Source organism: Condylostylus longicornis, unplaced genomic scaffold, assembly GCF_029603195.1.
Source record: "Condylostylus longicornis isolate FDR11 unplaced genomic scaffold, ASM2960319v2 ptg000004l, whole genome shotgun sequence".
NCBI classification, from domain to species: Eukaryota; Metazoa; Arthropoda; class Insecta; order Diptera; family Dolichopodidae; genus Condylostylus; species Condylostylus longicornis.
Window position 1 is genome coordinate 24,938,379 of NW_026577973.1, and position 288,358 is coordinate 25,226,736.

Here is a 288,358-nt window from a genome sequence, read left to right on the forward strand (position 1 = left end):
ATGTGTCCAATTATATTCTACATATGCTCTGACAATTTTAATGGGATAGCTGCATCGGTTCGTGTGGCTGCAAATTTTTTATATTCGGCAAAATAACAAAGACAGATTCATGAAACTTGGCAATCATGTGTCCAATTATAGGTCAGATATATTTCTGAAGTTTTAGTGGAATTGCTTGGCAGGTTTGGGTGCCTGCCATATAACTCCAGAAGCTAATTTTAAATATTTGGAAAAATAATAAAGTCAAATTCATGAAACTTGCCAGTCGTGTGTCCAATTATAGGTCAGAGATATTTCTTAAGTTTTGGTGGAAATGCTTGACAGGTTCGAGTAGCTCCCATACAAGTCCAAAAGCTTATTTTAAATATTTTGAAAAATAATAAAGTCAAATTCATGAAACTTGGCAGTTGTGTGTCCAGTTATAGGTCAGACTTATCCGTGAAGTTTCTATAGAATGGTTTCACAGGTTTGAGTAATTGCTATACAACAACGAAAGGTGCAGGGTATAATTCAATCGGTTTATACCGACTGAAACGTTTTTTCTTGTTTTAAGTAAACTTTATTTTTTTTTCCCTTATTTTCTTTTCGCAAAAAAAAAAAAAACAAAATCATATAACAAAACCGGCTTGTGTACTAAAGTTTTCATTAATATTTAAAAGACTGCAATATTTTTATAGTAATTTTTAGTGAAATATTCTTATAGTATTGTTATAGCAATCTTAATTGTTAATTTAATTCAAACGAAACGAGAAATAAAAAAATAGGATTATATCAGTTATAAGATAAAAACTTAACCTACTTAGCCCAGTTAGAATGGCGTATTTAGTGCCTTAAGCCTATTAATGAGCATTTTCTAATAAGCGTCTTACCCGGGTCATAGTCCACAATTTTGCATCTAGTGATGTAATATGGTGATTGATCTTGGTTTTGTATATAACCATTATAATCCAAAATATAAAATTCAGGTGCTATTAAACCCATGAGTAAAGTTGGATTAATTTACTACTCATTATGGTAAAATAAATGTGATATTAAACCATTTTCAGGAGTCTTTTGTGCTCTATTATAGTCGTTTCGAATTAATTTAATTAGAAAATTATCGATCCTTATGACTTTATATAAATATTTTTAATAATAATGTTTGTAGTTCGTCTCAGGCTTTCGGTATACGTTCCTACAAACCCTGTGGCACTTCCTCCCAAACTTGCGCGATTTCTCCACATCAAACTTGACCATACGTTGTACCACATTGGCTCACCTAGTAAGAAATTTTTTATTAATGTTACACAAATGTAGCTGTTGTCATGGAATTGCTTTATAATTATTGATATAAATTGTTATAAGAAATAGAAGATAGCGCAATTTAAATTAATAATACAATTTTATTGGAATAATTGAAGCACAGGAAAGTAATTATGTATGGGAATTTAAGTTTATTATTCAGATAACTAATAATGAACTAAAATATGCAAAGTATAGAACTGTAGTAATCTGACATTTACGAAGTCATTTAATATGATTCTTACACATTAGTGAGATTTATTCGAGCTTTATCAAATCTCAATTATTTATAAACAGTAACTGTTCATTTATAATGCACTGATATTCCTAAAACTTGTTTAAGCACTCTCAAGTAAGCTCTCATACTACATAAACTCTTTAATTATTAAATAAAGACTTTATACATAAAAAACAATTTCCTTCATTGTTTCACAATTATTTAAAAAGTGTAGCAATTACACTAATAATTTCACAGAAACCTTAAAAATTACTAAATTTATATATTAAAAAGTTCTTAATGATTTTATAGAATTAAAAGTCTACTAATTAATTTAAATTTATTATATAATAGAATTAGAATAAAGAAAATGCCAAATAATTAGAAAAAGTAATTAATTTAGAAAGGTACTTGGAAATCGTGGTGTCAATAATTGTACAGATACTTCAGTACTAATGGTTGTACCCGTTACGCTATACAAAAAATATCAAAATTATTTTGGTAAATGATTGTACTATTACGCTAATTATTTTGTTTAGTCAGAACAATTCATGAAAGGAAACGTTCTTCTATTTAATTTTTTTTCGTTTTAAGAGGAAAATATGCAATTATAAAAATTTGATAGTATGAACTTACTTATTTGCATATAGATTTATAATCTGCTTCTTAAATAAAATGTTCCACATTTATAACAAAATTACAAAAATTTCCACATGCAGAACAAAATAAAAATTTTTTTGGATTTGAACTTATTATATTTTCACCGACGGCATTGCATACAATAAGGTAGGTTATGTGATGGCGCCAAATTTTGAATGTCGAGTTTCCGATGGAAACGCATTTCTCCATAGTAGGGAAGCGTAAATCAACTACTTTTGGAGACATGTCAGTCTGTTGGTCTGTCGGCCTGTGTGTGCAATCGTTTATCTCAAATTCGGTTGAACCAATTTTGATGATATTTTTTATGTGAGTATTTGGAATATACCAGACCTCGGAAACGTTTTCTGGGCCAAATTTAAATTTTTGCGTATATAAAGAGAAATTATCAACCAATTTTCTTGAAATTTAATTTTTAAATTTTTGGGGGTGTTAAAACAATGAATCTAAAAATTTTTTGGAAAGATCAAGGGTCGGAAACAGAACTGGGGGTCAATTTTAGATTTTTTTACCATATCGTGAAAAATTTATGGAATTTCTTGAAATTTGATATTTGAGTTCTGGTTGTTACCGAAACTAACTGGTGAATTTTTCAGGGAATTTGGGTGGCGCAAAGCGAAATTCTACTGAGAGAGAAATTTACATTTTTCTAGGTATGTTAGCTAAAAGCTTGCTAACTTCCTTAAAATTGAAAGGAAGTGTTCAAAATACATTTTTACAATCCTCTGTAACACTTTCACTAAAATAGTCAACACTCATTGCGGTCGGTTATGTGCTGATCTTGATGAATAACGCTGATTTATAAAAATAATTTTTATTTTTTTAAATGTAAAGCAAGCATAAAATAGTTTAATTAAAAAATCTATCGACAAATCAAAATAATTTAAGATCTTATATCCACAGTGTTGCCGCGAAATTACATTATTTCTAAATTTTTGCCATTCTATTTTTAATTATTGAATATTTATTTCCGTGTTCAAAATCTACCAAAAAAGGTCATTTTCTATAGATTTAAATTTACTTCTATGATTTCAATACGCAATTTGGCTTTTTTTGTCTTTCATGAATGTTTTTTTCACTTTCTATGCACCAATTATAAACAAAAGCGTAAAATTAGAAAATAAAAATACTTTGTGCAAAATTATATTAGAGATAAAGGGGTGAAAAATAATAACAATGAAGTATAAAACAATTAAGTAGGAGATTTTGCATTGTTTAGAGGTGTATAATTACATCAACAATGTAAAAACAAATTGTCATATGCAATATTATTTATTTAGAACCTTCCTTTTCAAATTTATGAGGTTCTTTCATAACATAAAATGACAATTGAAATTTCTTTTCTTTTATATCGTTTCTTCCTATAAAGAAAACTGTGATATATCATGGTTCACTTTTCTTGTTTGGTTTGTAATTTTGTCTTTCAAAAAATCTTTGTTTTTTATGTTCTTCTTTTCTATAGTTATACACCAAAAATATACTAAAATAATGTTCCAATTAGAATATTTTTCCCTCATTTATTATTTATACGAAGTTCGTATAATCATTAACACATGTTACCCAAAAAGCAAAAAAAAATAATGAAACAGGGGAAAATTAATAAATTTGCAGTTTACAATGCAGCTTTAGCATTGAATTTATACCGACCGCATTGTGTATAAAATTTTCGATATCGAGTTTTCGGTGGGAATGCACTGCTCCATCGTAAGGAATTGCAAATAAACTATTTTTTGCAACATGTCGGTCTGTGTATGCACGTGTGTATCTCAAGTTCGGTTAAACCGATATTTTATATGTGAGTTTATTTTGTTTATGGCACGGATTGATCAACTTTTGGGATATATCACCTCTCGGAAACTGGACCATTTAACGGACCTGTTTTACATTTTTGATCATTTTGAAAAAAATAATCAACAAATTTGCTTGAAATTTTGTATATAAGCTTCATTCGACCGTTACGCGAGACCTCTTAATTTTTAGAAGAAATCAGGTGTCAACAACTGGACGTTTTATTTAAAGAGAAATGATCACTCCAGTTCGTTGAAATTTTATATTTATTTTATATATATTCGGGGTGTTAAAACAATGAATGTATAAATTTGCTGGAAAGGTCACGACTCAGAAACTTATCTGAGGGCCGATTTTACATTTTTTATCATATCTACGGAACGAGTTTATGAAATTTGTTGAAATTTGATATTTGAGTTCTGGTTGCTACCGGAAGTTACTGATGAACTTTTCGTATAATTCGGACGGCACAAAATGAAATTACTAAGAGCCAAATTCACATTTTTTTTGGTATGTTAAATAAAAGCTTTAAGTAGTGTCCTTAAAATTGTAAAAAAGTTTTTAAAACGCATTTTCATAATCTTCTGGAATACTTTTATTAATCTAGAAAATACACATTGCGGTGGTTATTTGCTGACTATATCAAACTTTTTTATATGCCTTCATGTGAATTTGTTAACGTTATTGATTTGTGCATTTTATTTAATGTTTTCGTTACAGATACTTTGTATGTTATGAACATGTAATATGGAACTAAAAAGTGGTAACCTATAGTATTAGATATACATAGTTTAACATTTTATGGCATGCGTACATATTTCGAATATTTCTATATATGGACAATAAAAAACTTATTTATCAAGGACTATTCTATATACACGCAAACATGCATATATATGTGTGTATATATATACATATGCACTTGATAATATCATAAAGTACGACATATTGTGTAAGTTGCTGAACGTACCTAAACTATAACTTTTCTTTTTTGAGGCTCAAATTTTGGTCTATATTGTTTCACTAACAAAGTTTAAGAAAAGTAAGAAAACAAGCAAACGGATTTATTTTGTGATGGGAAAAGACACCTTTTTTTTAACACTCTTTTTCTTGACACTCAATTGGCTGTAGGTCTCTTGTAGATAATATTTTGTATAGTCACATGATGTAACTAGTATATTTTTGAAATCGCTGAAGGCCTCAAGATCAACCACATATTCAAATCAGAAGATTCGATTGTCCGGGTCTGACACCCAAAAATTAATCGGTTCATTATATCCTCAAACTACATTAACTTATAAATTTTCGCTAAAATCTAGTTGGAGACAAAATAATAATAAAAAGAAAAGTATTTGTTAAATTGCTACACTCATTTATACACTTGTATTTAACACTGATTCCCTCAATTTTCAAATGCAAAAATGTTCAGGTATAATACTTAATTGAAAAACCTAAATTTTTCTAACCAAAATTTTTCTTATACTCGTACATATACATTTCAACATAAAAAGAATCAAATTTCTGTCGTTAGAAACCCTTATAAAATATGGAAGTATATAAAAATTTGTAGTATACATATATAAAAGTTCTACCTGCATCTTAAAAACCACAGGTATAAACTGAATTCTTTTTCCGTATTACAAAAACAAATCTTTTTTTGTTTTCTTTTTCAACTTTTTTAGAAATATTTGCCGGAGACAAGTTTTATTGGGACTCATAAAATAAACTTGCTTAACATAAAAATTCAAAATAATGTAGTGCGGCAGAAACCTTCATAATGAAGTTTTCCAAGATTCAAGCTATTTAAATTAATCATATATTCATAAAATTTTCAACTGTTTCAAATCAAAATGTACCAATTGAAATAAATAGTATATACCTAAGTTTGCTCCAATTACTAGACATTTTTGTATTTTATAAAAATTCCAAAAAATTTTGTTTGGAATTTTGATTTTTCCTAAAAAATTTTGTTTAGAATTTTGATTTTTTTTTTTCCTGTTTTTGTTTTAATTTTGATTTTTCCTAAAATCCTATATACACTAGTTAAATTTGAATGAAACTTTAAATGAACCTATATATGTACATATTTACTTTTTGTGTTTATATCATAAAATATCATAAGAAATTTTCTTTTGAATTTCGAAATCGAAATTTTTTGCAATCGCGGATATTTTTATAGATTTTAATGTAGACACATATCTACATAAACTAAATATAAGATATAGATTTGTTTTTAAAAGTACTATATATACATTTTTAAATAATTTGGAATACTTAGAAGTTAATAGAATAAAAACCCTACCACACTTTTTTACTCTCTCTAACTAACATAAACCGTAGATTAGAGAACAATATCCTTTCATCTATACACAAAAACCCTATTGGTATTTCCTCTCCTAACGTCATATGTCAAAAACATTCTGTGTTTATGTTGTAATGCAAAAATTCAAAAATTACTGAAGGAAGGTATGTAGTTTAAACAGTTGGGTTATTTAACTAAAAAATGTTGTTGAATTCAGTGAAGGGGAAAATATGTGTGTATCTATCTCAAAAATAGAAAACCCCTATGAGTATAACACAATGAATTAAAATTTTACAGATTTACTGTTGAAATACATATATTATAAATTTACTATTCTATTTATAATGGTGAAAATTAGTTAGAGTCGTGAAAATATTTAGAAGTAAATTAAGAGTAAACTCCGTACAATTCGTGTATTGGTATACATATGTATCTATGTAGATATGACTTAAGATATTTTTTCCATGAGATAATGTGACGGAAACCAAGGAGTTTATTTTTATGGTTATTATCCGTGAAACTTTTTTTAAACTTGTTGTTAGTTTTTGAATTAGAAATTTAGCGTTATAAAATTTTTTTTAATTAAAAAATTTTTGAAGATTTGCAGATGATCCGTTACGTAATACATATATATGTATATATATTAACTTTCTGTTACAACTTGTAACTTACATAGCTTTCCAAGAGTTAATTGAATCAAGCTTATTTTTTTTTTGATTTCAAATTTAAAATTGTAATAAACACAATTAAGAAATATGTAAGAGCTGATACTCGTATTTAGTTACTTTGGGTGTACTGCAAGTCGGGCTAATGAACAATATGTTTTTAATAAATGTGCAAATATATTTATGCCCCCATACCAAATTCTAATGATCATTGTCCGTATGCATTCAAATACACGCTTATGAAGGGTATTTTATGAGATTCACAAATTATATAAACATTTTTATATTTTACAACAGTATATATGATGTTATCGTATTATTGTATTTATAGTTTTATATTATATAATTTAATAATATGTATATATGTATATTATAAAATTATAAATCGATTTATAATCCAATTAATAATTCCTTCGTTCACGTCATTTGTTTACTAATCATTTATTCTACTTAAAGGAGTAATGTTTTGTGTAATTACGACAAATGAGGCATGAAAGCAAGCTTAAAATCTATATCCTTATTTTTATTTTTTTTTATATACATATCAAATTAATATAAAATACTTACTATTTCTGTAAAATATGCAATGCGAAAGAAGTAACAAATTGAAAAACTTTTTATTTCAAGTTTTATAAGTAAAAGAATTTTTAAACTTGAAATTAATAAAAATTATTCAACTTTCGTACTGTAAGAATACATATTTACAAGCATTCCCTTATTTATAATTTAATTAATGAAATTAAGAGACCGATGAAGAAAATAAAATACCCTTATAAAGTCATTATTAAATTACTAAGGGTATGTGATTGTGCATGTTTCTCGTGAATTTAAAAAAAATTGACTATTAATTCCTGTTATTTAATTTTGTAAAGGTGTAACTAAACGTTTTTCCACCCTATTTTTTTACTTTTAATTTTTTTTTCATTTTTAACTGTCATCATCAGCAGGAACTGCAAAATTAATGTGTACCTACATATGGATGTGTGTGCTTTAGTTAGATATTGTTGTATGCGAGTTCAATAATATTGAAAAATTCTGTTGCGTTAGTTTATTTTTGTTTTTCTTCTTTTCCATTTTTTGTGTTTATTTATTTGAGAATGTTAACAAAATTACTATAATAAATACGATTGCCTGTGAACGGTAATTGTTAATTACAAAGGTATCACGAAACCTTAAAATAAAATTTAATTTTATAATGTTTAATGTTCCTTTCGAATATTTTTTTTGTAAACGAGTAGCAAATAAAATTAAAAATTTTTTGATTTAACATTGTAAGTAAATGTTTAGTGTAATTTAACACCTTAAATGGAATCGGAAAGAAATAATTATTTTAGTTATTTTTGTTTTTTTTTCGTTTTTAAATCATTGGCATTAGGTTGCAGAAAATTATTATTATTTTAATTTTTTGTTATTATAATATTATAAAATACGAACAGGGAATTGTTTATTTTCATAAAAATGAAATTAAAACGTTTACGAGTACTACACTAAAAATTTGTGTTTTGTTAGTAGTAATTGAAAAGAGAATATGAAATGACCTATGCGTAGTGAAATTTATAATAAATTTCTGTTGTTATTTCAAAATAAATTTCTTTTTGTAGTAGTTTTAATTACTAGTTAATTAAGTAAAAATTAAACATTTTTTTTATTAATACTGCACATCTTAAAAATATTGTTAAAAAAAATTAAAAGATATAGACTTTTCCATAAATTAGATATTATAGGACAAATTCATAAACAAGTCATTACATAAAAGTTGTAGAATTTCCCTAGAACATTTCTGTGATGTGCCGGATATTATATTAAGTTATTGGGAATTTTTTGAAGAATTTTGCAGTATTGATTTTCAGAAAAACTCATCGACCGAATTTCGTAGGAAATACCCATTGCAGTAGATCGATCATTTGCAATACTGATCTTATAATTATGTTTTATAATTATGTCATATTTATGGTAGTTTCTATTTAGCCCCATAAATTTAGTTTTATCTGTGTTTAGTTTTAGCTTGTTCCTACGCAAAATAAAAAAATCACGTTCTAGTTTTTTCTGCAGCTTTTTTCTTCGCTATCGCTCATATCATCAGTAAATAAATTAATTTCCGAAAAAATTGGGATGCATTTCACATCATTTATGTAAATTAAGAATAGCAATGTCCTCAAAATTAATCCTTGAGGTATTCCAATACCAATTTCACGAGATGAAGATTTCTAAAATCAATTTAACCATTAATTTTAGTTTTTTTAAATGCTTTATGAAAATGAATATAGATAAATATAAAATATAAAAATACATTTTTTTAGTAATATTAGTGTTAAAATTTTTAATTAATAGAATGTTTATTGCCAATACAATAGTGTATTTATTTAATGTAATAAACAAATAATTTTCTATTTTCAGGTATGTATGTAAATTATGTACATATATTGCAAAATACATTTTTTGGAACCATCTAAGGGATTCATGAAATTGAAAAATTTTGTAAGTAAAAAAAATATATACATAAATGTATGTACATATGTACCTAAATATGCAGCATCATGTGCTCATAATTTTGATAAAATTTAAAATATCGAACAAGTCCTCATTATTTATTTTAAATATAATTAGATTTAAAAAAAATGTATTAAATTTGTTCAACAAATTCATTATTAACTTAAAATATTCATTTCCGAATATTTTTGCAAGGGTTTTTAAACTTAAAACATGCTTTTAATTTATTTAAAATATTTTCGTAAATTATTTTGAAATATTTTTTTACTTAATTTTTATTTGTTTATAATTTTTAAAGTGAATACATTTGCAAAGTGAAAATATATTAAGAAAATTAAAAACGATGATGTTTTAATTTTAAGAAACTATGCAGCGTATGTATATAAAAGCAATAGTAAGACTTATCCATTTACAAAATTAACAAAATAACCCTCGTCGTTAATATTGCCTGTTTAATGAATATTTTGAAATCCTTATTGTTCTTATTATTATTATCATTCTTTGAATATGAGAACCAAAACGAAAACCAAAGAAATTAAAAAAAAAAATCCTTTAACTTTGAAACTTCTTAAAATTGGGGGAAAAATTTAAAAGATTTTTTTTATTTTTTATAAATGTTTTTTACAATAATAAACGAATTTCATAAAAACAATGCAATGTAACGTAGCTGTATAGTATTTAAAAAAAATTAAGAACAAGTAAAAACGTTTCAGTCGGTATGAACCGATTGAATTATACCCTGCACCTTTCATTGTTGTATACCAATTACTCAAACCTGTGAAACCATTCTATAGAAACTGCACGGATATGTCTGACATATAACTGAACACACAACTACCAAGTTTCATGAATCTGACTTTATTTTTTTTCCAAATATTTAAAATTTGCTTTTGGAGTTGTATGGCAGGTACCCAAACCTGCCAAGCAATTCCACTAAAACTTCGCTAATATATCTGATCTACAATTGGACACACAACTGCCAAGTTTCATGAATCTAACTTTATTACTTTTCCAAATATTTAAAATAAGCTTTTGGACTTGTATGGGAGCCACTCGAACCTGTCAAGCAATTTCACCAAAACTTCAGAAATATCTTTGACCTATAATTGGACACACAACTGCCAAGTTTTATGAATCTGGCTTTATTATTTTTCCAAATATTTAAAATTAGCTTTTGGAGTTGTATGGCAGGTACCCGAACCTGTCAAGCAATTCCACTAAAACTTCGCAGGTATATCTGATCTATAATTGGACACACAACTGTCAAGTTTCATGAATCTAACTTCGTTATTTTTCCAAATATTTAAAGTAAGCTTTTGGACTTGTATGGGAGCTACTCGAACCTGTCAAGCAATTCAACAAAAACTTCAGAAATATCTTTGACCTATAATTGGACACACGACTGCCAAGTTTCATGAATCTGACTTTATTATTTTGCCGATTATAAAAAATTTGCTTTTGGAGTTGTATGGCAGCCACCCGAATCGGTGCAGCTATCTCATTAGAATTTTTAGAGCATATGTAGAATATAATTGGACATCTGTATACAAAATTTTATATTTGTACCTTTATTAGTTTTTGAAATAATTAAAATAAACTCTTTGAGTTGTATGGCAGCTACCCGAACCCGTTGTCCGAATTGGTCCAATAACAATAGGGTTCGTCCTTGGTACAAAAGAAGCAACTTGTGAAAGTTTGGTGTCGATTGCATTATTCGTTTTTGAGTTATCGTGCGATCGGACGGACGGACGGACGGACGGACGGACATGTCTAAATCAACGCAGAATTTTACGCTGAGCAAGAATATATATACATGTCCATACCGCAGGTGACTCCTTCAAGTAGTTACAAACTCCATACCAAAGTTAATATACCCTTCACGAAGTGCAGGGTATAAAAACATAGAAATTGGTGCACGAAAGATGAAAAGTAAAAGGGGGAAAATATAGTCAATTGCACATTTGGGTGTTAAAATTCTACAGCACAGTTACTGAATATGAAAAGTTTAAGAAGAACCTTGCCAACCAAAAAAGTTACAAAAAAAATCATAATTTTTACTTCTTAAAATAAATTCGAATAGTCCAAATATATGTTTTGGAAACATCTGCCCGTGTGTCTGCTTGCAAAACTTCTGTTCCTCCCCAAGAAGTTATTTCTAAAAATGCCTTAAATTTCTAAAAATGCCGTTTTTCGCTATTGAAACTAGAAATCATAAACATATTTCAAATTTTTTAAACGCAGAAAGCTAGCGACACTTTATGCGACCATGGGAAAGTATAGCTAAACATTGAAAAGACAAATATCCTGAAGCTAGAAATGAAGTGACATTGTTGAACATTTAAATGACACGCCTGTTATTTAAAACACGTTTTTTCCAAATTTTTTATTTTACTTTTTTTTCTAGACGGTAAATTCTAAAAGTCTGAAAATTTAGCAGTTTAAATGTAAATTTGAGATTTCGCCAGCATGCATTTCCAAAACTGTAAGTTTTTCCAAATTTATTTAATCAGTTGAATTATTTAATTTTTTGGTTTGATTCAAATTTATTTTTAAGTGCACGTTGTTCAAAATGTTTCATTAGTAATTTATTTAAATTTTATTTTTTTTAAATTTAAAAAACAAAAACTAAACTTTTTTGCTTTTGGAAATTGAAATTAGCCCTCGGCTACCATCAATAAGAGCAATACATAGTTAAAGAATAAACTTCATCGGTTAACAGATGAATACTTTAATAAACACTTTAATTTTGAAATTTCTTCCTTAATTTGGAAAATATTTCAACAAATTTCAGATAATGATTACCGAAATATGTGGAAAAGAAGAACCTCCGAAAATAAAATAAACCCAATCTTAAAGGAATTGGACAGGATTAAAGAGTTTTTTAAATTTCAACAAATAATTTTTAGCACACATAGTTCATAATACGTTATTCCTCTGAGCATACGATTTTGTATAATCTGAAAGTCAGATAAAAAAAAAACAAAGAATAAAAAAGTAAAAAAAGTTGGGTCAAACCAATGGCTTGTAAATGTAGCACTTTTCCTGCAATAAATGGAAAAACTGTTTTTAAAACCAATGTACTTTATTTAAAATTACATAATGTAAGTACGTTATTAAAATTACTTTCATTCATGTACGAATATACTTCAAAGATTTCATAACTAAAAGAACTAATTAACAATCATATTTAATTATTAACAAATTAATAACACTATCAAATTAAAATAACTAATGCATGCAATCTTTGAAATAAAACAAAAAAAAATTGAAGGAGGCGTTAACAATATGTTCGAATTTTGTTAATTTAAGAATTGTGAATTGTAAATAAGTTAATTGTGGCAACGGAACGGAATTAAGCGCTAGCTTTCTGAATTTATAGAAATTTGTAAAATTTGCAGTTTAGGAAATATGAGGATTCAACAATTTAAATTTTACAAATTTCGATAACATAAGAAAAGATGAAGGTGGAAAAAAATTTTCTTTTCACGAAATGAACTATTTATTACTGTATAAAAGTTGCTGAAATTTAAGACTCCTACAAGATGAGGTCTAAAAGAAAAACATTAAAAAAAAACAAAAAAAGGATTTTAGGTAACGGTAAATTTAAGCTGTGATTTTGTTTTTTCAAAGTTCAATTATGCTTTGCCGCGGTAGATGAAACTAACCTTTCTGCGTTTGCAAAATTCAAAAAATGTTTGAGGTCTCGTTGCCATAAATAGTCAAAAAATGGAAATTTTAGGGTTTCGAGGGTGTATAGCTTTTAGAGACGGGAAGACAGGTAAAAATTTCCTCTTAAGGCAATAGCTTTCTAGTAAAGATCTATTACGTATGAAATTTCATGTTCAGGGACGGACGGACAGAATGAAACTAATGAGCATCTTTTTTTTCAAAATTTTTTTTGGAAAAGTGCTAAAACGAATAACATAATTGCACAAATGTAGTATTTCTATTACAAATACACATATAAAAGAGTAAAAAAAATGGGAATTATTACTTTCCCGCAAAGTTATTATTGCAAAACGAAGCATTATGGTTTAAAACAATTTGTTAGATTTATAGGAAATGCAACAAATAGCAAATATAGAACATTGCTATGTGCTGATCATCATTAAAATTAGCGAGTGCTCTTTGAAAGGAATGCAGTAACTGTAACTGAGGCTGAACAACTCAAAATATTTTTCTTATTATTTTAGCTTTTCAAAATGGCTATTGGATTTAACTTTTGAAAAGAAATAAGATATGTGCTTATATTCCAGAGGAAGTTGAATTATTTTTGTTTATTTTTTTAACAAAGAAGTTTAAGCACATTTATTTAGACTAAATCATTTTCCAGGTAATTTTTGTATACATTTCCAAACGGAAATACAAAAAGAATTTATAGGATATTCGTATCGATAAAATTACAAAATAATCAAAGAAATACCAAAGTGCCGCTTAATTTTTGTCGAAATTGCATAATTGTCTAATTCTAAATTAACATTTTTTGTTTAATAGCATTTATTTTTTATGCTTTTATGAAATCCATCCCATCCCATTGAGAAGAAAAAATAATTTCGTTAAGCATTTTACTTACATTTAGATCAGAGGTTCCAAAACGTTTTTCCTTCGTGACGTGTTTTTGAATTTTTGATAGACCCCCTTAATACTTATTTAATTAAATTCATTTTTTTTGTAGACCCCTAGCAGGTCTTTATGGACCCCTGGAAGTCTATATAGACAACTTTGGGAATCACTGATTTAGATGTTTCTAAACTAAAATAATTCTAGCGTTAATAATCTATTCATATTAATATCACGACAGAAATGATCCGAAAGCTTGAAGTAATTTAATATATGCCTATGTAACTGTTATAAATATTTTTTCATATTAGAATCTTGTAATACAACCGAATAAGTTGTTTATATATGTTTTTTATAAAATATTAAATGTGTTCACATAAATATATGTCATATATATTTCGTGAATATTTAAGTTACTTTCTTATATAAACATTTAAACATTATCAGTAAAAACGTCATATCTTTGAGTGAGTAACTCTCCACCGACTTTTCTTAAAAATTCCTGTTAAATAATTAACAAGATAAAATACATAATTCCATAGCTATGTAAGGTTCACATTCTTGTATGTCACATTTTGATTGATGGCAAAAGGTGTTTTCGATTGACAAATTGTTTTTTAATAAAAGAAAAGGAACCATAAACCCTATAATTTTTTGCCATTATTTTTAATACTACAAACTAAAGGCATTTATTTTCCCTTATATTTAATTCTTTAAAAAAAATTGTTTTAATTTTTTTTTTATTATTTCATCTTAAGTTATCGTTTTGACAATGTAATATTGTCAAAACGATGCACGAAAAAAAAGCAGTAAAAAAACAATAAATTTTTTTTGTTCCCATTCTAAAATTTATTCTTTCGTTCTTCAATTTTTAATGTGAAACAATGTTTAAAGACTCAAAAAATTGTCTGTATAACATCCATTAATTGTATTATTTAGTATATATTTAAAATTTGTATAATATTTATATATGTTACTTAGGTGCAATCATTATATAAACTTATTTTAAAAGTCTGAAAAAAAACAATGTTTGCTATAGTTTTCGATTCGCGCTACTCTTATTTTATTGGCTATATTGAGAATTATTTGAATCAAAGCTGATATTTCATTTCTTGATACAAAATCAAAATTCATTTTCAAAAAAAATTGAATTTGCATGCATGTACATATTATGAAAGTTTGACGAATAAGAAGTTTTTTAATTTAATAATCTGAAATAAACTGTTATGTTCTCAAAGCATAACAGTTTATTTCAGATTACATAACAGTTTATTTCAGATCTTAAATCAGAGCTCAAATCTTTGTGATATGAATATCAGTTACCAATTTGATTAATATTGCGCAAAATACGTGTTTTAATAAAAACTATGCATTTCTTAAAAAAATAAGAGAAATACTTATACAATTTATTTTAAGTTAAAATAAATTTAAAATATTAAATAGCTGTGAATATTTCAAGAATTTCTTTAATATTTATAAAGGGGTTATTATGATATATATGTAAATTTTCATAAAAAACATACATACATATCAAAATTTATTAAGTTTAATTATCAAAATTTAAGTTTGATTATTTGAAGCAAAACAGCTTTTTTTTTTTCTTGTCAAATTGGCACCGTACAATGAATCTTTTTATGTTGTTTATAATGGAAATTCAAAACAAAATAATAGAAACTTTTATTAGAGTATAGCTTTTAATGAGAAAGATTTAAAATTATATGTAATTCATAGATTCATTAAATTTCAAAAAAACCATAAAAATGAAAAAAAATTCTTTAAAATTGAATTGAGATTTTTTCCAAAGGTTTGTTTTATTGACGTTTTATCTATGTATAAACATTTAAGAAGTTTTAATTAAAATTTTGAGAACTTTATTACAATTAAAAATTCTCTTTATAGATAATGCTAAACGTAACTTTTAAAATCTAAAAATCTAAAATTTGAAAATGACACATTGCATGATAAAAATAAATTTAAATTGGTTCACGATGTTACAATATAATTTTTGTAATTGAGTGTTTGTTTATGTTGAAATAAAGAACATAAATTATTAAACGTAAGATTTAATGATTTTTAAGAATTTTTCTAGCACCTTAGTTTAGGTTCCTACATTACTTTTTAAATTTGCTATACAAATTAAATTTGTAGAAGAATAAAGTACATTTTCACTCACGAAGGGTCGAGTATACTAAATTAGCCGAACCGTTAATTAAACTAAGAAATAATGTTTTTGACAAGTGTCGAATTCTAAGTTGAGTTAGCTTTGTCTTTCGCCCGTCCGCCCGTTCGTCCCAACGATAACTTAAAAACTTATTGAGCAAAGTTCACTAAATTTCACAAATGATTTATTATACATAGTAAATACCAGAACCCTATTTAAATTGGATTTGATCGGGGTACTGATCCGGATAGATGCCATACAACTTCAAAATTTATTTGACTATATCTTAGAAACTATGATTATCTTATTTATTATATTAGGACTATATCTTAGGAGCTGTGGTATTGAAATTTCGCAAAGGTAAATATATAAGTAGGGCCAACGTGTTTGATAAAAATAGTTGAAATTGCTTTGCTCCTTCTGGTAGCTGCCATACAACTTCAAAAGTTATTTGGCTATATCTCAAAAACTATAAAAGCAGTGATATTGAAATTTCACACACGCGAATAAATGAGTGGGGCCAATGTGTTTGATAAAAGTCGTTGAACAACTTCAATATCTTAGGAAATATTGAAAACAGAGTACTGAAATTTTGCATAAATTAATAAAGTAATACGACAACTTAAAATCTTAGTCTAAAATTATTGTAATGCCATCACTGATGTATAAAACAAATCATAATAAGACTTGAACTTGCTGAACTTGGATTGATTTGTTTAAAAACTAACATATTTGTTAATAATATTTAAAAAATTTTCTAGTATTGCACTTTTTGTATGACTATACTTAAATCATAATTTATGTAAATAAACATAGATGTATCATTTCTCGGTTAGAAAAGCAAAATATTAAGCAAATTCTTTTCGGTCATTGATTGTTAAAATCAGATTTTTTTATTATTTATATAACTATATAAATTGTAATTAAAGATGTGATAAAAATGTATCAGTACCATATTTTGATATTTCTGTAAAATTTCAACATTGGAATTACTAGCAGAGCCCCACAATTCTATTTCAAAGGTCCAAATTGGTTTAAGTATCTTATTGTATACAAGAAGTTTATTATTTAGCGATAAAACTGAACGTCTCTCGACCAGCCAGTATAAGGATTTCCATTGTAGAGAACATTCTTTCTTTTTTCGTTTAATATTAGTGGCCTATCCAACATTTTTGCAAAAATTAGTTATTATGTTCAATAGAGCTGTAATGGTCTGAAGAATTGTTTTATATTTCCAAAATACTTAGTTTACTCCTCTTTTCACTCTATTTTGACATAAGTTCGTTTTTGTCTTTGAAAAAATTTCTTAAAAATTCAATATTTTAATATTTCTATCTGACCGTTGATGCCGGGGTTATGGCACCGATCCTTTAACCGAAGGGTCTCAGGTTCAAACCCGGTCAGGTCATTATAAAAATTATATTTAATATTATAACTTAATATACAATACTTATAAATGTTATACAAGTAATTTTCATATATTCATATGTTCGTTATCAAAAACTAAGAATAATAAACTGTAAGATATTAATAACTTAATAATAAAATTAAATTAAGATTAATAAAAAAAAACTACGGCAGGCTAGTCACCTACCTAGTTAAAACTTTATGACGCAACGTAACTGGGGCATGATATCATGCACTAGCCCTATGCTCCCCACTAGGAGTGAAAAAGGGGGAAAATATTTCAATCGCAATTTACTCAGAAAGTCATTTTTGAGAGTAGGCCACAAGTGTTCTGAGCGCCTCATATCATATTTACATTTTTTTGACACACAAATATTGGTGGGTAGTTCTAAAGAATGTGTACGTTTTCGTATATTTTTTTTGTATTTTATAGAATACACAATATTGTTTAAGTACTTAAACGAATAAAATTTGCAGCACATTACAAGCACAATTTGAAGGAAATTAAAGGTCCCTTTTCTTATTTTTCATAAATGTTTTGAATGAATAGTCCTTGAAATTTTTCTCCATACCAAAATAAAAATGTTAAAAAAGGAGTATATTTTACTCATATGAAAAAATGGAAACCAATATATTGCTTTTGTCTCTTCTCTATTTTTTGTTTTGTTTTAATCTTCGACAAATAAGCTTTTCTATTTTCGATATCATTTCATTCGCCCCATATTATTACATAATTGCATATATCAGTTTTGAAATAAAAGGATTCTAAGGTTTGTTGGATGATCCATACCTTTGTTAAAGAAATATCCTGGTTTATTATTATTTTACTTTTTATTACAGTCCAAGTCTAGATAAAAAAAAAAACCATTATATTTTGCTTTAATGCTGTGTTTACTATAATGGTGTGCTGTTTTTATTCACTTTTACTTTTATATTTCATAATTTTGCAATACCGTCTCAGTACGTATACTTGTTTATTTTGCAAACACAGTATTTTCTTTCAACCATCATGAATTTAATCATTATCAATGTTTTGGGAAATAATTATCATTATTTTATTATTTGAATACATAATATTGTCTTCATCACATGTCCATCCCTTACTTTGGTCTTTTTGAATATTTGTTTTGAATAGATGTATATCTCTTAAAGAGAAATCATATGTTAAACTATACGTTTTTAAGGAAATTCAAATTTAAGAACTAAATTTTTTATCCAGCAAAAGATAGATATACTTATAAACCAGTATCCTGAAAAATCAAAGTAATTATACTTTTTAATATAAAAGTATAGATTATTGTCAAAAGTTTGTATCAGTTTTTAGATAAATAAATATTGGAGATTTTAAAATATAATATTGTTTGTAATTATAGAGTATTTCATTTTAATGCAAATTATCAATGCATACTTATTTACATAGGTATGTACGTGCAGAGAGTTTAGAAAAATCTTGATTTATTTAAACTAAAAAAAAATACAATTTTGTAGTATATTTTTCTATTATCTTAGAGAAATTTTCAGTAATCAGTGAGATCATAAATTTATTATGTTCATATTGCGCTAATATTGATTGCTTTGCGATATTCAATGTAACATTCATTAAAATATATTAAATTATTTTTAAATTATTTTTAATATATTTTAATGAATGTTACATTGAAGATTATAGATGAAGAAGAACACATGTTTTGACAGCTTAAAGTTTAAAAAAAAAAAATTTAAACATTGAGAAAAGGATAATGTCATTATTTTCGCTAATTTTTTTGAAAAAGTATTACATTAGACCACAAGGTTTGCATACTAAAGCTTTATAAAGTTTTTTCAAGTTCTATAAAGTTCTTAAAAACTTTCTTATAACAGACCTAATTTATTATGTATGTATATGTCATAAAAATAACATTGGCTATTCATACGGCAGCATCAAATTGAGGGATTTTACACATCTGTTTTGAATAGGTACTCGTACTACATTTTTTTTCACTTATTTATAGCATTTTTAGATTAAATTAACCCTTTTGCGAATCGAATTAAACCATTTGCGAATTGAATTAATCCTTTTGCGAAATAAATTAAACTTTTTTTTTTAAATTAAACATTTTTCAAATAAAATTAAACCTGAAAAAAGATGTGAAAATCATGAAAGTGAAAATCAATTTAATTTATATTTATATATATTTATATATGGGGACCTATGTATGTATGTAATCAAATTACATTAATTTAAATTTTACATTTATTTTTGCAAGAAATAAAATATAATTAATATCCATAATTTTGCATTGTGATTAAAATGCATTAATGTAAAGTTTACTTATTTAAAAGCTTTCATTATATGAATTTCTGATTTGAAAAGTTGAAAATAGACACGAATAATCTACTCTAACCTCTCTAAAATAAGATAATCGTAAAACCTTTTTAATTTTGATGTGAAAAGAGATCATATTAACTAAAGTACTTATTGGAAAAGTTATTTTATAAATTCTGAGAAATTCATTATATAAATTCTGATTTTTCCAATAAGTACTTTAGTTAATATGATCTCTTTTCATATCAAAATTAAAAAGGTTTTACGATTATCTTATTTTAGAGAGGTTAGAGTAGATTATTCGTGTCCATTTCCAACTTTTCAAATCAGAAATTCATATAATGAAAGCTTTGAAATATAAACTTTACATTAATGCATTTTAATCACAATGTAAAATTATGGATATTAATTATTTTTTATTTTTTGCAAAAATAAATGTAAAATTTAAATTACATACATACATAATTTAATTACATACATACCTATGTCCCCATATATATATATATACACATAATCGTATGATATTACGTGTAAAAATATGAAAAACATGATTTTTTTAATAAGTCGTTTAAATTTTATTGATTTTCATTTTCATGATTTTCACATCTTTTTTTAGGTTTAATTTTATTTGAAAAAGGTTTAATTTAAAAAGAAAAAAGTTTAATTTATTTCGTAAAACGATTAATTCAATTCGCAAATGGTTTAATTCAATTCGCAAAAGGGTTAATTCCACTCGCAAAAAGGTTAATTTAATTCGCAAAGAGGTTAATTTAATCTGAAAATGCTATATTCTTCTATCGCAGACTGTTAAAAAAATTAATAAATTGAAAAATTTTCAGCTCTGTCATGAATTCCACTCGTAGAATTCTACGAATTACCAACTTAGCTACGACGTAGACTTTTAAATGATGACAAATTCTTTTTGTAGAGATTATGAATCAGCAATGGCACACAATTTTTCGGAGGGTCAAAATCATTTCAACCGCCATTTATTTCAACCGTCAAATGTTTATTTATGTTTTTTGTTGCTATTTGAGCACACAATTTTCGTAAAAAAGGATATTTTTAGTTTTTTTTAGTTTTTGACTGTTTTTGAAAAGTGAAAAAAATTTTTTGTAGCAAGTATGAATTCATTTCTTTTCATAGTAGCCTTGTTAGAAGAACTCAAATCTAAACAAAAAATTTGAAAACTTTGAAATTTAAAACAAACATTCTCATTAAATTGCTTGTTACGAGGATTATTTCTTTCGTAGGGTTATTTTTACTACAAACCTGATTTATGATTACTCTATTACTAATATTCGTAGTAGAATTTTAGTACTTAATTCGGAATTTAGAATATGAATTTCGTAATTTTCCGAATTTCGGGATTTCGAACGAAATTCATGAGGGGCTGTTTATATTATTTAAAACATAATAAAATCAGACATGTATACTTACGTATTACATATATAGATATTATATGAGATAAACGAGAAGTTTAGCTTTAGGTTATAATAAGATGTAAAATTTTCACTTTAATGCACAGCCATCAGGTAAACTATAAGGCAAATTTAATTAGCTTAAGTGAAAATGGAATCAAGTGGAAAAGAAAGATAAACACTTGATGTTTAATGAAAAAGTTAAAGAAAAACATCTGAGAAAATTTGATTGTATAAAGAGATTTGTACATGCATAGGTTGACAAATAAATCTCTTTACAATAAAATTAGTAAAATATTTTAAAGATATTTGTTGAACGTCAATTAATTTTATTTATTGCATATTTTCAATATGGTAAAATTAAAATTTGCTGTGTATATACATACATATGTATGCTTTAAAAAATAGCTGTGCATACATAAGGTAAGTGTCCCTATTACTGACATACTTCGCAACAAATTCAACTTTGGCGTGAGATATTTTATATGTGGGATACAATAAATGATCGTGTTTCCGATTTTTTGAATAATTTGGATAATTGAGAATAATGTTTTTTATAAAATTATTTAATCAAAATATTTTTTAATTCATAATTTTTCCATTAAAAATGAAGAGCAAAAATGTTCCTAATATTGACATAACCGCAAATGTTTGTGTCTATTACTGACAGTTTGTGTTCCTAATACTGACAATGTAATTTTATATGCTGTAATCCATATTCTATATACTTATGAATAATAGTTTAAAATGGTTAAAATGATAATATTCAATAAAAATGGAATAATAATTTGGATTTCTACGGATATTTCATTTTATTTAAAAAAAAAATTAAAAATTTATCATATTATAATTCAAACAAAAATAAAAAACATATTTTTTATTGAATTAAAGGTAAAAATATGTGAAATTCAGCTGATTTGAATTTATTATTACTGTAGAATGTACTTTTGCTAGTAGTCTTAATATGCAACAATGAATAAATAAAAATTTTTAAAAGATATTTATAAAAATCTAATTCGAAATTACATAATGTTTTATAAAGTATTATAAGTAATATTTGCTACAAATGTATTCTTATATGTAAATAATACCTAAAATATGATGTACCATATCACACGAAATTATAAGAAATCAGATCAATATATTCTAAAGCTGCTAATAAGCCTATTCTAAAGCTGCTTTTTGCTTTAACAAAGACTATTTATGTATTAAGTACGTAACGAAAGCAACCCATTCTCAATTTTTAGAACAACATTTTGGGTTATTAAAAAGGACTACTTTTCTTATTTAAAGAGAACCATTTCCGTTGTGATATTTGTTATAACGTTAACGTTTACAGTAATTTTAAAGCATTTTCTTAGAAACCGAATTGTACTGTTTTATTGACAGTATTGTATACAATATTGATACACAATTTATTAGACGAATATCACTATTAAAAAGGTAAAAAGGTCGTAGTCAGATATAGGTTTTCACAAATGTAATCGATTTTCATTTGACTGAAATAGTTTAAACAATTTTAAAGTATAAAGAAATTATTTTAATTAATTAAAATGAATATAAAAATTAAAACTTTATACTGACATAATTTTGTACATAATATTGACCCTCTTTAGATCGTATTACTGACACCAGTTTTTAAAGGTAAAATACTCCGAACCTGTAGTAAATTCTTAGTGTCAGAATTCGGACATTAGAAAGAAAATTCAAATTCGATTTTAATTAAATAAGTACGAAAATAAAAATTTAAATATTTTAAAAATGACGTAATTTATAAAAATACGGATTTTTGACGTATTACTGACACATATGTCAGTAATAGAAGCATGGTCGAATTTTAGATGTTTCTAATACTGACAGAAATTATTTGTTAAAATTCTTATTTATTTAATGTTTTTACTCCGAATTACTTATAAAATAAGATAAAAAATAATCAAAATATTTAATTTAATATAAATACATATATTTTTAACCCTCAAATAAGTCAAAAAGCAATAAAAACAAAATCGGAAAAATTAAGCAAAAAGTATAAGAAATTCTCCAATTCAACCCACCATTGCTATGTCTATGGAAACAAAACTGATTTATGTTCAATATTTTGGAGTTATTTCAAAACTAAATAAAAGGAAGTATTGCGATAATTTGAATTAATCTAGAAATAAAAATATATATATATGTTGTATAGAGAAAATCTCTTAATAATTATAAAAAACCTCATATATGTCAGTATTACCGCCACTGTCAGTATTAGCTACACTTACCTTACATATGTTTGCTTTAAAAAATAGAAAGCATTCCTTAAAAGATAGGAAAGTATTTATAGTTTTAGCAAAATAAGAATTAATTTTTGTTTTAGTTTTCATATTTTTGTGATATTGGTTTTTAAAAAAACATGATTTTTTAACACATTTCATGGTGAGCGTTTTTCAAATTTTCGTGTGGCTACCTTACATTTGTCTAGAATAATTTTTGGGTTAAAATTTATATATCGATATTTAAATTTTAACAATAATACCGAAAGTGGAAATGTAGTATAAGGATTATGCGCTGTGAAAACTCAGTTTTGTTTTAATGCTACAGATTGATTACATATCATGCTCGTAGTAAAAAATTATTACTTTTTATTTAAACGTTTTATTCACTGATTTACCTTAACAGTATCAGGAACTTTAAATCTTGTACAAGTTTCTTTATAATATTTGTAACATGTTCGTTTTTATATAAGGGACAACTTGAAACGACGCATTTTTTATAATGATTATTAAACTACAAAAGCATTATAAAAATAATTAAAATATTTTAAATTTAAAATCTAATGATTACAAATTTAAAATCTAATAAAATTTTTATTAACTTTGTTTTATGTCATGTTTTTTCTTAGAATGTTGCCTGAATCAAAACTATACGGAAAAAACTTGAACATGAATTTAATCAAAATTATAGTTGAAATTTGAATTTTTGATATGTTGCTTAGAAAACTTCAAATTTCATTTTAATATAAAAATTGTTATGTTTTAGCCAAAATATGAAAAAATCATCAGCTTTTTAACTTATGTATGTCAAGCATAACAAAAAATCGAAAGCTGTACCCTTCTTATTTTATAAATGTAATGTTAATACTGCGAATAAATTTATGGCAAAATGACATTTCTGAATCTTTTTTTTTTTTTTGTGTGTACACTTATATTTCCACATCAATATCAAATTTTAAATTCCAATGAAAGATGAAAAAAATGATTTCGCATGACCCCATATCAAATAACTTAATTACAGCATTTAAATTTTATTAATTCAAATGTACATTCAAAATTTTGGAACTGAATATAATTTTTAATTATAAAAATAGCTGAGAGAAAATCAATTGTACATATGTTTTTGCTTTATTGTAATGTAATGTAACCTTGTCTCTTGCTTTGTTTTTTCAAATTTAACGAAAGTTTTTTATTTAACGAAAAAATTGTCTTTATTCGTGTCTGCTATGTTGGCTAAACTGTTTTTGGTTAGAAGTAAAGTCAAAAGAAAAGTCATTTTCATACGTCAGTTTTGCTGGAATTATTAGAGTAGCAACATAAGAATTTTTTGATTTTATTTTCGGATTTAAGATTAATCTTTTTTGTATTTTAATTGTTCGACTAAATTAGATTTTTTCGAGTGTCAATAAATAAATAAATTTTATGAATAAAATGGTTGGTTTAATGGATGATCAATATAAATTTCCAATTGGTAGTAGAATAAAAGTAAATGATGATTTTGGAACTGTAAAATATGTTGGAAACGTTCAAGGTTACAATGGTATATGGCTTGGTATTGAGTGGGATAATTTTAGTAGAGGAAAACATGATGGTACTATTAATGGTATTTATTACTTTAGTACAAAATATCCTACATCAGGGTCAATGATACGAATACATAAAATTGAAAAATTTGAATCTCTCCAAGAAGCTGTTAGAAAAAAATATTTATGTGATGAAAAAAACCCTTTGGATAAGAAGCTAATACGAGAAGCCCAAAAACAATTGCATGCAAATGTATTTGAAATTGTTGGTATGGAAAAAATTGCACAAAAACAAAGCAAAGTTGAAGAACTAAATGAAATCAGTGTTTCTAATTCACCAATCAATTGTGCAGGCGATTTACATAATTTTAAAAGATTGTCAGGATTGAATATAAGCTCAACTTTAATATGGAATTGGAATATTGTATCAGATATTGCAAAACAAGTACCAAGTTTAGAAGATATAAATTTGAGTTCAAATCGTTTCACTTTGCCGAAGGAAGATGAAATCAATCGCTTAGAACCAAGTTTTAGAAATATAAAACAAATTGTATTGGGTAAATTTGGTATTAAAAATTGGGATGACTTAATCACAATAGCACACCTCTGGCCAAATATAGAATCGTTAGGTTTACAAGAAAATTATTTTTCTAATATTTCTACTATAGATAATAATGTAATATTTAGAAATTTAAAAAAATTAGACTTAAATCAAACAAATCTATCGGATTTTAATGAAATCTTAAAACTTGGAAATATAAACTCATTGGAAGTTCTATTATTAATGGAAAATAATATAGAATTTATAAAATTACCAGAGTGTGATCCAGAAAAGAAGATAAACATTTTCGAAAATTTAAAAGAAATAAACCTTTTACATAACCCTATAAAAGATGAAGCTTCCACATTCAATGAATTGGATAAATTAAAATCTTTGTCGAGTGTTTGTAAAACGTCAGATAAGAAATCTGGCTTTGATGAAATGTTTTCAATGGCTGTTGGTTTAATATCGAATTTGCAATTCTTGAATAGAACTTTTATTGAAAGAGAAAGCCGAAAAGGTGCTGAATATGACATATGGAAAAAATATGGAGAAGAATGGCAGCAATGTGAAGGCGACGAGAAAAAAAAGCTGGACTTTACAAAAAAATATAGAAATTATGGTAACTTATTAAAAAAGTATGGTTCTCCGGCAGAATTTTTAATAAAACCACAGAAAAAGCTGTCTAATTTAATTAAAATTAAAATTCAATATAAACCAAGTGGAGAACTTTGGGAAAAAAAACTTTTAAGAAAATTATCATTGAATACATTACAAGGTTTAATAATGAAACAATTTAAATTGAAATCAACACCCAAAATGACATATATTGATATAGATCACAAAAACTTGGTAGTTGAACTCAATAATATGTCGAAAACATTAGATTTTTATTCAATTAAAGACAATGATTTAATAATCGTTGAATAAAAAACTTAAAGAATTTAAAGTATAAGGTAGACGCACTTGTATCCGAACAATTTAAACATTAAGATTTTTCTCAAATTGGCAATTACATATTTTCAAGGTTACATACATATGTATTTGCCCCCAAAAATTTACGAAATGCCCTTATTGTACATAAAATTTTGAGAAATTACGATTTATGCCACTATCTCAGCACTAAAATTTGGTCGCAAACTCTTTAATTCTAGTATCCGAACATAGACATTCTCTTGAAATTTTAGTTTTTTTTTTCGTCACTAAAACATGTTGAAATGAAAATAAAAGCAATGTTTATCCGATATCGTAACAGTAAATGCTTATCGCAAAATAAGCATTTACTGTTATTGTTAAAAGTGAATCTATAAATAAAAGTCAAATACATTTTTATGGTCTTTTGTAGATACATGTAGAGCAGACATGTCAAACTCATCATTTTGGGTTTTCGCACATTGCTTCAGCCCGAACAATAAAAAAAAACTTAAACTACTAACTATACTCAAATTTTCACTCATATTTTGTCAGTTACATCACTCGAAGAAAATTCTTATTAATAAAAAATTTCATTATTATTGAAAAGTATTTTGGTTTTCAGTGTGAAATTTCAATTTTTGGAAATGATTTTATGCCGGAAAACTCAAAACGTTTGAATAACAACATGAGTGTTTGATTTCTATTGTCAACTTAAAAAAATATAAAACGTACAATACAGTCATACAAAAAAATATAAAATAATTTTTTCAAAGAAATTTGGCAACGTTTTTCTATTATTTCAATCTTCGAAATTTGGTTGAATTTAATTTGTAATTGTAATTTTTAATATTGATTGAACATGTTGTTCTGTTAATTATGATCTTTCAGCCATTTTATTATTTCTAAATATGGGAAACAATTGTTCATACACAAATATGTGTTTCCGAACTTTGCTAAAACACGCTTAATTGATTTATGGGTAAATAATTATAAAATTTAGTAATTTCCACATTTCTAACCCTTGTTTCAATACAGGTTAATGTTTGTTGTAAATTTGAATCAAGTGTTTCAATGTCAGCAGAAAATGGAAAAGTAAATGGTTAAATTCATTTTGACACCCATTAAAATCTAAAAATCTTCTTTCCGATTCGGTTGTTAATAATTTATTCTAATTATAATATTCGGAAAATTTCTAATTTACTTAAAGACAGTAGATCATACTGTTTACAAATATAAGAAAATCAAACTGGTTCAAATAAATAAATATTTGATTTATAAAATAGTCGCTTTCCACTTCTCGAAACTGTGTATTTCTCGCATATGCATATGTTTGGTCTTTGGATGTGTGGCAAACCCTCCGCTGAACCTTCACTTTGGTTTAACACTTTTTAACAAAATTATAGGAATTAATATCACAATTTTCAAAAATCGTAGCGGGCTGCAGAATCAAGAGTTGTGGGCCGCGTGTTTGACATGCCTGCTGTAGAAAATTAGCCGTAGTTTGCACACTACTACGCCTATATAAATTTAGATAAATAATTATATTCCTGAGAGCATAGAATATAAAACTGAGTTATGTCTAAAAACATTAGTGCAATACATTAAAAATTTTTTTAGGGTTTCATTTTTGGAAAGGTTTAATGACGAATTTCTTATAATAAAAAGAATATAGTGTTCGGCCACTAGTGCCTCTACCCTACTGCGTTTATTTTGCCGATACTGCAAAATTAGATTAATATCAAGTATTTAATAAATTAAAAATATTTAATTATTTCGCAAAAATGCATTTAAATTATTTACCACACTGTTTTTTTTTATACAATGAAATGAACTTCAAGATTATAATAAAATTGTACGTTAAATTAAAACTATAATAAATTGTATGTTTTTGTTAAAACTCCAATATCAAGTATCGTTTTGAAATTTTTAATTCGTTCTAATATTATACTTTGTAACTTTTTTTGATGATTTTTTTAAGAAAGCCTACCTAATTTTTGATAACCAGCGCTAAAAATTTTTTTTCCCTATTCCTTAATGTCATTGAATATTTATTGTTATCTGAATATATATTTACATTTGACATTAATAAACAATATTTATTAAAAACTTGCAGTAATTTTAATTACATTTTCAATACGATACTTTCAAATACATAATTATTCAAATAATAATCTTATTCAAAACATTTCAACAATTTATTTTCATTAAAATCGAAGTAAAAATTAATTGCTTACTTCCATTACATCCTTTTATTTAAATATGTTGGCGACTCTCTAATGGTCAGAGAAAATTGGAATGCACAAATATATTTCGCGAAATGCGTTCATTAATTATGTTATGTGTCCGCTTTCGTTTTTATTTATTTTAGAAACACTATATTATGCCGCCAGTATTCAAATTGAGCGATATGAAAAAATATCGTTCGCGAAGTTTACAATGGCATAGAGTAATATAAATTAAAACAATCGACAATATATAAACAAACAAAAAAATAATTTATGGTAAATTAATAGTCCCCCAAAATAACAAAGAACACACACTTTTTTGTATAAATAGGTATAAATATGTATATATTCATGGATTTATGGTAAAAATATTCTTCGAAAGTTAAAAAATGCTATTACCTTTAATAGATAGAAAATAACTGGTGATAGTTTTAGAAGAAACAAAATTAACTGGTTTCATTGAAAAGTTCGTCCGACTTCTTTTTCGATATAAGTAACGTATAAGGTGTAAGATATTTCTTTTAATATAAGTATACGACAAACAACATTACATATTTTGCTATTTTTATATTTTGTTTTATACGTATAATTTGTACAGTAAAAATCAGTTTTACTAAAATTGATTACTTTTAAATCTAATAATATAAATTCTAATAAAATATATTACTTTTTAACATCTTGAGAAAAATTGAGTGACTATCATTTATTATATACGATGCAATTTCCAAGTGAGAAGAGTTTTTTAGTATTTTGTATCAGATTTTTTAAAAATGTAAAAATTTAGTCACTTTGTTTTGGAAACTGATTAGTTTTTGTTGATGTTTTAAAAATTTTATTGATAAAAATGAAAGTTAGTAACATTAATAAATAAAATTTACAAACTTATGTTTAAAGACATGTTTAAAGTTATGCACAATTAGAATTAAATTGTATTTGTATGTACTTTGAATTATAGCAGTTTGTTTCGTTATAAAAATTTTTACATAATATTGAATTGCTTCGTCTACATACATATATATTTTATTTTTGTTTTTTTATATTTCATGTTTGAATTTTGGAAAATCGCGTTTAATTATTTTTTATTTATTGTTTGTATCATCAGCATTCTTTATATGCATGAGTTTTCAAATGATATTCGAATTTTTTTAACTGCCATATCGCAGGTAATTTATAAATTTAATGGGTTTGTTTTATTACATTTTTTTTTTCAAATTTAAACTAATCAAGTCTATGAAGTAAATGACTCTTAACGGACTTAACTTATATGAACATAACGCTTTAATTTATTTTTTTATTAGATTAATGTTTAAAAAAACATGTGTACATTTTTTTTTAGTAATGGATCATTGATTATTTTTTGCCTATCAATTTGGTATGTTTAAAAATATCTACAATTAGTCATTTGTTGTGCATACACAGAATATTAAATTATTAAATTGTTCGGTGTCAGAATTTTGATTCTCTTTAAGATAATTTCAGCATGTACGTAAATTTTTGATAAATTTACAAAATAAAAATTTCAATAAAAACAGCATTATTTGAATATTTCATGCTAATGTATGTCCCTCATAAGAATTTTTATTTTACTAATGGTACTCAAAAATTCATCATTATTAAAATGTTTTATCGAGTTCATTTTAGCATATTTTATTACTTTATTGTTTTAACAATAAGATGTAAAATTTTCAAGACATTAAAAATGAAAATTGATTTTTCGTAACGTGCATGCAAGTACATATGTATATATAAAAGTTTTTGAAAAAAATTATAAAACGGTTTGTATTATTTGTTAAGGCTAAAATTTCATAGTAAGTTTTTAATATTCTAAAAGACTTTACATAGTAATTAAGTAAATAAACTGATTATTTTAAAAATGTCATTTACATTAAAATTTTAAGTAGAGAGTTTCAATGAGTGAAGTGGTTTTGAAAAATCCCACAATTTATAAGTGTGACAGGAAGTATAGGATCTCATACAACTTTTTTTTTAATATTAATTGAGGTAGAGTATTATTTGGTTATGAGATTTAATTAGCATATTTGAAAATGAACAATAATTCATTCCATGTGTATTATAAGACATATTTATGATACTACATACATATTTACTTTACTGAATTCGTTGTCTTCCTAATAGTTTATTTTATTTTATCGAAGTACTTGTGAAATTATTTTTTTTCTAAAGTGATATTGTTAAATATTGAATGTACATATGTATATGAACAAAAAAATTCATTGAATCAATTTTAATCCGTCCATTATGTATTTAATATATGTGCATTTATTAGGTTACAAAGATGTGTATTTAAAAAAACTTGTAATATGCGTGATAATGCTTCTTCTGTATTAAACACGCAATAAACTACAAAGGAGAGAACTGTGAAATTTTAATTATTTCGTATAATTAAAAATGTCCAGTTATTTTCGTTACGTTAAAAAATTCTGACAAATTTGTTCTGTCAATAAAAAGAGAAATATAAAACTGCAAACAATTATGACACTGACACAAATATATATGAACGAAATTTGAATGTAAGATTTGTATGAAAAACTAATTAACCGATAGAGATTTTTTTTAGATTTACAGCACCCTAGATCTTTTTTCATTTCTTCAACGCTGAGAAACGCATTTCGTTTAAATGCTCAGTATGTGTATCGTATTGCAATGCGACCGGTTAAAATAGTTTAAAAGCAACCATTCAGAAAACTGCTCGATTGTTTTATTTCGTGCTTAATGCCACAAGTTGAGGCTAACACAAATATGTTTATAATATTACATATATAAATATCTGCGGTTTTTTTAAAGAACGACATAGCTGCAAAATTATTTAAATTACTTAAAATTTTTCGCCCTTTAAAATGGAAAAACTATTTAAAAATTTTATTTAAATTGTAAAATATTACGTTTTTTTAATATAACAGAAGTGTACAACTGCATTTATTTTGTTATTTCAAAAACTTTTTGTAACAAACATAACAACTTATCATGGAAGAATCAAAGAAAAGGTACAAAATCTTTTGAATCTTTTTGGTTAAAAAATTTATTGGAAAACAAAAAAAAAAGCAAAAATACTTATTTTTGAACATTTTTCAAAATGCAGTTATGTTGTTCCTATAAACACGACAGATATGTAAATGGTGAAATTGATTATACCCGTACGAACGTATATTCGAAGGGTATAGTTAATTTTCCTTCCCATTTGCAAAGATAAGAATGGTCTGAAGCATGGACATAAGTGTATGTTTTTGATCAGCGACGAATTCTGAGTTGATTTAACTATGTCTGTCGCTTTAACCATGTACTGCCATACAACTTCTAAATTTATTTGACTATATTTCAGAAATTATAGCAGCTATGGTATTGAAATTTCACTCAGGCGAATGTATTAGTGGGACCAAGGTGATTGATAAAAGTCGTTGAAATTGCTTGGTCCATTCTTGGTCAGGACCCATAAAACTTGGAAAGTTATTTGGCCTTATCTCAGAAATTATTGTAGCTAGATATAATATCGAAATTTTGCATAAGCAAATATATTAGTAGGACTGTAAAGTGTGATAAAAATTATTGAAATTTCTTAAATCCTTGTGGTAGATGACATACAACTTCAATAGTTATTTGGCTATTACTCAGGAAGTACTTAAGGTACAATATTGAAATATACAAAATAAACAAAAAAGGTAGTATGCCTACTATTTTGTGTAAAAGCTGTTGAGATATCATGAATGCTAGTCACGAACGGTAGCTGTTATACAACTTCGAGAGCTATTTAGCATTACCTCGGGAATTATTATAGGGCTTTAATATAGAAATTTAAACTAATTGGGATGTTATGTATGATATCATTAAAATTTCTTGATTCCTTGTAGTAGTTGCCAAAAAATTCAATAGTTGTTATAGTCATATCTTAGAAACTATTAAAATAACAGTACTGAAATTTTAAATAAATAAATAAATACGGTAATATGGCAATATCTTCGAATAAAGCTTTTACTTTGTTTAATTAACTTAATAGTTTTAATCCAAGTTTTATATCATAATATTTTTGAATATTAATCTGTTAATTTCAATTTCTCAAATACATACATAATACGTTTTTATTTTTCTCTACTTTCTTGTTAATTAGGTTATACAGTTTTATTTTAGAATTCGAAACTATTGTAGGTGCAAACTTTAATTAAATATAATTGTTCCAAATACATTCTAATTTATTGTAATTTTTTACATTTAGAAAAATTTTGTTTTACTAGAAAAAGAAAAATTAACTGAAACTAGCGAACATCGGCCTTTTTATTTCACTAAAGGTTAAATATTGCATTGAAGTCAATCATTTTTCAAGTATTTCCTCGGATAAAAATACAAATCTTAATTTTTAAATCTTTCAAATTAAAGAAATACATTATTTTCGTGTAATTCATAGATAGTAATTTTATTTTTTTCTATTTAATCTCAAAATGCGAAAACAGCAGTTTTTTTTTGTATATCTTTCAATGAAATATTTAATTTAGTATTCATATAACGTAATTGTCGCTGTATAATTAAATTACAATTAAATTGAAGTGGAAGAGTCTAGAACAATTATTGTTTTTAGCATTTTTCCAAAAATTTTTTTAAAAAAAAGTGCTTATTAGTTTCACTCTGTCCGTCCGTCCGTCCGCCCGTCAGTCCGTCCGTCCGTGGACACTTTTTTTGTTTACAAAACTTCTACACTTGAAGATAGAAAGCTGAAATTTAATGCGTATATAGATCTAGAAACTTATTTCCGTAGAACAAAATTTTTACCTATCTCCCCACCTCTAGAAGTTATACCTCCCCAAAACCCTAAAAACCTGGTCTTTTTTAACTATTCGTTGCAATGAAACCATAAGCATTTTTGAAATTTCGCAAACGCATAAATGCAGCGGCTTGCTTCCCCTAGCGTGGTATACTATATTTAAATTTTAGAAAAACAAAATTGCCGTTCAAATTTACCGTTATCTAAAGTCCTTTTTTTCCAAATTTTTGATTTCGTTTTTCTTCTAGACCACAGACTGTAGAAGCTTGAAATTAATCAATACTAATAATAGGGTTTTTGACATTAATCAATAGTTCATTTCTTTAGAAGAAAATTTTTTTCCATCTCCACCCCCTCTCAAGTTATCGCCTCTTGAAATTTGTAAAATTTGAATTTTTGACACCTTATATTTCCGAAACCGCAAGCTTTTTCAAATTTCTATAAACGTAAAAAGCTAACGGTGAATTCCATGACATTAAAAAATATAATTATTTTTCTTAACTCACGCAATTAAACCTTAAAATCGAGCATTATGTTAACCCCGCTTTACACGAGTATTAATTTTTGCTTTATTTCAAAGACTGCGTAAATCGCTGATCCTAAATATATGCAATCCTAGAAATAGTTTTGTATATGAATGAAAATAATTTTAATAGTGCGATAGGTATACATAGACTGTAATTAAATGCAGAATTTTTACTTGTTGAAGGGAAAAGTGCTACAATACAAACCATTGGTTTGACCCAACTTTATTTTGTTGATCATGTAAATTACATACGTCAAACGGACAATAAATTAGTATTTTGTATAATACCTGCTATCGTCCAATTTTTTCTACATGTGTACTTTTGTATTCGTATTGAACTGGGCGAGAGCTCGAATACTTAAAATTAGCTTTTTGAGTTGTGTGGCAATTATCTGAACCTGTGCAACAAAACTTCAGGGATATATATGACCTATAACTGGACACACGGCTGCCAAGTTTCATGAATCTGATTTCATTTATTTTTCAAATATTTAAAACAAGCTTGGAATTGTAATGCGGCTTCTCGAACATGTTAAGCTATTCCACTAAAACTTCAAGAGTATAATAATGTGACCTATAAATAGACACACAACTATTAAGTCTTATAAATCTGGCATTTTATTTTAACAAATAAAAATTTAGAATTTAGAATGAAATTGAAAAGCAAGAAAATAATTATCAAAATCTAGATCACTTTTAAAAACATACACAATAAAATGAGAATCGCAAAAAGCACTCAAAAATTTCGCAAAAACAAAAAAAAATAAAAAATATTTTGATTGGAGTACTTCAAAAACATAAAACATTAAAAATTGTTTTTGTAACTGCCTCGGTTCGCAATATTTCGGAAAATAACTTCAGCTTGGTGGCTTGGATAGATATGCGCATACAACATAAGAGGTAGCCTTTACTTTCCATCCTTAAAAAATTTTCGTTTTTAACAGTGTCAGGGAAATTACTGACTACTATTTAAAAGAAAAAGTACGAAAACTTTCGGTTGAGTTGCTTGGCCACTTAAAAACTTCTGTTTCCTGGACTTGATCGCAACCGTCTTTGAACGGTATACGATATGTTTAAGTATATTTGCTAAAAACGGAGTTGCTTTCTAATTTTTCTGTTTATTCTTTTGTTTTTACAAATAATCGAAAAGCATTTACAAAAGTTTGTAAATATTTTTTTATGTCAGTTTATAAAAGAAACCTACATACATTGAACTATTCTCTTTATACTACGTTTAAAATACATAAAATTACCTAATTTTATGAAAAATACATAAAATTACTTAATGTAATGGAAAATTACATTACATACATGTATTTTTTATTTTATTTTTGAATGAATTGTGAGTTTAAGAGTTGAAAAGTGTTAAAACAGATTTATGGAGATTAATTTTAAATTTTTTTTTTCATTTTCGGTTATTTAATTACTATTCTAAATTTCTTTAAAAAAAATAGAATAGTATTGAGGCTAGTATTTCGAATAGTAAAATAATGGTTTTCTTATGATCTTGTAGTTTTTTTTGTTATATATTTTATTACTACAAAAGTAGAATCGAAACCCATACATTTGCAGATTAATAAATTTTGAGTAAAGTAGAAAAAACGTTTTGTGAGTAATTCAGCACTCGTATTTCAAATTATATTATTTATACTCTTTAAAAAGTAGCTTAAGCCTTTCTGTAAAGAAATATTAAAGATAAACTAGAAATTTTGAACAAAAAACGTAATTTAAAAAAGCAAATGTGGGCTTTTGTTGCGATTATATACAAGTATTGGGTTTTGTTGCAAGTAAAGTTGCAAATAATGGTTTTTATTGCCATGATTTTGATCTGAAACAAAAGCCAAAATGTTTTTAATGTCAATTTTCTTCAATTTTATTTAAATTAAACAATAATATAAATTAAATTTTGGTTATGGTATGTAAAAGAATGTAAAAAATTGTAACTTTTTCTAATGTTGTAAGGGATCATAAATTTGTTCTGAATTTGTTTGATAAGAAAGAAAGTTAAGTACACGTAGTTTGTTTTCATTGCCAGTATAACTTTTTTGGTATTCAGAATTATAAATGAGTTTTCTGTTGTAAAATGAATTTAATATTTAGTTCAGTTTACAACATAATCTACAACTTTAATTTTGTAAGTGTTTTTAAGTTTACAGTGCTTTGGCAACAGGATCATTGAGTAATTAGTAATTTTAGAGAATTCAAGGAAAATGTTCAATAAAAAATTTCAAACTCTATACATAGTACTCTACTTCGTAATTTAGATACTTTTATAAAATTTTTAGATATTTTTCGTAAACAAATCAAAATACTTCGAAAAACTGAATACGAAACTGAACTTGGCCGATTTAACATTTTTTCGCATCTAAGAAACTACTCTTAATTGAACATAAATAGATGTAAATAGAACAACGTTGATTCTAATTCCATTTCGATTCAAAATTTATTCAAGATTTTACGGTTAGTTAAAGGGACTTCTCAAATATTAAACGCATTCTTATATGACGCGTGTTTTTAGTTTTTTTCATGCTAAGATTCTAAAATAATCTTAATTTTATAATAGGGAAGAATCATTTGCAAATTCATTGCTAAAGCATCGTTATTTGAATGGCTGAATAAAATTCAAATTTTTTCCCTGAGTTTGCCTTAGCTGCCTTTCTATATCGTTTTTTATCAGATAAAAAACGATATAGAAAGGCAGCTAAATGCCTTTTAAAATTAAGCATTTAGTTTTCAATTTCATAATTGTTGTGAGTTAATTTTAATGTTGCACAATTCATACAAATATTCCCATTTACTTTTCTATATATATAAAACTATCGAGCTTTTCTTAATTATTAAAAATTTTAAGTTTAATCACAATCAATCGATTAATCAGAAATTCTTTCCAAAATATTAATTTATCTTGCAGACTTTGCAAATAATTGCTAAATTTTCTGACTGCCAATAATTACTTAATTGTTTTAGCTGTTTAAAAACTAGAAATAGCATAAACATTTGAAAGTTATGCACAAGTCATTTTATTAACTTGCTAAAGCCATAAAATGACTTGGGAATAAATTACATACTCTCAAAAGTTTTACCGATCTTTGATATCTGTCAATTAACATCATGTTTCATGAACAAATATTATGTCAAGTTTTAAATTTACAAATAATGTATTTTAAACAACATTTTACGGCTATTAAATCTACAATCCAAACAAACATGGGATTTTGTTAAAAAAATTTTTTGTGTCGCAAATTAATGTTTTTGTTACATTTAATTACAAACAAATGTAGAGTTCTTAATCTGTTTTTGTAGTGAAATAGCAAGGCTTAGCAACATGTTTATGTTAGCAAAATTTTTATTTTCACAGGAGGAATAAACCTTATTCTTAGTTTAATTTTTTAAAATTTCGCAAAAATATATGGATTTTGATTCTACTATCATCAATTAACGTAGTTTGTACGTAGCGTGGAAAAATTACGTTACGGGGATATATGCTACAAGTTTGTACGTAAATCCTTTTTACGTTCCTTGACTTTTCGGCCTATTTATTTACGTTTAACTTTTTACATAATATAATTAGGTAGGCATAGGTTTAGGTTAACGCGGATATGCAACGATAAACTTAGGCCTATTACGCCCGCTGTGATACCGCTGGATGTCCATACCATCCGTACATGAACCAGTCTAAATTCTTTATAAACAGGTTAAGATCTCTATCATTTACATTCGCCAGGTCCGTAACTCGCAAAAAGAAATGCGACCCAAGCAATTTCCGTCTTCTCCATGCAAAAGTTGAACACAAAAAATAAGCTACCGTCTCCTCCTCTTCTTTGTTGCAGCAGCTCGTGCAGAGATCATTGGCGAAGCTCCTGACGCGTTCGCATATCCGTCGGTGTCTAGTTATAGATTCTATGACATCTCCGATATCACGCCGAGGTAGAGACATCAGATCCACCCACGCAGATCTATCTTAGGCCAAAGTTGTTTGGTTCACCTGGGTGAGCACCCGGCATGTCGTTCCATTTTCCCACCTGTTTGGCTTGCTCTAATATCTCATTGCGTAACAACAGTTTACACGCCTTCAGAGGCATGTCGCAATCCTCCTTTTAAGGTAGGATCCCAAGAGTCTTCCCAAGCCTCGCGAGATTATCCGCCCTGCAGTTTCCTTGGATTCCGCGGAACCTAAATCTCGTTGATTTGGAAATATCGCGCCATCTCGTTGAAAAATGATGTTACATCGTTATGATGTTACCTTCATGTTATTACATCGCGCGCCAGCCATTCTAAGCCCTCGTTATTGCAACTACCTCGTCTGAAAGAAGCTTCAGTGGTCTGGAAGACGAAGGGGGATCTCCATCCCAAGTTCTCTGGAGCAGACTCCTCTCACGACCCTATCGTTCAGCTTGGATTTACAGAAGTGAATAGAACAGTCCAAAATATTGCCTTCGTTCCGCCATGTTTGCCTTGATGGGGCGGAAGCGCCAAAATTTTTCGCGAATGAAAGCACAGGAGAGACAACCTTCAGCGTAACATGTCCACTAGTTTCCAGTATAGCCGTGTGCCCCACAAGCCCGCCGAAACAATGTGATACAGCCTTCATGTGCTTAGCCGATCCTGTCGCAATTTGCTTTCTCAGAGTGTCAATTGGAAGAAGGTGGAAAGGCATCTCAAGGATCTGTGTAGGAGTTTAGCCTAACGTTTCTCCAAAAAACATAAATTTTAAATTTTGACACTATGTAAATCGAATATTGCAAATTTGCGTATGTGAAAGTGGTAAATGTAGTACTACTCTAATGCTACTTTCGCGTACTTTTAATTCATTTACCATTTTGTTTACGAATCTTATTACGAAATTCTAAGTTTTTGAAAAAATAAAACTAAACAACGTAATTATAACATTTATTTTGCTTTATTAAATTAAAAAAAACCTTTCATTTCAAATTTAATTTCCAATTTTTTTTATGAGACTTAACTTTTTATATATAGCCTTACAAACTTCGGTTATAATAAGTGAAATGGTTTGCTGAGCAAGAGTAATATTTAAATCTTAACTGGCTTAAAAGTTTTTTGCTATCCATATTTTTAAAAAAAAATTGACAATAATCGCCTCTTTAATATATGTACATAAATTTAAATGTATGAATATTGTAAAATAATACAAATGTTAACTTGGAAAAACTATCAGAAATGTCAAAAACAAAAAATTTTAGAAAATGCTGCCAGTTTAAATTTTTTGCGATGCGATTTTGTTACTTAGTAGCAAACCACTTGCGAATCGCAAATTAACTTATGCATATTTACGACTTTCGCATTTTTACATAGAGGGCCACCTGTTCAGCGCAGGCTACCACACCAGAATACGGCACATCAGCACAGGTCTCACAACTGCAGTGTACCTCCAGTGAGTCGTGCGTGGCTCGGAGCTCCATTTCTATCCAATGCTCTCTTCACACGCTGCGTGACGTTGGAACCTATAGTTTAGGTTAGAGTACAAGATAAGTTCCAAGAATTTAGTCTCAAAGAAGAAAGAAATCCTTGTTTTATTTAGTTTTGGGGAACCATACCTGATATTTTGTATATCCTTCTCTAGATAACCAGTTCCGTTTAACGGGGGTTATCTAGAAAAGGAAATACCAGTTCCGTTTAACGAGGGTTATTTGCGGGGGTCCAACCCGCAGTCAGCGGCCCAGTGGGAGACAAGATGAAGGGCTCTTTTAACTTATCTTAAATAATCGTAATTATATTTTACATATTCAGCTAAAACAAAAAGAATACAAAACAGAAAAATAAATATAAAAAATTAAACAAAACAAATAACATAATTGGTGTTTGAAAAAAATTAGAACATAAAATGATTGTATATTACGAAAATCAAGAAGCTAGGAAAAAGGTTGGTTTTATTTTAATCTATAAATAAATTTATCTTTTTTTTAAAAAATGAAGAATTTGCGGTATGAATTCATGATGGTGTGTGTTGAACTCACACATTGCTTTTTAATCGTCCTTAAGTTTAAAGCGTGTCTAGTGTCGTGACTTTGTGTTAGAGTTTCTTGTAGAAAATTTGTGTTTGAAATTAGCAAACCATTTCGAACTTTATATGTGTGATCAGCTCGCGCTATTTTAAGCTGACGTCGAATTGTATTTATACTATATTCTGTGTAAAGTTAAGTAGTTTTAGGCGTATTGTCAAATTTATAAAGTAAGCCAATTATTTTATTTTTTAACTTTGAATGTTAATATATGAAATTTTGGACGAGGTCCTATTAGAAAAAGATACTTCATTTAAAAATTAAACTTTATTGCTATTAGGGTAAAATAGCAGCGTGAAATTGTCTACATTATCATTGAATGCCGTCATTAAGTGAATCGATATCATAAGTTTTGACAACCCCAGAGTTAAAAATGTTGTCATCCTTTACTCATCCGTATTTAAGTTTTTGTCCCTTTTTAGATCCTTAGGTTTTTTTATGTAAATAATTTAAGTTTTGTATTAGCTTTTCATTGGTGTAAATATATTTATTATCATTACCGTTGCCCCTAATTATTGTAGAACAATTTAATTATTTAAATTTTATTGTTAAAATTTTATTTTCTTTAGCTAATGTAGATTGCTTACTATTTTCGAAAAATATTTCTGTTATTTGTCTTTGTTCAACATTTGTATTTATAGAATATTATGTTGAACAAGGACAAGATGAATAGAAATCCATTTTAAAAATGAATTTGTTTACCTCCATAATGTTTTCAACATTTTCTGGCATTCCATGAATCTCTATAGTATTATTGAATTTCTTTTGTTTCGTAAGTTCAATTTCATTAGAATTTATTTTTTACTTTCTTGTTCAAAATTTCGTTCTAGTTCCTCAAATTTATATTTTCCTCCACTATAGTAATCACAATATCACTGACTCTATTTAACCTCTCCGACATTTCACTAAAGTATTTACCAAAACTGTCTATTCTTTATAGGATTGGATTTATTTTTGCTTTCAATGAATTATTGACTGGGTTTTTTAACTCAGGAACAGTAAATTGAAGATAGAAATTTGAAGATAGAAACGAGCGACGTTGTTTGCGTTGATTTTTACATTTTGTACAGAACCAGAGAATACTATCTAGTTCCAAATACTTTTTGTAATCTTCAATTCCCATAGAAGAAAACGACAAATGGAACATATTTTCGCATGTTCCATCACATTGTATTCATTTAAATGAATTTTTGCAGGAGCTACAGTTTTTCCTTTTATTTTGTTTGTCGCGCCATTTAGGGCGTGTAAGTGTTTTCCTGACACAGTTACCACTAGGCGTAGCAAAAATTGATTCACCGCAAAATTTTAAAGAAGATGGGAAAGCTGACTCTCTGAGGAGTGCCCTTTGTAACAGACCCCTCGATACATAACCCGCCAAAACGCACCCTAATAGTTCTGCTTAATACAATATGTTCTATCAGAGACTCGATGTTCGATACGTCTGTTATTGTTATACCGATTGCCCACGAGATGGTGTATTCCCGTCTATCCTGGGATCGCTCTATGATGGAGAATGCAAGGCCGTCTTCGTCGACATGCCCTTGCAGTGTGCTTATTATCCCGGGGCAATAAATTTGAATCTAAATTGTTCACTCCGCTTGCGTCCGGAAGCTTCTTCCACTTCTTTAATAGAAATGATGTAAGACTGATCGCTCTATGGTGCTTCGAGCACCTATGAGAGCTTATCCTAGTCTTAGGAATAAAGACCACAATAGCTACATTTCAGATTCTCGGAATATAAGTTAAGTCTATACAGCGCTCATAAATCATTTTCAGCCAGGGAAGGATAACTCCTATTGCATTTTACAGTTCTACCGGCACTTATCATCTGGACCTGCCGTTTTAAATGACTGAAAGCGGCGAATGGCCCAGATGATTTCTCTTTTCGAGACCGCACCTCTCGAACATCATTGGGCAGCAAAACTGGCTTATGTTTTCTTAGTGGTAAGTAGTAGCTTCAGAGATTCAGCAGCTGAATTTGTTCATGGTCTTCCATGTAGGTGTCAAGATTTCTTCGCAGAAAGCCTTCCAATAGAGCTTTTGCGCTTTTTTCAGCTAACTTTCGTACATATATTTTTATTGTTATTTTTATATGCGTCCCAGTTGTTTAGATTTCTTCTTCGTCTTGTTCTGTAGAATTGGGTCATACAGCGTTTTCGTGAGGCATCAAACTCCATCTTTCAATCGCGTTTTTTGTTCTTCTGTTCTTTTGTTCCCGCTTTTTGTTTTCTCTTACTCGAGTTAAAGGCATTCTAATCTAGAAGCCAATAATTCAGAGAATTTGCTTAGAGAGTTTCATAAGAAAAAAGCAAAGCAAAGGTTATATCCTCTTAACCTCTTGCCGATTTTTAGTAATAAAAGTGGGCTCTGAGCCCCTATTGCATATGCTAAGATTAGTACTATCTTACTTAGAAAAATTCTTAAGGTAACTCACTCCTAACGTTTGTGTCTGAGCTTCCCCAGAGATGTGATGTGCGTTAGTGTCACTCCCAATGTTAACCCCGGCTCCAACGGACACGCGCTCTATCAAATCTCCCAAATTGGAAGGTGGACATTCTTTCCGAGAGTCGTACGGTAGTTATACCAATGCCCACCTGGACCTCTTATCTTCATTCTCCAGACTGACTACCGTCAAGTCCTTGTTACTTTAAGGAGTATACAAAACCTTATCTTTCCGCCGCTCTTGCTATAGAACATCTTGTAATCTTGCGTCTCTAGTTCACAGACTTTCCTTCCGCAACCCAATTCTCCTGAATCAGGACTTCGTGTTCTCTCTCCCCTGTAGACGGAAAAGAATCACGTTAGACATTGCTTTAGAGTGGTGTAGGTTAATTTGAAGTATTTGCTGCATGACTGCGTTAATCTTCCTCATCGCTGCGGTACACATCACGGAGCGCCCTTCAAAATCGAAGTGCATCATGTTGCCATCTGTTGCCTCCGCTTTATCTAGCAATTCTGTTTCAGACAATAGCGGACTCGGTCAGCTCTATTTTTTACTACTTAGTTTTCTACTCGTATTTTCAATATTACTTAGCTGTTGTTAATTTTGTTAATGAAATTTGTCAAATGAATTATTTCGTTAAAAGTTTTTGGTAAAAAGTAAATTTTATTTTTTTTTTAATGTTTTTTACGTTAAATTGAATTTAATGTTTAATATTTAGAATTTTGGTTTTAATAAGATATTTAGAAAAATTTGTAAAAATAAATAATGCATTTCTTAAAGTTTCTCTGAAACTAAATTATACTACACTAAATTTTGCAGAAATTTTAGGTATATTAAGCATTCTAATGTCTACATTGCTTATAAAGAAGAAAAACCAAAAAGAATGAAATACGCAAAATATTTTTATTTAGAAAATAAAAATAATAATCATTTAGCAAAAGTTACTCACCAAAATTGGAGACTACCGTGAGTTAAATTTAGAAAATAAACATTTAAATATAGTACATATGTATGTATATTACTAATGTACCTGATCATAAGCATATCGAACCTGCATAATGTCATTTATGTGCATATTTTGAAAGCACACATAAATTTTGAAAAATTCCTTAGGTAGCTCATTCAATTTTTAATGAAAGTCAATAAGAAAGTTCGAGTTGAGCATAGAATAATTTGGTGAGACAACCTATTTTCTGAATAACTTTGGTAGACAACCTATTTTCTATTTTTCTATATTTTTAAAATTACTCATATTAAGCTATGATTATTTAAATTGTTACCTTTAAATATTAATTTTATAATTTTAGGAAAAAAATTAAACATATATATAATCTAATAATACAAATAAAATAGACTTTAACGAATTCATAATAAGTTTTTAGTATTCTAAAATTTTTTGCATTCAATTTACCTTTTTTTGGTACTTTGAAGTCAAAAATAATATTAAAAAGAAAAAATAATACAACACTCACATCTGAAGGCCTGTAATTGGAATGAGTAAATAAATAAATAAAATTAAAAAAATAATATTAATACATTCCACAGAAAGAAAATGAATTCATATTTAATTGTTTTTTTTTAATATTAGACATATTAGACATACGAGTATAATATCCTCATTGTATAGAGCGAGTTCTTTCCGTCCTCATACAATTTATGAAATAAATAATTCGTACAAATACACAGATATAATTGGATCAAATTCATGTTATATCTATTTTGGTTTTAAATAATCTACAAAAGACTAATATATGTGTTTGCACATATTGCGCACATGAATTTATTTTTAATAGTAAATTAGAATTTTAACTTTTAATTAAAAAAATATAAGAGAAATGTTATTTAAAAATAGTGTTATATATGTATATTTAATTTTATATACGTAAGTCTTTTTAGCATTTCCCGAAAATATTTTAGAGCGCTCTATTTATCGCTCTTTAGTATTTTTCGGATTACAAATTTGTAACAGTTAATAAATCTTTCGTAATAGATTAAATATTACATCCGCAAGTGCACTTTGCATATCAGCATTTATAGCATTTATATTAATTTAACATTTATAGGATTCATATTTCACTATGTGATACTCAAATTTTCTTTTTACAAAATAAACAAATTAATATATAATTGTTTTTTGTTTTAATAAACAAATAAAAAGCCAAATGAGCGGAGAAAAATTAAATGGAAGTAAAAATAAGATATTCATAATTAATCTGCTTTTAATTTGTAATATTTTGAATTTTCTTATTATATTATGATTTATTGAATTACTCATTTGGTTTTTTTTAAATATTCACCTTTTTCTTAAAATATTTCTTTGACTACCTTATTTACTTCGAACTGTTTAATTATTTAAACTTAGTGTGAGGTGCCACCATCTAGTGTGGGTTTAACAACACTTAATTTATGACAAATAATCTAGTACGAATTGCGATGAGGTCTCAACACATTAAATACTATTCACAGTGTTTCGAAAAGGAAAACAGTGCGTAAACTAGATTTGAGAGTGAGGAGCGATACCTTCGGAAACTGCCTAAGACTTAGTTTTACTACATGAATAATATCAGTTCATGAAAAAGTTCATTATAATATTTTTTTTACAATGAATATGTTCACAATTTGATAAACTTTTTCTTCTCGTGAAAATGTGGACTCAATTTTAAAATCATTCGGGAGGTTGTTCGTATGTTCAACTCAAAAATAAAAAAAACGGTAATAAGTTGCTGCAGATGTTTTCAAAAAAATTTTTTTTTTGTTTGCATATATTTTTGAAAATCGGTTTCCAAAGAAATATTTTGGAAATCATACTAAATTATACATTACATATATTGTGGTTTCATAATTTTATAAAATTAATCGCACATATAGAGTAATGTAATCAGAAAAACATAATACTTATATACATTTGTTAACGCAACGATAATCAAAAAAAAATATTACTTTTCAAAAAAAAAATTTTGAAAAAAATGCTTATTAGTTTCACTCTGTCGTTCCGTGAACATGTTTACAAAACTTTTACACCCTTCAAGATACACCCAGAAATTTTATATGTACATAGATCTTTGCTAGAAACTGATTTCAGTAGAAGAAAATTTTTACCTGACATTTCACAAACTTGATTAAACCGACACATAACCAAAGAAAACTCAAATATAAATTTCATGAAAATTTAGATAAACATTTAGCTGAAATTTAGATAAGCATCTGCAAAAACAAACTGACAGACAAACTAACAGACATCTCGCTAAAGATAGTTTATTTACACTTTCCTATCACATAGAAGTGCATTTCCGCCGAAAAGTCGATATGCAAAATTTAGTGCTATCACATAACATTCATTTTTATACCCGTACGAACGTATGTTCGAAGGGTATACTAAATTTGCCTTACCGTTTGTAACGCTAAGAAATAACGGTCTTAGATATAGACTCAAGTGTATGTTTTTGATCAGCGTCGAATTCTGAGTTGATTTAGCTTTGTCTGTCCGTTCGTCCGTCCGTCCGTCCGTTCCAACGATAACTCAAAAACTAATTGAGCTAAGTTCACCAAATTTTCACAAATGATTTATTGAACTAAGTGCCAGAACCCTATCTAAATTGGACAAGATCGGGGTACAGGTTCGGGTAGCTGCCATACAACTTCAAAAGTTATTTGGCTATATCTCAGGAACTACAAAAACTGTAATATAGATATTGCACACAAGCGAATATATTAATAGCGCCGATGTACTTGATAAAATTCGTTAAAATTTCTTGGCTCTTTCCGATAGCTGCCATACAACTTCAATAGTAGTTTGGCACAACCAGTATTTTGAAAAACACATAGTACTGAAATTTTGCATAAATTAATATGGTAATACGGCAACTTAAAGTCATAGTCTGCCCATAGTTAGTTATGGCATCTTTATTCGCACATAGGATAACAAATTCGTACGGGTATCACAGAGTTGACAAGGTCAACTCTATTTTTTTTCTCGTTGTATGTAATTTTGAATAAGAACGTATTATCACTATTATAATATATGGTTGTACTAGACCATAAACTCCTATAATATACAAGAAATGTTAATTTGTATATGTTCTCCTATAATTTTGCATTTGTGTCTTTAGAATAAGGTTTTACTGACTTATGTTCAAAGTCAGGTTTTATGTTAAAGGTTTTACTGACTTTTAGTCCATATATAAATTCCGTACGGGAAGGTTGTGTCGCTGAGTGGTAAAATAATTTATTTGCTGCTTAAAATTTAATTTTAATTTAAATTTAGTTAATAATTATATTAAATTTTTGTGCTATTAAATAAAATGAAGATTTATAGTTTATATAAATAAATGTTTTCTTTTGTTCGTAATATTTGGTATGAAACAAAGGTGGATTTTGAAAAAATAGTACTAAAGTTTATTTAGAAAGAAAAAATGGCTAGTACTCGTATTAGCAAGATTTATAGATTAGTAAGATTTGATTTTTTTTTTAAAGTTTTTATTGTAATCATATTTAAATAAAATATTTGATTACCTACATATAAATACAAATGCCCCGAAAGTGTTGCGTCGAAGGATGCAGAAGCAATAGTCTACGAGAAAGGAAAAACGTAAATGCTATACCTACATATACTTTGCCAAAGAACGAGGTCATCAAGGATAAATGGATACAAGTATTAGGAAAAAGGGATTCGACACAAACGGAGTATTTTTAATTTGTAAGAGCTTTAAATTTTATTCTGTTGCCTGTAGCAAATATAATTTAATCAATTATCTACTAATGTTAAGATTTTAAAAATTTAAATAAGTAAATAATTTAATCTTTAATAAAAGAGAATTAAATAATTTTGTGTAATTTAGGTGAATACAGAGGTATATTTGTGTGATAAAACTTATAGATTTTCTTATTAAATATTACTAGTTTTAACAAAAGTGAAAGAAAAATTTTATTTTTTTATATAAATATGTTATGTATGTAATAAAAAAAAGTGGATTTAAATTTTTTTTTTAAACATTTGTTTTATGTATTTACTATTTTTGTTTTACCTAAAAAATGTTTTGTTACTTGTAATTTATTATTCTAGTTTGTAATAACATGAAATTTAATTTTGTTATTATTTAAATGAAATAAAATAAATTCTGTATATATTTTCAAACATCCCAAATCACCTAAACATTTCTAATTTGTTCGAAAATATCTAATATAAAATGTATTTTTTAAGAAAAAGTACGATGATCAAATCCCAATAAATCGTATGTATGTATTAGTAAATCGTATATTGCGAAGTCTTATGTAAAGATGTCTGTGACCAGATGATTATACAAATGTGTGTATGCATGTAGTTTGTAGTCATAAATAATATTTATAAGGGGTGCTTAAGTTATATCAAATTTCTTATTTTCACAAGTCCCACAATTCGATTCTTGTATGCACTTTATATATATTGTAAGTACATATATGCTCGCTAATATATCTCGTTAAATCTTACTCCGATTAACATACATATATGCTTAAACCTCTTGTTTTGATAAAATGTCAAGCAATTTGAAATATCATGCTTGAAATCATGCTTTTCTGATATATAAAAATGACATACGATGACAAGTGATCCAAACATGTCATCACAATGAGAAAAAATAAAGATAGTCTCTTTTCTTTAATAAAATATATCATATTATATCTGCATATTGTGTACTTACCAATACATATGTGAATTTACATACATATGCTGCATGATGGAAGTATATTTTGTTAGTGTTGCTGCTTCACTTCCTCTTCATATACATACATATTTTTCTTAATAAATGTTTTTATATTGGCGACGTATTTTTCAAAGGGGGATAAAATGAGGTGCTGTAACTGGATTTTCAAATAGTGGTATTTATATTAATTTGTAGAGTGTTTATATTTAATTCCTAAACCATAACCCTTAAATTATCTCGCGTTTTTGTTTTTCTCTGGTTACATAAAAACGTATACAAGCTTAAAAATTAACTACTAAAGAGAGATGAGAGATGAGCGCCTGAAAAAGTATCTGCCTGCGACTAAAATGTATCATATTATTGTTATAGGTGTCAGCAAATGCACTTACTTTGAATTATAATTACATATTGTACACAATTGTAAATTTGTGTACAATATGTAAATTAATTGTGTTTTAAAAATTAATTGTGTTTAAATAATTAAAATCAACAAATTTTAATTTTCAATACAAAGAATTTTAAACTTACTTAGTTATATTCAAATTGACAGGTTAAAAGATAGCTTTTGTATTCTTTTGCGTTCATATTCTGAGTTTTTTAATTTTTTGGATGTCATTTATGAATACCGTAATTTACCTTTCAGATAGAAAATTAATTCAGAAAAATTCAGATACATATATGGAAGGAACAAGAATAAAAATGGTGCAACGAAAGTTAGAAAGTTCCAGCCATAAAGATCGTAGGCGGATTTTTTGTTAAAATGTAATTACACTACATGTAGTTAGTTTTTTCTTATATTTATTTTTTTGGAATGGCTGAAAATAGAAGGTTTTTTTTTCTTACAAATGAGGATAGTGGCACGCCCTTTTATATTTCATTGTGTGAATCATACATACAAATGTTTATTTTGAGCAAATTTTAAAATACAATTTTTTCATGCATAAGAAACGCATTTCATATTGCTATCCGTAGAAAGTTTAGTTTTAATCATTTTCCGCTTCTAAAAAGAATTTGTATCTAATTTTTAAAAGTTTTATTTTATTTTTTGCTCAATCCCGCATGTTCTTAATATAAGTACTTTAATTGTAATTGGATTAATAAACAATTTAATAAATAGTGATAAAACTTATAAAAGCGCTGAAACTAGGAAATATTGCTATTAGTTACAAAGTCAAAAATTAGAAATATTAGCATTATATCCTCTATAAAGTGTTTACGTGTATACATATATACACACATATGTGCATGTACGTAATTTTGCATATTACATTTACATTTTCGTTTAAGACTCTTAAGGTAATTAACTTGTTTTTCTATAGGTTTTTTACCTATTATAAAGGTTTTATCGACATCACGACTGGTGTTCAATAGAAGAGATATTTCATTACGATCATATCAAATTTCACTTGTCAAATTTTCAGGAGAAAAATGCAAATAAAGTATTTTCTACAATATGCCTCTCAATAAGCCAAAATACAAATATATTTTTAGCGAAACAAGGCCATTTACGAAGTATTAATTTTAAATTTTTTGAGATTTCGTAGATTTTTTGAAATATGAAATAAATTTACAAAAAACATTTTCAAGCTGAACTGCGACTCTTCCACTAGAGCAGCGATGCCCAAACTACGACCCACATTTTTTTTTTCACAAAAATGTTCCGATCAGTTCTTGAGTTTATAATTAAACATGAAAGAAAGACTTTTAGATTTCGACAATATATCAAATGAAATAACACTATTTGAAAATCCTTTTACATTTGATGTCAATGTAGCATTTGCAGATATACAGCTTGAAAAACATTCAATGAAAAAACATTGGTAGAGTTTTATAAAGGACTATTGAAACAAGATTTTCCAAACCTTAGAATTTTTGCATCAAAAATGTCAATTTTTGGCAACTCATACATATGTGAACAAACTTACTCAAAAATGAAAAGTGCAAAAACTTTCATTAAAATTTTCAACGTCAAAAATAGAACCAAACATTACAAAACTGGCATCTACCATGCAAGCACATTCATCGCACCATATTTAATATAAATATATTTTTGATTTAATTTTTTGAATATTTTCATTGATAATAAAATACAATAAATTCCAATTTTTGTATTGTTGGGATTTATACTTTTTAATTTAAAAAAAAATGAATTAAAATAATTATTCAATAAAATACGCTTAATTTATTCCTTTTGTATTATTTTTTTTATATACTTTTTAATTGGATTTTTTTAAAAAAAATATGCCCGCCATATCTTGTAAATTTTATTTTTTGGCCCAAGTAAAAATAAGTTTGGGCATCACTGCACTACAGTAATAATAATACTATATAATATGAAAATTATTAATACAATATTGCAAATATGATTTTCATAATACTCAATGCGCTCTACCATATGCAGATGACGGAAAGTTGTGTGGCATATAAAATAATATTTTAAAAATAAAAGAGTTGATTGGTTTACGATATTTATCTTATTCGAGTTTAACTTGAATATTGAAAATGAACTTTAAAACATTTCAATTTGGTATTATAAATTTTTTCAATACATATATTTATTACTATAAAAGAAAGAGTACGAATCTCCTTTTGAGATAATTAGGGGTATGAATTTGATTCACAATCAAAAAAATTTTTTTTTATTTTATTTCAACAAAAAAAATGTATGCATACAAAATACATAATAAGTAAAAAGAAATGTAAATTTTTTTTTAATTCCGTACTCGAGGATTGATTACAAAATTAGATAAATTTAATTTTATATCAAAGCCGTACCTACAGCTCTTCTTATTTTATTAAAATTGTTTGTATAATAATATTATAAACATATTTAATGTTTTTAATTGTGTCAAAATAATGAAAAAAACAAGAATAGATATAGTTGATCGTATCAATACTCTGAGACACCTATACGAATAAATGATTTTAAATGTCGGAGATAATTGACATACAGTTTCTTACTTCTTGTCTTTTTTATGTTTAGTGATGTTTTACACATATATGGTAGATACCATATAAACCCATGCCATCTAAAAGAGTTTTAAAAAAACTTTTAGAGTTGTATAACAGCTATCACAAGCGCCCATGATATCTCAACAACTTTTAACAAATATAGCTATGACCATATTTGTTTTTACCAAATTTCAGTACTGCAGGTTGAAAAGTTTTTATGATGTAGCCAAATAAATATTGAAGCTATATGGCAGCTACATAAACCAGTAACTCGACCATATCCGTTAGGGTTTTGGCGTTAACTATAATAAATTATTTGTAAAAATTTGTTGAGCTTTACTCAATTAGTCTTTGAGTTATCGTTGCAGCAGTCAGACGAACAGGCATAATTAAATCTCAGAACGCGATGCTGATCGAAAACCTGTATTTGAGTCTATATCTTAGACCATTATTTCGTAGCGTTACATATCGTATGACAAGTTTAGTATACCCTTTGAACATACGTTCGTACGGGTATAAAGAATAAAACAATTTTTTTTGTGATACAATTTACGAAAATGGTATTTAATAACGAGTTTTTAACAAAAAAATAGCTAGGTATGTATTTTTTCTTTCTTTGATGTGGTTATTGTTTTGTTAAAATAACTATTGGCAATTCATAATATGGTTTTAAAATAATAAGATTTGATTTCGAAAAAGGATCGATGAAGATTAATTTAATTTGCTTTTGAAAACGGAAAATGTACATATACCTGTTTAATACTTACATAAACTGAATATCCTTTATTGTTTTCATTATTTTTTAAATATATTAGATTAATAACTAATTTCATTTACTTTATGGTTTTGATATAATTTGAAAGAGACAATCAATTTTTTAAAAGTTTTTAAATGTAATAAGTTTTTAAATCGCATTTACAAATTTAATTTGACTGCAAAATTTTTTTTTGGCATTAGAAGAAAATATTAATTTTTTTAAGAATTTAATTCTTTTAATTTAATTTAAAATATTCTGCGCTCAACTTAAAGTTAATCAAACTGAGTTACTCAGCAAGGTCTAACTTCACAAACTTTAAATTTTAGTCAAAATATGTGACTTTGCTGTTTTGCTACTTCAAGAACGAAAATGTAGATTTTTGGGTTTTGGAAATGCAGAGTAAAAAGCTATTGTTTAACAGAAAAGTAGTGAACAATGAATACATTTTTTTTACTCTAGAACAGGCCTGTCAAACTCAAATGGATGTTGGGGCCAATTTTTAAGTTAGGTAAGAACTATGGGCCGCAAAAAAGTTAAAAAAAAATAAGGTAATAAAATGTCAATAAAAAAGTAATAAAAAGACTTATGTAGAATTTAATTCATTTAAATCATAATTTTATTTTAACTAAATTATCAATATCTGGTTAGATGTTTTGGGCAGTTAAAACTTTTAATACTGAAATCAAATGTTCATCTGTTAAACTGCTTCTTTTTTCATTTTTGTTATTATTCATTATTGAAAATAATTGTTCACATAAATATGTACTACAAAAATGAGTTAAAATTTTATAAACAAACATTTTTAAATTTGTAAATTTTTTAGGTAAAACTTTATACAATTCTGAAATACCTATTTCGTTATATTTTCCTTTAAGAACCATGCTGCATTGCAATTCAATCAATTCCATTTGCAAATTTGGATCAGCTTTTTCAACATTATATGAAAATAGTGCCATGAATAACTCGAAGTCTTCAGCAAATGATTGAAAATCTAAAAATCGGTATTGAAACTCAGTTTTCAATCCTGATATATATTTGGCATTTTTTTTAATCAATATTCTGATGTTTATCTTGGTATTTTTTAGTTCTGCAAAATGTGTAGTGATATTTTCTTTCAACTGCGTTTCAGATAAAATTAGTTTCGATTGAAGACAACGGATATAATCATACATATCAGTAATTATTTGGTTTTTCCTTGCAGCTTTAAATGTAATTCAGCAAGATGTTCCGTAATATCAGTAAGAAAAAATAGATCCATGTGCCACGCCTCTGTTTTAATTATTGAAACATCTTCCATTTTCATTTCTAAAAATAAAACTATTTCCCCCTTTGATTCAACGAATCTTTTTAAAACTTTTTGGCATGACAACCATCTTACTTTCGTGTAATAGGGTAATGTTTGATAATGATAACCTAACTCAGCCAAAAGACTTGAAAAAAGGCGAGTATTCAGTGCTCGAAATCGGATGAAATTAACTATATGTGCCACATTTTTAAGGGCATGGTCCGTTTTAATAATATTTGCACATAGGACTTCTTGGTGAATTATACAATGAAAATATTTTAAAATTGAATGCGATGATTTCTTATTTTGCAAAAGAGTTACAACACCATTTGTTTTTCCAATCATAACAGGTGCACCATCCGTTTTTATTGAAAGAAATTTTTCCAAACTTAAATTATATTTTGCAAAAGTTGCCATATTGCACTCTACAATATCTTTCGCCGTTGTAAAACCTTTCATTAGAACTAAATCCAAAAATTCTTCGGTAACTGTCAAATTGTTATCAACCCCTTCGAATATCTCTGTTCCATTTGACACAAAGAGAAAAAGCAATTATAAAAATTATATTACGAAATGAGATGGTGGAAGAATTTGAAAAATTCGATGCAATGGAAAAAAGGAAAAAACCAGTGGAAAAGAAATATAGTTAGGGCCGTAAACCTTAACCATTTAAAATTGTCGATTGGGCCGTAAATTTTACTTACTAGACCGCATGCGGCCCAGGTTTGACAGGTATGCTCTAGAACATGTGAGTGTTGCGAAAAAGTGAAGTTAGTGTAATTAGCGCAATAGTGAAATAGTGAATTTGACTAAAATGCGCTCTTTCTGAAGTTGGAGAATGCAGTGTAAGAAGGCTCTATAGGGAATCAGATGAATTTTTGATAGTGGCATATGACTGGTAAGTTGATTAATTCATTATTTTATGTACCTTTTGCACGTGTTATTGTGCGCAAGTACGCCTACAAATAAGGATTCCGAAAATTTTTATTCAATAAATAGGGTAGGAAATATTCGCAGTGCCATTAATGAACTAGAGAGTGTAAATAAAATTTACGTCAAAGTATATTTATTTTATAAGTACTTTGAATCTCCGTTTATATCTGACTGAGGCAATCACTCACCAATATTTGATGATATTGTGTGGTGCTAAACCATTTCGAATTTTATTTTATAAGTAGTTTGAATCTCCGTTTATATCTCACTGATGCAATCACTCACCAATATTTGATGATATTGTGTGATGTCAAACCATTTCGAAGGTCATATTTCTACTTTCAAAGTATAAAAATAATTTTTATCTTTATATGACATAAACATACATATATCAGTAATTCTTATAGGCAAACGAGCTGAAGTTAGTTCAGTTATGTGGATAAAATAAATTTAAATGGGATATAATGTATAGCAGTTTCGTGAATAAATTATTTTATTTCGTTTAAATATTAACAAAATTAAATTTTTTGTTCTTACAAACTAGTTACTTGTTACAGGCCAAATTACATTATAATAAATTATAGGCAACAATTTATTTTTAGGTACATATAATTTTTTAATTTTCTTTTATTAGGGATTAAACTACATACTTATTTAAATTTTTAAAATCTTAACAATAGTAGGTAATTGATTAAATTATATTTCCCACTCCAAATTAATAATACTCCGTTGGTGTCGAATCCCTTTTTCTTAATACTTGTATCCATTTATCCCTGATGACCTCGTTCTTTGGCAAAGTATAGATAAGGATAGCATTTTTGTAGCACGTTTTTCCTTTCTCGTACACTATTGCTTCTGCATCCTTCGACGCAACACTTTCGGGGCATTTGTATTTATATGTAGGTAATCAGATATACTTTATATATATACTTTATATATTTTATTTAAGTATGATTACAATTAAAACCTTAAAAAGTTCATCAAATCTTACTAATTTATTAAGTGATTTTTCTTTTGCAAATAAATTTTAGTACTATTTTTTCAAAGTACACCTTTGTTTCATGCCAAATATGACGAACAAAAGAAAATATTTATTTATATATAATTTAAATCTTCATTTTATTTAATAACACAAAAAATTAATATAATTATTCACTAAATTTAAATTAAAATTGAATTTTAAACAGCAAAATAAATTATTTTACCGCTCAGCGACACAGCCTTCCCGTACGAAATTTATATATGGACTAAAGAATGCTATATAGTCTCATTTTTTGTACAACCTTATTCAATAGACACAAATACAAAAATATTAGCGTGACTTGTACAATATAGGAGTTAATGCCTGGACCCTGCTTTTTCATGAATGTATTTGTAAAATTGCATATGTATTTTTGGCCGAATGACGTTTCTGAAGCATAATTTTTTTTTGTTATTTAAAAAAAATTATGATTTTTGCTTATTTTCGTTTCGAGTTTCCTATACGAAAAGTTGACTAAAACCTAAAAATTTTTGAACTAACATGAAATTTGGACTTTTCTGAACAACATATCAAAAATTCAAATTTCAACTCAAAATTTGAACTATAATTTTGATTAAATATATTTTCGAGTTATTTTCGCATTTTTTTGTAAAGCCATGTCAGACTACATATCTGAGAGAATTAAGAGTATAAAATGATAATACAGTGAATAAAAAACAATTTGGTGCTATATTCTTATACCCGTACGAACGTACGTTCGAAGGGTATACTAAATTTGCCTTGCCGTTTGTAACGCTAAGAAATAACGGTCTTAGATATAGATTAAAATGCATGTTTTTGATCAGCATCAAATTCTGAGTTGATTTAGCTTTGTCTGTCCGTCCGTCCCAACGATAACTCAAAAACTAATTGAGCTAAGTTCACCAAATTTTCACAAATGATTTATTGTACTAAGTGCCAGAACCCTATTTAAATTGGACAAGATCGGGGTACCGGTTCGGGTAGCTGCCATACAACTTCAAAAGTTATTTGACTATATCACAGAAACTATAAAAGCTATGGCATTGAAATTTCACACAAACGAATATATTAATAGGGCCCATGTGTCTGATAAAAGTCGTTGAAATTACTTGGCTCTTTCTGGTACCTGCCGCACAACTTCAAAAGTTATTTGGCACATACAACTTCAATAGTAGTTTGGAACACACAGTATTTTGAAAAACACAGTAGTGAAATTTTGCATAAATTAATATGGTAATACGGCCACTTAAAGTCATTTTCTGTCCCATAGTCAGTTATGACTTATTTATTCGCACATAGGATAACAAATTCGTACGGGTATCACAGAGTTGACAAGGTCAACTCTATTTTTTCTCGTTTATTTTAGAATACACGACTTAAAATAAAGTTAACAAAAATTTTATTAGATTTTCATTTAAGTTTGTATTTATTTGATTTTAAGTTTTATAATTATGATAATCCTTTTAAAATTTTATAATCATTATAAACGAGAAAAAATAGAGTTGACCTTTTCAACTTATTTAGACTTATAGAATTTCTTATATTTTCATATAAAGTATAGAGAAAAATATTATGAATTTCAAAAGCGCGAATTTCTTTTCTGTAATTCATTCCATAAAATAAGAAAAATACGTAAATTTCTAGTTATAATTTATATAATATAATGTTAAAAAATAATAAAAATAAGGTATATAAAAACAATAATAATTATAAAACGAGAATGGATACAGTTGAGCGTGTACACTTTGTGGTACTCGTATAAATAAATGACATAAAGTTTCATACAACCTCTTGTCTTTTTTATGTATAATGATGTTTTATACATATATGGTAGGTACCATGTAAACCCATACAATCTAAAAGAGTTTTACTGAGAATAAAGGCCACATCACAAAATTGTTTGTTAAAAATTTTAGCTTAATGGTAGCTAATCTGGCATTTAGGTAAAAGTTCCAGATTTTAAAATTTTGTGGTTGTTTGTGTACTAATACAGGTTTTCCTCGCTTAACGTAACTTCTTTTTATGTAATTTCGCTTATCGTATAGATTTTTTTTGCGACATTATTTCAGTTATCGTAAATTTTTCCCTCGCTTATCGTAATTTTTTTCAACTTTTTTTTTTTTTAATTTATTAGAAGTGGAGAATAGTAATAATGAAAATGAAGAAAATGTATTTTTACCCGAAAAACCAAAGTTCCCAATTGTAAAAATTAAAAAAAGCTTTCGAACTTCTGAATTCTGCTATTTATATTTTTGAAAAATGTAATAATGAAGTTATCGCCGGCATATGGAAAAGTGTGAAGCCTCACAAAATATTGAAGTGCAAAAAAAAATCTTAAAACAAAAATTAATTCATAGTTTTGTAGCAAATTTAGTTGATGTTATTGAAATTGAATAACACAATACAAAAATAAATATAATTACCTATGTATGTTTATGGAATCAAAACATGTTATCATATAATGTAATTTTAATACGTTCCTATTTTTTATTTTTACCGACCGTATTGTATATACAATAGGTAGATGATATGATGGCAACAAATGTTGCATATCGAGTTTTCAGTGGGAATGGACTTCTTCATAGTAGAGAAGCGTAAATAAACTATTTTTAGCAACCTGTCGGGCTGTCGGTCTGTGTGTGCACGCGTGTATCTCAAGTTCTGCTGAACCGATTTTGATGAAATTTTATATGTAAGTTTATTTCCACCATGGCACGGATTGATCAACTTTTGCGATATATCAAGCCTCGGGAACTGCACTTTTTACTGGGCCTATGAAGGGCTTGCTATAATTTTGCAGTTTTATTTATTAGCTTTTCTTCATTAACTTAATATGGTTGTTAATTATAAAAAATATTAAAAAAAATTTTCTATATTTTTATTGAATTTCAAGAGTGAATAAAATAGTATATATGAACGTAATTTTATATAATGGTACGTGATAAAACGCTGTTTGAATTTAAATACCTTTAAATTTTCTATAAATATACATACATTCATAACTGTTTGACATTAAACGTGTTTATACATATTATTTATTTACCATTGTTATCTATAACGATTTTTGGTCTGCGGAAAATATTTTACTAAACTAACGCATATACAGGGTGTTTCGCATGTTTCTTGAATACATTTAAAACCTTTCACTGGAAAAACTTTGAGAGATAGAGAAAAACGTTATATGAATTAACTTTTAGATCTCATCGTAATGCATCGAAACCAATAATTAAAAAGAAAAAATAATAACAAAATTTTTCGAGAAATTTCGAGTTTTGTAAAAAAATTTCAAGAAAAACAAAAATTCTGACTTTGACGAGCTGTATCTCGAAAACTATGGCTCCAATCAAATTAATTGTAAGACAAAAAATAAAGAACAATCAATCGACTGTAAAACAAGCTCAACATAGACATAGAGTAACAAACTATACAACATAGAGTAATGATAACTCTATGTTGTATAGTTTTGTAGTTATAAGCATTTATTTACATGCACGGAAAGTCCGCTACCTTTGTTTTTCAAAAGGCTTCAGCTCGAAAACGAGTAATTCTGAAAAAAACTCTCAAAACATTAATTTTTCAATTGACTTTTTTCTTAATATTTTAAAAAATGTCGCAATTTAGTTAATTTACTTAACTAATAACAAGGTAACCAGTAAACCAATTTCAATTAAATGAAAATATTATTGATAAATTTGATTATAGCAAAACAAATACGCAGATATACTGATCCAAATTGCTAACCTATCAACACTAAACGCTAATAGGTTAAATTGTTGATAGGTTAACAATAATATTATAAGTATGAAATGAATTAATTGCATACTTACTTAGCAACGCAAAACAATCCTTGTCCATTTCTTTATTCTCATGCGTCTCTTTCAGTTTCGAAAAAATTTTGAAAGAAGTACTTATTAGTTTCGCTCTTAGAAGTACTTATTAGTCCGTCCGCCCGTGGACATGTTTACAAAACTTCTGCACCCTTGAAGATAAAAAGCTGAAATTCAATATGTACATAGATCTTTACTAGAAACTTATTTCCGTAGAACAAAATTTTTACTTATCTCCCCCCCTCTAGAAGATATACCCTCCCAAAACCCTAAAAATGCCATTTTTTAACTATTTATTGCAGTGAAACCCTAAGCCTATTTCAAATTTTGCAAACGCAGAAAGGCAGTATCTTGCTTTCCCTAGCGCAGTATACTATAGTTAAACTTTAAAAAAGCAAAATGGTCGTTAAAATTTACCGTTATCTGAAATCGGTTTTTTCCAAATTTTTTATCTCGTTTTTCTTCTAGACCTCAGATTGTGGTAGCCTCAAATTACCAGCTTCTAGACACTAACAAATAGTTCATTTTGTTAGAAGAAAATTTTTTTCGATCTCCAACCCCTCTCAATTTATCGCCTCTTGAAATTTTTAAAATGTGAATTTTTGACGCCTTATATTTCAGGAATCACAAGCTTTTACAAATTTCTAAAAACGCGAAAAGCTAACGGTAAATTCCATAACATTAAAAAATATAATTATTTCTCTTAACTCAATTTTCTTAACTCAAGACAATATTTCTTAAATTAACCCTTAAAATCGAGCATTATGTTAACCCCCTCTTTAAATTAATTTTTGCTTAATTTCAAAGACTGCATAAGTCGTTCATCCTAAATATATGCAATCCTAGAAATAGTGTCTTATATGAATGAAAATAATTTTAATAGTGTAATAGGTATACATAGTTTGTATTTAAAAGCATTATTTTTACTTGTTGAAGGGAAAAGTGCTACAATACAAACCATTGGTTTGACCAAACTTTATTATTTGATTGAATTTGATTGAAAAAAAAATAACATGTTTGGTTATTTAAAAAAAAACGACAAATTTTTTCCAAAGATTTACTTAAATTTAATAAACACCAAATTTATATTTTACTTATATCTATTAACGAATTAATGAGATAAATTGCTTATATTTCAAAAGCTCTTAAGTTCTTTTACAAATGAAACCTTTAAGGAAAATAAAACTCAATTAAGTAAGACAGAGAATCTTTTGCTAAGAATCAAACTCTAATTTTGCAGGTGCAATAGCTTAGAAGTTCAAACTTTTCTTAATCAGTATACATTTATTGGATTTGGATATATGGTTGAAGAAAAAAATTAGATGTAAGATTTGGTTTTTCTAGAATATTGTGATATTTTATATAGAACTTAGCCTGTTTTAAAATTTCGCTGATCAATTGTCATTATGTAGTTTTCATAATGACATATATAACATAGTTCACAGCAAAAAAAAAAATAAAAAAAACTGAGGATTCATCTTTCTGTGAACAAAAAAATTCCATTTTAGGAGTTGAAGGAAAAAATATCATTTTAGGAGTTAAAGTATTCACTACGATCTTTTTGTCGCTATGTTACGAAGCTGAAGAGGCCCTCTATTCATTTTTCAGCACATCTAAGAAGATATTTAACAGCATTGCTTGAATTTGTTTGTTCACGAAACTATTTAATAAACAGCAAAGTCGAAAAAAAGAAAGTGTACTTCTGTTAAGAACAAAATTTATATTTGTGGAGCTATATTTAAAAAATTGAATAATTTTCTAGAAGTTTTGCAACAAAAATTTTCACGATTTTCTTTTTCTTTACAACCAAGAATTGTTTCCCTAAACTATTAAGAATATAATTTACTGTAACTTTAAATTTTTAAATAAAACAACAACAATGCGATCAGGTGTATGTTTAGTCCAAAAGAGACAAGTTTTTATGTGGCTAAAGAGACATTGCTTATATGAGTGTTCTGCTGTACTAAATAAATACGAGTATTGGGATGTTGGTTAGAATATTTATCATGTATTTTTCTAAACAGTCTATTTAGAATACGCGTTTTATTGTCAAATACGGGAATGTATTTTCAAAATTGTTAATAACGATAATGCTTGTTTTTAGTTACATATCAGGAAAAAGTTATCCTTTCATATTGAAGATAATTATAAAGAAGACCTTTATTTCTTTAGGAGAAGTTTACTTAGATATATTAAAAAGCAAAGAATAGTCAGAGAGATTAACAACTAAGCAAAATAAAGTTAAAAAACGAAAAAATTAAACTTAAAAGAAAAAGTAAAATTAGGAAATAAGAAAACATAAGAGGCAAATAAGAGCAAAAAAAAAAAAAAAAGTAAGAATAGTTATTATTTTAATTATAAAATAACAACTATTCTTACTTTTTATTTTATAAGAAATTATAATATTGTAATAAATGCTAAATATGCAATATTTTGCAACAAACTTTCAATGTCATCATGAGAAAATTGAAAAAGCCATGACTTTATACCCCATAAAAATTTATTAAAAATTCTCAGAGATTGTAGATTTTCCTATTGAATAATCTAGCCGACACGACAGAATATAGTTTGTTGCGTGAAAAAAGGGAACAATAACCAATCTGTTGCGTACGCTTCTTAAATTATAGTTATTAGAGATTCTACTAATCAAGTACCCATTTCTTATAAACAACACTCTTAATGCTTTAATATAAAAAAGATGCCTTACCGGCAAAATTCTTAATTCCCTAAATAACTCAAGGGTAGGACACATCTTTAATACATATTTTTTGCAAAACCAGTAAATGTCTTCAGAAAAACTCCAAAGTAAAACGTCTTTAAAACTTTCATCGAGCATATTTTTCCCAAATTATGAAAATTTCTAAGAGTATACCGCATGTATGTCTTCAATTAATTTGCATGCTCCATCCACCCCATATATTAATATACGTACATATATCTTATGTATCCACCCTATAGGTAGACATACGTCAATCACCATTCCAAGATATCTAAAGTTACTAACATAATTAATTGCAAAACCCTTTGAATCACATACAAGAGAATTATCATAAAATGCGTAATCAGAATCATTTAAAAATTTACATTTAACAATTTTAAAGCGCTCGCATCTAGAGGAAAAATAACTTCAGGTTTATCAATTTTTGACGTTTGAGACTGAAACGCATTAATTTAGTCTTAGAGCTAAGCACCAATTTACGTCGACAGAACATCGACATCACAATTAATATCAGCATAGAGGTCCAAAGGACTCATGGATTCATAAGCGAAAGTTAAGTCATCAGCCAAAGCAGTAAGACTACCTGCAAGCCGCTGCTTCAAAAGGGAGTGTATGTACGCCAGAAAAAGGTTTGGTCCTAAAACAGAGCCTGTGGAACACCAGTTTTAATTAAACTAAGTTTACTAAAAGTATTATTTATTTTAACTCTTTGAGACCTAAAATATAAATAAGACTTGAACTACTTATGCATAAAACCTCTAATAGGTATAAGAACCGAATTAGGTGTGACAAGTATCAGCATTGTGAAAGTTCGAAATATCGCCTAATACAACTGTGTTTGCACATGTTTCAACACATAACATAGTTGAAAAATCTTCTAAAAAGGTATCAATATTGTGAGAGTGCAACCTATATATACAAATAAAAATAAATTTTTTGTTATTAATTATAGTACTCAATCGTAATGCATCTACCGATATTATATCATAACAAGAGAATTCGCAACTTATATCACATTTTACAAAAATACCAACACCACTTATAGTAATATAGGAATCATTTGTACAAGCATAAAAGTTATAACTGGGAACCAATCTCAGAAGGAAATATAAAATCCGGATTTTTCGCAAAAATATTCAAGTGCGTAATTAATTCAATAAAATTGGTAAAGGTTCTTATGTCTTGGTGTATAATAAAAAACTTAACATATTACTAGAATTATGATTCAAATTAAAGACACAATCACAATTACTATTAGAGGTAAAGTAGTCGTAATCAAAATAGATATTATCAAAATCAATAGCAATATTTACAATTATTAAAATAAAACTTAATGATTAAGTTTTAATAGATCATCAAAAGATTTAATGACGACTTCTTCACTGTCATCTTGCTTTTTTATCAAAATATGTGTATTAAATCATATTTACTTGTAATTGTTTTCAGCTTCAACCTTCTAAGTAGCCAAGAAAAGTGCCTGAGTATATTTTGTGAAGCTCTCGTTGATATATATGTTTTTATTGGTTCCATCACCAAATAACGGAGTTGTTAAATTTTTCCTCTTACTCCTTTTGTTTTTTAGATCTTGCCATTTAGTGTCATATGAAGTAAATTCAACCTGCAGCACTTAAAAACTAATTCAAATGTTTACTTTTTACGCTTTTGACAAAACACTTTTCAATATGACAGTCATCAATATTTAATTTAGCACCATCACATAAGACTATCTCAGTATAATTTTTCGTATTAGCATTGTCAACTGTAATTTTACTTTCAACTGTAATTTCAATGCATTAGCATTGTCGATTTGTAACTCCAATTATATCAATAAAATTTTGTTTTCGTTTCTGCTTGCACCAATATAATTTACTTTCCATGTTGCCAACTTAGCTTTTAGATATCTATTTTCTTTTTTGAGAGTCTGAATTGTGTCTAAAAACTCAATATTTAATTTTTTAACGTTAAGTAATTTTTCATAAACAAGTTGCAAGCTATGTTGCTGGATTTTAAATTAGACTCTTCAGCTGTATCAACCGCAACAATATTTTCTGTTATTTTTCCGCTAGTAGTTGAATTTTTACTCTCACTTTCACTTTTCTTTTTAGTTTGCAATTTGCTAATGTTCTTATTTTTCTGGTTATCTCTATTTTGAAAACTAGAAGCAGAAGAAATGTTATTACTTGCTATAGATGACTGAAGAGATTTGCAACAAAGAATGGTACACTTGTCGAATCGAAAACTAGTACTACTAGTTTTAAAGTATCATTAATGATGACATGAAATCTATACATAAATGGATGTGTCAACATAAATTATCGGTAAATGTAAAAAAGACTAAATATATGCTATTCAACTCCAAGGAAACTGAAATTAATATAATATACAACGGAAATGTCATAAGTAAAGTAAAGAATTACAAATACTTAGGCGTAACCGTGGATCAAAATTTAAATTGGAATCAGCATGTTTCCGAAACTTTGAGTAAAACTAGGAGAATCGCTGGGTTATTTAAAATACTAGGCAGACGTATACGTGAAAATATCAAAATTTCAGTATACTACAGTCTATTTCATAGTATTCTGACATATGGAATAGGTATATGGAGCAATACATACTCGAAAAACATCAATTCTCTACAAAGAGTTCAAAATAAAGCTATTAAAAATCTTTTTTGCCTACCAACTAGAACTTCAACCAGTGAAATACATAAAAAATACAATATTTTAAAACTAAATGACTACAAAGAAATTATTCAATTATGCCATATCTTCAATATTAAAAACAAGTACATAAAATCGAACACAATTCTAATAACCAATAATGAAATACACAACTATAATACAAGGAGTGCCAATGAATTCAGATACATCACAGGACCTGGTTTGAATGGTATCACACCAATTTCTGCTTCTTCCATAACATTATTTAATAATCTTCCCAACTACTTCAAAGATTCGTCCAAAACTAATTTTAAGAAAAGACTGAAGAAATATTACATGGATAAATATAACACCTAATATCCATAAAACTTACACGAACATTATATGTATATAATTAGTTGAATTTATATCTTATTACGTTGGAAATTTACAAATTCTAGTTACTGTTACTTATATGTATGTAAATTTTGTTTTTATTTTCTTTTGGTTAATGCTTGTTTTGTTAAAATACCTGAAATTAATGATTAGCTTTTTCTTTTATTAATCTTTTAAATTATTGTTCTTTAAGAATTAATTTAGACATTATGTATTCTTTTTTTTTAAAGTTATATACTCTACGCGAGCTAAAACAGCTCATTTGAGATTGAATTAATAAATAAATAAATAAATAAATAAATAAAGTACTCTAAATCAATTTGAGTAATATTAACACATATGCAATGAAAAAAACATTTGCAATCACCATAAGAGATTTTCGAGTCGCTCTGTTGTTCGATTTTCTCCTTATAATTATTGCAATTCATGCTTCAAAATTATATCCAAAAAATTTTTATGTACCTTTCTTCTTTCCAAATTTATTCTGAAGAAATATAAGGAACTTAGGTTGATTTTATCTGCACTATCCGTATTTGTCCAAACTGTGCTCAAAAAATAAAATTTCAATACTCAGATAAAAGTGGGAGAATTTCAAAGTAAATGTGATTTGAAATTTAAAATAATGAGAGTGTGTCTTGAAAAGAGAGTGCACCCTACAACACTCAATTACATACTTTTTTATACCCTGCACTTCGTGAAGGGTATATTAACTTTGGTATGGAGTTTGTAACTACTTGAAGGAGTCATCTGCGGTATGGACATATATATATATTCTTGCTCAGCGTAAAATTCTGCGTTGATTTTGACATGTCCGTCTGTCCGTCCGTCCGTCCGTCCGATCGCACGATAACTCAAAAACGAATAATGCAATCGACACCAAACTTTCACAAGTTGTTTCTTTCGTGCCAAGGACGAACCCTATTGTTATTGGACCAATTCGAACAACGGGTTCGGGGAGCTGCCATACAACTCAAAGAGTTTATTTTAATTATTTCAAAAACTAATAAAGGTACAAATATAGAATTTTGTATACATGTGTCCAATTATATTCTACATATGCTCTAAAAATTTTAATGAGATAGCTGTACCGGTTCGGGTGGCTGCCATACAACTCCAAAAGCAAATTTTTTATATTCGGCAAAATAATAAAGTCAGATTCATAAAACTTGGCAGTCGTGTGTCCAATTATAGGTCAAAGATATTTCTGAAGTTTTGGTGGAATTGCTTGACAGGTTCGAGCAGCTCCCATACAAGTCCAAAAGCTTATTTTAAATATTTGGAAAAATAATAAAGACAGATTCATGAAACTTGGCAGTTGTGTGTCCAATTATAGGTCAAAGATATTTCTGAAGTTTTGGTGGAATTGCTTGACAGGTTCGAGTGGCTCCCATACAAGTCCAAAAGCTTATTTTAAATATTTGGAAAAGTAATAAAGTTAGATTCTTGAAACTTGGCAGTTGTGTGTCCAATTATAGGTCAGATATATTAGCGAAGTTTTAGTGGAATTGCTTGACAGGTTCGGGTACCTGCCATACAACTCCAAAAGCTAATTTTAAATATTTGGAAAAATAATAAAGTCAAATTCATGAAACTTGGCAGTTGTGTGTCCAATTATAGATCAGATATATTTGCGAAGTTTTAGTGGAATTGCTTGGCAGGTTCGGGTACCTGCCATACAACTTCAAAAGCTAATTTTAAATATTTGGAAAAATAATAAAGACAGATTCATGAAACTTGGCAGTTGTGTGTCCAATTATAGGTCAAAGATATTTCTGAAGTTTTGGTGGAATTGCTTGACAGTTTCGAGTGGCTCCCATACAAGTCCAAAAGCTTATTTTAAATATTTGGAAAAGTAATAAAGTTAGATTCATGAAACTTGGCAGTTGTGTGTCCAATTATAGATCAGATATATTAGCGAAGTTTTAGTAGAATTGCTTGACAGGTTCGGGTACCTGCCATACAACTCCAAAAGCTAATTTTAAATATTTGGAAAAATAATAAAGTCAGATTCACGAAACTTGTGTGTTCAGTTATAGATCAGACATATCCGTGAAGTTTCTATAGAATGGTTTCACAGGTTTAAGTAATTGCTATACAACAATGAAAGGTGCAGGGTATAATTCAATCGGTTCATACCGACTGAAACGTTTTTACTTGTTTTATATTATGCTAGTTTTGATTTAAAAGCCTATTATGTGACATAATGTTCTAGGCGATACTAATTTTTTAAATCGAATAAAATTTTTTAAATTGTTACGCCAACTAGAATCGAAACGAACGCTCACTAATTATTTTGATTGTAATTATTATTTTCTTTTTCGCTTATACATTTCCAACTGTCTTAAGCAAATGCTTTTGTTTTTCTCATCGAAGGAAAAGGAAAGCATGAATACTACTAACATGCCATTCACTGGCAACCCATAGTTAGTTATGTGTTTTACCACCAAAAACTCCTCCTTATACTCTGATACTAGTCCGCTTAGACCAACCATCAAATTTTCTGGGAGAATCCCGGATAAGGAGGAGTCTAGAGGCCTCTACATTGACATGTTGCTCCAGACGAGCTCTATTTCTCACCGCCCTTAATTTTGTTAACTATATATGAAATTTTTAGACTTCTGTATATATAGAATTTTTAGACCATACAACCAAACCGGTTTAATAATTTGGTTATAGAGCAGGATCTTATTTTGTATCGGTAACCTAGACTTGCGACCTAGAAGCCAATACATTTCTTTATATTTTAATTCTAATTTTTTTTTTTTCTTCTTTACATGTTCTTTCCATTTTAGCTTGACATCCAGTGTTATTCGTAGATATTTTGTCGCATTTTCCCATTTAAATTAACACGTGGGGGTTTACAAGAACTTTATTTGCAAAATTTACTTGTGCAGACTTTGTTTAATTTACTTTTATTTTCCATTTCTTGTACCATCGTCAATTTTTGATGCTACTGTCATAATTGCAGTATCGTTAGTATATGTAGCCACAATTGTATTTTCTATTTGAGGCTCATCTCTTGTAAAGAGTAGATATAGTATTGGACCCAAAATACTGCCCTAAGACACACTTGCTCTTATTTCTCTAAGTGTGGAATAGTCCCCCTTTTGTTTGACTCTGTCTTTTAAATAATCTGTCGGTTAAATAAGAAGAGAGAATATCCACATATTGCTTTGGTAATATTTTTTCTAACTTGTATATTAATCCTTCGTGCCAAACCTTGTCAAAAGTCTGTGCCACGTTTATAAAAATTGTTGCACAAATTTGTTTTTCCTCTAGTGCTTGCGCAATAATATTTATGATTCTATGTTTTAAGCAAATGCACGAAAATTTATTAAAATTAACAACGCTTGTGGTGCTTCTCTTTAACTCAATATGTCTTTTATAAAAACTCTTATTGCCTTAAATATTTTAATCAAATTTGAAATATGATACTAATTTCTACATGAATATAAAAGAAAAAATAGTAATAATCATTCCAGTGTCCAAATTTTCATGTTAATTATAATTTTAATAGTAATAAATTTTAATGTAAATACTCTTAAATTAAAGAAATAAATAATAACAGAATATTAAAATATTATATAATTGAGACGACACTTTATTTATTTTATTTGCAATCATTGTTAACAAACAAAATTTTTTTTTATTCTATTTTTTTTTTGGAAAAAAATGTTTGTTAAAAGATATTAAAGATGAATAAAATGACAATTTATTACATTGTCGCACTGAAAGTATTTTAAATACACATACATATATGTATTGTGAAATAAATAACACGAGATTTTATAAATAAAATATGAAATGAATGCTATGAAAAAAACGAGGAAATGCTAAATTTGAGCGTAAATTAAATGTATGATATTTTTATTAGCATAACGATGCACGCATGTGAGTATGGCACGCATGTGTAATTCGGTATATAATTTCTGAGAGTATCATTTAATTAAAGCATTTTAATTTAAAACATATAAGTAACAGAAAAACTTTAGCCTGTAACGTTTACAATTCCTGTATAAGTAACAGAAAAGTACTGGGGGAAGGGGAGGCACAAACTTCTAGGAGTAATTTGTCAGGATTAAGGAAAATCTGATTAAAAAATAAAAATTTATATTCTCCTTTATAGGACAATAGCAATAATTGACTCATTTGGCATAGTAGATATTAATCTAACCATATGATATGATTTTGTTTTACTCGTACGGTAATGGTCTGTCTTTTGCAAAGTACCTGCTTTTATTTTAATTCAGGCAAAAGCGAGAATAATAATGCAGCTATTCAAATAAATTCAATCAACCAGTTTTGACATTTTGTTTTGTTTGAAATGTATGAGTCTTTTTACCAAATTTCTTTTTTAAGTATAAGCAGATACACAGCTTATAAGTAATATCTTTAATTTTCTAATAGCATGAAATATGTACAACTTATACAAAATTGTTTTATTTCATATGCACATACATACAAAAGAAAAAAAAATGATTCGAGCATCTGTAGTGAAAACGCGTGGAGAGTTTGCCATAACATATTTTCATGTATGTAATATAGTTGTTTTAAAAATCATTTTTAACGACAAATAATTAAGCTATAAGGTGCCAAAAACTTTTTCCTATTATAATAAATCGTTCCAAACGAATCTAAATTTGTCGAATGAATTTTCGGTTTTCGCTCTTTTTCGAAATAGGATGAAATAGAAATGTTAACATACTTAACTTTTCTATTGTGAAGTACATATTGATATTGATCATTGAATTCTAACATGTATGATTGAACTTTAACATGTATGATGGTATGGCCACAAATTTTTTATTGTTAAAACTAAGGTGAATGATAAAAAGTAAGATGTAAGCAATATATTTATTTAGTTTTGGAAATATTCAAATTATAACCAACCTCAAGTGGTTCGGAGAAAATACAAAAAAAAATTTTAAAATTAATTTTTAATGATTTTCCAGCCTTGAAAAGTGTTCAGTACATGAGTGGCCGCCAAGTGTATGTTCTGGCTTAATGAAAGTGTTGTACAACGTTATGAAAATGTCCTTTTGACACTTCCTTCAAATTTTAACGACGATAGTTTACCTTTAGTTAGGTTACCCAGAGAAATCGAAATCTAGTTCTTAGAGTAGAGATTCACTTTATGCCACGCGAATTCACCAAAAAGTTCGTAAAATATTTTAATTAAGCTCGTAGCAAAAGTTCAATTGCTGAAAGCTGACTTTCTCAAAAATATACGTGGTTTGTCGCATTGTTAGACAGAACTAATATAAAATTTCAAATTAATCTGTTGAAAATACAGAAATTAAAAAATAGCACGTTGCCCGTATCTCAAAAGTTCATCACTTCGTAACATAGTCAAGGTAAACTCTTATGGGAATTTGAGACATGAGAGTACACTCACAGACTGACGGACAGACCGACGGACAAACAGGCCAACAAACATCTCTCTAAAAAGCGTTTATTTATGCTTTTATAACATGGAGAAATACATTTTCGCCGACTATTCGACATCCAAATTTTTTGCCATTACGTAAACTGCCTTTTTATAGTATAGTGCGGTCGATAAAAAAGGTTATAAACTTGAATAAAATGAATCATCGCAGTTATATAAAATCTTTATGCCATATATTTTTGTTTTCCCCTATACATGAATATTTTATGAAGAAATATTTTCCTTATTTTTAAAACATGTATGAGGAGTGATGCTATACAAAGCATTTTTAGATTCCATGGTAGAAGAAATAAAGAAGTTTTTTAATCAAAAAAGTAAATGAAAATAAATTTTAACGCGAAATGTTGTAATAAGTTTTGTATTAATATTTACCCTCTTAAGTACATTGTTTGTTTTTCAATTTAATTTCCCAAAGAAAGATGTTTTTAATTGCATAGGCGAAACACAAATATTATATATTGTATTTGTGTATATAATACATATTACGTCTTGACGTCTCCTCTAAAATTTTAAAGGGTTGTATATGATTTTTTTGTGCGTATACAACACATGCATGTAACGTATATAAAAAAAATCCTTTAAAAGTTACGATCATAGAGAAGCATTTACTCTTTTGTTAATGTCCACAGATGGAGGATTACTTTAATGTTTCCTAACATTTTTGATTATTTTTTTTTTATATAAGTATGTAAGTTTGTTCTTTAATAAAGGGAAAGTTTAAATTTATTACTTTTTTTTGATGTTGTACATTTGTATTTTTACTTATAAAAGCCCTATTTTGTGGGATTTTGTCATTTTGAATTATGTTTACACATGCATCTATTTAATTTTTTTTAAATCATATTTATTTTTGATATTATTATTTTAAAGTGTGGCTATAAAAAAAGAAAACATTCTTTAAAGATAAACTTTCATTGGTTTTTAAAATCTTGTGTATCAAAACTGATTTATTGCATTTTCATCTTTACATTCTTAATAAAATTTAAAAAAAAAACCCGCAATTCTATTATCTAGGATACCCTATTACCAATAATTTTATAAAAACTAAACCTAGTTGAAATTGAAACTTCAATGGTGTAGTTTTGCAATAACAAAAATACTATGATGAATAAATATATAAAAATGTAACAGAAAAAATTAATATTTCTCAAAAATATACCAATAGATAAACTAAAATAACGTTTATAGTGCTACATTACAAACCAATAGTTCGCCATGTAGCACTTTTCCCTTCAACAAGTGAAAATACTGCTATTAAAAACCATGTATGCACTACATTATTAAAATAAGCTTTATTCATATACGAATATGTTTAAAAAAATTCATACATTTAGGATGAGCAATGCATCCAATCTCTGAAATAAAACGAAAAAAAAATTTAAAGAGGCGTTAACATAATGCTCGAATTTACGGATTATTTGCGCCAGTTAAGAAAAACTATGATATTTTATTATAAAAATTTATAAATTATTATAATTTCTGCATTTATAGAAATTTGGAAAAGCTTGCGGTTTCTGAAATGTAAGTCACCAAAAAAAATAAATTTTCAAATTTCGCTAGGCGATAACTTAAGACAGGGTGAAAGTGAATAAAAATTTTCTTCTAGCGAAATTAACTATTTATGAATATTTTAGAACTACTAAAATTGCGGACTCCCACAATCCGAGGTCTAGAAGAAGAGCGATATCAAAATTTTGGAAAAAACGGATTTTAGATATTGGTAGATTATAGCGGCCTTTTTATTTTTGCAAAGTTTAAATATGGTATTCCGCGGTAGAAGACACCAGCCGCTACTTTTCTGCGTTTGTAAAATTTAAAAAATGTTTCTGGTTTTGCTAAAATATTACTTAAAAAATAGCATTTTAGGACTTTGAGAGCTTATGACTTTTAAGGCGGGGGAGATAGATAAAAAAATTTTTCTACGGAAATAAATTTCAAGTAAAGTATATACATACTTTATGTACACACAAAACATTCTATGTTTAACGGTATGTAGAAGTTTTATAAACATGTTCACGGGCGGACAGACGGACAGAGTGAAACTAATAAGCACTTTTTTTCAAAATATTTTGTAAAAGTACTCAAAAGTGGTTTAATCTCTGAGTTTCGGTGCAACCACAGGTTATGCCAGGATCTCAATGCAACTTGTCAAAAAATTTTCGGATTGAATTAGTAATATATTGACAATTTTAATGTGTAAACATAAATGTTCTTTGATAAGTTTTGTTTTCTTCAACTTTTAAAAAAATCAACACTAACTTCTTTAAAAGTTGTAGCAAAAATATCTGTTCTAATTATCGCCATATGGGAGCACCCAAAGCTTTCAAAGATTTTTGAAACCACTTCAAAAAATTGGCTCCTGGATTTTTTCCAAAATATAACGTATTACACGAAGAGCAACATGATTCTGAAAGAAATTTTAATATTACTACTGCATGTTTGAGTTTCTTCAGTTTAATAAGAGGCTCCAGGAAAATCTATCTTGGGTCCGAAATTTATATTAATGATTTGGAAAAATTAAATTATTAAATTAAGAGGGGGTTTATCCAGAAAATAACGAACGCGAAAATAAAAAAGTATAAACAATACTTCGTCAAGAGTATAAGCAATAAAGTATAAACAATAGAATCCGAAAGAGTTTTACTGAAAATTATGGCCACATCACCAAATACGTTTGTTCAACATTTCAGCTTTGTAGCCTTAATAGTTTTTGATCTATGAACAAAAGGCTTGTGAAGTTGCATGTCAGCTACCACAAGTACAACTTTTATCAAAAAAACCTCCCTAATAATATATTTGTTTGTGCAAATTTTCAAAACTATGCACTGTGTTTTTTTGAGATATTGCCAAATAACTTTTGGAGTTGTACCATATTTGTTTTTGCAAAATTTCCGTACTGTAGGTTGAACAGAGTTTAAGCTAAAGCCTTAATTAGTGTTGGAGAACTATCGATGTATTGAACCATGGATATTTTCGATATATCGTCGTAAAATTACCGCGATATATCTATAGTTTCCTAACGTAACTTGCTGTATAGTAACAAAACTTGCTGCTGTATATACATGATAGTGTGATTATAACCAAACATTGAGTAAATAAAACAAGTACATATATAAATAATGTTGTTTGAACAATATTAACTGAAATAAGACGTATCACCGACTTACACAGGCATTGTAATGTGCGTAATATTAACTTTAAATATTTTATTATTTTCTTTCTACGTTTTTCTTTTGTTAACTTTTTATTCTTTATTTTATCGATAAAAAATCGTTTGCTGTTTTGAACTTTTTGAATTTGTCATATGCTTAAGCAAAAAAAAATTATTTATCGGTTGCCAATAAACTGTCAAGCTGAGATATTTTGGAATATTAGTAAAACTATTGTATACATCGAAGCATTTATGCCTATTGGCATACTCGCTTATGTAAACCCTCAGTCAAGTCCAGTATTCAAACATGTTGTGTGTTAAACTTCAACTTTGACAAAGCTAGTAGCAAGTTTTTTCTTTTGTTTATTCCAAAAAATACAATAAAAATAAAGCTTCACTTCATTTCATGTTTTCAAGAAACATTTTCAATTTTCAATTTTCACTAACGTAATAAATTAATGTGTATACGAATGAAAATAAAGTTATGGAACTAAAAAAATTCAAAACGATATTCCGTTCTTGCCTACTTTTAAAAATTTATTAATTGAATTTATTAAAACTATCGATAGTGGCGAGAGTGCCATCGATAGTTCTCCACCTCTAGCCTTAATAATATATTCGCTTGTGCGAAATTTCAGTGCTATAATTTCTTTGCATAATATGCTAGGAAAAAGAGAGAGAAAAGAACGATTTGTGTTTTTTGCTGATTTCAACAAATTTTTTTATAAGTATGCTTGGAAAAAAATATAAAGTTGGGTCAAACCAATGGTTTGTATTGTAGCACTTTTCCCTTCAACAAGTGAAGGAAAAAAACAGTCTATGTATATCCACCACACTATTAAAATTATTTTCATTCATAAACGAAACAATTTTTAGGATTGCATATATTTAGGTTGAACGATTTATGCAGCCTTTGAAATAAAGCGAAAATTAATATAAAGTGGGTTAACATACTGCTCGATTTTAAGGGTTAATTGTATGAGTTAAGAAAAATAATTATATTTTTTAATGCATGGAATTTACCGTTAGCTTTTTGCGTTTATAGAAATTTAAAAAATCTTACGGTTTCGGAAATATAAGATCTCAAAAATTCAAATTTTACAAATTTCAAGAGGCGATAACTTGAGAGGGGGTGGAGATGGAAAAAAATTTTCTTCTAACGAAATGAAGCATTTATTACTATCTAAAAGCCCCTACAATTTGAAGCTTCTACAGGCTGGGGTCTAGAAGAAAAACGACATCAAATATTTGGAGAAAACAGACTTTAGATAACGGTAACTTTGAACGGCCATTTAGGTTTTCTATAGTTTAACTATAGTATATCGCGCTAAGGGAAGCAAGCTTATGGTTGACTCAACGCTTATGGTTTTACTGCAATAAATAGTTAAAATATGGCATTTTTAGGTTTTTGGGCGGGTATAACTTCTAGAGGGGGAGAGATAGGTAAAAACTTTGTTCAACAGAAATAAGTTTCTAGTAAAGATCTATGTACGTATCTAAACATTTCTACGGACGGACGGACAGACGGACGGACGGACAGAGTGAAACTAATAAGCACTTTTTTTCAAAAAATTTTTAGAAAAGTGCTAAAAAAACAAAAAATGCTCTTGTAACAATTTGTTTCAAATTATTTTATGATCATTGAAATAATTGAAGATCAATAGTAATTTATGTTAAGTAAATCAAACAATTATTTTTAAAACATCTGTATTACTCTGTATGTGTTAATCAATATTAATTTCTTTTTTTTTTTTTGCAGGTGTGTGTCTGGTAACAAAGGTTCTAATAGTTTTTTCCGCTTGGGTTTATATCGAAGTAAATATTATTAACTTTATGCAAATTTGATTCAAGAAAAAAAAATTGAAATGATTTCTTTAAGAAACTTGTATCCCTAAACTAACAAATATTAGTACTTAAATAATCGAAAATATCTTCGAAAAATTATTAGGTTGGCGTTTTGATTAGAAATTGAAAGTTTCTGCTAATGTTGATTCCCAAAAAAATGTTGACAAATTGAAAATTTAATAAATGACCTTTATTTGTAACATTTCAGCTTGATTTTAAAAATTCAAACTCGAATAAACTAAACATAAACTTAAACTGAGATTAGTTTTTTCAAAACATTAAAAATTGTTTTTATTAACAAAGCTACAATTAATCAAATTTTAAAATCGAAAATTTTATTAATGCCGATTATAAAAAATTTAAAATATTAAGTTTTATAAGCAATTCGTAAAATAATCTTTGAAATATTGAATTTAATTTTCCTATTGTTAATTTTGATGAAAAAGATGAAATTTTGAACAAATTTGTTTTTTTTTTTGAGAGCTTAAGGCTTTTGCAAATTTTATTTTTGTCTTTCCATTACAATAATGACATATTATTTAGGAATTAATTTCACTCCTTTTTCATAAAAACACACTGAGTATAATTAATGCTACATTAATTCTCACATGCTTCATACCGTATAGAATGGTATAAAAATTATTAAGGTATGTTTTTTGGAACGGTTTCAGAAATATTCTTACAACTTTTTCTGTGTTTTTGCTTGGTTTTTTATTGCAGATTTTTGTGGCGAATGCTAATAGTTTTATTTCTTTTTAGTACTTTTCCAAAAAATTCCGTCCGTCGGTTCGTCCTTGGACATGTTTATAAAACTTCTGCACCCTTGAAGATAGAAAGCTGAAATTTGACATGTACATAGATCTTACTAGAAACTTACCTTTACTAGTAGAAGAAAACTTTTAGCTATCCCCCCCCCTACTAGAAGTTATACTCCCAGCTCTCCAAAAACCCTATGGAATTTTTTAACTATTTATTGCAGCGAAACCATAAGCATTTTTCAAATTTTGCCAACGCAGAAAGTAAAAGTCTTGCTTCTCTTATCGCGGCATACCATAGTAAACTTAAAAAAAAAACAAAATGGTCGTTCAAATTTACCGTTATCTAAAATCCGTTTTTTTTTTTCTCAAATTTTTGATGTTGTTTTTTTTCTAGAGCCCAGGTTAGGGGACCCTGAGATTTTGGGTAGCTTTTAGGCACTAACAAATAGCTCATTTCGCTAAAAGAAAATTTTTTTCCATCTCCACCCCCTCTCAAAATATCGCCTCTTGAAATTTGTAAAATTTGAATTTTTGACGCTTTATATTTCCGAAACCGAAACCTTCTTCAAATTTCTGTAAATGCAAAAAGCTAACGGTAAAATCCATGACATTAAAAAATATAATTATTTTTCTTAACTCAAGCAATTAAAACTTAAAATCGAGCATAATTATGTAACCCCCCTCTTTAAATTAATTTTTTGGTTTACATATTTCAAAGACTGCATAAATCGTTCATCCTAAATATATGCAATCCTAGAAATTGTTTCGTATATGAATGAAAATAATTTTAATAGTGTGATAAGTATACATAGACTGTATTTAAAAACAGTATTTTTACTTGTTGAAGGGAAAAGTGCTACAATACAAACCATTGGTTTGACTCAACTTTATTTCAATTCGTTTGTAGCCCAACCGATACAATATAAGTTGAAAGGTTATTTTATTTATGACTTATTTTGCGTTTTGTTGATTGTGTTATTTTAGTTGATATTTTTAACTTAAAAGCAACAAGAAAAAAATATTTTTTTTCATTCTTTATTAATTTATGGTTTTATTTGACCATGTTTTTCAAAAATGTAAAAAAAGATTTCCACTTTATTCCGTTTGCTTCAGTAAAATTTACGAAAAAATTAAATTCTAATATCAGAACAAAAAGATTGGTGAGAAGAACGTTCCTTCATCCGCTCTATTTATGTGCGCATATAAATCCATATATATCTATACATATAGTTTATTGCTTAACTCTTTTTTGGAAAGAAATATGTTCCTTTATTTATACAAAAGTATATACATATATATTTATATATACACATATACAAATATTTAATATAACATATTATATATACGTACATATGTGTATAAATATATATATATATATATATACATATATACTTAAACTGCAAGATACGTGTACCTCAAGATCGGCTGAACCGATTTTGATGAAATTTCACATTTTTTTTCTTTTTTTTTTTTTTTTCTACTAGGTGAAAAAATCTCGAACGACGAAGAAGGACGGCTCTATCTGCCTTTTTCCTCCGACAGTGGGGGAGCGTGACTCCTACCCTAAAAAATCACCTAAATTCTGAACGGATAAAACTGGTCCTACAGACCAACTATTACCTCCGCGCTAACTTGGTTTTTCCGTGCAGGTATTAAATACCTTCCATAAGGAAATTGGTATTTCGTATTAAATCGAATGGCCTTGTTCGTTTAAGTCTTTCTGTCATAACGCCATTGTCTCGCAGCCGAGCTGCTTCCATATTTACATGCTCTTCTAGACGAGCCCTATGCTTTGTAGCACAACTATTAATTTCATCCACAACCAAAGGAATTCCTAAGTCCCTGCGGACATCACTGTTACGTATATACCATGGCGCATTTACCATGCCCCGTAGAACTTTATTCTGGAAGGTTTGAATTCTGTTAATGTGAGCCTTCTTGGCACAACACCACAGCTGAATGCCATATCGCCATATTGGTTTAATGATTTGGTTATAAATTAAGATCTTATTATCAATTGCCAAATTGGACTTACGACCTAGGAGCCAATAATTTTCTCTATATTTATTTTCTAATTCTATGTGTTTCTTCTTTATATGCTCTTTCCACCTTAGCTTGACATCTAAAGCCATTCCTAAGTATTTTGCTGAGTTATGGATCGCTACGTTCGTTCCATTTACGTTAATTTGTGGTGGATTCACTATTTTCCGATTGGTGAAGTTTATGTGAACCGATTTTGCTTCATTCAACTTCACCCTCCGATCTCTAGTCCACTGGCTTATTTTGTTAATTGCCTCCTGTAATTTTTTTGTCGAATCGTCAATGTTCGCTCCTACTGCAAATATTGCAGTATAGTCAGCAAAAGTGGCTATCGTAGCATTTCTATCAGCTAAATAATCTATCAGCTAAGTAAGATTTCAAAATTTCTACAAATGACGAATGTAACATTTGCCCTAACTTAAGTATAAGGCCCCTGTGCCACACCCTGTCGAATGCCTGTTCTACAACTAGAAACATAGAAGAGCAGATTTCCTTATTTTCCAAGTTTTTTTCTATAATATTAGTCATTCTATGGACCTGGTCTATTATAGAATGGTTTCTTCTAAAACCAAATTGATGGTTCGGTATTAGGCCCCTATTTTCTATTATTGGCTTCAATCTCGTTAATAGCAGCTTTTCAAAAAGCTTAGACATCATTGATAACAGTGAAATGGGCCTGTAAGACTTTGTTTCCCTCAAGGATTTCCCGGGTTTCGGCACCATAATTACCTCCGCGACTTTCCAAGCACAAGGAACATACCTTAAATCCATAGCTGCATTCATGATTTTCATCAGATGTTCCAATGCCTCGTCTGGTAGCTCTCTCAGTACTTCCGCAGTAATAAGATCAAAACCTGGCGATTTTTTCAACTTCAGGGATCTTATTTCTTCCGCAATTTCTAATTGAGTAAGTGGAGCTATGCTGTCTGCTTCATTTGCGATAGATTCTACCAAACCCATATCTGAAGTTATTCCGTTTGGAGTGAATATGTTTTCCAAGTGATCAGCAAACAATTTGGCCTTCTCTCTATTTCTCCTCGCCCAACTGCCATTTGCTTTCATCAGTGGCGGAGCGTGCCTAATCGTTCTCTTTTTACTCCTTGCCGCCTTCCATAAGCAATAATTCTTTTCCCTCGTAGCTGACAAGTTCTTTATATAATTTTCGTATGTTGCCGATTTAAATTCTTGGATTTTTCTTTTAAGCACCTGGGAAAGCCTGTTTAAAACAGTTTTATCATCAGGGTGAGATGCGAACGTTGCCATCTACGTCTGGCCCTTCTCTTTTCACCTACTAAATCAGTTATTTCTCGAGGATAGCTATTTACTGTCGGTTTGTACTTTGACATTTTTGTACTGTTCCATGCAGCTCTTTGTATGATTTTAATAAATCCTTCTAACTCCACATCTAATTGCTCTCTTGATTGTATATTAATATTTACGTCAATATTGTTTATTATTTCGTATCTAAAGCTCACCCAATCTGTAGTGCTATTTGTTAAACTGGGCCTAAATAATGTATTAGTTATTTTTTCACTTAGTTTTAATATAACAGCAAAGTGATCCGAATTAAAATCATAGTTATCTTCAAGGCTTAGAAAGTTTTCTGATATTTTTTTGGTTATAAAAAAGTCAATAACATCAGGAATCTTGTTAGTGTCAGTAGGCCAATAAGTAGGAGTGCCAGTGGAGTGATAGCAACAACCTAGCTCTTGAATAGCTTTTCTTAGCTCTCTTCCTCTAGTTGAGGTGATTCTAGAACCCCAATCTGTATGTTTGGCGTTATAGTCACCTACTATTAGATATCTGTATCCATGCTTGTACAGGAGATCTTTAAAAGTATTTTTCTTAATGCTGCAATTTGGTGGACAGTATACAGCACCAACACTAAAGTCCTGTTTAGTCGCTTTAATTTTTATCGAAATAAGCTGAATTTCAGCCGTTTCTATCTTGAATTCTTCATTGTTCTATACTTTCTTTTATTAGTATTGCACTAATAAATGAAATTTCACATGCAAATTTATTAAGAGTATGTCACGGATTGACCAACTTTTGGGATATATCAGACCTCGGGATCTTTTAGCGGACCTGTTTTACATTTTTGATCATTTTGAAGAAAATATTCAACAGATTTTCTTGAAATTTCATATATAGACTTCATCCGTACGTCCTCGGAACCTCCTAACTTTTGAAAGAAATCAGGTGTCAGAAACTGAACGTTTGCTACGGGCCAAATATATGTACATATCAAGCGATTTTATTAAAATTTAATATTAAATTCGAGGTGTTAAAAAAATGAATCTATAAATTGTTTGGAAAGATCAAGGCTCGAAAACGGATATGGAGTTCGATTTTACTATATCTACGGAACAAATTGATGAAATTTCTTGAAATCTTATACTTGAGTTCTGGTTGTTATTGACAAACTTTTCATATAATTCGGACGGCACAAAATGAAACTCTACTAAGAGCCAATGTCACATTTTTCTAGGTAAGTTAACTAAAAGCACAATGTAAAGAAGTGTTTCAAACGGGTTTTTATAATACACTGAAATGCTTTTACTAATCTAGATAATGTACATTGTGGTCAGTTATGTGCTGACCACATCAGTTTTTTTTTGTCTTCCTGCCATACGAAAAAGGAAAGTTTTTTTTTTGGATTTGAAGGAAATCGATTCTGAAGGAAAGTTTTAAATTAACAATAACGCTTTTGTTATCCTAATTGAGTATGGCATGAATACCACATCATAATAATCCAATTTATATGCGTATTACATAACCAATTGGAATTAATATGTAAACAGGCCAGATAAAAATTTATCTTATTAAGAAAAATAATACAAAAATTAGTTATAAAAACCATGTATGTATGAATCTTATAAAAGTTTTAAAAAATTTTAATAATTTAATATATCCTGGGAAGAATAAATATTTTCTTTTTGTTTTGAGTATAAATCAATGTCGAAAAAGAGTGGCTTTTTCAGAAAATTTTGAATAATATTTTCATTGGAAAACTAGAATTTCCCTTATCTTTTACGGCTCAGGCAGATCTGTAAATTTTTAGCTTTGCTATTACTACTTGATTGTAAAATGTTTGCGCGCACAACTAAGAAACTAAATGTTAGCTAAAAGTTGGAATCAGTTTGTAATAAATTGATTGTTTCATTGCATGCGATCATACAATTGCATGTGTGCGTGATTGAATATAAATCTATGAAATACAAACAAGTAATCAAAGAGTAGCAAAACTAAAAATTGCATGGCTGCCTTAACCCTAAGTTTGTTCTCTAGACCCAATTACACCATTTATTCAAGTGTTATTAGTATATAATTTAAAGATAGTTTCACATCATAATTATGAAATTTTTAATTCAAGTTAGTTTTTATAAAATTACACTAAAACTTATGATTTCTACTTTCATTTCAATTACGTTATTAATTTCGTTGTGCCTAGGGTTTCTTTTTGATAGATTGGTAATTTTCTGAACAATATTTGAAAAGCAAACTATAATTTCGAATCTTGGATATCTATAATTTTCGTAGTTTAATTATAAATTTGAAATTAGAATTTATTTGTTTTTTAATTGATTATATGAATATACGAAAATTTACTATACCTCCATATTCGGATGAAACGTTTGATTTCGAAAGGCTTTAACGTAGTAATTTATATAACATATAATAACGTTTTTATATTCAAACATATTTAATGTAATATTTAACCAAGTAAAAATTACCAATACAGACCAAGAAACAATTACTAAAATTTCCCTTTATTGAAAGTTGTTAGTATGTAAATACGTGAATGTTTACATCAAAGTACATACATTCTACATATTAACTATAAATGTAAAGATATGCGTTGGTAAATAGGAAAGTTTTGAATAAATTGATATAACTAGAACAAAATTATAATGCGTCTGAAATGGGTTTACAAATTATTAAAATCTCTGTGGGGTCATCAGTGAAATTTCTAAAAACAAAATTGAATTTCATTTTGCCTCAGTCCAAATAGTTTAAGTTTAGTGATGAAACTCATGTTTAATCGATCGTTCAGCTGGAAAAAAATTAAAATCAAGAATATCAGATTTTTATTCAATAATTTTAACTTCTTTTTTATTGGGAAACCAAAGGAATTATTTAAATCTTTAAAGAAATTTATTAATGTTTACATGTGAAAAACAGAGAACTTATATGTACGTATGAACTACTACACAGTATTTCCTTTCCAAAATGAAAAAAAACATCATTTTCATTACAGCGCATTGAACAGTAACAAATTTTTCAGATAGTTATGGGAATCAACTATATATATAAGTTTAAGGTTTTCAATTTCGACCCATGTTGGCCATTAGGTCAAGTTACTTTTGTTTATGCATGTGTACTTGCACGAAATTTCTTTCCTTTTTATTTTTTTTTTATTTTTTTATAAAAGCAGAATTAGATCATTGCATACGATCTGTTGAATAATTTTTCTTATTCAACAGATTCAAGGTACGAAAAATTTCCTTTCAAAAAATTTTTATGACGAATTGATTGAAATTATCACTAAATTTAGAAAAGGAATATACCTTATGTTTAGAAGCATATATAAAGTACAGAAGCGAACTTTGTTATACACAAAGTTCGCTTCTGTCCCTTATATATGCTTCATGTATTAAATGTTATATCATGAATATATTTTGTATGTAGATATATATATAAGAAAAACTGCTATTGTACCATTGTAAAGATTTAAGGAACAATATCCATTTTAATTAAAATTTTTTTAAAGCAAATAAATTGAAACCAATGGTGCAGAGCCGTTTATTAATTAAATCTTAAAATAAATCTTAATTGACTATAAAGAAATATTTTACATTTTATTTTTATAAATACATATATATATTTCCTTAAAACAGGTGTTTAAAATCATCGAAAGACAAAGGACCAAAACTGTGATTAAGCCTATCAATGGACTAACCCAGCCTTTTTGTCCAAACCCTTTCCCCTATAAATGGGATTTATTCTTTGTTTCCAATGTAGACCTACGACCTAGGAGCCAAAAGCTTTCTCTATATCTGTTTTCCAATTCTATCCTTTTCTTCTTTACATGTTTTTTTCTATCTGAGCTTGACATCCAAAGTCATACCTAGGTATTTCGCTGCGTTTTCGATTGAGTTTACAAAATTTTTACATGTACAGATTTACCTTCATTTATCTTTTTTTCCATGTATTTTTCCATTTATATTGTTGCTTGCCTCCTGTAATTTTTTTTGCCGATATTGTCGTGTTGTCGACAAATATAGCCTCTAACAGTAATACCCTCTAAATCTGGCAAATCGTTTGTATAAAGCGCGTGCAATATAGACTCAGGATACTGCTTGGAGGCACACCAACCCCAATTTCCTTAAACGTGGAGTACCCCTCGACATTTTTCAGAAATTGATTCAAGTTTGCTAGATATACGTACCCATAGTAGTTAATCTCATTGAAAACGTCAACCCTTTGTAGCATGTCTTGCATCATTTACATTATGCTGCCGTCAATTCCTTTAGGCTTTTGAATTTTATTATTGTCAATTTCTTTAGTTTTCATGCCTTTCTTAGGTCTTTTATCTATTAAATCTTCTGAAATTTTTAAACCTACCTGTGAGTTTCTAACAACTTTTTTTCGTTTAATCCTTTGAGACATGGAATTTTAGAAAATAAAAATACCCATGTTGCACAAAAATTTTATTTCGTTCAAAATTTAACAAAATTGGTGTGTTATTATTAACAACGATATACAATGATATAAAAAATTAAAAATTGAGCGGTATCGAGTATATTTTTAACAATTGCCAATGGTGTTGCCAATTACTTTGAATAATAAAGTTCAGAAAAAAATGTATGAGCGCGCAACTATTCCAATATTTCCAGGTGGGTCGAGAAATGTTCCACCATGCGTTATTACGCATCAAAAAGTAGGGACATTTTTAATACCAGCGTGCCCTAAAGGGTTAAGTCGATTCCTCCTCATTCTTCTTATTTGTAATTCCTTAGCTACTAGCCGGATGTGCCAAGTTGCAGTTTGCACACCTGGCCTGAAAATGTTATGACAGCAAAATTTAAAAAAATTATTGTTTAAACAGTGTCACATTTAACACATTAATCACCTCTTTGGAAAAATTTTTGTGTATGTCCGAACCTCTGGAATCTCTTGGATTGCGGGATGAACCTATTACTTCTAAGATACTCAACTTTTACTCTCATGTAGTGATGATATTCTATTTTATATATTTTATTTATGTTTTCATTATAATCGATGGACAACATGAAAAAGGGCAAGTGCTTAATAGTATGCAGGTTATTTTGTTTTATTTTTTTAATATTACATATGACATCTACGCATTTGAATCCCCTCTGTATAAAGTCAATATCCTGAGGCTCACATGATGGATGTAGGTTTCTGACTGTGTAATAACTAAGTTGCGTGTAATTAGTTATATTGCTCACTCTTACCGTAGGAAGTTTATGTTTTTTAAGTTGATCATTTTTGCTTGGTGGAGATTTCTCAACTTTAGTGCTATTCATTTCTAGTGTCAATTCCATGAACTGATAGCTTTTTTTTTCTTTGAGATTTTTTTAGTTTCTTCTTTTTACTTATGCGCGAGTCGATCATTGGTCCACTTTCCTGATGGTTTTTTCGTTACCTTCAGACGTTCCAATTTGGTTGTCTTCTTCAGACTTTCTTTCTTTATAACCTTCTATTTTCCTTCTAACGTCTCCATTCGAACTTGCAATCCTTAAGCTTTGCCAAACAGATTCATTAATTTCGCTAAATGATCTTTTTTTCCACTGGCGACTTCTCTGAACATTTTGAGCATTCAGCCAAACCCTCACCGTGGTCCTGCCGACACTGTGGATATTCCTAACTCATTTATATTCTTAATATTCGACATTTCATATTTAGCTATGAGACATTTACGTATTAGAGATTTAACTATGGCCATTAACAACCAAGTTTTTTGTACGGTAGTCCCTCTGGGATCAGACGCAGACCAGAATGCTGTTATTATTTCAACTCTCAAACCCACCGGGAATTAAATATGCTCTATCATCTATGTTACTTATAAAAATCTGTTACAAGTTAATTCTCAGTTTTAAACTGTTTCTTGTCCAATAAAGTTTTGTACTTTTATACGAAATTTTTAACATCTTATAATATTTGGAAAAAAATAATCATTATTAGTTGCTTTAAATTAAGCTTGTCTTGCAATTATATAGTCGTTCATAATTTTGGTAGATGGTAAGAAGAATAATATTATATTCAGGCTTAGCCTAGAGAATCAAAAATTGGTAACAGAAGTGGACATTTTTGAAATTTGTTCAGAAGTAGATGTGTTTTCGAGATAATTATTTTAAGAATTGGAAAATATTTTATGACCTTTAGGAGATATAGCAAAATATAATATTTTATGACACGTATAAACACAATCAATTGTCACTATTTTTGCTTTTTATTGATTTAAAGTGCTGTAATTTTCATTTATTATTAATTTTTGCTCTATTTTAAAGTGTATAAAAAGGCTGATACTTTTATAGGAACCGTTAATTTGGAGATTTTTATTGAAATACAATAAATTTCAAAGAAAAATTTTTATAATTCCTTTTTATACCCTGCACTTCGTGAAGGGTATATTAACTTTGGTATGGAGTTTGTAACTACTTGAAGGAGTCATCTGCGGTATGGACATATATATATATTCTTGCTCAGCGTAAAATTCTGCGTTGATTTAGACATGTCCGTCCGTCCGTCCGTCCGTCCGTCCGTCCGCCCGATCGCACGATAACTCAAAAACGAATAATGCAATCGACACCAAACTTTCACAAGTTTTTTCTTTTGTGCCAAGGACGAACCCTATTGTTATTGGACTAAGTCGGAAAACGGGTTCGGGTAGCTGCCATACAACTCCAAGAGTTTATTTTAAATATTTCAAAAAGTAATAAAGCTATAAATATAAAATTTTGTATACGTGTGTCCAATTATATTCTACACATGCTCCAAAAATTATAATGGGATAGCTGCACCGGTTCGGGTGGCTGCCATACAACTCCAACAGCAAATTTTTTATATTCGGCAAAATAATAAAGTCAGATTCATGAAACTTGGCAGTCATGTGTCCAATTATAGGTCAAATATATTTCAGAAGTTTTAGAGGAATTTCTTGACAGGTTCGGGTACCTGCCATACAACTCCAGAAGCTAATTTTAAATATTTGGAAAAATAATAAAGTCAGATTCATGAGACTTGGCAGTCATGTGTCCAATTATGGGTCGAATATATTTCTAAAGTTTTGGTGGTATTGCTTGACAGGTTCGAGTAGCTCCCATACAAATCTAAAAGCTTATTCTTAATATTTGGAAAAATAATAAAGTCAGATTCATGAAACTTGGCAGTTGTGTGTCCGATTATAAATCAGATATATTTGTGAAGTTTTGATGGAATTGCTTGACAGGTTCAGGTACTTGCCATACAACTACAAAAGCTTATTTTACATATTTGGAAAAATAATAAAGTCAGATTGATGAAACTTGGCAGTTGTGTGTCCGATTATAGATCAGATATATTTGTGAAGTTTTAGTGGAATTGCTTGACAGGTTCGGGTACTTGCCATACAAATCCAAAAGCTTATTTTACATATTTGGAAAAATAATAAAGTCAGATTCATGAAACTTGGCAGTTGTATGTCGAGTTATAGGACACATATATTTCTGAAGTTCTGGTGGAATTGCTTAACAGGTTCGAGTAGATTCCACACAAGTCTAAGAGCTTATTCTTAATATTTGGAGAAATAATAAAGTCAGATTCATGAAACTTGGCAGTCGGATGTCCAATTATAGGTCAGACGTGTCCGTGAAGTTTCTATAGAATGATTTCACAGGTTCGAGTAATTGCTACACAATAACGAAAGGTGCAGGGTATAATTCAATCGGTTTATACCGACTGAAACGTTTTTACTTGTTTCCTAACTTTTTGCCACAAATAAAAATGTGCAGAACCACCCAAGTGAGAAAGTGATCCTGCTTATCTTTTAAGATTTTTCAGTCAGAACTATGGACTAGTCAGAACTATGCTGCTCATGAATCTCAAATGACCGATTTGAAGAAATTAATATGCAAGAAAAGCTAAAAAGTAACTCTTTATTAAAAAAAAAAACGGTGCATTTAAGTAAGGCATTTTTTAAAAATTTATTCAGGAAATAAGTCAAAATAAAGTTTGGTCAAACCAATGGTTTGTATTGTAGCGCTTTTCCCTTCAACAAGCGAAAATACTGCTTTTAAATATGGTCTATGTATACCTATTACACTACTAAAATTATTTTCATTCATATACGAAACTATTTCTAGGATTGTATACATTTAGGATGAACGATTTATGCAGTCTTTGAAATAAAGCAAAAATTAATTTAAAGAGGGGCTGACATAACAATGCTCGATTTTAAGGGTTAATTACGTGAGTTAAGAAAAATAATAATATTTTTCAATGTCATAGAATATCCGTTAGCTTTTTGCGTTTATAAAAATTTGAAAAAGCTTGCGGTTTCGGAAATATAAGGCGTTAAAAATTCAAATTTTCCAAATTTCAATAGGCGATAAATTGAGAGGGGGTAGAGACGGAAAAAAATTTTCTTCCAACAAAATGAACTATTTGTTAGTGTGTAAAAGCTGGTAAAATTTCAGGCTCCCAAAACCTGGCGTCTAGAAGAAAAACGAGATAAAAAATTTGGAAAAAACAGATTTTAGATAACGGTAAATTTGAACGGTCATTTTACTTTTTTAAAGTTTAACTATGGTATGCTGCGATAGGAGAAGCAAACCACTGCCTTTCTGCGTTTACAAAATTTGGAAAATGCTTATGGTTTCACTGCAATAAATATTTAAAAAATAGCATTTGTAGTTTTTTGGGGGGGTTTAACTTTTATAAGAGGTGATATAGGTAAAAATTTTCTTCTACAGATATAAGTTTCTAGCAAAAATTTATGTACATAAAAAATTTCAGCTTTCTATCTTCAAGGGCGTAGAAGTTTTATTTTTCACAAAGTTTCACTAGAAAATTTATCCTATTAGATTTTTACAAACCGTATCGTATACAATTGCGTAGGTCATGTGATAGCACCAAATTTTGTATATCGAGTTTTTAGTGGGAGCGCACTTCTTATAGTAGGGAGACGTAAATAAATTACTTTTGAAGAGATGTCTATCTGTCGGTCTGTGTGGGCACGCGTGTATCTCAAGTTCGACTGAACAGATTTTGATATGTAAATTTATTTTGGCTATGGCACGGATTGATCAATCTTTGGGATATATCAGACCTCGGAAACCGGACCTTTTTACATTTTTGCGTATATAAAGATAAATAATTAACCGATTTGCATGAAATTTGCTTGAAATTTAATATTTAAATTCGGGGTGTCATAACAATGAATCAATAATTTTTTTGGAAAGATCAGGCCTCGGAAACCGAACTAGGAGACTATTTTACATTTTTTACTTACAATATCTACGGAACGGATTGATGGAATTTTTTTGAATTTAGAAGGAAGTCTTTAAAATGTATTTTCATAATCTTCTGCAACAAAAGGGAAAGTTCATATCATCCTATAAACATCAGTTTGTGTGTGAGTATAAAGATTAACTGCTCAAAATTGTAAAACGTGGTGTATGTACTTTGTATTTATAAATGCATAAACTACAATTTATACAATAAATAAAATTTAAACGATATTTCTTTAAATTCGTACTAAAATATTATTTACATCCTCTTAAAAAATTTTTTTTTATAAGCTGTCAATATTGATTTAAAATGTAATTGCAATTAAATTCCAAAAAGGAGTATTTTATTCACAAAATTTTTATTTTGTCACTTTATAGAAATAACCACTTACCTCAATTTTCTATTTATAAATGAATAATTTGTGTCGTCAATAAAAAAAATGTCAATAAAATGGGATTAAAAACCTTTTAATAATGTCATTTAATTGGTACATAGAATTCATTTTTTTTCATTTGCCTTCACAAAAATTTGTAAGAAAGAAAAAGTCTTTAGGGTCAAAATGTTTTGCTATTCCTAAGGGATAAGTTTCGGGACATAAGTTTATTTTGGCAAGAATATATTTGACCACAGATTATTTACTTTCAAGCTAGGTACATAATACATTTAAGCACACACAATGAGCATATACTTGTTCAAAGTACTTGAGATAATACAATATATAAAAAATCTGATGTGGTCAGCACATAACCGACCGCATTGTGTATTGTCTAGTTAAATGAAAGTTTTACAGAATATTATAAAATTGTCTGTTAAATACTTCTTTCCAATTTTTAGGACATAGTTAACATACCTAGAAAAATGTAAATTTGGCTTTTAGTAGAGTTTCGCTTTGTGCTACCCGAATTCCCTGAAATGCTCACCAGTTAGTTTCGGTAACAACCAGAACTCAAATGTCAACTTTCAAGAAATTCCATCAATTCGCTCCGTAGATATGGTGAAAAATGTAAAATCGGCCCGCAGATCAGTTTTCGAGCCCTAATCTTTCCAAAAAATTTACGTGTTCATTGTTTTAATACGAGGAATTTAAATACTAAATTTCAATGAAATCGGTTGATTATTTCTCTTTATATACACAAAAGTGTATGTTTGGCCCGTAGTAAACGTCTAGTTGCCGATGTCTGATTTCTTCCAAAAGCTAGGAATTTTCGCGGACGGTCGAGCTGAGCTTAAATATAAAATTTCAGGTAAATCGGTTGAATATTTTCTTCAAAATGTTCCAAAATGTAAAACAGGCCCGCTAAAAAGTGCAGTTCTCGAGGCCTGACATATACCAAAAGTTTATCAATCCGTGTCATGGTGGAAATAAACTTACATATAAAATTTTATCAAAATCGGTTCAGCCTAACTTGAGATACACGCTTGCACACACAGACCGACAGACCGACAGGTTGCTAAAAATAGTTTATTTACACTTCCCTACTATGGAGAAGTACGTTCCCACCGAAAACTCGATATGCAAAATTTGTTGCCATCACATAACCTACTTATTGTTTACACAATACGGTCGGTAATAAAAAGGCAGGAATGATCCCAAACATCTGAAATTGATGATATTTTATTTAGAATATTTATATTGCTTCATAAATTTTTAAAACAATGTAAAAGTTCCTCGAACCAGGTTGACAAACCGACGGGCGAACCGAACCAACGGAGGATCAGAGTGAAATTTAGAGGCATTTTTTTCGAGAAATTTTTTATGCTCATTTTTTTTATTTTCTGCGTTAGGAAACCAGAATAGTGTGTAATGCATTTTAAATTATTGATAAATTATCATTTAACATAGTTAACAAATAATAAGCAAAGAAGTTTTGTTTTGGAACTAGCTTAAAATATTTCTAAACCTAAATTGTAAGAAGTTTCTAAATTTATTATTTAGAACAGGACTTCTTAAACTGTGGGTCGCGAGACTACTGAAAGGGGGTCAAAAAATTGTTACAAAAGTTTATTTTTTCAATTGAATAAATGTATATATAGTTTTATGTCATTCTATTTATTGTGTTTTATTACGACCGATATCCCATCAGCGTTTCCGTACGTATTCTTTAATCCTTATTTTATTTACATTGTAAAATAGTGCGATATTACATCTACATCTACGGTTAATATATATTTTATTATATGGAGGAGGGGGTCGTTTAAAATTTCCTAAGCTTGAAGAGGGTCGCTATATAAAAAAGTTTAAGAAGCCCTGATTTAGAACACAATAACCAGAAAGTACCAGAAAATATTGTCTGGGGTACATAGAATATTTTAACTTATATATATATATTGTATTTATAGCACTTTATCAAAGTTGATTTTCTTCTAATGATTTTTAAGAAGAAAATCAGCTTTGATAAAGTGCGTATGTAGAGCACGAAATATATAATAAATATATAAAGAGGATTTTATCCCGAATAAAAGAAAGTTTTCTTTTCATACCAATAAAAAATTATATCTCGGAAAAATTATCAACCATTGAAAATTTTTTGAACAAAATTAATTTTATGTTTGGTACATTGAATTAAACAAGTGCTAGTCAAAGCTTGAATTTTAATATAATATCTGTTTTTGTTTTTGAATTGAAAAATGAGTTGCTTTCGGAGTATTTTATTCCTGTACAGAAGGATAATTTCTCAAGGCACTTCTAGAAAAACGGGCAGTAACATTGATATTATGTCCAAATAAACACCCAGTATATTTAATTTACAGAACAAGCTAAAGCCCATTAATTTTTTATTTTAAATGAATTTCAATAGGTTTTATAAAAAAGTACGTATAACAACATTTGATAAAAAAACTAAGGTAGCTTTATCGCAGTTAAGTCCACTAACAATGTGATGATTGCCCACGAAACAAGCTGATTTAACAATCGACTCTCTGATATCTGTGTATAACATCAGTGCAGCTTGAATTTAACTTAACTGATTCATCTTTAATGCGCCATTTTAGAACTATCTCGTGCCATCACTTTTTAAATCTAAAAATTCCTGAATCTTATCAAGTGACTTACTTTCTATAGTAGTTAATCTGTCTGTAATTTGTCAATGAATCCAATCACGAATAACAAAAATTAGAGATAATTAGGACAGTAATAAATTCTGAAAAGTTCTAACTCTGTTTGCACTTGCTTACCAATTCTTTGAAAATAAATACGAGAAAGAATAGAGTTGAACTTGCCAACTCCGTGATACCCGTACGAATTTGTTATCCCATGTGCTAATATATATGCCATAGCTGATTATGAGACATACTATGGCAAGATTTCAATACTGTGTTTTTCAAAATAAGAGAGAATACTTCAATGAGCTGCTAAATAAACAAACCTCTGAGCAACCTATTTTGAACACTGGCTTTCAAACTGCTGAGCTATTCACACCGTTGCCCTCCTATGAAGAAGTTACAGAAGCTATTAATAAAATGAAGAACTCAAAAGCACCTGGAGATGACAAATTAACAGCTGAGCTGTTTAAAGCAGGAGGAGAATATTTGTACCAAACAATACATAAGCTAATATGTAGAGTCTGGGAGCAAGAAGAAATGCCTGACAAGTGGAACCTCGGAATAATATGTCCCATACATAAAAAAGGAGACAAGATGATATGTAACAACTACAGAGGAATCATGCTCCTAAATTGTGCCTATAAGATTTTAGCCAATATTTTATATGAGAGGCTTAAACCATTAGCTGAAGAGATAGTAGGTGAATATCAGTGCGGCTTTAGGAGGCAGAGGTCAACAACAGATCAAGTGTTCTTAGTAAAACAATGCATGGAAAAATCGTATGAATATAACACAGACTTGCACATACTATTCATAGACTTCAAACAAGCATTTGACAGTGTCGATAGGAAACAACTGCATTATTCATTGATACAACTAGGAATACCAACTAAATTGGCTCGTTTAGCTATGATGACGTTGAACAATACAAAAGCAAAAGTGCAAATCCAAAATCAAACTTCAAAAATATTCGATATCAAAACAGGTGTTAGGCAAGGTGACGCTCTATCTTCGCTGTTATTTAATTTGTTTTTGGAAAAAGCGATTGGAAACCTAGACCTAGGAGGAAATATTTTCACCAAAAGATATCAAATAATTGCGTATGCAGACGATATCGCAATAGTTGCAAGGAATTTTGGAGAGTTGGTGCAAGCGTTCGTTCATTTAGAAAAGGAAGCAAAGAAAGTAAGCCTATGTGTAAACGAGCAAAAAACGAAATATCTGAAACTATCTCGAGATGAAGGAAGGAGAGCCCCGCAGAACATCACTATAGGAAATTATAATTTTGAAGGTGTCGACAGCTTTTCTTACCTCGGTGCAATAATTAAAAATGATAACAGCATGCAACACTGCATTCAAGAGCGAATTCAAGCTGGTAACCGTTGCCTTTTCGCAAACAATAAACTATTTCGGTCCAGACTACTTTCAAGACAAACGAAACTAGTTATATACAAAACAATTGTGAGACCAGTAGTTACATATGGTTGTGAAGCTTGGACCTTAACGGCAGCGGAAGAAAATTCTTTAAGAGTCTTTGAAAGAAAAGTTATTCGCAAAATTCTTGGTGCTAAAAGGCTTGAAAATGGTGAATATGCTATTAGATCTAATGCTGAGATAAACGATTATTTAAGAGGTGAGGATATTGTACGTTTTTCAAAGGCTCAGAGGCTTCGATGGGCTGGCCACGTGGTAAGGATGAGTGAAAACAGGGCACAATATAAAATCTTCAACACTGTGCCCTATATCAGCAGAGCACGAGGTAGACCTAGAACTAGGTGGGCCGACAACATCGAAAGTGATTGTAGAAAACTTAATATTATGAGCTGGAAATCGACTGCCCAGGATAGAGAAATGTGGAAGAATATAGTGAAGAAGGCCAAGGCTCACCCCGAGCTGTAGTGCCACAAGAAGAAGAAGAAGTTTTTCAAAATACTGTGTGTACCGAACTACCATTGAATTTGTATGGCAGCTACCAGAAAGAGCCAAGCAATTTTAACGAATTTTATCAAACACATTGGCTCTACTAATATATTCGCTTGTGTGAAATATCAATATTACAGCTTTTATAGTTTCTAAGATATAGCCAAATAACTTTTGAAGTTGTGCGGCAGGTACCAGAAAGAGCCAAGTAATTTCAACGACTTTTATCAGACACATTGGCCCTATTAATATATTCGTTTGTGTGAAATTTCAATACCATAGCTTTAATAGTTTCTGAGATATAGCCAAATAAATTTTGAAGTTGTATGGCCCGAACCTGTACCCCGATCTTGTCCAATTTAGATAGGGTTCTGGCACTTAGTTCAATAAATCATTTGTGAAAATTTGGTGAACTTAGCTCAATTAGTTTTTGAGTTATCGTTGGAACGGACGGACGGACGGACGAACGGACAGACAAAGCTAAATCAACTCAGAATTCGACGCTGATCAAAAACATACACTTGAGTCTATATCTAAGACCGTTATTTCTTAGCGTTAAAAACGGTAAGGCAAATTTTGTATACCGTTCGAACATACGTTCGTACGGGTATAAAAAGATCTGTTTGTAGGTCACCTTTTATTTTACAATACATTTCATTTATGAATACGAGTATATAGAAACGGCTTTTTAAAACAAACAGTTGTTATTAAATTCAGTATTAAATTAATGACTAAATTCAACTTTAATGATTTTCGGATTAGAAAATAATAATTTTCAGCGTTTCTTGCCTATTTAATACTGCACATTTTTCTTAAACAAAAAATTATTTTCAATAAAGTTTTCTTTTGACGACTATTTTTTTTTCTTTCTATACCAAACATACATATATATATTTATATAAGTAAATTTTCTTACCTGACCGCCTATTTAGTATGTTTTCTTTTAAATTATGACAAAATACTGCCTTTTAAAATATAAGAATAGCGTGAAAAAGAACAATAATACGTAAACGTTGAGCTCATAAGTCAAAATTGTAATGTATGTGTAACTGGACCATAACGCGTAAGGGAGACTTTTTATATCAGCAAAAAATAATAATGTAAAAATAGTCTTAGAATTAATAAATCATTTCATTTAGAAGGAATTCCAAAAAATGTGATTACACGAAAAAAGTAATTTCCCGCTCCCCATAATGTTTAGATGAGACAATAGAAAAAAATTTACGAGTATGTACGTACATGCGTATCAACTACGCATCTCGCAATACATTATTCGTAAAATATACAACTCCGTAATTTTTGTTTTAGTACAAATACATAGTATTATATACACTTCTTATTTCTCAAAACTGACGTAATTTCATTTTCCTAAAATTAAAATCTTCCCCTTTCCATTTGTGAATATACAAAGTAACTGGGAAAAAAATAAAGCCGTAAATTGCATTCAAATTCTCTTTAATATTTTATTACGATACATGAAATTTGTTATTTAATTTTCACGTTATAAGTACTTTTATAGATACTACTTTTACAAATTTTAACTTTCGAAAAAAAAAATATTTACCGTTCTTATTTTGAGAGCTTGTACAATATACTTTTTCTATTTTGTTTAAATATATTATAATGCTAATAGAATGTTGCACATTCTTTGAGATAAAAGAAATATTCGTCCCAAAATAGAAATTGAAAATTGAACTTTTCAGAAAGTTTTATGGAATTGAAAAAAAAAATTATGTAAAACAAGGGAAACTCAAAAGTTCCTCATTTTAAAATAAGTGACATAAAAATTTTTAACTATGCAAGTAATATTTTTTAACCTCGTGTAGTCCGGGTTTAATAGTTCCATTTCCACTTTGTCATAAATAAGACATATGAATACTTTATGATAGATCCTCATTTAATACCTTCTTCCTTTATAACTTTATTGAAATTTCGGTAATTTTACAAACCTAAGTTCATAATCAGGATTCTCTCGGACCTATTATCCAACAAACTGAAGAGGACCTGAAAAGATCAGGGGTAGAAAACAATATTTCACTGGTAGATTCAAGCGGCGTAGCGCAGCATTTCAAGGTTCAAGAAGCTGAGGGCCTGCGGATCGGATATTGTGCCTAACTATGTTCAGATAAGCCTGAATTTGCTTCGAAAATGGAGGCTAGAGGAACGGAATAACCACAGACCTGCGCGCCAAATATAAACGTTTCGAGTGAGCCAAAAGGTTTCAAGTCCATGGAGGAGCCCGGAACTGTTGCAACATCTTCTGCTGCAGGAATTAGTCCCGCACCTATGCTGATGGCAAAAGAGGCTGTGGAAAAGGTCCCCACCAAAGGAAGGAAGGCCCGTGAAAAGCCTTTCTCTAAAAGGCCCATACCCATAGACAAGAGACATGGGAAGTTGTGTGGCTGCGAGGTGCATCCAAGTAAATCTACATACATCATGCAAGGGTTTCTACGGACATTCTGGTCCGTACATTTATGGATATCCCCTCGACATTGAACTTACCCAAGAATCTTATATAGCTATGGATTATTTTAAAACCAGGTGAGTTATTATATGAAAATTCAATTGTGGACAGGCCTAGGGCCTGGATCTTGTTTAGTAAAAGACTAAAATATCTTGCAATTTTAGACTTCTTCACCGAGTATCTGGCCACTGCAACTGTGTTAGTGAGAACCCCGGGGGATTGAAAAGAGTTTGTTGCATGCTCACTCTATCTTCCGCGAAACTGTGACCGTCCAAACGGGCTAGAAATTATGAATGAGAGAAATAAGCCCACATTTGTAAACGCCGTCAGAGAGAAAGTCCTTGACATCACTCTATGCACCGAATTTATTAGTAATAGGGTCGAAGGGTGACATGTCTCAAATGAGATATCTATGTCCGATCACTGGCAGATCAGATTTAACATTACGATCTCGGGGGGTTTTACGGAGGAGATGTTCCGAGTTCCTCAGTCCACAGACTGAAACCTATACGAAATTTTCCTCATAATAATAATAATAATAATAATAATAATAATAATAATAATAATAATAATAATAATAATAATAATAATAATAATAATAATGTAATAATAAAATGATAATAATTTCTTTATTCTCTATTGCATAAATTTACAATAGTTCAATACATATATTTCATAATATTTCAATTTAATAAGCAAGTGTATGTCCAAAAAATAAATCTTCGTCTGTCAGGACCAGAACGGACGTCGAGTTGGGTAATGGGACAGCGGCTATTATTAATGCCTATCATGGGAGTTGTTGCAGTTCAAGTCAAGACGAAGTAACAGTAAATGCTCATGGTGGAACGGAAAGCCGTTAAAGCTTACACTAAAGACCAGATAGCAGCTCTTTAATAAGGCAAGTGTACCGAATTCGTGGGAAGAGTAAAAACACTCACTGACGGCTTATAATAAAGAAATAGGAGAGCGAAGAGGGGCTCATGCGTGCTCTTCTTGGGTACTTGAAAAAAACAAATGCCTAACTACCGTATTGTGCAGAAGGGCTTTCAGCATATTGCCAAGGTACTGTTGAGAATCTTTCGTGCCAACTATGCGTGGGGTTATATTCCAGTATCGTGAAGGGTAGCCAAAGTGACGTACATTCCGAAGGCAGGGAAGCGACCAAGCAAGCTTGGAAAAATTATTGACAGATATACTCGGGAGGATGCACTGGGGTCAACCTCTTATATGAATCCCAATATGCGTATCAGCCGGGAAAGTCCACTACATTCGTTCTACAAGGTCTGGTGGGGGTCACTGAGAACTCGCCGAATGCAGGGGAGATAAAAGTTGGATGTTTCGTTTGACAACACCCCATATGCTATCATCTGCGACTCACAGCGTCGACGTGGTGTCGACTCTCTATATCTCCGCTGCAGAAAGGTGCCCACAGGGCGGGGTTCTTTCGCCCTTTCTGTGATCTATTGTGGTGGATGACTTGATCGTGGACCTTAGGGTTTCCGGGGTTTGAGTGTAGGGCTACGCTAATGACATAATATTTGTCGTCCGGGAAAAATTTGAGATTACGATTTCTGACCTTTTTACACCAGAATCTAACCGTAAAATATAAATCCCAGCAAGAGCAGCTTGGTTTCTTACGCAAAACGCTGTCAGAGAGCGTTAAATTTTTAATCTTGAAGCTACGCTATTTGTTTGTTAATTTTTTTTAATGATTTTTTTTTAAACAAGTGGCATTTAGTTAAATCATATACGATAAATTTAAGAGCTCTCGTTTTAGAATACACAAATAAATTTATTTATTTGTTTTATGTTGCAAATAAATTTTGTCTTAATATGTTTCGAAATTTTTTCACCAATTTTTTTTCTTTGAATGCCTATATTTTTGATTTAGTTTTTTACTTCGGAAATTTTCACTTTAGTTTTTAAGAAAACTTAGGAATGACGGAATAAGGCACGAAGAAACATTAACTAACCGACTTTTGACTTTATTTTCTCAATTCTTTCCATTCTATAATGATAGATAGAGCTCTCAGACAGACTTAGTTCCTTTTATTTTAAACCATGAAAAACAAAAAAAAATTATAAAATACTTTACTTATCCATTAGCACTGACTGGAAGCAAAAAACTTCATTTCTATGCACAGGGATAATGAATTGATGAATATTTTATAATGAAGAAATATACAAGAATGTTAAGAAGAAATATTGACATGCTGAATAAAAGTTGAACGAAAAAAATACTTAAATTTTTATCCCACTTTATACTGTTTGCTTCTGATATTAAATGTCCTTTTTATTGAAAACTAAAAGAAAGTTTTTTTATGTATCGTTAATTTTTTTACATGAGATTTTACTTTTTAAAGCAACGAAATTTTATAATTTTAATTTGTTCTTGAATTAATTTATTGTTTTATTTTTCTTGGAAATAATGTAACCTAACATTATTATATTAAAATGATTGAAAAATAGTTATTTACAACAAAATATAATACTTTAAATTATTCCAGATTTTCTAAAGACTAAATTACCTGATGTTTCAATTTTTTTATATACATAAGTATAAAATTGAATATCTAATTATATCTGTATATTAATAATATTTGAAGAACAGGTTAAATCTGAGGAACAGGTTTATTAAATCCTTTCCAACCATAATCTTGATTGTATTTCTAGATTTTTTGTTTTATGTAAGAAACCTTAAAGTAAAACTTTATATATTCGAAATTATAAATGCTGCTTCACCAAATAGCTATGTACACAATATAAATTGAGCATTACAATATTTTTAATTCGAGATAGGTTTTCCAATTTTTGCAGACCGCACTATATAAAATAAGAAAGGCCATGTGTTTACACCGAATTTCGCATGTCGAGTTTTCGGTTGAAACGCATTTCTGCGTTAACAAACTAATTTGACCGAGGTGTCGGCTTTTTGGAATTTCTGTGTCTGTGATGGGTCCTGAATGAGCTCGGTCCATCTGATAGTATAAGAAGCCAACCAATTTTTCATAAAATCAGATGTCAGCAACAGGATTTTTCCTGCATGGCAATTTTACATTTTTACGTATATATACATATTAATATTTAAATTCGGGGTACCAGAATTGTAAACTAATTTTCGAAATTTTTTTTTAATTTAATATATGAATTCTGGTTAATGATGAAATTAATTGTGTGGAAATTGGGTCACAGAAAATGAACCCTACTAAGAGCCAAATTTATATTTTTCTAGGTATTTTAATAAAATGCACTAGTTTTCGTATGATGTGTAATTAGTATTTAAACGACTGTTTCATGATCTTATGCAAAACAATGTGGTAGGTCATGTGATGATCACACCAAATTATTGTTGTTGTAAAAATTCATTTTAAATGTTTGTTGTTAAAATTTAATTTCAAAACACACTGAAGCTAAAATTAACATTTGTCGAAACATATAGTTTTTTTTTTGTCTACATTTTCCTCCACACAAAATGTAAGGTAATATACAAAATATTAATTTTTCATTTGCAAATTCCAATATTATTCAACTGTTTTATTGCGACGGTATTTACTATCGTTGCAAATGATTTTCTTTGTAATTACATCATAAGCCTTATATTTGTTTTAAATAAAACTATTTTTTTAAATCTATTCCTTGTTTTTCTTTAAAAGAAACACATTTAAAAAAGTAAAGTAAAGTTAAACAAAAATTAAAGTAAATTAATAATAAATTTTAGTACTATGTATTAAGTGCTTGGAAGTGTAAGGGAGTATATGTTCAGCAATAAACCATTTCCTTTTTTTAGTTTGGGTGTGGAAAATTATAAAATTTAAATTTAATTTTTCTTTTTCTTATTTTTTAGATATGCACGTAGCTAGGCATGTATGTTATATTTGTATTTATATTACAACTACAATCAGGATGAATTGTTATCTTTGTCAAAAATCTAAAATTTTTTACATAAAAATATTTTGTATTTACTACTAACTTTCCAGCCAAAGTTAATTACTTTTTATCAGAACTTAATAATAAGTAGTTTATGCAAGGAATACAAAAATTTTAGGGTACTTCTGTTCAACAAGCTACGGAGGGATAATAAATTTATTGCTGTAATTAAGTTGTTATATATTTTACCTACAGAATATTTCTATTAAAACAAATGCTTCCTATTAAAACAAATTACATGAAAATATATTTTATTGTGTAATCTGAATATTTTTCTAAAACAGACAATATAATAGATATTTAAATATAATATAACTTTTAATTGAAAAGATTTTGATCTTTCCAAATTATTTCTTAATACTTAATTTTAATAATATACGTATGTATTTACCAAAAAAGATGATACGATTAAATAAAAATAGATGGATATGTCATACAAAAAGTTTTCGAAAGAATAATTACAAAAACAAAAAAATATGGAAATCAAGAAATTTTTGTCTGAGATTTCTAATTATGTAAAGACCCAATATTAGGTTTAATTTTTAAATTATTGTTGAAATTCTTTAAACAGTAAGTGTAAATTACAATGTTAGCATATTAATTGACAAGGATAATTTTAATTCGCAAAAAGCTTTTACTAACAGCATAATAAAAACCATTGATTGGTTAAAAGTGTTCAAAATTGCGGATGGATGTTTGCTGATGTGAAGCTGGAATGTTGTAATACAAATAAGTTGTTCTGTTTACATGTTCCTAAGTAAAAATTTTATCCTAAGTAAAAGTTTTGATAATGTGACCGCTTTGTAATTCATTTATGCTCATCGAATAGCTTGCGAGCTGATATTGTTCAATGGTCCCAAGTATAGTGTCAATGGACCTGCAAGTCTTAAAGTCGAGCAATATTTTTCGCAATCTTTGAGCAAAGAAAAGCATCACCAGAAAAGTGTGTTTCCGCTAGTAAACTTTTGATTCATGCATCAAAAATTTGTAAAATTGTTGTTTGGAACTAGTTACCAAATTTCAAAAATTTCCCAGACACAGGAATTTTAACAAATTTCACGAAATTTCTTCTTGCCCAGGCTGTTTTGATTATAGCTTCCTTTACGAAGAAGGTAGAAGGTTCACAAAAACAGGACTAAAAAACGAAACGAGCAAATCCCTGTATTTAAAGGTAAAGGGCTCGAAAACAATATATTACTTGATTATGTATTTCATGTACTTTCGGAATACCAACCATTCTAATTTCAGAAAAAATTTCCCCTTGTTTTTGTTTTTTAGTTTTTAGAATTTTTTTAAATTAAAGGACTATGTTATTTTTAATAAAAGTAATCGTTCTGTCAAGCAGTCCACATTTTTTAAAGCCGCAGTTTTAATAAAAAATTGAATTTTAAAATTTTTATTGAAGTGCAATAAATTTTAAATAATAAATTCCATTGCTGAATTTTTTTGAAACTTTTTTCTGCAAATAACCCTTTATGGTAGTGTTTCGAACAAAATAAGCTTTAGACGCCCCTAAAAATGCGGATCTTGCCGTCAAAAGAGAGATAGAAACTTGGCCGTCAAAAAAGGGAGGGTTTAGAATGGTTTGGTTATTTGACTACTGCGTCGATCTTCAAAGAACCTGTTTTGCTCATAGCTAAAAATTTTTATACGTAAGTTAGTTAACAAAAATAAAATGCATTTAAAAAAAGAGTAGTAATTTTCGATGGACATTGTTTTTGATTTCTACTAAAGGACGTATCAAAACTACGCATGTACAAAAAGCAAAAATTTGAAGTGTATCAAACTTTTTCATTCTGCAATCATAGAATATATTTCGGCGTTAGGTCAAAAATTGGAATAAAATACGCATACTTCCACCGCAAGGTATAGAAATGCAAAATTTTATCTTCGAAACATACCAGAATATATTTCCCATCAGTATTTATTAATCTTACACTTATTTAGATATAATTTAGAGTTGTAAAAAAAAAATTATCGTAGAATAGATCAAACCAAACTAATATTTTTGATTAACATTTAACTCTAGTAGAATTACCAAGTGTAGAATTAACTAAATGCAATTTGAGTGTAGATATCTAATCTGATTTTAATGTCATTAAGCTAAGACACTCCAAATTTCATGCAAAAAACCGAAATATTTTTTCTGATTTATTTTAACTCTATAAATATAAATAAAAGTAATAATATTCATTTTCTAAAGGTAATTAGATTTATGTCAAATGTAGTTTACTAAAATATAATGTGCGTGGTGGAGTATAAAAATATAGATAAATAAAAATTCACGTACCTATTCACGTACCATTTTTGAATAATTTTAAAATTTAAAATTATAAGGGGAAGAATAAAAATATAAGAAATTTTAGAATTTAATCCATTTTGGGTAGTAATGTATAGTCAGATGTACAACAGGTTACATACACTATGTTTATTAAATATACCCACGTATCTATTTACATATAATTTAAAATTAATCCAATAGCATAATTAGCTTTGAATGTACATACATACATATATAGAATGCAAACATAATATACAAAAAATTGTTTTTTAATTCACACTGAATAATTTATCATGCATAAACAAAAATTTAAATGTAACGTGAAAGTAAGAAATCCATTTTATCAAAATCAATATATTTCCAGGTAAATATATATTTATGTATAGTTATTATAGATAACATAAAAAAATCTGATGTGGCCAGCACATAACCGACTGCAATGTACATTGCCTAGTTTATAGTGAAAATGTTACAAAAGATTATAAAAATGCATTTTGAACACTTCCTTTCAATTTTAGCAAGCTAACATTCTTAGAAAAGTGTAAATTTGACTCTTGGAAGAATTTCGCTTTGTGCCGCCCGAATCCCCTGAAAAGTTCATCTGTTAGTTTCGGTAACAACCAACTTAAATATCAAATTTCAAGAAATTCCATCAATCCGTTCCGTAGATATGGTAAAAAATGTAAAATCGATCCCCAATTTAGTTTCCGAGTCTACATCTTTCACAAAACTTACAGATCCATTATTTTAATACCCCAATTTTAAATATTAAATTTCAAGGAAATTGGTTATTCCAATGATATATGTTACGATATATCCCAAAAGTTGATCAATCCGTGCCATAGCCAAAATAAATTGATATCAAAATTTTATAAAAATCGGTTAAGCCGAACTTGAGAAACACGCGGGCACACACGAACCGACAGACCAACATCTCTCTAAAAGTTCCCTACTATGGAGAAGTTCACACCGAAAAATCAACATCCAAAATCTGGTGCCATCACATGACCTACATTATTCTCTACAATGCGGTTGGTAAAAAGAGTTGTCGACTATTGTGTATATTTTAAATTTTGTTTTTTCCACAATTTTTTTTCATTTTTGTTCTTAAAACTGTACTTAGTTTAAAAATTTGAAATCATAACTTTGATTTTACAAATTTCCGCAACTCTTAATTTGTCTATGAATTCGAACTCCGCTTTATTTTCACGCAAATCTTAAGAAAATATTTCTGATATATGCCAAAATTATTTAAACTTATGAAAAAAAAAAATCTAATGTGGCCAGCATTTAACCGACCGCAATGTGTATTGTCTAGTTAAGTGAAAGTGTTACAGAATATTTTAAAAATGTTTGTTAAATACTTATTTCCAATTTTTAGGACATTAGTAAGCTTATAGTTAAGATTCCTAGAAAAATGTAAATTTGGCTCTTAGTGGAGTTTCGCTTTGTGCTACCCGAATTCACTGAAATGCTCGCCAGTTAGTTTCGGTAACAACCAGAACTCGAATATCAAATTCCAAGAAATTCCATCAATTCGTTCCGTAGATATGGTAAAAAATGTAAAATCGGCCCGCAGGTCAGTTTTCTAGCCCTGATCTTTCCAAAAAATTAATATGTTAATTTTTTTAATACGAAGAATTTAAATATTAAATTTCAATGAAATCGGTTGATTATTCCTCTTTATATACGCAAAAATGTATATTTGCCCCTTAGTAAACCTCCAGTTAGGAGGTTTACTTCCAAAAGTTAGGAGGTTTCGCGGACGGTCGAGCTGAGCTTTTGTATGAAATTTCAAGTAAATCGGTTGAATATTTTCTTCAAAATGTTCAAAAATGTAAAACAGATCCCCTAAAAAGTGCAGTTCCCCAGGCCTGATATATCTCAAAAGTTCATCAATCCGTGCCATGGTGGAAATAAACTTACATATAAAATTTCATCAAAATCGGTTCAGCCGAACTTGAGATATACGCGCGCACACACAGACCGACAGGTTGCTAAAAATAGTTTATTTACACTTCTCTACTATGGAAAAGTGCATTTCCTCCGAAAACTCGCTATGCAAAATTTGTTGCCATCACATAACCTACCTATTGTATACACAACACGGTCGGTAAAAATAAACGAAAACTTTAAGGTGTATAAAAAAAATTCAGTTTTAACAAAACTAAAATAAATAAATAATTAAATTGGCAACTCTTATAGCTAGTCAACAGTAGGATGAATAGGAACAGTAATATAATATTATATTTTACTAAATAAATCGATTTATTGGAAATATCCAAATATTTGAATTTATATTATTATAGCAGATGGAAATGTCAAAACCTATATAACGATTCAATAATTTCTCTACGGATTAGTTTGCGCATATTTTTAAAGTCATGTTTAAAATGTACATATTGTAAATATATCGTGGATATTGTTTGTGAATTTATACTGAGGGCTCTATAATGATAGTGATATAAATAATGATTCCATTCTTATTATTTTAACAGTCAAATTAAATTTTTTTTATAATATGTAATGTACAATACATTGGAATTTTCAAATTATTGCTATTTCTATAGGCAAAACAGATTTTGATTTTATAGTAATGATAATAATAAATAGAAGGATTTGTTTGCTTTCGTTTTTGATAATATAAAGAGCTGGATAAAATGGATTTGCGAAGGTAATTTATAAAATAAAGTCAACTTGATTTAAATTGACAATTATTTCAATTTTAAATGTTTGTAATATACAATGAGAACTATATGTATTCAAGATAGTTCCATTAAAACGAAACACGATATTTTTTGGGTATTAAATCAAAACTAAAAATAATTTTACTTGGCATTAAAGTATAGAATCAAACAAAGATATGTCTTGAGTTATTCATATATTAATATAATAATTTTTAAAATTTTAATAAAATTGTATTTTCAAAATGGCTAAAATTGATTGAGAGTGAAGGTGCTCTGATTGATTTTTTCCATGTTTGATGATATCATTAGGATATGCGTTCCTTCTTTTTTACTTAAATTTTTGTTCAAAATTTTAAATCGTATGAAAACTTTTGTTTGAATGTAGAACTTTGAAACTATTTTTCCAGACATAGAGTGTAAAAAAAAAAATTTTATAATTCTATTTGCTACTTCATAAAATTCCAAAAGAATTCTAAAAATATTTAAGGAAAAAAAAACAAAAGTAAAAACTAAAAAGGCATTATATGATTCAATTTTAATTTAAAGCAGCAACAAATGCATATTTTCTTACAGAAATCTAAACAGTTCACTCAATTGGAATTTATTTTTGATGTTGTTTTCTTGAAATAATATTGTGTCAAAATTATTCGAAGGATTTACATTTTTCAAAATAAAAGGAATAAAGTTGGCTCAAACCAATGGTTTGTATTGTAGCACTTTTCCCTTCAACAAGTGAAAATTCTGCTTTTAAATACAGTCTATGTATATTTATCACACTATTAAAATTATTTTCGTTCATATACAAAGCTATTTCTAGGATTGCATATATTTAGGATGATGCATACATGCAGTCTTTGAAATAAAGCAAAAATTAATATAAAGAGGGGTTAACATAATGCTCGATTTTAAGGGTTAATTGTGTGAGTTAAGAAAAATAATTATATTTTTTAATGTCATGGAATTTACTGTTAGCTTTTTGTGTTTATAGAAATTTGAAAAAGCTTGCGGTTTCGGAAATATAAGGTGTCAAAAATTAAAATTTTACAAATTTCAAGAGGCAATAACTTGAGAGGGGGTGGAGATGGAAAAAAATTTTCTTCTAACGAAATGAACTCTTTATTAATGTCTAAAAGATCCTAAAATTTCAAGCTTCTACAGGCTGGGGTCTAGAAGAAAAACGACATCAAAAATTTGGAAAAAAAGGACTTTAGATAACAGTAAATTTGAACGGCCATTTTGTTTTTCTAAAGTTTAACTATGGTATACCGCGCTAAGGGAAGCAAGTCGCTGCGTTTCTGCGTTAGCAAAATTTCAATAGTTAAAAAAGGCCATTTTTAGGGTTTTGGAGGGTATAACTTCTAGAAGGGGGGGGGGGGGGGGAGATAGCTAAAAATTTTGTTCTACGGAAATAAGTTTCTAGTACACACAAAATTTCAGCTTTCTATCTTCAAGGGTGTAGAAGTTTTGTAAACAGACAAACGGACAAACGGACGGACGGACAGAGTGAAACTAATAAGCACTTTTTTTTCAAATTTTTTTTAGAAAAGTGCTAAAAAGGATTAAAACTCCAATGGAATTTTTCAATGTACTTTTAGAAATTTTATTATCCTGAGAATTCGAGTGTATCTTCTTCTTTTTAAAGAGCGTTTTAAAGTATTTGTAAGGAAATTAAATTAAATTGAATAATTTACGTAATTTCTATAATCAATAATAAACACAAAATCTTGATTTAATTGGTATACATTAAGTAATTAAATTAAATAAGCTCTGATCTGAAAATTATAAAAAGGGTAAAATTTAAAAGAAGAAAGTGCTACGAGGGTCACTATTTATATTTCGGGTCTAGCAATAAAAAACAAACATTTATCATTGAAAATGGTTTTATTGTTTTTCAAAATATTCCCCATGAAGATCAATACACTTTTGCATGCGCTGAAACCAATTTTCGTAGCACTTTTTCCACTCCGATTAAGACACCTCCAAAACATGGTTTTTGAACGCATCGACTGCTTCTTCAGGTGTTGAAAATCGTTGTCCACGCATTTTTTTTTTGATGTGAGGGAATAAGAAGAAGTCATTGGGTGCTAAATCAGGACTGTACGGCGGATGACCCATCAATTCGACATTTTGAGTGCTCAAATAGTCCATTGTTTCAGCTGATTTGTGAGAGCTTGCATTGTCATAATGAAGAATGATTCGCCGGCGCTTGTTTGTTTTCCTTATTTCTTCGAAACTTTCGGCAAACAAATGGTGGTGTACCATTCAGAATTGACCGTCCTACGTTCCACTTGTGGCCACATGACCGGTTATACCAAAAAAAAACGCGATCATTTGTTTCGATGTGCTTCTTCCACGAACAACTTTTGTTGGATTTGGCTCGTCTTGGAACACCCATACGGTCGATTGCAGTTTCGTTTCGGGCTCATATGCATAGATCCATGATTCATCACCTGTGACTATCTTATAAACGTCTTTTGACGCACCGCGATTGAATTTTTTCAACATTTCTTTGCTCCAATCGACACGAGCCTTCTTTTGTGCAATCGTCAAATTTTTTGGGATCCATCGACAACACACCTTTTTCACGGCAAGATGTTCATGCAATATCTTATGTACGCTGGTGGAACTAATGCCCAAGGATGCCTCAATCTCACAGTATGTCACATGCCGGTCCATCATTATCATTTCGCGCACAGCATCGATGGTTTCCGGCAAAACGACCGAAATTGGCCGACCTTCACGAAATTCATCCTGGAGCGAACGGCGTCCGAAACCAAACTCTTGGTACCAGCGATTTACAGTGGTTTTTGATGGTGCTTCATCACCAAAAGTCGAAACAAGTTGATCGAGACACTCTTGTCTCGATAATCCGCGCCGAAAATCGTAAAAAATCATCGCACGAAAATTTTCACGGGACAATTCCATTTTTTGACCGAGATGAATTTTTCAAGTCACTGTAAACAAAACAATTCGCGCTCGAATGACAAAACGTTCTGAGTGAAGTTGTCCTAAAAAATGTCAAACTTTCCAATGGAAGGGTCAGATTGCACCTGGCAGCACTAGTATTGCCAGGACCCGAAATATAAATAGTGACCCTCGTATTTCTGAAACTCACAAAAATTTTGTGTATAATTTTGTCTGGCAAAATTAAATCTCATTTATTTAGTTATTGAAAAAAAACTTTTCAAGTTTTGTGTCTCATACATCGATCTTGTTTTTTTATAATTTCTTATTCTAATTTTATCTTTCATCTTAGACATGATTCAAAGAATTCACGCTTTTTGAAAATGAATCAAGACACCAAACGTCTGAACTGCATTTTATTTAATTTTAGTGCGATCATATTAGTTGTGAGTTATAATTGCATTATAACTTCAATTATATTTTCTTTACCTCTCAAAAGCAATTTACACTACCACTAAAGAGTAGTATTAATTGTTTTTGAGTCTGAATTTGGTAGTAGTCTGAATTGTTTTCGAGATATAAAGTCTATGAAGTACTAAAATCTTTGTAAAAAGAAATCAAATTTTTAATACTCCTTGAATTCTGAAATTGGAAGATTATTCTTTATAACTTGATATATATTAAGTATTAACAGTTGTTATTTTAAAGCATTAGTCAACCAATATTTTTCTTTCCGCCTGTATATCCAATGCTCGTCCATAACCATTCAGAAAAATAAAAAAATATATCTTACCTGTTATAACTACAAGCAAAAACCTTTTATAAACACAAGTGAATTTGTCGCATCTACCTCTTTTTTTTCTTGAGGTTGTTTTACAAGCAGGAAAAACTTGTAGCATAAATTTTTTTTTCACCTGTAACCTAATTCTGAAATTACTGCTGTTATAAATTATACTTCAATAACATTATGTTTTCGAAATTTCATTTGTGTATACATATCTCTTTGAATTTTTTGTCAAACTATTATTTTCCTATTAGGTTAGAAACAGATTGATTTCGTATTTGATACAATCATAGCATTTTTGTAATTTTAACTAAAATATAAGGATAAGTATAAAGTCTATTAATTGTTAAGTGACAGCTAAATTTGTGTAAATATGCAATATAAATGAAGTATGGGTTTGTGAGGCGTGTATTAAGTTCATTTGCACAGGTCTTAATTTGTTGTCAGATTTTATTAAAGGACAAGTTAATTCATGGAAGATGCTATTTCTATTCTTAACAAAAAGATTAATTTAATAAATTTGAAATTAACAAACTCTAAGAATTCTAATATCCTTCTTCTAATATCCTTTTAGAATTGCAATGCTATTGGAAAAATACTTTATTTAAAAACTGAATGTAATAATTTAAGGCAGCAAGTAAATTTTTAATTTAATTATTACAAGTTTTTGAAATTACAAGTGTAATTTTCAAAATGACATAAAAATCACTTTTTGTTTTTTAAGATGTCAAATCTAAAATTATTTTATGTTTAAAAATTTCCTTTTTTGCTGATATGGAAGAGAATAACAATTTTAGTTAAATTTTAATTTATTTAGGGATTCATTAAAGTTTTGAAAATAAAATATTTTTAATATTTTACAATTTAATAACTATTTCGATTAAAAAACGAACTCAAATCGATTAATCAAATACACGTTTGGAATTTCTATATTTAGCTACACGTTTTGTTTTTAGTTTCTTAATAATAAAAATTTTTACTAATTGCCTTCATTCATTAACAGTTTCCGATCTTTTATGTAGTATATATGCACACGCAATGATATTTTCTTTGCAAACCTTCTTGTTATTAAAGCTTTCAAAGTTTTATTATTAATGAATTAAAATTTTTACCGTCACGAATTCTAGGAAAAAATGCAAAAGACCGGTGATTTCATGTTTTAACATTTATAAAGATTTCGAAATTATGTTACAAAAATTTGACATAATTAATTTATTTTGCTACACTGGTGGGTATTCAATCATAACACAAAATATCTGATGAAATCAGAACAATACATTTGATGATTTTCGCATATTTAGACATTTAAAATTACAAATTAGTGAAAATCAATTCTTTATTTTGCTTCCAAAAAAGAAAAATTTTTCCAAATTTTATTTTTTTGTTCAATAATACGAGTATCAAACACTTATATCTTGTTCGACTTTTAGCTACAGTAAATTTTCCGAGCCCAGATTTTGCTTAAAAATTTATTAGTTCATTGCTATAATAACTCGATTTAAAATATATAATATTTGTATCTTCAAATACATATACTAATAAATAAAACATAAATTTGGCAAAAACCTCATTGACAAAATTCTGTGAAATCCCATAATTAACCGGAATATAAATTTTTTGGTAATCTGTTCACCTGATTTTGAGATTACTGCATAATTTGTTTTCAATTACACTAAGTCTTGGCTTTTCTGAATATTACATGAGTATACCCGTACGAACGTATGTTCGAAGGATATAATAAATTTGCCTTACCGTTTGTAACGCTAAGAAATAATGGTTTGAGATATAGACTCAAGTGTATGTTTTTGATCAGCATCGAATTCTGAGTCGATTTAGCGTTTTCTGTCCGTCTGTGTGTCCGCTCGTCCGTCTGTCCGTCCCAGCGATAACTCAAAAACTAATTGAACTAAGTTCACCAAATTTTCACAAATGATGTTTTGTAGTAAGTGCCAGGACCTTATTTAAATTGAATATGATCGGGGTACTGGTTCGGGTAGCTGTCATAGAACTTCAAAATTTATTTGACTATATCTTGGAAACTATAAAAGTTGCGGTATTGAAATTTAGCATAAGTAAATATATTAATAGGGCTAATATGCTTGATAAAAGTCGTTGAAATTGTTTGGCTCCTCTTGGTAGCTGCCATACAATTTCAAAAGTTATTCGACTATATCTCAGGAACCGTAAAAGCTGTGATATTGAAATTTCGCAGAAGTAAATATATAAGTAGGGCCAAAGTATTTGATAAATGCCGTTGAAATAGCTTGGCTCTTTCTGGTAGTAGCCGTATAAACCCAAAAGTTATTTGGAATTATCTCAGAAATTATTGGAATTATAATATAAAAATCTCGTGAAAACAAGTGTGTTATTAGGCCTGTTATGTGTGATAAAAATCATTGAAATTTCTTGACTCGTTGTGGTAGCAGCCATACAACTTCAATAGTTTGGCCATGTCTTAGAAAATATCGAAAACACATTACTGAAATTTTGCATAAATTAATATGGAAATACAGTAACTTAAAGTCAAAGTCTGTCCCATAGTCAACTATGGCATATTTATTCGCACATAGGATATCAAATTCGTACGGGTATCACAGAGTTGACAAGGTCAACTCTATTTGTTCTCCTTTTTTTTGAAAATGCTACTTACTTGTATCACATATATTAAAAAACATATACCTGTAATTTTTGAAAAATAAAATTCGTAACTCTCCTGTAAAAGAGTTGGAACAAAATATGTTTGAACTCGCCGAATGTTTCAGAAGTGTATCATGTGTTTTTTATGACAGTTTTAAAAAAGAAATTGACTTCGCAGGCAAATTCAAACCTTTGCCCTACCAAACCTTGCAATTGCTTTTTATTTTAATGAAAAATTCTAAGACACATTGAATAAAAACATGAAAATAAAGAAAATATTAAGCTAATTAAATTTGGAAATGACTGTTTCCTTTAAATATGAGTAGATATGTATAAATTATTCTAGCAAAACTTTGGATAAGACAATCAATTACGTAATCGAACCAATTGGTTAATTTTTTTTACTTTTACTAAATCTGAATCAAAAATTTTCTGATCTTGAAATTTATAAGGGATGTAAAGTATGATATTAACATGTCAGACAAAAGCAAAAACAGAAATGCGTGTTTTAATTCTAGAAGTTAACTATTTTGAAATTAAATTTTTATTTAATTTTTAAGCAGAAATACTTTGCACTTCATATTTAACATTAACTCTAAAATGTCCTCCAAGATTTCATAACATACGTATGTACATATGTATGTTATGAAATCCACATTCATAAATAACTTTATTTTCCTTCTTTGGATTAACTACACATGTTATCTATGTAGATGTATGTAAGAAGTAATAACTAAATATTGAAGTATTTTATAAAATATTATTCTACATTTTGACTCTTATTCATACTATTTTTATGAAGCCGATTTTCATCCACGTGCTACTCACGTAAAAAGTTTTACAATGCATTCTAAATTATCCATTTTAAAATCTTATATTAAGTAATTTTAAGAATCTATTCAAATTTGGTAAAATAAAGTATAGGTCTACTGTTTGCAAATGTCTGCTTTCTTTTGTAATAATTGTATTTTTGTTGGAGCTACAACAATACTTTGTTGGAGCTACAACAATACTTTCTGATACTTTTTGATTGATGTTTTTTTGTGTGTCATAATTAAAATTTTCTATTTATAGTTAGGACTACGAATAAAAACCGTTGCAAGTATAACTACTTTCAGTAATAGTAATGGAGTATGTGTGTTTATTTGTAATCAGTAATATTTGTAAACATTTCAAAAATCTTTATGAAATGCCATAAATAATCTTAAATTACTTAACCGCATAATGTTATAATGTGCTTTGTGGGTTGAAAAACATTGACTAATGCTTATGGTTGTACATTTTCGTTTTTCAAAATAATTTTCCTTAAAAGGATTTTTTTTTAACAATATTCATTAGCAGAATATATCGTGTGCGATAACCCTTTATTTACATTTTATCATTTTGGTTCACACGCTGAAATGTTTTGCACGAGTGCTTCTTGCATTAAATGCGTTTTTTTTTTTCATATATGTATATCGAAATCAAAAAAACAAACAATGAAGGAAAAGGATGGATTAATTTATTAAATTTCCAGCTACTAGATTTTCTGCTTCTTGTCGTTTTTTCTGCCTTCTTATTTAAACAAACATTTGTTCATAAACAAAAACTTATACGAGTATGTATGTATGTATATGATTTTGCAGCTTCTTAAATATTGTTTTTAACTCTTAATGATATAATAATTGCTCCTTTAAACAATTTTTTTTCCTGTTGCTGTTGTGCTGGCGAGTTTTTACTATAATTGAAGATTTGTTAATGGCTTTAATATTTTCTTATAAAAAAAAAAAACAGAAAAATAGAAAATGTAATGAAAAAAGTTTTGTAAATTTTATGCAGGCTTCTTTGTTTTATTTCGTGCATATGACATATAAGTTATGTAAGTTTTTTTTTTTAATCATAATTTTTGGTTACATGTAGCGTAAGTTAATCGTGTTCCTTAAGGAGATAAAAATAATAATTTTACAAAATTCTTTCAAAAGACAAAAATTAACTTTTAAAACTGAGGGTTTTAAATTTTAAAATGACTAATTTTTAAGGAAGCCTTACGCATATTTTCGAAACTTGGGGATGAATTCAGGCGTAATTAATTAATAGCAAAAAATAGAACCAGAATCTTTAAAATGCCTTGTATATTTTGTTATTATCATGTAGCTGCACATAAGTAAATATATATATTATAAGTATATATTATAAGTTAATTATAGTATATATTATAAGTATGTATGTATATACAATTTTGCAATACATACATACGTATGTACATATTTTTCACCCAACTATATAAAAAATATAAATCTAATTCATTTTGAAAGTACAGTATATTAAGACAGCGTTTTTTAACTGGTTAGTTGTATGAGAAGTTTGTCAGTTGATTGCCACAAATACTTTTCACAATAAAAAAAATCTGATGTGGTCAGCACATAACCGACCGCATTGTGTATTGTCTAGTTGATTGAAAGTGTTACAGAATATTAAAAAAATGTCTGTTAAGTACTTCTTTCCAATTTTAAGGACATTTGTAAGCTTATAGTTAACATATCTAGAAAAATGTAAATTTGGCTCTTAGTATAGTTTCGTTTTGTGCTATCCGAATTCCCTGAAATGCCCACCAGTTAGTTTCGGTAACAACCAGAACTCAAATATCAAATTTCATGAAATCCCATCAATTCGTTCCGTAGATATGGTGAAAAATGTAAAATCGGCCCGCAAATCAGTTTTCGATCCTTGATGTTTCCAAAAAATTTATATGTTCATTGTTTTAATACGACGAATTCATATATTAAATTTGAATGAAATCGGTTGATTATTTCTCTTTATATTCACAAAAATTTATATTTGGCCCGTAGTAAACGTCTAGTTGCCGATGCCTGATTTCTTCCAAGACATAGGAATTTTCGCGGACGGTCGAGCAAAGCTTATATATGAAATTTCAAGTAAATCGGTTGAATACTTTCTTCAAAATGTTCAAAAATGTAAAACAGGCCCGCTAAAAAGTGCCAAAAGTTGTATCAAATCCGTGCCATGGTGGAAACAAACTTACATATAAAATTTCATCAAAATCGGTTCAGCCGCACTTGAGATACACGCGTGCACACACAGATCGACAGACCGACAGGTTGCTAAAAATAGTTTATTTACACTTCCCTACTATGGAGAAGTACGTTCCCACCGAAAACTCGATATGCAAAATTTGTTGCCATCACATAACCTACCTATTGTTTACACAATACGGTCGGTAAAAATCTGATGTAGTCTGCACATAACCGAATGTATATTGTCTAGATAAGTAAAAATATTGCAGAAGACTGTAAAGACGTGTTTTAAACACTTCTTTACAATTTTAAGAACACTAATAGCTTTTTGTTACAAAAATGTGAATTTGGCTCTTAGTAGAATTTCATCCGAATTATACGAATTATTCGTCAGCAACTTCTGGTAACAACCACAGCACAAATATTAAATTTCAAGAAATTCCAATCAATTCGTTTCGTATACGAGTATATGGTAAAAATTTAACATCGGTTGCTTAAAATAATTTATTTACACTTCCCTACCATTGAGAAGTGCGTTCCACAGAAAATTCGATATGCAAAATTTGTTGATATCACATCTAGGGTTTTCTATCAGAACATGATAATATCTACATTTAATGCCAGGGAAAAAAATTTAATTTTTCTAGTTGTTTTGAAAAAAATTCTTGAAGAACATTGTAATTAACCAATTGTCAATAAACCAGTTAGAAGTAACATTTCTTAATGAAAAGCTCAGTTAAACACTTTTGAAATGAAAATTTATTCTAGTTTTTTATCGTTCCGTTTCAAGTTGAAAATGAAACGAGTGCACTTATTCTATTCTGATTGATACTAATTGCAATTGAAAATAGTGTACGAGTATATCTTATTTCATATGGAAAAATAAGTTACGATTTTAATTCTACCTAATATTTAGTAGCAACGTTTTAAAATGCTAATTTTTTAACCATTTTCAGTAAACTTTCACTAATTAATGTTTTAGTAAAATAAAAATAACACAAAAAAATTTCAATGGTGTTTTACTCGAAATGGCAAAAATGTAGATATCATTTTCTGACAGGAAGCCCTAGACATAACCTACCTCATTGTATGCAATCTCAGACATCTTTATATAGGAGTCGATACATTATACATTATAGAAGTCTATGATGCAATGCAGTCGGTACTGAAATAGGAAAACTAATTTTCTGGTTGTTACCGACTGCTTCATATATAGTGAGGAGCTGTTTTTTTTTGCTTAAATTGGTACACTAAAATATTAAATATATATTATGTATGTATGTACATATATGTACCTACATGAAATACATAAATGTATATATGCATGCATACCAATATTTCATCGTGTTGGAGTAGTGCAACAAAAATATTTTAACGAGATATCTTTCTGCTTATTGTTGTTTCTTAAATTCGGCATGTCAAGTCTCAGTACCAGGAACTTTACTGCGAACTATTCTACATTTTTGGTTATTGTTCAGAAAATAATCAACCATTTTTCGAAAATTGTATATACACAGGTCTGTCAGTTAATATTAACGAATTTTTTTTTCATTGAAGTACATTATTTTGAATGAATATGATACAGAAAATTTAAAACAAATGTAGTTTTTTTTCATTTTCTTAAAATTTGAAAAACTAAATTTTGTTTTCTTAAAATTTAAATAAATTTTCCTGTTGGAATTTCGAAATATAATGCACAAAGTACTCAAATTTATTTATTTCATAATTCCATTTTTACTTAAGTATATTTTAGATTACATTCTGAATTTTTTACATTTTGAATAAAATTTTGATTAAAGAAATGTTTAAACGCAATAACTTATAGTGAAACTGGTTTTTTTGATTTAATTCATTGCTCTTTTGATAACTCATTGTTAGTTTTCAATAAAAAAAGTTGTTCCAACAGTTTTAATTGTGTTTATATTTTAAAAATTGTGTCATATAAACTTCTTGAGCCGGATTGATTTTTTGTAAAGTGCATATAAATACATTAACACTGCTAATTTATATAGGAATCTTTTAACTAAACTAATAAATCTATTCACTTAATTATTGATATCGCTTTTTTTCTATACGTATTTACAATTTAAAGGTTTTTTAACCTTAAAGTCAAGAAAGCAGAAAAACGTACAACAAGGTTTGGATTTTCTGTTTATTCAATATTGCCTATAACTATTTGCCTTATAAGAACACGTTTCAAAAAATAAAAAGAAAACTCTTCCAATTCCCAAAGGAACGACTTTTACTAAAAAAAATCATTCATTTTTTTTAGTAAAAGAATTCGTTTCTCCTCTACATTTCAAAAAGAATTCGTTTTTCCTCTTTTTTAAAAAGAAATTCCAAATCCATACCACTAAAATTATAAACATGAAAACATGTAGTCAATCAAACTGATTGTTTGTAAAATAGCACATTTCCCTTTTAGAAACAAAGTTGAAAATTTACAATGTTTATATGGCTTCAATGAACAGTGAACAGTTATATTAGCAAAAAGACTCAATGTGATTGCTAATTAGTTTAATTAAGGTATAGGCCAAGGGTATATTTATGTTCTGACGACGATTGTCACATTGTCATTGCTACACCGATCATGCTGCATTGTTACAGTAAATTGAAGAAATACGAAGTAAAGTTGTTCTAGTAAAACAAAATATTTAACAGTTAAAATTTTACAGCGCAAATCGGCCGTTTAAGAGAAAAATCATTCCAAAAATTATAAAACTTAATTTATTAATTAAATTAAACCAGTTAGAAGTAACATTTCTTAATGAAAAGCTCAGTTCAACAACCAGACATTTGCTAGATTTTCCCTACGATAGAAGAAATAAGTTTTCGTTTTTGGATTTGTCGTTTGGATACCGCAAGATATTAGGGCAAACTTGCATTTTGAAAATTTTACAAAGCTGTAATTTGGAGCGGAACAGGAATTCTACAAAAATCTAAGAAATAACTGCTTCAATATAATCAAATCATCCAAAAAAAAATCATTTTTTTTAAGAGGAATACGTTTTACAAACAGACGGCAAAAACTTTCTTTTTAATTTTTTGGAAATGTGCTAAAAGTAGATAATAAACAAGTAAAAACGTTTCAGTTGGTATAAACCGATTGAATTATACCGTGCACCTTTCGTTGTTGTATAGCAATTACTCAAATCTGTGAAACCATTCTATAGAAATTTCACGGATATGTCTGATTTATAACTGGACACACAACTGCCAAGTTTCATGAATCTGACTTTATTTTTCCAAATATTTAAACTTTTGGAGTTGTATGGCAGCCACCCAAACCGGCGCAGCTATCCTATTATAATTTTGAGAGCATGTGTAGAATATAATTGGACACACGTATACAAAATTTTATATTTATAGCTTTATTAGTTTTTGAAATATTGAAAATAAATTCTTTGAGTTGTATGGCAGCTACCCGAACCCCTTGTCCGAATTAGTTTAATAACAAGAGGGCTCGTCCTTGGCACAAAAGGAAAAGCTTGTGAAAGTTTGGTGTCGATTGCATTATTCGTTTTTGAGTTATCGTGCGATCGGACGGACGGACGGACAGGCGGACATGTCTAAATCGACTCAGAATTTTACGCTGAGCAAGAATATACATATATGTCCATACCGCAGATGACTCCTTCAAGTAGTTACAAACTCCATATCAAAGTTAATATACCCTTCACGAAGTGCAGGGTATAAAAAAATTTAAAAAGCTAAGCACCGAAAAAAACTATAAAATGAGTTTGAAGTTTGGTTTATTTTTGCATTCCTTTATGGTTTTGTTCACAAAAAAACATCGTTAATATCTTTTGATGGAAAATTTAAACAGAATTTTTTTTTGATTTTATAACCATTATTAAAGAGCCTTTGTGCAGAAGAACTACTTTAATTTATTTAAGTCAAAACAAACTGGAATAATGTGTATTTTCATAGGACTAATGAGCTATGAAGAAAATTAAGGTTTTGGATACATTTTATTAAAGTTTTATAATTATTTCTTTTAATTGAAAAATTTAACGCGTATTCTTTAAGCATTCAAAAAATGGCTTAAATATTGCACGTGCTTTGAACACATGGAAGTGCCGCGTTTATACGTAGAATATGAATATATGTATGTATATATGGTGATTATGTTCTTTCAAATATGCAATATTACTAGCAATAGACACAAAATTGTTAAACAATTTGTTAGACAATATTGATTTTTTGCTTTATTACCACATTTTTGGAAATTTTTTAAAGTAAACATAAAAAACAATATATATATTGATATGTATATACATAATATCTAAAAATCTTATGTAATACTTGTCCTTTAAGAATTAAAATATTTTTCTACATTTTGGAAATCTTTTCTCAAAATGACTTCTTTAAAACATTTTCTACTGTTAAGGTTTACCAGACAATGGATTTTGATTGCTTTTTTGTAGTTTATCTAAACGAAAGTGTGAGCGTTAATAATTGTAAAATTTGAAAAATAAAAATTGTTGAATATTTATTTTAACACTTTGCCCTATATATTAAGTTTCACAATAAAAACAGCAATAAAAAACATATTTACGAGTGCTTTGCAAAATTTTGAATTTCTAATTATTGCATTTAATAAAATTTAAAGCTTCATTATCCTCATGACTGTTTTGTTAAGCATTCCGCATAAATGTATAGGAAACAAGTAAAAACGTTTCAGTCGGTATAAACCGATTGAATTATACCCTGCACCTTTCGTTATTGTGTAGCAATTACTCGAACCTGTGAAGTCATTCTATAGAAACTTCACGGATATGTCTGACCTATAATTGGACATCCGACTGCCAAGTTTCATGAATCTGACTTTATTATTTTTCCAAATATTTAAAATAAGCTTTTGGAGTTGTATGGCAAGTACCTGAACCTGTCAAACAATTCCATCAAAACTTCACAAATATATCTGATCTATAATCGGACACACAATTGCCAAGTTTCATGAATCTGACTTTATTTTTTTTCCAAATATTAAGAATAAGCTTTAAGACTTGCATGGGAGCTACTCGAACCTGTCAATCAATCCCATTAAAACTTTAGAAATATGTCTGACCTATAATTGGACACACGACTGCCAAGTCTCATGAATCTGACTTTATTATTTTTCCAAATTTTTAAAATAAGCTTTTAGACTTGTATGGGAGCTACTCGAACCTGTCGAGCAATTCCACTAGAACTTCAGAAATATATCTGACCTATAACTCGACACAAAACTGCCAAGTTTCATGAATCTGACTTTATTATTTTTCCAAATATTTAAAATTAGCTTCTGGAGTTGTATGGCAGGTACCCGAACCTGTCAAGTAATTCCTCTAAAACTTCACAAATATATCTGATCTATAATCGGACATCCAACTGCCAAGTTTCATGAATCTAACTTTATTTTTTTTCCAAATTTTTAAAATAAGCTTTCAGACTTGTATGGGACCTACTCGAACTTGTCAAGCAATTCCACTAAAACTTCAGAAATATATCTGACCTATAACTCGACACAAAACTGCCAAGTTTCATGAATCTGACTTTATTATTTTTCCAAATATTTAAAATTAGCTTCTGGAGTTGTATGGCAGGTACCCGAACCTGTCAAGCAATTCCTCTAAAACTTCACAAATATATCTGATCTATAATCGGACATCCAACTGCCAAGTTTCATGAATCTGACTTTATTATTTTCCCAAATATTTAAAATTAGCTTCTGAAGTTGTATGGCAGGTACCCGAACCTGTAAAGCTATTCCTCTAAAACTTCAGAAGTATATTTGACCTATAATTGGACACATGACTGCCAAGTTTCATGAATCTGACTTTATTATTTTGCCGAATATAAAAAATTTGCTGTTGGAGTTGTATGGCAGCCACCCGAACCGGTGCAGCTATCCCATTATAATTTCTAGAGCATGTGTAGAATACAATTGGACACATGTATACAAAATTTTATATTTATAGCTTTATTAGTTTTTGAAATATTTAAAATAAACTCTTTGAGTTGTATGGCAGCTACCCGAACCCGTTGTCCGAATTAGTCCAATAACAATAGGGCTCGTCCTTGGCACAAGAGAAAAAACTTGTGAAAGTTTGGTGTCGATTGCATTATTCGTTTTTGAGTTATCGTGCGATCGGACGGACGGACGGACGGACAGACGGACATGTCTAAATCGACGCAGAATTTTACGCTGAGCAAGAATATATATATATGTCCATACCGCAGATGACTCCTTCAAGTAGTTACAAACTCCATACCAAAGTTAATATACCCTTCACGAAGTGCAGGGTATAAAAATCGAATGTGAATCTACTTTATTTTCTTTATTTATACAATAGTTTACAATATGTCAGACAATGTATTAATACCTACTTGTATTTCATAAATTTAGTAAATTTAAATCACTAAGTAACTACAATTGATTTTCCTCGAACAAAAGTAAAAGTTTGATACAAAATTAGGGCTTTTTTTTACAATTTTGCAGCAAAATTTTTGTAATAATGAATTTTTTTTTATTTTTTTTTTTTAATTTATGAACATAAATTGAATATCGAAATTTCTTTAAGCTTAGGAGAGTTGAATTTCCAACACTTCTTTTCCTTTATTTTAAGTTTAAAATTAAGACTAAAATTAAGAATAAGAGGAATGAATATAAAAAAGTGTCTTTGTATGTCTGAAAACAATTTTATAAACAAAAAAAAATAATTGTCTAAAATTTTTGTATTTAATTTCTTACTTTTGTTACAGAATTGATTTAATAAAGGAATAAATTATATTACATAACAAATAATTACAAAAAAATTATTTTATAAAAAGAGGCTGGTTGCATAAATTGAAAAAATTAATTATTTCATTGTCAAATAATTTAACACATACTTCTTATTCAAAATTTTTTAAAAAGAACGACCATGTATGTTATTGCAAAAAAGTGTGTGGGTGTTTATTTTATTTGGAAGAAAAATGCACTAATTAACAATTTATTAAAAGAAGAGATTTGTTAAAATTTTATAAATCAACTTCCTAAAAAATAATTAAAAGAAATTAAATAAAGTTAAATCTGTAAGGAATAAAGTTGAATAATTTGTAAAGCAGCATTTTTCCCTTGAACAAGTGAAAATACTATTTTTTAAAACTATATCATATATTAAAATATATTCATATATCAAAATATATCAAGTTATTGCGTACATTTAAGATGAGAAAAAATAAATTTAAAGAAGAGTTAACAAAATGGGAAATTCTACGATTAAGTAAGTGAGATATAGTTAATAATTACTTATATCTTCTTATGGCATGACATCCTATTCTTCAAATAAACTTGCAGTTTAGGAAAAATGGGGCGCTGGAAATTTAAATTTTACAATCTTAAGAGACGATCACTTGAAAGGGAATGGAGGTGGAAAAACATTTTTTTTCTAGCGAAGTAGATAGACAAACATTTTTTTTATCGAAATAAAATTCTAGTAAAGATCTATTTATATATAATCTATCTGAAAGTTATAGAAGTTTTGTAAACTGACACGCGAACGAATAAACTTGCAGAGTAAAGCTATTAAGGAATTTTATTTCCAGTTTTTTTGGAATAAACCTAAAAAATTATTCTATAAATAATGCATTATAATTAAAATTTTTATTATATTAGACTCTGTTTTCATTGAAGAATTTGAGGTACATGACTTTACATGACCTTACAGAAATATTGAATTTAATAAACTAAAACAATCCTTGATTATTTACGCTTTTGCAATTTATATTTTAATATTAGTTATTTATGTATTTCAAAATTGAATTATCTGTGTAAATAAAAAAATTTACATTAATATATGTTTTTGTAGTAAAAAGTAAGTGAAAATAAATTTTGAGGGAATGATGGTTACACATATAGTAATGTTTGCGAGATTGCAAGATTCTGTTAAAATGAAATTTGATTAATATACTTTTCTATATCGCTTTTCTTCTTTATAAAAGAAATTTTTTGCAAATTCAATTCAATTCAATTCAATTCATTTATTTCTCATAAGAGCAACTTGCTCGTATAGAGTATATATACATAATTATTACATTTCAAAATAACTTAATACTAAAATTCAACTTTAAAATAAATATGAAAAATAAAAAATTTAAGGAAAGTACTAGAAATAAGAGCCCAAAATAAAAATGGCTTTATGAAAAAAACATTATTTACAAATAAAAATACATGAATTTTTGAATTTTACGTAATTAAATATGTCTATCTGAGCCAAATCATTAGTGAATTTAATATAATATATATAGATAATGCAATTAGAATTATAATAAAACAATTACAACATATCAAAGTAAAAGTTATAGATTTTATTTTTAAAATCATTTATATTTAAATATTTTAAATGCCGCGGGAGCTCATTGTAGTGCTTAATAGCCAAATTATATACTGAATCTTGCCTACAGAATCTGACTGCAGAGGATGTTACTCGTAAATCATTAGCTGTTCTTGTGTTATAATTGTGTGTTTCGTTATTAATAAATAGTTTTGTGTTTGTGTTAATGTTATTAGTTAGCATCATATGTACATGGGTAACTTGTAGCTTTTGTTTCAACACTTCTAATGGAAGAATACGACATTTTTCATGTATACTTTTTGTTGGTGTTCTATTCTCGAACCGAAAGAGATTTTTTATTACTTTATTTTGCACTCCCTGCAACATGCGCATGTTTTTTTCATATGAATTACCCCAAACCAATATTCCATATGTTACTGTGCTGTGAAACAAACTATAATACAAGGGGCGTTTTATCTTCTGTGGTATTCTTGAACTTATCGTCCTAAATATCCCAGCCAACCTGCGACCTTTTTTTATTCGCTCATTTATTTCAATTGTCCAAGTTAAATTCGCATCAACTAACACGCCTAAGTATTTGTAAACATATACCTTACTAATAGATTGGTTATCATAATTTATGTCGATTTTTTCCATTAAATTGGCCTTTATTAGCATGTATTTAGTTTTAGTTATGTTAACAGTGAGCCTATGTTGACTCATCCAATCATGTAATTGCATCATGTCAATATTAATTCAACCATAAATTATTTAAGGAAATTAGATATTATTATAAAACATTGCATAATATTCAAAATAAAGTCATTATATAAATTCGAAATTCTATACTCAAAACCTCAATCCTTTTTAAGTAATAACCCATCACTTTAAGTGATGCGTCAACAGCGGAATGAATGAACATTACATAAACGATTGTTTGCTAAATAAGATCATTAACTTACTTTGAAACAATAAAAATATATACATACTTCACTATCATTAAAAAACATTAATAACACTTTCAAAATGTTGTACGAAATTATACATCGAAAGAAGAATGTAAAGTTAAATTTTAACCCACCATAACTTACCCACAAACTATAGCCTTTTTGTTTTTCAAAATAACCAATATAATAAAAATTTTTGAGCTACATAGAATTCAAAACCCAATAAATATTCTATTAGCTCTTTTATTTTGTATAAGTTTACCAAAAATTTAAACTTAGTACTTTAACTTATTTGTAAAAACTAATTTAAAAAAGTTTTCAGTGTCTCTTTTAAATAAAAATTAACTATATATATTTAAAATATTTACATACTATGTACGAGTATATATAAAAATTAGGTATGTATATGTGAAATTGAGTCTTCAAAGATTTCTGCCCGTTTTAGTTCTAATAAAAACTTTTATTGACATTCACAATAAAAGTGAATTGATTTTATAATTTTGTCAGAGGCATTCTTTGGGTTTTTGTTCCCAATTTTTAATACAATATTTTATAAGGGCCTTTTAGAAAATCATTCTTCCTATACGAAAAAATATGAAAATTTTTATTTCATGTAAATGAGAAGTAAGAAAATTTTTAAAATGATGTCATGCTAAGATCAAAGTATAGTTACCCTGACTTTTCTGCGATTAATCCCTTGAAAAATTATAATTTAAATATAAAAAAATAAATTTTTATTTTGCTTAATCCTGCGTATGTATTTTATTTAAAATTTTACAATTATATATTACATGTATACATACGTATACATATGTAAAATATATTTAAAAAGAATTTTTATTAATTATTATATTCTCATTGTATTCATTTTTGATAGTTATTTCTCATGAATATTTAAAATTGCTTAAAGTCCTTGAGGATAATTTAAAGATTCAATAAATCACTTTAATAAACCTATATAAATATTATAAGATTTTATTGACTGTGTGAGCTTCTTTAAGCTGATAAATTTAACAAATCAGCAATACTTAATTTTATCCTGTATATCTGAATCATATTAAAGCATTTGATTAAAATTTCAACCCGTATATAAATCTAGAAATTGTGATGAAAACATGGTGGCTTTTCAGTAAACATAATTACATATACACATGTAAACCAAATACATATATAAATTTATTTTACAATTTACACCCTTGTTTTGTGTATGTCAAACACATTGAATAAATTAAAAAGTAAAAATTCTTTGAAAATTATTTAAAAGAAAGGCATAGGTAATTTAATAAGTACATATTTTTGCACAAAATTGTTCATGTAAAAATGTTGATGTTCGAATATGTGTACGTAGCTTAAGTTAAAATTATCTGAAAGATTTTTTTTACCGCAAAAGGACTGAAAAGAATTCAAATAAAGCATTAAGATTTTGATTCACTAAAAAGTTTTTGTATAGCATATCATATGGGATCTTATATATGCATTACATGTTGCTTGTTATATCTAAACAATGTATATGCCTAGAAAAAATATAATATGAGTACTTGGTTTCACCCTATATTAAATTTTTAATCAAATAAAGAATGAGATCTTTTGTTGATACATATGTAGATATGTAATTGTGCTTATAAGAGATTTTATTAATAAACCCGGTTCAAATTTTTATATGACTAAAAAAATACCCGTACGGATATTACTAGTTATACAGGGTGTTTCGCATTAGGTCGCAAATACTTTCAGGGATATACTCGTTTTCAAGCTACATTATGTTGAAAAAGAAGCACCAGACTTTTCCTGCATATAAATAAATGCTAATAACTTTGGAATCATTTGGCATAGAGTAGCCATCGGGGACTGGTTTTATAGGCGATTGACTGCTCTTTATTACATAGCAATATATTTAGTTTTTTAGTTTAGTATGTTTAATAAAGAATTTGTATGATTTCGTATCTATTGATATTTGCATTTTTCGTGTATTTTTATAACACATTTAACATGTTTTACTGGCAAAACTATGAAAAATAGAGGAAAGTGTTATATGGGTTAACTTTTAGCTTTCATTGCAGAAGATAGAAAAAAATAATAAAATAATACAACACAAATTTTGAGAAATTTTGAGTTTAAAAAAAAAATAAAAACTCTGACTTTGAGGAGTTTTATCTCGGAGCTATGGTCAAATCAAATTGATTGTACGACCGAAAGAACAATCACTCACCTTCGAAACCTGCCATCGGTAGTTAATTTTTGTCGCATAGTTCCGAAGTTATAAACATTTATTTATACACAGAAAAATCTGGTACCTTTATTCAAATATATTTGCACCTTCTTCCATATAAAGTTTTGCTGGAAATTGATCAAAGAATCATCCCCGAAATTATTTGCCACCTTATGCAAAACACCTGCTATGAAAGTTGACGAAATGAAATCAATAATAATGTTTCTTAGAAAATATATTCTATTGCAGGACTTGTTCGTACAACGTTTAAATATTGTAATTTGAATGAATTTTAAGATATCGAAAGAATATCTAAGATACTGAAAGAATTTTGCAAACTTGAGCAATTTTCATTGTAAACTTGCACAAATTTGTGACTTTAAATATTTTAATCTGAAAATTCTCCATTAATCTTTTGATCGCATTATATTATTATATTGCTATTTTGAATATTTAATATTATAAAATTAAAAGAAATTTAAAACTTAAGGGAAAATCTAGAGAAACAATTTATTTCACCTGTTACAATTTCTTTAAATTTGTATTGTTTAAAAATCATTACAAAATAATTCTACAAAAACAAAAATCAATACTTAACATAATAATAATATATATAGTTTGCTTAACATACTTACATACTTAAAATAAATATGTATGTATAATATTAGACAGATTTTGGCATTCATCATAGAAAAAATAAAACAAGTCAAAAATTTTTATTAAACAGTATTATAAATCTGTCAAAAAGAATAATAAATAACTAAGTACCAAAATTAAAAAAAAAAAACCTTTTTTTAAATAGATTGAAAACAAGCACATAAGAATTTATTTTCATCAAAAATACGAATTGTGATATACATACATATGTACGTATATTGAGAAATAAAATGAGATTATAAAAAATAAAAAAAGGTTAAAAGAGAGAAAAAAAAAGGATCAAGGACCTTCTGACCATTTTCTAACTTATTTTATAAATTTATTTGATTTTTTTGTCATTTTGTCATTTCGTTTTGAAAAATATAATTGTTTTTTTCTCCAAAGAAATGTGTACAAATGTTATGGTCAACGCTTTTGATGTTTTTGTTTCTGAAATATGTTTTTGCTACAGACGCGTAGTGTTTTCGTATTACAAAATCCTCATTTGACAGTTTTGTTTATTTATACATGTGTGCGTTTACATTGTCGTGTTCTGTTATTTATTTAGTTTTTTTCTGGCTAATTTTATGTTTTCAATTTTGTTACAACACACGAAACACTTAAGAACTAAAAAGCCAAAATGCTGCCGATGAAATGTGGTGTGTTTTATTTATTTTGTTTTTGTTTTATTCAATTCTTTGTGTCAAAATAATTAAATAATGGGAAGGAAGGATTTTTATGAATACTACCAACTACGAAACAATAATAAAAATTAGAAAAAAAATTTAATTTGTAATTGTAAGCGCATTTGATAATGGGACATGTGCTTATAATTCGAAAAAAATTTGAATTTAACTTACACGATTTTATATGATGTATTGATGTGGAGTCAAGTAAATGATGTGCACGTGTTTTTTTTTGTCTTTCATAAAAAATTGAAATTTTTTTTTTTGAGATTCTTAAAAAGATACATAAACAAAAAATATTTATATTAATCGAAAATTGAATAATAATAACGAAAAATTGCAGTACATTATTATTAAGTTATAGACTAACATACATAAATGTAAATTTTAATTTAATCTATCAAAAATTTTCTATTCGACTTAATGCGTCAAGAATTACTCTCAGAAGAAAAATGTGTTATTTTTTAAGTTAAATTTTTAATAGTTCAAATTACAATAATGCTTGAATTATGTCGTTTGAATCCATAAGAAGTGTGTTTTTATACTCGTATGCGAACGTTAGTTTACCACTTCGCTTGTAGTGTAAAGAAATTACGGTCTGAGATATAGACGCAACTATATGATTTTCATTAGCAATTTGGATCATTTAACCAATTTGGATCATAAACTGTTTAGTAAACGTCAAATAAAATTTATTTCAGTTTATAATTTGAATCACAAAACTTTGCAAAGTTTGTGTTTTGCCTGCAATTTCAATGTCTTTTATCTGCAATTTGACAAAATGTTTTTTTCTGTCTTTTTTTTATTTTTTTTGTTTTGCTGTATAATAAAAATTAAAATCTTTGTGCAGATCTCATCGAAGCTTAATTGATTGATCTAGATACGAATGGGAAACCCTAATTTTTCATACCTCAAAATTTTACACTGAATCGGTAGTCTAATATTATCTGGTATAGTAGATATATACTATAATAGTAATGTTTGTGTATTGTATATTATTATAGTATATATTATACTCTTACAATACTGTGTAACAGTATACTATAGGCCTAAAAGTATACTATAGTACAATACTGTGTATTGCGTAGTATTATAGTACTATTACATATACTATAATAGTACTATAATAGATTGTGTATTGTCAATTTTTTTTAACTTTCAGGCCTTTTTTAGGTCTTTCGGTCTATTTATAAAATTTGGGAAATTACTTGTGAATACCTTTTACTTGTCATTTAATATAAAAGAATTAATCTTTCAATATCATAATTTTCAGAACCTGTTTAGGCCGGTTCTTGTTCATTCTTTTTTTTAATATTTCTCATTTAGTAATTGCGCATTTGAATATAACAACAACATGCATATCCATAGTTTTATTGTTCACAAAGCATTTTTAGTTAATAACTGTGGCAATTACATTTTTATATATTATAGTGTACCTTGTGAATAGGCAAGGATTTTTGTTCAAACTTAGTTAACTATTAATTATTAATATTTGCGAAATTTTAAAAATTAATGTAAAAAATTAGCAAATTAATTGAAAATTAATTTGCTAATAAACTTTATATTTCCTTTATATTTCCATAAACTTTATATTTGCTTTTTTTGTAGAATTCATTTTTATTTCGATTTTTTAGTGTTTTCGAAATATTAAACCAGACGTTAGATAATACGTTCTTCGATAAAAAAGTTTTGAAAATTTCAATCAAAAAAATTTTTCTTTCTTGAAATGTCTTCACTTAATTCAGACAAATGTAATTTTGATACTTCAATGTACAAACTATGTTTCAAACTTAACAAAAAAATAAAATATTTATTTCTCTGCACAGGTATATTTATGTACATGTATAAAATTTATTTCCTCAGCTGTTGCATATATTAATAAAAATTTCAGATTTTATTAAAGGGTCGAGGTACGTCTAATTTTACAATAAATTTTATTCTTCTTGTTTGATAACGACAGTTTATATCTTATATAAGGAAACCAACTTCTAATATTGTTTATATAAAACATTATTTTAACATTCAATGTTATTTATTAAAAGAAAATAAAATCAAAAAGAGATGAGCTTGATTAATGCAGACTTTGTTTTGGTCAAATGGCTTTTCTTTTGTTATAAGAAATTTTATTAATTTTTCCTTGCATGTATGTATGTATTTATACGCATCAAATGTCCAATATATAGTCAACATTCATTACTTATTTATACTTTCAATACAGTTTAAAAATAATTTATAGGCGGTGTTTCTATAAATTATTTTTAAACTGTACAAAAGTTTTAGTATTCATTGTCATTCGGCGTAATGTGAACATATTTCAGTAGATAGTTCATTTGACATTTATATAAAAGCCAGATTAGATATAGTTGGCCATGTCAACTCTGTGATATCCGTACGAATAAATGATTTAAATGTCGGAGGCTTCATACAACCTCTTATTATCAAAATGTTATACATTACTATACATATACATAAGTATGCACATATACATATACATAAGCATTATAATATGGTAATTACCATACATATTTCAGCTCTGTAGCCTTAAAAGTTTCTGGACTATGAAGAAACAGCTTATGTAGTTTCATGGCAGCTATCAAACAATATATTTAATAATTCCCAAACAATATATTTATTTGTGCAAATTTTCAAAACTGTGCGTTGAATACTCGTAATTTCTATTCTATTTCGAGATACCGCCCAATATCTTTTGGAATTGTGTGGCAGCTTTCACAAGTGCTCACGAGATCTCGACAACTTTTAACAAATATAGCTACCATTTTACCATATTTGTTTTCAGTACTTAGTTTTTAAGATATTGCCAAATAATTTTTTAAGTTGTATTGCAACTGTCACAAGGAGCCAAGCAATTTCACCGACTTTTATCAAACGCAATAACCATAATAATATATTCGCATGTGTGAAATTTCAATATCATAGTTTCTATAATTTTTGAGATATAGCCAAATAGATTTTTACTACTTTTTATCATTGGTAAAAATTTGATGACCTTAGCTCAGTTAGTTTTTCAGTTATCGCTGGCATGGACGGACAGAAGGACAGACATGGTCAAAACGACACAAAATTCGACGTTCATCATAAACACACTTATATCTATATCTGAGATTTATTACTTAGCGTTACAAACGTAAGACAAATTTTGTCTACCCTTTAAACAAACTTTCGTACGAGTAGTACGAAAGATTTTCTTGGTTTTTGCAAAAATTCGAATATTGCTAAAGCTAGTTGTAACTGCCTGGTGTTTGTTAATAGGATTAAAATTTTACCTTTTTGTATACATATTAAGTATTTAAATTAATTATATATTTTTGTTTTTACAATTTTTGTTACAATAAAATACAAAATTGTTTATAGACAATTTATGTGATCTTTTATGGAAAATTAATTACTCACACAAATAAGAGACTTAAATTTAAAACTGCAAATTAAAATTTTTAACACAACAAGGTAGCTTTTATGTTATTTCTATGATTTTCTCATTCCAAACTTCAAATATTTAGTAATACGATATTAATATACAATTCACTTTACGTGTTGTAATTACTGAATTATGATAATAGAATATTACTGTAATTTTGAAGTCATAGCATATTTTGAGTATGGAATGGTATTTAAGATAAACTATTGAAGTACATTTAAGTATTTTAATAAAATTTATATTTAATATTTTTAATTTAAGTTAGTAAGAATCAAAAACATTTAGGTAACTGAGAACGATTAATAATAAATGTAGGATCTCTTTTCTCAGCCCGTCAACAATTTCAGTATATTTCACATTATTTTGACATTTTACTTGAATAGCTTGAACAATGCTTAACTTTTGTAGACTTTTGTAATTGTGAAATTTTAATCAACTCATATGAATTAGTAATTTTCGCCTTTTTGTATCTACTCGTAGAAAAGTATAAAATTAAAATTCAAAGTACAGTTGATAAAAACTTGAACTTTACGAAATTAAATTAACATTGTACTTTAAAGTATTGTGAAAATATTTAATCATAGTGATTAAGTTCAAATTTAAATTCAGTTCTTCTTTTTCTCTTATTTTTGTTAAAAATTTGGAAAATGCCACAAACTCACCTATCAAATGCCACAACAACATGAAAACCCCACATAAATTTAAAATAATGATTTAATTAAAAGAAAAAGCCTTTTGAAGTTATAAATTTGTTTACGTTTTTATAAAATGTTTAAGTTTTATTTATAATATATGTATATAAATTAATTTTTCGTCGATTTAGATTCTAATTACACGACTAATTAAATTAGTCGTGTAATTAGTTAAATAACTAATACTAAATTCATTTTTACCGACCGTATTGTGTAAACAATAGGTAGGTTATGTGATGGCAACAAATTTTGCATATCGAGTTTTCGGTGGGAACGTACTTCTCCATAGTAGGGAAGTGTAAATAAACTATTTTTAGCAACCTGTCGGTCTGTCGGTCTGTCCGTCTGTCGGTCTGTCGGTCTGTCGGTCTGTCGGTCTGTCGGTCTGTCGGTCTGTCGGTCTGTCGGTCTGTCCGTCTGTCGGTCTGTCGGTCTGTCGGTCTGTGTGTGCACGCGTGTATCTCAAGTTCGGCTGAACCGATTTCATTGAAATTTTTTGGAAAGATCAGGCATCGGCAACTAGACGTTTACTACGGGCCAAACATACACTTTTGTGTATATAAAGAGAAATAATCAACCGATTTCATTGAAATTTAATATATGAATTCCTCATATTAAAGCAATGAACATTTAACTTTTTTGGAAAGATCAGGGCTCGAGAACTGATTTGCGGGCCGATTTTACATTTTTCACCATATCCACAGAACAAATTGATGGAATTTCTTGAAATTTGATATTTGAGTTCTGGTTGTTACCGAAACTAACTGGCGAGCATTTCAGGAAATTCGGGTAGCACAAAGCGAAACTCTACTAAGAGCCAAATTTACATTTTTCTAAGTATGTTAACTATAAGCTTACTAATGTCCTAAAAATTGGAAAGAAGTATTTAACAGACATTTTTGTAATATTCTGTAACACTTTCATTTAACTAGACAATACACAATGCGGTCGGTTATGTGCTGACCACATCAGATTTTTTAAATTGTTAAATACAAATTTATGGCTGTGACAACAGGCAATATACTAAATTTAAATTCAATACTTATATATATACATATGTATAATCGCATATAATAACTAAAAATATATTATTTAATACTTTAACACAGTTTAAATCTTTTATTATGAAAGATATCACACAATATCTATGCATGTATGTTATATATAGTTGACTTAAAAGTTGTCTAATTTTTTAGATCATAATCATTGATGTTAACATTTTTAATTAAAATACCACCCATTGTTTTAAAAAGCAGTTAGTAAACGTGACTGAACTGAGTTTTTTTTTATTTTTTGTAAATTCAGACTAATAAAATCAAAGTCCTAATGTTTTTAATAAGCTATAAACTTTAAAAGCTTTAATCAAGATTGTAAAGATTCTCAATTGTTTTTGCATTTTTAACTGGTAACGCACTTCTTCATGTTACTTCTTCACGGGACTTTTTCATGGCAATTCTCTGTCTGTCGGACTGTGTGTGCACTCGTGTATATAAAGTTCGGTTAAACCGATTTGGATGAAATGTTATATGTGAGTTTATTTTGGCTATCTCACGAGTTGATCAACTTTTAGGATATATCAAGGCTCAGGAACTAGACATATTAGCTGGCCGATTTTATATTTTTGCGCATAGAAAGAGAAATAATCAACTAATTTTCTTGAAACTCAATATTTAAATTTGGGTTGTTAATAAATTTTTAAGTTTTTTGGAAAGTTTAGGACTTGGAAACCGAACTGGTTTCCCATTTTACATTTTTAACCACAAATAACCGAAAGTAAATGGAGGAATTCAAAATTTGAGTTCTGATTGTTATCGAAATTAACTGGCGATCTTTTCAGGGCATTGGGATCGTGAAAATCGGAATTATACTAAAATTTACATTTTTCTTGATATGACTAATTAAAAGCTTACTAATCATCTTAACATTTAAAAGAGATGTTTTAAAGGCATTTTCATTATCTTCTGCAACACTTTCGCTTAACTAGACAATACAGATTGCGTTCGGTTACGAAATCTAAAGTGAATACGAAATCTAAGAAATATAAAAATAACTCATAAGTATTTGATTAAAAAAATTTAACAAACAATCGACATTATTTTTGCCTAATATATAATAATCTTAAATTTGGTTAAATTTAAATAAAATTTCTAAAAACAAGTCATTGGGTATTCTTTCAATATATTCAATTACTTTTATATGCTTTTGAATTTTTTATAATTTTAAATACTATTATGATACAATCTTATAACATTATGTTAAACGTAAATAACACAGAGTTACATATTTACATAAACATATTCCGTGACTTCAATTATGTTTTATAAAAAATTTAAGTAAGGTATTAACACGATTGTACTACCGTCTCAGAGCTTTCAATACCTTTGCATTGTAAAAAAAACTACCAAAGCTTTTGATATATTTTCAAATACAATTTTTACAATATTAATACATACTTTAACGTTTGTTTGAAAATTTCAATTTAAAGTTCTGTGCAAATGTACGTTAAATTTTTAACAAACGTTACCACATCATTAAAAACATAGCATTTTTATGCTGCATTTTAGGAAAAAACTTAATAACTAGCACTTTATTGCTGAAAATATATACTAGTTTATTTAATTGGTTATTTTTGGCAATATTTATATGACATGTATAAGAAAAGCGTGCTCGATTTTTTCGATACCCGATTCACTTTTATTTTACGTATTCACTACGTATAGAACGTATTTAGGAAAACTGTACAAGTGGTTTTACTAAGCTTTTTGGAATGTGATATTTTGTACATATTACGTTGAAAGCGCATTATTGAAGTCACGGATTTTATGTTACAAATGCTAAGCAATTTTGAATACTTGCTCAAGTATTGTTATACATCATATACATATGTATTTAATACGTATGAGATATTGTATTGTGCGGAAAAGGATAAAAATAATAATATTTTATACATAATTTACACTAAAAAAAGAAATTTATAAATATTCTGCTTCAATATTATAATAGATTATAGCCTATAGCCTACTAAAAAAACAGTTTTCAACCTATATTTACATATGTACATATATGTTAGTTAGTTTCGGTAACAACTAGAACTCAAATGTCAAATTTCAAGAAATTCCATCAATCCCTTCGATAGATATGGTAAAAAATGTAAAATCGGCCCTCAGATCAGTTTCCGAGCTTATTGTGTATACAATATAGGTAGGTGATGTGATGGCATCAAATTTTTGAATATCGAGTTTTCGGTGGGAACGCACTTCTACATGGCAGAGAAGTGTAAGTAAGCCACGTATTTGTAGAAACCTGCCTTTCCGTCGATCTGTGTGTGCACCCGTCTATCTTAAGTTCGGCTGAATCGATTTTGATGAAAGATTACGTGTAAGTTTGTTTCGACGATGGCACGGATTGATGAACTTTTGGGATATATCAGGCCTCGGGAACTGCACTTTTTAGCAGGCCTGTCTTACATTTTTGATCATTACGAAGAAAATATTCAATAGATTTACTTGAAATTTTATATATAAGCTTCATTCAACCATCCGCGGAATCTTTAACTTTTGGAAGAAATCAGGCGTCAGCAACTGGACGTTTACTACTGGCCAAATATACATTTTTGCGTATATAAAGAGAAATAGTCAACCGATTTCATTGAAATTTAATATTTAAATTATTCGTATTAAAACAATGAACATATAAATTTTTTGAAAAAATCAGGGCTCGAAAACTGATCTGAGGGTCTATTTTACATTGTTACATTATCTACGGAACAGATTGATGGAATTTCGTGAAAGATTTGATATTTGAGTTCTGGTTGTTACCGAAACTAACTGGTGAGCATTTCAGATAATTCAGGTAGCACAAAGGGAAACTCTACTAGAGCCAAATTTACATTTTTCTAGATATGTTAACTATACGCTTACTCATGCCTTAAAAATTGGAAAGAAGTATTTAACAGGCCTTTTTTAATATTCTGTAACACTTTTACTCAACACATTGCGGTCAGTTATGTGCTGATCGCATCAGATTTTTTTTTTAATATATTCATTTCATTTTTATTTTGAGAACAATATTATAACTGACATTTCCTATACAGAAATTTGTCATTTTGCTGAAATTGAAAATTTTATTTTAATTTTTTTTCTTTTTTCTTACTTGCTGATTTTTGAAGTTGTATTCTTTGATTTTATGATGAACTATTGCAAAACTTTATTTGTTTATAAAATCTTAAATATATGGTTAAACAGTAAACACGCGGCTTCTAGATAGTGGTATCTATGCAATACAAAATGTATGTATAAAAATAATATGCAAAAAAATTTAATAAATAAAACCAGAAAAGTGGCAATTGCAAAAGGTATTCCTTGAGGTTTAAGTCAAATAAGTCAGCTCAATGTCTTATAAATATGGAACCATAAAATCGCATAACATAATTTTTATATTATTTTATTTATTTACAGATACATATACATATACAATTATATGCTTAATTAATTTGTGGAATTTTTGTATGTTTACATTTTAGAGTATTAAAAAATCATATTTTTTTAAATAGCTTTGAAAGTTTATTTCTGGATATCTGTTCTTATATCTACATACATACAGGACTTTATATTTTAAACTCTTCTTTATATGACACAATATTCTCCATTATTACCACAGTTAAAAATCACGTTAGCATAACTTTTTCTCATGATTGGGCATTTTTACAAAACTTCTACACCCTTGAAGATAGAAAGCTGAAATTTTATATTTACATAGATCTTTACTAGAAACTTATTTCTGTAGAAGAAAATTTTTACCTATCTCCCTCCTTTAGAAGTTCTACCCCTTCAAAAGTCTAAAAATGCCACTTTTTAACTATTTATTTCAGTGAAACCATCATTTTTCAAATTTTGCAAACGCAGAGAGACAGTGGCTTGCTTCTCCTATAATGGCATACTATAGTCAAACTTTAAAAAAACAAAACAGCGGTTCAAATTTACCGTTATCTGAAATCCGTTTTTTCCAAATTTTTGATGTCGTTTTTCTTCTAGACCACAGGTTGTAGGAGGCTGAAATTTTAGCAAGAAAATTTTTAGAAAATTTTTTCCCATCTCCAACCCCTCTCTAGTTATCGCCATTCGAAATTCGTGAAATTGGAATATTTGGCACCTTATATTTGCGAAACCGCAAGCTTTTTTAAATTTCTATAAACGCAAAAAGTTAACGGTAATAATTACATAATTAACCTTTAAAATCGAGCATTATGCTAAATCCTCTTTATATTCATTTCTGTTTTATTTCAAAGACTACATAAATCGTTCATCCGAAATATATGCAATGCTAGAAATAGTTAAATAAAAATGGTTTTTATTAATATATAAAGTTGGGTCAAACCAATGGTATTGTAGAACTTTTCCCTTCAACAAGTGAAAATACTGCTTTTAAATACAGTCTATGTATATAGCTACCACACGATTAAAATTATTTTCATTCATAAATGAACATATTTCAGAGATTGGATACATTTAGTATGACCAATTTTTGAAAGATTGCATACATTTGGAATGAGTAATGTCTTTCTTATCTTCGAAATGAAACAAAAAAAAATTTAAAGATGCGTTAACATAATGTTCGAATTTAAGGGAACGTGAGTTAAGAAAAATGATGATATTTTTTAATGGCATGACATTTACCGTTAGCTTTCTGCATTTAGAGAAATTTGGGAAATCTAACAAATTTGATAACGATAACTTGAGAGCGGATGGAGGTGGAAAAAAAATTTCTTCTAACGAAATGAACTATTAATAAATTCTAAAGCTGCTAAAATTTTAGATTCCTACAACCTGAGGTCTAGAGGAGAAACTACATCAAATTTGAAAAAAACGGATTTTAAAAAACGTTAAATTTTAATCCAGCTTCAAGGGTGTACAAGTTTTGTAAATATATCTAAGGACGTATGGGCAAAGAAAAACTAATGCTAACAAGTAAAAACGTTTCAGTCGGTATAAACCGATCGAATTATACCCAGCACCTTTCGTTGCTGTGCAGCAATTACTCAAACCTGTGAAACCATTCTATAGAAACTTCACGGATGTGTCTGACTTATAACTGGACACACAACTGCCAAGTTTCATAAATCTGATTTTATTATTTTTCCAAATATTTAAAATTAGCTTTTGGAGTTGTATGGCAGGTACCCGAACCTTTCAAACAATTCCACTAAAACTTCACAAATATATCTGATCTATAATTGGACACACAACTGACAAGTTTCAGGAATCTGACTTTATTATATTTTCCAAATATTTAAAATAAGCTTTTGGACTTATATGGGAGCTACTTGAACCTGTCAAGCAATTCCACCAAAACTTCAGAAATATGTCTGATCTATAACTGGACACACAACTGCCAAGTTTCATGAATCTGACTTTATTATTTTGCCGAATATAAAAACTTTTCTTTTGGAGTTGTATGGCAGCCACCCGAACTGGTGCAGTTATCCCACTAAAATTTTTAGAGCATGGGTAAAATATAATTGGACATATGTATACAAAATTTTATATTTATACATTTATTAGTTTTCGAAATATTTAAAATAAACACTTTGAGTTGTATGGCAGCTACCCGAACCCGTTGCCCGAACTAGTCCAATTACAATAGGGTTCGTCCTTGGCACAAAAGAAACAACTTGTGAAAGTTTGGTGTCGATTGCATTATTCGTTTTTGAGTTATCGTGCGATCAGACGGACATGTCTAAATCAACGCAGAATTTTACGCTGAGCAAGACTATATACCGCAAGACTATATGTCCATACCGCAGATGACTCCTTCAAGTAGTTACAAACTCCATACCAAAGTTAATATACCCTCCACGAAGTGCAGGAAAAAATGCGAATGCCACATGTAAATTTTTAAAATATAACAAGAAATTTACTATATTTTTTTTAAGTATTTATGTCAAGGGAAATATCACAATCTTATGCCAATATTCGGAATAAAAATAATATGCGGTCGGTTATGTGGTGATTATATCACATTTTTTAGTATTTTTTAGCAAATTTCCAACAAAATTTGGTAGTATAACTTTTAATTTCATTCCGTTCTCCCGTCTTAAAATTTTCTTGTGTTTTTTTTTTTACAAAACAATAATTTCTTATTTAGTTTCATGTTTAAATATATTGGAATGTGTTTTAGTTCTTAATATTTATAATCTGACTAAATATAAATTGAAAAAAATAGCGTTTAAAAGAATTATAAACTAACCTATACTGCGGACGTAAATTTTTTTTTTGCTTAAATGGAAGTGCGATATTTTATTCAAGTCGACCAACTCTGTCTTATAAAATTTTCTTTTAAATATTTGCTTTAAAAATTTTTTATAATTATTGCTTCATATAAATGAAGTTAAACTAATTTAAAAACAAAACACCTTAAGAAAGTGTTACTCATACCAAAAGAAGATAAAATATTTTAAGCATGTTTACGTGATAGTTTATTTACAGGTAAAAAGACACATTTATAAGTGTATTTATGCATACCTTTAAATAAAAATAAAAAGAAACATGATTGGAAATAGAAAAAAGAAACTATGTTATCTATTCTATTAAATACATCAATATTTTCTTGCTGTTTTCAGAAAACATATCAGTAAGTACAATTCATGCGAACTTGAGATATTGGTAATTAATGTAATAGCATATTTTTTTTTTAAATATAAAAATAAATAAAGTTCATTTTCTCATACATTAATTACATATACATATGTACATTTTGAATAGTTTTGTGTAAATACGGTCATTGTTAACAATAAATTTATAAGTAATCAATTTAGATAATTAATACGAGTATTTAATTATATTTAATTAATTTCTTAAAGCGGATAATGTTCTTATTTCCTCTAAGTGTTTATTATGTATGCAATATATGTGCATTCCCTATTCCAAAGACAATGTTTTACCGACCGTATTGTGTACACAATATAATATAGGTAACTTATATGATGGCAACAAATTTTACATATCGAATTTTCAGTGGGAATGCACTTCTCCACACTAGGGAAGTGTAAATAAACTATTTTTAGCAACCTGTCGGTCTGTCGGTCTATGTGTGCACGCGTGTATCTCAAGTTCGGCTTAACCGATTTTGATGAAATTTTATATGTAAGTTTATTTCGACCATGGCACGGATGGATCAACTTGTGGGATATATCAGGCCTCGGGAACTGCACTTTTTAGCGGGCCTGTTTTGACCATTTTGAAGAAAATATTCAACCGATTTTCTTGAAATTTCATATGTAAGCTTCGCTCGACCGTCTGCGAAATCTACTAACTTTTGGAAAAAATTGGGCGTCAGCAACTGGACGTTTACTACGGGCCAAATATACATTTTTGCGTATATAAAGAGAATAATCAACCGATTTCATTGAAATTTATTATTTAAATTCTTCGTATTAAAACAATGGACAAATAAATTTTTTGGAAAAATCAGGGTTGAAAACTGATCTGCGGCCCGATTTTACATTTTTCACCATATCTATTTATGGAATTTCTTGAAATTTGATATTTGAGTTCTGGTTGTTACCCAAACTAACTGGTGAGCATTTCAGGGAATTCGGTTAGCACAAAGCGAAACTCTACTAAGAGCCAAATTTACTTTTTCTAGGTTTGTTAACTATAAGCTTATTAACTTCCTAAAAACTGGAAAGAAGTATTTAACAGACATTTTTATAATATTCTATAACACTTTCACTTAACTAGACAATACACATTGCGGTTGGTTATGTGCTGACCACATCAAATTTTTTATTAATTAATCTGATATTTTATACCCTGCACTTCGTGAAGGGTATATTAACTTTGGTATGGAGTTTGTAACTACTTGAAGGAGTCATCTGCGGTATGGACATATATATATATTCTTGCTCAGCGTAAAATTCTGCGTCGATTTAGACATGTCCGTCTGTCCGTCCGTCCGTCTGTCCGTCCGTCCGTCCGTCCGATCGCACGATAACTCAAAAACGAATAATGCAATCGACACCAAACTTTCACAAGTTTTTTCTTTTGTGCCAAGGACGAGCCCTATTGTTATTGGACTAATTCGGACAACGGGTTCGGGTAGCTGCCATACAACTCAAAGAGTTTATTTTAAATATTTCAAAAACTAATAAAGCTATAAATATGAAATTTGGTATACATGTGTCCAATTATATTCTACACATGCTCGGAAAATTATAATGGGATAGCTGCACCGGTTCGGGTGGCTGCCATACAACTCCAACAGCAAATTTTTTATATTCGGAAAAATGATAAAGTCAGATTCATGAAACTTGGCAGTCATGTGTCGAATTATAGGTCAAATATATTTCTGAAGTTTTAGAGGAATTGCTTGACAAGTTCGGGTACCTGCCATACAACTCCAGAAGCTAATTTTAAATATTTGGAAAAATAGTATAATCAGATACATGAAACTTGACAGTTGTGTGTCGAGTTATAGGCCTGATATATTTCTGAAGTTTTGGTGGAATTGCTTGACAGGTTCGAGTAGCTCCCATACAAGTCTAAAAGCTTATTTTAAATATTTGGAAAAAAATAATAAAGTCAGATTCATGAAACTTGGCAGTCATGTGTCCAATTATAGGTCAGACATATTTCTGCAGTTTTGATGGAATTACTTGACAGGTTCGGATACTTGCCATACAACTCCAAAAGCTTATTTTAAATATTTGAAAAAATAATAAAGTCAGATTCATGAAACTTGGCAGTTGTGTGTCGAGTTATAGGTCAGATATATTTCTGAAGTTTTGGTTGAATTGCTCTACAGCTACGAGTAGCTCCCATACAAGTCCAAAAGTTTAAATATTTGGAAAAATAAAGTCAGATTCATGAAACTTGGCAGTTGTGTGTCCAGTTATAAATCAGACATATCCGTGAAATCTCTATAAAATGGTTTCACAGGTTTGAGTAATTGCTATACAACAACGAAAGGTGCAGGGTATAATTCAATCGGTTTATACCGACTGAAACGTTTTTACTTGTTCTTATAAAATATCTGCATATACAAGAGGACCCTTATGCACATACATATACGATATTGTAACAGGTTTACGTAGAAAGCCTAAAAAACTTTTTTTTAATGCATCATATGTATGTACATACATGCTTTATTTCATCTAAACTCTAAATAAGTAATCAAAGCTTCTATTGTTTATCTATTGCTTTAGAAAATGTTTTAAAATTAAAGCGCTTGCTTACAACATTAAAGAATGTAATGTGATCGGAACATAACAGACCGCTATGTATAGAATTTCGTTTAGTGCCAAAATGTAAAATTGGTGCGGAAAAACGTCCAGTTCCAGAGGTGTGATATATTCCAAAAGTTGACCAATCCGTGCCATAGCCAAAATAAACTTAGATATAAAATTTCATCAAAATCGGTTAAGCCGAACTTGAATAGACCGACATATCGACAACTATAAAAAAGTAGTTTATTTATGCTTCACTACTGTGGAGAAGTTCGTTCTCGCCAAAAACTCGATATCCCAAACTTGGTATCATCATATAGCCTATCTCATTGTATACAAGGCGCTCGGTAAAAATGTTACTTGGTTCTTGAAAAATAAATTTACATATTATATTACTTATACGAGTAATAAATTCAATAATGTACAGTAGACGCATTAATCCATTATAGTATGAAAACGGATTTAAATAACCGAATTGTTATGATAAGCGAAGCGAGTTTTAAATAGACTAAAAAGTAATTGAAATTTTAATTTCATTGATTGAAAATATTACATTTGTAGCCATTATATGAATATTTTTTTTTCATTTTTCACATATTTTTTTTAGATTTTATGTGAAAAATTATATTCTTTTTAAGTGGACATTAGTTCATATTTAACAGAGAAGTCAATACAAAAAAATTTTTGTTCACATAAATGATCGTTCATATGTGTGCAATATAACATCGAGTCTGTATACACATTTGAAATAAAGTATAGTGTTCTTTTTGCAGAATTATAAATAATTGCTTAATATATTAAAATCTATTTCAATGCTTTTTCAATGATGCATTTTGACTGTTTGAAGGACCCTTGTTTAATTTTTTTTCAATAGGTAGAACAAAAGTTTTTGTCTTTTCAAAGTATGAAGCCATTATCCGGAAGCACATTTTTGCAGCAAAAGTTAAAATGTCTACTAGAGAAATAAGATTATTGGCAAAATCCATTTTATTGATATTTCTATCTTAAGTGATGTAAGCGTTTTGTGAATGGATGGTAAGCCTTATAAACAAAAAGTTTCCTAATTTTTTTGAATTCTCCAAAACGGTTATTTTTTTCTTAAGATTTTGAGACTGGTTAATTACACTGATTAATTTGCACGTACATAATAATCTAAACTAATATTCTTTTTTTAAATTTTACTTTTATGATTTAAACAGAATGTATCAAATTTAAAGTTTTTAAAATCACTTTTCATTTTTTTTCACATTTTTGTTATAATTCGTTTATATTTTGAACTTCATCCCTTCTTTTCTTGGGCCAAGCTGACATCGTTAAAAAAATACAAACACTAAAAACAAATTTTATAAAATAAAATTCAGAAATTCTAAATTATTTATGTAGCGTTAATAATTGCAATTTGCTGTCTACACAAAAAAAAGGATGACTGAGAATTTAACATTTTTTTTTGTTTTAGTCGAAAACATAATTGGTAACTTAGTGTTGTTGAAAAAGTATTATGAAATTCATTAAGTAATTTTTAGTTCCAGAGGAATTGCTATTTTGTGTGACATCTAATTACAGAGCTATTAGTTAAGAATGTTCAAATGTTCTTTAAAAATGAAATTTCTAAAAATCACGCATCAATGAAATGCTCTTATGAACTTACAACTTGTGATTTTCTTTTAGGTATTATAATAACTAATTTAATATAATTAGAATAGCGCAGTTTGAAGTTATATGTAATTTTAAACTCATAAAACTTATATTTTCCATAACTTTTTGTTAAATTACGTATATAAGTTTATTGACTATTTAGTATTAGGTGCAAAAATATGTTCACACTCTGCATTATGCCATTTGCTTTGATTTCGCCGATAATTATTGTTAAATGTGTCTTTTGGTTTCTGGAATATTTATTTTTCTGTTCTTAAAAAAGTAAAAATAATTTTGATTATATCAAAATAAAAACAAAATTGATTTGAATCTGTCTGATATATCGATATATTATATATGCCGTATTCCATATAATGTATGTTAAGTGTGAAATAGCTTAACAAATCAGACACATAATATAGAGCAGGACTGCGCCAAATATTTATTTTTATAAAGTCGTATACGTGTTTTCCTGAAACAATCAAATATTTTTACAAATTAAATTGGTAATAATTATTTTTGCGCGTAAAACAAACAAAATTTAATTTTAAAGGTCCTAACTTTATTTAGATTTTTCAGCAGCCTACATACAAGTATGTATGTTTTTTTCTGTTATTTATTAGAAATTTATAGCAAAACACAAAAATTTAACTTATTCTAATTTATTTTAGGAAATTTTATTGTTTTAATTTTCAACTCTAAAATAACGCTTGTTAACTTCAATAAAAACTTTATTTGAATAGAAAGATAATTTAATATGTAATCATAATATATACATAAAATAGAGAAAGCATTATTCATATATTAATACAGTAATATTCATTTTTATATAGAAAGAGACAATTGTTATATTTATAATAATTAATATTATGTATATACTGCTTTACTATAAAATAAGTGATATTCTTCGCTTACATGATGTTGATGATAAGTAGGTATCAATCACCCCCTTTAACTTTATGTACCATAGTTGTATAAACTCCAACAGCATTTAAAGATTTTTCTAATTTAGAAGATGTAACACCTTTTGTTAAAATATCTGCTGGCATGTCAGTTGTTGGTTGATATTTTATAATTACATGTCCATTTAAAATCGTATTTCTTATAAAATGGTGACGTATGTCAATATGCTTATTTCTGTTGTTAATTATATTATTTACGGTAATCATTTTAGCGCTTTTGTTATCGTTTAAAATAATTGTAGGTTCAGCGATTTTGTAGTTCATTTCCTTTAACAACTCTCTTAAATAGATCGATTCTTTAGAAGCTTCGGTTAAAGATAAATATTCAGCCTGGGTACTGGATAGTGCCACAGTTTTTTGCTTTTTACTTTCCCAAGAAATAGGGCTACCAGACCATACGAAAATGTATCCCGTATAAGAGCGACGATCATCCAAGTTTGAGCCCCAGTCAGCATCTGTAAAGCCCATTAGTTTGCTATCATTAAAAATATATTTTAAGCCGTAAGAAGCAGTGCCTTTGAGATATCTTAGGACTCTTTTGGCGGCTTGCCAATGAGCTCGCCCATAATTGGAATTAAATTGACTTAAAAAATTAACCACGTATGCAATATCTGGCCTAGATGTTGTTGCAAAATATAACAATGAGCCGATCAATTCCTGATTAGGAGTGTTTTCCATTTCATCCTTTTCCTTTTGATTTTTTGGGCAAATAGACTTTGATAATTTAACATTATAATCCAAATGTATCAGTTGGTATTTCATATGAATTGTTTCTTCGTATAGCCTCAAAAATTAAATGATTTTTAAAATTAAAATTTTTTGCTTTATTACCACAAAATTTTACTGCAATCCGTTGTTAATAATTTTGCTTACCGAAATTAGATTTGTGCGTAATTTTGGTACGTACAAGACATCTTGTAATTTGATTTTTCTGCCATTCAAAAAAATTATAATTGTACCTTTACCTTTGACATCGGTGGTGCTTTCATTTGCCAAGTTCAACCTAAAATTCTCCAAGTTTTTATATTAGTGAAAAGTTTTATATCATTTGACATGTGGGAAGTAGCACCACTGTCCAAAATCCAAAGCAATGATTTATCGTTTTGATTTTTACTATTTAAACATAATTCCTCAACTAATGAACTTTTTTCGTTTTTGCAAAAATTATTTCTACACTCTGACGATTTATGACCATATCTTTTGCAGGTATAACACATGAACAGTCTTCTTAAATCTATTTTGAAAATTATATTTGCTTTTATAGTATGTGTTGTTTTGCTGAGCTATCAAAACTTCTGATGGTTGAGTAGATCATGAATAGTATTCTTCCAGAATTTTTATTTTAGGTGCACCTGGCTTTGGCAACTTGTCCCGAGCTTCGATTGCTATCCAAAAATTTTCAAATTTGTCGGCTAAGCTATAAAGTAATAAAATCGACAACAGTCAACACGTCATCTTCTATATTGATATCTATCGATTTTATTTTATGTACTATATCGAAGAAATCTGAAATATGTTGTTCAGTATTGTCATCATTTGCTTTTGTTAATATTAATTTTTTCAATAGAGCAGCTTTTCTTGTTGGAATTTTTGAATCAAATATTTGTTGTAACCTAACCCATAGCTCATGTGATGTTGCACAATCTTTTACATCTTTCAATATTGGTGGACTTATGGCTAATAATATTTTTGCTTGAGCTTTTGCGTAATTTTTGTTCCATCTAGTTAATGCTGCAAGTTCTTCTGGCTTTTCATTTACATTCCTTACGTATTCCCAAAAATCTTGTTCAATTAAAAGCGATTCCATTTGGATTTTCCACGTGTCATAATTTTCATTGTTAAGCTGGTCGAATCTAAACATGGTGTTTTGTGCCATTTTTTTTTTTTTTTTGAAATATTATTCAAAAAATAATTATTACGAAGAATTTAATTTTAATTTGCAATTTTATAGTTGATTTATTCCAAAATTATCGTTAATCACCAAGATCTCAAACGATTCCTTTTTGTTTTCAAATTAACACGTTACTGATGAATTCCAATAAATTGAAAAGTCTTTAATAAGCAAACATGAAAGCCAAGATTTTATATTCAAATAATACTATATAGTTTCTAATTTATTTTCCTTATAAGTTCATGTTCACACAGACCTTTATTCAAGTGAAAATATATATATTTATTTACTCAATAGTTTACAAGCTATCTAGAAGACCACAGAATTTTTATTCTGGGCCCATAACCCATGTTAACTTCAATAAAAACTTTATTTGAATAGAAAGATAATTTAATATGTAATCATAATATATACATAAAATAGAGAAAGCATTATTCATATATTAATACAGTAATATTCATTTTTATATAGAAAGAGACAATTGTTATATTTATAATAATTAATATTATGTATATACTGCTTTACTATAAAATAAGTGATATTCTTCGTTTACATGATGTTGACGATAAGTAGGTATCAACGCTTTTGTAATGTCCTTTGTCTAATAGTGTCAAAAGAACATAGGCACATTCTTTGAGAAAACCCTAAAATTTTTATTCTCTGTCATTAATTTTAAGTACCTACATATCTAGGGTTCCCTGTCAGAACATGATATCGAAATTTTTGTCATATCGAGTAAAACACCATTGAAATTTTTTGTGTTATTTTTGTTTTACTAAAAACTTTACTGACGAAAATTTGACGAAGATTTGGTGAAAATTGTTTAAAAAGCGAGCATTTTAAAATGTTGCTACTGAATATAACGTAGTAATAAAAAGTTTAACATATTTTTCTATATATGAAATAAGATATACACCTTTTCCAATTACAATTAGTATCAATCAGAACTGAATAAATTCACTCATCTAGTTTGAATGTTTTTAAACCTATGTTTCATTTATATGAAAATAACCAATTTGAACATTCGAATATGAACTGTAGAAATGAATATGTGCAGATGTCTTGTTTTCGACTTGAAACAAGGCAAAAAAAAAATTGGAATACGTTTTCATTTCAAAAGTGCATAACGTGATATACTCTTATATCTATATTTCAACGACTTCTTAGTAAATTTTATGACATCGAGAAGTGAATAACTGTGGATATCTAATTTTGTCAGAAAAATTTTTAGAACAATTGGTTAGTTATAATGTTCTTCAAGGATTTTTTTAAAACTACTGTATAAATTAATTTTTTTTTCTGCGTTCATAACTTTTTTTTTGTCAAAAATTAGATATCATGTTCTGACAGAAAACCCTAGATATATTATATAATTATGTATAGTTCTGAATCCCTTAATGTTTTTAAAATTTCTATAATCTTCTCTTCTATGATTTTTTTTATTCATGAGAAAGTTGTCATATAAATCTGACATGAAAATGGTGTTTTTCGTCTAAAAGAAAAAATATGACCATTATAACTACGAAGAAATAGGAAAAAACAATGAATAAAAACATACATATGTACACATATGTATTTCAAAATTGATTTTATTATGTGTGGAAATCTTGAATTAACGTTATAAATTTCTTTTAATCTTAAAATCTAGTTTTTTTTCATTTAAATTTTTATCAAATTTAAATGAATAAGTCATGTTCAGCATGTTTTAATGATGACATTGTCTTTCAATTTTTAATTTTGTGCATATACATATATTACTTGTTAACCGATTCTTTTTCTTATCCTCTTGATCCTGCGGTTCGTTACGATTTTTAATTTAAATTTCATAATTTAAATTTAATTCTTACATTGATTTAGATTAGTAAGAAAGTGTTGAAACTATAGTGGCGGTTTTTCGGGGGTTTGACATACAAAACCAAACTTATGCATACGCGAAAAATACAGTTTCGAGAAGTGGAAATAAAATTCTTAAATATTTGAATCAGTTTAATTTTCTTATATTTAAACACTAGATTTTCTTATATCAAACAGTAAACAGTGGACCAGTTAAGTAAACTCGAAATTTTCCGAACATTCCAATTAAAATAAATTTTTAAAAATCAAGTTTGAGAGGATTTTAGATTTTAATAGATGTAAAAATGAATTTAACCAATTTACTTTTCCATTTTCTGTTGATATTGAAACACTTGATGCAAATTTGCAATTGAAATCGAAATGCTGTAGTATCGATTCTATATTACAACAAAAATTTAGAGAAGTGAAAATTACCAAAATTTAAAATTATTTACCCATAAATCAATTAAGCGTGTTTTAGCAAACTTCGGAAACACATATTTGTGTATGAACAATTGTTTTCTATATTAAAAAATACTAAAACGGATGTGAGATCGAGATTAACATATTCGAAGATTTAACAGAAAAATGTTGCTAAATTTATTTAAAAAAAATAATTTCATATTTTTTTGTAAGACTGTGTTATTTGTATGTTTTATATTTTTTTTTTTGTTGACAATAAAAATCAAAATTTGAGTATAATTTAGTAATTTAAGTCTTTTTATTGCGGAAACGCTAAAATGGCCCGTGATGATGAATGAGTTTGACATGCCTGCTCTAAAAAAACATTAACGAAATTTGTCATATGCATATACAAATACGTTATGTATATACGAATGTCGATTTAAGTACCTATGTAATCATTATATGCTTAAGCATAAAATGTTTTATTGTTGAAAGAAGGGGAATTTTGTTTTTCAATTATAAAAAGCATTTTATATTATGTATATTCTATACTATGTACATTTATGCATATATATATTAGCAAGACATATAATTGTTATGTCTCATATACTTGCACATATACATATAGGAAGGATAACAAGAAATTACACTTTATGAATAAAATTGTAAAGGAATTAATAAGCGACAAGTAAAAATGTTTCAGTCTGTCTAAATCGACTGAACTCTACCTTACACCTTGACAATCCGAATATAAAGACTATTTTTGAAAAATTTAGAATTAGCGTACGTGTCATAGGATTTCACAAAAACTACACGAACATGTCTGAACTATAATTGGACCGATGACTGCCAAGTTTCATGAATCTAACTTTATTATTTTACCAAGTATTTAAAATTAACTCTTGCAGTTGTATGACAGCTACCCGAACCTTTTTCCTATTATTATTTAAGTAGCTCTCCGACAACTTTTTCATATCGAAACAACTTATCATTAATTAAAAAGAAAAAAAAGAATTTAGAATATTTTAAAATTTTTAAGAAAATGCTTCAAGAAAAGTTTTTAGGAGAGTCATAGCACGCAAATGTGAAACATATTTTTAGAGTCGTTTGGCCACATTTTAAAAATTAATAGAATTTGCAATAGAATAAGCCTATTCTATTGCAAAAGTTTTTTGAACCAAATAAAATACATGGTCAACAAAGTTGCGTAGTAAAGCAATCGGTTTACAGCAACTTTAATTTTTTTATTTCTATCGTATAGTTTAATCGGTAAAAATACGGAATCCATGCCTGGCTGTATTATTGGTTGAATCTTCATCCAAGAATCGAAAAAAGCGGGTTTCAGGTAACGATTTAACGGCCTTCATTTTAGATGTTTGACTATACTGCTTCACTTTAGAAAAAGTTAGTTTCTACCTTTTCTGCGTCTGTAGAACTTGCAATATGTTTGTGGTTATGGAATTTTTGTGCTGTATATAGTTTGAGGGGCTATAACATTTATAGAGGAAATAGGTTTTCTTTTAGAAAAATAAAATTCCAGTAAAGACCTATTTGTATACAAAATTTCAGCTTTCTATCTTAAATTGTGTAGAAGATTTGGAATTTTTTTTGGAAAAATACTAAAGAAGGAATATTCTTTGTGCTCAGAAATGTCACGCCTAGTCACTGATACGTATCTACTTGTAATTTTTAATGAGTGTATCTACTTTTAATTTTTAAAGAATTTTGTTATAGTAAAATTTAATTGATGGTTTTTGTCAACCTTTATAGTTTTATATTTTAATTGTACAATCATATATCACATCGTATCATATCATATATACGTTATGTACATATACTCATATATTTTCACATTTAATTTCGTATTCGTATTTGTAAAACATATATAATCTGATTTCTATGTTTAATTGATAACTCCATGATATTTATGAACACATCCGTATCTACCTCTGCTGTATATTCAAAGCAAGCTCATAACTAGCACAAACAAAATATTACAATTGTCATAAGATGCTTATATTGATAAATATTGCTTTTTCTTCCAGTGAATTTTTTATTAGGTCAGTTATTCTATGAATCTGATCTATGGTTGAGTGGTTTCCGCGAAAACCAAATTGATGATTCGGGATTAACTTTTTACTTTCAACTATAGGCTGAAGTCTTCTCAATAAAAGTTTCTCTAGCAGTTTTGAAATCATCAATGAAATTGATCATAAGAAGTCGAAGTGTGTAGAGGTTTGCCAGGTTTGTGCGGCATAATAATCTTTGCAACCTTCCAATTTCCGGGCACGTAATTAAACCTTATACACCCATTTATTAGGCGCGTGAGCATCGTTATAGCCCTTTTGGATAATTTTTTCAAAATTTCGGCCGTTATTAGGTCAAAGCCCGGAGCTTTTTTAGATTTAAGAGTCCTGATTTCCTCTATAACATCTCTTTCCTTGGCAATTGGAATAGTCACGCAATCCTCAACAAAAGCAGATTCCTCATTTTCATACACGCTCTGACTGTCATGTGGACAGAATATATCGGCCAAATGATCCGCAAACGAATTTGCCTTATCTTTGTCAGTTTTTGCCCACGTACCATCTTTATTTTTAGTACGAGCGAGATGTTTGATAGGTTGCTTCATTCTCTTTGTTGCCCTCCACAGTGAGTTTCCCACAAGCCGTCAAATTTTCAACATAATTAGCAACCAAATCCTCCTTGTATTTTCTAATACAGCGTCTTTGTTGCTGCGATTCACGATTATATTCACGACTGGAGTTATCAGTAGGATCACGCGTTTGCTGTCCCCTCTTTCTCGCCCGTCTGCTTTTTATTACTTTTGCTAGTGTATGTGGACGATAGTTAATGCCACCCCTTCTAATAGCATTAATTTTCGAAGCCGCATTTTGAATAATTTTAGTTAAAAATTTTCGGCCTCCTCATCTATCTGCTGGGTCGTTCTTATTATTTTCCTTAGATCTATCTATCGTTCAATCTCTAAACGAAATCTCGACCAATCTGTAGTTCCATTTGTCAGCGCAGGTTTCGTTCTTTTCATTACAATTTTTTTTTCTAATAAATACAGTTTTTTGTTAACGACTTTTTTTGATAATGAACACAATACTGCAAATTCATAATAGCAAACTGTTCATAATAAATTCATAATAACAACAGTTATTAACTACTATTTTCATTGCTCGGCACAACTTACTTTAAAATGAATTATAGCGTTAGTCCTTTTATATGACAGGATAAATAATTTACATTTTGTATGGTTATTTTCCGAAAGAAATTTTAATTGAAAAACTATTTTTAGAATAAAAAATATTTCTTATATTTAAGTCTAAAATTTTTAAATACATACTAAATTACTAAAATATTAATGTTCTCATTTATTTTTAAATGTTCTCATTAAAATTTTTAAATAATGCTAAATTTTTAAAATATTAAATGTTCTCTCGTAATAAAAATAATATATGTATTTATACTTTTATTTTGTGACAGCTCAAATATTATTAAAAGTTCTATTAATATTTTATACCCCTAACAAACGCAAAATATAACTCAAAAAAGTCTAAAAATTTAAATAAATTTATTTTTGAATTTAACATAAAATACTCTCAAATAAATATTTTAGTGCTCAGTTTAAAGTTTTCAAATTCAAAGTAGTATACCGTAATATAATACATGTGTAAGTTATTTTTGTATTAAAATATTATTATTAAGCCTAACAATAAAAGGCAAAACAGGTGCTCTTCTTATGCAAAAATATTAACGTTTTTTATATTGAAGAGAAGAGCTGGTTCGGTCGGGTTGATAATCAATAAGTCCAAGACCAAGTATGTGTTGACGATGCGCGTCCATAGGCGGGGACATCCCCAAAATGTAAGTATGTCTTGGCAATTATAACTTTTACATTTTCATTTATTTACTGCGTCACAAACCGAAAGAAACGATATGCACATTGCAATTAATGAAAAAATTCGGGCGGCACAAAAATGCTATTACGAATACAAGCTCTTCCAATACAGGCTAACCAGGTCAAAAAAAATTTGAATTTTTAAAACACTAATACTACCTGCTTTAACCTATAGCTGCGGCACCTTTTTCGCCAGACGGGGAAAAACTAAAAATATTCGAAAAAAGTTTTCTTTTAACAATATTTGGTTCAAAATTAAATGAAAGCGACGAATGCGAAATAAGACCAAATCGGGAGCTGGAAGAAGTAATAAAAGTTAGCAACATCATAAAAACCATTATGGCACACCGATTACGATGGGCAGGACCCGTGGCGAGGATGTCAGAGCAAAGAGCGCCGAAAAGAATCCTAAAAGCACGCCCATAATAATTCTAGAGGAAGAGGTAGATCTAGGTGGCTCGACGGCGTAGAAGATGATTGTGAATCGTCACAATTGGAAAGAAAAATAGAACCAGGTCATGGCGACTACGTACTCCTATACTACTTTGAACAGAAATTACAAGTTTCTAGTATATTAAAAATAATTTATTTCTTTTGTTTGTTCGTATTCTTAAAATTAATTTTACATCTTGGTGAAGAATAAACTCACATATAAAATTTCATCAAAATTGGTTCAGCCGAAATTGAGATACACGATTGCACACACAGACCGACATCTTTATAAAAGTAGTTTATTTACGCTTCCCTACAATGGAGAAGTGCGATCCCATCGAAAACTCGACATCCAAAAATTTGGTGCCATCACATGACGTACCTTACCGTATACAATGCGGTCGGTAAAAAAAAAGAAAAGCTTTAAACTAAAAATATCACATAAATGTTTTTTTACAAAACACAAAAGCATAATAAAACATCTTCTGATCGGAGCATAAATCTAGTTTATAAAAGTAATATATATCAGTCTACGATTATTCAAAATATTTAATATAATTTTGTATGTACATACAGAATAATTGTGTTCCATATACGAGGAGATACTATTTTATTCAAATTTCAGAAAAATAAATTTTGTATACTCGTAGCTACTTATTATCAAAAAATCTAAATAATTTTGTGTGCACGCACTTATAGTAACACTTAGTAGCACAAGGATAAATTTAAAAATATTGACTTTTATTGCAATATTCGATATATGTATTTTCACAAGATTTATAAATCTCAATATGTTATTATTGTCGTTGCAATGTGATTGATTAATTTACTTAGGTTGACATAAATTTATAAATGTACACAGACTGTTACACAAATAAGTGACACATACATTTTTTTACTTATAAATTTCCTTTATAAGTACAAGCCTTTACTTATAATTTTCAGTTAAGAAATATGGGAGTTTACATTAAAAAATTTTAACACATTTGAATAATAAAATATCGTATTATTTAACTGTGCGTCGTGTGCATGCGTTCTATAAGAAACTTTATACAGGAACTTGGAAAAAAATCGGTCCCCTTCAATTATTAACCTACAATTTGTCTAGGAAATCTTTTATTTAAAACCCAAAAATTTGAATCCGATAAGACAATTTTTAAAATTAAAGAATTATAATAATTTTAATTTATAAAACACACATAAAATTAATACATAAAGTCTCCCTACCGCTGATTGGGTTAAAGCCCAAATTCAAAACAACGTTCATTATTAATTTATAAAGAGGTAATTGTTTTTACCAACGGTTTCTAGTGGTAATAAATCCACACTTTTCATGTAATAAATGAGTATTTGATGGGTTGTGTAAAAACGTATCGTCTTTGATACCAGATGTTGATTTATTCTTTGCCATTCCGTACTGCTCACAATCCATATACAATGGTATATAGCAGTTCACTTAATATGAGGCACCCAGTATTTATAGATACATACACATGCACATATAACAATTGCATATTAATAACTCAATATTACGACGCATAGATTCGTGCTAGATGTGTGCTTCCAACATATATAAGCGACTGGATCCAACCTAAGTAAACCCTTCCAACATATATAACAATCAGATCTGAGCTAGCTGAGTGCTTCCAACATACATGCAACGGCTGAATTCCCCGAATACATGCAATCACTCGGTCCGAGGTAGGTAGTTCAAGAAGCATCTAATATGTAAAATATGTGCATGCAAATTCGCTGTTATAATATTTTACTTCTTATTTTTTAATGTTCTAATTCGTCTCTAATGGTCCTTACAAAAAACTGTTTGTTGGAAGCCATTAGTGAAAAAATTTAGCCAAGCAGAAGTTTACTAAAATTCTTATACCTCACAAACTGTTGCTATTTAAACCAACTCCGAAGCAAATTGTTTTAGCAATTTTTGATCCTCTAACCAATGGTATAAATTGTTGCACACATTTCCAAATCACCATCGACATATTAAATTTTGTGTTATCCACCATGTATTTCCACTTGGAATAATTTTTGCGTTCAGTGTATACTTACACTCACTTGCCACAATTTACTATTACAGAACTATCATAAATTTTTTATGATAGTTCCATATAAAAGTGTTAAATACAAAATCATCACTTAAAAAATATTTTATTACAACATGATATGAGATTTTTTTAAAGCTTTTAATGCGTTTTGTTTATTTTCGAGTGTAAGCATTTTATTTTTTCTTTTATAAAAAGTAGTTCACGTAATTTAAACGCAGGAAAAAGTATTCTATTAAAATTTTACTACTTTCTCTATATTAATACCGATCTGCAACTCTCGTATACATCAATGGTTTAAACCAGCATCATATAGTGCAAAGATGTTAATACAAACGGAAGCAGTCCTGCGTACTTTTTGTACAGTGAGTCAAGTATCACCCCGAAATATTTAATATTCACTTTTGTTTCAAGATTTGTTCTTGTGAAGGGCTTCACTCTTGCCTTACTCAAATTAAGTTTGTGTCTACCCAGTATATGGTCTCGAACTTGCTCCTATAATTTTTTTTTAATACAGAAATTTCTCAAATAGCTTTCCTTAATTCTCTACTTCTAGTTGAAGTCAATCTACGGCCCCAATCCAAATGTTTGGCATTATAGTCACTACCCAGTAAGAATCTATTCCCCCGCGAATAAATGATCCTTAAAAATATTTTTTTTTATTTTACATCTTGGTGAAGAATATACTGAACCAACATTGAGTTCTGCATAGTAGGCTCAATTTTAACCATAACAAACTGAAACTTCTCCGTCTCTATTTTGAATTCGTTGTTATGCTTTATCGTTTTCTTAATTAGTATAGCACTACCTCTTCTTGAATGGTTACCAGGGTGAGTTGCCCTGTTAATCTATAACTACATCCAAATACTGCTCCAAGTATGTTTCTGACAATAGACATAAATCGATATTTTTAACTCTAAGAAAAACCTCCAATTTGTGGAGATTTTTCTACTTTAGTGCTATTCATTTCTAGAGTCGGTTTCATATCTGGTGAATTCTCAGCTTTTCTCTTCTTTGAATTTATTTTGGTTTTGACAATGTCATGTGCGTGGGGCTGACCGTCAATGCTCTGTCCACACAGTCTGTGCTGGAGGCAACCCACAATTAGGGTTGACATCAAAGAAAGCAATGCATGTTGCGTTGCCAGAAGACATGTATCAGTGTTCCCACGGTTATCAATTTAATTAATTTTTTTTGTTTGCATTCGTTTTTCATATCAATTGAATGAAATGTTGGCATTCGTTTGCATATCAATTAAACTGAAAAAAAATTATTTGTAATAACAATTATTCGTTACACAGAGCATAAAAGCCGTCTCAACAACTTATTTATGTTAATTTATATACATACATATTAAAAACTCATTAATACATTGATTTAACTTAAATACATTCATTTGATACATTTATGCAAAAGGTCTCTGTTTTTATTATAACTGACAAACAGTGTGACAACCAAATGTGTTCCAGTTCTATTAAGTTCCAATTTCCAACTACAACGACTTAATTAAAATTTCATTTAATTTAACTACAATTTGTTTTTGTAATATGTTGTCGGGTCGATATCATTCTCATTGAGCGTCGATAGTCAGATTCGTATTTGAATTATATTTTTTTTCTCTTTGAAAGTGCCAATTTGAAACACAATGTTAACGTCCTATTTATAAAAAAAAAACCTTTGATACTGTTTCTCAAGATATTTTGTTAGAAAAATTGATATAGTAAACAATAAACAGCTGATTTGTGATATTTAATTTTTACCGACCGTATTCAGTATACAATAGCTAAGTTATGTGATGAGAACAAATTTTGCATATCGAGTTTTCTGTGGGAATGCACTTCTTCATAGTAGGGAAGTGTAAATAAACTATTTTTAGCAACCTGTCGGTTTGTGCGTGCACGCGTGTATCTCAAGTTCTGCTGAACCGACTTTGATGAATTTTTATATGTAAGTTTATTTCCACCATGGCACGGATTGATTAACTTTTGGGATATATCAGGCCTCGGGAACTGCACTTTTTAGCGGGCCTGTTTTACATTTTTGAACATTTTGAAGAAAATATTCAACTAATTTACTTGAAATTTCGTATGTAAGCTTTGCTCGACCGTCCGCAAAAATTCCTAACTTTTGGAAGAAATCAGGTATCAGCAACTGAACGTTTACTACGGGCCAAATACACATTTTTGCGTATATAAAGAAAAATAATCGACCGATTTCATTGAAATTTAATATTTAAATTCTTCGTATTGAAACAATGAACATATAAATTTTTTAGAAAGATCAGGACTCGAAAACTGATCTGCGGGCCGATTTTACATTTTTCATCATATCTATGAAACGAATTGATGGAATTTCTTGAAATTTGATATTTGAGTTCTGGTTGTTACCGAAACTAACTGGCGAGCATTTGGAACAGGGAATTCGGGTAGCACAAAGCGAAAGTCTACTAAGAGCCAAATTTGCATATGCATTTGCATGTTAACTATAAGCTTACTAATGTCCTAAAAATTAGAAAGCAGTATTTAACAGAAATTTTTATAATGTTCTGTAACACTCTCACCTAACTAGAATTACACATTGCGGTCGGTTATGTGCTGACCACATCTGATTTTTTTTATTATAGTTTAAATTTTGTAAAAGTCTAGGTTTGTTCCATTCACTATTTTTTTTAATGATTTTTATAGAATTTAACATTACAAAATATAACATTTCATTATATGTACATATAAAAAAAAACAAACAAAAGTCTGCGTAAAGTACCTGATTCTCAGAAGAGAGCTCCCAGAAAGGTTATCTCAGTGGAGTTTGTAGGAACAAAATGTTACATAACATTGACTTAAAGTCAGAAGTACTTCGCCAAACTAATTTTTGAAATCGGCAGTTGAAAATTATTCAACAATTTTTAACACGAACCCAAAGGTAAAAGAAATATCCGTAAGAGAACGAGAAATAATATTAAGCTTCTGGAAAGAGGGTAAAAATTTTACAGAAATAGGCCAAATCGTAAAGAGAACCCGCTTTTCTGTACAAAAAGTAATAAATAATTTTAAAGAAACAGGTTCTCTAGTTCTAAGCTACTTTTTGGTCGCCATCTAAATTGATGCCTAAGGAGAAATGCGACATAGTCAAAAGTGTAAAAGCGAGTCCAAATTTGGCGACTTCGGAAATTGCAAAAAAAATTAAATTTAAAAATAGCATTTACGCTAATACTGTGCCCGAAACTCTCAAAAAAGCTACTTATAAAGGCCGAGTAGTACCTAGAAACCCATTAATATATAGAGCAATTCGTTTAAAACGTATAGAATTCGGAAAAGACATAATAATAAGCCGGTAATAAGGATGAACGTAAATTTTGCATTTTTGGAATCAGAGGACATCAGTTGGTTTGGACAAAATGTGGTAGCGGGCTTAAGAAAAGAAATTTACTTCCAACAGTAAAACATCCCCTATGTTGTGCAGTAATAATTTGGGGGTGTATGGCAACTAGTGGTGTAGGAGTTTTAAAGTTTATATAATCAATAATGAAAAAAGAGGACTATTTAGATATTTTAAAATTATAAAGAAAATTTAAAGAATAGTGTTGAGAAATTAGGTTTTAAGACAGAATATTGCCTTCATCATGACAATGACCCTAAGCATACCGCTGAAATTGTGAAGCTGTGGCTGTTGTATATTGCCAAATAGCAGTTGCATACATCACCCCAATCTTTCGACCTCAATTCTATAGAGTATTTATGGGATTTCCTAGAGCGAAGAAAATCCTAGAGCAAAATACGTAAACGAACCATAAGTTCTAAAAAAATTTTGAAAGATGTCATAACAAAAGAATAGTCAAAAATCACAACTGAACAAACTTCCAAACTGGTTCATTTCATGCCAAAAAGGCTACAAGAAGTATTAGCAAGAAAAGGCTACCGAACTTCATACAAATATTCTGAATTGTTATTTTTAATATTCTGAATTATCTTTTTTTAAAGCAAAAAATATAGGAACACTCAGTGCACGCAGACTTTTTTTATCAAGTGTACATATAAGAAATGTATAAAATATTGTAAAAAGCATTAATATCATATCAAACTATTTCTCAACCCTGATAAAGATTTGAAAATTAACCGAAACGTACAGGCTATACAAAAATTGTTAAGTATTAAAATAAAGGACGCTACATTTAAAATTTTCTTATATCATATGCAATATTTTTATTTTTTCTATTTTTACTATTTTCTTGTTTCCCTTTCTTATATTCTTATATTTTTACTATTTTTATTACTTTTTCACTACTTTTTTTATTAATTTTTTTATTAATTTTATTATCTTACATATGTACAATCATTTAAAGCCCGCAATGCTTTCTCAATTTATGTAAACTTTAATACATTATTACTTTATATACAGTATTACATAAAATTTTAAACGCTTTCAAATGCAAAAAAAATTAAATTTTTCCAGGAGTTAAAAAAAAATCCATGAAGAACATTATAACTAACCAATTGTTCCAAAAATTTTTCTGGCAAAACTAGACATCATAACTGTTGATACTTCTCGAATCCATAAAATTTTCTAAGAAGGCATTGAAATATAGATGTCATGTTATAATAAAAATGTATTGTAGTTTTTTTCAAGGTTTCGTTTCAAATTGAAAATGAAACATCTGCACATACTCATTTCTACATTTTATATTTAAATATTCAAGTTGCCTATTTTCATATAAGTGAAACGCACGTTTAAAAAGATTTAAAACGAGAAAAAATAGAGTTGACTTTGTCAACTCTGTGATACCCGTACGAATTTGTTAACCTATGTGCGAATAAATATGCCATAACTGACTATGGAACAGACTTTAAGTTGCCATATTACCATATTAATTTTATTAATTCAGTACTGTATTTTTCAAAATACTGTGTGCCAAATAACTCTTGAAGTTGTACGGCAGCTACCAGAAAGATAGAAGCAATTGTAACGAATTTTATTAAACACATTGGCCCTACTACTATATTCGTTTGTGTGAAATATTAATACCATAGCTTTTATAGTTTCTGAGATACAGCCAAATAACTTTTGAAGTTGCATGGCAGTTACCAGAAGGAGCCAAGTAATTTCAACGACTTTTGTCAGACACTTGGCCCTACTAATATATTCGTTTGTGTGAAATTTCAATACCATAGCTTGAATAGTTTCTGAGGCATAGCCAAATAACTTTTGAAGTTGTATAGCAGCTAGCCGAACCAATACCCCGATCATATCCAATTTAAATAGGGTTTTGGCACTTACTGCAATAAATCGTTTGTGAAAATTTGGTGAGCTTAGCTTCCAACATACGTTCGTACGGGTATAACTAAATAAGTGAACTTATTCAGGTCTGATTGATACTAATTGCAATTGGAAAAAGTGTATAGGTATCTTATTAGAAATTAAAAATATTTGGAAATTTTAGTACTATGTAGTAATTATTAGAAACATTTTAAAATGCTAACTATTCAAACCGTTTTCACTAAATTTTCAATAGTTAATGTTTTAGTAAAACAAAAATAACGCAAAATAAATTTCAATGATGTTTTACTCGAAATATCATGTTCTGGTATTAAAAATTCTCAATAAAATTTCATTGTTCTATATTTTGAATTGTTTTAAATTAAATGAAAACATACTCAAATTTATACAAGTACAAATTTTCTTTTTACTTACAGATTTGCTCTCACCTGAATACAGTAATGATTCAGAATCATCTCAATCAAATAAAAATCCAATTGAAAATGAATCCAGTACGGATAGAACTTCTGTATCAGAAGAACCTTCAGAATCTAGCAATGGAAATGAAGCAGAAAGAGATAACAATGTTTTACTACAAAAAGGAGCAGAACCGAAGGATACATTAATTGCTATTGAAAATAATGAACTCCTTTTAAGAAAAGAGAAACGAAATGCTAATGATGAAAGAATTGAAAAAAATAAAATAAATAACGAAGAAATCCTGGAAATAATTGACTTTGAAAAAGATTTTGAAATTGAAGGTGAATTATCGTCTCTACACGATAACAACACGAATAACGTTAATTCAATAATTATTAAACGTAAAAGTGATTTTGTTGAAAATAATGAAAATAAAATAAGTAATTCACAAAATTTCTTACCATTCAAGAAGAGATATATTAAAAAAATTGCACGTAAAAAAAAATTAACAGCCTCTAAAAATTCTAATCGTACAAAAAGAATCAATCGACCAGTTTTTGAAACATCGCCACACGGTAATCAAAATTTAATTAATAGTTGTTTGGATAGACCTATTGAAATTGAAATTTTGAGTCAAGCTCAAGTTCATGAAATTTCTAGCACCCAAATTTCACCACCGCACAATGATATTAATCTTCAGTCGCACCCGGCACAACAACTGGAGCAATCTCATGAATTAGGAGATGTTAGTGAACAGATAAATCACATTACAAATGTTCAAGAAAACGAACCTGAAGAATCAGAACAAGAAACTGTCCCACGAGAACAGTATGAAAATTTAACAGTGGATTTATATTATGATTCAGCTTTTACAGATGTCGAACTTTTAGCTGAAAATATTGTTAAAAAGCAAATTACTGAGGATTTGTCTAGAGAAAGGAAAAGAAAACAATTCCAGCCTCGTAAACAGCAGGAAAAAATTATATCCACTGAGTCATCATCAGCTGCAAGTAGCAGTAGTAGCAGTATTAGTAGCATAAGCAGTTTTAATAACATGAGCAAAAGTGGTCACAGGAGCAATAAAAATAAAAATAGTAGAAAGAAAAATTCAAAAACAGATATAAATAATGTCCAAGGTGAACAGTTTTTTCGTTCCCAAGCGGGAACTAATGAGAACGCAGATGATGAATTTCGAACAGGATTGGCAGAAACTACTGAAACTGAGTCAAATTCCAGTAAAAAGCTTTTTCGTCCCCTTCTGGAAAAGAAAAAGAAAGGAATATCGAAGGCAAATGAAGCAATTGACGAAACTAATGAGAAAAATGAAATTAAAAAAGTAGATTTCCACAACTTATTTACGGGTTATTTTGAGTGAGTATACACGATAATAAAATTTGTACATTAGCACTTCTTATGGAGAAAACAAAATTAAATAAATTAAATTATATCTTTATCTCGCACAATCATAGATTCAAAGGTTTCAAAGGCCACAATGTAGTTAAACGTAATATGTATGTATATCTGATTGAGAAGCAATTTTATATTATAAAGCACTTTTTCTTCTTTCTGCACAATTACGATATTTTGGCCACGCTGAAATCAAACTCAAAAGTTTTTGTATTGTATATAATTGTGGATAAAAGTGTGACATTTTCACCTTTCACTGTCTCTAAAATGTCACAGTGTGACATTTTAGAGTTATGCGGTTTTTTTATGGCAAGAAAAAAAAAAAATTTTATTCGAATTTAATTCTTTTTGGTGATTCACTTTTTCTGAAAACGAATAAGAATAACAACTACAACTCTACTATTACGGAATCAATACAACGAAAGAATTTCTCCTTAGGTATATGCAAATTTATACCTTGAACTTTTTCCTTTTATTGACATGTTTTCTCTTGATTTGTTCTTAAAAACAAAAAAGACAAAAACAAAAATATCCCGCTAAAATTGCGTGTTTTTATGCTGCATTTTGCATTGCATTTTGTTTTTTTATGAAACTAATTAAAAAAGCTTGCATATTAGAAAACATTAGAAAACAAAACTTTGTGAAAAAAGGTTACACAGAGTTTGATTACTGACTACCTTATCAAAGAAAAAAAAATCACTGAACTTCCTGAAGAAGCATTACCATGTAGATCTGATGACGTAATTTTATCTTCAAGTGATGAAAGTGATCTTGCACCAATCCACAAACGGGTTCGCACATTATCAGACAGCGAATAATGATGAAAACATTCTTAATATGATTTTAAATGAAGTTTTGTTTTTTGTTACATAATAAGTTTTGTTTTTGTTTTTAACATACATATGTGCCATTTATTAAAATATTATGGAAAAAAAACTAAATCTTATTATTTATAAATCTTGTTTTATGCGATTCTTGGTGCATTTTAAAACATTATTTGGGTTTTATGCGATTTTTTGAATAAATGGAACGTATCCATCATTTTGCATATAAATGTATGTCTTTTTTTGTGCGATTTTTTTTTATGCGGATTTCCCTGGAACGCATCTACCGCATAAAAAAAGAACCAAGTGTATACAAAATTCCTTCTGATATTTAATCGTATAATATATGATTAGTTTGCAAATGATCCGTGACTTCAATAATGCTTTATAAAAAGTTAAGGTTTACTTTAATAGGTTTACTTTGTAAACAAAAACTGCTAAAGCTTTTGATACATTTTGGAATACAATTTTTGCAATATTTTTTTTTTTTTTTTCATATATTCATTTATTTCAAAACAAAGTAAAAATTGTATAATTCAATAGCTAATTATTTACTTAAAAAATAATTGCAAATAAAGAAGTAAATTAACCATTCGTCATTTACAAAGCTTATTTTATTTGGGGTTCCAAAAAGGTACATGCATTTTAAAATTAAGGAAGAAAAAAGTGACATAAAGTCAACAAGTTCATAAAAAAAAAGAATAATATCGAATAATAATACATAATACAGAATTTTTAAAATTAAAAGAAAATTATATAAAATTAAAAAAAAGAAAAAAAGTATAAAAAATTAAAAAAAGTAATAAACCTAAATTAAAATTAAATTAAAATTACACCAAAACACGTAGAAGATCTTCAGTTTCATTGTAATTTAAATTAGAAAGCCAGAACCTTTTTTGTTTGTCAAATCTAGATCTAGAATTGATAAATCTAGTTTCAGCTGGCAGTGTATTAAATATTTTCGGTGCAGTATAACTGAAAGATTGAGTGAAATGAATATTGCGAAATCTAGGAATATGAAAAAGTCTGGCATAGTTTGATCTTAAATTGTAGTTATTAGACTGTCTAATAATAAAATTTTCAGATTTTAAATAGAGAAATAAAGTTTTATAGAGATATAAGTTTTTTACAGGTAAAATATTTAAATGTTTAAACAAATTTAAAGATGAAGTTAATATACCTTTCCTACATATAACTCTAATAGCATGTGTCTGCAATATAAGTAGTGGTTTTATTTTATTTAAATATGCCCCACCCCAACAAACCAACCCATACTGGAGTTTGGAGTTAAATAATGCATAGTACACAGAAGTGGCCAATTGCTCTGAGCTATACAAACGAACACGATAAAGGTTCCTTATAATTTTTTTGAAGTGTAGTTTCAAATGATTAGTGAGGTCCCTCCAGTTTAAATTTGAGTCAATAAACAATCTCAAATATACTTAAAAAAGAAGACAGTGGAAAAAAAGAATTAGATATGCTGTAATGTAATATAAGAAATTTTAATAAATCCGAATTTCTTTGTTATGTCCATAAATAACTTACTTTAAACCATAATTTTAATCATAATAACTTATTTTAATTAAAAACTTAACTCACATAAGTACGTATGTGCTTTAAGTTTACACACATGTGATCCGATGATTTGGACATTAATACATACTTTGACGCTTGTTTGAAAATTTCAAATTAAAGTTCTGTGCAAATGTTAATTTTAACAAACGTTACCACATCATTAAAAACATAACATTTCTATGTTGCATTTTAGGAAAAAAACTTAATAACCAGCATTTTATTGCTAAATTGAAAATATATGCTAGTTTATTTAAATGGATATTTCTGGCAACATTTATATGACATGTACGAGTATAAGAAAAGCGTGCTCAATTTTTTCGATACCCAATTTACTTTTATTTTACGTATTCACTACGTATAGAACGCATTTTGGAAAAGTGTACAATGTCAAAAGCTTTTACTAAACTTTTTGAAATGTGGTGCTTTAAAAAGTTTACGTCGTAGGCGTATTATGGAAGTTACGGGATATTTTCAAAGAAAATAGTTAAAGCTCGAAGAGAATTTTAAAATACGGTAGCAGTGAAAACTATCTGTTAAAATAAGTTTTGCTCAATTGATCGGAGATTTTGTTAAACTAGTTTACAAAGTAGACATTTTCAAAACTGAAAAAAAAGATCGTTATCGGAAAATTGACATGTTTCAAAAAAATTTCTTTTTAATCCGAGACAACTCAAATTTTTTCAGGAAACGTTAGATTAATTTTTGCTATTTCATCGAATGTGTAAGCCCCAGAATCACTGAAAATCGTCCAAAACTGTGCTTTTTAAATAAGCGCACTTCATTTTTTTGTTTAAACTTCTATTTAAATTTTTGTGCAAAAAGAAAATATTTAGTTCTGTCGAAATTTATGAAGGACAATTCAATTTATTTATTCACATCAAAAGAAAACCTGTACTTTTAATGTTAAAGTTCGCTAATCCCTCAATTGACATAGAAATTTTGAACGTTGCATATATAAATAATTTTCTTATGATTATACTTATACATTATATACCAATTAATTTTTAAATTTGTTTAATTACCAATAAAGTTTGCGTTGTGCTGAAGGTAGGTAAAAGAATGGTGAATTATGGCAAATATAAATTTTCGAAACTACCCCCGACATGTAAACGCATCGATCATCTTCTCGATATGATAATGCCCATTAGATAATATTTATTTGATTCATCGATAAAAAAATTCAAACATTTACGGTTGGTTGAACGATTGGCATTTTATATTTGTTTTTGTTGAAAACGGAAAATGTTGTTCTAAATCGGCAAAATGACCAACAAACGTTATAGCACTGCATTATTTTAAAAGCTATAAATATAAACTGGACACTATTTTTATACTACAAGCGGAAATGTGATGCATGTTTTAAAAGCTGGAAAAAAATCAAAGGAAATAGGTTAAAGGAAGATGGATGTGATACACAAAAAAGGAAGAAGAAATTGTTTTTACGATGTCGTAAAAACAATTTCTTCCTTTTTTGTGGGCGGATTATCAACCTTGATTGTAATAAATCCACATGTTCTCTCGCTCTCGTGGGGTTCGAATGGATAGTTTTGAGTTTATTTGGGCTTGGATTATTAATTAATATTTGTTTTCGTGTATCCGAAATAATAGTATTAAGGTGTACGATAGATACTTCCTTAAACTTAATGAATTCAATTATAAAGTTATATAAACTCTTGTTACCTATTTAAAAGGTAATAATATTTTAAACGATTGTACCGAAAGCACTGATATGTTTCGTCACAAATTAAGAACTAATAAACAAATATTAAAGCAAAAAAAACTTTGTATACCACATAGACACATATTTACTAACATATGTTTTGATGGAATATACCATAACAATTACTTTATTATGCTCTTGCATGCACTTTCAAATTATCAACACCTAGTTACAATAAATCAAAAAGATTATTTTATACCTGATACGCATATATTTATTAATGTTTGCTTTGGAAAGATATATTTCAAAAATTACTTAATTTTAATATACTTCAAAAATTACTTAATTTTAATATACTTCAAAAATTACTTAATTTTAATACTTTTGCATGAATTTTCAAATTACCTACACTCAGTTATATTAAAACAAAAAACAAAAAAATCTATACCTGATATGCACACTTTTATTATGAACTCATGTCTTTACAAAATATATTACACCTTCTGTGTTATTCTAATAATTTTGAATAAATTATCAACACTTGTTTATACTTTATATTTTACTTGATTATAGCGATGTTAACAGAGATCGAAAACCTAAATAGTTACTGTAGGGTGAAACATTTCACCAGCGCAACCAATCATAACATGATATGTTCGAAAAGTAATTTGAATATTTTGTACTTAAACATACAGAGTCTACGTAACAAATTAGATTATTTAGAAATTTTGAAAAATTCGTTTAGTTTTGATGTTCATATAGTAATACTTACAGAAATATGGTTAAGAGAGGGTGAAAATATTTTTTACAATTTGCCGGGTTTTACACCCTATTTCCCAAATCGTGAAAATGCGTATGGGGGCACTGCTATTTACGTTGACAGTAAAATTGATAGTTCAGAAATTTTAAACGAGACTTTTGGTCTGACTAACATCTTAGGGGTTAAATTAACAAAATTAGGTTCTAATATTATATCAGTATATAGATCGCCTAATACAAATGTATTTGATTTTATAAGCAAATTGGATGAAATTACTGTCACATATAAGAACTCCTATATATTTGGAGATTTCAACATCAATCTGCGTAATGTTAGTGATCGTTCTGTCAAAAGTTATATTGATACACTATTAAGTAATGGGCTTCTCATTTACAACAAAATATCCGCTGAATATATAACACGGTGTAGTACTGGGGCAATTATTGATCATTTCATTACGGATATAGTAAAGAACGAATATCTTTTTCATGTCCTTGACAATACGTTGTCGGACCACCAATCAATTCTTGTTAGCATAGATTGTGAGCCATCTAAAGAAACCACAGCCTCTTTCAAAACTATACTTGATTATGATAACATAAAGAAAGACATTCTTTGGTCCAAACTTAGTGAATATTCCAGCTTTGATACTTTAATAAACGATTTGAGTTGTTTGGTCAAACGAAATACGCAGGCAATTTCTTTTGAGTGTGAAAACAAAAAAAATAATGCTTGGATGAATAATGAAATAAAGTCTGAAAGGAAATATCCAAATGATTCCCATATTGAGAAATTATATCGTTATCATAAAAAAAAAGTGCAAAAATTAGTTCGTCAAGCCAAAACGCAGTATTGTTCGAATGTAATTTCTGAAAATCCTAATGATAGTAAAAAACTGCGGGGTTTATATAAATATATCATGTTTAATAAAGAAGAATCAGATTCCCCCAGATCAATCAAAATTCTTGAATATAATAATCAAATAATAAACAACGATTTAGATATTTCTGAAACAATAAATGATTTTTTCGTTAATGTCACCAATAATTTTAATATATCTTCAAATCCTATTAACTACACTTATTTAAATAATTTTACTAGGAATATTCATTCAAATTTCACTTTTACACCTACAAATGCTGAGGAAATTACTACTGTAATAAAGAAACTTAATACCTCAGCTGCGACGGGATTTGATTGCATTTCAACAAAATTTATTAAACATTTTTCTGATCGTTTAGCACCTTTATATGCTAAATTTATAAATGTTTCTTTTCGGACTCATACATTTCCGGAATGCTTGAAGACAACAATAGTCACACCTATTTTCAAGGGTGGTAATAAAACTAACCCAACTAATTATCGCCCAGTATCGGTTCTAAGCTCATCTTCCAAAATATTTGAATAAATAATAAAAGATAGAATCACAACTTTTTTGTCAAACAATATGATTTTGCATCCGGAACAGTATGAGTTCGAAAGGAAATCAAACACAGTGGCTTCATGTCTTAGTCTAACTGATTTTATAACAAAGAATATGAATGAAAGTAAATATGTTGCATGTCTATTTCTAGACTTGCAAAAGGCTTTCGACTGCGTCGACCGTGGCATTCTATTACATAAACTATCCCTATTGAATTTTAATATCAATCAAATTCAGTTTTTTAAAACATATCTGGACAATCATCCACAAAAAGTAAAGATAGGTAACGTAACAGGCAGCCCGAGGGTGGCCAAGAAGAGAGTCCCCCAGGGATCTATTCTTGGGCCGGACCTGTTTAAAATTTATATCGATGACATGGCTGAACTTCGATTAGCTGACTCAATGCAATTATATGCTAATGATGCGGTAATCAAGTATGCGAAGGATACAGAACTTGAGTTAAATAATGCTATTGAGGGTGATTTAAAATTGATTGATGAATGGTTAAAATACCATCCCTTATTATTAAATTTCAAGAAGACTAAATTGTTAGTTTTTGGAAACAAGAGCTCGCAGTTTAGTGATTTTTCATACAAAAATAATATTATTGAAAAAGTTGAAACTTTTAACTATCTGGGTTTAGTCCTGGATAGTAGGCTCAATTGGTCGTACCATATAGATAGCATTATCAAGAAAATTTCTTCTTACACATTTATTTTATATAGGCTTAGAAAATATTTTACTGAACATGTCTTATACTTGATTTACTCATCCTATATTTTGTCAAATATAATATATTTAAATCCAATTTGGAGCAGAGCTCCTCAATATATCCTTAATAGATTAAATATTACACAAAAGAAAGCGATCAAAGTTATTCGGAATTTATCTGTTAGCACGTCGACCAGCGTAATATACACGGAAAGATATTTGATTTTGGAAAATTTATGCAAGAGAGAATTATATATGACAGCTTTCAAGATAATAAATAATGAGTTAAAACACAATTTTATATTAAATAAAGCAATTGATTTTCATAATCACAATACTCGCAACAAATCTAATTTTTATCTTTCATTATTTAAAACTCAGAAGCAACAAAATAACAATCCAATGTATAATGCTTTAAAACTGTACAATGAATTACCAAATGAGTTGAAAAATATAAATAATATTTGTTTGTTTAAAAAAAGGATTAAAGAAGTTGTTTTAAACATTAACCGATGATGACAATCAAGTCTATATAATATGTAGATGAAGAAGAAAAATTTAAAAAAACATTTAATCAATTATTTTTTTTTTTAGTTTATTACTTTTTTATTTTAAAATGTAAATTTTTTTTCAAAAAGGAAACCTAAATTACCTTTTTAAGATCTTCTGACAATAACTTAAGAATAAAAAAAAAAAAAAAATTTAATGAAACAATAATTAGACCAGATAGCCTAGGTAGGCGAAGGTCTTTATTATCTTTATTTTTTTTTTACATTAGGCGTGAATGCCATAAAATATATTTTTTTTTTGTTTTTTATAAAATTCTTTAATATTATTTTGTTTTTTTTTTTATTATATAAATATTTTGTATTTTTATTATTGCAATGATTGAATTACTTAATTGCAATATTATTTTTAATATTAAATTTGTAAGAATTTTGTAAAAACTGTTAAGCAATAAAGAAAAAAAAAAAAGTATATTGTGGTGTGGAAACGTTTTGGTCCTTTCTGTTTTCCTGACCTTATAATTCCTGATAAAAAAATTTTTAATTATCTCGTTCTGCATTTTCTATATTTTCTCGAAATCTTTTAAGTACCAATTAGAATACTCCAACAATCCTAAATTTTTTACGTATTTCAAACTTTGTATTTCTCAAGTTAGGTTTTCGTTAATGATTATTCGTATAACTACTTGTAAGATGTACTTCTATTGAATAATAGAATAAATTAATAATAATTAATTAATAGTGCAATATTGTCTATAATATTTGTACTTCTTTAACAAATTTAATTGAAGTTTTTTGATGTTTGAATCGATGTTTACATTTAATTTGCGTTTTTTCATTCATTTATTTAGTGCTGCCATATCAATTAGGTTTTCCGACATTTCTTACAACTTTGCTTGCTATGTATGCTATGTCCAAATCATCGGATCAAATGTGTGTAAACTTAAAGCACATACGTATTTATGTGCGTTAAGTTTTTAATTAAAATAAGTTATTATGATTAAAATTATGGTTTAAAGTAAGTTATTTATGGACATTACAAAGAAATTCGAATTTATTAAAATTTCTTATATTACATTACAGCATATCTCCGTATATAATCCGTCCTAGCTGTATACAATTTTGACCAGAAGGTTTAATAAGCATTCTAATCAATCAATTGTCCGACACTGAAATTATAAATTTGTTCTCGTTGTTTAATTCGGCAGACTTGACACACAAAATTTGCCAAAATATTTGACTTTTCTTATTTTTCTTCATCTTCTAAGATGACATAATATAAGATATATTCTTTATAATATAATATCTATATTTACTATATAACGTATAAGATATTATTTATATCAAAAAATTTTTCATTTTTACAACCCCAGCTTTTTTTCGATCATTTTTAACTCTGTATTTTTTTTTGTCAAATCTTCCTTTTTGTTTCCATTTTTATACCCTGCACTTCGTGAAGGGTATATTAACTTTGGTATGGAGTTTGTAACTACTTGAAGGAGCCATCTCAAAAACGAATAATGCAATCGACATCAAACTTTCACAAGTTGCTTCTTTTGTGCCAAGGACGAACCCTATTGTTATTGGACCAATTCGGACAACGGGTTCGGGTAGCTGCCATACAACTCAAAGAGTTTATTTTAATTATTTCAAAAACTAATAAAGGTACAAATATAAAATTTTGTATACATGTGTCCAATTATATTCTACATATGTTATAAAAATTATAATGGGGTAGCTGCACCGGTTCGGGTGGCTGCCATACAACTCCAAAAGCAAATTTTTTATATTCGGCAAAATAATAAAGTCAGATTCATGAAACTTGGCAGTCGTGTGTCCAATTATAGGTCAAAGATATTTCTGAAGTTTTGGTGGAATTGCTTGACAGGTTCGAGTGGCTCCCATACAAGTCCAAAAGCTTATTTTAAATATTTGGAAAAATAATAAAGTCAGATTCATGAAACTTAGCAGTTGTGTGTCCAATTATAGGTCAAAGATATTTCTGAAGTTTTGGTGGAATTGCTCGACAGGTTCGAGTGGCTCCCATATAAGTCCAAAAGCTTATTTTAAATATTTGGAAAAATAAAAAAGTTAGATTCATGAAACTTGGCAGTTGTGTGTCCAATTATAGATCAGATATACCTGCGAAGTTTTAGTGGAGTTGCTTGACAGGTTCGGGTGGCTCCCATACAAGTCCAAAAGCTTATTTTAAATATTTGGAAAAATATTAAAGTCAGATTCATGAAACTTCTCAGTCGGATGTCCAATTATAGGTCAGACATATCCGTGAAGTTTCTATAGAATGACTTCACAGGTTTGAGTAATTGCTATACAACAATGAAAGGTGCAGGGTATAATTCAATCGGTTCATACCGACTGAAACGTTTTTACTTGTTATTATTTCCTTACACTAAAATTTATACTTGTTTCTAACAATGCTATTCTAAAGATTACTTATAAATTTTGCACCAATAACAATACTTTTATTGGTAATACTAATGCCATATACATTATCCAAGTTAGTATACGGCTACCGTGTATAGAGAGTAACTTTCATTTTCCTTTTATGGTTTTTGAAAAATGATGCAGAGTTTATATGAAGAAAAAAAAATCACCGTTCTTTAATGATTAAAGTCAATTGTATCCAAAAATACCGAAAAAGATTTTTATATAAAAAAATTTTAGAATTTCATTTTGATACTTTCAAAGAGATACTTTCGGAAGAGATAACCAAGATCTATAAAATAGAATACTTACAGCACATAAGAAGCTCTTAGAAGCAGTAAATCCATTCCGCAATGCAAGAGATGCCAGAGATTTGGACACACACAAAAGTTGTGCCAAAAAGAGGCTAGATGTCTAAAATGTGCTGGTAATCATATGACAGCGGAGTGCAACAAGAAAGATAATTTTCAGCCCAAATGTGCGAACTACAATGAGGCACACCCTGCTAGCTATCGAGGCTGTTTGGTTGCAAAAGAATTGCAAAAAAGAAGATTGAAAAGGAATAAAACCCAACAAAACCAAGTTAAATTTAATGAACAAAGAACTCCAAAAATAGACAGAATATCGGCACCTAGCAAGGTGTTAAAGGGAGTATCTTATTCACAAGCGCTTCAAAGTGAAACCCCACAAATAAAAAGAACTGACGCAGATATTATGCAAATGACGCATAGTATGTTGATTAGAATTGACGAGATCTTTAAAAGATTATTAAAAATAGAAAATGCATACACTGAGATGTATACGGGGACACCAACGAAGTTAAGAAAACATGTACGTAAATGAGGTGCGTATAGTAACTTGGAATGCTAATGGTGTTCTTAATAAGAAACAAGAATTGGAGGTCTTTCTCAAAACGAGAAATATAGATATTTGTTTGCTGTCGGAGGCTCATTTGAAATAAAAATTAAATCGACTAAACAGAACTTTAGTGTTGGTGCTGTATACTGTCCACCAAATTGCAGCATTAAGAAAAATACTTTTAAAGACCTCCTGTACAAGCATGGACACAGATATCTAACACCAGGTGACTATATTGCCAAATATACAGATTGGATTTCTAGAATCACCTCAACTAGAGGAAGAGAGCTAAGAAAAGCTATTCAGGAGCTAGGTTGTTGCTGTCACTCCACTAGCACTCCTACTTATTGGCCTACTAACACTAACAAGATTCCTGATGTTATTGACTTTTTATAACCAAAAAAATATCAGAAAACTTTCTAAGCCTTGAAGATAACTATGATTTTAATTCGGATCACTCTGCTGTCATATTAAAACTAAGTGAAAAAATAACTAAAACATTATTTAGGCCCAGTTTAACAAATAGCGCTACAGATTGGGCAAGCTTTTGGATACGAAATAATAAACAATATTGACGTAAATATTAATATACAATCAAGAGAGCAATTAGATGTGGAGTTAGAAGGATTTATTAAAATCATACAAAGAGCTGCATGGAACAGTACAAAAAGTTCAAAGTACAAACCGAGAGCAAATACCTATCCTGGAGAAAATGGAACTGATTTAGTAGGTGAAAAGAGAAGGACCAGACGTAGATGGCAACGTTCGCGTCACCAGGATGATAAAACTGTTTTAAACAGACTTTCCCAGTTGCTTAAATCTAAGAATTTAAATCGGCAACATACGAAAATTATATAAAGAACTTGTCAGCTACGAGGGAAAAGAATTATTCCTTATGAAAGGCGGCAAGGAGTAAAAAGAGACCGATTAGGCACGCTCCGCCACTGATGAAAGCAAATGGCAGTTGGGCGAGGAGCAATAGAGAGAAGGCCGAATTGTTTGCTGATCACTTGGAAAACATATTCACTCCAAACGGAATAACTTCAGATGTGGGTTTGGTAGAATCTATCGCAAATGAAGCAGACAGCATAGGTCCACTTACTCAATTAGAAATTGCGGGAGAGATAAGATCCCTGAAGTTGAAAAAATCGCCATTTTTTGATCTTATTACTGCGGAAGTACTGAGAGAGCTACCAGACGAGGCATTGGAACATCTGATGAAAATCATGAATGCAGCTATGGATTTTGGGTATGTTCCTTGCGCTTGGAAAGTCGCGGAGGTAATTATGGTGCCCCAAACCCAGGAAATCCTTGAACCCAGGATGTTTCCTTGAGGGAATCAAAGGCTTACAGGCCCATTTCACTGTTACCAATGATGTCTAAGCTTTATGAAAAGCTGCTATTAAGGAGATTGAAGCCAATAATAGAAAATAGGGGCCTAATACCGAACCATCAATTTGGTTTTAGAAGAAACCATTCTATAATAGACCAGGTCCATAGAATGACTAATATTATAGAAAAAAGCTTGGAAAATAAGGAAATCTGCTCTTCTATGTTTCTAGCTGTAGCACAGGCATTTGACAAGGTGTGCCACAGGGGCCTTATTACTTAAGTTAGGGCCATCCATCACAAATTAACGTAAATGGAACGAACGTAGCGATCCATAACTCAGCAAAATACCTAGGAATGACTTTAGATGTCAAACTAAGGCGGAAAGAGCATATAAAGAAGAAACACATAGAATTAGAAAATAAATATAGAAAAAATTATTGGCTCCTAGATCGTAAGTCCAATTTGGCAATTGATAATAAGATATTAATTTATAACTAAATCATTAAACCAATATGGCGATATGGCATTCAACTGTGGGGTTGTGTCAAGAAGACTCACATTAACAAAATTCAAACCTTCCAGAATAAAGTTCTACGGGGCATGGTAAATGCGCCATGGTATATACGTAACAGTGATATCCACAGGGAATTCCTTTGGTTGAGGATGAAATTAGGAGTTGCGCTAGAAAGCATGTAAATCTAAAACAGCATGTAAATATGGAAGCAGCTCGAACAACTTAAACGAACAAGACCATTCGATTTAACACGAAATACCAATTTCCTTATGGAAGGTATTTAATTCCTGCACGGAAAAACAAAGTTAGCGCGGAGGTAAAAAATGGTCTGTAGGACTAGTTTTATCCGTTCAAAATTTAGGTGATTTTTTGGGGTAGGAGTCACGCTCCCCCACTGTCTGAGGAAAAAGGCAGATAGAGTCGTCCCTTTTCGTCTTCGAGATTTTTTCACCTAGTAGAAAAAAAAAAAAAATTTTAATACTTGCAAAAAATAATTCCATAAGGTTCCGTTCAAAATAAATTTTATTAAAAATATATTTCCTAAAATTCCTAAATTATGAAAAAAAAAAACCAAAATAATGTTTAAATTGCAAAATTTTCATAGGAAAAATTCACCAACCTCTAATCATTTTCCTTTTATTACAAACATTTATTGAAAACATCTTTATATTGGAAAATATTGGCTAACTTAGAATTAATACAAAATATCTTCAACAAATTAAAGCTGTGAAATCTGCAAATAAAATGCTTAATAGAGCTCTAGACAGGCATGTCAAATTCATTTATCATCACGTTCCATATTAAAATTTCCACACATTGCCTCAGGCCGCACAATAAGAAAAACTTAAACTACTAATTATACTCAAATTTTCACTCATATTTTGTTAGTCGCATAACTCGAAATGCCCGGTATTTTTGAAAAGTACTTTGGTTTTCAGTATAAAATTTCAATTTTTATGGGAATGACTTTATGCAGAAAAACCGTGGCTTCAATAATGCTTTATAAAAATAAACCAAATAGATTGTAAAATAAATAATCTCCGTGACTTCAACAATGCGCTTACGACGTAAACTTTACAAAGTATCACATTCTAAAAAGTTTAGTAGAAGCTCTTGACATTGTACACTTTTTCTAAATACGTTCTATACGTTCTTCTTCTAAATTCAAAATTTAATAATTTATTCTAATTAGAATCGGAAAATTTCTAATTTATTTAACTGGTCTACTGTTTACAAATATATATATAAGAAAATTAACAGTCGCTTTTCACTTCTCGAAACTGTATATTTTTCGCATATGCATAAGTTCGGTTTTTGAATAGGTGACAAACCCGCGCAGAATTTTCACTCTGGTTTCTTCTTGCATTAAAATTCTGTTGCTATCTGATAATTTGATATTTATTTATATATGTACATATAACAAATTTTTAAGATTTCAGAGATTTCAGTTAATACCTAAAAAGGTGCAATTAAGTGCTTTTAATTGCTCATTTCTCTCATAATATACGAAAATAAAACTAAAAAATTAATTTAATTGAGATTGAAATATTTGTACTTCTATTTGGTGCTTCAAACTATGGTAGCATAAATACTAACAACTATTGTAGCATACATACAACTAACAATAAGGCAGGTTATGTAATGGCACCAAATTTCGGATGTCCAGTTTTCGGCTCGTTGTTAGCACATAACCGACCGCCTAGTTTAGTGAAACTGTTACAGTAGATTATGAAAATGCATTTGCAATATTTCCTTTCAATTTTAAGGAATTTAGCAAGCTTTTAGCTAACATACCCAGAAAAGTGTAAATTTGACTTTTTGTAGAATTTCGCTTTGTTTCTCCACCCGAACTCTCTGAAAAGTTCACCAGTTAGTTTCGGTAACAGCCAGAACTTCAATATCCAATTTCAAGAAATTTCATCATTCCGTTAAGTATTTAAATGTAAAATCGGTTCCAATCCCTGATTCAGTTTCCAATTCCTGATCTTTGCAAAAAATTTACAGATTCATTATTTTAACATCTCAAATTGTTAATAGTTAAGGTTAATAGTTTCTTTTTATATACGAAAAAATGTAAAATTTAACCGCAAAAAGGTCCAGTTCCCGAAGTCTGATATATCTCAAAAGTTGATCAATTCGTACCATAGTCAAGAAAACGTATAAAGAGGCTGTTGAAATCCTTTTTCTTATTTATTTTATTTAGTGAGAATTACATATACACATGTTTAATAAATTAAAGCAATTTACGTTTTATTAACGTACATACATATATGTTGAAATAAATGAAAATAAGTTAAACTTTCTGTATCTGATGACTATTTTAAAGTTAAGAATGCTTCGTTTTGAAAATTTGCTCATTAACAAAATAACTTTTGTTACTTTTATTTCGTAATAATGTTTGGCTTTCAAAGCCTTTATTCCTTTTTCTTCGAAAGAATTCCATTTTTAATTGAATAAAACTTTACCTTAAATAAATCAAGCGGCAACCCTGATTTCAATAGAAAATACATTGAGAAAAAACATACGAATTATATCGAAGTTCACCCGATTCGAATTTTTTTTTAATGCGTTGTAATTATATCAAACAAGGGAGGCCACCAAGTTGAAGATGTTTTCCAAAATATTGCGAACTGGGCACATTGCAAACACAATTTTTAATGTTTTATGTTTTCGAAGTATTCCGAATATTTTTTTATTTTTATTTTTTAAATTTTAGACTATTCCTTGTAATTGCGACTCTCATTAAGTTTAGCATATTTTTAAAAGTAATCTAGATTATAATTATCATTTTTTTGTTTTTTTTTCTAAATCCAATTTCTTATTCAAAATTTTTTCTCTTTATTTCAGTACCCATCCATTTGGAAGACAGGAAAGGTTGGCTGCATTAAAAATTGCAATTTTTTTTTAAATGTATTTACCGAACGAATTTACGAACCCATTTCTTTGAAATTTAAATTTTAAACAAAAAAATATGTAGAAATAAAATTATTATTAATTTCCTTCACACAAATAATTTCCATAGCTCCATATAAAATGGGTATTTATTTTTGATTTACTCTTTGAGCTTGGTACTCTTTAAATGATATGATAGAGAATCCATTCTACCGAATAATTTTTTCTACTACATTTTGTTCTTTTTAAAACGACAGCCCTTTATGTTATGTTGTCACATTTTATGCCCTAAACATAATGGGCCGCACATAAAAATATAAATTTTAATAACTGTGAAATTATTAGCTTCAACATTTTATAAAACTTCGAGATCGAAATTATGATAATACTGTATTAACGCAGAATTCATCTTATAAATGGCAACTGCTTAATTGTGTATCGATATGGTAATATTACAATTCCGAATTAGGATGAACCTTCGTGAAAGAATGGTTTCTCAAGTTCGAGTAATTACTATACAACAACGAAAGGTGCAGGGTATAATTCAATCGGTTTATACCGGCTGAAACGTTTTTACTTGTTGTAGTTACATAATAGAACTACTTTTTTAGTAGCTTATTTTAAATTAAAAAATACTCAATACGCAAAAACTTAATACACATCTCAGTAAAAATAGTTCGTTGTACAACTCAACGAAATATACAATAACGAAATAAAGGAACATAATCGGAAAAAAGGGTAAAAATTTTCAAATTTTGTTAGCTTAAACGAAAAACAGATACCTATAAACTAATTGTATTTTATTAAAATATGTATACGTATGTATGTACTAAGTAAATATTGTAAAATTCATGAAATTTAATTGAATATTTTTTCGTTCTTGTTTTTAAAATTTTTCCTTTTAAAAAATTTAATAACTTTTATTTTTAATATTTTGAAAGTCGATAGTATTATATCGACTTTCAAAACATCGATGGTTTCGATATCGCAAAACTATTGAAAGCATCGATATTTCTCCAGCACTAAATTATCTAACTTATTTTGTTTTGAATAATATTAAAACTTTGTAATTCAACAATCATATCTAAATAGTTCTAAGAATCAAGATGAAATAATAATATATATGTATATCATAAGGATAATTTTTATTATTGGAACACTGATGACTGTATTGGCGCACCAAAACTTTAGAGATTTTTATAAAAACACTTACTTACTTGGAAAATTTCTTAAATTTTGTATGTACCAGTAATAAGTTGCTAAAATTGAAGCTTATCATACAATTGTAAAATCGTGACTTCAATAATGCGCTTACAAAGTATCACATTCAAAAAAGTTTAGTAAAAGCTCTTGACGTTGTACACTTTTTCTAAATGCGTTCTATACGTAATGGGTACGTAAAATAAAACTAAATGTATCTAAAAAATCAAGCGCACTTTTCTTATACATGTCATATAAATGTTCACGGAAACTTAGTTCTTAGTCAAAAATTCATTAATGATACTATTTATTAATGATTCATAATGATATTATTTTTTTATTTATTTGAGTATTTATTTAAGTATTTTTTTCTTATTCAGTCTATTTGTCACATGAATTTTCTTAAAATAAAAAATTCTTCACTTACATAAGGCCTGCTATAAGAAAGTTTTTGAAAACTATAAAGCTTGAAAACACTTTATAAGGGTTTTGGATGCAAAGCGTTTGACCTGATATTATAATATTTTTTGAACAAAAATGACAGAAAGTGATGACGTTTTTATTTTGTCAATGTGTAAAGTTTTTTCAAGTTTTGTAAAGTAAAATTTAGTGTTTTAAAAACATTTGAAATTCAATAACTGTCGAAACAAAGGTTTTTTGGTTATGTAACAAGCAACGAATTAGTAATACTAAAGGAGCATCTTGAAAAAACAATGAAGCCAAGACATTTCTCTTAAGAAAGAGACAACTAGAAAAAATTAATGAGTTAAATTTTTTTTTTAAAGTAAAAACTGAAAAATATTTTTTCATTTTCAATATCTATAAAAAAAATAAAATTTAAAAAAAAACTCATTGCTTTCTTTCTCTTTGAATAAACTTGTTTTATGAATTCTAAAATTATAATTTTGGTAAAATATTTGATACGGAAACTTTTTTATTAATAACTCCAATCCATTTCATTCCATTTCTAGGAAAACTATAATTATATAAAAAAAAGAAAATACAATATTTTAATATGTGTGCTATATTTTATCAAACACAAACTAATTTTGCTTAGAAAAAAATGCGGTCCTGTTAAAATTATGTCATTCGAAGTAATTTCAATATAAAAAAAACAGAAACAGATGTTTTCTTTGCAAAATTAAAAACTTAATAAAATTACAAATTATGAATTAATCAAAGGGCTGTTGAATAAATATTTCTTTTAATTATTGAAGTGAATAATGTTCACCTGTATAAGTTGTAATAAAACTATTTATTTTTACAAATAGGAATAACAATTTAGAACTATACATATTTTTCTTTTTCAACTGATTTTTTGCTTTTTTCATTTGTTATATATTTTTTATAAGTTTTGATAAAATTTGCTCGAAGCAAAGAAAGGGACTTACCTAAAGTTTTTGGCTTCACTGTGTTTTTTCCAAGATAGAAACAGGAATGCTCCTTGCTTTAGTATTTCTAATTCGTTGTTTACAAGGCTTTATTTTTTAAAAAAAATTGTTATCAACGAAAACCTTTTAATGAAAAGTAAAATAAACAAAATGGATTCACAAATAGTTTTCTCTAAGTTTCACACTTTTATAATCTAAAACCAAAATTTTCGGACTGTTGCCTAACCACAAAATATTTGATTATGTTTGATAAATATTTTGAAATTTGACGTTCGTCACCTATTTATAAATCGTTTATCTATCGTTTATTTTTCTTTTAAATAAGAATTTTTTTTTGAAGATTAATGTCTCTTACCAGTTTTTTAAATAAACGATAGATGGTGTGCTGAAACATTGACCGGAGTGATATTGATTTTTATTAGCCACGGCCATACTTATTTTAAGTATTCGATTCTCGAAAATATTCAAGAATTTGTCTTGTCAAAAAAACGTCATAGTTCAGAAAATTGGCTGTTGAAAATGTTGTTTTGCACATTTTGTGCAGTAGCCATAAAATTGCGTTGTTGGGGATTATATTAGATATTAATTAAAGTGACATTTTATCAAAAATACATATTTATGACAAAATAAAATAATAAATTAGGGAAATAATTTTAATAACAATACTCAAATCATGAAATTGAGGGAAAGAAAATATCAAAAAAACAGGTTGAAATACATTTATGTATATATAACTATGTGTATATATATATATATAAACATATATATATATATATATGTATGTACTCTATAAACAAGAATTAATATCCTTAAAACATGCCTAAATCCTTAAAATACTTGCATAAAAAACAAATATGTGCAAATGTTTTCTATTTTTTCAATATAACTAAATAACTACTTCATATTTACTTTTTTTTTTATTTTAGGCTAGAACCGCTTAAAGATCGAAAAAAAAAAGAAATTGATGAAATGAATTCCAAAGCAGATAGTTTTGAAACTTATAGGAGAAATTTATGTAGTCATGACTGCTCCGAAAAAGTAATTCAATGCGACAATGTTACTTCCTCAAATTTAAATGAAAGGGAAATAGAGAATATGTTAGGGATTTCACATAATACCGGGGATTTGTTTGGTGACTGTAATAAATCTACATCAATGGTAAATTCACCAACTAAAATAATTGTGGAAGATGCAAAATCTAAGAAAATGGAGCTACCAATGAAGAAATTTCGAATCAGAGTCAATAAAAATTTTTCAAAAATTCTCCAAGCTGATACCATTCCTAAAGAAAGATCATTTAGTATCGAATCGAAACAAAAAGGAACAAAATTGGTGAAAGAGGAAAATGAATGTCAAATTAACAATATTTCTGAAAACCGAGAAATATATACAATTAAAAAATCACCATGCAAATTTTTGCATGCAGAAAAAGAAAATATTTTAGGAATTTCATATAATAGGAAGGATTTAATTGTGAACTGTAATAAATCAAAAATACAATCACCAACTAAAATGATAAATAAAGACGGAAAGCCGAAAAACTTAAAGCCAGAAATAAAGGAATTGCGAATCAAAGTCGATAGGAACCTCTCAAAAATTCTTAAAGAAAGATCATGCAATAGAAAACTTGAACAAAAAGAAAAAGATTTGATGGAACATGAATATAAAAGGGAAATTATAAAAACTTCTGAAAAGCAAGAAATATGTAATACTAGAAAAGATGCACCACGCAAATTTTTCCAAAATTCTGAAAAATCCCCCTTCGAGAAAAAGTTTTACACAAAATCAAAAAGTGTGAAAAAAAAAGGAAATGTTCAAACGTCAGGAAAACAAAGTAAAAGTTCTAGCATTTTTGATTTTACTGCATCACAATCCAGTCCTTCAAACTCAGATGACCCCACTAAAGATGTAATAAAAGATTTAATAAAAGCAGGAAGGGTTGAGGTTGTAAAATATAAGAAGGGTTCAGGGAAATTGAAAACAAAATTTAAAAAACCCAAACTTTGTAAAAAACAAATTTGTGAGGACGGGTCGAAGCGAGCAGTGACAAATCCAGCGCAAAATACTAATAACATTGCAAAGGAAGTGGATTTTGAAGCATTTAAAAACGCAAATAATAATGATAATGGATTTGATAATGATATTTTTATGTCTGAAGAAGTAAGTAGAAATAATACAAATAGTTTAAACGGTTTGGCTAGACGTGGTATAAAAAATAGAGCAACACAAAATCCATATTCCAGATTGATCGTTAATTCTAGAAAAGTAAAGGACAAAAAAGTTTTGCTTGCTTTAGCAAAAAGCTTCATAAGAAGGTCGGAGGAAATGAATAAAAATCAAAGTGTTTTAACAAAGACGAAAAAACTAAGTTCAAATGACCAAATAGGATCTGCTTCCCCTTGGCGTGTGGAAGAAGATTTACCAAGTCTTTTCAATTTTTCAAGAAACTCTGAAAATTTACCGTCATTTTCATCAGATGTAATTAATCCACCTAGTCCCCAACAAAATAAAAACCAAGTATTGCGTTCATCCAGGAATTTTTCATTGAACAAGTCGCTTGATAATTCGAATATTGAAAACATTCAACCTGCATTTGAAAATTCCAATTTGAACATAGAAACAAACCCAAAAAAAGGCAAAATTCACCGTTCGCCTTTAAAGCAAATTAACATAATAGATATAATAAATTTGCCATTATTGTCTAACAATAACAGTACTCCTATTCACCGACCAGCTGTATTTAATCCATTTTCTCCCTTAGAATACAACAGTCAAAATGTAAGTACAAATATTCATAGGGGTTTTAAATTTTGTATTTATCTGTTCTTACATTTTAATAGGCGCTCTTTAAGAAACCCACCACGGAACTCAAAAATCCAACGGCGGGAGAAGAAATAACAAGTCTATTTGGTTTTGACAGAGATATTGAAGAAGAGAGTGCAGAAAATATCGAAACCGTAAGCCTAGATTTAAAAAACTCTAAGAAAAATTTGCATAAAAAGTTGAAAAAATTAAAACGGCTGGTCCCGAACAACAATTTAAGAGAAGTCAATGAAGTATCCAAGCCAACCAGATTGTTTAATATAAAAACAATCAGACCTATATTTGAAGATACAACCAAAACTTTCCAACAAAAAAATATACCGCAAATGCTATCTTATACGAAAAGTAAAACAGGAAAAAAATATGATGAAAAAAATTATGATCCGGTAGACTTAAATATTAGTTCTGAAGAAAGTGGAAAAGAAATACAAAATAAGAATATTGAAAACGAACCTACTTTATTTGAAATTGAAAATATTCCTCTTCAAGCTAGTGTAAGTATTAATTTTTGCTTTTGGTTTTAAAATTCTTAACTATATTAAGATTTTAATAAAGAATTCAATACGAACATATGAGAGATCTAAAAGAAAGCGCCCGAAAACTCGCCATAATTTTGTACTATACAACGATACTGACTCCGATAAAGAAAGTGACGCAGAGCAGCCAAAGAAGAAAAAAAAAAAACACAGGAATGAACCAAAGCAAAATGAGGTATAAAATAATTTTCTCATAATTCGTGAACTTTCTTTTGAAATCATAAATTTTTTAGGAGCTTAAATCATTTTATAACGATTTCAATAACATGTGTGCTGAAATTGAAAAGTATAATTTAGTTGTAGAATAACTTATATATTTGATAACTTAAGGGTTAAAAATAGCATTGGAGTAAGTTAAAATTAAGGTTAAGGTATGCAAGTGACTAAACTTAAAAGCGGATGTAGTAATAAATTTAATAATAATAATAATAATAATAATAATAATAATAATAATAATAATAATAAATTAAAATAACTTCTTTTCAAAATATGTACACGTCTTTTTTTATACCTTTTATAAGATTATGCCATTAATGTCTACATTTCTAAGTTTATTCTAATGTATTCGATAAAATTTACTTTTATTTTAAAATATATGTATGTAATAAAGAAGTAATAAATGTAGTACTGTAAAAATAAAAATTTGTTTTTTAATTTAATAATACATTTTGTAGCTGCAGTACAATGGACCATGAACAAAAAACAATCATAGTACGTAAATCTTAATTTTTACTTTATTATATAAAACAAAAACCTAAACAAGAAAATCGCCCTTTTATATTACCATGTTGATATCTACAACCCGTGACTTCAATAATGCGGCCCGACGTAAACTTTACAAAGTATCACATTGAAGTAACGGAACATTCGATCAGGTCATGTTCAAATTTTGTAAATGTTTCCTAAATTCTTTGAGAATTTTTGCTCGAAAATCAGGTTCACGCAACAAAAAGAAATATTTAAGTAAGGGCCAATAGCACAAAAGCAGAAATTGCATTTAGAATGAATTTTCATTTAGTCAAAAAAGCTTACCAGTTTTCAAGCAAGAATTTTTATTTGTTTAGTATGTTGTATCTATTTTGGTATTATTCTGTTTACTTTATAAGGCACCTACTAAACTTAACGAATGTTTCAAACTTTTCACAAAAAAGAAAAAAACATTGCAAATCTAATTAGAAAAATTAGAATTCTAAATCGATAAATCTTTAAATCCAATCACCATAGTATTGTAAAGAAAAATGAAGAATTATTGTCAATTTTACTACATTAGCTTCTGACAATTTAAATGTAAATAAAATTGAACTACACATAAACTTACTGCAGCATATACATATTCCTTTATTCCGCTATTACTTAAAATGCAATGCATGTACATACATTATTACATATATACATTTGTTCTCGGTGAAGAAAATTGTATACTTTGAATACTTAATTTTTTACATAATATTATGTAAATTCGAAATTTCGGTTAAGTAAATGAGAAAACCAGAATTGTAATTAAAGATTTTTTTATTGTATAACAATATTAAAAAATTGTTTATGAAAATTTATTGCTTGTACGTTGCTCTAAATGACCTCTCAGAGTCCCGTTTTAATTGTTCATGCATTTTGGAAATATCATCTAATTTTGTTGATATTGCTGAACTGGAAGTTTCAATCCATTGAAGTGAATTCATGTGTGCATTTAAGATTCTCCCAATTTGGTTAATCGGGTCTGAACTATCTTGCATTTTAGTTGCCTCATTCAAATATTCTATTACTTCTTTCAGATCTTCAGACATCTGTTTAAGCTGAGTATCTAAATTTTCAACTAATTGATATATTTGAGATCTTTCAACATCAACCTGTGGTACAGCGCTTAAACTTTTTTGTAATGGTGCAATGCTTTCCTCTAATTCCGCATGCTGAGTTGCAATAAATTCTAGTTCCTGTTCTAAAGTTTGCTGGTCGATTTTAACTTTTTGTACTGTTTCATTTAGAGCAATTATTTTGTCATTATTAGAAATCAGTAATTTGTCCCACGCATTGATTTGTGTTGCTTGATTTGTAAAAGTTTTTTCTTGTTCTTCTAACTCTAAGGTCCATTTGTTAATATGCTCTTCAATCTGCCCAAATGTTAGCTTGTACGCCTGAGTCGCTGAAACTGAGGAATCTGTTGTTTTCGTCTCACTCGATAAAGTAGTTTGAGGTGCTGATGTGGAAGCTTGTGACACCGACGAATTTGCAGTTGTTGAAACAACTCCTGCTATTTGAAAACCTCCTGTGATTGAAGTGGTAGTTGCAGCTGCACTACTTAAACCTAATGGTTTATTTTGCGATGAGTCCCCAGCTCCTTGCTGTGCTGTTGGTAAGTTTGAAGATGTGTTCGTAAAATTTAACGTCATTCTATTTATTTTTCAAAGAATTTATTTTTACAATGAGAATAACTAACTTTTTTGCTACTTCACCACGACAAAGTATTAAACAATTGTTTAAAAAATTAAAAGGCCTGCTGTAGAACATTGACATATAAAAATGTGACGTTATTGGGGAGAAAGGATTTTCATAAACACAATACAGCAAAACAGTAATGTTATACATACGCAGCCTTTTCACAAGCTTAAATGTTGCTAATCAATTTTGTTCATAAACATTGCTAATCTATAACAAAAATATCTAACCCAGCATTTACACATACAAGTTACTTGCATGCAAGTTTGTATAATATTAATTGTCAATTAGTTTTTCGAAATGTCAAATTACTTGCTATTATGACGTAGGCGTTTAGCAAGTTAATTTTTGAAAATGTCTTTGAGAAGAAAACAACTAATTGTTTATAAATTTTAGAAACCATAAGTTTGCTAAGTTTAATTTTTTCAAAACAAAATTCAAAAATTTTAAATTAAAAGAAAAAAAAAATCAAAACAACAAATTTTTTTTTGTGAATTTCTCAATATGTCAAATTACTTGCTCAAATTACTGGTAGCAAAATTTTCTTGCAAGTTGAACTGCAAGTAAACAAGCAAGTAGAAATATTTCAATGTGTTAGTAAAATTTTTGTATGTATTGCAACTTTCTTGCAAGTAACTTGTACGTGTAAATGCTGGGTAAATCATCAGGGCTAGCGCAGTTAAATCAGTTGTACTTTTTTTTACAAGTTTTTGCAGTTTGGTTTTACATTTTTAATTGTTAATTAAAAATTGTTTTCTTTTTTTGTTTTTCTTAATTTTTATTTTTCCTAAAAATAAATTTATTTTTTTTTTCGTTAACGACAATTTTTGTTCATGAGCAACACAATACTGCAAATTCAAAATATCAAAACTTTTTATACAACTGCCAAAAACCTATTGCGTATGCATCACATTATTGTTTTGCAGTATTGTGCATATGAAAATCTCTAATATATTTTTAACAATTGTATAAAAACTTTTGCTATTATGAAATTCCAATATTGTGTTCATGAACAAAAAATGTCGGTAACAAAATTTATTTATTTTGAGCCAAATAGTGAAAAATTCTATTCCAGGAAAAATAAAAATTAAGAAAAACAAAAAGAAAATTGAAACAAAAAGAAATTTTGTTATTTTTAGGTACAACAATTAACAAACGAATTCCTAAAAAATTGCAAAAACTAGTAAAAAAAATGTAGCTGATTAACTGCGCTAGCCATGATAAAGTAAAAATTTTTTGATAGATTAGCAGTTTATGCACTTAATTACTTGATTAGCAAAATTTATTTATGAACAGAAATATCGCGCAGTTCTCGCTATATTCTATTACTTCTATTGCGTTTATGAGAAGACCTAGAATTTTAAACATGAAAAATTTTTTATGCCAAACGAAATAAAAATATGAGCGAAAAAGCGCCTTTGGTTCTATCTCACTTTCACACTATAAAAAATTGTATATTGAAAGAAAAACCAAAAAGTAAAGCCAAAAACTTTAGTCTTCTTTCTTCACCAAAATTTTCATATACATACATATGTGTATTTGAAATTAAATTTTAAAGAGAGAAGAATATAATAGCAGATGACAATAAAAGCAGATAATTTGAAAAGTAGACGATTATTTAAAAATAAAAAAAAGCAGTATGTACATATGTATTTCTGGTCCCACGAAAAGCGCGGGAAAGCAAAGTCACCCATGGCAGAGCCCGGCATACCATGGGAAGGCTCGTTTAAACTGGAGGGCGCCTGGTATCCAGAGTCCGCATACTAACGACTAAGCTCCCCCTTAGCCACGCAGTCATCGGCATATGCTGTTCCACCTTGACTTGGGGCGCCTGTCGTCAGCTGACGTATAGATATAGGGCTGAAACTCACAAAGCAAGAGGCTCGCCGCGAGACATGACCACGACACGAACGTAACTTTGATCGTTTCAATCACCCCTTTATCCTCCGCCATTACCGGGGCCCACCACTAGGAGGTGACAGTGCGGTTTTGGGCGCTATTCGTGGGACCAGAAATGGAAAATAATCTAAACAGCAACAACAGCAAAAACAACAACAACAAGAACAACTGTGACAAACACGACAACTGCAACAACAACAACAATAACAACAGTGACAATTACAACAACAACAACAATACTAAGGACAACATACAACCACTTAGTGCTCAAGGGTCTTCGGAACCAGAGCTTCTCTTGACTGACGCAGAGGAGGAACTCCTTCTCACGCCAGTAGAGGAAAAGGCGGCGCCTCCGATGGAGACGGATAATCAGGATCCTCTTGGACCTATTATTCAAAAAACTGAGGAGGACCTGAAAAGGTTGGACATCAGGGGAAAAAAACAATATTTCTCTGGTGCATCCAAGCGGCGTATCGCGGCTTATATCAGGCATGTCCCCAGAGGAAGCTCGCAGATATGAGAAGGAAAGGCTGGAAAAGCTGAAGGCCTGCGGATCGGGTGTTGTGGCCGACCATCCCCAAAAGAGGGAAAGGTCGGAAAGCAACACCCCTGATTCAGGGCCCTCAAAGAAGAGGTCGATGAAGGGCAATGTTGAGGAAAAGGTCCCTGGGAACATTCCTCAACAAAACCCGAAAATGACTTCTTATCGGGATGCAGTAGCACAGGTCAAGGTGGCCATCACTCATAGACTGCATCCGGAGGAAAGGCTATCCGAAGTCCAGATAGGGAAAATCAAAGTAGCCATCATGGATGAAATGGATAGGGTTGTGGACTCTCATCCAGAATTCACTGCAGCGTTGCAAAGGGACGGATGGATATCCGTAACATGCAACAATCAAAACACCAGGGAGTGGATAACCAGTGTCTGCAGGAAGATAAAGCCTTGGGACGGTTGCGATGTCGTGGTGCTGGATGGCGACGACATGCCCAAACAGCATGTCTGCGTCACCTACGTACCAAAGGACGAGACAACCGTCAGTCTCTCCAGGGACAAATTTCTAAGTAGGATAGGGAAGCAAAATCCCAGCCTCAAGATAAGTTCCTGGAGGGTGCTGAGGATGGATAAGGAAAAGAACGGGGGCCGCTCCATCACCTTTTCCGTGGATGATTCCGGATTGGAAGATCTACGGAAAGCGGAGTTCCGACTTTTCCTGAATTTCTTCCGTATTACCGTTCGGGTTAAAGGAAGAAAATCCTCTCAAGGTGCTGGCGGCAGGGCAGGACAAAATAAAAAACTAGTGCCCACCGCGACAACGACGAGCACTTCAGGCCAACCAAAAGAGCCAAAACTCATTGGAAAGTCTGAAGTTGCTCCGAAAATGGCGGTAAGGGAAACGGAAGGACCATCGACCAGCACGCCAAATACAAGCGTCCCGGGGGAACCAAAAGGGCTCAAGCCCATTGGGAAGCCCGGAACTGCTTCGGTATTTGCTGTTGGAGGGGCTAGCGTAGCACCTGGGACGGCAAAAGAGGCTGTGGCAGGGCAGGCGCCCACCAAGATGTGTAAAAAGGCAGCAATGGGAGGTAAGGCTCATGTAAAGCCTTTGTCTAAAGGGCCAAAGCCCATAGACAAGAGCCGGAGGAAATAATATGGCTGTGAGGTGCATCCAAATAAATCTACAGCATGCTAGGGCATCTACTGATGTTCTAGCTCATAGATTTATGAAGGATCACCTCGATATCGCCCTTATCCAAGAGCCTTACATAGTGAAGGATCAGGTTAAGGGCCTAACAGGTGAGCTTTTGTATGATAATACAACTGGGGACAGGCCTAGGGCTTGCATTTTGTTTAGTAAAAGGCTAACGTATTTTCCCATTCCAGATTACTGTTCTAAGGATCAAGTAGCTGTGTTGGTGAAGGTGAAGTCCTGCGGGGGCTGGACAGAGTTCATTGTGTGCTCATCCTACCTCCCGGGGACTGTGCCCACCCGGACGAGCAACTGAAGGATCTAGTGGACTTCTGTGGAAGGAGGAACTTCCAACTTATAATAGGAAGTGATGCCAATGCCCACCACACCGTCTGGGGAAGCAGCAATATAAACAAAAGAGGTGAGTGCCTACTTGAATTTATATATAGCAATAAATTAATGATTATGAATGAGGGCAATAGGCCGACATTCATAAATGCAATTAGGGAAGAGGTCCTGGACATCACCCTTTGCACTGAATTTATCGGCAGTAGGGTTGGTGGATGGCATGTCTCAAATGAGACATCCATGTCCGATCATAGGCAGATTAGGTTTGATATCATGGTCTCCGGGGGCCTGGCAGAAGAAATTTATCGGGTGCCCCAATCCACAGACTGGAGTCAATTCGAAATGCTCCTCATGGATGGGATTGGATTCGTTCCTGCTTCTGTCAGAACGGTGATGGATATCGAACTGGCCAGCGAGGCCCTGACGGCGGCTATTACTAATGCCTATCACGGGAGCTGCCGTGCTAAGCCGAGGCGGAGCAATAGGAAGTGCCCGTGGTGGAATGAAGAGCTTTCAAGGCTTAGACTAAAGACCAGAAAGCTATTCAATAAGGCCAAGGCGTCAGGTTCGTGGGAAGAGTATAAGGACTCACTCACAAAATACAATAAGGAAATTAGGAAAGCGAAGAGAATCTCGTGGAGGGCGTTCTGCAAGAGCATTGATGAACTCCCCAGCAGTGCGCGTCTTCACTGGATGCTTTCCAAAAAGTATGCTAGCGGGTTGGGCCTAATGGAACGTCCTGATGGCTCCATGACTGAGAACGGAAAGCAGACGTTGGAGCTTATGGCGTCAACGCACTTTCCTGGCTCGGAGATTCTTCGGAATCACTCAAATGCAGTCATCGAACCGAGGGCATCCTGGCGCTGGAGGGATGACTGGCAACGATCTCGTCAAGTCTTCACGATGGGCAGGATTAGATGGGCCGTTTTCTCTTTTAGGCCCTTCAAATCTCCAGGTGATGACGGGATATATCCTGCATTTTTGCAGAGGGGTTTCCAACATATCGCTAGAGCACTGTTGGAAATTTTTCGTGCCAGCTATGCGTGGGGTTACATCCCTCAGGCATGGAGGGTGGCTAAAGTGACGTATATTCCGAAGGTGGGTAAGCGACCAAACAACCACTGGGAAGCAATCCCTTGCATGAATCTCAGTACGCCTATCAGTCGGGAAGGTCTACTGTACTCGCTCTGCAGAGTCTGGTGGGGGTCCTTGAAAACTCACTGGAAGTGCGGGAGGTGGCAGTTGGCTGCTTCCTTGATATAGAAGGAGCTTTTGACAACACCCCATATCATGTCATCTGTGAGTCGTTGCACAAACGAGGGATTGATGCGACGACTAGCAGATGGGTTAATCGGATGCTACAGGATAGGATTATTAAGTCCACCATAGCTGACGATATACTCTTCATCTCCGCTGCAAAAGGATGTCCGCAGGGCGGGGTTCTTTCGCCCCTCCTGTGGTCCATTGTAGTGGGTGATCTAATCACTGCTCTCAGGGGCTCCGGGGCGCGTGTCTGGGGATACGCTGACGATGTGGCCTTCGTCGTACGGGGAAAATTTGAGAGCACTATTTCTGACCCTTTACAGCAAAATTTACGTGTTGTGGAAAGGTGGTGCAAAGGCGTTGAGTTAAATATAAATCCAAGCAAGAGCAGATTAACAAGCCCAATTCTGTTTGGTGAACGTATTAGTTACTCGAGGGAGGGTGAAGTATCTGGGGGTAACCCTGGATGATCGTCTCTCTTGGAATACCCATATCGATAGAGTTATCGGGAGAGCTACGGCGGCCTTGTGGACGTGTACGAGCTTCATCGGGGGGATCTGGGGAATTAGTCCCAGAATAGCGCTGTGGCTATATACGGCCCTTGCTAGACCCATCGTCACCTATGCGTCGATTGTATGGTGCCGTAAGGCTCAGCAGGCGGGTGTGCGGGCCAAGCTGGAAAAGCTACAGAGGCTGGCCTGCCTGGGAGTGACCGGGGCGATGCGGACGGCTCCCACCGTTGCATTGGAGGTGATGATCGGATTGCCGCCACTGCACCTCCATATATTGAAGGAAGCTCGGCTGGTGACTTACCGACTTGTCTCTGGCGAGGACGGGGCAGGGCTAAAGTTGGCCCACAGAACTCACAGAGACTTCATTGAGGGCGATCCGATTCTAAGAATAACCATGTCAGATACCTGTCTGCCGCGGTACAACTTTGACCACAGGTACAGGGTTCTGTTTCCCGATCGATGGACGTGGGATCGGGTGGTCCGGTACTTAGGTCGGGTTCGAGCGTGTGGTGTGCGGACGGGTCCAAAACGGAGTCGGGTGTGGGTTCGGGCGTATACGGCGTCCGCCCGGACACGCGTGTATATGCAACCCTTGACACGTATTGCACAGTGTTCCAGGCCGAAATACATGCAATAGAGATCTGTCTGAGAATCAATTTGGAAAGGGGGTATAGAAACCGCACCATCTATGTGTTCTCAGACAGCAGGGCTGCACTGCTGGCGCTCCGTTCAGCTCAGGTTACATCCAAGCTGGTCTGGAGCTGATTTGCTGCACTTATGGAATTGGCATCGGAGAACAGAGTGATGCTCATTTGGGTGCCGGGCCATAGTGGCTATGCGGGCAACGAAGTTGCCGATGAGTTGGCGCGGAGGGGATCTGGGTCTGCCTTCTTCCGCCGTGGGGGCCAGGCTTGCCTGCCTACTCGCGGCAGAATGCGGCCGTCACTGGCGGGACACGAAAGGGTGCCGTCATGCGAAAGTGTTTCTTCCGGCGTGCTCCGACGGATTCGCCGCGGAGTTGCTGGGGATGGGCAGGAGCCGGGTTCGCTTTATTGCGAATTTCTTCACGGGGCACTGCCCGGTGAAGTACCACCTGCATAGGCTGGGGAAGTCGGGCTCCCCCCTGTGCAAATTTTGTGGGGGTGGCGATGAGACCGCCGTGCACATTCTCTGCGACTATCCGGCACTGGCTGTTCGGCGCCGCAATTATCTTGGACATGAGTCCCTAAGTGTTCGGGAACTGTTGCCCAACTCTCTTAGGGATATTTCCGGCTTTGTGATTGGGACGGGGATATTATAGACGGGAGAGTGGGGTGGCTACAATAAGTCAAAAATGGCTGCGGTGGCTTGGGGGGATACTCCTGTTCCACTCGGTTGCCTTAGAATCTACAATCTACAATCTACATATGTATTTCTTTCATTATAGAAATGTATGCATAATTTTTTTTTGCTTTTATTTATTTAATTCCGATCCAAAGAATTATAGAGCACTGAATATTTTTATAAGTATAATAATAAATAAGTATCAGCGTTTCATTTTTATTTGCAATTGTCCATTTTCTAAATTTTCTGATAAATTGCTTTAGATAGGTACAGAATTTAACTGGTATAATACGGCTCGTGTGTACGATATAGACATACGGATTTTTTTAAAAAGAAAAAGGTGGATAATCCAAAATTGTAATTCTTAAAAAACAAATGGATGTTTTCCATCATACGTATGTGAATATTATTTATTTTATTAATTGAAATAAATTATTTTATTTTATTTAAAATTATTTTAAAATTATTTTATTAAAAATTAAAATTATTTTATTTAAAATTATTTTATTAATTAAAATAATACGAAAATTCGCTATTGTTAAGTTTAATATTTATAATTCCTAAAATTTGTGAAAAAAAGGTTTTTGGTTTTTCTTTGCATTCAACTAAATTTACTACGAGTGACATAATTGCATCAGGGTGGCTTTTTTTTTCGAAGTACATAATACGAGTATTATTCAGTTTTCCTAGAAATGTTGAAATGACAAAAAGTATTCAGAACATTTTGATTCAATTTGATTCATAAAAAGAAATTATATGGTAAAATTTATGCTTTATCATATTGATATATAATATTTTTTTTTAATGTGAATCGTTTTGTTAATATTTCATTTTATTGAGTGAAGATTTGGTGTTCAAATAAATTTATTAAAATCGCTGTCGATGTAGTAAGTAAAATGAAATATTAGTGTAAATTATTTATAAAATACATACATAATATACTGTTTTAGAATGAATAAGAATGTGAAACTCTATTATTTAATGAGCAAAAATGGAATAACACATCATCAGTTCAGTTAAAACAATTAAATTTCGTAACTTGAAGGAAAAAACTTGATTACTTTAGATATCAATCTTCTTCAATTAGAGTTTTAATTAACGTACTCGTATGTATTAGAATAAAACATGAAGTAAAAATAACAAATTAAACTGATAATATTAGAAATTAACAAAAAATGTTAATTTAAGAGCACCGTAAGATATTGTGAAATTAAATTCATATTTAATATACATATGAACTTAATATTCAATTTATGAAATAAGTTTATTCATAGACAAAAAAATTAATGAGTTTTGGTATATTTGAACATTTGAACAAATTTAAAAAAAATTTAACTTATCTGTTTTACACATTTTATAGTGCCGGCTAAATAAAAAAAAATGGATACGTCCCTTTTTGGGTTCAATGTTTTTTCAAGTTCCTTTCTTTAATATTGCTAATTCATTGTTTACACCACTCCATATGTCTGTTCAACGAATTAAATCGTGCCAGGACCGCGTTTATTTTATTTTTTAATTTGGCCTCTACTAGGAGAAGAAAACTCTGAAAAAAAAACAAAACACATGCAGGTGGTAATCCAGTAATGCTGGAAAACCCACACTCTTCGGAGGCTGATCTCATGAATTCTGGGGGAGACCACTTATTGCATAGTAGATTGATGGACCTATTTAGAAGTAGATCAGGGTCATGCGATCACCCCCACAGAGTTAAGGATGATAACTCTGAGAAAAAGTCCAATAAGTCTGAAAATGACAAAAAAATGAAATGAACATAGAAATGAAAAAATGTGCATAAGGGGGTAATATGAGAAAGTATCTTATACAAGAGAGTAAATTGGATACTCAGGACTCGAGAATAACCGAGTTAGAGAGTCTTTGTAAGGTGCTACAAAACGAGATCTGCACATTACAAGCAGAGAATGTAAATTTAAAAAATCAAATAAAATATGCATCAACAGAAAAAAAGTACGAAGATGCGGAAGTTATTGTTTAGGAAACCTACGAGGAAGAACCGACTAGAGAAGTGACTGTATCATAAAAAAGAATAATGCAAAGAAGCGAAAAATGGAGAAATTTTCTGAAAAAAAATCGGAGAAGACAGTTAAATAAAATAATGAAACCAGCCCTAAAATGAAGGCGGAAAATCCGAAGAAGCACAATTTCTCCTCCGGTTATATTCGGCAATATTAAATATTATATTGAGCAATATTTTAATATTGAACAATATAAAAAACTACCTCACATAGTTAAAATATTAAAAGAAGAAAAAATGAATTATAATGTTGTAAATAAAATCAAAAGGAAAAGAGACAATGGAACATATATTCCAGTAAAACTTCCGCTCTTTATGTTATCTTTTGACCATGCGGAAGAGGTAACTAAAATCTCTAAAATAGAATACTTACGGCACATAAGAGCAAAAATTGAAACCCTTAGAAGCAGCAAGTTCATTCTGCAATGCAAAAGATGCCAGAAGTTTGGACACACACAAAAGTTTTGCCAAAGAGGGGCTAAATGTGTAAAATGTGCTGGAAATCTTATGACAACAGAGTGCAACAAGAACGATAATTTTTAGCTCAAATGTGCGAACTGCAATGAGGCACACCCTGCTAGCTATCTTGGTAGTTTGGTTGCAAAAGAATTGCAAAAAAGAAGGTTACAAAAGAATAAATCCAAACAAAATCAAGTTAAATTTAATAAGCAAAGAGCTCCAAGAATACACAGAATAGCAACACCTACCAAAGTGTTAAAGGGAGTATCATATTCACAGCCGCTTGAAAGCAAAACAGGATATAAGAATAATAATAAGGAACCTGAGAACAGAACCCCACAAATGAAAAGAACTGACGCAGATATTATGCAAATGGTGCGTAGTATGTTGATTAGAATTGACTTGATCTCTAAAAGATTATTAAAAATATAAAATAGATACACTGAGATGTTTACGAGGACACCAAAGATATTAGTAAAAGATGTACGTAAAAGCAATACGTATAGTAACTTGGAATGCTAATGGTGTTCTTAATAAGAAACAAGAATTAGAGATTTTTCTCAAAACGAGAAATATAGATATTTGTTTACTCTCGGAGGCTCATTTGACATATAATACGGCCACGAGCCTCAAAATAAAACGTTATGATTACTATAAAGCGGTACATCCCAGCAACCAGCCGAGAGGAGCTGGTGCAATACTAATAATAGAAAGTATAGAACATAATGAAGAATTGAAGATAAAAACAACTGAAATTCTGATTATTTCGGTAAAAAATAAGTCTACTTAACAGGACTTTAGTATTAGTGCTGTATACTGTCCACCAAAATGCAGCATTAAGAAAAATACTTTTAAAGATCTCCTGTACGAACATGGACATAGATACCTAATAGGAGGTGGTTATAATGCAAAACATACAAATTGGGGTTCTAGAATCACCTCAATTAAAAGATTAGAGTTAACAAAAGCTATTCAAGAACTAGGTTCTTGCTATCACTCCACAGGCGCTCTTACTTATTGGCCTACTAACACTAACAAGATTCCTGATGTTATTGACTTTTTTACAATTAAAACAATATCAGAAAACTTTCTAAGCCTTGGATATAATTATAATTTTAAATCGGATCACTCTGCTGTCATATTAAAACTAAGTGAAAAAATAACTAGAACATTATGTAAACCCCCTTTGATAAATAGCACTACAGATTGGGCGAGCTATATACGAAATAATAACCAATATTGACGTAAATATTAATATACAATCAAGAGAACAATTAGATCTTGAGTTAAAAGAATTTATTGAAAACATACAAAAGCTGCATGGAATAATACAAAAAGGTCAAGAAATAACTGATTTAAGACGTGAAAAGAGAGGAGCCAGACGTAGATGGCAACGATCGCGTTACCCTGATGATAAAACTGTTTTAAACAGACTTTCTCAGGTGCTTAAAAGAAAAATCCAAGAATTTAAATCTGCAACATATGAAAATTATATAAAGAACTTGTCAGCTACGAAGAAAACGAATTATTCCTTTTAAAAGGCGGCAGAGAGCAAAAAGAGACCGATTACGCACGCTACGCCACTGATAAAAGCAAATGGCAGTTGGGCGAGGAGCAATATAGAGAAAGCCGAATTTTTTGCTGATCACTTTGAAAGCATATTTACACCAAGCGGAATAACATCAGATGTGAGTTTAGTAGAATCTATCGCAACTGAAGCTGACCATTGGTGCAGTTATCTGACCATTGGTGCAGTGGTTATGGCACCGGCCCTTTAACCGAAGGGTCTCGGGTTAAAACCCCGGTCAGGTCACTATAAAAATTATATTCAAAATTATATAACTTAATATGCAATACTAATAAATATTAAACAAGTAATTTTCAAATATTCATAATATTCGATACTAAAGACTAAGAAAAATAAACAGTAAATATTAATAAAATGAAATATTTAATATAAATAAAAAAAAGCAAAAAAAAAAACTACGGTAGGCTAGTCACCTATCTAGCTAACTCTCTATGACTGTAGAAACTAGGGCATGATAGATATCATGCACTAGCCCTATACTCCTCCTAGGAGTGAACAAAAAAAAAAATTCGCAACTGAAGCAAACAGCATAGTTCCACTTGCTCAAATAAAAATTGATGAAGATATAAGATCCCTGAAGTTGAAAAAATCGCCAGATTTTGAGCTTATTACTGCGAAAGTACTTAGAGAGCTATCAGGCGAGGCATTGAAACATTTGATGGAAATCATGAATGGAGCTATAGATATTGAATATGCTGGTGCTTGGAAAGTGGCAGAAGCAATTATGGTGCCCAAACCCGGGAAATCTTTGGGGAAAACAAAGTCTTACAGGCCCATTTCACTGTTACCAGTGATTTCTAAGCTTTTTCTATTAAGCTTTTTGCTATTAAGGAGATTGAACCCAATAATAGAAAATAATAGAAGATTGAAGTCTAGTACCGAACCATCAATTTGGTTTTAGAAGAAACCATTCTACAATAGATCAGGTCCATAGAATAACGAATATTATAGAAAAAAGCTATTCTATATTTTTAGACGTAGCACAGGCATTCGACAAAGTCTGGCACAAAAGCCTTATATTTAAGTTAGAACAAATGATACTATCACCATTTGTAGCAATTTTAGAATTTTACTTAACTGATTAATTATTTTGAATTAAACAAGTCGCTGAATATTCCACTCTAAGAGAAATAAGAGTAGGTGTTCTTTTTTTTTTTTATTGGTATGAAAAGAAAACTTCCTTTTATTCGGAATAAAATACTTTTATTTTTCGCTAATATATTTCGTGCGCTACATACGCACTTTATCAAAGCTGATTTTCTTCTAATTAAGACAACAAACAATAAAAATTGAAATCTATTAAAATTATGAATATTATACCTGACTTAATATAATCTACCTGACTTAATCTAGAATTTGATTATTTATTTATTTTTTTTTTTGTTTTTGTTATTATTTACAAACTAAATTTATACCTGTTTTAAACCTTAAAACTGGTCAAATAATTAATTTAAAGAGCCAAGTAGCCGCGTTACCTTCGTCCGTGTTTAGTAGGCAGTCCTTGTTTGATTTGTATATCTGCATGCTTTCATGAACTTCCCTCCTGTGTTTTCCTTTTACCTCTTTTAATACCTTTAAGTTATCTTCCGTGATTGTGTGATCCGTTTCATAAATGTGTTTTGCAACCATAGAATCGAAAATTCGGTTAAATCCTACTCTCCTTGCACGTTTTATTTCACTTAAATGTTCCTTAAGTCTTGTTGTAACGGATCTCTTCGTTTTTCCTATGTAAAATTTATCGCAATTATTACAATTGATTTTGTACACACCGCATCTTTCATGTATCTTCAATTTATCCTTAGCCGAATTTAACAAACTCCTAAGTTGATATTTACTATTGGTTTCCGATGTCCGAATATTGTGTTTCCTTAGTTGTTTATTTATCAAGTTTGTACAGTGATGATCATAACTTAAAGATGCCCATGTTGTTCTTTGTTCTTCCAATATCCTGTTCTGTTTAAACAATGTACTCATATTGTCCTGCTCAATTTTTCGTTTTTTCTTCCTAATGAGTTTGTTAATACGTTCAGTAGAATAACCGTTCTTCACAGCCGTGTCCAAAATGAAGTTTACTTCTGATCTGTAGTCAGAAGTAAACTTCAGATCTATATTTCCCCAAATCTTTTCACGAGCCGTTCGAAATGGATTTCCGTTCCTGTTCTATTAAGAATAGAGAGGAATTTATAGAAAAAACGAAAGGCTTAAAGATTGGTCCTGATGAATTAATGGTATCGTTCGATGTCAAAGCGCTCTTTCCCAGTGTTCCAGTTAACGAAGCTCTTGAATATTTGAAAGTATGGTTATCAATACAAGCAGGAGAAACAGAAAATTGGAACAACAAAGTAAAAGAATACCACAAATTAGCAAGACTTTGCATGGAGGAAAATTACTTCGAATTCAGAAACGAGATGTACAGAACAACATCGGGAGTATCGATGGGCAATCCACTTTCACCATTTATCGCAGAATTATTTATGTCCAAATTGGAAAAAAGAATGGAGGAGGATTCCCTGATGCCTAGAGTATGGATGCGGTATGTTGATGACGTCTTCGCGATAGTGGACAAGGAAGAACTGGAGAATATAAACAGATGCATCAACAAATTACATAGAAACATCGAATTTACATTCGAAATTGAGGAAAATGGAGTGTTACCTTTTTTTTACATACTGGTGAAAAGAAAATCTGAAAAAATTTAAACACATTTATGAAACGGATCACACAATCACGGAAGATAACTTAAAGGTATTAAAAGAGGTAAAAGGAAAACACAGGAGGGAAGTTCATGAAAGCATGCAGATATACAAATCAAACAAGGACTGCCTACTAAACACGGACGAAGGTAACGCGGCTACTTGGCTCTTTAAATTAATTATTTGACCAGTTTTAAGGTTTAAAACAGGTATAAATTTAGTTTGTAAATAATAACAAAAACAAAAAAATAAATAAATAATCAAATTCTAGATTAAGTCAGGTAGATTATATTAAGTCAGGTATAATATTCCTAATTTTAATAAATTTCAATTTTTATTGTTTGTTGTCTTAATTAGAAGAAAATCAGCTTTGATAAAGTGCGTATGTAGCGCACGAAATATATTAGCGAAAAATAAAAGTATTTTATTCCGAATAAAAGGAAGTTTTCTTTTCATACCAATAAAAAAAAAAAGATCTATATTTCGGAAAAATTATCAACCATTGAAAAAAAAAAATTTTTGAAGAGTAGGTGTGTCTCAAGGCAGTAAATTAGGCCCAACGTTGTACTAGCTTTACACGAGTGATCTACCACAAATAGAAAATGCTACGGTAGCCACTTTTGCTGACACTGCTGCAATATTGACAGTAGGATCGCACATTGATGATTCGGCAAAAAAATTACAGGAGGCAAGTAACAAAATAAACCTGTGGACGAAAGATTGGAAAATGAAGTTGAATGAAGCAAAATTGGTTCACATAAACTTCACCAATCGAAAAATAGCGAATCCACTACAAATTAACTTAAATGGAACGAACGTAGCAATCCATGACTCAGCAAAATACCTAGGAATGACTTTAGATGTCAAGCTAAGGTGGAAAGATCATATAAAGAACAAACACATAGAATTAGGAAATAAATATGGAGAAAATTATTGGCCTCTAGGTCGCAAGTCCAATTTGGCAATTGATAATAAAATATTGATTTGTAACAAAATCATTAAACGGCTATATGGCATTCAACTGTGGGGTGGTGACAAGAAGCCTCACACTAACAAAATTCAAACTTTCCAGAATAAAGTTGTGCGAGGCATGGTAAATGCGCCATGGTATAAGAGTAAGAGTTAGGACTTAGGAATTCCTTTGGTTGTAGATGAATTTAGGAGTTATGCTATAAGGCATTGGGCTCGTCTAGGACAGCATGTAAACATAGAAGTAGCTCGGCTGCTAAATAATGACGTTATTACAGAAAGACTTATTCGAACAAGACCCTTCGATTTAACGTAAAATACCAATTTCTTGTTAAAGGTATTTAATTCCTGTACGGAAAGACCAAGTTAGACCAGAGGTAAGTGTTGGTCTTTAAGACCAGTTTTATCCGTTCAGAGTCTAGGTGATTTTTTGAGTAGGAGACATGGTCCCCAACTGTCGGAGGAAAAAAGCAGGTAGCGCCTTCCTTCTTCGTCTTTTGGGATTTTTCCACCTAGTAGAAAAAAAAGATTTGGCTTCTATTATAAATATCTTTACTTAAAATATATTTTAATTTTAACTAAAGTTAAATTTTTTTTTTTAAAATAAAAGTAAAAATTTTAAAATATTTTTTCATTTGAAATATCTGCAAAAATATAATTTAAACAAAAAATTAAATTTTAAATTTGAGAATAAAATTTTTTCATTAATTTTTTTTCTCTTTGAATAAATATATTTCATAAATTGAAATTAAATTTTAACGTTTTATATGTTACTGAAAGCATTTCATTATTTTTAAGTGAACAGTTTTTTTTTCTCATAGGGTAAGTTAACTCAAGATATGGGAAGTAACAATGGTGTCAAGTTGAAAATATAATTAATGAAAGATAATTATTAAATATTGATATGAATACATAGTAAAGAAAAAATTTGAAGAGGGAATTCGAAAAGAATATCTAAAATACAATCAAAATATTATTTGTTAAATACAAATTTTATATAAACTTCAAAATTTTACCTCTATTTTTATTTGAAAAAATATTAAAAACTTACTATCATTTATATCAATTACCTAAGAAAAAAAAATATTTAAAATATTTGGAAAAACCAATCATATATTTTTATGACCGGATTTTAATATTTTTCTATTTTTGAAATAAATGGTATTTTACCAAATGACTCAAAAATTCCGACTGTAAAATAACAGGTATTTTAAAATTTTTGTTCAGGTATTTTAAAATTCTTTCCGTTTAGAATTAAGATAGGTCATACATACACATGCAGGGACATTTTATAAATAGATTGCTCTTGTTTACCTGCTAATAAAATATGAAAAAAGAGCACAGCAAAATTTTTGAAGCACTCAATATAACATGTTTGAAATAGTTTTAAAATAATTATTTAAAAAAAAATTTATTGGAAGTAGGTACATACATATTTATTTTTAATAACCTAAAAACTAACTGAAATTATTTGAAACAATTTTATAAGTAACGTATAAATAACCAAAATGAGATAATTCAAATTGTTGAAATGTGTCAACCTATATTACTTTTACTAACATTTTTGTTAGCCGACAATACTCAACTTACCTTATTGGGAAATACAAAATGTGCATAAAAAATCATACATCCTTCCTCATTAACATTTGAAACCATACTGAAATATGAATTTGAAATTTTTTTTCATTTTTTCTTTCCTCCTACCTTTCTTTCTTTTTGGTGCAATAGAATTTAAATGGGAAGCTTTTTAAAAAATGTGTATAATATCCTGAGATTTTTTAAAATATTAAACTCTTTTTTATTTAAAAAAAAGAAAGATTTCTCCTTTCTTCTTGCAAAATTTTTTTTGATCACTTTTTTTAAACAATAATACATTTTAAATACGTTTTTTTAATTTTTTCCCAAGAGTTCATATATAATTCACGCTAATTTTATATAAAATCACAAAACTTTTTTGTTTACTATTTATATCAGCGCGATAATGTTTTGAGTAAAAAAAGAGACATTTTTGGCTTCACTATGCTTTTTTTTTCAAGATACGATTTTTTAGGAACTGTAAGCGAGATAGAAACAAAGATGCTCCTTCCTCTGGTAATTCTAATTCATTGGGTCTGTTTAAGATAAAATTTTGTTGTAAAATAATGTACTCTAAATTGTTTAATGATTTCAAAAACTTGATAATAAACTTTGATTTCCACTCAATATCCGAACGTAGGGACATAATCGAAATTTTAATTTTACTGAATATATGAAAAACTAAAATAGTTGGATACTTCGAAAACATAATTACTTATATGCTATATTTTAGGGCCTAAGGTTTTTGATATTTATTTTTTTATTTTGCTGGTATTTTTATTATTGCATATTATTTAAATATAGCAATTAGTTGATAATAATTTTTTATTTTTTTTTATATGTAATGTGTAAAGCTACATAATATTGAATATAATTTTTATAATGACCTGATTGGGCTTTGAACCCGAGACCCTTCTGTTAAAGAACCAGTCAGGTGAGATACGCGATTAGGTTGTTGGCTGGTGAAAAAAATACGCACACGAGACTCGTGAAGGAGATGGTTTTTCATTATGCAAAACATTTCAATGAATTACTTATGTGGTACGTATATATAAAATATCCCCTTTATAACGTGTATTTCCTTCAAAGTGTGGGCTTTCACTAATTATTCATCACAACTTGTAAAATCTTAAACCATGGCATTAAACCAGTTGTCAAATTTAATAAGAAAATATTTAAAATATATTATTTTTCAGAAACATAAATTATTTACCATTTTAATTAAGAACAACTGTAATAACTATTGTGACCTATTAATTAACAATATTGGTTTTTTCATAAAACGTGCATATATCTAGACCGGAAGAATAAAAAATTTTTTCCAAAAATTGAAAAACAGCTGAGTTCTCATTTTTAGATTACCTTGGGATACTTTACACACTGGCCTGGAAGTATAAGGTTCACCACATTAAAAAAATTTTCGGAATTGCTTCAATCGGGTTAATATCGATATAATTCGTGTGCCTCAATTTATTTGTTATTGAAATTATTTTTTAATTTGAAAAAAAAAAACCATTGAAGAAGTAGGTCCTTTCCATTTGCTTAAAATTTTTTTGTATTTATTTTTGTATGTTATAAGAGAAATGAACAATTAAAGGCATTTAATTGCTTCTTTTTAGACTCTTCCAACTAAAATTTTAAAAATATTTTTTTTCATAAAATAAATTTTGGTTGATCTTTAATAATTAAAAATTTTACTTCTGTAGATTTTTTGGTAAAATGACATTAGTAATATGTATATATACAATTATGATTTTTTTCAAACTTGAAATAATTTTACAGCATAAGAACAAAATTTTAACAATGTGTTAGAAATTTAGACATACTACTATTTTCGAACGTATTTTTTTATCCAAACATCCTTATTTGGCAGATTTCAAGTTTTGACTTTTCGAAAGTATTTTGTATCAATTCTAAGTTAGCGCTGATTATTTAAAATACTCAATATTTTCTTTTATATAAATATGCATGTTTTCAGTAAAAATTTTAAGAAGTAACAAATGGAAAATTTGCTTAAAGTTTGGTAAATTGGCCCCATAAAAACTTTTCAATCTAGAATTTATTTTCATAATTTAATTCAGTACTCTTTTAAACGGAAGGAAATGAGGAAGGTCTGTATTGATTTATTTTTTATAAATTTTAGGAAATATATTTTTTATAAAATTTATTTAAATATTTTGTGTAACGCTGACGAGTTGGAGGTAGCTGTGTCGAGAAAGCACCTACTCGCTTTAAATGGGCTGATTCAGAGAGCCCTTAATCTCGCCTCTGACTATGCAGCTTGCTGCGGGTTGGAAGTGAACCCTCGTAAGACGGAACTGGTCATATTCAGCAGGATACACAAAATACCGAGTATGGTTCCGCCAAAACTTACTAGAACGGGACTCTCTTTCTCATGTGAGGCTAGATTCTTAGGATTGACCTTGAACTTTAAATTAGACTGGAGGCTTAACATCTGGGAGCGAGTGAAGAAAGCAACTTCTGCACTTTACTCATGCAAGAGGGCCATTGGGAGGAGATGTGGTAACAAGCCACTGGCTCTACCCCGCAGTGGTGAAACCTGTGCTGATGTAAAATGTTCTGGTGTGGAGGATTACGCTGGCCAGGTCCACCAATATGAGACTGGAAAGCAAGTTCCAGAGTATGGCATTGATGTGCATTGCAAGGGCGTTGTACGCAACTCCTACGCAGGCCCTCGAAGTGCTTTTTCACTTTCTTCCAGTTTACGTTCTGGGGAAGCAAATTGCAGGAGGATTGGCTGTGGTTCGGAGACCCTGTGGGGCACGCTGCCATACTGGAAACTAGCGGACATGTGGCGCAGGTAGTCGACTATGTCTCTCCTGGGCTTTCATACGTCAGGAATTTTGGCCATTTTGTGGGAGCGAAGGCAATATTTGGGGCAATTTTGTCCACTTCTACATGGATAAATCCAAGCTGAACGAAAGTGTGTGAGGGGGGGTGGTTTACTCCAGGTGAAGATCTCCTTTCGTCTTCCGGACCACTGCAGCGTCTTTCGGCGGAGGTGGTTGCTATAAACGAGGTTATAGAATGCTGGCACACAATGTTATAACATGCGGATATATCAGCATTTTCACGGGCAGTGATAAAGGGCTGCGCCCAGATCCCCTCCGCGCCAACTCATCGGCAGCTTCGTTGCCCGCATGACCACTATGGCCCGGCACCCAAATGAGCATCACTCTGTTCTCCGATGCCAATTCCCTAAATGCAGCAAGGCAGCTCCAGACCAGCTTGGATGTAACCTGAGCTGAACGGAGTGCCAGCAGTGCAGCCCTGCTGTCTGAGAACACATAGATGGTGCGGTTTCTATACCCCCTTTCCAAATTGATTCTCAAACAGATCTCTATTGCATGTATTTCGGCCTGGAACACTGTGCAATACGGGTCAAGGGTTGCATATATACGCGTGTCCGGGCGGACACCGTATACGCCCGAACCCACACCCGACTCCGTTTTGGACCCGTCCGCATACCACACGCTCGAACCCGACCTAAGTACCGGACCACCCCTATCCCACGTCCATCGATCAGGAAACAGAACCCTGTATCTGTGGTCGAAGTTGTACCGCGGCAAACAGGTATCTGACATGGTTATTCTTAGAATCGGATCGCCCTCAATGAAGTCTCTGTGAGTTCTGTGGGCCAACTTTAGCCCTGCCCCGTCCTCGCCAGAGAGAAGTCGGTAAGTCACCAGCCGAGCTTACTTCAATATATGGAGGTGCAGTGGCGGCAATCTGATCATCACCTCCAATGCAGCGGTGGGAGCCGTCCGCATCGCCCCGGTCACTCCCAGGCAGGCCAGCCTCTGTAGCTTTTCCAGCTTCGCCCGCACACCCGCCTGCTGAGCCTTACAGCACCATACAATCGACGCATAGGTGACGATGGGCCTAGCAAGGGCCGTATATAGCCACAGTGCTATTCTGGGACCAATTCCCCAGGTCCCCCCGATGAAGCTCCTACACGTCCACAAGGCCGCCGTAGCTCTCCCGATAACTCTATCGATATGGGTATTTCAAGAGAGACGATCATCCAGGGTTACCCCCAGATACTTCACCTCCCTCGAGTAACTAATACGTTCACCAAACAGAATTGGGCTCGTTAATCTGTCCCTGCTTCTGCGTCTGGTGAAGGCGACCAAAGTGCTCTTGCTTGGATTTATATTTAACTCAACGCCTTTGCACCACCTTTCCACAACACGTAAATTTTGCTGTAGAAGATCAGAAATAGTGCTCTCAAATTTTCCCCGCACGACGAAGGCCACATCGTCAGCGTATCCCCAGACACGCGCCCCGGAGCCCCTGAGAGCAGCGATTAGATCATCCACTACAATGAACCACAGGAGGGGCGAAAGAACCCCGCCCTGCGGACATCCTTTTGCAGCGGAGATGAAGAGTATATCGTCAGCTATGGTGGACTTAATAATCCTATCCTGTAGCATCCGATTGACCCATCTGCTAGTCGTCGCATCAATCCCTCGTTTGTGCAACGACTCACAGATGACATGATATGGGGTGTTGTCAAAAGCTCCCTCTATATCAAGGAAGCAGCCAACTGCCACCTCCCGCACTTCCAGTGAGTTTTCAAGGACCCCGACCAGACTCTGCAGAGCGAGTACAGTACACCTTCCCGACTGACAGGCGTACTGAGATTCATGCAAGGGATTGCTTCCCAGTGCACCGTCCCGTATAAATCTATCAATCACTTTTTCCATTGCTTTCAATAGAAAAGAAGTAAGGCTGATTGGACGGAAAGACCTTGGGTGGTTGCTTGGTCGCTTACCCACCTTCGAAATATACGTCACTTTAGCCACCCTCCATGCCTGAGGGATGTAACCCCACGCATAGCTGGCACGAAAAATTCCCAACAGTGCTCTAGCGATATGTTGGAAACCCCTCTGCAAAAATGCAGGATATATCCCGTCATCACCTGGAGATTTGAAGGGCCTGAAAGAGAAAACAGCCCATCTAATCCTGCCCATCGTGAAAACTAGACGGGATCGTTGCCAGTCATCCCTCCTGGACCAGGGTGCCCCCGGTTCGATGACTGCATTTGAGTGATTCCGAAGAATCTCAGAGTCAGGAAAGTGCGTTCACGCCATAAGCTCCAACGTCTGCTTTCCGTTCTCAGTCATGAAGCCATCAGGACGTTCCATTAGGCCCAACCCGCTAGCATACTTTTTGGAAAGCACCCTGTGAAGACGCGCACTGCTGGGGAGTTCATCAATGCCCTTGCAGAACGCCCTCCACGAGATTCTCTTCGCTTTCCTAATTTCCTTATTGTATTTTGTGAGTGAGTCCTTATACTCTTCCCGCTTTCTGGTCTTTAGTCTAAGCCTTGAAAGCTCTTCATTCCACCACGGGCACTTCCTATTGCTCCGCCTCGGCTTAGCACGGCAGCTCCCGTGATAGGCATTAGTAATAGCCGCCGTCAGGGCCTCGCTGGCCAGTTCGATATCCATCACCGTTCTGACAGAAGCAGGAACGGGTCTAATCCCATCCATGAGGAGCATTTCGAATTGACTCCAGTCTGTGGATTGGGACACCCGATAAATTTCTTCTGCCAGGCCCCCGGAGGTTGATATCAAACCTAATCTGCCTATGATCGGACATGGATGTCTCATTTGAGACATGCCATCCACCAACCCTACTGCCGATAAATTCAGTGCAAAGGGTGATGTCCAGGACCTCTTCCCTAATTGCAATTATTAATGTCGGCCTATTGCCCTCATTCATAATCATTAATTTATTGCTATATATAAATTCAAGTAGGCACTCACCTCTTTTGTTTATATTGCTGCTTCCCCAGACGGTGTGGTGGGCATTGGCATCACTTCCTATTATAAGTTGGAAGTTCCTCCTTCCACAGAAGTCCACTAGATCCTTCAGTTGCTCGTCCGGGTGGGCACAGTCCCCGGGAGGTAGGATGAGCACACAATGAACTCTGTCCAGCCCCCGCAGGACTTCACCTTCACCAACGCAGCTACCTGATCCTTAGAACAGTAATCTGGAATGGGAAAATACGTTAGCTTTTTACTAAACAAGATGCAAGCCCTAGGCCTGCCCCCAGTTGTATTATCATACAATAGCTCACCTGTTAGGCCCTTAACCTGATCCTTCACTATGTAAGGCTCTTGGATAAGGGCGATATCGAGGTGATCCTTTATAAATCTATGAGCCAGAACATCAGTAGATGCCCTAGCATGCTGTAGATTTATTTGGATGCACCTCACAGCCATATTATTTCCTCCGGCTCTTGTCTATGGGCTTTGGCCCTCTAGACAAAGGCTTTACATGGGCCTTACCTTCCATTGCCGCCTTTTTACACATCTTGGTGGGCGCCTGCCCTGCCACAGCCTCTTTTGCCGTCCCAGGTGCTACGCTAGCCCCTCCAACAGCAAATATCGAAGCAGTTCCGGGCTTCCCAATGGGCTTGAGCCCTTTTGGTTCCCCCGGGACGCTTGTATTTGGCGTGCTGGTCGATGGTCCTTCCGTTTCCCTTACCGCCATTTTCGGAGCAACTTCAGACTTTCCAATGAGTTTTGGCTCTTTTGGTTGGCCTGAAGTGCTCGTCGTTGTCGCGGTGGGCACTGGTTTTTTATTTTGTCCTGCCCTGCCGCCAGCACCTTGAGAGGATTTCCTTCCTTTAACCCGAACGGTAACACGGAAGAAATTCAGGAAAAGTCGGAACTCCGCTTTCCGTAGATCTTCCAATCCTCAATCATCCACGGAAAAGGTGATGGAGCAGCCCCCGTCCTTTTCCTTATCCATCCTCAGCACCCTCCAGGAACTTATCTTGAGGCTGGGATTTTGCTTCCCTATCCTACTTAGAAATTTGTCCCTGGAGAGACTGACGGTTGTCTCGTCCTTTGGTACGTAGGTGACGCAGACATGCTGTTTGGGCATGTCGTCGCCGTCCAGCACCACGACATCGCAACCGTCCCAAGGCTTTATCTTCCTGCAGACACTGGTTATCCACTCCCTGGTGTTTTGATTGTTGCATGTTACGGATATCCATCCGTCCCTTTGCAACGCTGCAGTGAATTCTGGATGAGAGTCCACAACCCTATCCATTTCATCCATGATGGCTACTTTGATTTTCCCCATCTGGACTTCGGATAGCCTTTCCTCCGGATGCAGTCTATGAGTGATGGCCACCTTGACCTGTGCTACTGAATCCCGATAAGAAGTCATTTTCGGGTTTTGTTGAGGAATGTTCCCAGGGATCTTTTCCTCAACATTGCCCTCCATCGACCTCTTCTTTGAGGGCCCTGCATCAGGGGTGTTGCTTTCCGACCTTTCCCTCTTTTGGGGATGGTCGGCCAAAACACCCGATCCGCAGGCCTTCAGCTTTTCCAGGCTTTCCTTCTCATATCTGCCAGCTTCCTCTGGGGACATGCCATCCCTGATATAAGCCGCGATACGCCGCTTGGATGCACCAGAGAAATATTGTTTTTTTCCCCTGATGTCCAACCTTTTCAGGTCCTCCTCAGTTTTTTGGATAAAAGGTCCGAGAGGATCCTGATTATCCGTCTCCATCGGAGGCGCCGCCTTTTCCTCCACTGGCGTGAGAAGGAGTTCCTCCTCTGCGTCAGTCAAGAGGAGCTCTGGTTCCGAAGACCCTTGAGCACTAAGTGGTTGTATGTTGTCCTTAGTATTGTTGTTGTTGTTGTCACTGTTGTTATTGTTGTTTTTATTTTCCATTTCTGGTCCCACGAGTAGCGTGGGAAAGTAAAGTCACCCATAGCAGAGCCCGGCATACCATGGGAAGGCTCGTTTAAACTGGAGGGTGCCTGGTATCCAGAGTCCGCATACTAACGACTAAGCTCCCTCTTAGCCACGCAGTCATCGGCATATGCTGTTCCACCTTGACTTGGGACGCCTGTCGTCAGCTGACATATAGATATAGGGCTGAAACTCACAAAGCAAGAGGCTCGCCGCGAGACATGACCACGACACGAACGTAACTTTGATCGTTTCAATCACCCCTTTATCCTCCGCCATTACCGGGGCCCACCACTAGGAGGTGACAGTGTGGTTTTGGGCCCCATCGTATACCCATAATATTAAATCATCAATTTCTTTTCTGATTTTCTATTGATGCAAAGTTTTTTAAATGTTAACAAACTAATAAATAACTAGTAAAGTTAATTATTTCCTTATGCACGATGTTAATATTTTTAAATGTTCCATTATATTAAAATCTCTAAAACTTAATTGAAATTAAAAATTTTTTTTAATAGATTTTCAATTAAAAAATAAAAAAATTCAATTAAAAATTCAATTTAATTTTAATACTCGTAGTGACCCTCGTAATGTCAGTTGTATCTCTCGTTTCTCTATTAGAATAATGGACAATTTTAAATAACTTAGTGCAATTATAGACAGTAATATGAGTAGCTGTCTATAAACATGCTAATTTGTTAAATTCCTATTTGTGCTCTGCACTGAGAAATCTGTATTATTTGAAAAGGCTTTTTCGTCGGCTGTTTTGAAAGTGTTTTATTTTGGTGTATTTCCACTAGGCTGCAATACGAAAAAGTTTGTTGTGGTCTATCCGGCCTTTACTTGTGTTGCAAAACTGTTTTCTCAAAACATTGTTTAACACGAATAGACAATTTTCAAGTATGTAATTATTTAGGAATTTGGGAATTCTCCTCTTGGCCTTTGTTTTGTTCCAATGTCTCAAAGGTATTTACGAGAAGATTACCTCGGTAACCAATTCATTAATGTTTATGGCTTATATGGTAAATTAATTAAAAGGTCTTCATTTAAGATCCTTGAAGATTATTTATCTTATTACAATTTTTATGATACAATTTGTTATTGTCGTCTGTTTAACTGACTTCCGAAATCGATACGAGTTGTTAGAATTAAAATTACTTTTATCAAAAGAATGAAGTAATGGTTATTACAATGTGACCACCTTAAATTTTTTATATATACATATACGATTATGCATTTTTGTTTAAATTTTTTATAATAACATTGTTTCCAACATAAAAAATATTACTTTTTTAGTAATGTTTCCCTGCTCCATGGTTCCTGGGGTAGGGAAAATTACCTGACGAGGCCAGAAAACTGGTTAAAGAAAAAAAGAGGCCTGCTGGAAACGTATCTCCACTATCCCAGGGGATAGGAAGAGGGGAGAGAGTTTTTGACAGCTCAAGAAAAGCAGGCCAAACGAAGGAATATGGGAATGCACCCTCTATCCTCCACAGTTAAGGTGGCAGTTTTGTTAAGGGAATACCCTTCCAGCAGAATCTTACCTAGCTGGAGGAGGCGATAATCGGCGAGGTAGTCAAGAGCTGGCAAAACATCATCCAATTTGAAGGAATACACTTCAAGCCCGGGATGGTACTCGCCGACTGCGCTGATGTGGAGGCGGAATGACTGACCAAACGGGCATCAGTTCTGGATACATGTAGCGGGCTGGAATTGGTAGCAAAGAGGGGCGATGACCACCCCAAGCCTTATGTAATCACCTCCTTTTTCCCCAGGAACGAGGGTCAAGAATGGGAAAAAACGTTGGCGATCTTCCAGGCATAGAACAGGGGATTTCACACCTGGGTCTGGAAGCTGATGGGGCAGCGGCAGGAAGGAAACGGAAAGGTTCTCCGAATAGGGATAGGCAAATCTTCCGCGGAGGCCATCAAGGGGGCGGTCTCATTCTGGAGTACCGCTTCGGGAAAGTCTCTGTACACGGTCTCAGAATGGAGCAGCCCGAAAAAGCGGAGCCGAGAAAATCTTCGGAAAACCGGCTGGAGGTCCCAAAAAAGAAATGCCTGCCGAGGGGGAAAGTGAAACTACGATGGTCCCAGAAAACAACGGCCCGATGGCGGAGAAGATCACCCTGCCAGTCAGCTGAAGCAATAAGGGATGAAGGTACCATGGTCTCCCAGGTGAGCGTCCACCATATTAGAGCAGCTTTGGCTGTTCTGGCAAGGATGTTATAAGGACTTATCCAACTGCGGCAATGGAGGTGATTTTGGGACTAACCCCTTTGCACCTAGTTGTCGGGATGGCAGCGAAGGCTGCCATTTTTAGGTCGGGAGAAAATGGGGTCGAAATGGTCGGAGCGAGGGAGCGGTATCGTTCTACCGGGGAGGTGCCGCTCCTATCGATGCCTAGGGAGGACATGGTAAGGAGGTGCTGCTTTAAGAAAAATTTTATCTTGTTGTTAAGCTACAAGACGGACTGGAAGCGTGACTCATCAGATCGCGCAGTGGGAGCACACATCATCACATGTTACGCTGATGGGTCAAAAAGCAGTATAGGGACTGGTGCGGAAGTGTTTGTGCCATGAACCAAAGTCTCCGAACCTTTGAGAACTTTTGCAAATGGGGTTCGGGCCGAGTTGCACGCCATTGAATTCTGCATGCGGTTCAGCCTGGAAAGGGGAGGGGATTTCGGGGACAGGAGATAATTATTACCCCGGATAATGGGGCTGCTATCGGAGAGCTGACTCGTCTTGAAAAGCGTAATGAATTGTGCAGGCGCAACCGGGTCACTCTGTAGTAAGTGCCGAGCCATGTGGGCGTGAAGGGAAATGAAGCAGCTGGTGCGCTGGCGAGGCGGGGGGCAAATACATCTCTTTTTGGGCCGGAACCCTTCTGCAGAATTTTAACCACATACCATGCATTGGGAATTAAGGAAGGAATTAGAGAGAAAGCAGTCATCCTTCCGGAGCTGCGACACTCCAAGGACCTGCTAGGAGATTATGACCAGAAGCGACTTAAAAAAATTATGAGGATGATAAAGAATCGGGTGAGAATCCTCACCGGAGTCTTGCCTGGTGACTGCCGACTTAAGGGACGCATCAGTCGACTGATTCTGGAACTGGAGGACACTTGCATATCCTGTGGGGAGGATTGGAAAACCTCGGTCCTTCTGGACGAGTGTGATGCTCTTGCTCATAGGAGGAGGAAAGTGCTGGGGGGATTTTCTCTCACGGCGGCGGAGTTGCGGTCTTACAGGCCTTACACGTAGCTTGAGCTTATCAAGAAGTGCGGTCTCAAGCTTGCGTTGTAAGGCATGTCCCGCACTCGTAGAGGGGCGCATTATAAATCCTTATACGTCACGGTACATTGCTGCCGCCGTTGTACATTTTTCTTTTTTTCTTTTCTGTAAATTTTTCTTTTATAGGGAAGTAAGCTTGGAAAATTTAGGAGAAAAAATATAAAAAAGAATTGATTTTAGTGTTAATTAAATATATAAATTAAAGTTTAAGAATATTAATATATAAGCAAGTTTAAGAATAATAACTATACAATAAACTAGTGATTTCAAGTTATTTTAATTATAATAAATACAATTAAAACTAAATTAAAAATTTTTGTAGTTGTAAGTTAAATGATAAAATGTTCTTCTTGCCACAGTATAGCAGAAACCATATTGCTGAGCCCGACGAAATTAATTTTAGTTTAGAATCTAATATATTATAATAGAAAAATTATAATAGAAAAACAAAATATATTATTTTTTCTATTATAAAGACAGCAGGGCGATGTTGTTGGCGCTTCAGTCGGCCCGAACTACATCCAACCTATTCTGGAGCTGCCTCACTGCACTTATGGAATCGACATCGGTAATAAGAGCCACGCTCATTGAGGGTGCGTAGCCACATTTCATCTGTTAATTTTGATCATTTAGCCGTTTTATTATTTTTTTATATTGAAAACAGTTGTTCACACAAATATGTGTGTAAATTGGTTAAATTCATTTTGACATCTATAAAATTTAAAAATCTTCTTTCAAATTCAGTTTTTAAAATGGCAGACAGAAATACAGGCCTGAACCCCAAGAGAAAGTGGGAGTTCACAGCTGACGAATTCACACGAAAAAGAAAAAATTCAATCCTTTTCTACTTTACTATTGCTTACATTCTTAAAGTTTTGTTTAACAGTGGTCGAAGTGGGATACTCAAAGTGGTGGGATGGTAAAAAAATAAAAAAAAAAAGTATTATTTTAGTTATTTTTTAAAAAAATAACTAAACAAAATTTACCAAACTTTGGAAGTAAACTAACGGGAATATTTATATTCAAAATTAAATCAACTACAAATTGAATCAAAAACTGTGCAAATTGTTACCAAAGAAATGCATAGACTACTATGTAGTAACGAAAATTTCATTAATAGAAAAAAATTATACGTTACTATTTGAAATTGGTCTTATTTAAAATTACATATATGTATGTATTTAATTTTTGGTTAAAAAAATTTTTAAAATTCGTTAGAAAATTTTCTTAAATTTTAAAAAACTATATTATTTAAAAGTACTGGGATGGCATCCCACTCAATCCCGCCTCACTTCGAGCACTGCATATATCTATATAATTTTCATGTGCATACTATATTATTAATTAAATTTATATCCTTCATATGAATTAAATACTCTCTCATAACTCATAAAAATTATTGCATACATTTGTGAATTCTTTTTATATTAAGAGTCCATATAATTTTTTTTAGGTATATTATGTGGTTTTGATTTTATTATGAAATATTTTCACATTGTTAATAAGACTAATTCTTTATAATATTTTTATTATGTTTGTTTTTATATAGGGGACAACTTGAAACGAAGCATTTTTTATAATGATAATAAAATATTAAAAGCACTATCATAATTGTAAGACTTAAAGTAAAATGATTACAAACTTAAATTCATAATTTAGACCTATTAAAATTTTGATCAACTTTATTTTAAGCCGTGTATAAACCACCAATTTTTTTTTATTCGGTGTTATTTTACTCCCTCAGATATGTTGCCTGACATGGTGGTACAAAAAAATGCGGAAAAAATTCGAAAATACATTTAATCAAAATTATAGTTAAAATTTTGAATAAAAATTTGAATCTTTGATATGTTGTTCAGAAAACTTGAAATTTCATTTTAATATAAAAATTTTTAGATTTTAGTCAATTTTTCGTATAGAAATCTGAAATGAAAAGTCATCAAAATAGACAAAAATCATGACTTTTTCAAAAAAAAAACAAAAAAAATTGTTCTTCAGAAATGTCATTTCGCCAAAAATACAAACGTATGCAATTTTGTCCAGGCCATGATTTTTTGTAACGTCAAGGTTTTTTTTGCTCACTTTTTATTCACTTTCCAATCAGAATTATCCGTTTTTGTAATGGATACTCGTATTTTGTCTTCTTAATAAGATTACTCGTTTTTTCAATTGGATTTTTGATTAAATTAAATTATACAAGTGTACATATAATATTTACTTACTTTCTTCTTACTTGTCAAGTAAAATAGCGAGATAGACGATCAGGCCCTTAATTAAAATATTTACTGTTTTAAAAGTAAAGAAAATGTACAATAATTGTTATTCGAACATATGCTTTTTGTTAATTCTAGAGTTATATGAAAATCCAATTATATATAACATTAATTTCACGGGTAATTTTGCATTTTCTATTTGGCAATATGTCTCAAAAAATTGCAAATTGTCACGTTTTACAAAAATTTGACGTTTTCGAGAAGCTGTTTTCAAATGTGAGGAAGACTTGACATTACAAAACTTTTAAAAGTATTCTTCTTTGATTGATAATTGTTTTTAGGAGTATGAAAAGAAAACTCCCTTTTATTCAAAATAAAATACTTTTTATTTTTGCTAATATATTTCGTGCGTTACATACGCTCTTTACCAAAGCTGGTTTTCTTCTCTTTGATATATTTTAAAAGTATTTTTGACATATGTACATTACAAGGTATTTCTGTCAGCGATGAAAGAAAACAATTGACAGGGTAAAAGGAAAACACATGAAAAACAAAACAAGGGAAATTTTTGTTGTTTGTTTTGAATTTCTTTAAAACTTGTAAAATAATTGCTTGATGGAGGAATTTAAAAAGCCAAGTTTTCCTTCCAAAATATTTTCAAAATCATCCTCAATTGAAGAAGAGCCTAAAGAACAAAATATACCGGGGATTTCGCATACGAACACATCTTTGAAATTAGTAAAGGAAAAAATAGTGTTGTCTGTAAGAAATGCCATCAATTTGAATTGCAATGAAATTGAATGTTCTTACCGAGAGCCCAAGTGGTCAGGAAAACCATTGAATCAGGATGATGAATATAAGTTTGAAATTATTAAATGTGGTACAATACTTGAAGAAATAAGAAACCTTCAAACAAGGAGATATTGGGTTATAGGACGACTCGAACAAAACGATATCGCAATGGCACACCCTACCATATCACGCTTTCATGCAGTCTTTCAATTTCGGATAAATATTCAAAACGCGAATGAAAATGACAAAATCGATTCTGGGTGGTATATTTATGATTTGGGAAGTACACATGGTACATTTTTAAATAAAATGAGAGTGCCACCAAAAACATATATACGAGTGCGGGTTGGACATATATTAAAATTTGGAGCCAGTTTACGATCATACATTTTGCAAGGCCCAGCATATGATGAAGAAGCAGAATCTGAGTTTACTGTAACCGAGTTGAAGGAGAAAAAAAAGCATGAAGATGAGTTAAAGGCAAACGAAGAGCAAATGCAAGAGGAGCAAAGAGAAAAAGAAGGAATTTCATGGGGCATGACAGAGGACGCAGATGAGGAAACAGATTTAAGTATAAATCCATATGCGACAACAAATAATGAAGAACTATTCTTTGATGATCCAAAAAAAACATTAAGAGGATTTTTTGAAAGGGAAGGGGTAAATCTTGATTATAAGTGCGATGAAATGTCACCTGGAACATTTGTATGTCGTATCGATCTTCCAATTGATGATGCAAATGGCAAGCAAATTACGGCTGAAGTATGTCATAAAGGTAAAAAAAAGGAATGTGTTGCACAATGTGCTCTAGAAGCTTGTCGTATCTTAGATCGTTATGGAGTTTTACGTCAATCACATCATGGTAATTTTGCAAATTCTTTTTGTTAATATTTTAATAACCACCATACTTATTTTCATAATATTATTTAATTTTCAAATTAGAACCGTTGAAAAGAAGAGCTTTAGAAGCAGATTCGGATGGTGAGGATGATTTTCTTGATCGCACGGGTGATATACAAAGGAAAAAAATGAAAAAGACAGCAGCAGGGAAAACTATTACTTTGACATATGATGATTTAGTACGGCTCAAATTTTCTGCCATTAAATTTGTTAATTTTGCTTTTATTTAGATAAAGCAAGAAGGGGAATTTAATCTTAAACTAAAGGAAATAGAAAGCGAAATAGCTTTATATCACGAAAATTGTAAAAAATCAAAAGAAGCGAAAGCGGAATCGGATGATGACCTGGATAACTACATGGAAAACTTAGCTAAAAAATATCATATGGTTGATAAAACAGAAATAAGAAGACTTCGGGTAAAATTTTTTGTAATTTATTAATATATTGCAAACAAATTTCACCTATATTACGGTGGTTGTATCGCATGAAAACATCGCATGAAGTGATGTCATTAGATCTGATTCTTATTCTGGTAGACATAGATAGTTGGAGTGGCACCAAACGGGACGTGATTGTAAATGCGAAAATCACCTCAATATTTGCTTTCGATAGACCATCATGTTAAGATTTTATAGATTAAATGTGTAAAATTAGTTTAGTGCAGCCTGAAATCTTATTTTTTTTATCTGTTTCCGCTGTTAATCTAAGTTAATAACGAAAATCGTCGGTCTTTTTCGTTCTCCGCTTTGGTTCTGATTAATAATTAGAAATAAAAAAAAAATTAATTAATTTTACTATGAATAATTGGATTTACTATGAATACTCTGTTGTATTTTACAGAGGAAAAAGAATAACAAACACGAGCCATTTTACAGTTTTATAAAATGAATGCAAGACAATCCTGAGGTTGTCAAAGTTTTAACGAGATATTCAAATAAGTATTAGCTTTCAAGTTTCTCAAGTAAAGTATTGAAACCTTTTTTCGGAATACTAAAATATTTTAGAAGTCTAAATATTTTTTTACAACGCTGTAATTATCTAACTATTGTTTCCAAATTTCATTGTTTCTGCTTTTATGTATGTATATAACGAGAATATTTTTCAAGCCATTATTATTTTTAAATTTTAATTTTTTATAACATCTCGTCTAAGCTAAGAATAGTTCTTGTAGCCTCTACATACACGACTACCAAAATATGGGTGATAGTTTGGGTATAATATTTTTTTCCAATATTGCTTAAGGTGGAAGAACAGAGACTAAAATTAGAAATACAGAAAGTTAAACAACTGATTAAAATAGCAAAACCGTTGGACTTACCGGCTTTGAGTAATTCTTGCAAAAATGAAATATCTAACAATCGAAAAACTAGTTCATTGCCTTTGTTTGGAAAACGAAATAAATTTAAATTTGTAATTGAAAAGAATTCATCTGTAGATGACCACTTGAATATGCCGCCAAGAGAATTGAAATCCGACGAGGAAGAATTTGATGAAGATGAAAATTTGAATAATATAAAAGAAGAAAAGAATTTAAACGGCGGAGAAAAGAAAATATTTAGTAATAATGAAAATTTTGACTTTTATAAAACTAAAAGTAAAACTCTTAACAATAGTAACAATAATAGTAACAACGAACATGATGAAAAATTGAATTCAAGATTATATGGACCTTCTTCTACACCTGGGATCCAAGAAATGCTGGGACTAAATAGAACCATAAATCAGTTCGAAGAGTATTCAAAAATGGAAAAATCAAGTGATGAGATTTCAAATAACGTTTATAAAAAAATGAGTACGGAGCAGGAACTTATTCCGGAATTTATTTCAAAAATAAAGAAGCAAAATGAAAAAGGAACTACAATAAAAACTTTTGATGATTTGCAGACAACAAATAGTAATCAAACAATTAAACGGCCAAAGAATAGAATGGGAAATCGGCTACGTCGGGAAAATGTGGATATAGACGATTACGAAGAGTTTGTTGACGCACAAAAACATTCTGATTGGGTTCCACCTAAAAATCAAAGTGGCGATGGTCGAACTTCTTTAAATGACAGATTTGGTTATTAAATAAAAGATTAATTTCTGCAAAATTTTCTATTTTGCTGTTTATATTTTGTATTATTTAAATTAAATAAGTTTGCAAATTCATGTAGTTTTTATGAAAAAAAAATTGTTTTTAATTATGTTTTATAACTCAGCAAATATACAATAAATGCAATGATTTTTGGCGAAAAAAAATAAAAAATTCTATTCAAAAAAAGAGTAATCTTAATTGAAAAATGATGTATCTATCAGGAAAAAGGATAATTCTTATTTGAAAGTGAATAAAATGTGAGATGAAAGAGCGATTCGACTGCAAATTTTTTTTCAGAAATTGCTAGTCTGGCGATTCAAGTAGTAAAAAAATAATAGAAAAGTTTAAAAATTAAAAGAAAAAGGATGGCTTCAGACGGAAACTTTACTGAAATGTAGCATAATAAAATGCATCATTAGATAGTGTGACATATGAAAGTTTTCTTTTAGTAATGGAAATGTTAAGGAAAGATACTTATTCGTTGTCTATGTTTTGAAAAATATTTTCAGATGCATATGGCTGTAATTTTGTGTACAATCGGAAAGTAATCGATGCAGCATCGATGTGTAATCTTGTAAAAATCACGTACGAAAATACATCAATAAAGTTTGGTGTACAAAAATGTGAAAAATATGCATTGTATGCGCATCATATTAAATAAGCTGTGCATCAATTTTGTATCGATGTTGTATTGATGCAAAGTTTTTTAAGTGGAAGCTGAGAAGCAAATAATTTATTATTTTAACTCAATATCTAACAAAGTTAATTATTTCTTTATGCGCGGTATTAGTATTTTTAAATGTTCCATTATATTAAAATCTCCAAAACTTGAAATTAAAAAAGAATTTTTAATAGATTTTCAATTGTTACTTTAATAATTTTTTTAAAACCTTTTTAAAATAAACGCCAAAAACATATGATTTAGAAATTGTCAAAGCCAAATGTAAAATATTGCCTCAGCAAGGTAAACACATCATATCGGTATAGCATCAGCAACATTTTTTCGCATCGGCGCTGTATTAATGCACATTTTTGATTACTTTGATTACTTTATTCCCTTTATTTTACAAAAATCTTAGTTCGCAGCATAGCTTTTTGTTGGGTTTATCCTTTAATGTATTCCTGTTATTTAAATTAAAGTGAAGCCAACAAAATATTTGTTAAGTTGAAAGTAAACCTTATTCTTCTGAATACTAAATTAAACTAAGCAACAAAATTTATCTATCATATAATTATCCAATTCATATAAGCAATTCACAATAGAAAAGTATAAAGTGAATATAAACAAGTGATGCCAACAAACATCAACACTTTTTAAAAACTTTCATTATTCACAATGTAATATTGTTACCAGTTTACAAAATTTACATATACTTATTTATAATTCAGTAAGTGCCCGTAAAAAACAAATTAGTTTTAGAAAAAGACTAAGTTGTTTTTAGATTACTTATACATATTTAATATAGATTTCACTTCAATACCTATATTGTACATTGCCTACATTTCACTTACCATATAGTTTAAGCTACTGAAATATTAAAATTTAAACAGTTTCGAAAAGAAAAACATATTTAAATTTGTTTTTTATTATGCATGTGATTTTATTTGTGTACAATTTTAATGATAGTTAATTTTTCCTATAATTCAATTTTGTTTTCATTTTTTTACTAGTTTGTAAGTAGATACATAAAAATTTATATTTCCAATGAGCATTCTAGCAATTGTTTTAACTACTAATTTAAGGTCAAAATGCGAATGGTTTTTAAATTTTATTATAAATTGTTATTACGGTAAAAAGCAATATATTTATACTTACGTATGTGTGTAAGTATGTACATAAACATTTAATGAATATTTCTAAATCTAAAAAATTATTAGAATCTTTGACTCAAAACAAAAAATGTTTTCATCAAATCGTATTATTCATGTTCAAAAACACTTAAAAACAAAGAATTAAATAGTTATTAATATGCTTCAGCTTTAAATTTAAATTATTTTTAAGTTAATAAGGAAATGTGTAATATAATACGAATTATTATTTTTAAATTTACATGCTTAAAGTGATTGACTATAATTGCCCAATTTCAATAAAATTAAATACTTATTATCTTTTATTATTCAATTATTAAACCATACTTTAACATCACAATATTTTAATAATTTTCTTTGAGTTATCCTTTATTTTTGTTGCATGGTAATGTATGCGCATAATGTGAAATAATTATGTAACAGTTTTTGCAAGCCCATTCATAATGTTAATGTGTGTAAATATTTGCCATATAATATATTTTTTTAAAAGTTCAAATTTGTAATTATGCTATTTTTCTACTAGCTACATTTTATGTAGTACATACGTATGTAAATGAAATTCTTCTTTTATATATTTTTTTATTGTTTCATTATCCATTTGTAAAAATTAAATTTTTAAATGCATATTATGTATATAAATACATATATTTATGCATGTAGTTGCAATTATAGATTTTTTTGTTTATTGAGTTTCATATAAAAAGGAAACTTATAACTTTTTGAAACATTTTTTAGTATAGCGGCATTACATATCTATTTTTTCTTGTATTTCTAATGGCGTGATACCTTTTTAGTTGCCCTTTTAGTACAAACGAAATGGTTTGGCGTGTGAAGGTTGATTCTTATTCTTTTTATTGATAAGCCTGGCTCCAGCACTTTTTGGCCTAATCGCTCCATTAACTGAGGGGGTTGACACTGATAGTACTATACATTCAGCTGGTAAAGACATTTCTGATGTTATGGTCTGAGATCTCGGCATTGAACTGGGTGCTTTATAGTACTAATTTATTATATTGAAAATTTATATAATTTTTATTTAATTACGTTTTTCAATTTGTAAATTATTTTTAAAACACATTTGGATCCTTTCATTTGTATGAATTTGTTCAAAGAAAAAATTAAAAATATAAACTGAAGTAAATAATAAACTGTTGTAAAAAAATGAAGTATATAATATGTACATACGTACATACATATGTATATTTTTATTTTCTTCAATTATTTTATTGTGGTTCTTATAATATCTGTATATACATATGTATATACATACTTATTTATAGCTAGTGTAAATAATTTAGTTCTAAAATATGTTTTGTGAAAAAAATGCTTATTATAAAAATACCACTACTTACCAAAGTCTAATGAAAAGCTGTGCAAAAATATTAAGAATATTTACGTACCTATATATTTAGGAACATACATATGTATGTATATAAATCAATGAAAAAAAAAAATTTGTTTTGCAAATATGGATTTAAGTGGGTTTTGATTTGAAAGCAATTTTATGTTGAAGTAAGACTATTAAAAGCATTTATTGTACTAGCTGTTACTTTATGTACACATTATGTATATTTAAATTTATTTATTTAAAGGTTTTTTTAAGGTTTCAAATTGAATGTCTCCGAATACAAACCTGTAGACACACACATATGAACATATGTATGTATGTATCCTTTTGTTTTATAATAATATGTAGTACGCAACTTGTTTTGTTACTTTTATTTTTAACAATAGCAACAATAAAAATAAACTTCATTACACATTTACTTTGCAGTTATTCCTTTGTTGTCCTTTGCCTGAAGAAAATTTCATACACATAAAATGTTTAAAAATAATTCACAATATTTACATACATATGTATGTATGTAAAAAATGTTTGTGTGGTGTAAGAAAGTTTTTAAAATTTTTATAAAATTTGAAAAATTTTCTAAATTTCTTGTATGCGAAGTATAATATTTTTTGAACAAAAATGAGAGAAAATGATGACGTCTTCATTTTCTCAATGTTTAAGTTTTCTTCCAGTATTCTAAAGTAAAATTTAGTGAAACTTTTAAAATCTTTAAGCTGTCAAAATATGTTTTTCTTAATTATTTAAGGTTTTTAAAAAAAAAAATTTTTAACAAACAATAATTGTTTTTCAAAACTTTTTAACTAAAAAAAAGAAGGAGAAAAAATATAATTGACCGTGCCAACCCTGTGATATCCGTACGAATTTGTTATCATATGTGCGAATAAATATGCCGTAGCTGACTATGGGATAGACTGTGATTTTAAGTTGCCATAGTACCATATAATTTATTTTCAGTACCGAACAATACCTCGATCATATCCAATTTAAATAGGTTTCTGAAATTTATTGTAATAAATCATTTGTGAAAATTTGGTGAACTCTGTTCAATTAGTTTTTAAGTTATCGTTGGGACGGAAGGACGGACAGACAAAGCTAAATCGACCCAGAATACGACGGTGGTCAAAAACATACACTTGAGTATATATCTCAGACCATTATTTCTTAGTTTTACAAACGGTAAGGCAAATTTAGTATACCCTTCGAAAATACGTTCGTACGGGTTAATAAATACCGAATGGATTCACACTTTTATAATACAAAATCAAAATTTTCAGTTTTTTTGTATAACCAAAAAATATTTGTTTATGTTTGATAAATATTTTGAAATTTTTATATCGAACATATGTTTTTATAAAGTTCTTAAAAGTTTTTTCAATATTTCGGTATAGTATTTTTTTTGAGATGAGAATTTTTTTTGCGAGAAATTACTACCCTGTTTTCTCCTTTTAAAGTTTTTCCAAAATTTATACTAGACAAACCTAAAATTTATGTACTTCAGGTTTATTTTTTGAGCTTTATTTTCGAAAAAACAAGAATAAAAAAGCTTTTTAAATTTTTATAATAGTTTTGTTTTTATTACTGTTGTGTCTTTTTGTCATAATATTCTATTATTACTTATTTAAAATATTTTTTCTTTAATATATTTTGTTAAATATTTATTAGAGTTATTTTTCTGTTTTTAAACATACAACTTTGTGTGTTATATAAAAAAATAAAAAAATAAAAAAGTTGATATAACATAAATAAACTTATATTAACATTATTGAATATATGTATGTATGTACATATATACTAAATTTTAAAAGCAACATACTCAAATTTAATTATTGCTTATTTATTTCTTACTTTGCAATTGTATATCCAAATTTGTTTTTGCAAATTTATTGTGATCATTTTACAAATAAAAATATAAAGGCTATTATATTTAAGAGGAAGAAAAAAATATTTTTTTAATCTCAAATATATATATCAGTTTCAGTGATATTTTATATTTATTTTCTTTTTATATATATGTATGTATGGTTTTTGATATTTAAACTACATTTTTGATTATCTTCCAATTAATGAAATTCAAAGTTCCTAGATTTTTCAATATTTTTTGCCATTTTTACGCTTTTGCAATTAAAAATTTTGTACTTATACGTACATAATTATTATATATTAACTAATACTATATTTTTTAAGCGCTTAATTAAATTTAATTGCCGGATTTTATTATTCAAGCAAAATATTTCTACATTGCTATGTAGAATATAGATAAGCAAAAAAACTAACAAAGCCAAGGAAAAGAAAAGATTTATTACATACATATATATGTATACGTAAATGTGCATATGTATTTAACAAATTTTTTTTCAAAATATTGTGCCTTATTGAAATATTAAATATTTCATTTTATATCTAAATATTTGTTAATATTTTAATTCCAATTAAAATTAAAATATTAAAAAAAAAAGAGATGTATTTTATTTCAAGTTTTTTATTATTTTCAAATTTATAATATGTTATAAAAAATAATGCCGATCAATTTTAATTTTTTTAATGTATGGTATTAGAAAGCAATGCTCAATTCAAATATGAATAAAGTTGAATCAAACCAATTGTTTGCAATGTAGTACTTTCCCCTTCAACAAGTGAAAATACTGCTTCTAAAAATAATCTAGCGATGTAATACTACATATTATTAAAACTATTTCCATTCATATACGAATATATTTCATTTCCAAATTGCCTTTGGTATAAACAAAGCATGCAATTTTTGATATAAAACACAAAAAGAAAATGATGTGGTAATTAATGACATAATCGACCGTAATATGTATTGTCTAGTTAAGTGAAAGTGTTACAGAAAATTATAAAAATGACTGTTGAATACTTCTTTCCAAAAACATATTATTTGAAAATAATAATTAAAAATATGTACTTTTATTAGGTAATTAAGGACGCGACTTATGTCGTTTTATGTATTTCTATACATTTGCAATAACCATATATTATGGAATTTAATTAAATTTAATCAAAGCAATTAATGTTTTTTAAATATGTATTTTTTTTCACCCGCATGAATCTATGTTATATCTTTATTTCAATTAAAGATATAGCCTCAATGAAAATTAGTGAAAAATAAATTGGAATTTTGAAATAGTATAACATAATTAGATATAAAATATTAATATATGAATTGAAATGTGTATATGCTATAAAATATAAAAGATTAGGTGTACTTTTTAATGTACATATACAAATTTCGGAAATACGAGATTCATAATAATTGGTGTAGAATTATTAATGTCATTAAATTTGTGAATCTTTATTTGATTAGACGTAAGAATTCAACTGCATTTATTATTTAATTTAATTATTTGTATCTTATCTTTTATTAATATATTAAAAACTATTAAATAATATTTTGTTTAATAAAAGTGTGAAATTACAAAACAAAGTTATATAATGTTGTATATATAAAAAAAGTAGTACGGGTGATGCACCGAAAACAGTATTCATGCAGTTCTGCATTTTAGTGTCATTATATTTTTTAACACATAAATATAAACTTCGTTTAAGTATTTGTGCATACTTTTTAGGAATACAAACAATGATATATGTACATATACTGTTTTAATTTTTTTTTTTAAGTTCAATGAATTTGTATTTTAAATGTCAATTATATTTATGTTTATATTTATTGTGTGTATATTTTTATGTATATATATAATATCAAATTATATAAAAAAATTTTTTTTATTTAGCTTATTATACTTTAAATTTTTAATAATAATAATAATAATAATAATAATAATAATAATAATAATAATGATAATAGTAATGACGTTTAATGATCATGTATAAAGAACAACGTTATTCAATAAAATACATAAATTACTTTATACTAAAATATATACCGGGTGCTTCGCATAAGGTGGCAAATAATTTCAGAGATGACCCTTTGATCAACTTCCAGCAAAAAATTATGTGGGTGGGGGAGGGACAATTAATTGCCTGTAAAGCAAGCCACCGATGGTAATTCTATCTCGCGTGGCACCGAAGTTATAACCGTTTATTTAAATTATTTAAATTTTTTGCTGAAAATTGAGCATAGAATTATTCCTGAAATTATTTGCCACCTTATGCGAAAAACCCTGTGTACATATATATGTAGGTATGCCATATTTTTCTATTAATTTTGCAATCTATAACAATACAATTTTTCAAAAATTCAACATGTACCTGGTTGGGTACATGTAGATCTTATATTAAATGGCTTTTTGGTTTCTGTGCATAGAAATACATTACGTATGAATACATGTTTATTATAAATATATATCCTTTTACTATAAGACTACTTGTATTGTTCATGATACTAATAAAAATTTTACAAATGTAGTGTTTATGTTAAATGATTTCAATAAAATTTAATATTTTTAGTCATACTAAACATTAAAAAGTGATTTATCATTGAGTTTCATAGAAATATTTGATCAATCTTCTTGAAATTACTTTTAATATTTAGATTTATTAATTTTTCATAATTTAGATACACATGTTATATCATATACATATATATAAAATATTAATATTTATATATTTTTAAAATATATAAACATAACCTTTATACTTATGTTATATTTATATATTTTATTACAAATGTATATTGTAATCATAAAATACATAAATAATTCGTAAAATGTTTTGTTATTTTTGTGAATCTTTCGTTTTTAAATTTTTAAAATTTACAAATTTTTTTTCATTTTAAATTTTGTAGCATCAGTATGTAAATATCTTTATTAATATTTATAAATATACATATGACGTAGCTTTTTGCTTTTATCAAGGATAAGACAAAAATTAAAACAAAAAATTTTGAAAAAGGAAAAAATTACCTAAGATTAATTTCTTTTTCTTAAAATTTCTTTGTAATTTCTTCTTTAGAAGTGCGCAATTGGAATTATTTAAATTGCATATTTTTGTGTAAAAAATTTTGTATATAATTATTTGAAAGATTCAAAATGAAAAAAATATGCATAGACTAAAGTGATAAAAAAAAGAAAATGTTAAGTAAGGGTTTTGTTTTTCTTTAATTTCTAATACAAAAAATTTTTTACTGTTACAAAAATAATAATTTCACAAAATAATGAAAATAGCAAAAATTATATTACTCAAATTTAAACGTGATAAAAATTTATTTTTATTTATTAAAGAAAAATACAAACAAGAAATAAATGTAACTTTTAATCTTTTTTAATCCTCATATATTATTTGTTTTCTTAAAAATTTTGTTTTTTAATATTCAAAACATCAATGATAAAATTTTTGTATAATATTTATTTTTCTTCTTAATATAAAAAAATATTTTAATTAGTAATTAAAAAATGTTTTTATTTAATTTTGGATTATACAAATATATTTATATAAATATTATTCTGTTGTTGCAAAAAATTTAACTTTGTTGTTGTTTGTTAAGATTTTCATCAGTACCTGATGACTCTGTCATTTCATTGACCGATGGCACTGGACTCTGTTTTGAGAAATTTTTTGCAGTTGTAAGTGAAATTTTTTTAACAAAAAAATAATTTAAAGAATAGTCTTTTGGATTAGTACACATAGTAACAAAATGATGTACAGGGTGTAAATAAAACGTTATAATATTATGTAATTACTTTTATTTTTCTACTTGCCTTTATAAAAATTGATATAATATGTATAATATGTATACATTTGCAATATGTACACACATTCTGAACTTTTGACTAAGGTATTATGAGTATTAGAACTCATAATTACAGGCCTCAGATATCATGCAATTTTTAGTTAATATAATCGATTTGCATTGACGTGATAGTTTACCGGCTTAGATGTAAGCGCAATCAAGCAATAATTACAAAATTAAAATTTGGATGTCTATCTGAGCCCTAAATGTGAAAAAGGGGTATAACAATTAGTTAGTATTTATTGGGAAAATGAAGTGAACATAGTATTATGTTTATAAATTTAGGAACACATAATATTTTATAGGAAAGGAAGGTATTTTTGAGTTTTAATCTATGAGCAGTTTTAAGTAGAATAAATATCTTAATATTATTATACATTTTTTATATTTATTCCTGTGTCTAATTGCATTAACAATAATGTTAATTATTTTAATATGAGTTAAACTTTGTTTAAGATCAAAATAGATCATTAAAGTATTGAATGATTTTTAAATTAATTGTTATTGTAAAGTATTGAATGATTTTTAAATTAATTGTTATTGGATAACTTATTTTTAATTAGTATAAAAACCATGTATGAAACATTTCTCATTGACTTACATTTTTCTTTGAAGGAATATTCAAGAATTTACTATAGACAGAATTATTATATATAAATACATTTATTTTTTTTAAATAAAAAGAAAAAATTAAAATCAAATAAAAATACTTATTGTGAAAGAAGTATAGTTTTATTTAGTTTCAAAATGCAGTAATGTGGTAGATACATAAGGTTTAACATTTCATACTTAGACCTTGTGATCGCGTATCTCGCTATTTTACTTGCTAAGTTAAAAAAAAGCGATTAAATATCATATATTTATATATTGTAATTTTCGTTTTTTCTAAAACGCATACATTTCTTCACTTTGTTTTAGAAGGTGGGACGTTTATTCGATAATTTGAGAAAAAATGCAAAAATGCAATTGAAACAAGTAAAAACGTTTCAGTCGGTATAAACCGATTGAATTATACCCTGCACCTTTCGTTATTATGTAGCAATTACACGAACCCGTGAAGTCATTCTATAGAAACTTCACGGATATGTCTGACCTATAACTCGACATACAACTGCCAAGTTTCATGAATCTGACTTTATTATTTTTCCAAATATTTAAAATAAGCTTTTGGAGTTGTATGGCAAGTACCCGAACCTGTCAAGCAATTCCACTAAAACTTCACAAATATATCTGATCTACAATCGGACATACAACTGCCAAGTTTCATGAATCTCACTTTATTGTTTTTCCAAATATTTAAAATTAGCTTCTGGAGTTGTATGGCAGGTACCCGAACCTGTCAAGCAATTCTTCTAAAACTTCAGAAATACATTTGACCTATAATTGGACACATGGCTACCAAGTTTCACGAATCTGACTTTATTATTTTGCCAAATATAAAAAATTTGCTGTTGGAGTTGTATGGCAGCCACCCGAACCGGTGCAGCTATCCCATTATAATTTTTAGAGCATGTGTAGAATATAATTGGACACATGTATACAAAATTTTATATTAATAGCTTTATTAGTTTTCGAAATATTTAAAATAAACTCCTTGAGTTGTATGGCAGCTACCCGAACCCGTTGTCCGAATTAGTCCAATAACAATAGGGTTCGTCCTTTGCACAAAAAAAAAAACTTGTGCAAGTTTGGTGTCGATAGCATTATTCGTTTTTGAGTTATCGTGCGATCGGACGGACGGACGGACGGACGGACGGACGGACGGACGGACATGTCTAAATCGACGCAGAATTTTACGCTGAGCAAGAATATATATATATGTCCATACCGCAGATGACTCCTTCAAGTAGTTACAAACTCCATACCAAAGTTAATATACCCTTCACGAAGTGCAGGGTATAAAAATGACTAATCTTACTGCAAAATGGAAATATCCATTAGACAAAAGAAGAATTCTGATTTGATAGTGAATAAAAAGTGAGATAAGAAACCTAGATACACGATTAGGCTGCTAATGTAAGATCAGAATAGAATGTTGCGTTTTGAAATTTAATTGAATTGTCATATTACGAGTACTACATTTTATATGTAATTTAAAAATAATATACTGTTTCTGTCACAATTTTTAATACATACTAATATATTATGTATTATATAAGGATAATTTCAATCTTTCATGAACTTTGACTATGTTATCCACCAAGGTAGTATTAGAAGTGAGCTTTTAAAGGCTCATTAAAGGCTTTTGCGAAATGGGCAATATTTGCAGAAATATAACGTCCTAAATTTATGTTGCCAAATGCAACTAGCCTATATAAAGAACGCACCAGTCTATACAAAGAATACATCAGCCCATACACATAAATGTACCTATATGCATATGCATACCCATGATATCTATACAGGCTGTTTCCCATAAGGTGGCAAATAATTTCCTGGATGATCTCTTGATTTTGCCACCTTATGCGAAACACCCTGTATATGTAAGTAAGTAAATAAACTTTATTCATTACACATTTATATCATTATACATACTTTATTTATATACATTTATTGAAATAATATGCATATGCAAAAAATAAATAAATATGTATTTAAAATAAACCGTAAATAGTACTTGCAGTAGTTTAAATCTACATTCGTGTATAATTATTTATATTTAATTGTTGTAAAAATATTGTAAATACAAAAGAACAATTAAGTAAAAGTTATTGGAAATAAAAATTATAATTATGATTTTTGAATTTTTATCATGTGATTTTTAGTGTTTTTGTATTTGAATCGCTAAACGAGGTGAGTTCTGTTGAAAATTTATTAATTAAAAGTACTTTGCAATAAGCATATGAATTAGTATGTATTTGATATATAAGAATTTCATAAACATTTTGTGCTGGTTTACTCAATAGTTCATTATTAATTTTTCGAAAATATTTATTTTTAGTACTCGTATATATAAATAATTACCATTAATTTATTACATTTTTTATTATTGTGATTATTCTTATTATTATTATGATTTGTCTTATTAATACATTTTGTTATTTTGTTAGTATTTTTTACCTGTGACGGTTGTGTAAGTGCAACATGGTGCTCAATATTTTTTAAATATTCCTTATCGTCAAAAATTTTTTTATCGCCTCCACCTGGTTTGTGTTTAACATTGTCCATTGATCCGATCTTACTTTGTGCCTTAACTTCTATTTTTTGCGTTTGTATCTGTAATTATATTATTACATTGTATTTGTGCACTTTGAATACAGTGTGTGTCACTTTTTATTAATTTTGTTTTATATATACAATTTAAATATTTGTTAATTTCTTTATTTCTTTTTTGTCAACTTACATATATTATTATATTAATATTTTATGAAAATTAAGCAAACAATAATATGTTCTGATAAGCAACGCGAGTAAAACAAAAAATTAAATAAAAAAAGAACAAATTTGAAATAATAGAAAATGAAATAGTGAATTTTATTGATAATCATGTTGTATTTAAAAAAATTAATTTGAAATGCAATTTTAAATCAAAACAAAATGAAAAGTGCAACAAATCTAATTTTGAATTGTGCAAAAGGAACAAAAATATGAAAAATTGTTATGTAAAATATAGTAAACTTAATAAAATTGGGAAAGAAAAGAGATAAAAAGAAATAATTGCAATTACAAAATTTTCACATTTATTTCAATTTATAAAAAAATTAATAAACCAATGCAGAAATACGTAGTAAATAAATAAAAAAATTTGTGAAATTTCTGATTTAGGTTGAACTACTTACTTCTGGTGAATTAGTTTCCTTGGATTTTTCCTTAATTTTTTATTTTCACGAAAATTTTTTTTTTTTGCAAAAAGTAAATCAATATGTAAAAAAATGTAAAAAGATGTATTTTAAAAATAAAAATATAGTGAGTAATTTATATAAATTTGTAAAAAATTATATATAGGGATTTTTGGAAAAGGAATGAAATTTCGTTTAAAACGGTTTCGAACATTATAAAATAATTATAAAACGCTTTATTTTATAATCTCTTGTAAGGATTTTAGCTTAATAGGAACCTTAATAGATTATGAATTCTGTTTTTATGGATCGTGAATAATTCACAGAAATTGAATTTTAAGTTGATTAAGTTTAATTTATTTTTTAAAATTCTTTTTGTATAAATATTCCGGTTTAAACATTATTTTAAATTTAAATATAATGTATGTATACATAAGGATAAGCAAATGTCAATTTTTCTTTGATACAAGAGACAAGATGCACACTCTATCAAAAAGTTTCGAACTCTGAAATTGTGTGCTATCGTAATGCTGAATTTATGTGTTTCTTCAAACAATTTCAAACCAATTCGTAGAATAAAGAAAATTTTATGGTTTTGTTCGAGAGAATTGACAATGTTTTGTTCGAGTCGTAAGAACGTATGTTCGAAGGGTATACTAAATTTGCCTTACCGTTTGTAACGCTAAGAAATAATGGTCTGAGATATAGACTCAAGTGTATGTTTTTGACCAGCGTCGATTTCTGAGTCGATTTAACTTTGTCTGTCCGTCCGCCCGCCCCAACGATAACTCAAAAACTAATTAAGCTAAGTTCACCAAATTTTCACAAATGATTTATTATAATAAATGCCACAACCTATTAAACTATTTAAATTGGATATGATCGGGGTACTGGTTCGAGTAGCTGCCATACAACTTCAAAATTTATTTGGCTATATCTCAGAAACTATAAAAGCTGTGATATTGAAATTTCACACAAGCAAATATGTCAGTAGGGTCAATGTGTTTGATAAAAGTCGTTGAATTTGCTTGGCTCCTTCTGGTAGCTGTCATACACCTTCAACAGTAGTTTGGCTATATGTAAAAAAGTGTGAAATTTTCTTACAGAACACAGTGCTGAAATTTTGCATAAATTAACATGGTAATATGACAACTTAAAGTGATAGTCTGTTCCATAGTCATAGACACGGTCAACTATATTTTTTCTAGTTTTATATTATTCTATATAGAGACTCGTCTATATTTAAGCCAGTTCTTGACTACAATCCAAGGCTATAAATCAAAATATGTAAGAAATGACAATAAAAAAGAAGAAGTTAACAATTTAAAACCGGAACTTTTCATTTATTTGAGAAACGGAACTTAAAAATTTAAGTATCTTCATAGCTTATGTATTGATGTAATGTAGCTATAGTTTATGGTGTGTATAATTTTAATATTCATGAAATGTCCTCAATATTATAGATTGTTTAAAAAACAGAAAATTATTGCAAATACTTTTAGATTTTGAACATTAAACATTTCGATTTTTTTTTTTTAATATAATTTTATTAATGTGCAAATTGTAAAGCAAATTATGGTTAATAAAGCAATAAAATGTTGTTTTTTTAAATCATTACGAGTTCAATTAACAATTTCGTTTTTGTAACAAACTTAAAGAAGAAGTTCTTGGATATATGAAATCCTTTTTTGATTATATAATTTTTTTGTAACAAGCATTTCAATATCATAAAGTATTTGGGTTTTGCAGTACAAATTATTTATATTTTATTTTGGCTTAGGATTAATGTTTATTGTATATACTTATTTTATACTCATTGTAAAAATGAGAAACCGTAATTCTTAGTGCTGTAAATTTAATAAAACTGAGTAAGAGATCGTGTTAAGTTGTTAAAATATGTTTGTATGAGAATCAAGATTATATTTTGCTTTGAATTAATATCCATTCTAATTGAATAAAAAACACATATTTCAGCAAATTTGAAAAATCTGGACTAGAACTCGAACGCATACTTATTATATTATTTGGTCTGATCTGTTAAAACCGAATTATAAGCTATGATATTGAAATTGCACACAAGCGAATATATTAGTACATTTGTATAATAAAAATTGTTGAAATTTCTTGACTCCTTGTGTTAGCTGGCATACAACTTCATTAGTAGTATGGCCATATTCTAGAAAATTTTGAAAACACAGTACTGAAACTAAATCATATGGTTGTATGGCAACTTAAAGTCTTAGTCTGTCCCATAGACAGCTACAGTATATTTATTTGCACAAATTTGTACGTTTTAAACTATAATCGTTATGTAAAAATTTCAATGGCTCGACATAATATCGCATTTCCAATACAAAATTAAAGAATGATAAAAATTAAATAATAATGTTTCACTGTTTAAACTTTACTTTACATAAAATACAATGAAAACCGTAGGAAACAGTACAAAAACTCCTAAACAAAATATAACGTATAACGGTTTTGAGTACAGAAAACAGTTGTACTAACTTAATGATAAAAGGAATTTTAACGTTATCTCCAAGGTGACTTTCTAAGTAATCGTTTCTCAACCGAATCCATTATTATAATTACTGATACCTGCTTATCGTCAACATCATGTAAACGAAGAATATCACTTATTTTATATTCAAGCAGTATATACATAATATTAATTATTATAAATATAACAATTGTCTCTTTCTATATAAAAATGAATATTTCTGTATTAATATATGAATAATGCTTTCTCTATTTTATGTATATATTATGATTACATATTAAATTAACATGGGTTATGGGCCCAGAATAAAAATTCTGTGGTCTTCTAGATAGCTTGTAATCTATTGAGTAAATAAATATACATATATATTTTTACTTGAATAAAGGTCTGTGTGAACATGAACTTATAAGGAAAATAAATTAGAAACTATATAGTATTATTTGAATATAAAATCTTGGCTTTCATGTTTGCTTATTAAAAACTTTTCAATTTATTGGAATTCATCAGTAACGTGTTAATTTGAAAACAAAAAGAAATCGTTTGAGATCTTGGTGATCAACGATAATTTTAGAATAAATCAACTATAAAATTGCAAATTAAAATTAAATTCTTCGTAATAATTATTTTTTGAATAATATTTCAAAAAAAAAAAATGGCACAAAACACCATGTTTAGATTCGACCAGCTTAACAATGAAAATTATGACACGTGGAAAATCCAAATGGAATCGCTTTTAATTGAATAAGATTTTTGGGAATACGTAAGGAATGTAAATGCAAAGCCAGAAGAACTTGCAGTATTAACTAGATGGAATAAAAATGACGTAAAAGCTCAAGCAAAAATATTATTAGCCATAAGTCCACCAATATTGAAAGATGTAAGAGATTGTGCAACATGACTATGGGTTAGGTTACAACAAATGTTTGATTCAAAAATTCCAACAAGAAAAGCTGCTGTATTGAAAAAATTAATATTAACAAAAGCAAATGATGACAATATTGAACAACATATTTCAGATTTCTTCGATATAGTAAATAAAATAAAATCGATAGATATCAATATAGACGATGACCTGTTGACTGTCGATTTTATTACTTTATAGCTTACCCGACAAATTTGAAAATTTTAGGATAGCTATCGAAGCTCGGGACGAGTTGCCAAAGCCAGGTGCACTTAAAATAAAAATTCTGGAAGAATACTATTCACGATCTACTCAACCATCAGAAGTTTTGATAGCTCAGCAAAACAACTACAAAAGCAAATATAATTTTCAAAATAGATTTAAGAAGCCTCTAAGACATAAGATCATGTGTTATACCTGCAAAAGATATGGTCATAAATCGTCAGAGTGTAGAAATAATTTTTGCAAAAACGAAAAAAGTTCATTAGTTGAGGAATTATGTTTAAATATTAAAAATCAAAACGATAAATCATTGCTTTGGATTTTGGACAGTGGTGCTATTTCCTACATGTCAAATGATATAAAACTTTTTACTAATATACAAAACTTGGAGAATTTTAGGTTGAACTTGGCAAATGAAAGCACCACCGATGCCAAAGGTAAAGGTACAATTATAATTTATTTGAATGGCGGAAAAATCAAATTACAAGATGTCTTGTACATCCCAAAATTACGCACAAATCTAATTTCGGTAAGCAAAATTACTAACAACGGATTGCAGGTAAAATTTTGTGGTAATAAAGCAAAAATTTTCAATTTTAAAAATCATTTAATTTTTGAGGCTATACGAAGAAACAATTTATATGAAATACCAACTGATACATTGGAACATGCAAATTTTAGTCAGACAACAAATAATTTAAAACTATGGCATTATCGTTTTGGCCATTTAAATTACAAGAGCTTACAACAAATGATAAGGAATAAAGAAATAATTGGAATTAATGAAAATTCAATTTCACTGAATAATAAAAATCTGCCAAAATGAGAAATTTGCCTGCAAGGAAAACAGTGTCGTCAACCGTTTAAAACATTAAATAAAGAAAATTCGAAAAAAGAACTACTTCAACTTGTTCATAGTGATGTATGCGGTCCAATCAATGTAACATCGTTAGTTGGAGCACGATACTTCGTTACATTTACTGATGATTTCTCAAGATGGACTGAAGTATACTTTATGAAAAATAAATCAGAAGTATTTACAAATTTTAAAAATTATAAAGCGAAAGTTGAGTGTTTTACTGGTAAAAGAATTAAAATATTGCGAATGGACAACGGAACCGAATATATCAACCACAGCTTCTCAAATTTTATGAAACAAAATGGTATAAAACATGAAATAACTGATACATACTCACCACAGCAAAATGGCATATCAGAGCGAAAAAACAGAACATTATTGGAAATGACACGATGTTTATTATTTCAATCAAATCTACCAAAATACCTGTGGGCAGAAACTTTATCAACTGCAAATTACATTCGTAATCGTTGTATTTCAGAAAGTTTAAATAATTTAATACCGTACAAACTATGGCATAATAAGGATCCAAATGTTTATTATTTTAAATCCTTTGGTTCACTAGTATGTGTGCTGAATAAATCGCCTAATAAAGGAAAATTAGATACCAGATCTTCACCATATTATTTAGTCGGTTACGACGAAAATTCAAAAACATATAGATTGTGGAATAAAAAAGCAGAGAAGTAGCAATGGTAAATGAGTGTGGTACAGAACGAGAAAGTGTAAAAGTAATCCCAAATAATATTTATGATGATTATGATTATATCAAAGAAGAAATTGTCAAAGAAAATCGAAAATGAAAATGTTTATGTGGACGATTTAATAGTAGCAAGTCAAGACGAAGATACTGTAAAATGGTTCAAATCAATATTAGAACAAAATTTTGAAATAAAATATCTGGGATTGGCAAAACATTTTTTAGGTATCGAAATCAATCAAGATCAAGGTAATATTACAATAACATAAAGAAAATTTGTCAAAAAAATGCTAAAGAAGTTTGGAATGGATTATAATGTTAAATTATCAAAGTCTATGTGCCCAAAAAATCAAAAGGAAAAAGATGAAATGGAAAACACTCCTAATCAGGAATTGATCGGCTCATTGTTATATTTTGCAACAACATCTAGGCCAGATATTGCATACGTGGTTAATTTTTTAAGTCAATTTAATTCCAATTATGGGCGAGCTCATTGGCAAGCCGCCAAAAGAGTCCTAAGATATCTCAAAGGCACTGCTTCTTACGGCTTAAAATATATTTTTAATTATAGCAAACTAATGGGCTTTATAGATGCTGACTGGGGCTCAAACTTGGATGATCGTCGCTCTTATACGGGATACATTTTCGTATGGTCTGGTAGCCCTATTTCTTGGGAAAGTAAAAAGCAAAAAACTGTGGCACTATCCAGTACCCAGGCTGAATATTTATCTTTAACCGAAGCTTCTAAAGAATCGATCTATTTAAGAGAGTTGTTAAAGGAAATGAACTACAAAATCGCTGAACCTACAATTATTTTAAACGATAACAAAAGCGCTAAAATGATTACCGTAAATAATATAATTAACAACAGAAATAAGCATATTGACATACGTCACCATTTTATAAGAAATACGATTTTAAATGAACATGTAATTATAAAATATCAACCAACAACTGACATGCCAGCAGATATTTTAACAAAAGGTGTTACATCTTCTAAATTAGAAAAACTATGGTACATGAAGTTGAAGGGGGTGATTGATACCTACTTATCATCAACATCATGTAAACGAAGAATATCACTTATTTTATAGTAAAGCAGTATATACATAATATTAATTATTATAAATATAACAATTGTCTCTTTCTATATAAAAATGAATATTACTGTTCATCAATAACGGATCACACAATCACAGAAGATAACTTAATGGTATTAAAAGAGGTAAAAGGAAAACACAGGAGAGAAGTTCATGAAAGCATGCAGATATACAAATCAAACAAGGACTGCCTACTGAACACGGACGAAGGTAACGCGGCTACTTGGCTTTTTAAATTAATTATTTGACCAGTTTTAAGGTTTAAGAATGGGAACTAATTTTATTTAATCTAATATGAAATTTGTATTGGTGTTATTTTTATTCGTTAAACTTGTTGTTTAAAATAAACAATAAATTCAAGTCGCAATAGGAAAGGAAAGGTTTTATGTAAGTAAAATTATCAAATAACAAACATTTATGTTATAAAAAATTGTAACTATAATTTTAACAATGTTGAAATTATAACTTAATTTTATTAAATAACTAAAAAAAAATAATTAATTAATAAAATTTCATATCTATCTTGGATAACATCAACGAATTTAAATTATTGCATGCAATGTACATAAATTTTCATTGAAAATTTCATTTAAAAATATTTTCAAATCTGTAATATCAATTGCAATTAGAAATCAATTGATTCAAATCGGTTTCAGAAACATAAACTTATTTAATTAAGCTATTGCTCTTCTAATATGCCGTTCATTAGAAAAGTGATGGTAAGTCATTCATTTTTTATTTTCACGAAAATTCTTTGGTAGATAAATTGACATACTTTTCTTCTTGATATTTTAAAAAGTTTAATATCAAATTTTTCCACAAACATTTATTACTTTTAGAATATATACATACGTATATTTATGTATGTATATATAGATGAGAAATTTGCTTTCACATAATGTTTGTTAAGTCACAAGCTAAACCTACGTTTTAGCAAGTACATACATTATTGGAGTAACAAACTTTATCTCGACTTATTTGTAGGTAAATCAATTTACAAACTTCAACTTACATTATACGAGTATATATTCTAAATATGAAAAAAAAAATACATACTCGTAGATTAACTTTTTTTCGTTGACATCACTTGAAATTATCAAAAAATTCTCCCATTTCTTTAATCGTTCATACTAATGTCTTTATATCTAACAAGTCCCAATGCTCAGAGAGAAACTTGAAAGCACACCTTATTTTATATGGCCTTTTTTAAATCGAAGTGGCTATTTTTTGAGAAGAAATATTAAAATAAATTCACACTTATTATAAAGCAGGTAAAATTTAGAACATATATTTGAAAAATCAAAAAAATATATTAATATTTTCATTGATAATTATTTTAAAATTTAAAAAAAAGCGGAAAAACAACAAACAGAACCTTCGCCTTCAACGTTTTATTTGTTACTGAAAGCATTTCATTATTTTTAAGTGAACAGCTTTTTTTTTCTCATAGGGTAAGTTAACGCAAGATATGGGAAGTACCTGTGGTGTCAAGTTGAAAATATAATTAATGAAAGATAATTCTTAAATATTGATATAAATACATAGTAAAGAAAAAATTTGAAGAGGGAATTAGAAAATAATATCTAAAATACAATCAAATATTATTTGTTAAATACAAATTTTATATAAACTTCAAAATTTTACCTCTATTTTTATTTGAAAAAATATTAAAAACTTACTGTCATTTATATCGATTACCTAAGAAAAAAAAATATTTAAAATGTTTGGAAAAAACGATCATATATTTTTATGACCGGATTTGAATATTTTTCTATTTTTGAAATAAATGGTATTTTACCAAATGACTCAAAAATTCCGACTGTAAAATAACAGGTATTTTAAAATTTTTATTCTTTATGTAATATTTTTTCCGTTTAGAATTAAGATAGGTCATACATACACATGCAGGGACATTTTATAAATAGATTGCTCTTGTTTACCTGGTAATAAAATATGAAAAAAGAACACAGCAAAATTTTTGAAGCACTCAATATAACATGTTTGAAATAGTTTTAAAATAATTATTTAAAAGAAATTTATTGGTAGTAGGTACATACATATTTATTTATAATAACTTAAAAACTAACTGAAATTATTTGAAACAATTTTATAAGTAACGTATAAATAACCGAAATGAGATATTTCAAATTGTTGAAATGTGTCAACCTATATTACTTTTACTAACATTTTTGTTAGCCGACACTACTCAACTTACCTTATTGGGAAATACAAAATGTGCATGAAAAATCATACATCCTTCCTCATTAACATTTGAAACCATACTGAAATATGAATTTGAAATTTTTTTTCATTTTTTCTTTCCTCCTACCTTTCTTTCTTTTTCGTGCAATAGAATTTAAATGGGAAGCTTTTTAAAAAATGTGTATAATATCCTGAGATTTTTTAAAATATTAATCTCTTTTTTACGTAAAAAAAAGAAAAAAATAATAAAAAATATGACACGATCAGTGGCATTTAAAGAAAAAACCAACAACGAGACCAAAAATTCGTAACATTTCGTAAAAAAAATTGAGTATTGGGACTTGTTAGATATAAAGACATTAGTTCATACCTTTGATTTCTTAATCTTCATGTCTTAGATTTTTCTTACAATAGAGATTCATATTATCTGCTTTGTTTTGTAGAAGTGAATTTTAATTGAATATAGTTAATATGTATTTTGAAATAATATTCAAACTTAACATATTTCTAAATTGATTGCAAATAATTTTTTACAGATTTCGCATTCGAATTTGAAATGAATATAAAATTATATTTTTAAATGAATATTGAAATAAAGTTACATTTTTTAAATTTTAGAATATGTATTCCTATTTCGTAACAATAAATTATGTAAAATAACAATAATTACTTACTTATTGCTTTATAAAAGTTTTAGGAAAAATAAAATCATGCGTTACAATAACATAAAATAGCATTACAAACTTTTTTAAAATAAAGTTAAATTCCCTCAATTGTATTTTTAATCAACTTATAGTTTTACATTTTATGTGTCTTTTTTTTCAATTTAGGAAAATTCTTTATAAGCAAGCTTATCAAAAATTGTACATATTTAAAAAAATTGATTAAAGATTAATTAGAAAAGTTTAAAACAAATTAAAGTCAAATATTTAAATATGATATTAAATCTACTTCTCTCAATAATGAAAATTCAGTTTCAAATATTAAATTTTGCAACAAATTTTTAACTATAAGTATAAGCACACTTTATTCCTTGTAGTTAGATAAACTATTTTTGAACTTTTTAAAATTTATCTTTAATCATATGCTGGCTTAATAAAATTTTTTAAATATTTTTAAATAAGTACAGCTATTTAACTCAATAATTAAAAAATATGGAAGTATAGATATGTAATTTTAAATTAATATTAAATAAATGTATGTATATGTATGTGTATCGGATTGAACTGATTTTGTCTTGATAGCCAATCTATAGTTAATTTGCGCATATGAAATGTAAATGTTGTAATTTTTTGTTAATAAAAAAAAATTTAATGCATTTGTTCGTTGTATTAGCAATTCTCTATTAATAACAAAATCCATATTAAATAATAATTTTTTTTCAGTTTAAATTTCAGGAATTCCTTTGCAATAAAATAAAAATTTACCTTAATATCACCACCACCAGGTATGTGCTTAACATTATCCTTAGATCCTACTTTTGGTTTCGCTTTTTCTTTGAAATCAGTTTTCAACGTTTCAATTTTTTTATCACCACCTCCTGGTTTGTGACTTGCATTTTCCAATGACCCAATTTTTGATTTTGCATTCCAGTTTAATTTTGTTGTTACTATCTACAATTTTTTTAGATTTTGTTTTGTTTTGTTATTATATAGCTTTGTCTCACAATTGAAATTTGTATTGTATGTATATTATAATTTTAAATGTAAAATTTTCAATTCAGGGGAATGCAAAATATTTGATGAAACATCAATTGGTAAGGATCAATACAGAAAAATACATACACATTGCATACAGACAAGTATTATTTTTGTTGGTATAAATGCTTTTTTGTTCGTTCGCTTATTTGATGGGTTCATTGAGTTGAATTTTGGTATAAAGTAACGATTTTAATGCTTAAAATTAATTTTGGATAAATATTTACAACTAAATTATCTATTTTACACCGACCAAATACAAATAAAATATATATTTTATATAGAAGAAAATAAATTATATAATATAAAAATGTGTTTGCCCAAATTTGAAACCAAATTACAGACATAGATTAAAATTTTAAAACAAAATATATGTATGTAACTGTTTTATAATAAAATTTGAACTACTTGTGTGGAAGTTATAATTTTTTTTAAGTATATTTTTAATTGAAAAATTGACAGAATTATTTTTTCTATTCAGTGAGTGGAAAATGGGTGCTTAATTTACTTGTTGTTATTCTTTTGTACAATTTTTTGCATTAAAAAAAATTGCAGTATTGAAAAATTGTTCGTTAAGTTTTCCTACATTATACGTACAGTAGAAATTGAATTTTATGCTACTTAAGTAATTTTTAATATGTATATAAATCAAATTATGCAGTACAGAAGTGTATGATAATAAATTATTCATATATAATATATGTATATATTATGAACTTTGAATAATTGGAATGAAAATAAAATATATAGATGTATGTATGTATAAAATCGTTAAAATTTTTTTAAATTTTCAAAGCAAAAGAGAAATTTAAAAATTTTAAAAAACTTGTTTGTTTCCTTTGAATTTTTTGGATTGTCTATTACCTTCTTATCTCCACCTTTTGGTGTATATTTTTCATTTTTCGCTTCAATCCTTGGAGCTGCTTTGATTTCAACTTTTTTTGTTTCAATTTTTACTTGCCCACCTCCTGGTCTATATGATGAATTATCCAAAGAACCGATCTTTGATCGAACTGATTTTAAATCTGGTGATGGAGCATAACCAACTTTAATTTTATTCATGGGTACTGTAATTAATTTATAAAGATATTTAATTTTATACAAATATTCAAAAGCATTTTCACAAAAATTGAATTTTCAAACTAGTTAATTTAATTAAGTTCCTTTATATATTAGATACATGTGACTTATAAATTGTTCAATATAGTTGCAAATGCATTTATATTGGTATTTTTCTGATTTGTTTTTTCAGATCCACTAACTAAGTATTTAACAAAAATCATTTTAAGTTACACTTACATACAATGTAGAGTCGTTTTCAATTTAAATAAGACATAAATTGTGAAGATTATGCAATATGCTTGTTTGGGTACGTTGTTCGGCTTACTAAGGCCTTCATATTCAAGGTTAGATCATTTTCACTTTGAGTAACTGTATATATGTACTTGTACTTTGTGGGCTAAATAATAAGTTATATAATTTTTCATAACAAACTACTATCATACGTAATAAATTAATGCGAATGTCAATAATATATTTGAAACATTGATGTGGAAATCAAACAATTTGAACACTTGTTCCGTTTCAAACTTTGAAATGTATATAATGAGGATACTAGAAAAACCGCTTTGTAAGTAGTTCAGCATTCATATTTCAAATTATATTATTTATATGCTCCTGAAAAAAATGAGCTTAAGCATTTTTGTAAACAAATGTCAAAGGTAAACAAGACAACATTTTGAACAAAAAACGTAACTTAAAAATCCAAATGCGGGATTTTGTTGCAACTATATGCAAGTAATTGCTTACAATCTAAACAAACAAGGGATTTTGCTACAAAAAAGTTTTTGTGTTGCAAATAAAGGGTTTTGATACATATATAAAAATGTACTACTCTGATCCTACTACGGGTTTTTAATCTGTTTTTTTTAGTGAAATAACTGGATTTATAGCAACATTTTTATGATAGGAAAATTGGTATTTTCACAAGAGCAATAAAACCTTATCACTATAGTTTAATTTTTTTAAATTGATTTTTTTTAAAGGGTTTTGATTTTACGATCTTTATATATCGAATCCTTATACTACAATACATGCTTATTATAGTTATTACCAAATTATATCTTTAATGCCTTTAAATAATAATTATTATGAAACATTTGTTTTGCGTTTTTGACAAAATAAAGAAAATATTCTAATTTAAGCTTTTTTTTTCGAGATGTTTTGAATCAATAGAGATTTTTGATGAGTCATTAGTCTACAAATATCAAAAGGTTGCTATATATCATAATTTTGTAGGTTGTATGTAACCACAAATTAAACTTGCGTACGAATTCCTCACGATTTATTGAATTCTAAAAATATGTTTTATACCTTTCACATTCGTACTTGTACCACAAAAAAAAATGTGTGTAAATATATAATTTCTTTTGAAATATTTTTGATTATATTGTTTTGCACAAATTAGTAATATAGAGAAATTATTAAAAAATATTTCACGTTATGTTAGATCAATTTTAAGTTAGATATAATGTGTTAAAATGTTGATTTCATCAAATAGTTCGGGTTCATAACTTTATATTTTTGGGTAAAAAAGATAAAATTACCCTTAGATCTGCTTAAAATTATAGCCTCATTCCTATCAAATCGTTCCTTTTATGTCATAATAGATAATGAGAAGTCAATAGAGCTTCCAATACCTGCTGGAGTCCCTCAGGGCTCAACACTTTCCATTCACTTATTTAATTTTTTTATAAACGACATTACTGTTTCTTCCAGGTGTCAGTTTGCAATATACGCTGATGACACGGCTCTTATTACGTCCATGCATAATCATTCAACGGAAAAACTTAAAAGTATTCTTGAAAAAGAACTTAAAAACTTGAAAAGGTTTTTTCAAAAATGGAAAATTAAAACAAATAATTCTAAAACTGTGGCTGGGCTTTTTACACATTCTCCTATAGCAAGGCATCTTTGTGATAATTACAGGTTAGTTATCGACAATATTACTATTCCTTGGCAGGAAAAAATTAAATATTTAGGAGTGTACCTAGATTCAAAGTTGACTTTTTCGCATAATGTAATTTACAATATACAAAAAGCCAACACTGCTTTAAGAATGTTATATCCTCTAATGATAAAGCATAACAGTGTAAGCTCCGAGAACAAATAAAAATATATAAAAGTTATGTTCGTTCTTTATTGACATATGCTTGTTCAGCGTGGTCAAATTGTGCTGAAATGCACAAAAAAAAGATACAAGTAATACAAAACAAATGTTTGCGAATGGCATTAAATTTGCCATATATTTCTGAAATTGAAGCTTTGCACCACATAGCTGCTTTACCGACCGTTGTTCAATTTATTTCTAAATTAACGATGCCCTTTTATAATAATTTAAGAAATTCTTTCAACAGAATAATATTAGGTTTAGGCAACAATATATATATTAATAACTCATTTCGTATTAAACATAAGTTGCCAAAACCGGATAACATAATTTGTGAATGATGTACTTAGTATTTCTAATTAAAAAATTTACAAATAAAAGTTTAAATTTAATAATAATTTAGATTATAAGTTAGTTGTAAGATTTAGTATGTAAGTTTAGTATATAAGTTTACAATACATGTCATATATTAGGTTTTTTTTAAATTTTCCTATATCAACATGTTAAATTTAAGAATTAAAAAATTGTTAATCCAAAATTTTGCAACAAAACTATATGACTTATTAAATAAAAGCTTACATGGCTAAAACTAAAGCAAAAATTAATAATGTAAAAGTTTATATAATGTAGATCAAAACAAGTGAAAATAAAGTTTTATTTTATTAAAAAATATGAATTAAATATGATACGTTAAAAAAAAATATTCTACTGCAAATCATTTAATTTGATAAAAAACTTGATTCAATGCGAAATATAAAAACAATATAAAATAAGGGCAACACGTTTATTCAGTTCTAGATTAGTTTTAGCTTGTAAAACGTTCGAAAATTCACGCTACATAAACTGAAAATATAGGTCGTTTGGAATTAACTGGCTGTAATAAAGTGCATTCAGAAATTCAATTTGTAATAAAAAAAATGTCAGAAATGTACCGCAAACCTCTAGTTTAAATTCTGCCTCATGAAATTTGTTTTTTTTTTTAAATTTAAAATTCAAAAAAATTTTAAATTTCAGAATGGCAGATTCAGATATTGAAGGATTATTAAAATAAGTGTTCTTTAAGTCTTTAAATCTTGTTAAAATTTCCTTATTTTGCAGCGAATTGGGAGGCGAAAAGTATTGGGACACCATTTCATAAACAATGTATTTTTGAACGACTGATTAGAAGTTTCTGAATTTGTAGACTGCGTAAACAAAAAAAACTTACTAAAGTTTATTTAGTTTTAATTATTATTTAAAAGTTGTCACTTATATATATTTTGATCAAAAATACAGTATAAAAAGTTTTAATACGGTTTAAATACCGTCTCAATACAGATTTACCACAACGAAAAGCTTTTTAAACCGATGCATTGTATGTACACATACATATGTACATATAATACTTTGTTTTTAGCGCTTTTCCAAAAATTTTTTGAAAAAAAAAAGTGCTTATTAGTTTCACTCTGTTCGTCCATCCGTCCGTCCGTTGTAGGAACCTGAATTTTAGTAGCTTTTAGATACTAATAAATATTTCATTTCGTTAAAAGAAAGTTATTCTCTATCTCCACCCCCTCTCAACTTATCGCCTCTTGAAATTTGTAAAATTTGAGTTTTTGACGCCTTATATTTCCGAAAGCGCAAGCTTTTTGAAATTTCTATAAACGCAAAAAGCTAACGGTAAATTCCATGGCATTAAAAAATATAATTATTTTTCTTAACTCACGCAATTAACCGTTAAAATCGAACATTATGTTAACCCCTCCTTAAATTAATGACATTAAAAAATATAATTATTTTTCTTATCTCACGCAATTAACCGATAAAATCGAGCATTATGTTAACCCCTCTTTAAATTAATTTTTGCTTTATTTCAAAGACTGCATAAATCGTTCATTCTAAATATATGCAATCCTAGAAATAGTTTCGTTTATGAATGAAAATAAATTTAATGGTGTGGTAAGTATACATAGACTGTATTAGCAGTATTTTCATTTGTTGAAGGCAAAAGTGCTACAATACAAATCATTGGTTTGATCCAACTTTATTTAATTTGCTTCTAACAAACCTTTGTCCAAAAAATTTTTTTTTGTATTTAAAATTTTTGGAATAAGTACCCGAGCAAATAAAATAATATTTGTAATAAAAAAAATACTAAAAGATTTTTTTAAGACTCAAAAATTGAATTTTAATAATTTGTAGTTCTTGCCTTTGTGTTTCCTCGAATTTCTTTGTTGTTTATTATTATATAATATTAAATATTATGAACAAAAGACCAAAATTAATTAATATAAATTATAAATCTTCATTTTTTTTAATAACACAAAAAAATCATTATAATTATTCACTAAATTAAAATTAAATTTTAAACAACAAATAAAATTATTTTGCCGCTCAGCGATATAGTCTTCCCGTACGAAATTTATATGTATGTGTACTAAAAAATAAAACTGAACAAATAATTAACTGTTTTTTTCTGAACAAAAAACTTTGGTTACACACATACGCAAAAATATTAAGACGTCTTTTACATTATAGGAGTTTATGGTTTTTGGAAGTCAAAGATTGTAAGTAAAATGTCTCAATAGATGTAAATTAAAATCGTACATAACTATGGATAAAAAAATTAGGTTTTCACTACGCAAATATGACGCGATCCCTAAGATTTTTTAAATACTTTTGGTATCAAAATGAAGGTTAGAATACCTGATCTTTTCCTTCAAAGATATAATAACTGATTCGTTAAGAAAGTATGTTCACAATAAATATATTAATTTTTCAACAAGTTTTATTTTTTTTTTGTTGAATTTTCCAAAATTTCCAACAAATGTTTATAAGTCAATAACGAGATGTTAGAATGGATCAAGAATAAATAAGATTTCTAAATGTTAAAAAAAGAATATTAAGAAGACCCGAAACAAAAACGAAATTTTCTAAGAACAAAAACGGATTATCAAAAATGGATTTTCAAGTGCAACTTAACTTTATTTCTGTTTTCATATAAATGGTTTCCAAATTTTTCAGTTTAGAAGTTGTAAGAGTCTGAAATTTTAGTATATTTTAGATATTAACAAATAGTTTATTTCTTTAGAAGAATATTTTTTCCACCTCCAACCCCTCTCGTCTATTTTATCTATCGAAATTTTAGTATCTTTTAGATATTAACAAATAGTTTATTTCTTTAGAAGAATATTCTTTTCCACCAACAACCCTTCTCGCCTATCGAAATTTGTAAAAATTGAGTTTTTGGAACCGAAACTGCAAGCTTTCCAAAATTTGTATAAATACAGAAAGTTAAATTCGAGCATTATGTTAATGCCTCTTTAAATTTTCGTTTTGTTTCAAATATTGTATACCTTGCTCATTGGAAATGTATGCAATATTTGAAAAATGTAAAAACCATTGGTTTGACACATGCATTCAGAAATTCTGAAATATTTATATTAATAAATTAATATAAATATTAATTTAACTATTAATATTTAATTCTGAAATATTTGTAATCGCTTTAAATTTAATTAATACGATCACTTTCCAATTCGTATTTAGAATCGATTACTTAAAAAGTTTGGGAATTTGAACGTTGCAATGCTTTGAAAATAGAATTCCGTTGGCTTTTATAGAGTTGACTGCCAGTTTGATCTCTCATAGTTTTTTATGCAATTCTATTGGACATTGCATATAAACATAAATTTTCATGGGTAGATTAAGTTATTTCGATTTTTGAATCAGCTCTGATTTAAGTTATACATGATTCAAATATTCACGAAATAAGGCTAATTTATATGTAATACTGTAAAGTAGCCAAAAAAATTAAGATTCCAATACGAACTAAAGGACTAAGTTTAATTTTTTAAAACTGTATTAAATATCTTAAAAAAATATTTATGCTCTTAAGCAAATGCCACAAAAAGGTCAAATTATATACACGTAACACAACTTGTGCAAATGAAATTATTAGAATTTGTTAATCTCTATTTGAAAGAATCAATTGCTAGCCGAAGTTGTTTAATTTATGTATTTTACTTTTTTTTCATATTGAAACAGATTCGATTCGATATAAGATGATGTAATTATAATTGGCGAGTTTAATTTGTTTATTGAACACAATATTTAATGTTGAATATAACTGTTGATGATATCGCTTTAAAAATGGCATTTACACAAATAAGCCAAAAAAAAATAAGGTATTGTTGCCCTTTTCCAATTTTGTAGAATTCCCAAAACTTGAATCAATGAGTTTTTAAAGCACGAAATACCCTAAAACTCAAACTCTCAGAATCAGATTAAATAAAACTTGAAGCATGCATGTACATATGTACATATGTATGTATGCATGTTTGTTAAAGTCATTTTTAATTTTAAAAAATTCTTGAAGAATCTTCGCTAAAAATTTAAAATTATCATTTTACGCATAAATCACGTAGTATTTAAATTTAAGCCAAGTAAAAAAATTCCAAAATTAAACGAAAAAAAGTTATATGTATATGAAAAAAAAACAATTTTACCTTTTTTGACTGGTTCTGGTTCTGGAGTTTTAGCCAAAAGACGTGATCTAGATGCACTTCTAGATTTGTTTGATGGTGTTGCACTTGGTGGTCTTGATAATCCAGATTGTGGCTTTGTTGGTGATTTGACTGGTGAATTAGGTGAACCAGGTCCATTACGATCCTAAATATAACGTGTAAAATTAAAATTATACTTTTAGCAAGTTAAAAACAAGTAAAAAGTATTAAAAATAGCAGATAATATATCTTTATGTTTCATATACAAGTGGCATTCACACTAACTATAATTCGCCAACATAACAAAATTACGTTTTAATTAATTTTGATTACATGCGATTAATTTGTAAATCAATTTTTAAAAAAATGTGTATATTACTTTTATTTTTTGAACCATTTTTTAATTGTTGTTTTACTATCCTTAAATTGTATCTTTATGCTTTTTTTTTCTATTTTAACAAAATGTTCTCTTTTTTCACTTTTGTGTTTTTTTTTGTGGCTATGTTAACCGAAATTAAAAAATTTTCAAAAACGGTAGTTCAATTTATTTTAATTTTTTTTTTTATATTCGAGCAATTTAAGAGTTTAATTTTATATCCTAAAGGATGACATCGTCATTTGATTATAACAATTCAATTATTTTTTTTGTATATTTCGCAATGGCTACAAATTCACAATAAATTTTTCTCTGTCTAGTATAGTTTTCATGGTATTTTGTGTATTTTTTTATCGATTTTAGGAAAAATAAAAGAAGCGGCGGCAACGTAAAAATCGGGTTATTTTTTATTTAACTTGTGTAAGATTGTTTGTACTCTTTTGGTTCTTTTATTTTATTTCTTTTTCGCGTTATTTAACAGTTGCGCTTAATTTTGCTTTTATTTATTTTTTGAGGTACTACTATTATTTTTATTATTTTTGGATATTATATATACATATATGTATAATTGTTGTACAAATTCAAATTGCATGTATGTTCAGTTTATTTTTTTACGTTATTTTAAGGTTAAAAGACCTTCCAAGGGTTGTTTTTTTAGAGCAGCTACGCGACGTCGTTGAATTATCGGTCGTCAGATAAATAAGAAAATTCAAATAAAAAATAAACCAAGAAAAATAAAATTATGAAAGAAAAAGCAAAATTTCCGCTGAGGTGAAATATAGTTAACTTCCAACTGAATTACTTGCTAAAATATATTTCAAAAAATGAGGTACGAAAATATAAAAAAAGCAATGTATTTGTATAAAAATTTTCAGTCTATGATATAAATTTCATTTTTACTTTTAGTTTTTCATTAAATATCGTGGGAAAGTCAAGTTGGCACAGTTACTTTTAAGATATTCTGAATTAGACATTACTTTATTAAATATTTTAAACTATCCACATATGAACATTATGTGGGTATTTAATTAGCCGAGATTTTCTACAAAAGTCGGTTTCCAACTATATACTTTTAGTGAACAACTTTAAAAATTATAAAGTATTGAACCAGATCTTTTATTTCTAAAGTAGATTCTACTATTTATAAAAGCAAAATAACTTTAAGAAAAGCAATTTGTTAAAAAGCGACATAGCTTACATATATCATAATACATTTTTTTATGGCGCGCTTTAGTTTTAAGCTTAACTTTGTATACGTGAACGTTTCTTTATATAAACGCATTCTATATTATAAATGTATAATTAACCCAACTTTTCTCAATTAAAAATTTTTGTTTTTCGATGTAAAAGAGGAAAGAAAAATGTCATACCTATAACTTTTTTGTTTCTTCAATATTTTATAAACTAATCAATTCTTTCAAGCATAAAAAAATAAATTTAGAATTCTTTAAGTACGTATACTTATGTATATATGTATATGACTTTCTTTTTATAAAATTGATTGGAAAAATTACCAAATAACACAACACTTGTTTTGGAATTTATAGCTTAAAATTTAATAAATTGACTATTCATATGAAAGTACAATAACGTTCAATACAAAATTGAAAAACAAATCGAAACGCCCAGAATAAATCGCCGAAAATTTTTTCGTACTTCGGTAGCTCAATTCTAAATCAAAACATTTCTTGAAGTAATTCATTCTTCACGTCTGCTATTTTTTTGACGGACTAAAATCTAAAAGTAGAAAATTTTTTTACCAAAAATAATATGCAGTTATAAAAAGGTTTGTAAACATACATACATGTGTATAAAATCATAAAATGTTTTACATACTATATTTTATTTTAATATATGACAAAGCTTGTTAGTTAATTTTTAATTTCATTGAAAATTAAGAATTGATTTAAATTGCTATTCGCATTTTTTACATATTAAGTTAATTTTCAATGTTATATGTATATATTTTTTTGTCAAATCAAAAACTACACTATGTCACATGGTCTTACGGAAAGAGTCACCTTTTAGCGAATTATATGTCCTATCGCGAGTTATTGTTTGTTTTCGCGTATTGTGTATTATGCTTTTATATATTTTAAATATTATAAATATATCAACGACTGTACATATTTAAATTTCCTGCCTTTAAAAGTGTAGTAGGCATGTAAAACCAATAAAAAATGACTACATAACAAATTTTTAAGTAGAGAAAAAATTTTTATGATTGATTCTTTTGTTTAAAATATTCATTATTATTTTTTATTCTTATTTTTATTCTTATTTATCTTTTTTATCCAAATACAATGTACAATTATAGAACATAATACATAATTTTGATTTATTCAATAGATTTCGGGTAGATTTATTTATTGGTGTGTACCAAAATGTATAAAACAATGTACAATATTTAAATGAAAATGAGAATTTTTTTTAATTTAAAATAACTGTCTCCGCATGCTTGACGTATCTTTGTGTCAATTTTTGCTGTTAATATACATACACACTTGTATTTAGATATAATAATAAAATTTATTAGAAATTCGACTTTACTAATAAATTTTTATACAAATCAGATTTTTTTCTTTTTGAATAATGAAAAAAGTTTCTTTTCAATCAGTAGATAATCTAAGATGTAGATTAATAATACTCATGTGTACACAGATATCTTGTAGATTGTAGATTTGTATAGCGGGGGCAACAGTGCACACAGATATCTTACATATGAATGCGAATATGTAATAGGTCCGACAGGCATTTTTTTAAAACATTCTTTTATTTTCTGAAAGTACTTTTATCAGTGAAGTGATACTGAAAGATTAACTTTATTTTCTATTTTTATTTCAAGTTTTCTTTAAAAAAAATTCCTGAAAAACACTTTAACCACTACTTAAACAGAACTTAAAACTCTCTAAAATTTAAATTAACTAGGTCTTTCAGCTACATATGTACATGCATTATTTCAACATTTTTCCAAATATTCTATAAGAATAAAATAAGAATATTTGGTTTGCATTTTACAAAAAAAAAGTTGATAAAAAGGGTAGGATGTTCTTAAATAAATTCTTTGATGTCACTATATACATAAAAAGCAAATTGATAAGTAAAGAATTTTTACCTTTTTTCACAAGAAAGCAGTTTCCCACTAGTTTTTTTTTGGTTTACATTCTGTTCAGAAATCAAAATTTCACATTTTTTAACACATTCCAAAGGAATTTTGCAAAAATGTTCCCATTAAAATACATAAGGATTGAATATTTTACGTAAACAGATCTAAGTAAAGGCATATGCAATAAAGAGCAAACCGAAAGCAGTTTGTCTTACGAAATCTATATATGAATGCATATATCTACAAATATACATATGTATATCATATTTTATCATATAAAATTAAAAACAATATAACGTTTTAAAAATAGATTTTTGAGTAATTTTTAAAAAAGCTTTTTCATATACTGCGACTCCGACGTATTATAAGAACTTTAATTTTATGTTTGATTTTAGTGGTTAACACTCTAATGAACGTCTGAGCAAAAGTATAAGAGTAATCGTCTTCTTGTGCAAAAGTGTACCTTTACCTTTACGTCTTAACTAAATTATATTGGCATAAACTATTATTGAAATATTTTTCTCATCGAAAATTATTGCTGCAACCTTTTTTTTAAAGTTATGCAAAATTAAATGATAATAGGAGAATTATTTCGATAGATCGTTTTCATTACCTAGACATTTTAAACGCTATTTTCAATCAAGTCGATCCGATAACATGACTTCAAAATGGTCTTCATATACGCGGATTGAAAGATTGAAAATGGAAAATGACAAATTAGTTTAATTAATGTAAGAGCTGAATTAATGAAAGCGGATCCCTTACAGTGTGCTAGAGCACTACAGCCCATAATAGGGAGAATTTGGGAAACTGAAAACATATGTAAAGAATGGAAGAAGGGTATCATTGTGAAACTTCCGAAAAAGGGTGATCCTACCAACTGTAGCAACTGGAGAGGCATTACACTACTCAATGCCGTTATTAAGATACTAGCCATCATCCTACACTCAAGAATTAAGGATCACATAGAAAGTCGACTAAGAAAAGAACAGGCAGGCTTCAGAGAAGGAAGAAGTTGTACTGAGCACATTAACACAATAAGAATAATTGTGGAACAGTCTAAAGAATTCAACTCGCCACTCTATATAGCCTTCGTGGACTTCAAGACAGCTTTCGACGCCATAAATAGAAGCGCCATATGGAGAGCTCTGGAGCTGAGGGGAATCCCTAACAAGATAATCAAAGTTATCAAAGCAATGTATGAAAACGCAGAGACCCAGATTCTCCACAAGAGAAGGCTAAGTGAACCAATAACAACAACGAAGGGAGTTAGGCAAGGCTGTCCCCTGTCGCCAGTCCTCTTCAATATAGTGATAGACGAAATCATGAGGAAAACAAATGTTATAAGAAATGGAATCGGCTGGAACATCTTCAACACCTTGGATGATTTGGAGTATGCGGATGATGTATGCCTACTTGCACACACATACGAAAACATGAAGCAAAAACTAAACAAACTGAAAGAGTGCGCAATGGAAGTCGGCCTACACATAAACACGCGGAAAACAAAGACCATCAGAATAAACACAACAAATCATCAAGAAATTGAAATTGATGGCGAAATAATAGAAGATGTGAATTCCGTGACATACCTGGGGAGCATTATAAGTTCAGATGGCGGGGCAGGCGCTGACATTGAAGACAAGCTCAAGAAAGCTAGGGCGGCATTTGCTAGACTATTGAAGATCTGGAAGTCCACGCAACTTTCTAGGAATGTTAAGCTGAGGATCTTCAACGCTTGCGTCAAATCAGTAATGCTATACGGCAGTGAAACCTGGCTCATTAACAAGAAAGACATTAATAAAATGCAGGTTTTCACAAATAAGTGCCTCCGCATCATCTGTCGAATATTCTGGCCCAATAGAATTAGAAATAGTGACCTATGGGACCTGTGCAAGCAGAACCCGATAGAAATAGAAGTCAGAAAAAAGAAATATAGATGGATAGGCCACATATTGAGGAGGCCAGAGCAGTGCATAGCCAAACAAGCATTGGAATGGAATCCCCAGGGTAGGCGAAGCATCGGTAGGCCTAAGAACACGTGGCGTAGAACGATAGATAAAGAAATAACAGCAGCAGAGAAAACTTGGGCACAAATAAGATCTATCGCCCAAAATAGAGAGAGATGGAGAGGTTTAATCGAAGCCCTATGCTCCTCAACAGGAGTTTGAAAAGGAAAAAAAAAAAAAAAGTTTAATTAATGTATGTATATTGCTTATCAGATTGAAATTCCAAGCCAATTACTCTATCCACCATATAAATGAAGTAATTTTTATTTATTATTGGAGCAAATTAAAATTTCAGGCGGTTGTTTCAGATTGCTTTCATTTTATTTTTCAGTGGAGCAGTCTGCTGAATTTCTTCAGTGAGTTTCTAATCTAAGGGAAAATGAGAAAAATGAAAGACTTCTAAATAAAAGGGGCAGTTTTCAATAGTACTTCAAGTTTGTTTTGAATTTGTATATTTTCAGACAAAAGGCTATGGTCCAAACTCTTGTGAAGTTTCCAGAGTAGTTTAATCTGGTATTTATTGAGAATATCTGAATATTAGTATTCACTTCAATTTAAACCGCAAATAGCGATCAATCTCATATCAAATTTTTAGCCGAATTCTATATTGCGAAAAAGGATTTAAACTTTAGAAAGTAGCATATTACATATTTTGCATTAAAAGTATATATTTAAAAGTAAAAAGTATGTACTTCATTAAATGTCGCTGAGAATGCTTTACTTCATAAATAAAAAATACAAAAAGCAATCTTATATAAAACGTTTGCTACATTCTTTTATTTCATAGAAATGAAATAAAGGAATGGATGTCAGATAACTCATTTACTAAAAAATAAGTCTCGACACTTACGTTTTGACAACGTTAAGTGTACAAGAACTTTGAAAACTTTCTATACTGCAGCTTTTAAAAGAAATTTTATTAAATTTTAATAAATTTTAAGAGTTGTTTGAAGACGAATCTGATTTTTTTACAGTTTGAAAGCGAAGGTTTGTTTCTTTTTGTAGGTTTGTAAAATAAATAATTGATCGCGAAATCAATGTCAAAGCAATACTTTAAGGCAGATAAGTCAAAATTTATTGTTTACCAGAAAGAAATTTTTAAGTGGAAAGCAAGTGGTTTTCACAATATAAATAATATTTGTGCGGTGAAATTTATACTATATTATTATTCATAATTAAAATAAATTTTTTTTTAAATTAAATTTCGAGGTAATTATAATGTAGTATAAATAATGAAATACGTATTATTTTATTCTTAAATAAAAATGAATAATCAAATATTAAGTAAATTTTTGTGATAATCTTTTATATACTGTTTTTGATATGGTCGCAGTGTTTTAAATGAAAATGGACTATTAAAACACACACGATTTCATTTACGAGTATTACGAAACAATTCAAAACGACGCGGTTATTTAAACAAAAATTTTATGAGCAGCATTCATTGACAAAACGCAATACACGCAGGTGGTAAAATTTATTCTTAAGTAAAAAATTTTTAAAATTTAAATTAGATCTACTAACCTTTTCTTGAGTTGATTCATCAACTCCACTATCGTTGTCTCCCTCTACAAATTGAAAAAAGAAAGCATTTATCAAAAAACATATGTATGTAAAAATTGCAAATAATTTAGTATGAAAATTTTATGGCTTCTCAACGGTAATCCCTAAATAATATTTATTTAAATTTTGACGATTATTAAAAAAAGTTTTAATAAGTAATGTAAATGTACTTTACTAATAAAAGACGAATATTTACTTTTTTTTTTTAATTCCGTATATGTTTTCTGTTGAATAACTTTTGGTGGTTCTTCAACTGGAGTAACAATTTTTTCTGAATCTTTTTTTTCACGAGGTGTATCTTCTGGGGAACTTGGTGCATATTGCTTCAAAGTGACCATATTGTTGACTGGTGTTATAACTTTTGTCATGGTGACCGAGTTATCTTCCCCTTCATTTATTTGATATGTTATTTTGCTGTTAGTTACGTTCATTTGATTTTTCACTGGATCAAAGTTCATACTAGCATTTGAATCACCCCTTGTTAAAGTTGGCATTACTTTAGGTTGTTGTTGATGCTGTTGTTGTTGATATGGTTGTTGCTGCTGTTGTTGCTGTTGTTGTTGGAATGTTGTTGGTGGCCTGTATGGTGGTTGATTTGGTGCCGTAACTGGATGTTGACCTGGTAATCTTGGACCACCACTACCTGATGGATATGGTGGACGTGTTTGTGGATTTTGTTGCTGGCCACCTAATTGCATAGTTGGCCTCATTTGATTTTGCTGTTGAGGATTAAGTGGTATTTGGGGTCTTGGTGGAACCCCGCTACTGAGCATTTGATTTATAGACGCTGGAGGCCGATTAGCATTCATGTTAATTGATTGTGCTTGTGGTCTAGGCTGCGGTGGTTGACTCGGTACACTCATTATTATATTACCTTTACTATCAGCTCTACGTAATTGCTGTGGTGGAGCTGGCCTTGGTGACTGCCCGTTTGTACTTATTTGGGGATTTGGTAATTGTGGTCTGATTTGATTTATAGCAGGAGTGCTCTGTAGATTGCTGGGTGGCGGATTTGGCCGGATTGGTTGTGCGACAAACTGTGGTCTTGGGGGCGTTTGATTTCTTATCTATTAAAACAGTGTCCAATAACAAGAAATCATAGCAAAATTTAAAAAAAATTAAAAAAAAAAAAGAAATATTTTTGTTATAGTTCTTAATAAGGTTTTCTTTGAAATAAGTTATTAATATAGGTATTTTATAGTTTTTTATAATACCTTTATAAATAACTTTTTAAAATTTGTGTATACAACATAAAAAATTTGTACATACATACATATTAAAATTTATATTAATTAATAAGATATATGTATGTACATATGAATGAATTTTTTTAATGAATTCTGACGTCAATGGGTAGAATTATTTTTATTTTTGTCCTTAATGAAATAATATTAAAGGTTGACTCTTCACATAAAGCAGCGTAAAAAGAAAATAGGTTGCAAGTTTTATGCAAAATATCTGGGATAATACTTTTTGAATGAAAATGTAAGAAAATCATGACATTCTCATTAGCTCAATGTTTTAAGTTTTTTCAAGTTCTGTAAAGTAAAATTTAGTGTTTTAAAAACTTTTAAAATCTTACAGCTGTCGAAACATATGTTTTTCTTGATTTTCAGAAGGTTTTATTTTTGAAGAAAAAAATTTCCATCAATAATAACTTTTTTTCTAAAATTTTCAATTAAAAATAAAATATGTTCACAATAAAAAATGGGTTCACAAATGGTTTTTTCTAATTTTCACATATTTATAATCCAAAATTAAAATTTTTGAATTTTGGTATTACCCAAAAAATGTTTGTTTATATTTGATAAATACTTTGGAATTTGACGTTTATCACATACATATTTATAAAGTTTTTAAAAGTCTTTTTAAGTTTTCCGTCTGATTTATTTTTTTTTTAAATGAGAATTTTTTTTGTTTTTTGCGAGAAATTTCGCCACTGTTTCTCTTTTAAAGTTTTTCAAAGTATTTAATATTATACCACGTGTAATAATACGTGTGTATTTATGCATATACTTTAAAATCTGGAAAATCTTGCTTAAATACTATATGTAGTCAAAATAGTTAAAAAAATTTACTTTGCTCTAAGAAAAATTAATAATTTTCAATCACATTTGTATAACTGAATTTTGACATAATATAAAAGTCATAAAAATTTACTTAAAATAAAAATGTCAATTTTTAATTTATTAACAATATTTTTACATAAGTATATGTATATATACTACATAATGTGAAAGTATTCATAGGTATGTACATATATGCATACAAATTTCAAAATAAATACAGAGCCTAGTTACGTAAACTAAAGTAAATTTTACATAATAATAATTGGAAATTTGTTATTGAAAATGAAAATTTTATAAGGAAAATTGAAATAAAGTAAATTTATAGCTTTATCTAATGCACTCATACATACATAAAATGTTAAAATTTTGAATCGGTTTTCTGTAAGGTAACAAAATTTTAATATGCAATTCTAGTATGTAATAAGATAATATGTTTTTTAATATGTTTGTATACATATACATACATAGTCGTGCATTAGGTTACGTCCTCAAATATTTACATATGTACATAGTAGGTACATGAACATGTATAAACATTCCCGCACATCCAAAATACAGCACTAAAATAGTACTATGTTGTATCTGCGATCCATATTGTAGAACAAAAAATTTATATAATTTAGTAAGATCAAAATGGCTAAATATCAAAACAGTGTTGGAAAGGTTAATCAATAAAGACATTTGACCAGGCTAAACAAATTTATTTAGCACTTTTGTGTCAGATTTAATGTCTTAAGATTTTAAAATATTTGGTAACTAAATTAGTTCATGTAGTCAGTTTTTAAAATTTTTTTACAATACAGTTGGTGAATAGACTGTCGTAGTTTTCATACCCGTACGAAAGTAAGTTCGAACGGTATACTAAATTTGCCTTACCGTTTGTAACGTTAAGAAATAAAGGTCTAAATATAGACTCAAGTGTATGTTTTTGATCAGCGTCGAATTCTGAGTCGATTTATCTTTGTCTGTCTATCCGCTCGTTCGTCCGTTCCAACGATAACTCAAAGACTAATTGAGCTAAATTCACCAAATTTTCACAAATGATTTATAATAGTAAATGCCAGAACCTTATTTAAATTGGATGTGACTGTTCGGACATCTGCCATACAATTTCAAAATTAATTTGGTTATATCTCAGTAACTAAGAATGCTGTGACATTGAAATTTCGCACAAGTAAATACGTAGGTAGGGCCGATGTGTTTGATAACAGTCGTTGAAGTTGCTTGGTTCTTTCTTTTAGCAGCAATACAACTTCAATAGTAGTTTGATCACATTTTGGAAAATATTAAAAAAAACACGTGTCTATAGTATAAATTTTTATTTACTACAAATGCATACTCATTTGTATATAAAAGAAGGAACATTTATTTAATTTTTTTTTAATTTTTTCAATATCCGAAGAACCTTTTATATCCAAAATTTCAAAAAGTAAAAAAATCGGTCGAAATTTACTTTAAGCCCCTGTAACTCCGAACCTGTTGAGCTATGAACATTATCTCTATACAACAGTTTTGTATACACATGAGGGCCAATACAATGGCATATAGCAGTGCACTTCGTTACGAGACACCCTGTATTTGTATATATGTACATGTAAGATAATTAAGAAAAATATATAGATCTAGGTATGTGTATATTTGGTAAAATTTCAACTTGCAAATCGAAATGAAACTTCTTGAATTTAGGAATGGAAATATGCAAACATAGCTGCGGCATTGGTTTATCTGGGTTTCTTTGTGAAACGATTAAAAGAATTTTTTAACTATAAAAGTTATGTTATACACGTAAACATTGTACATATACATACTTGTATGTACTATACATAATATGCATGTATATACATAATATACATGTATATATGTATAGTGCATGCAAGCTTTTTTCAAATTCCTCAAGTACAAAAGGGACTTTTGTAAGTTAATTGAAAAAGAAATTATTTCCTTTAATATGATACTTTGAAAGGGAAACAATATTGTTGAATTTTTCTAAAATTTTAGTTAGGACATGCTAACATCAATATAATGGTATATGGCATGTCAATAATATGGTTGTATGTATATATGTATAATATAAAGAAAAATGTTGCTTTACGTAAACATCAACATATAACTTTATACTTTTGTACGGTTTGTGTGCATATGTATATAAAAATTATATGTTTACATTCAAGGTATATATACTTTCTGTCTGTAGTTTGACTTTCGTAACTAAAAAGGAATTGTCATGAAATAATTTTTATTTGTTACACGACCTAGATTCGAAATCACTTATTGATTATACAAAATCTGGGATTCAATTTTCCCCTCCGCCCTTCCAAAAAATAAGTATGTATTTATATAATACATATATTTATATACATATACATATGCGTATGGATATGTATGTTTACATGCCTGTGTACGTACATACTAATCTAAACAGGACTGTTTTTATACCCTGCACTTCGTGAAGGGTATATTAACTTTGGTATGGAGTTTGTAACTACTTGAAGGAGTCATCTGCGGTATGGACATATATATATATTCTTGCTCAGCGTAAAATTCTGCGTCGATTTAGACATGTCCGTCCGTCCGTCCGTCCGTCCGTCCGTCCGTCCGTCCGTCCGTCCGTCCGTCCGTCCGTCCGTCCGTCCGTCCGTCCGTCCGTCCGTCCGTCCGATCGCACGATAACTCAAAAACGAATAATGCAATCGACACCAAACTTTCACAAGTTTTTTCTTTTGTGCCAAGGACGAACCCTATTGTTATTGGACTAAGTCGGACAACGGGTTCGGGTAGCTGCCATACAACTCCAAGAGTTTATTTTAAATATTTCAAAAACTAATAAAGCTTTAAATATAAAATTTAGTATACATGTGTCCAATTATATTCTACACATGCTCTAAAAATTATAATGGGATAGCTGCACCGGTTCGGGTGGCTGCCATACAACTCCAACAGCAAATTTTTTATATTCGGCAAAATAATAAAGTCAGATTCATGGAACTTGGCAGTCATGTGTCCAATTATAGGTCAAATATATTTCTGAAGTTTTGGAGGAATAGCTTGACAGGTTCGGGTACCTGCCATACAACTCCATAAGCTAATTTTAAATATTTGGAAAAATAATAAAGTCAGATTCATGAAACTTGGCAGTTGTGTGTCCGATTATAGATCAGATATATTTGTGAAGTTTTAGTGGAATTGCTTGACAGGTTCGGGTACTTGCCATACAACCCCAAAAGCTTATTTTAAATATTTGGAAAAATAATAAAGTCAAATTCATGAGACTTGGCAGTCGTATGTCCAATTATGGGTGAGACATATTTCTAAAGTTTTGGTGCGATTGCTTGACAGGTTAGAGTAGCTCCCATACAAGTCTAAAAGCTTATTCTTAATATTTGGAAAAATAATAAAGTCAGATTCATGAAACTTGGCAGTCATGTGTCCAATTATGGGTCAGACATATTTCTGAAGTTGTGGTGGAATTGCTTAACAGGTTCGAGTAGATCCCATACAAGTCTAAAAGCTTATTCTTAATATTTGGAAAAATAATAAAGTCAGATTCATGAAACTTGGCAGTTGGATGTCCGATTATAGATCAGATATATTTGTGAAGTTTTGATGGAATTGCTTGACAGGTTTAGGTACTTACCATACAACTCCAAAAGCTAATTTTAAATATTTTGAAAAATTATAAGGTCAGATTGATGAAACTTGGCAGTCGGATGTCCAATTATGGGTCAGACATGTCCGTGAAGTTTCTATAGAATGGTTTCACAGGTTAGAGTAATTGCTACACAATAACGAAAGGTGCAGGGTATAATTCAATCGGTTTATACCGACTGAAACGTTTTTACTTGTTTTAGTTAGCTTTGAATTTTGAAAATACTATGTTTATTTGTTTTATACATATTTTCCTTAATTATAACCATTAGAAAATAAAGCAATTTTTCGTTAAAATGTATAATTTAAAGGCTGATTATTTAATTGTTTGTGAATAACCCATTTGTATTTGATTTTTTCTTAATGTTGTGATTTTAGATAATATTATCATTTTGAGCATAAAAAAATTTTAAATATTGTAATGATTGATCTCAAATCAAGCAATTGTGTGTAGATATATTTCAATATTCCTTACACACTTGTTTAATTATGTATAAAAATGTGTTTATATAAAAGTATATAGGAGCGCTTAAAGAAACTATGCCGCATTGCATTAATATAAAAATATATATTAAAACATTTAGACAACAAAAACAATTAATCTATTTTTTTTTAATATTTGTTATAGAAATTATGCAATTTATAAATATTTTAACATTCATACATTTTTTTCACGAAATTATAAAAAATCCTCTAAAAGGTTATCCAAAAAATTTATTAGAAATAAAAATTCTTTTTTATTTAATTAATATTTCCATAATTACATTATTTTACGGTTTAATTTAATTGTTTATTTTAGGTAAAAATAAATTTCTTATATGTAAATTAATATAACATGCAAATAAGTTACAACATTTAAATAGTATGTAATTATTATAATACATATATCGTATTATATTATAGAAAATAATTATTTGTTATTTGTTTAGAACTTTATGTTATTTATATTGCAAAACCAACATTGAAAATAATTAGATTATAAATACGAGTATGTATAATGAAAAGAACTGTAGTATCTAGATATACGTAAGTATATATTTATTATAATGTACTCTACAGGGTGTTCGAGACTTAATGGTACTTTCGTCGTACGCTAACAGAATACTTGCGGTGATAAATTTGCTTTTTAGTCTTTTTGAATTATGAGGCGCTAAATTTGGAATTTTTACATTTTTATTCATTACTCGAGAAATATAGCAATACACTTACTCTGAAGGTCATTGAAAGTATTTTGGGTATAATAATGAAATACAAAGAATAGTCAACATAATTTGAATTTTGTGAAAACCTTGCTGTGAAAACCTTATTTTTCTTGTTCTTTTTCAAATTTGATTTTAAATTTTTGCTCGTAGTCCCTATATTCCTGAAATTTTTGGAAATATTCGGTGTAGTCAAATAAACGCAAGGCTTTTATTTTGAAAAAGGAAAGTCACATTTGAATAATATATGATTCTAAGTAACGAACCTTAAAAAAATTTGTTTTTGTTTTGAAAATACTTTGTTTTAATTATTTTTTTATTGTTTTGTATAAGTTGAGGTATATAATAAAAATATTAATTTTAATTTTATATAAAAATGAAGGTCTGACTACAGGACACCACTTTCTGTAGGTTAGTAAGGTGTAATTATGAGTAAACAATATGTTAGTAATTATTATAAATGAAGTGAATTTTTACTTCAATCTTAAATACATCTGAACCAACGAAGGTTTTCGATAACGCTAACACCTAAATAGCTAGAAGGGTAGCTTCTGAATGTACGACGTATATAAAGTTGAATTAAATTGCCATAATTATTTCTCGAGTTATAAATAAAAATGCAGAAATGAGTCGGTTTGATTCCTCATAGTTGGAGAAGGAGACACCAAAAAGCAAAATATTCCCAGTTATTTTTTGTTCGCTTGGAGATATTCTGTCACTCTGCTTTGATAGTCGAACAAAGAACGCCCTGTATATGAACACTAAACATAATTATAACAATTTTTTAAAAGTAAATTTGGAATATACTAGCTTTTCAATTTATAATGATAAACTTGTTGAATATTTTTAATGTCAATGTGGATTAAATGTCAATCTCTATCAGTAAGTATGTGTTTAACTATTTTAAATTTTTATTTATTGTGCAATTACATATAAATTGGATCAAATCAATGGCTTGCATTGATTTGAAATGTAGCACAATTCCTTTAAAAAAGTGAAAGTACTTTTCTTAAGAGTCAATCTTCTAATTAAATTTTAGAATTGTAAATTTTATTAAAATTCCAAAAAATGTTTTAATAAAAGATTATTACATTCTTTGTATACGAATTAGATTTATACGAAATTAAAAGCGTTCAGCTCCTCTTTATAGGTAAAAAGAAAAATTAACAAAATTTAAATTTAGAGGAAAGGAAAATGAAAAAGAAAGATTTTTGGAAAGGAATGGAGATGAAAAACAAATTTAAATTCTCCTGATACAAATAGCAATTTTTATTAATTTCTACAAATTGGTTAAATTTGAGACGTTTACCATTTTGTTTATCCTCTAAGATATGAATGATGACAAAAATTAAAAAAAATATGCATGTTTATAATAGATAATTATGAAAACATAATTATCTATTTATAATTAAATAAAATAAACTATAATCAAATTCGACATATAATTAAGTCAGCTAAGAAATAATATTTTTGGTGAGACAATCATTTCACGGTTATGTAGAAATTTGGAGAAGTTTACCATTTCATAATATTAGGTACAGAAAATTTTAATTTCTCTAGTTTTGGAGGACAAAGGAGTTAAAAAAAATTATGTTCCGACAAAGTAAAGGTCCTATTAATTCATTTCAGAAAGGGAGAGCAAGAAGAATCTATTTTCTTGCAAAATATATTTCAGATAAAGATGTGTTTGTGCATTAAATTTTAACTTATAAGTATCTAAAAAAGTATAGAAGTTTCGCAAACAGACTTGCAGGAGGCCAATTAACAATTGATAACTTTTTACACAAAATGCAGTAATTTCAAATTCACGTTTGCATTTTAGAAAATATTTTTTTACATAATATGCTTTTTCATAAACGTATAGCGATTTGTATTTATTATGAAAATGTTGTTAATCTAGTTTGTTCATAAACAAACTTTCGCAATATAGCGAAAATACTGTGACTAGCGCATTAAAGTCATATGAACTGTTTCAATTTTTTAGAATAGTTAAAAATATAGTGGACAGTCATCACGCGTTATGTTCGCAGTTATTGCGCTTATAAAAATCTTATAATGTATATAATATATTTGTCCTTTATTGAAATACTAATACGTTGTTGACATTAATTTTATGTATATATACTTGGTGTTCGACATTGACTTCTTCCTAAATTAAATTTAATTAAAATTTTATTTCAGTTGATAGTAACACTCTATTATTTATTTATAATATATAAAACATGTATTAGTAAACACAAACTACTCGTATATGTATACATATGCTATTACAACCAATCAATAGCCTAATTGATAGTTTTGTTGTAAAAATATGAAATAAACATTTTATTTATAGAAATTTAATTACAAAAAAAAAACAATGTATGTACAAGTTAACTAGGAAGAGTCTCTAAAGTTTTAAATATTTAATATTATAGTGCAATAGTTATATATATTATAATCTTTAAATTTAATAAAATGGTGTTTTATTATAAAACAAATATTTATATTAAAAAAGTAAATGCAAAAACTTTTATTTTCCGTAATAGCGAAATAGATGGCTTCGATAAAACAAAGTTTCAAAATTTACAATCAAATATTTAAACCTTTGAAGTCAGTAATATCTCTGGTACATAAAATTTCTTTTATTGAATATGGCATGCATTCATTTGTGAATCTAAACAGCGCTTGGCCACATTCAAACTATTTAAGTGTTTTACAGTAAGATCTTACTTGACATCTATAACATTTCCTTTGTAGGTGCCTATATTGAAATACGCAAGAATCTTACTTAGCAAGGGGACTCTCAGTTTTCCACGCGGGAAAAAATAAAACGAATGTTAAATAAGCGCGCAAAAATCTTCGAACCATGACAACATATTATTGTCTATATAGCGGAGTTTGATCATGATAATTTCACCTTTAAAGTTATATAACACAAGACAAGATACTTTAAAATTATATAATTTGAATTATTTCTAAAAAATTTTGTTATAACAAATAGATCTAGGAATATATTAGTTATAGCATAACATACATACGTGTAAATGCAAAATATGTTAAAAATAATTTATTTATAATTCATTAATTATTATGTTAAACATTTAATTTAATTTTTATTTCAAAAATACAAAGAGCTCAAATAATTCTGGTATTTTTAAAATGTTTCAAAGTACGAGTGTTTCCCAAACCAACATACCGCTTTAAATGCTCAAACAACATACGTAAAAAAGTGTTTGTAACATTTGTTCTTTTCCTACTTTACCCTTAGGACCTAAGTTATTGATATTTATTGTTTTGACTTTGTTAATATGCAATATTTAAAATCGCATATTATGGAAATATGTTACATTAGTTTTTTACATGGTATATTAATTTTTTATTTTATAAAAATTGTATATTAAGCTAAATAATATTAAATGTGGTATCGCCAAATACAAAGATTTAGTGTTTTTATTACATAAACAACTTATTTTAATAAACACACGCATATTTTATCTTCATTATCATATTAAAAAAAAAGTATTTTGAAAACTTTAAAAATAAACTGTATATTTTATTTGTTTTAAACACTGTACATTGTTCTTAGAATGTTTGTAGAAAATTCTGTTTTCAGTTTTAAGAAAATTTGCGTGTGTTACGTCAGAATTATGGTTATCTATATACGATGTATATACGTTGTATATACATATGTATTTAATTTCATTATTTGTTCATAATTATATCATATTTGTATATGATATAATAAATGCTGAATAAAGCATTTTCAACTTTAAAGAATTAACGAGATCATAAGAAGTAAAGAGATTACAATTTATTTATTCAAAAAAGGCGAACAATTTCTTAATCAATTTTTCTTCAATTTTCAAAATTTGAAATTATTATTTCATTCTATTCGACCATGACACCAGAAATTTTGTTAAAAACTGCAGTGATAAACTTATTTCATTAGAATAAAATGTTTGTCTTTTCTCTTACATCGTATGAAATGGTGTCCCAGAAAAATCTTGGAAACTACTTTATGATAATATATTATTCAGCCGCTTACATGAAATATCTATGCATAGTAATTAAAATGGACAGTTAAATAATTTTTTTTCGCGCTAAATATTTCTTGTATAAGTAAAAAAAGTTGAAATGTACTCGTATATTACGAGTTACGAGTGTTTTGACGGTTATATTTTTTTTTTAACAGTTTTTCCCCATGAAATTTTTTGAAAAACAAATTTTTTATAATTATATTTTAAAGTTAATCTTTCCTTAATTTTTTCATAATAATGGTCTCGTCTAATCGTGTTGTATATGAATCGAAAGGTAATGCTTTTTCTACTAAAAGCATGTTGCATAATCTGTATATCTTATGGCATACAATTTAATGAGAAAGACGTAAACTAATTAAATAGTTTTCTATATTAAAAAAATTTATTCACATAAAATCCGATTTACAAATCTAGTTTTTTATTGTGGTATAAAACAAAGCATACAAATATTTAAATGGTAATGAATATTTAATGATGTTTTTTTATTTATTCACAAAAATTGTAAGTCAAAATTAATTTCAAATAAAACGAAAAAAGTGTTTAATACGAAATTAAAAAATAAATATAACTATTAAATCATATTATGGGTAGCTTTCAATATATTTAAGTCGTTCTTACGTTTAATAAGAGGAGTTAATAAAAAGAAAACTTTTTTTGTTTTCTATTTTAAATTGCAATCACAATAAATCAATGCTAAAACTTAGAAGGCTTTTATTGAATCTTTAGAAATATAAGCTCCTTTTTTTGGCTCCTTTATTTTTTAGATTATATTCCAGTTCTATTAATTATTTGTGATACATATACCATTTATAAAATTATAATAGAAAAAATGTACAACTATGGTAACGTTTTTTTTTAAATTTTTTTACCAACGGACATTATCCGGCCCTAAAACTCCTTCTTTTAACGATTAGCATAATAAAACACAATTATCCCATTTCCTATTAAAAAAGAAATACACAAAAATATGGTTTTAATATAAGCACCCTTTGAAAGCTGTTTATAAACTGTTTATTATATGTAACCTATTTATATTAAATTTACCTTACCGTTTGTAACGCTAAAAAAAATCGTCTGAGATACAGACTCAAGAGTCTGTTTTTGATCAGCGTCGAATTCCGAGTTGATTTAACTTTGTCTGTCCGTCAGTCCCAACGACAACTCAAGAACTAATTAAGCTAAGTTTACCAAATTTTCACATATGATTTATTATAGTAAATGCTAAGACCCTATTTAAGTTGGAAATGATCGAGATACTGGTTCGGGTAGCTGCCACACAACTTCAAAATTTATTTGGCTATGTAAGAAATTATAGGAAATTTCGAATAAGCGAATACATTATTAGGGTCATTGTGTTTGATAAAAGTCATTGAAATTGCTTGGATCTCAATGGTAGCTGCCATGCAACTTGAAACTTGAAAAGTTATTTGGTATTATCTCAGAAACTATTGGTACGGATATAACAGAGTTGACATGGTCAACCCTATTTATCAAACACAACAGAGCGAGGAAAATAAACAGAGTTGACATGGTCAACCCTATTTATTTTCCTCGCTTTTACCGACCGCATTGCTTACAATAAGGGAGGTTATATAATGGCAACAAATTTTGCATATCGAGTTTTCGGTGGGAACGTACTTCTTCGTAATGGTAAGAAAGCGTAAATGAACTATTTTTAGAGAGGTGTCGGTCGGTCTGTCTGTTTGTGTGTGCACGCGGGTATCTTAAGTTCGGCTGAAGCGATTTTTATGAAATTTTATACGTGAGTTTGTTTTGGTTACGGATAACTGTTTTGCGGTCCAATTTTAGATTTTTACCTATATAAAGAGAAATAACCATCAAATTCTTTGAAATTTTAAGGCATTGTAATGTGCTGACCACATCACATTTTTTTATAAAAATTGTTTAAACATATTAAGATAATCAAAATTTTCACTTTTGATTGTTACACAAAGAGATAAGTAATATTTTTTAATTAAAATTTATAATAATTAAAAATTATTATAACGTTATATGGGTTTAATTATAGATCTTATCATAGTGTATCGAAAAAAAAAACAAAAATTCTGACTTTGACTAGCTGTATCTCGGAAAGTGTGACTAAAACCAAATTAATTGTAAAATCAAAAATCAATCAATCGTCTGTAAAACAAGCTCCCTATGATAACTCTATGTTTTATGATTTCAAAGTTATAAGCATTTATCTATATGTAGGAAAAGTTCCGTACCTTTTTTTCCAACAGGCTGTAGCAACAAAACGAGTATATCTGTACCCGTCGCCTCCAAATTCATAAAATTTTTTGCTGGAAGTTGATCAAAAAATCATCCCTGAAATTATTTGCCAGCTAATGCAAAATATCCTGTTTAAGTACGGTTATTAATTTATTGTCATGTTTAGAATTATTATAAATTTGTAATAGTTTTTAATTCTGAATTTTATTATAGAAAATTAATATTGCATATTAACAAAGTTAAAACAATAAATATCAATGTTTATAATAAGGGAGGTTATATGATGGCACGAAATTTCGGATGTCTAGTTTTCGGTGGGAACGCTTCTTTATGGTAGGAAAGAGTCAATAAACTATTTTTAAAGATGTGCTGGTCCGTTGGTCAGCCTGTCTGTGTGTGTCTCGAATGTGAACGCGTGTATCTCGAATTCAGCTGAATCGATTTCGATTAATTTCTATGTGTGAATTTGTTTTGGTTATGTCACGGGTTGATCAAATTTTGGAACATATTAGGTCTCGGGAACTGAACCTTTTTGCGGGATGATTTTGAAATTTGATTCCTTGAAATTTGATATTTGAATTCGGGATGTTAAAACAAATTTTGAGAACTATCAAGGCTCAGAAATCCAACTAGGGACCTTTCTTAAGTTTTTTACCATATTAATAGAATTTCTCGAAATTTAATATTTGAGTTCCGATTGTTACCAAAACTAACTGGCGAGTTTTTTTCAGGAATTCGGATACCACAAAGCTGAACTCTACTAAGAGCTAAATTTACAATTTTTCGGAGTATGTTAATTGGAAACTTATTAGCTTCCTCATAATTGGAAAGAAGTGATTTAATGGCATTTTTATAATTTTCTGTAATACTTTGAAACATTATGGCATTTTTATAACTTTCTGTAACACTGAACTAGACAACACAAATCGTGATCGGTTATGCTGACCACATCAGATTGTTTTTTATATAAATAAAATATTTTTTAGTTTATTCGAATATTTATGTACATATAAATTAAACATACATATATTGTGTAAATTGTATTGAATATTAAACAATTTAAATTAACAAAAATTGAATAGTATTTACAATATTTTTACATCTTACCGTTTCGGCATCCGTCATGTTTAATAAATTTTGTGCTTTCAATTAGTTTGTATATGCACTTATGTAGGCACAAAATTTTTTTTTCTTTTTTTAAAATTGTTGTTTTTTCTTATTTTGATTTATTTTATTCAATTTTTTTAATTATTTACAAAATTTTAAAATTGATTCCTTTTATAAATTATCGATTTACCACGTTTTGTACATTACACATGTATGAGGATGATTTTTGAAAAAATTTTTCTTATTTCGTATGCATAATTATAATTAAAAGAAAAATGAATGTTATTTTATTATAAAAAAGCAGAAATTGTTAAAATAAAATAAGAATTTTCTTCGTTACGAAAAGGAAAATTTCTATATATGTATGTATGTAATTTCTAGAAAACTAAAAAATATAATGTCAAAATAGATAAAATATTACATTGTAAAAAAGATTTGTCGTAGAATTTGTCTTAAGTGAAAAACTAAGGTTAGATTACAAAATCGTCGAACAAAAATAAAGTTTAGATATGAGAAAGAGGGTTTCAGATAATGACTTCATACATGTGACATCATAGCCTACTGTGAAATAAAAAACTTTGCTTCTACTACTTTTGCCCAAAATGTCCTTGAAGGACGATAGAAACCTTCAAAAGTAAAATTTTTAAAATTTTTAACAGTTTATATTTCTTAAACCAAAGAATGTATGAACGTTAACTAAAAATCATAAATTAAAGATTGAGAAGTCACCTTTCATGTTTTTATTGAACATAATTATATCTCTTATACATTTTCGAAGATAAAACGGTTTTTTTGAAAGAAGTAGTATTAAATATGTGAAAAAACGGTTCTTTTTCAAAAAGTTTCGTTATTAAAATATATATATTTTTTATGTGTTTGAATAAATTCTATTTTTTTTAGCTTTAATTTAGTAAAACATATTACACATTCATCTCTTATAGTTAAACTTGTAAAAGGCCCTTCTTTCTTTTCTAAATAAGTTTTTACCTAACTGACTAATCGTGGTTGTTGTTTTCAATTCTTTATGAATAATGTGCCCGTACATTTTATGTCGAGAATATTAACATTATAGTGCGAAAATATTTTCACCTTCATCAATATCATCGCTCCCACATATGTATACTTTTATGGAAATACATAGCTACATATATATTTATGAAAAAAGAACTTCAATTAATGACCGACATTATAATGAAATAAAATAAAAAAAGACACAAACTGTTTGGAGAAAAAGTTTTTATTGCATTTTCCTTCTACATCCCATTAAAAATCTGTACGGTATTTTTTATTTCGATTTTTATTTTGCTTGTAAGTCTCAAAACTTTTCCCAACATGATATGAGTATATCTATGTATTGTAATAATTTTATAAACTAAATACTAAATATATATACATACATATATTATTTAGTATTTGCATTTATGCGCAACCTGCACTAAAAACTTTAAGCAAAAAAGAAACAACAATAAAAGTATGACGGCAAAAAAACAAAATAAAGAGAAGAAAAACAGAAATGCAAAAAATTAAAAAACGTGCGACTTCTAGCGATGAATTTCACAAGCAAAAAAGCAATCTACAACATGGAAATTCCGAACTTTATCTAGTAGAATTTTAATAAGCAAATGCGAGCTGATGTATATTTGTTCTCATTGGCATGAATAAGATTGAAAATGATATCCTCTCGAGAGCTTGATTGTTCCTTGTATACAGACCTTACAGTATTTGTTAGCTTTTATTGTTTTTTCTTTGTCGTAGGTTTAAAATTTATTTTGAATTTACATTTATACACAAAGTATAAAAGTATCTAGTATATTCCATATGTATAATAAAATATTTTGAATGTATACAAAATGGAATTGTTTTTGCTATAATTGGTTTGGTATTAAAAAACCAAAAAAAAAAAAAAATTGGAAAACGTAAAATTTAACACTTAATTACAACAAGTGTTTCACAGTTTCATGTGCAGGCCGTTTATTATGTTTATTTTTTTTTGTTATTTTATTTAACTCTTAATTTTATACGAAATAAAGTATTTTTAATTTTGATTTTTATTTAACTATATTCAAGTTATTAATATGGCGAGCCAAGCGACAATTTCTTTCTCTATTGCGATAGAAAAATATTTAAAATTATAACAACAATTTTTTAAAAAATTAACAAAAGAAGAACGTTAGTTAAAGAGAGGATAAGTATTTTTATTTACTATTTTATATAAGAGCCTATTTTATTGGTTATGCACGTCCAATATGCTCAAAAGTAAAAAGCCATAAAGTAATAAGTTAGCGAGTCTAATATACATAGATGATAATAAATAGGGTATATGCGAAAATGCATCAATACGGTTATACTCTAAAGTTTGGTGTCCAAAAATTCAAAAATACGCTACGTATGGACATCATATTAAATCAGCTGTGCATCAATTTTTTTTGCAATTTTGTATTGATGCAAAGTTTTTTATTTGGAAGCTGAGAAGTAAATAATTTATTATTTGAACTCAATAACTAATAAAGTTAATTATTTTTTTTATTAATACGGTATTAATATTTTTATATGTTCCATTATATCAAAATCTCTAAAACTTAATTGAAATTAAAAAAAATTTTTTTAATAGATTTCAGTTGTTAATATTTTTAATATTTTTACACAAATAAAATTTTGTTTTTTCTCACAATTTCTCGAAATAAACGCCAAAAAAACATATGATTTACAAAGTGTTTAAAAATGTCAAAATAATATTCATCAGCAAGGTAAAAGTATCACATCGGTATAGCATCAGCAACTTTTTGTTTCATCGACGCTGCATTGATGCACATTTTGGATAACTTTCCGATTATATCCATAATTTTTAAAATTTATCAAATGTAAAGTTTATATCTTTGAATGTAAAGTTTACATCTGCGACGCCATTGTCTTAAGAATATCCGATGTTGTATTACAAATTATTAAAACTCGAAACAAAAAATTGTGGATATAAATGAATTTATATATGTACATAATTTACATTATAATATATGATTTATATAAAATTTATATTTACAATTTGGGAAATAATGTACATTTTGGGAATAATAATGATTTAGTCAAAATACTAAAAGTCAACAGTTAAAAACAAAAAAAATTACAATTCTAAGCTTACGTTACATTTAATAACCATTGTGCATTTTATACTACTTTGATATCATGTTATTTAAAAACCATATTTAAAACAATTTTTATTAAAAATACGCTTTTCCTAAAAAAATTATATGTTACTGAAGTTCACAACTAATTGTAAAGCTCACTGCTATCATTTTGTTTTATAATTATTTTAGAAATAATTATACACACCAAATACACAGGTGCTAGAAAATAAAACCGTATAAGTTGTGCTACTATTATTTTAATAATATCATTTAGGTAAGTGCAGAAGAAATAAAACAAAACATATTATATAACAAATAAATATAATTGAATTGAATATATATAACAAATTAATATAATTGAATTATAACTTTTTTTGCGTTTTTCATATAATTTAAAATTCTCGTTAAGTGCAATTTTGGTTTTAAAATTATTCAAAAACAATATTTTGCGCGACGATAGTAATCGGTGGGAAAAAGCGTAATTTACCTGTTATAAAAATTATTGTAGCGTAAAAGGCAACCTTTTCACAACATCTAAAACATTTATATATATGTTACAAATTTATATACGTATATAATTTTAACCGTTTAAAAACACTTATGATAAGAAAAGAAAAACAAAATAAATAATTAAAGGGATTCTTTTAAAATGTATAAGGGCACTTTTCTTTTAGTATACACAACTGTTATGTTCTAAGAAAGGGTAATTTGAAAAAGAAATAAACAAAAAAGTATGAGTAGAAAAATGCACTAAAAAATAAACGACCAAAAAAAAACCGTTAGAAAATTCTTTAGATTTCTTTTATTTTTCAAAGTTAAATCCCGACTGTCGATAGTTGTGGTAAAACTAAATTTTCATTTTTTTTAACAAAAAACAAAAAAAAAATAATAGCAATAAAAAAAGTAAAAATAAAAACCAGTTAGAAACTTATTTTTTATTTAGTTTTCTTATTTTAATTTTTTGGTTACCTACTTACATAAGTTCGTTTTGCAATCCTTTAATAATCATTCTTTCTTGTGTCTGTCTGTTAAACTAAACAAGGCAGATACATCTGTATGTAGTGATATCAAATAAAAATTCCAAATTAAAAAACAGTTTTACATATACATACATACTGTCTTAGTATAAATGTTTTACCTCTTTGTACATGAAACACATGAACGCGAACTGTTCTTTGTAAAATTCAAAATCTTTTTTTATTTCAAAAAATGTAAAAGTTTTTAAATTAAATTAAATCTTTCAGGCACAAAGATGAAAATTATTTTTCGAAGGAATAAAATTTTCCGAAACAATTCTTGAAGTTTTATATTTCGAACTTTTCCGATTAAAATGTTGGTGTTCAATTTTTGTGTATTCTCATTTTATTATGTTTCTAAAGGTTATCTATGTTATTGTAATTGTCTTCCCTGCCAATTATCTTACATAATACTCGTAATATTGCTTTGATTTTTTTTCGAAATTCAGTATTCTTCTTCAGAAAGCCTTCTTTTTGAAAGACAGTAAGGTCGGATGAATTTAAATTATTTTTTTAAATGTATTTAATCTCTAGTAAATTCACCAACCACTTTTCTTAAAATTTTGACTTTAAATATCCAAATAATATGTAGAATCAGCAGAGTTAAAAATATTAGTTGATTTCCTTCACACAAATGATTTTCATAAAATTTTGGAAACTATTTTCTACCTATTCTTTGGGCTTGGTATTGATTGTCTGATAGATATATATAGCATTAGTATTTAGTATATGGCTAATTTTAGGCAATTCATAACGTTTAGTGAATTTCATCTAAATAATGTTTACAAAGGAAAAGGACTTGCGCTCTATTGCATTTTCTTGAATCCAAAAATAAAAAACAAATAATAGAATTGAAAAAAAAACATAATAATTCTATATTTATTTAAATTTGTACATATACCTCTAAAACATAGAAAACACACTTACATATACTTGCATATATAATATTTATTAAATAAAAAGTAAGTAAATATAGCATATTTGTGTTCATATAGTAACAAACTCAAAAAGATAATAAAAAATTAAATCAAAGAAGAAAAAAGCGAATAAAAAGGAAAAATACTAAAAAATTAAAATTCGAAACTTTTTAGCACTTTTCCGAAAAATTTTTGAAAAAAAGTGATTATTAGTTTCACTCTGTCCGTCCGTCCGTCCATCCGTCCGTCCCTCTGTCAGTGTGTCTGTTTAGAAAATTTCTACACCCTTGAAGGTAGAATGCTGAAATTTTATACGTACATAGATCTTTACTAGAAACTCTTTTCCGTAGAACAAAATTTTCACCTATCTCTCCCCCTCTAAAAGTTAAACCCCCCAAAACCCTAAAAACGGCAACTATTTATTGCAATGAAGCCATAAACATTTTCCAATTTTTGCGAAAGCAAAAAAATAGTAGCTGGCTTCTTCTATCGCGGCATACCATTTTTGAACTTTAAAAAAACAAAATGGGGGTTAAAATTTACCGTTATCTAAAATCCATTTTTTCCAAATTTTTGATACCATTTTTCTTCTACACCGTACGTTACAGGAGTCTGAAATTTTAGCAGCTCTTAGAAAATTTTTTTCCCATGTCCACCCCCTCTCAAGTTATCACCTCTCGAAATTTGTAAAATTTGCATATTTGGCACCTTATATTTGCGAAACCACAAGCTTTTTCAAATTTCTATAAACGCCAAAAACTAACGGTAAATTCCGTGTCATTAAAAAATATAATTATTTTTCTTAACTCACACAATTAACCCTTAAAATCGATCATCATGTGAACCTTTCTTTAAATTTATTTTTACTTTATTTCAGACTGCATAAATCGTTCATCCTAAATGTATGCAATCCTAGAAACAGTTTCGTACACGAATGAAAATAATTTTAATAGTGTCGTAGGTATACATAGACTTTATTAATTAAAAGCAGTATTTTCATTCGTTGAAGGGAAAAGTGCTACAATACAAACCATTGGTTTGACCCAACTTTATTATTCTTTTTTTTAGGAAAAAATACTGTTAACATTGATGTTGATGTTTCGAATATTTCTACTTACACAGTTCAAAGAATAAGGCACTAGATTTGTGCAGCAAAAATATAAAACTTGCTAATTGTCTCGTTAACATTATAGCATAAATATTTAAAAGCTGTTTACTGTCTAAGTACGTTTCACAGAGCCTTATGACTACACTTGAATCTTTTGTATGGTCGATGTTCACTGTACAATGCACAAGTTTCGATATACTGGGGTTTAAAGTTAAATATATTTTTTTTGCATTTTGCAACTTTGACCGTTATGATTGAATATAATTTTACAATAAAAAGTTTCTCTCAAATATGCAAATTAGTAAAAATTTTTTTTTAGTTTTGGGAACCGCATGTTGAAAATGTTTAAACTTTTAAGGTTTCGTTTAAAAAAAAAATTATTTTTTAAGTAATGTAACATTGTAGTTTTTTATAGCCGTGCGAACGTATGTTGCCAGAACCCCATTTATATGCTCGGGGCACTGGTTCGGGTGGCTGCCATACAACCTCAAAACTTATTTGACTATATCTTAGAAATTATGAAAGCTTTGATATTGAAATTTCGCATATATAAAAACATTAGTAGAGCCAATGTGTTTTATAAAAGTGGTTGAAATTGCTTGATTCCTTCTGATAGCTGCCATACAACTTCAAAAGTTATTTGGCTATATCCCAGAAACTATTAAAATTGTGATATTGAAATTTCATATAAGCGAATATATTAGTAGGACCAGAATGTTTGATAAAAGTCGTTGAAATTGCTTATCTCCTTTTGGTAACTGCCATTCATTTTCAAAGCTTATTTGACTATATCTCAGAAAATGTAAAAGCTGTGGTATTGAAATTTCGCACAAGTAAATATATAAGTAGGGCCGATGTGTTTGATAAAATTCGTTGAAATTGCTTGGCTCTTTCAGGTAGCTGCCATACAACTTCAATAGTAGTTTAGCCATATTTTAGAAAATATTTAAAACACAGTATTAAAAGTCATAGTCTGTCCCATAGTCAGCTATGACACATTAATTCGTACACCGAGTTGACACGGTCAATTCTATTTTTTCTCGTTTGTTTTAATTTGAGCCTATATAGCATATTTGTAAATTAAGCTTTAGTTTGTCTGTACTTCTAATGGATTAATGAGAAAAGCACTATGTAAGTGTTGTTTATATAACTTTTTTTTTTTTTTGTCTACTAGGTGAAAAAATCTCGACAGACGAAGAAGGACGACTCTATCTGCCTTTTTCCGCCGACAGTGGGGGAGCGTGACTCCTACCCTAAAAAATGACCTAAATTTTGAACGGATAAAACTGGTCCCTCAGACCAACTATTACCTCCGTGCTAACTTGGTTTTTCCATGCAGGAATTAAATACCTTCCATAAGGAAATTGGTATTTCGTGTTAAATCGAATGGTCTTGTTCGTTTAAGTCTTTCTGTCATAACGCCATTGTCTAGCAGCCGAGCTGCTTTAATAGCTACATGCTGTTCTAGACGAGCCCTATGCTTTGTAGCACAACTCCTAATTTCATCCACAACCAAAGGAATTCCTAAGTCCCTGTGGATATCACTGTTACGTATATACCATGGCGCATTTACCATGCCCCTCAGAACTTTATTTTGGAAGGTTTGAATTTTGTTAATGTGAGTCTTCTTGGCACAGCCCCACAGCTGAATGCCATATCGCCATATTGGTTTAATGATTTGGTTATAAATTAATATCTTATTATCAATTGCCAATCTACCTAGGAGCCAATAATTTTCTTTATATTTATTTTCTAATTCTATGTGTTTCTTCTTTATATGTTCTTTCCACCTTAGCTTGACATCTAAAGTTATTCCTAGGTATTTTGCTGAGTTATGGATCGCTACGTTCGTTCCATTTACGTTAATTTGTGGTGGATTCACTATTTTCCGATTGGTGAAGTTTATGTGAACCAATTTTGCTTCATTCAACTTCACCCTCCAATCTCTAGTCCACTGGCTTATTTTGTTAATTGCCTCCTGTAATTTTTTGTCGAATCGTCAATGATCGCTCCTACTGCCAATATTGCAGTATCGTCAGTAAAAGTGCCTATCGTGGCATTTTCTATTTGTGGCAAATCACTCGTGTAAAGCAAGTACAACGTTGGGCCCAATATACTGCCTTGAGACACACCTGCCTTTATTTCTCTTAGCGTGGAGTATTCAGCATCTTGTTTAATTGTAAATAATCTATCAGCTAAGTAAGATTTCAAAATTTCTACAAATGACGATGGTAACATTTGCCCTAACTTAAGTATAAGGTTCCTGTGCCACACCTTGTCGAATGGCTGTGCTACGTCTAGAAATATAGAAGAGCAGATTTCCTTATTTTCCAAGCTTTTTTCTATAATATTAGTTATTCTATGGACCTGGTCTATTATAGAATGGTTTCTTCTAAAACCAAATTGATGGTTCGGTATTAGGCCCCTATTTTCTATTATTGGCTTCAATCTCGTTAATAGCAGCTTTTCAAAAAGCTTAGACATCATTGGTAACAGTGAAATGGGCCTGTAAGACTTTGTTTCCCTCAAGGATTTCCCGGGTTTTGGCACCATAATTACCTCCGCGACTTTCCAAGCACAAGGAACATACCTTAAATCCATAGCTGCATTCATGATTTTCATCAGATGTTCCAATGCCTCGTCTGGTAGCTCTCAGTACTTCCGCAATAATAAGATCAAAACCTGGCGATTTTTTCAACTTCAGGGATCTTATCTCTTCCGCAACCTCTAATTGAGTAAGTTGAGCTATGCTGTCTGCGTCATTTGCGATAGATTCTACCAAACCCACATCTGAGGTTATTCCGTTTGGCGTGAATATGTTTTCCAAGTGATCAGCAAACAATTCGGCCTCCTCTATATTGCTCCTCGCCCAACTGCCATTTACTTTCATCAGTGGCGGAGCATGCCTAATCGGTCTCTTTTTGCTCCTTGCCGCCTTCCATAAGGAATAATTCGTTTCCCTCGTAGCTGACAAGTTCTTTATATAATTTTCGTATGTTGCCGATTTAAATTCTTGGATTTTTCTTTTAAGCACCTGGGAAAGTCTGTTTAAAACAGTTTTATCATCAGGGTGACGCGAACGTTGCCATCTACGTCTGGCCCTTCTCTTTTCACCTACTAAATCAATTATTTAATTATTATTAATACTATCCTCGAGAGCTATTCTTTGCTCTCTTCCTCTAGTTGAGATGATTCTAGATCCCCAATCTATATGTTTGGCATTATAGTCACCTCCTATTAGATAACTGTGTCCATGCTTGTACAGGAGATCTTTAAAAGTATTTTTCTTAATGCTGCAATTTGGTGGACAGTATACAGCACCAACACTAAAATCCTGTTTAGTAGAAAGACCTCCAATTCTTGTTTCTTATTAAGAACACCATTAGCATTCCAAGTTACTATACGTACCTCATTTACGTACATCTTTTCTTAACTTCTTTGGTGTCCCCGTATACATCTATGCATCAACATACTATGCATCATTTGCATAATGTCTGCGTCAGTTCTTTTTATTTGTGGGGTTTTGTTCTCAGGTTCCTTCATTTTATTTTTTTGTGGGGTTTTGCTTTGAAGCGCTTGTGAATAAGATACTCCCTTTAACACCTTGCTAGGTGCCGATATTCTGTCTATTTTTGGATTTCTTTGTTCATTAAATTTAACTTGGTTTTGTTTGGTCTTATTCTTTTTCAATCTTCTTTTTTGCAGTTCTTTTGCAACCAAACAGCCTCGATAGCTAGCAGGGTGTGCCTCATTGCAGTTCGCACAATTGGGCTGAAAATTATCCTTCTTGTTGCACTCCGCTGTCATGTAATTACCAGCACATTTTACACATCTAGCCTCTCTTTGGCAAAACTTTTTTGTGTGTCCAAATCTCTGGCATCTCTTGCATTGAGGAATGGATTTGCTGCTTCTAAGAGTTTCAATTTTTACTCTCATGCGCTGTAAGTATTCTATTTTATAGATCTTGGTTGTCTCTTCCGAATAGTCAAAAGATAACATAAAGAGCGGAAGTTTTTCTGAAATATATTTTCCATTTTCCTTCTTCCTTTTAATTTTATTTACAACATCTAGACATTTAAAGCCTCTGGCTCACACGATGGATGGAGATTTCTAGTCATAACTTTAACTGGCCTCGTTAGTTTATTCTCATAAGTGTGCCACTCCAGTCTAGCCCTATTTATAGCTCTTGTTAATCTGTATTCATTTTCATTTTCCACATTTATTTTGAATTGGTCATATTGATCATATTCATCATATTGACCTTAACGTTTATTCTCTCTTCTTTTAATATCTTAACTATGTGGGAGTTGTTTTTAATGTTGCTCAATATAACCGTAGGAGGCTTGTGCTTTTTTGGATTTTCAGCCTTCATTTTAGGGCTGGTTTCATTATTTTTTTTAATTGTCGTCTCTGAATTTATTTCAGGAGACTTTTCCATTTTTCGCTTCTTTGCATTATTCTGTTTTAGGATCCAGTCAGTTTCTCTTGCCAGTTCTTCCTCGTCGGTTTCATATACGATAACCTCCGCATCTTTTTTTTCTTTTCTGTTGATGCAGATTTTATTTGATTTTTTCAATCTACATTCTCTGCATGTAATTTGCAGATCTCGTTTTGTAGCACCTTACAAAGACTCTCCAACTCGGTTATTCTCGATTCCTGAGTATCCAATTTATTCTCCTGTATAAGATGCCTTTTCATATTACCCTCTTGGGTTTTTATTTTTTTGTCTTCTGCAAACTTATTAGACTTTTTCTCAGAGTTCTCATCCTTAACTCTGTCCTTTTCTCTGCAATCTGCAATCGCATGACCCCCGATCTCCTTCTAAATGGGTCCATCAACGCCGATCTACTATGCAATAAGTAGTCTCCCCCAGAATCCATGAGACCAGCCTCCGAAGAGTGTGGATTTTCCAACATTACTGGATTACCACCTGGGGTTTTCAATCCTTGTGTTTTGTTCATTGTATTTGTTTGTTTTATTTCGGAGTTTTCTTCTCCTAGCCTTTGAGAAAATTTCCCTCGTGCAAGGCAGCACATATAAATCCTGCCGTCCCTCAGGGATCAGTCGCAGACCAGAGAGCCGCTCATTGTGAGTCCGTCGCGTCTGGATTTTCATTTGGATTTTAGTGGACTCTTACCACAAGCATACCTTACTGCAGATATTTCGTAGCCCAATCCGCCGGGCAGTTTATATAATAATTTAAAGATTTCTTTTTACATTTCAAAAAACTTACAGCTTACTTCTAATGTGCAAATGTGAAATGGAAAGCATTTCATTGAGAGTTTTTAATACAATATCAAATTCATAACGAACATCCATAATCCCAAAACTTTTGCTCGTAATAAATAGAGATTTCGTTAAATAGAGGTTCTCTATATTACGAACTGTGTTAGAGGTATCCTCTTTATTACAACAAAAATTTCTAGCATAAAGAGTTTCAAAAAAGCGCAATAAGCATGTTACGAACAGACACATTATAAAAATGTCAATACGAACCAAATGTCAATTAAAATGGACAGATATTAATTAATTGACAGATGTCAATTAAAATGGACAGATATTAATTAATTGACAGATGTTAATTAAATAATCAGGTAACATAGTCAACATTTTTTTTATTCTTAAAGAAGGTTTCCTTCATCCGTTATATGGAGAGGATATTTAACGTAAATGGAAAATTGAATTTGTTTGTTATATAGAGAATGTAGTTAGATAGACAGTCGTTATGTCAGATTATTTTCTTTTTTAAAAATGCTGGCAAACAAGTGGAGATGCCCATTATACGGAGATGGCGTTATATAGAGACTCTTCTGCAGTTTACATATTAAGTATGTAGTTGATTCTTTAGTAAAATTATACTTAATTACTATGAATGTTCAATAATATCACAATATTCATACTGTTGTTTCTAATATTTAAACTATAATACACATATAAATTTTATTTATTCTATATATACGATATACAAACGAATTTTAATGGAAAAATTAGATACAGGTATCCCTCGCTTAATGCCCCTCGATATACATACGTTTTTTCATAAATTATAATTTTTAATATCATTAATTCGCATAACGTCATTTCCGCCATTTAAGATTAATCAATATCTCAAAAAAAAAATTGATTGTTGTAGACTTGTGCAGGGTAATAGACTGACTTCAGACGAACAAAAAACACCTCGTGACATTTTTCTTTTAGTAAATCCAATTTTTAATACTCATTTTAAAGCAGTGATTGCAAAGACTTTTTTAATTTCAGAGATATTTAAGTGCAAATTCAAAATTTTCAAAAAATTTTTTACTAGATTTTGGTTTAATCGTCATTACTTATAATTCCATGTTATTAACCTATTTTTTTACCGGAACATTACTGTATAGTATATAGTATTACTTTTTGTGAACCTTTACTTCCTATGAATATTAAATTTGTTTTTAAAAGTTGACATATGCTGTGACATCCAAATCGTCTCAAAACAATGTTTTATTACAGTTTATATAAACCGCACTAATACCTGCTAATAATTTTATAAAAAAATTTTTTAATTTGAAATTTTTGAGTTCGTTGGTTAGGAAGCGCGCGTGCAGTAAATCCAGAAGCGTCTGACCTAGAATAGGCGGCTCCCTGGTCTGCGTCTGATACCTGAGGAACGGCAGTTTTTAAATCCTGGCAGTAGGTATAAAATGCAGAATTTAATCATTTGTGCACTGGACAAAACAAAAGGATTTAGTACCCCAGGTGGTAATTCAACTACGTTGGAGAATCCACCCTCTTGGGAGGTCGGCTCTACGGATTCTGGGGAGAGCCATTTATTGCATTTGATTGATCCGTTCAGGAGGAACGCGAAAACCCGGCGTTCACCACCTACATCTGATGTGCGGATTTTAGAAAAGAATAAAAATATAGAAGGTGGACTACCGAACATTCAAGCTCCACAGACCAATAAGGATATAAACATGAATAAAGCTCAAGCCAAAAAAAGTGATGATCAGAATGCTGACATACATAAAAGGATTGGCCAACTGGAACAGCTCTGTGTGGCTTTGAAAAACGAGGTTCTTCAACTGAGGGCTGAGAATGAGAAGCTAAAGAAAGAGAAACATGGGCAAATTATAAACAATATGTCTAATGGGAGTAGTCATAAAGAAAAAGACGCTGCACCACAAGCAAAGCAGGTGAGGTCAATCTTGGACGCCTACTCAACAGATGAGGAAGAACTCGCCAGAGAAACAGATTGGATCCTAAAGCAAAAGAGTACCAGTAAAAAACGAAAAGCGGAATCATCCCCGGAAGTGGTTCAGGTGACGATCAACGCTGAGAAAGCGGATGTTTCTGATTCTAAAAAGCGAGGCGATGTCACGAAAAACTCTAGGCCGCCTCCAGTAGTCATAAGTAATGTGGTTGACTATAATCAAATAGAGTCAACATTGAAAAATAAGGACATCAATTATAAGGTTAAAATGATGAATAACAATCAATTTAAGCTTATTGTAAATTCCGAAATGGACTACAGGAATCTTACCAGAGTCATGAATGGATCTGGACTAGAATGGCATACCTATGAAAACAAGCAGGCCAGACCAACAAAAGTCATGGTAAGAGGTCTTCACCCCAGTTGTAAACCGGAAAATATAAAGGAAGACCTAAGCTCTAGGGGTTACAAGATCTTAGATGTAACCAATAAAATTAAAAAAGTAAAAGAAAATGGGGAAAACATTATGGTGCCTCTACCGCTGTTTATGTTAACATTCTCAAATGAAGAAGAGATGAAAAAAGTTTATGAAATCGATTACATAAGCAGGATGAAAGTTAGGATAGAGGTACTTCGAAAGGATAGGAAGTGTCAAAGGTATGGGTATACACAAAAATTTTGCCAGAGAGAACCGAATTGTGTTAAATGTGCAGGCAGGCACTTAACATCAGATTGTAGTAAGCCAAAGAGTACTGCAACAAAGTGCTCCAATTGCTTGGAGGCCCACCCAGCAAACTATAGGGGATGCCTTGTAGCTAAGTAACTGCAAAAACGTAGAAATAAGAACAGCAACAACAGCTTAAGAGAATTCTGAAATCAAACGAAAACTGATGACGGTGGCACGAGCAATAAAGCAAAGGCCAGTGACGTGAATGTTTTGTATAAAATGCAAAATATGATGCAGAACATGCTAGATATAATGGACAAAATCTCTCAGAAATTGAGCATTTTAGAGAGCGAAGGGAAAAAATCGAATACCAAAAGACCTGGTAAATGATGGCACGAGGTAATGTTAAAATAGCAACATGAAATTGCAGTGGTATTGCAAATAAAAAGAACATGCTTGAAGTTTTTCTACATAGTCAGAATATAGACGTGTGCCTCGTGACTGGAACACATATGACTTTAAGAAGACTCTAACCACCCTCGAAATATAGCGAAAGGCGGAACGGCGATAATAATAAAAGAAAATAAAGTGCATTGTGATCTGCACCAGATGCAAAGAATGCAAATGACGGAGGTTCAAATCACTTCGACTAAGCAAAAATTTAGAGTGGCTGCATTATATTGTCACCCAAGATTTAAAATAACGGCAGAAACGTTTCAAAACGTTCTGGGCGACCTAGGCGGCAGATTTATATTGGGTGACAATATAATGCAGCCACTATGACCTTGATTGGTAACTTAACGCCAAGCACACTGATCGGCGGATCATTCGGCCGATATAAATAAAAAGAAAAAAGAAATTTCCAGTGACGTGAATGTTTTGTATAAAATGCAAAATATGATGCAGAACATGGTAGATATGATGGACAAAATCTCTCAGAGATTGAGCATTTTAGAGAGCGAAGGGAAAAAATTGAGTACCAAAAGGCTTGGTAAATGATGGCACGAGGTAATTTTAAAATAGCAACATGGAATTGCAATGGCATTGCAAATAAAAGGGACATGCTGGAAGTTTTTCTTCATACACAGAATATAGACGTGTGCCTCGTAACTGAAACACATTTGACCTCAAGAACCAGGATTCGGTTTCCAGGTTATAGAATTTACAACTTGGACCACCCTGGAAATATAGCGAAGGGCGGAACGGCGATAATAATAAAAGAAAATGTGGTTCATTGCGATATGCACCAGATGCAAACTGAGCGAATGCAAATGACGGCGGTTCAGATCACTTCGACTAAGCAAAAATTTTGAGTGGCTGCATTGTATTGTCACCCCAGTATTAAAATTACGGCAGAAATGTTTCAAGGCGTTCTGACAGACCTAGGCGATAGGTTTATATTGGGGGGTGACTTTAACGCCAAGCACACTGATTGGGGTTCAAGGCATACCTCAACTAGAGGAAGAGAATTTAGGACAGCAATTAGCGGCACGGGGTGCCTTTTTCACTCTACTACGAAGCCAACCTATTGGCCAACCGATGTTAATAAGTGTCCAGATTCAATAAATTTCTTCATAACAAAACGGATTGCGAAAAATTTCATCGAGGTACATGATAACTATGATCTTGACTCCGATCATTCGGTGGTTATTCTTGAACTTAAGGAAAATATAGTTATGAAAAGAGCGAAACCTGCGCTGACAAATAGAACTACAGATTGGTCAAGATTTCGCTTAGAGATTGAGCGACAAATAGATCTAAGGAAAAGAATAAGAACGACCTAGCACATAGATGAGGAAGCCGAAAACTTTACTAAAATTATTCAAAATGCGGCTTGGAGTAGTTCCAAAATCAGTGCTATTAGAAGGGGGGGGCATTAACTATCCCCCACATATACTAGCAAAAGTAAGAAGAAGCAGGCGAGCGAGAAAGATGTGGCAGCAAACGCGTGATCCTACTGATAAAACCAGATATAATCATGAATCGCAGAAACTAAGACGCTGTATTAGAAAACACGAAGAGGATTCGGTTGCTAATTATATTCAAAATTTGACGGCGTGTGAGAAAACCAATTACTCACTGTGGAGGGCAACAAAGAAAATGAGGCAACGTATCAAACATCTCGCTATCAAAAACAAAGATGGAACGTGGGCAAAAACTGACAAGGGCAAGGCAAATGCGTTTGCGGATCATTTGGCCGATATATTTTGCCTGCATGACAGCCAGAGCGTGGATGATAATGAGGAATGTACTTTTGTTGGGGATAGCGTGACTATTCCAATTGTCAAGGAAAGAGAGGTCATAGAAGAAATCAGGATTCTTAAACCTAAAAAGGCCCCAGGATTTGATCTAATAACGGCCGATATTTTGAAAGAATTACCCAAAAGGGATATTTTTACGTGCCTGAAATTTGGAAAGTTGCAGAGATAATCATGCTGCACAAACCTGGCAAACCTATAGACAGTGCGACTTCTTATAGACCAATCTCATTGTTGCCTATGATTTCAAAACTGCTAGAGAAACTTTTATTGAGAAGACTTCAGCCTATAATTGAAAGCAAAAGGTTAATCCCGAATCATCAATTTGGTTTTCGCCGGACCACTCAACCATAGCTCAGATTTATAGAATAACTGACCTAATAGAAAATTCACTGGAAGAAAAAACAATATGTTCTATCATATTTTTGGACGTAGCCCAGGCCTTCGGTAAGGTTTGGCATTGTGGATTAATAAAAAAACAGAAGCTCAGATGGAAGGAGCACATAAAGAAAAAGAGATCTCAACTAGAGGACGAATGCAGAAAGTTTGAATGGCTTTTGGGGAGGCGTTCCAAATTGACAATATACAACAAAGTTTTGATATATAATCAAATATTTAAGCCTGTCTGGGCTTACGGTATTCAGTTATGGGGCTGCGCTGCGTAGACTCATATCCAATCTATACGAAGATTTCAAAATAGAGTATTACGGGACATTGTAAACCCCCCTTGATATGTCCGTAATGCCGATATACACAGGGATCTCACGATCCTAGGTGTCACAGACGAAATTAAAAAGCAAGCAGCCAATCATAAAATGCGTTTATATAATTATGCCAACATCGAGGTGGCTCGATTGGTTGACAATCAAAACTTTGTTAGGAGACTTAAACGTACGAGACCTCTCGAGTTAGTTTGAAGCTTTTTACCTGGAACAATGAGTACTTAGTACGCTATTGTGCCAGATCAAAAGCTTGTAAATAATCAAAAAAGTTAGCAAAATTAATGGTTAGTCGTTTCCGACTAGTTTTATAGTTTATTTTGAGGAGGGTGTTTTTTAGTGGATTAAAGTTCCACACTACTGCTTTTCGTCTGTCAGTGTCTTTCGAGATTTTTCACCCTTCCTCTCGGTAAAAAAAAAAAAAACAAAAAAAAAAAAAACCAATGGTTTGTATTGTAGCACTTTTCCCTTTAGCAAGTGAAAATACTTCTTTTAAAAAAAGTCTATGTATGCCTACCACACTATTAAAATTATTTTCATTCATGTACGAAGCTACTTCTAGAATTGCATATATTTAGGTGAACGATTTATGCAGTCTTTGAAATAAAGCAAAATTTAATTTAAAGAGGGGTTAACATAATGCTCGATTTTAAGAGTTAATTATGTGAGTTAAGAAAAACAATTATATTTTTTAATTGAATGGAGTTTACCCGTTACCTTTCTGCGTTTATAGAAATTTAAAAAAGCTTGCGGTTTCGCAAATATAAGGTGCCAAAAATTCAAATTTCACAAATTTCTAAAGGCGATAACTTGAGAGGGGGCGGTAGTGGAAAAAGATTTTCTTCTAACGAAATGAACTATTTATTAGTGTCTAACAGTTGTGAGAATATTTGGCACCTATAACGTACGGT

General features: G+C 29.3%; 5 protein-coding genes across 10 annotated transcripts; 3 read left to right on the plus strand and 2 right to left on the minus strand.

Moving 5' to 3' along the window:
- Positions 1-24,818: 24,818 nt before the first annotated feature.
- On the plus strand, positions 24,819-28,347 carry LOC129609210 (tubulin-specific chaperone E). The gene has a single exon (XM_055521140.1). It carries the CDS (start codon positions 24,929-24,931, stop codon positions 26,498-26,500), a length of 1,572 nt encoding a protein of 523 aa, XP_055377115.1. The 5' UTR covers positions 24,819-24,928; the 3' UTR covers positions 26,501-28,347.
- A 21,493-nt stretch (positions 28,348-49,840) lies between these two features.
- LOC129607739 (uncharacterized protein MAL13P1.304-like) lies at positions 49,841-183,481 on the plus strand. The gene is made up of 8 exons (XM_055518917.1): positions 49,841-49,971; positions 75,019-75,074; positions 160,012-161,365; positions 176,857-176,883; positions 180,419-182,270; positions 182,333-182,809; positions 182,871-183,026; positions 183,085-183,481. The coding sequence occupies exons 1-8, from the start codon at positions 49,841-49,843 to the stop codon at positions 183,157-183,159; spliced, it is 4,128 nt and encodes a 1,375-aa protein (XP_055374892.1). The 3' UTR covers positions 183,160-183,481.
- Positions 183,482-184,345: 864 nt separating this feature from the next.
- LOC129611676 (nuclear pore glycoprotein p62) lies at positions 184,346-185,335 on the minus strand. The gene has a single exon (XM_055524942.1). It carries the CDS (start codon positions 185,236-185,238, stop codon positions 184,402-184,404), a length of 837 nt encoding a protein of 278 aa, XP_055380917.1. The 5' UTR covers positions 185,239-185,335; the 3' UTR covers positions 184,346-184,401.
- A 30,045-nt stretch (positions 185,336-215,380) lies between these two features.
- LOC129608238 (kanadaptin) lies at positions 215,381-218,793 on the plus strand. Its single transcript, XM_055519613.1, has 4 exons — positions 215,381-216,531; positions 216,612-216,748; positions 216,800-216,985; positions 217,812-218,793. Exons 1-4 carry the CDS (start codon positions 215,493-215,495, stop codon positions 218,637-218,639), a joined length of 2,190 nt encoding a protein of 729 aa, XP_055375588.1. The 5' UTR covers positions 215,381-215,492; the 3' UTR covers positions 218,640-218,793.
- A 7,930-nt stretch (positions 218,794-226,723) lies between these two features.
- Positions 226,724-274,339, minus strand: LOC129613901 (microtubule-associated protein tau). Of its 6 annotated transcripts, XM_055528241.1 has the most exons (11): positions 274,061-274,339; positions 270,452-270,691; positions 256,377-257,247; positions 256,142-256,185; positions 249,130-249,292; positions 242,338-242,540; positions 241,204-241,389; positions 231,293-231,322; positions 230,574-230,729; positions 228,115-228,145; positions 226,724-227,321 (listed from the first exon to the last, which is right to left on the minus strand). In XM_055528241.1, the coding sequence occupies exons 2-10, from the start codon at positions 270,467-270,469 to the stop codon at positions 228,143-228,145; spliced, it is 1,674 nt and encodes a 557-aa protein (XP_055384216.1). In that variant the 5' UTR covers positions 270,470-270,691; positions 274,061-274,339; the 3' UTR covers positions 226,724-227,321; positions 228,115-228,142. The 6 variants fall into 6 exon arrangements, with proteins under 6 accessions (XP_055384216.1, XP_055384222.1, XP_055384199.1 ...); XM_055528224.1 differs by lacking the exon at positions 228,115-228,145 and having other exon boundaries at positions 226,734-227,321; positions 274,061-274,336; XM_055528262.1 differs by lacking the exons at positions 228,115-228,145; positions 274,061-274,339 and adding an exon at positions 269,341-269,457 and having other exon boundaries at positions 226,738-227,321.
- Between the last annotated feature and the right edge of the window lie 14,019 nt (positions 274,340-288,358).

What these genes read in the sequence shown, in the direction of transcription:
- LOC129609210 (XM_055521140.1), top strand. Translation starts at nt 24,929, where the DNA reads ATGAATAAAATGGTTGGTTTAATGGATGATCAATATAAATTTCCAATT.
- LOC129607739 (XM_055518917.1), top strand. Translation starts at nt 49,841, where the DNA reads ATGAAAGAAAGACTTTTAGATTTCGACAATATATCAAATGAAATAACA. An exon ending in ATATTCCTCTTCAAGCTAGT is followed by an intron (nt 182,810 to 182,870) that starts GTAAGTATTAAT and finishes ATTTTAATAAAG; the next exon opens with AATTCAATACGAACATATGA. An exon ending in ATGAACCAAAGCAAAATGAG is followed by an intron (nt 183,027 to 183,084) that starts GTATAAAATAAT and finishes TAAATTTTTTAG; the next exon opens with GAGCTTAAATCATTTTATAA.
- LOC129611676 (XM_055524942.1), bottom strand. Translation starts at nt 185,238, where the DNA reads ATGACGTTAAATTTTACGAACACATCTTCAAACTTACCAACAGCACAG.
- LOC129608238 (XM_055519613.1), top strand. Translation starts at nt 215,493, where the DNA reads ATGGAGGAATTTAAAAAGCCAAGTTTTCCTTCCAAAATATTTTCAAAA. An exon ending in TTTACGTCAATCACATCATG is followed by an intron (nt 216,532 to 216,611) that starts GTAATTTTGCAA and finishes TTTTCAAATTAG; the next exon opens with AACCGTTGAAAAGAAGAGCT. An exon ending in CAGAAATAAGAAGACTTCGG is followed by an intron (nt 216,986 to 217,811) that starts GTAAAATTTTTT and finishes ATATTGCTTAAG; the next exon opens with GTGGAAGAACAGAGACTAAA.
- LOC129613901 (XM_055528224.1), bottom strand. An exon ending in CTGGTGGTGGTGATATTAAG is followed by an intron (nt 231,323 to 241,203) that starts GTAAATTTTTAT and finishes TAAAAAATTAAG; the next exon opens with GAAAAATCCAAGGAAACTAA. An exon ending in CACTTACACAACCGTCACAG is followed by an intron (nt 227,322 to 230,573) that starts GTAAAAAATACT and finishes TTCTCAAAACAG; the next exon opens with AGTCCAGTGCCATCGGTCAA.